General features: G+C 38.9%; 5 protein-coding genes and 1 long non-coding RNA gene across 31 annotated transcripts; 2 read left to right on the top strand and 4 right to left on the bottom strand.

Annotated features, from left to right (window-relative positions):
* Nucleotides 1-12006: 12006 nt before the first annotated feature.
* Nucleotides 12007-15120, bottom strand: LOC142052066 (uncharacterized). 2 transcript variants are annotated; one of them, XR_012658698.1, is made up of 3 exons: nt 14729-15120; nt 14215-14331; nt 12007-12884 (listed from the first exon to the last, which is right to left on the bottom strand). It is a non-coding gene; the product is annotated as an uncharacterized LOC142052066 (long non-coding RNA). The 2 variants fall into 2 exon arrangements; XR_012658697.1 differs by having other exon boundaries at nt 14245-14331; nt 14729-15097.
* Nucleotides 15121-26042: 10922 nt separating this feature from the next.
* Nucleotides 26043-96103, top strand: PSPC1 (paraspeckle component 1). Of its 24 annotated transcripts, none has more exons than XR_012658884.1 (11): nt 26065-26563; nt 28454-28755; nt 31352-31447; nt 32444-32640; nt 41358-41442; nt 42405-42513; nt 83704-83958; nt 87142-87245; nt 91474-91590; nt 91869-92032; nt 92823-96103. XR_012658884.1 is itself a non-coding variant. In XM_075082787.1 (9 exons), the coding sequence occupies exons 1-9, from the start codon at nt 26189-26191 to the stop codon at nt 68291-68293; spliced, it is 1578 nt and encodes a 525-aa protein (XP_074938888.1). In that variant the 5' UTR covers nt 26053-26188; the 3' UTR covers nt 68294-73313. The 24 variants fall into 24 exon arrangements, 4 of the variants coding, with proteins under 4 accessions (XP_074938888.1, XP_074938971.1, XP_074938992.1 ...); XR_012658873.1 differs by having other exon boundaries at nt 91869-92059; XR_012658882.1 differs by having other exon boundaries at nt 91869-92059; nt 92820-96103.
* Nucleotides 96104-96168: 65 nt separating this feature from the next.
* On the bottom strand, nt 96169-121467 carry MPHOSPH8 (M-phase phosphoprotein 8). The gene is made up of 13 exons (XM_075082774.1): nt 121175-121467; nt 116625-116780; nt 114902-115753; nt 111146-111242; nt 109209-109334; nt 109034-109122; nt 107132-107272; nt 106240-106326; nt 104146-104300; nt 100615-100769; nt 99163-99290; nt 98353-98436; nt 96169-97481 (listed from the first exon to the last, which is right to left on the bottom strand). The coding sequence occupies exons 1-13, from the start codon at nt 121409-121411 to the stop codon at nt 97440-97442; spliced, it is 2349 nt and encodes a 782-aa protein (XP_074938875.1). The 5' UTR covers nt 121412-121467; the 3' UTR covers nt 96169-97439.
* Nucleotides 121425-159997, bottom strand: PARP4 (poly(ADP-ribose) polymerase family member 4). Its single transcript, XM_075081874.1, is given in 29 exon segments — nt 121425-122190; nt 124594-124710; nt 125521-125651; nt 128610-128771; nt 128995-129004; nt 129130-129158; nt 129160-129228; nt 132665-132703; nt 132942-133079; nt 134952-135032; nt 135434-135598; nt 138357-138521; nt 139003-139089; nt 139314-139445; nt 141745-141868; nt 142388-142566; nt 143318-143501; nt 143718-143913; nt 145384-145525; nt 147542-147715; nt 148701-148858; nt 150557-150707; nt 151472-151526; nt 151528-151583; nt 152143-152221; nt 155125-155248; nt 156682-156763; nt 156765-156878; nt 159458-159997. Coding segments are annotated over 29 exon segments (4449 nt in total).
* Nucleotides 159633-177989, top strand: CPAP (centrosome assembly and centriole elongation protein). Of its 2 annotated transcripts, none has more exons than XM_075082751.1 (16): nt 159633-159689; nt 161188-161685; nt 163727-163847; nt 166075-166219; nt 168232-168337; nt 168537-170160; nt 171613-171745; nt 172608-172773; nt 173782-174021; nt 174633-174732; nt 175718-175803; nt 176494-176589; nt 176694-176834; nt 176933-177017; nt 177115-177235; nt 177643-177989. In XM_075082751.1, exons 2-16 carry the CDS (start codon nt 161305-161307, stop codon nt 177833-177835), a joined length of 3738 nt encoding a protein of 1245 aa, XP_074938852.1. In that variant the 5' UTR covers nt 159633-159689; nt 161188-161304; the 3' UTR covers nt 177836-177989. The 2 variants fall into 2 exon arrangements, with proteins under 2 accessions (XP_074938852.1, XP_074938861.1); XM_075082760.1 differs by lacking the exon at nt 159633-159689 and adding an exon at nt 160039-160189.
* A 1467-nt stretch (nt 177990-179456) lies between these two features.
* RNF17 (ring finger protein 17) lies at nt 179457-236126 on the bottom strand. Its single transcript, XM_075082737.1, has 37 exons — nt 236040-236126; nt 235313-235404; nt 234549-234607; nt 233737-233792; nt 232209-232308; nt 229996-230076; nt 228416-228516; nt 227421-227592; nt 225972-226048; nt 222742-222816; nt 221287-221561; nt 218016-218093; nt 215857-216018; nt 214769-214958; nt 214129-214294; nt 212570-212760; nt 211371-211506; nt 210741-210894; nt 208936-209051; nt 206455-206575; nt 202295-202412; nt 198730-198951; nt 197629-197779; nt 196454-196572; nt 195615-195705; nt 194661-194776; nt 194044-194351; nt 192672-192835; nt 191737-191856; nt 190616-190696; nt 189851-189976; nt 186051-186164; nt 184490-184640; nt 183008-183143; nt 180999-181188; nt 180536-180637; nt 179457-180167 (listed from the first exon to the last, which is right to left on the bottom strand). The coding sequence occupies exons 1-36, from the start codon at nt 236114-236116 to the stop codon at nt 180539-180541; spliced, it is 4785 nt and encodes a 1594-aa protein (XP_074938838.1). The 5' UTR covers nt 236117-236126; the 3' UTR covers nt 179457-180167; nt 180536-180538.
* Between the last annotated feature and the right edge of the window lie 2870 nt (nt 236127-238996).

Below are 238996 nucleotides of genomic sequence, written 5' to 3'. Positions count from 1 at the left end.
TGCTGATAGCCCCAAGCCTGTCAGTGTTCAAGAAGCATTTGGACAATGCTCTTAGACATATGGTTTAACTTTTAGGTTGCCCTGTGTGGAGTCAGAAGGTGGACTCAATGATCCTTATGGGTCCCTTCCAACTCAGGATATTCTACGATTCTATGATTCTTTTGACACTTATCGCTGGCTTCACAAACATTAGTCCATTTATCCCCATTTTACACAAAGAACTACAGTACAATTATATTAGTGTCAAAAATATGTATTGTTTTGTCTGCCTGTTTTGGATGGGTGCATTTGACAAGGATATAGCATTTATTTTTACACTTCATTTGTCAATCACATCTGACAACTTTGCTTGCAGTTGAGAAGTCTCCTGATCATGAGCTGGGTACCTAAGAAGTGAAAACCACATATGTCTCATCGCCTATCCCAAACCTGAATTAAATGTGTTTCAGCCTCAAGCAGGATTAATTGAAATGGGTCAAAGAGATAATCCAGTTGTTCAGGAGTTACTCTTCTGTCCAAAACACACAACCAACCTTTTCTTCTTGAAATCTTCTGCCTCAGTCACTGTACTGTGTAGCTTTTGTACTAGATGAGGAAGGGGTCATAAAAACAACATGCTATTTCATGACATCGTACTCTGAACACTACATATCTTGTGTACTGAAGGAAGGAATGGCCTGTGGTAAAAATAGTACGTCATCTCATAAATAAAAGACTGTATCACAGCCTATATACTCCAGGAGTTTGAATTAAGTTTTCACAAGCAGCTTGAGTTTGAGTGATCTCTACTTTTTGAATGTTTTAAGTCTCTGTAATCTTAGCATTCTCCAAATTACTTGTAGGAGGTAACTTCCTAAAAGGCAATCTAGAATAACAACCATCAGAAATTCTATTTTCCTGAAGCAAATTTACACCCCTGGGGCTCATCCAGAAAGTTCAAAACCCAGGAGTTTCTAGAACAAATTCTGGTGACATGAGCTAATAGCAAATAAAAGCAGGAGAAAACTATCATCCATTAATTCTGTGCAGCTCAGTCACTAGGGAGAGATAAACTAATATTTTATGTTGTCTCTTTATCAGCTAACTCAGGAATCCTGGATCTTAATCTGCATTCAAAAGGACCATGCATTCCTTTTTCTTCTCCATCGCTACCTGCCCTGCAGCCTATGTCTCAGTCTTCCATTTTCTCACATATGTCCTAACTTCCTGTCTGATGATGCACATCCTGGCACATCTGAGGCTTCCATCCTAGTCCCATATCTCTTTGAAATATTGTTCCAGCTCCCACCCTTACCTCATCTCAGTAATCATTCAATCCCCTCAAGCACATCTTCTCACATTCCCATACTGCAGCACCACTTCCCTGCTCTCAGTTCTTGGCATTATAGCACACTGTTCAGGAACAATCACAGAGTCTGAACCTCAGACTGGAGCATATCAGTATAGATGGAATCTAAGAATTTATCAGTCACAAGCTAACTTATGCAAACAGAGAATTTTCAGGCTTACAGGAAAATGGAAACATAAAAGCAGTCAAACCAAAGGTCTAGTTAGCCCAGGATCCCATCTCTCGCAGTGGCCAATGGTGGACATCTAGAGAACAGCAGAAGACAACAACAGAGTCAACCCTCCCCAAATATTCTCTCAGCCTTCAGCTTACAACTTTTGTAAATATAGGTTAGTGGATAGAGATCAGGAAGGAGAGACATGGGAAACAGTGGGTTGCTTATATTACCATGGATCATAGTTGTTAAATACATAGGTTTCAAGGTTTCTTCTGGAACAAATAGTAGGTACTTATGGATTTCTATGGGCTCTGCCCCATGGCTTTTGGATAATGCAGTTACCCATGTGTCACATTTTAAAGATTCAGGATTTCAAGATACCTAACATTGTCCATATTATCAAAACAACCCCAACCAACCTGAAGTCATTGTTCTGCTAGAGAACAGATGACCCACTGAGGTAGGTGGCTTGTTTCTCTACTCAGGTAGAAGTGAGATACCAGCTAGACAAGGAAGAGGTAGAACTTCGGTGTAACACATGAGAGAGGAAGCTTACAACCAGATAACCTACAAGAGAAAGCTTCATTTGAACTTAAATATACTTTATCATAAATCCCTTTACAAAAAAAAGCCAATTGACATAAATTTTAACTCTCTGCTGTTTATGGATCTTTAATTTAATGGGAAAGTGTTAACAGATACATTTTACTGATTGAAAAAATACAGTATTTGACTCTATTTCTAGTTGTGTTGGTAAAACAGAAGTAGAAGTATGGAACAGAAGTAAAACTATGAAGACACCTGTGAGAAAAGATCATAGGCTGGAAACTTTGCTATACAAAGTCACTTTTCAACACACACAATTTAAAATGGCTAGAGATAATTAGTGGAAAATCCCCATTATGAATAGCTCTCCATCAGCAGACAACTAGGGAATCAGAGAGCAGGAATTCATGTAATCATGTAATTCATGCAGTCTGGGAATGGGAAAGAAATGAGTATCAGAGTTTTCTTACACTATACCTGATGGGTCACTGATAATAGCAGCAACACTTATGATGGCATAACTTAAAGAAACTCTTGTTTTAACTCTGTGGGGACCCAGAAGTAGGAGATGAGAAGTCACTTTCCACCATACACAGGAGCAGCACATAACACAATGTGATCCAGTGAGACATTTATGAAATGTAATAGTGGGTCTTCCTTGTTTTCTGACTATAAGCCAGTTAATTAATACAGTTAATCTGTAAGGGCATGTCACTCACATAGAATGACAAAATCACGTAGTAAGAGAGCACAAGGAAGAAATAGGCATTTTAATATTTCTACATACAAGCTCATCAGCTGGGAAGAAATTTTACCATCTTTAAGAGTCCAGGTGCTCTATCCTGGCCAATGCTAAATGGGTTACAGTGAAATATGATCCTTCAGCGCTCTCCTTTAGGTAAGAGGACCATTATGATCCTTAAATATATAAAGAACAAAATATTAAGAGGTTGTAGGGAAGTTATATTACAACAGTACTTGGCGAAGTTGTAGACCAGTACTGAAGTACATGGTCCAAAACATGAAAAAATAGACAAAGCAAATGAGAAAATTATGGAGAATAACTAAGAGAGTGAAAAAATGGACTTAGGATGTGTCTTAAGTTTTGTCTTAGAAACTTAGAAACTTAGTTTTGTCTCAGAAAACTGCACTGCACTGTAGATGGTACAGTATTTTTGCACTTTTCTCTCACCATTGACTGTTTAGGGTAGTCTTGCTACTTATTCTAAATGCCCAACTTCTGGATGTCTGAAGAGAGGAAAGCCAATCTGTAGTGAGAGACACCATTGTACTGAGAAGCTCAGATGACTTTAGCTTTGTACAAATCTTAACTTTATTTAAGATTTCTCCCATGGGAAACTTACTTATATTTGCTAGTACAAGACCTCCTTATTTACTGCCTAAATGTTGAAGTCAGACATAACAGAAGAAAGGCAAAAGCTGCACTGGAACTACTTATCAAGCTTTGGTGTGGATTCTTCACCACTACAAATGTTTTAATCCCAGGTTTGGGTTTTCTTTTTTTTTTTCCCCCCTCCCTCCCCCTAAAAACTATAATATCTCATGTGGGAATTAATTCTAAGAAACTCTTTGTTCTATGTTGATTAGGCAGCCAAGGGTCTATTCTAGAATCAGGCAGGAGAGGGGACACAACAGCCCTTCCTGGCTTTCTAATCAGTGAAGCCATCCTGGAGATCCTTTTGTCAGTAATAGGGCCCAAGTATTTTAACTAGAATCAAGAATTAGGAAGAAAAATGGAAAAATGTCCTGTGACAAACTACACGTGGTCTAATCTGTTTGTCAGAGGAAGACTGATGAGTTTCATGTTTCTCTTTATTTAGATGTGATTATACATAAGTAGATGGCACATTAAGGAACTGGAGAGAAAGGAATTCAGAATGTAGAACCGCTAGAGAAGAATTACCATCATTTTCTTGTTCTTCTGCTATAAAAGAAAGATAAAATTGCTTGTATATTCCTCAGAATATATATCTTTTTATTTCTTTGGAAATAAGTGGGATTGAATCAAGAGATAACCGGCTTTATTATCAGTTTTTCTTCTGGAGGAAACAAATCGGCACCCAAAGTTGCTGGGAAAGCCACTGAAACTAAAGAGAGGTATTGCATTTTCCACTAAACATCTTTTTGCTGTTTGCTTTTGTTTCTGTTGTTTGTAGCAATTACTCATTTTGGTATGAGATCTTTTCAAGGGTGATTAAACTCTAATATAAGCATAGGAGGAAAAACTTGTGTTTTATTTACAAAGAACAGTTAATAATAGTTGACCAGTTATTTTTCCTGAATTGAGTTGCATTACTTAATGCTGATTTTCCTCCAGGAACAAACAGCAAGGGGCTTAATTTTCTTCACATTTACCTAGATGCAAATTCAGATATTTCAAATTAGTAATTACATCATTGTCAATTTCTATATTTGCTAGAGAAAATAACCTGATTCTGACATTTTTGTGTGGATTAATGGGTGCATTCAGAATTTGTTGTAGTTCTGTCACTGCTGGGAATATCATAATCACAATAAATGTATAAATCCACTACGATGCTTTCAGAATTAAAATGAAACTATTTTACTAGGAGTAGAAGCAGTGAGGTAAACAGGAATTTGGATGGTACAAATGAAATTAAAAGCAAAACCTTAATTTGTATATTGTAAGATTTTGTAGTAAACATTTCTCAGTACATAATGTAAAAGTTGGAAGTGTTTTCATTTTCTTTCTTTCACTGACTCAGAGGTGGGTTCAGAATCTTCACAGATTTCCTACCTCTCCCAGTTCCCTCAGTTCTAGAAACTCTAAAGCAGGTATTTCTTGGGCATTGATCACTTTTAAATTTCAAACTAACTGTGAACCGTGTTGTCGTGGTTTAGCCCCAGTCAGCAGCCAAGCACCACGCAGCCGCTCGCTCACTCCCCCCTGGTGGGATGGGGAGAGAATCAGAAGAGTAAAAGTGAGGTAACTCATGGTTTGAGATAAAGACAGTTTAACAGGTAAAGCAAAAGCTGTGCGCAGAAGCAAAGCAAAACAAGGAATTCATTCACTACTTCCCATGGGCAGGCAGGTGTTCAGCCATCTCTAGGAAAGCAGGGCTCCATCACACGTAACGGTTACCTGGGAAGACAAACGCCATCACTCCAAACATCCCCCCCTTCCTCCTTCTCCCCCAGCTTTATATACTGAACATGACGTCATATGGTATGGAATATCCCGTTAGCCAGTTTGGGTCAGCTGTCCCGGCTGTGCCCCCTCCCAGCTTCTTGTGCACCCGGCAGAGCACGGGGAGCTGCAAAAGTCCTTGACCAGTGTAAGCGCTACTTAGCAACAACTAAAACATCTCCACGTTATCACCGCTGTTTCCAGCAAAAATGCAAAACATAACCCCATACTAGCTACTATGAAGAAATTTAACTCTATCCCAGCTGAAACAAGAACAGTATCCACCCCTTATTCCATACCATTTACATCATGCTCAGGTTCTACACTATCCAATACAACCTCATTAACCTCCACCCCCATTCCCATCCTTTGATAAAATACACGGATATCATTTAGTCCACGGCTTTGGTCTCCATCTGTTCTTGTGGTCACTCAGGACAGGAGAGGTGGTGTGTTGTGTGGAGTTACTGGGCACCAAAACCAGCTCAGGTCGGGTCACTGCTGCACTTGCACTGCTTCTTGAAAGGCTTGTCCTCCATTAGTTCGGGTGGTTCCTGCTGCAGTAATTCCTATAACATGCAACTCGAATCACAAGTTACAGCAATTTAAAGGTATATCCATTACAATCTCCACTCCTGGCCCCTTTGGGCCAGGTTATAGGTTTTGACATTGCAATGAACTCCTCCCCTTGCTCCCAGCCTGGCTAGTAACAAGGGGTTTCTGCTATAGTAATTTCCATAACATGTAACTCAGATCCTGAGTTACAACAATTTAAAGGTATTTCCATTACAATCTCCACCCCTGGTCCATTTGGAACAGACCATCAGGTTTAACATTGTAATGAACTCCTCCCCTTGCCCCTGTTCTGGTTTGGACTGATCCACAGACTGCAGTCCTTTAGGGTTGTACCTGCTCCAAGTGGAGCCTTACCCAGGAGCCACAGTCTCTCCAGGGATACACCTGCTGCAGCATAGACTTATCCAGAGCTACAGTCGCTTTGAGGTGCACCTGTTCCAGCGTGGCCTTCTGCATGAGCCTCAGTGCTTTCAGAGATATACCTGCTCCAGCATGGCCTTACCCACAGCTGCAGTCCCTCCAGAAGTAAACCTGCTCCAACATGGCCTTGCCCATGCCTGCAGTCCCTCCAGGATTCTTCAGCATTTTCCTCTGTTAGCATTCACACTTTCTAGTTGTCGCTTAGAAGTCAATGTATTGAATATTCTCAGGTATATACTAGCTAAGGTAGCAGCTGTCTTGCACATTTGGGATTGGCCCAGGGAACCATGATTACAATTCTTTGTATGAAATGAAAGAATTGTACTCTTTGATAGTAAGTGACTGAGGAATATTCAACTATGTTCATAATTTAAAAAAACAACTCCAGCGAAAAACAGAATTAGCTACCTTTTTAGAAAAGAATCAGTATGAATTCTTCTGCATAGCACAGGACTTTTAAACACAGGAATGCAGTATTGCTCGAATATGGAGCAAAGCTAATCCAGTATAATTTGCATTAAGAAAGAAACATAAAAGTTAAGCACTTGGAGAGTTCTCATTTTATATGCAAGGTTAATAATACTGTCTTGAGGTCAACCCTCTTTGCCTAAAACACTGCATGTATTTTCCCTAACACTGGGACAGAACAGCTAAATTCAAACAAAGCATTATACAGTAGAGAAAAATTGAGTTGATCTCAGCAGACCAAAGTTTCCAGTTGTCATTAAATTTTTGTAATCTGAAATGATCCTTTCATATCATAGTATATGTTTGCACATAACTTGTCATCCTCCTCTGGAGAAAAGATAAGCAGTATTTTTAAATATCTTAAGGTGATACTGAAGGCTTTTATATTTTTAACTCTAAACCTCTTACCTCTGTAGAACACAACCATGTTTGCATTGATAAGAATTTCTGACAACTGAGAACTGGAAAAATATCACCAGTATTGATATGGAAAGCAATTTACTTCACCTGGAGGTAACATCTACAAATTTTAGTTTTCAGTGTTGGAGACGGCTCCTATGTTGAGTGGTAGCTGGATCCGGGTGCCCTCTTTTACCCACCACATGACAGAAAGAGTATACCTCAGCAGGGGTGCTAATGTGAGCCTGGAAGGGAAGCTAGGAAGGATGTGACTTGGACCATCTACCCTGATTTGTAATCAAAAAAAGGAATACCTGGAACGGCAGATGTCCAATTAAGAGAAACAAATGTTTTTAGACACTTGCTGATAAAGAGATAAAAAGTAACAACAAGCAGAGTAATGGACTTCTCACATTTGCCATCGGTGATGGCAGGTAGGATTATTAAGATACATAACTAGAAGCAGCTCACCTGTTGTGTATAGCACAAGCTGAATACTGTGGAAAGAGAGATGCAACATGAAACCAAAAGTGTGCTAGTGCTGGCTAACATATATGGTATTATAATGAGAAAAAGGATTTGCTTAAGTGAACAACTTATTCTGTCTTTATTTGCTTAAAATTACAGTTTAGAACATACCAAAGATAGCTTGCAGCACCTAAACAGTTATTCCTGGGAAACTTATTTTATTCCTGGGAAACTTACCACTGGGAGTGGTAAAATGACCGTCATTGTTACACACATAGTGTAGCATCTTCTGCAAATAAACAGAAATTACAAAGTCGAGAATGACAACCACAACACATGCAAAAGAAACTGTCTTGCACCTTTGGGAATGGCTAATTACTCTGTAGCAGTCTGTGCACTCGGAATGATCAGAAGGGGTCAGCATGTGACAGTATGCCATACAGCTCTTTTTAGAACATCAAACAAATATTGTGGTACTTTTCAGATACTGATTGGAGAATTAATAATTAGTTCAATTTCAACTACTGTGCTGTATCTTTAGGTGCAAAAGGCATCTAAAATAGTCTTAAGCATTCTATGCAAAGAACTGGAAATAGTGAAAGTAATAAGGCCCATGAAAAAGAATTCCCTGAACAGACCATAAGTGACAATGGCTCAGTTCACATATGAAGAGTTCCTGCTGCTTTTTGAGGAAATGGTATCCAAATGACACATCAGCCTCTTACCCTCCTGCCATGAATGGATTAGTCAAGTTATTCATTCAGCCATTTGAGAAAGCAATCTGTGCTCCATTCTGCCTGGTATTAAGCTAGCTAGCTCAAGTTAGTTAACAACACAGTAATCTTCTGTCTGTAGAAACACACTCTAGCACTATTGTTTATAAGACTTAATTTAAGACCTCACTAGGATGTCCTAATCCTTAATCTACAGAAGGATACTGAAAATTAATATTATAACTGAACAGGCACAGCTAAAAACATCTGAGCAAGCAGTTTTCATGTTAAAAAGATATTTCTGAGGCAATTTGGAAAGGTGAAGTAATTAGGACAGAGACTGGTCCTCTGCTTCACAAGGCTGAAATCTCACAGAACTAATTAGGTGGTGGAAAAGACATGGAATGCTAAGGCTGAAAGGGATCTCTCAGGGACATGTAGCCCATTGCTTTAGCCCAATGCAAAATGAATTACATCTTTATCATTCCTGACATGCTCTTTAAAACTTTAGTTAGCTTGTTTTTAAACAACCTCTAAAACTCATTCATTTTATTCTAACACCTTCCAAAAGGCATTAGGCTGATTGGTTTAGAATTCCCGGATTCCTCTTTTGCCCCTTTTTAAATATAAGTACAATGTTTTGCCTTTTCTAATCCCTCACTACTTTTCACAGTTTGTCAAAGATAGCTGCTAACTAATCCACCCAGTGCTTTAAGTGTCCTCGACTGAGGTTCCTCAGTTTCAGACAATTTGAGAGTACACAAAGTATTTTCTAATCTGGTCTTTCTTATTCTTGGTTGAGTACTTACTCCTTTAACTATGGCATTGTGCTACTATCTGATCGCAGCTGACCTTGGTGGTGAAAGCTGATGCAAAAAAAGCATTAAAATGTTAAATCTCTTGATAACTTTCTTATGCATTGATCAGTGGGATAATTCTTTTGATATTCATGTTATTGCTAATGTAGTTAAATATACAGGTACTATTGCTTGATGGTCTTAGCTCACTGCCTCCTTTTTTGTTTTTATTTTTTCCAAGTCTTGCCCACTCTCATTTTTTCCCGCTTTTCAGGAAAAATAAGAGCATTGTAGGACCTTACTGGACAATCTGTGTTGAACTGTGTTCTTTCCCCAACAATTAATAAGCCTAATTAATAATATACATTACTATCAAATAATTGCTCTGGATCACTCGTCTACTTGCCCACAAGTAGTAAGAACTTCTGGTTTGCTGATCTGTAATAGGTTCCCACAGTGGTAATTCACATACATATTTCCTTTATTCTTTGTCCAGAGATCTTCAGCAGAAGATCTACCTTCTGCAGCTCATAGCAAAGATAAGTCTTTGCTTATTTTCTTATCTGTCCTTCTGCAACAGGTTTTACTCCATTAGTATTCTAGTTCCCTGAAAAATCATACAATCTGTTACACCAATTTGATCATAACTTGAATAATGTATTAAGATGTAAAGGTCTTTACACACAGTCATTTAGAACAGTTGCATTTAAGCAGAGGGAAGGAGGTGTTAATCTTCTAAGTATCAGGTGAAGACTGCAGATTCATAACTGCTTGTACTAACCATGACCACTCAGGGCTTCTGGTTATTTTAAGATATCCTTGTCATCCTGTAGGTTTCTATACTGCAAAGACCCAGAGGCTTTTTATTCTCCTTTATATTCTACAGTGGGGTTCAGCAAGTTCTCAGCCTAAAAGACCTGTCTGACAAATCCCAGTGTACTGTCCCTATATTTCTGGGGCATCTTCTCTTAGTCCTTGAAGTAGTCTATGGACACAGGTATATCGTGACCAGGGTTGTGGTGGCAGGAGTTGCCTTCCCCACCATCCTGGCAAGAACAGTGGCACAGACTCTGTTATCTACTCCCAGGCAGCCCTCGGGGGATGACTCAGGAACAAAGAAGTGACTACAGGAATCCCCACCTCCCTTCAGAGAAGAAGCAGGAGCAGCAGGAAGAGGTATACATACATAGTGCTTCTCAGTAGCCAAGCTATGCATGTATCTGTGGGCGAAAAAAGCCATCTGTGACTTCTTTTGTCTGTTCACAGAGTTCTTTGACTAAATGGTAGTTAAACTTAGTTCACAAACTAAGTGGTAGTTGCTGCTCACACTACTTATTTAGGCTGAGAGATTAAGCACCCTCAATCAGTCATACCTAATTTATGATTGCAGTATTTCCTTCACAACCACAAGACTGGAAATTTGCTTTTAAATTTTAAACACAAGTCAGACATTTTTATTTAAGTACATTGTTCCAGAATGTAGACAGCACTGGGCTATAGTATCTATGCTTTAATCCTACCCTAGGTAAAGTTAGCTCTCAGTGTCCTATAAAAACTCTGGAATGCATTATTCAGATCAGGTAGATTTTCTATCATGTTATTTGGTAGGCTAGGAATAAGACAGTAAGATAGACATTGAATAAGCAACTGTATTTTCAAAAGTGACACCCGATAGTTCCTAATGAACTTACTGGTAGCTGTTGATTACTATTGCCCAAAATCAAACAATGTATTTAGAAAATGAAATACAGACAGAAGATGCTAATTTTAGATTCCCACGAGAAAAACTGACAGATTTTTAAGGATTTATAATGTAACTGTATAATCAGTTTACAGCACACTGAAAAACTTCTCCTGCACCCTGAGATTAAATAATGGACATGTGACACATTCTACCTTGAGAATGAAAAAGTCCCTGTTTAAGTAATTTTCACAGTGCACTAGCTCAGAATCATTCTTATTAGCAATCTTTATACAGTGCAGCTGAAATTGTTACTCGAGTGCTTTAATAAAAAAAGCAAGTCCTATACCTGGTTTCTGAAGACATGTTTCCTCTGCTTGATTGATAGGAACAGACCGTAAGGCCATAATTTCACAAGGCTGTCAATCTCTTTTACGAAATCTAGTAGTATTGGATCAAAAACATTACAGCCACGTGATGCAAAGTCCTGAGCTCATACAAGCCCACCACACAGCTTCAAGTGTATGTAAAAAATGTGAAGGCTAACTCTGTCCTAGAGGATTTGATATTGGATCAGGTATTATCTCACCAAGCAATTTTTCACTTCCTGCTGAATCGAGCATCTTTTGTCCTCATATAGACAGTATGAAAAAGGATAGCCACCATATAAGAGACATAAACGCTGTATTCAGTGCTCTGGTAGTGTGATGGAAATGCAGTGCTGTATTCACGCTTGATCTAGATGAAATCTGTACTGAAAGGTGATCCAGCATGTACAAATTTGGAACCAAGCCCTAAGGCTTCTCCTGATCCGAAGTATTCCAGTAAATGACCAGGATGCTTACTGCACTCATCATAATTATGTATAGTTTTATTTAATTACAACCTCTGTTCAAGTAAAATATCTCATTAATTATTTTCCCAGGAGTTTTAAGAGTGGAAGGCAAGGTAAGATAGAAATAGATTCTTTTGAACTAGTGGATCCTAAGATGCAGAGCCTACAAGGTTGGGTATCAGACTATAGTGGCTATAGGTCTAAATAACTTAACTTGAATATTTTGGGTTGAAGAAATTTTAAAACATATGTCAAAGTTGCACAGCACCAGGATTTTTTTTTCTTCATCATCTGGAACTCAGAACTACTCTGTCCAACTTTTCAGGTCAAACAAATTTACTAAAATAAAACAACAGGACTAAAGACAGAATTTAGATGGAAGCTTAACTGTGCTAGAACAACACACAACAACTGTTGTGTAGAACAACAGTTCTACAATTGTAGCAGACAATTTCTATAGGAAAGATTGAACTAATTGAGTTGCATATTTAACTACAGTAAAACCCAATGTATTCTAGTGAAATACTCAGGAAATTGGGAGACATGTCCCAGCTTCAGTTGAGTAAATAGAGATTTAATATTCTGCCCCTTAACAGTCAATTAAGTAACCACAGTTACTTTTTGCTTTACAGTTACTCCCAGTCAGTCTCTGAGAGGTGAGTAGAAATGGATTTTTCATTGTCACTAAGAAGAAATGTGTAACTTTAAAAACCACATTGTCTGGAACACCTGGTATTTGCGATACTAGATATGTATACCAGAGTGTCTTTGTAGGTAGATAGTTTTGAGACCAGTTCTAAAACAGATCCACATAGATCTTTAAACCTGCTGAACAGAGGCAAACACAAAGGCAGAACACATACTCCTATAAAAATGTCAACTGCCAGTAGCTCTAGTCTTCAAGAGAGGCAGTTAAGCAGGCTGATGGATGTTCTTCCTTCATCATTATTTCACTGTGTAGCACAACTAGCTGACTGTAGCGACGATCTCTGAACCACTTTTCACTGTAATTCCTGTGATTCTACATCAAATAACTTTGCATATCAAGAAGACCTATGTAATCTGTAAAGGTATTTCTTCACTGAGACTTCATTCAAGCTTGATCTTTCTGTGCCATTCATCCATTCATTCAAGCTACCTGGAAAGCAAGTTTTGCAGTTCTGTCTCTTTCAACAAGTTTAAAAAAAAGAATATTAGATGCCTTTGATAGCCTTACTGTACTCCTCTATGATGTGAGCCTTTTCCAGTTTTACAATGTGGTTGCTTTTCCTTTTTGTACTGTTTTCTCCTCTGATCCTCAAACATTTCTGTTGGGAGAAGTAAGAGATTCATACCAGAATATGGAATAAATATTTTTAATTCTTGATTAACCAAAACTTTTATCACACTCTCAAACTGATTTGCATCTGAGGATGTTGGGATAGGCTTCCCTGAAGTGATTTTGAAATATACAAAGAATGTTTTATAACAGTAAATACACTGCTTCTCACAGGCAGCTCTTCTCTAGGTTAAACATTCACACTATCTGGATGGACTGCAGTCTGTGTTCACAGATTTATGTGTATTTTTCAAATACAGTATCACCCATTTTGCACAGTATGGTCTTCTGAAAGTTCACTTGGCAAGAAACTGTTCTTGCTAAGTATAAAGTGTGAAATCTGGCAATGAAATTTTAAATTAAACCCAGCATTTTTCAGCCTACGTCCTGGCAACTGCTGTCTTACTAAAAAGTAGCAATTTCTAGCCAGTATTATGTGTAGCGGTATAAGGGGGTGTAACTGAATGCTCATCCTGCTGCATTTATTAACGTAAAATTTTGTTTAATAAGTTATAAGATCTTATAATGCAATCTTCAGTACTTGTAACAGGTAATCCCAATGGTATAATGAACTACTTAATTTAATGTTTTACATTGCAGTATCACTTAAGAGTATCACTTAGTCCAACAGTGTTAATGACTTTATAAACATCTGTATACCCGTTCCAAAGTATTTACATTTTAAGTATGTTCATTTTAACTTTATACAGCCTTAATGTACTAATTTATATTGGGTTTAAAATTAGTTCCATAAGATCAATCAATATCTGCTTTAAATATATTGCAATTATAGTTTTAAATGAAATTAAATTGTAGAAATTGTATAAAAGAAAGTGTGTATATTCACATAATATCTGACTCAGACTTCAGAAAGAAGCAATTAGTTGAGGATATATATATCTCTACCCAAAACATTCCATTTAACTTCCCCAACATACACATTGCTTTTCTGCTCCACTCTCAGAATTAGCTTGAGGCAATCTTGAAAAAAAGAATACCATAAGTTCCCATTAGCTATTTGGATAAATATTTCTAAGGAACATTTAATATATTTCTTTTTCAGACTTCTAAAAAATCAGATTGTACTATAATAATTTTCTGAAGATAGCTAATATTTTATTTATCTATCCCTTCCTTCAAGAGATCACCACAAGTAGTATCAATGGCTGAAAACTAATTAAATAGTAAACATCTAGCACATTAGAATTTATATTGTTTTTGAAACTTTAGAAATTTGAATAGCCTGTATTATCTTCTACTTTTAAAATCACTGTACAATTTATGCAAGTATTTTGACAAGTAAGACTCCTTACAGTCACCTCCACCACCTCTTTTTCAGGGCAACGTACCCACAGCCACTGAGATACCAGGGATGACAAGGCAATGATGGATGGGCAAGGATGACTGCAACACCTCTGTTGAGGATATGGTAAATGCTTCCTGTAAGAAAGGTTAAATGGAAGAAGAAACAGTAAAATGACATTATTATCTTTCAAATGTATTGCCACTGCAGAAGTATCTTGTCAGAGTAAATACACATTGGGGAATCCTGGCCGAGCCACAATCGAGGTGAGTAATGTTCAGTCCCGTGGACAGAGAGAGAGTCCTGTCTTGAGAGACAGGACTTGGCCCTGATGTTTCCAGGCATGAACAGACGTATCAGTATACAGTCAACTTCTTTACTACATATAAAAAATAGAGAATATACTTCTGAAGATTTCAGTGCTCTCTTCTCAAGCACAAAGTCAATTAGAGGATTGTGTAAATCAATTATTTGACCTAGAGGTTAAAATTGATTGTATCTAAAGTTTCCTGTGCTGTATATAGGCTTACTCGCCTACATTTTGTTCTAATATGGAAACAAGGTGGATCTTCCAGATTCCTACACTGTTGAAAACCCCTGAGACCTCAGGCACCGCACCCCCTCAGTGCCACACTCGGTGCTGTTCCTAGTTGGTGACTATCTCCCCCTATTCCCGAACGCAAAGGCTCATCCTCCGCAGAGGCTGAAGCCGCAGGGCACGCCCCGACGAGCGCCCTCTTAAAAAATGGCGGCCGATTCACATAGTTCTCAACGGGAGTGAAGCCGCCATCGCCCTCAGGCCTCCATTTCGAGAGCGGCGGCGGCTTTGTGGCCGGCGGGTGGGCCGGGCCTCCCGGGGCAGCCGCAGCCGGGGCCGTCGGGCGGTGAGCTCAGCCGACAGCAAGGATGGCACGGGGCTGAAAAATGGCAGAAAGGAGCACATCGGCCTGTGATCTCGGCCCCTTTGGGAAGAATGGGAGGCGCTGGAATTGTGGAAGGAATCAATTATTCATGAAGTTCCCCACAGGCGACCATATACGCCCAGCCTCTGCTGACAGATAAGCCTCCAGTTACATGGGGTGAAAAAAGTAATAATTGAAAAAGGAATTAGACCATCAGTGCTAAATAAGTATTTTAAAAGGCAACCTATGGTAGCACATTTACTAAAAAGATGGTAAGAGATTACAATAAATGTGTGATGCTATGCAGGATGTAGAATAAAGGACAGAATCACCATATACATAACAAATAATATCTGTGTTTTGTAGCATACACAGGGTAAGTCCATGAAAGTAATTCACACTTCAAAAACCAAACTGGCCACTTATTGCAAGTGCAGCTAGATCTATTGCTGTTTGTGTAGCCTAGCTCCTTCTCCAAGGTCTTTCTGCTGCTCACTCTAATACCTCCAATTTTGGTGCTGATTGCAGCGTATTCTCATTTTAACACTATTAATTCATCTGTCTTTCATAAGAACATTCACTACTTTCTGGGGTGCGGGTACTAGTGTACAGCCCATGCCAGAGATAATAGCTTTCAGCCCTCAATGCATTTTGGTATTTTGACCAACTGTCTCCTCATCCTCCAAGCACTCTTGTCTTGGATGTCTCCCACTAACAGCAGAAACACAAAGAAGTGAGGGTGATGTTGCCATGCTGTTAGATGAAGGCTTTCATCCTTCCAGTGCACTTGCTCTGCAGGTTGGCACATTCTGGTTCCCTGCACTGGACATGCACCTTCTTTCTTCTTTCCTTCCACATCAGGGCAGATTACGTTGCATTTGTTCTCTGTCATCCATGTTCTAGACTTGGCCTTATCTGTCTTGACAGGTGGGTTGGATGCCACTGTTCTCCAATTATTTTCCATTTTGTCCCTATTACTGACCTGTATCTATAGCTTCCTCCTATGACTCATGGCAGTGCAGCTTGGAAAAATGCCTTTTGCCACTGTTCAATGTAACAAAGTGATGCTTAACTGTCTGTAATATCTATAATAACTTCAGGTCTTTGTCTCTGATTATAGCAGAGAGTCTCCTTTGCCTTATCTTTTCTTAATTCAAACATACTCTTCATGGTTCTTTTGCTCTTCTTATCGAAAGTAGAAAAATCTGTTCTCTAGTAAGTCCACTGATTACCAAATCAAAAGTAAAGGTTTAGCCCCTCAAAGGATGCATCTCGATGGTTCAAAGTTGTGTAACAGCACTCCAGTTCCCTACTTAGCTTTTGATATTCAGTCCTGCAGATGCCTTTATGGCCAATTTTGCCTGTGCTCAAGATCTGTTCAGTGCAAAACCATTTAAATTCTGCTGCAGTACATGGTAGTACCTTGCCTGAGTGCGGCCACCAGACAGGCTTAGTGACCGAGTCCAGGACCAGATCACATGAAGATTCCACTTGGTCATGTGAGAAAGCAAAAGTAAAAATAAGCACAAGGATATGATTATTTCTTAATTTCTTTTGAGCTATGACAAATACAGAGAAAGAAAACATTTTTACCACAGAGAGCTCAGGTAAAAGTCATCAAGTTATTGGTGGCCAAATAAAGTAACCTCCTCTCACCAGACCTATTTTCCATACACAGGCTTAGAGATAGCGGTATCCCTTCACACCTGGACCCCAGCCGGTCTATTCTCCCTCCCCACCGAGTTGGCCTCTCCATTTTAAGGCTTTACTGAGGTCTGACATGCCTTAGAAAGTGTGTGCACATGTCTGAGGAGGCTCCCCTCACTGCATTCTGCATCCCATCACAGTCAGCATAGTGTGTCAGGACTGGGCTAGTTTGAGAAAAAGTATCTCCAATATTCTGGTCACAGTTCTCCCTGAGTATCCAGCAAATAAGTTCATCTGCAGAAAGCTGAATTATTGACTATTAGTGGCCATATCATTCCAGTTTAGTTTGACTATATCCAAAGGAATTGGACACAGAATATTGGACAGCGCTGGACCCTGGAATGTCACTGGGCTCCAGAAATGTGTCTGGATCATGACATTTTTTTCAAACTTCACACTATTTCCCATACACATTAAACAAGGCATTCATTCCTAGCTAGACTCCCTAGAAAATGCTGCAAGTTGTTGGTTTTGCATGTGGGCTGCTTTGTACATTGTACATGGCAATGTAAGTTGCATTGAGGATGCCTCTTTGTGAGGCATCACATGATCACATGAGCTGATTTGCAGAGTTGTAGTAGGGGTATCTGGCTTTAATTTTTTTATTATTTCCTGTCCTGTTCCTACAAGAAGTACTATCAGTCCTTTGCCTGATAAAAAATGACCACAGTGTCCCAATTTTTCTTAGAATTGGAACATCAAATGAACATCACTTGCTTTGGGGGTTTGCCCTGCTCACATTTCTCCCATAGGATAACTGGGATTCTGGAGTGATAATGCACTATTAATCTTGGGAATTTGTGCTTGAAGAGTTTCTTTCATTTGAGGATTCAACGTGCTTAAAAGTTAATTCATATTACATTTCATTACCCTTGTGAAGCAAGAAAACATTTCCCCCAGTGCAGAAACTGAGATATTAAGATCACGACTCTGTAGACCATACATCCCATAGATATCTATATAAAAATTGCCTTATTTTTGAAAGTAGCAAGTACTTATGGCTTCCACTGATTTTACCCTCTAGCTTTTGCCACCTGCTTTTGGGGATACTGACTTAAATAAATTGCCCTGTGTGACAGGGTAATATGTTAAATGTGTTCTCAGGAAGTATCCACCTTTGCTGACAAACAGAAAACCTATGTTAGCTCCCTTTACAGTGTTTAATACTGGGAAAAAAACATACAAGAAAAATACCAAAAAGGAACTCATATATGTAGTCGTATCTAGAAGCTGGCAAAAAGTGGTTATGTCTTAAATTTCTATATGAGACAGTACAATTCCTAACAGATTTCTTAATTGCTGGGCAATGAAGCAATCTTGTATGCTACAGATTTAACCAGTGACTTGCAGTAACTGTCCTACAGTGTAAGTAGCACCATGAGGACCTGTGGGAGCAGTTTATTCTGCCCTCTAACTAATCAGTCCACTGATGCCGGGAAGTGCTCAGGGCAACAATTCTCTGCTAGTAGGTTTAAATGGGATTCCAACAGAAGTAGGAGCTGGCTGGCTACAGGAAGGTTGTCTTTAAGTGCAAGAGGTTTTCTTTGAGACAAGGCTATCACTGCAAGGCTGCCTGACCTGCAGGCATGTAGAGTGGTTTATTGTATTTGTTTGTAGAATGAGCTAAACTGCTCTTTCATTTATTTTGGGATTAAAGCTTGCTTGAGAGATTAACTGGGGAGCCTGTAGTCTTTATTCTGGTCTGGAAATAGATAAAACAGGCTATACTGGACTACTACAGGGACCATAACTTTGGGAAAAAAAGTGGATCTACATTTAATATTTTAATTAGGCTAAAAGTTTATGGTTAATTTTACTAATGTGATTCAGTGTGATATATTTCTCAGCTGCCTGCCTGGTAGCTAAGCTACCTCCTTGCCAAGATAACTTTACCTTAATGCAAAGAAGAGCTGGGAGCAAGAAATACATGCTCATGTCTCATTTGCTCCTGTTCAGCTCACTGTTTTAGCTCAAGGGGAAAGAATGGAGCAGGGGCTCTGCAGACCAGTGTAATTGGTGCTGCTGGGCATAGCCACACTCACAAGAGTCAGAGATTTTCAGAGTTTTTCAAAAATAATAAAAATATATAAAATGTTTAATATCTGATGTATGTATGTGCAGTATAATTTTAGACATACATCTGGATTAACAAATATTGAATAGCAACTATAGCAAGTTGAAAACAGCTTAATACCAAATTACACAACATGGAATGAAACTTAATTTTCAGACATCGATTTTAATTTAGCAACTTTGAGATTACACATCTTGCATTATTTTTGTTGATTTTTTTTTTTCAATAGAACTGTACATCTGCTTCCTACATCTACTTCCTAGACAGATGAGCACTTCATTCTCTTAAATGTTTGGCATCAACTACCTGTCAAAGATAATATGATGAACTAGATGGGCTTTGGGTTTTCTTTATTATGGCAGTTCCTGAATTCCCGTGTGCTACACTACAGACAAACCACATTCTACCTTAAAAATAATTAAATAGAATAAAATTGAAATTAAAAATGTAAAAATATGTCAAAATGTTTCAATTCACCTGATTTGTTCATTATTCCATAACCTTGATTAGGTAAAATTTTTAAGTTACTGAATTTTCAGGATGGTAAAATACTTTGACCTATAGAAAATGCTTAAAGATTATAAATACTATTTCTTGTCTAGCTGTAAGAGTGATTCACAGATATGAGTGAAATCAAAGAGGTTTAGGTAGTAGATAAACTACTGAAAATTGAGTTCACACATTCCTAATTCAGTTTAAACTCCTTCCCTTGTCAAATACAAAATGCAATCCTAGACCTGGAAAGCAAAAAAAACCAACCAACCAACCAAACAAACCACCCCACCAAACAACAAACCACAACAAACCAAAAACAAACAAACCCCAAAAGGATGACAAAGAAATGTCTCATACTTTTCCAGATCATAGTCACTCTCTATTGCAAGAGTTCTTAAATTGTTCAGATTACAGAACATTTTCAGCACCAGTGGCATTGTGGAAGAGTAACTCAGTTTACAGTGAAAGTACCTTATACACAGGCTTGGAACTCAGCAACTGTTTTAGATAACATTAATAATGATTATAAGACACAATATCGTAACCAAGTAATTTTAATACAAAAAATTTTTCTTCATTATCCTCAAATTCATAAAGCATCACTATGAAGAAGTCATAAACAAAGAAACTCCTAGCTATGCTTGAAAGGGAACTTTTCCAGGGTTGTTTCTTCACCTGATGACACTGCCCTGGTTTCCAGGTGATAGCAAGGCATGCTTGTCTCCTGCTCTGTCAGGATGTGGTCCTTCCTCAGTACCCAAGCTGACCCAAGACTTCAGCCTCCAGTGCTCGTCTAAACAAAAAATGACAAAAGGTAAAGTTTTGTAATGGTTGAAACTGAAACACATCAACTCTTCTGTCATTTTGCCTTCTTACTGCCATTGGCCACTTACACACTGCCCACCTTTGTGTTGGGTCAGGTGCTTGTCAGACCCCACTTTGAGATGATTCAATTCACTAACACAGCAGAAAATTAATTCAGTAGAAAAGTGTTTTCTGTTGATTAGAGAGCTAACTGGATCATGGAAGGGTCTGCTGAGCATGCAAGCCAGCGCAAGGAGGGAGACACTATGGCCAAGGATGACAGGAAAGTAAGGGAGAAGCAGTAGAGGAAGGCAAAGAGTGTTTACCCCCCATTTTGGTGATAATGTACTATTAGATCAGCTCAGTTGCTTGTGGAAATGTATGTTAAACATACTGTGAGAACTGTTACTACATCACTGTATGCGCAGACTATGAATCCATCACTATAATAAGGGAAACAGTTCATAGGGAGCTCATTCAAACTCCAGCTTCTTTCTTGCCTGCTACTGCAGTGAAATCTCTTGCTCAAAATCATTAGGGCAATAGAGAAGCACTGAAAAGAATTGCCCACTATCCCCAAAAAAGTCTCCACAAAAAGAAACTGAGATAGCCAGTGCTTGGAACCTCTTACCTCCATATCAATGATCTAATTGCCAGGCATGTCTCCTGCTTATTTAGCATTTGAGAATTAGATGTTAACAGCATCTTCAGCCTGTCCCATGTTTCTGGCTATACTAAGTTTCACACATTTACTGTGACTCCCATAATTGTCTTTTGGACCAACGGCTGTGTATCACATCCTCTCAGTACGATGCCATAGCCCTCTCCTCCTCTGTGAACCCATGCTCCACATGTGGCGGGTCAACACTTCCCTACTATCTCTACATGAATTCACCATGTTAGCTCTGCATCAGGATCTGTGCTACTTAACAGGGTTCATCCTCAACGGCTGGTAGACTACTCGTCTTCAAGCCAGTGCTCTTCTCTTACTCATGCAATCTCAACAACAAATTCTTCCTGCATCATAAATGGTGTCACAAGTATTGAGGAAGAAAAACCCAATGGATGTGGGGTTTCGTATTTTTAAGTACCTAGTACTGAATGGCATGGCTCAATTTTGAGTGATTGCACTGTAAAGATTGTTCCCATGACCTTAGTGTGTGGTTATTTGCATGGTAGCTGCTGTGTAGAAGCCATAACCACATATAGACTGGTGGTGGATCATTTTCATGGTGCACAAAGTACAGGATGAAGAATAGCAGGTGTTTCTGTGATTTGGTAGTGCAGTTTTCATCAGCTCACATCAGAGTTAAAGTGTCAGAGAGTGGTTAAAGTTTGTCTGCACACCATGTGTCATGGTAGGACTTCAGAGGAAGAGAGAGGCTTCCCAAGGCCAGAGAAAGACAAATACACCCAGTGGCAAGTGCAAAGCGGAAGGCCTCTGGGGCCTGCCGGCTATTTTCGTTGGGCTAATTGCCCAGCTTGGTGGTAAATGGCAACAGCCCAAGTTTGTGTTAAACTGCTCGGAAGAAAATGGCCTGAATAAAACACATTTGTGGCACTGCTTTCTTTCAGGGCTAGGAGCTCAACCCTTCTGGGTGTCTCCCAGTCACTTTGCTCCACACAAACTGCCTCTTCTTCCTAACCTAATCCAGGGACTCTCTGTCAGGAAGCTCTACTGCCTGATGTGCTGACAGCACACCGAATGATTGTTTAGAGATAAATTAAGGCCTGAATACATTTGGGGACTGCTTCCTTAAGGCTTTAACCTCCCGCTTGCCTTGGTAGTTAACTGTCAGTCTTCTACAGACTAGGCAAAGACAGTATGCTGAAAAGTATTCAAAATTAAGTGCATTGTATGCATTGGTTATATTAGTGGGGACAGTAGCTTTGGAAAAGTTAGGTAACTTTTGTCGAGCCTTAATGTCCATCTGACAAGTACATTTTCACAGATGAATATATTTTCAGTCCTTGTTTCCTTGAGACCAGTGTTGTTTTAAAGAATAATATTGACTTCTCATACTCATATAATTCTGAAATACTGGTTTTCATTCATGTAAAAAACCTATTAATATGGCATGCATATAGGTGACTACTAACCATATTAGGTTAAGTTTTACAGCTTATTTTATAGATGTGATTCATATACATTTTTCTCTATGTAAAAGCAATTAATGTATTTTGTTGAATTATGCTAATATTGAGGAGAACAGAGAAAGAAGGCCTGCCCACCAGGTTTAAAAATAGAAAATCCAAGTCATCCTGTTCATCTGGGACCAGAGAGATACTTTTATTGTAGGTTTTCCATCTTTATTTTCACTTTATTCAAGTTCTAGTGATAATTCCAGTATTTGTCACCAGATGGCACTGCAATGACAGTATCTTGTAACCCCGCTCAACGTCCGTAGTAGCGTAATGAGGTCATTGTCAGCTAATTACAAAGTATGCATCACTTCAGATTGCATTAAGCACTTCTTTCTCCGTTTATACCATCAGGCTTGCTGGCACAGCTATGACAGCTAGTGTTTTAAATATTCTTAGCCAATTTAACTTTGTAAGAAAAGCTCAATAGTGGAGATGGAGATTGCCATGAGTAATACTGCATGCAAACGCTGTCATTAATGGCAAGAGATGAAAAGCAGCAGCAGCTCCCACCTGTGTCAAGTCATGCACAGAGGTGTGCCTCTGTTCCCTGGTCCTGCATTTCTGAATAGGATCCCAGCCTCAGGCCATCAGCCACTGCCTGCTGCGTTCCCTACTTTTTCAGTGCAGAATGTCATGCTTTCTCGTTTCTCTCCTCCTCCCAAGTGGAGCGTCCCCCTCCATGTCCTGATTTACCTCTCAGTTTTAGTGCTCCTCGATATATCGTCATGATCTACCACTGTACCTTGAGTTACAAGTACTGATCCTAACTGTGACTCGTTGCAGAGTCTAGGAAGAAGAAAGAAATAAACCTGGGAGTTCAGAGACGCGTTGAGCAGTAAGCCACAATTGCCTCTGTGGAGAGGCTGACTTTAGCATTAATACAGCTGTCACCAGTGGAGTGCTGTTACCCGAGCAATCACTTTGAAGTTGTTCAAGGGTAAATACAAATAGTTTGGGATTTTTATTTGCAGATCAAGATGAGTAGCATGTACAAGTTCACAGCATAAAAATCTCTCATGACTTTCTTCTATAGGTCTGATGCCTCCCTGATTTTCAGCAGGATCCTGATATTTGGTAGGGAAGTAATGCTGCGATACAGAAAATTGAAAGCTAGAACAGTTGCTTCTGACTGTGTCTTACAGGGCACATGGCCGGCTGGTGGGTGTTTTGGAAATACACCCAAATCTCCTGGTAGCGTTAACACTTTAGCATACACCAAACAGAACCTTTCTCTGTAGCAGAAAAAATGAAAAACACTGGTGATTTTCACAATTCTGCTCCTGTTTTCTGCCACTAAAATGTTCTTGTTCTTAGGGGAACAGTGACTGTACTGCAGACAGTTGTGTATATGCAGAATATTGTATTTATGCTAATAAATTTAAACAACTATTTGGAAGATCGTAATCCAAGGCTATACATGAGTCAGAAAATGGAGTCTGGTAGTATATTTAAAGGCAGTATATTACTAATACAAGAAGTTGTGACCTTTTTAAGATCTTAAAAAATTCCAGACCAAAACAAACTTTGTTAGTACAAAATTAGCGTTGTCTGTTGTGGCCTTTTGAATGCCAAGTTGAATAAATTCAGACTTCAAAAAAAAAAACCCTCAAAAATTACAGTGAAAGCAAATTACTATGTGATCATAACTATTATACCCCCACTTCTCTGAAATTACTTTCATGTAGTTCAGCCTGATTCAAAGTCTTAAATATTGAATTTAGGGAGAGTGGCTGGAACAGTCTAGCAGAACTCCTCCCATGATACCAGTTGTTATTAGTAAATCATAAATATTTAAGTGGATGTTTATAACAGAAGGAAAGCATTAGAACAAGAACTTCAAGGGATCCATTTTGTCTCCTTTCAAAACATTTTTTTGTTAACTGGTGTCAGTGGCAAGACGTAGCAATCATCAAGGCACAAAGGCTCTGGGTGTTTAGGTAGGAGATTAACTGTCTGGGGTTGTCCTGATGAATGAGTAGAATGTGAAGTAATACATTGTAAGTGAAGGTGAGGAAGTGATTTGGCATAGCAAATATCAGGTTCTTTTTGTACATCACCCTAAAATGTTTGACTGTAGGGCATGTGCAAATTGCTCCTAATCAACAAAGTTTAAAAACAGTGCAAGTACGTGCATTATGGTTATACCACAAGTCTGACTAACAAAGGTAAGCTATGGATGCATGAACATATTAAATATATATTTCTCTTTTTCCCCCCTGATATATTATTTTCTTGTTTCTGGAAGTTGGAATTTTATTAATCTATTTTACTGGATTATCATTTAATATTCAGCATTGCTACAGCTAAGGAAATGTAAGAATAGGATGGGATTTGTAATCACACCTTGCTCTTCCTATTGGCTTTTTTGTAGTACAGAGGAACTCATGGTTGTCTATTTAAATGGTTGTAGCTTTTATTACTAACCTGTTTTGGAAAGCTGTGTCTGAAAACATGGCAATTTTATTATACAGCATTGGCAGTAACTTAAGTAGCCTACTACGCATCTCCCTTTTCCCATCTACTAAGCTTTCACTCTCTACAGTGCATAGTCATGGCATTTCTAATACATATTTCACTCCCTTTACATGCTTACCAGTTTTAAAAAGCTATTGGTTTGCTCTAAGTCACTCCTTTTTTGTCTTAACACTTGTCATTGAATCCTAATGATTCAACATTAGGATTCATCATGCTAAACATGAGCCAGCAGTGTGCCTAGGTGGCCAAGGCGGGCAACAGCATCCTGGCTTCTATCAAGAATAGTGTGGCCAGCAGGAGCAGGGAGGTGGGCGTCCCCCTGTACTCGGCACGGGTGAGGCCACACCTCCAATACCGTGTGCAGTTCTGGGCCCCTCAGTTTGAGTTGCTGGAGCGCGTCCAAAGAAAGACAACGAAGCTGGTAAGGGGTCTAGAGAGCAAGTCTTCTGAGGAGTGGCTGAGGGAACTGGGGTTCTTTAACCTGGAGTAAAGGATGTTGAGGGGAGACCTTATTGTTCTCTACAACTGCCTGAAAGGAGGTTGCAGTGAGGTGGGTGTTGGTCTCTTCTCTCAAGTTCCTAGGGATAGGACAAGAGGAAACGGCCTTAAGTTGCGCCAGGGAAGGTTTGTCTCCCACATCTAAGTCAGCGAATGCTTCTCCTGTGCTGCCCACAGGTCCTCCCTCTTGTCTCCCGCGCCACTCCGTCCCCATGGCCACTCCGCAGCGCTCGGGCGCTCCTTCCCCCGGGCCGTTCCACTGCACCCGCCTCAGCATCTCCCACCCCCATCACGCCTGCCTCCGCTCCCGCAGCGACCTGGCACCGCACCAGGGAACCCCACCTGCCTGCCCTTCCCTCAGGGGAGGCCACAGTAAGGGGCTCTTCGGCCTGGGGACATACTGTGCGGAGCTCGCAGGCTGCGAACGCTCCCAAGACCACTACTCTGATCCAACATGGTTGCGTCCGCGGCTGCTCGCCGTACGCGCGGGCCAGGCACCGAGGGCGCCGAGCTAGCAAGGAAGCTTCTGGGCGCATCCCGCTGGTACGCATCTGCCTCTGCAGACAGAAAGACTGATGTCCCGCGGCTTGAGGCAGGCTCCCCTGCGTCCGCAGCTGAACGACTGTGGGAGCCCGGACCACAGGCTGGCTACCCCCACAGCCTGCCCCACGCCGCACAGGAGCACGCATGCGGGAAGCAGTCCCTGCGCCCGGCGCTGCGCGGGGAAGGCGGGGCGGGCGGTGGTGGGCGGGGCTTTCCCCAGGGACGTTACAACTCGCCGAGGTTGGCGACGGCGCCATTTTGAATTGGCTGAGGGTCGGAGGTGGTGGCTGCTGAACGGGGCTCCCCGTCCACCCAGGAAACCAGCGAGAAAGGAGCGAGGTCTGAATATGGCAGCGAATAGGAACTTGAAGCAAGTGCGGATCGAGAATAGCTCCCCGGCGGCGCCGCTGGGCATGGTGGGGGGTGGCGGTGGCAACCTGAAGGGATTGCGGGGCCTAGAAACGGAGAGCGAGGCAGCGGCGGCCATGGCGCTGGTTCCGAGCAAAGAAGGTGGAGATGAAGAGCAGGAGGTTGGCTTCACCATCGATATCAAAAGCTTTCTCAAACCTGGCGAAAAGAGCTACACGCAGCGTTGCCGGCTGTTCGTAGGAAATCTGCCTACTGATATCACGGAGGAAGATTTCAAGCGCCTCTTCGAGCGCTATGGGGAGCCCAGCGAGGTCTTCATCAACCGGGACCGTGGCTTCGGCTTCATTCGCCTGGTGAGGATTCGCGTGTGTCTCTGTGGCTGCCCCGTAACCCAGGCACTGCCTTTGCAAAAGGGAGACTCCTGTCCCTTGGTGTCGTGTCCCCCGCGTGTCCCCCCCCCCCCCCCCGCCTTGTCGGGCGGATGTAAGCAAAAAAAAAAGGCTGCCCCTCGTTCTGTCTGCTGCTAGTGCTGTTCCCGCAGCTTCCTTCCCCCCCCCCCCCTATTTGCCTCCACACATCCAACCCAGAGGCCTGCATTGTGAGAGCAGCCTTCCCAGCCCCTGGCGGTTAGGATCGCACTTCACTGCGGGGTTGTCCCCTGGTCTCAGGGCCCCTCCACCAGTTACCGTTTACGTGCTGCTACCAGGGGTACTCCTGCAGCCTGTTCTTCAATAAATGGAAGATGTGGTCGCGCGATCTGCTTTGTTGGTGTAATATCTGTATAAAGGCTTTCCTTATTTAACTGGGAGAATTTATCGTACTTTACGATTAGAAAAAATCCTTCTTCGTGCAGAAGCAAATTTCAGCCTGTAGAATTCATTATGAATATAAGTTTGGTCTATGCAAAGACCGTTAATTTTAAAGACTGGATAGGTTTGTTTCGAAATACCACATCGTGAAAACAGAACGTGTAATCTCAAAACTGCAAAGAAATGGGACCTTGGGTTGGTGAAATTTCTTGTCTCCAGTCAAGACTAAGTTTTTAGGGATAATGAAATATTTGATCGAATATGCTCAAGTAAGCACGCAAAAAAGGCATAACCGGAAAAGCTTATGATACTGTATTTAAATGTCAATTTAACGGGTAGGATTAGTTTTCATGACTGCCGTGTCTAGAATGCACTGATTTATATCGTTTTGGGAATAGCTTTAGAGTGCTTTGGGATGTCTCTAGAGTTATTTTTCCATATAATTTACTGGTTAGCATTTTTTTCTTTTTGGTTGTCATCTTAAAGATCAGTGCTTGTGACATTCTGCTGTACATATTTTACCCTGACAATCCCCCAGCCTGAAACCGCAACTTTATGGAGGAAGTGCGATATATTTACGTGTCATTACTCAATTTTCTATATGATACAGATTAGATATAGCTTTTATGTGAACTTCCCTTTTCCGTTATGTTTAGGGAATATGTTAATTTTAACAGTTTATCTCCACAGTTGCACTGTGGAGAAAATGGGTGAGATCTAAACAATAATTTCTTTAAATGTTAAGGTAAGGGATTGTAGGTATCAAACTCGGTGACAATCTCTGAAATGAGAGAAAAGGCAGTTATTGATGCAGACTGTTATGGGTGTGGGTGCAGAAAGCCCATAAACGTGAGAAGAATGAATACATAAGCAAAGGAGGTAATTTCATCATTTGTTGATGAAATTCGAATTATTTGTCCAACTGTGATATTTTCACTATTTAAAACCAAAACAAAAACCCAAACCAAAACGCAAAACATGTTAGTGTAATCTTGAAAATACTGTTTCCTGCTACATAGAGCTAGGGATGCAGAATATGAACATTTGAGTAGGTAAATGTGAGAAAGTATCAGGTTTTCAACTCTGCTGAAAGCCTTTACAAAGCAGCACAGATGCGTCCTTCGTAATAAGAATTTAAGTTCTCTACTGGTGCATCAAAATTTTTAACGTATATAATTTTTTAGAATAAATCATAGGGGATGAGAAATGATTTTTATTTTTCCCCCTCCAATAAGTGGACAGGGAATTTACGTGTTTTTTTTTTTTTTGGAGGGGGGACATAGATAGTTCAATGACCCTGATGCCAATGTGCTCAAGCTAAGAAAAAAAAATAAATTGGTACTTTTCTGGGAGGGGTGGGTGAGGGTGAACCACTAAAGTGATATCTGTTGCTTTGAAAATAAAATATATAAAATATTTTATATCTTGAAAAAGGAATCTAGGACGCTGGCTGAAATAGCAAAGGCAGAACTTGATGGTACTATTTTGAAGAGCAGACCACTTCGAATTCGATTTGCTACACATGGAGCTGCCCTAACAGTCAAGAATCTTTCACCTGTGGTTTCTAATGAGCTGCTGGAACAAGCATTCTCTCAATTTGGCCCAGTGGAAAGAGCTGTTGTTGTAGTAGATGATCGTGGCAGAGCTACAGGAAAAGGTTTCGTAGAGTTTGCAGCAAAACCTCCAGCACGGAAAGCTCTAGAAAGATGCAGTGATGGGGCATTCTTGCTAACAACGTAAGTTCACAGGCTTTTGTTTGAATTTGTATGAGTATATATTTCTGATGTGAAACAAAACTGAATTAATGAGTAGTCCCTAGTTCTTATTTCATTTTCAAATTATGAAAGCCATTAGGTGAGTAATTAAGGAGTTTCACATAAATACCCCAAATACTCTGGTTTTTTTTTTTTTTGGTGAGGAAAATAATCTTTTTCTGCTTACTGTTTATAAGACTTGTAATTACCATATGGGAGTCTGATAGCAACATTTTGCTTTTCCTTGTCTATATGCAATATTAATTTTCCTTCTCTATATAGTAGGTCTTTTCTAGTGACTCTTTTTTTATTGATTGCACTCTTCCTGATCCCAGGAACAATGTCACAAATAATATTCCTCTGTTTCTTAGCAAAACAGTGCACTACATTGCTCATATGTCTATAAACTCAGGAAAGTCTTCTTGTGTTTATTTCTCATAAGTTTTATTTGTGGCTTGAAAGGCCAGAAGTACTTTTCATTTTCAAAAAAAAACCACCTTAGATTCTGCAGAAGTTTATGGCAACCATCTCTGGAAAACTTGGTATTTCAAGGGCAAGCAAGCTTGCAAATTACAGCACTTCTCTCCTGCATTTTTGAATTTTTGTACTCGCTGAAGAGAGTTGATAACTGCTGTGCTTTAACACTTTCACTAGTGACATTTTCAAATGCTTTCTTAAAGGCTGCATGAAGTGATAGATATTCAGGACTTTTTTTAGTTTTTTTTTTTCTGAGTCTCACTTGGGAAATTAAGGCTGTGGTTTCACAGTATGGCAGCTTGCTGGCGTCAAACTGGAGAACTTGTACATTTTCTCTTCCTGCCCTGGCTGTGCCGTTGATCTTTTATCTGCTTGAGAACTTTCTGATACTTCCGTAAACCACTTGTGCTTACTAAAACAACAGAAGAGTATTCAGCTGCTTGTTGTGTTCATTTTTGGCTGTTTAAGCATGTGAAGGTGCTTGCTAACGGGTGATACGAGCATCAGGTCCAGCAGAGAATAAAGCAGGAGAAAATGTTGCCAGGAGGAGATTGCAGGTGGAGAAAGGGTCTGGAGCTCCTCTTGCGATCATCTCATAAATTGTGTGCCACTACTGGCTACGTAGTAAATTCAATCTGAATGTCTTTACTGTTATCAGTAGGTGCCAGCAATTTGTTCTTAACCCCTGGGTTTTCTTGGCATTAGTATTTGAATGGAAGCACAGTGAGCCAAACCAGGGAACTAATCTAGTTCAGTGTTACAGGAATGTTATTCTTGACATAAGAGATGTGGCAGGGAAAAAGAAGCTAGGATATGAGGAAAGGTAGTATTGTTTTACCAGCTGGATAGATTTGTTGGATTGAAATGACTGTCTAACCATGCCTGAGTGAATAAAAAGCACTTGATCTTTATCTTGCTTAGGTGGCTGACACGTTCCCTAATGCGCAGTTGCAAAGATAATTAGCATGAATCTGCTGCCATGATACTCTGGTGTTTTGCTTCATAATCTAAAATTCTACGTTTTTAACTGTAAACTGTGCCTGATCAGAAGAAAAGCTTTCAGTTCATGGAAAAATATCTCAAAACTAGGCATTTGAAACATTAATTTAGCCATTTAAAATAGTTTTTTTTAAATCATGACTTGTTAACACTGCAGTTCAGTTGCATTTAAATAAGAGTTGCTGAGTTGTGCTCTGTGATTCCAGACTTCATCTTCCTAATCTTCACTCAATGTCCAAAGTTTTCTTTTTCAGCTGTTTATGTTGTTAAAATATATTGTTTTTTTTTCTGTGAAAAGACCTGCATAGTGAAATAAGGATGTGGAACACAATAAATAAGCACAGGCATTTTGAAAATAGTGTCACTAGCTCTTTTCTTGCTGCTTGGAGTGTATTACAGGCTGTGTTGCCAAGATGGGTGCAGAGAGCTTTTTGCACAATTCAAGATCCTTACACTGCTATACTTGGCAGTCCTGGCTAATACTTGCATCTAATTACTCCAGATAATGAGAGTTCAAGGAAGGTATTTTTGAAGATAAATTAGGATTCTGATTTGTGAGAGTGTGGTTGTTCAAAGAATGAGTTTTAAAATAAATTAAGCAGAAATGTTTTTCTAATTATCACTGGAATATCAATGCCAAATTATCAAGCAGTTTTCAATTGTAGAGCAACTTTCGGAAGTAACTTCTAATATTTTGTGGAAATATGAGTAGGTTGTGTTGCTTGGTTTTGGTACTTTCCCAGTATAATCATGGCCCCTGTGTTGCCTCAGTGATTAAAACAAAAAGGTAGCTCCTTTCTAAATATTCTGTTATTGTATGTAGATGGTTTTGAGATTTTTTTTTTTATCTTGAAATATTTCATAGTAAAGAGAACTACATCAAGTAAATTGTTCCTAGGCAGAATAGCTGGTTTTGGGTGTAGAAACAATTATTTTAAAAGATAATCTTAAAATCAGGATTCATTGGAATTCTATGATTTAAGAAGAATTTGCAAGGCATGGGAATTATAGATAACAAATGTTAGCTTTCTGGAGTGTTTCCTCAAAATACTGAAATAACTGCTTCATTTATGATTCAATTATTCAACTGAAACTCTTCCAGAACACCTCGACCTGTTGTTGTGGAACCAATGGAGCAATTTGATGATGAAGATGGGCTCCCAGAGAAGCTAATGCAAAAAACTCAACAGTATCACAAGTAAGTTGTGTTTAGCTTTATTTTATAAAACATGATTTATATTCCTTAGCTTGGTAAATACATACTAATTTTTATTTTTGAGTTTGTGTAACAGGAAATAGTGTTTTGTACGTTGTGCTGTTTAGTGCCAAGGTTTCCTAATTATAGTAAAATTCAGACTTGACTTGTTGGTTTAATGTTCTGCGCATTTACTACAGTAACTAAATTCCTGGCCTACACTGAAATCAATTGGAGCTTGTTGCCAGCTAAGCTATAGTCTTTTATGGTTTAGGGGTGTGGTCTAATCCTGCAGAGATCCCTATACGCCCAGATTTTTTATTCTCTGAACAGCCCCGTAACTGTTTGTAAAGTTAGCAGGGTGTGCATCTTTGCAGCTTCCATGGTTCAGAGAAAACTTTGAGCATGACCTGAGAAAGTGAGTCTTAATTGTGAGGTAAAAAAGTCGTCACCCATTCTGATAATATTAATGTTTCTTATTGAAATTTGATTGCCATTTTGAGATCATGTTGTTTGAAGCTAAAATGCTTATTCTGGTAAGGCTGTAGAATACCACTTTTTAAAAATGTGTTGCTGTTAGTTACAATATTAGAATGTGAAGTACAATGTTGGCACCTTTAATGTTTAGATATTCTGGCTAATATTTTGAGCTGTCTAGTAAGCTTCAATATTTATTTAAATAACTCGTTTTATGAATTGAGTGCTTGCTTTAGAAGGTTGATCCCAGTTAATCTAGTGTTGCAGCTTAGTATTTTGTACTGATGTAAATATGAATTTTTACCTTAAAAGTATGTAAATTGAACAGACTTTATTTGGGCAATTTCACTGATCATATTACTTGTCTTAACAGCTGAATTAAGCTTTGGTTTAGAGTGTAGTCATCTGACAGGTTGATTTAAAGTCAGATCTACACTTGAAATGACTGTAAATTTCTTGGCTGTTGCAGCTGTTAATCTAAATGTGTCCTTATGTACATTTTAACTGCAAAATTTTTATTAGGGAAAGAGAACAGCCTCCACGTTTTGCTCAGCCTGGAACATTTGAGTTTGAGTATGCTTCACGGTGGAAGGCTCTTGATGAGATGGAAAAGCAACAGCGTGAACAGGTTGACAGGAACATTAGAGAAGCCAAAGAAAAACTAGAGGCAGAAATGGAAGCAGCTAGACATGAGCATCAGCTAATGCTGATGAGGCAAGGTAAAATCAGATAATCTACTAGTACTATTTGTTTTGTGACAGATTTCCTTTGCATAGCGTATTGAACTGTATGTTAAACTTAGAGATTTTGCCAGATGCTATTTAATTAAATGCATTGAACCAAGAAAAAGGAAGTAATATTTTTCCTTACACATATTCCTTGATGATTTGCAGAGATCGATTAAGAAACTGAGAAAGGGGTGATTGTCTAGGTCTGTTTTCATCACTTTTTAAAATTATGTAAGTGGTTTATATAAAGAAATTGAATGGTAGCTTCATGCTAATCAGTAAAATTATTTTTCATTTTTGGGTGTTGCTTATGGTACTATATAGGACTAAGTATTGTTTGTGGGCCATGTGCAGGAAGAAGAAAATGATAGTTTGTACTTCTGGCTGTTCTGTGCACCTCTGGTATGATTTTAAATGTTACACTAGCTAGTGTTACTTTTTTCCTTTGAAACTCAGCTGAGAAATCTGGTGGGTTCCTAGCATTATATGTATATAAGAACTCAACTCACAGTTGCCATGAATTTCAGTTGTTCTTGAAATTTTAAGATCGTGTATCCCTCTTTCATAATTGTTTGGACATCTTGTCTTCTACTAATGTGGGGGGAAATCAAATCTTCTAGCAATTGCTTTCAAGCCCTATCTTAAAGAATGGAGCTGAATGGAGCTTGTGTGTCTTGGGCAGAGAGGGCAGTAGCAGGGCGAGTATCTGGTACTTTCTGCTTGTTAGCCTTCTCCCCAACACGTTTTTCCCAAAATGCTGTGGATGCGCAATCACTGCTTTCCAGTTCAGAACTGTTGAACTGCTGCTTGACTTTAGTTCCCTCTGTGTGACTGCTAAATTGGAAGACCTGAGTGGATGAAGTTTAGATATATTGCACATCTGTCAAAAAGGATCTCAAGGTTTGTTGCATGAATGAAACACTGTAGTATTTTAAAATCTTAATTTAAGGGAGATCATGGCTATCTAAAATAATTCTTATCCCAAAGAGTGTTAGATTCTAAGACGGTAAAACAACAAGCTTGATAGACTGAATTAGTGTCTTGTTGTTTTGAAGGGATTTGAACTTGAGATTCTAAGTAGTGAATGCATTTCAAAACTTCAGTGCAGATAACTCATACAAGCTGTCTGCTGCAATTATTTGGCTTTACTTAATGCTTACTCTTAAAGCACATTTTTGCTGATAGTATGACTTCCCTGAGTGAGACTGGTTTATCTTCATTTTTTTCTGCTGACTTGAATGACATGTTGAAAATACCTATATGAGCTGAGTTAAAGTATTAACTAGGTTGGCAGAATTAAAGCACATAAATGTTTGAGTATATTGAATGTAAATACATAAACCTTTAAAATCTGTTTTAAAAACTTATTGTAACTGGAAAAAGATCAAAAGGAGCATATTTGATTTCTTTATATAGCACTCAAATCTACTGCAACTAGAAGTTCTTGTTAGGAAAAAATTAATTTACTCTGTTTCTTCTAAATAGGCATGCTTTGCTTTCAGTCAGAAACCATACCCTTTATATACGATCTTGTACTGAAATACAGAGCATAATACAGTAAAACACTGTTTTGAAATGCCAAATAGTTATTGGAGCACCTGAAATGACAATGGTCAAGTTGTTTCTTGGTTTATTTTCTGAGAAAAAAATGTTGAAGCATTTGGTTTACATGTAAGCATAGGTATATATTACAGGTGAGGAATGTGAATGTTAATCATACATAGAATTGTTTAGGTTGGAAAAGACCTTTAAGATCATTAAGTCCAACCATTAACGTAGTGCTGCCAGTTCCACCACTAAACCATGTCCCTAAGCACCGCATCCAAAAGATCCAAGAGTCGCCAGGGATGGTGACTCAACCACTTCCCTGGGCAGCCTCTTCCAATGCTTGCCAACCCTTTCGGTGAAGAAATTTTGCTTAATATCCAATCTAAACCTCCCCTGGTGCAGCTTGAGGCAGTTTGTTCTTGTCCTATTGCTTGTTACCTGGGAGAAGAGACCAACACCCACCTCGCTACAACCTCCTTTCAGGTAGTTGTAGAAGGTGATATAGTCTCCCCTCAGCTGCCTTTTCTCCAGACTAAGCAACGCCAGCTCCCTCAGCCGCTCCTCAGAAGACTTGTTTTCCAGACCCTTCACCAGCTTCGTTGCCCTTCTTTGGACATGCTCTAGCAACTCAATGTCTGTCTTGTAGGGAGGGGCCCAAACCTGAACACAGTGGTGAGGCCAGACCTCCAACAGTGCCGAGTACAGGGGGACAAACCTTCCCTACTCCTGCTGGCCACGCTACTTCTGACACAAATACATATAATGTATTTGCCAGAGTGTCACTATCAACAGACTGGCCACCAACTGAATTTAACTCCATTCCACAACTCTTTGTGGCTGGCCATCCAGCCAATTTTTTTACCCAGCAAAGAGTATACCTATCTAAGCCATGAGCAGCCAGTTTCTCCAGAAGAATGCAGTGGGAAACAGTGTCAGAGGCTTTACTAAATCCAGGTAGACAACACCCAGAGCCTCTTTCTCATCCACTAGGTGGGTCACCCTGTCATAGAAGGAGATCAGGTTAGTCAAGCAAGACCTGCCTTTCATAAACCCATGCTGACTGGGCCTGATCACCTGGTTGTCCTGTATGTGCCATGTGATGGCACTCAAGATGAGCTGCTGCATAACCTTCCCCAGCACTGAGGTTAGACTGGCAGGCCTATAGTTCCTTGGATCTTCCTTTCAGCCCCTCTTGTAGATGGGCATCACATGTGCTAACTTCCAGTCAACTGGGACCTCCACTGTTAGCCAGGACTGCCAATAAAAGATGGAAAGTGGCTTGGTGAGCACTTCCACCAGCTCCCTCAGTACCCTTGGGTGGATCCCGTCTGGCCCCATAGATTTGTGTGTGTCTAAGTAGTGTAGCAGGTCACTAACCATTTCCCCTTGGATTATGGGGGCTTCATTCTACTCCCCATATTCCAGCTCAGGACTGTGTACCCTGTGAACAACTAGCCTTGGTAGTAAAGACTGAGGCAAAGGTGGCATTCAGGACCTCAGCCTTTTCCTCAACCTTTGTCACTATCGTTCCCCCCCCAGCATCCAGTAAAGGATGGAGATTACCCTTAGCCCTGCTTTTGTTGCTAAGGTATTTGTAGAAACATTTTTTTAACTGTCTTTTACAGTAGTAGCCAGATGAAGTTCTAGCTGGGCTTTGGCCCTTCTAATTCTCTCCCTGCATAACCTCATGGCATCCTTGTAGTCCTCCTGAGTGGCCTGCCCCTTCTGCCAAAGGTCATAAGCTCTCCTCTTTTTCTCCTGACTCCAGCCAAAGCTCTCTGTTCAGCCAGGCCAGTGGTCTTCCCCACTGGCTCATCTATTGGCACTTGGGGACAGCCTGCTCCTGAGCCTTTAAGATTTCCTTCTTGAAGAACGTCCGGCCTTCCTGGACTCCTTCAGCCTTCAGGACTGCCTTTCAAGGGACTCTGTCAACCAGGCTCCTAAACAGGCCAAAGTCTGCCCTCCAGCAGTCCGAGGTGGCAGTTCTGCTGCCCCCCCTCCTTACTTCTCCAAGAATCTCAAACTCATCATTTTGTGATCGAGCTGTCACATTAACCACAAGTCCTTCTCTGTTCACAAACAACAGGTCCAGTGGGGTGCCTTCCCTAGTTGGCTCACTCACCAGCTGTGTGAGGACATTATCTTCCACACACTCCAGGAACCTCCTAGACTGTTTCCTCTCTGCTGTACTGTATTTCCAGCAGACATCTGATAAGTTCAAGTTCCCCATGAGAACAAGGGCTAGTGATTGTGAGACTTCTCCCAGCTGCTTATAGAATATTTTGTCTGTCTCTTCATCCTGGTTGGGTGATCTGTAACAGACTTGCACCATGATATCTGCCTTGTTGGCCTTCCCCCAATTCTTGCCCATAAATGCTCGACCCTATCAACTCCATCATTAAGCTCTAGACAGTCAGAACCCTCGCTAACATACAGAGCTACCCCACCACGTCTCCTTCCTTGCCTATCCCTTCTGAAGAGTTTACAGCCAGGCATTGCAGCACTCCAGCTGTGCAAGGCGTCCCACCATGTTTCCACGATGGCAACTATATCATAGTTTTCCTGCTGCACAATGGCTTCCAGCTCCTCCTGTTTGTTGCCCATGCAGCATGCATTGGTGTAGATGCACTTCAGCTGGGCTGTTGATCCTGCCACCTTTTTGGGATGAGAAGCCCTAATTCCTATGTGACCACTCTCGGGTGCCTCCGTGGTTTCTAATACATCAATAACCCTTGTGTCTTTGCTGCCACATGTGTCTCCATCCCCTACCTCCACTGAGATGGCAGACCAAAGGGCCTTGCTAGCACACCATCCCTCAAATATTGGCATGCTGCCCCCAGGGTTATCTCTAGTGAGCCTGGTTTATGCCCTTCCAATCCAGCTGAAAGCTCTTTCAATGAGCCCTGCTACCACCTGTGCAAAGATCCTCATCCCCTTTTGAGACAGGTGTACCCCTCTGTTGCCAGCAGGCCTGGTGTCATGTAAATGAACCAATGATGAAAAAAACCCCAGAATTCTGCTGGTGACACCAGGCTTGGGGCCAGGTATTGATCTGCTGACTCTTCTGTTTCTTCCCTCATCATTCCCTGCAACTGGTAGGACACAGGAGAGCACTACTTGTGCTTCTGATGCCTTTACCAGTCATCCCAAGTCTCCTGAAGTTTCTCTTGATTGCCCTTGGACTTCTAGTTGCAACTTCATTGCTGCCTACCTGAGAAATCAATAATGGATAGCAATCTGAGGGCTGTACCAGGGTAGGAAGTTTTCACATCTTTAATCTGAGCCCCAGGGAGTCAGCGGACTTCCCTAAGAAGTGGGTCCAGTCTGCATAGTGGGTCTTGTGTTTCCTTCAGAAGGGGGTCTTCTATGATAATGACCTGGTTTTTTTTCTTCATGGAAGCAGTTTTCATGTTGGGCGTAGGCTGACTTAACCGTAGCAACACCCAACAATGCATATAATATGCAGTACCTCCCCCCCTTTTCAATTGGACACATATTTTTAATTTTGTGTTTGATTTTTGTAAAGATGGTGAAGTGGTGAAAATACAGGTTGGGTAAGTTTACCATTAATTAATTGCTAATATTTGACAGGGCTAATAATCCAGTTCTAGAACTTACACTTTAATTTTTTTAGAATTTATCCGCCTGTTGCCTGTACTTGTCAGCAATGTTAGGGATTACTTTTTCCTAAACTGTCAGGTCTTAATCATGTTTAAAACTGAATGAAGATGACAGTGTTCTGTTTATTAAGATAGAAAAGGTTTTGATGGTAAAACTGGGGAGACCAGCTTAGGTATGCTTTGTGGATATTAGGATTTCTTTTAAGGATACTGTGAACGGAAAAATATTCCTTCTTTGAATATCTATTAAGCTCCACTTCTATACAGAAAAGGAAGAGAATGACTCCTCCTGTGAAAGGGCCACTGGAATATGAATGCTTTAGGCACTAATATTCCAGTGAGGAAATACGCTTTTTGTTAGTGTGGGAAGAGGGTTTTTTCTTTTCCCTGGTTGGTTGATAGAGTACTTCTTTGGTACCAAATAACTTGGAATTTTATTCACAGAATTACAGAATGGTAGGGGTAGGAAGGGTTCTCTGGAGATCTTGTACAGGCCCCCTGCTTGAACAGGGGGCACAGGAACATGTCCAGGTGGGTATTGAATGTCTCCAGGGAAGGAGACTCCACAACCTCTCTGGGCAGTCTGTTCCACTAATAATTCAGATTATTAGACTTCTGCTCATACACCTGCAGATGTTTAATTTGCCAAACTCTAGGGGTTAGTAAACATTCCTTCTGTTCCTTCTGTTTTAATCTCAACTGCCTTGCTTCAGTGTGTATGAAAATAAGGTGGTTTGTTTTCTCTTGTGTTTATTTTCAGACATTAGCTGCTTCTAAATCTTGCTGGTCTGAACAGTGTCTCTGGATATGCCATGTTAGAATGTGGCATGAATATTATATTAATGGAATTGCATCGCAGGGCTTTTAAGAAAGATGCAACAAAACTTTTGAGGCATTTAAACCTAGAAATAACATTTTTGTATACCTGATGCACAAAGCACAGATTGAAGGGTGTATTGAAAGAGTTATTCTGAAATATGGGATATATTGTCAGGAGCTAAAAAGAAGATAGAAAGGGTGAGCTTACTAGAGTCCATATACTACTGCAGGTGAAGGTTTTATTGAAGTTGCTTTATGAGAGCTAGTAGGACTTGAATATGTTGGCTTAAGTACTCAGGTTTTTGCTGCATGGTATTAATATTGAAGGTGGACTTCGTTCTTTTGATACATGTAATTTTTCACTTTTAAGTGTCATGTTTTGACAGATTGAGTCAGAAGTAATTTGTAAAGCAGAATACATGTTTCCATGTGTAAGTAAATTGGCATGATGTTTCTGATCTATGTATTGGTTGTATGCTTCAGACTTTTGTAAAAATTCCCTCATAATGGTGGTTAAATAGTTTATGAAAATACTGGAAAATGTGACTGAATTTAACCAGAGGCTTCATTCTTTATCAACCTTATGGAAGCTGGGCGTTTGTTCTTCATTTTTAGACCTGAAAAATCAGTTGCTTAAAAGAAGCTAAAAATATTTTTGGACTTCATTCCTGCTTGTAGGATTAACTTCTGAGGTGTGAGTACACTTTCACCTTCTGCCCTCTGCTCTGCAGAAGGTTGAGGATAAAATGAAGACTGTGCCCTTTTGTAAGCACAAGAAAGTGCGGAAGCGAATGATAATGCTTTCTGTCTCTTTTTTTCACAGCTGCTTTAGTGCAGGTTTTTTCTATTCAGAGAAAGGAAGGGCCTGTGTCCAACATATGTCAATCCAGAATTACCATCATTGCAGATTTTTCAATATGAATGGTTCTGTGCACAGCCTGAACTTCTATATCTATATTGTCATCTGGCTAGTGTGGCCTTGTTGCAATATTCTGCCATTGTCAAATGGTACTGGATCATGAATTGGTATGTTGAACTTCATTGCCTTCCCTGAAATAGTTAGTATTTTAATCAGAACTACGCTGTGGAAAAAAATTAAGAGGACACTGGGAAAAGTAGGACTCTCTGCCTTGAGAATAAAGGGGAGTAAATGATAAATTTGTATGAATTAGTGGTAGAGAGAAAGTAGGAAATCTTGTGGCAGTGTATTAATACAAGAAAAAGGAAATGCTATTTAAATTTGAAAGAACAAAGAACTGTCAGGGAAACAACTTTTACAACAGTGGATAATACTGAGCATAGAATGGTTCAGGTCTTGATTTCAGTAATACTCTGAACCAACCTAAAGGTTAATTTTAAAATAAAAAAGTGCACTTTTACTCTGAAGTAATCTAAAGGTTATTTAGAAAAAAAACCCAACCTAACCAAACAAAACCCCACAACCAACCAACCAAAAAAAAAAAAACAACCCCCAAATGAAAGTTTGCTTGTGGCACTCCCCGAGTATCAGGATAACGGTGGTCAAACCTGCTAGGGCTGCTTTTTTCCAACAGCGCTTGCCATGAGACCTCGTGATTTGTGTGAATCTTCAATGTAATCATATTCTATCGAAGTGTGAAAGGTATTAATTTTGCAGAAGAGATTGGAAAGGCAAGCATGCAAAGTGTGCTTGAGAAAGGACTTCTAATGACAATAAAGATGCTGTGAGAGTAGGAATTTGATAATCTTTGTTAGAAAACAAGTGTTATTTTAGTGAAATGTACTGGGCATTGTAGTTTGAATAATAAAGTAGAAGGTTAAGTTGTAAGAATATACTGATGCAAGTTTGAGGAAAGTGATTTGCATAGCTAAAAAAGATGCTTTAGAGTAGTGAAGAAATGCATAGAGAAATGAGTGGATTAGTTGAACTAAAGCATAAAAGACGTACAGTAGGTGGTATAGTGGAATGTTCCTCATGGCGTCTGTAAATAATGTGATGTGGCCAATATCCTATGAAGATAGAAAAGGCAAATAACGGCTTTCTAAAAAAAAGTAGAATTCATATTTATTAAAGATTTCAGGCAGAAACCGATAGTGTGATTGGTCAGAAACAAGTACAGTAAAAGTAGTTACTGTTAGTAGGATGCTGCTTTTTAAGAGTGTTTATGGGCTTTTTAAGAGGATACAGCTCTTCCGTTCTGGTTACTAATTTGTAAGTCACTACAAGCAGAGTCATGGGATAAACCTCTATGGAGGCCCAGATTCCATGCACCTGAAGTTAGTATTGCTTTTTTCTGATGTGTGCCGTGCGGTGGTCTGCAATAGGTAGTGGAGGGTATAAGCCCATATATATAGTACCATTTTTCTTGCTATTGTGAATTTAGCAGTACACAACATTGTGAGAGAATTGATACCTTGCTCTAGATGTAAACTAGGATGTGATTTAAGTGATTGAGAGTTTTTTTCCTCATTTTCCGTGTTTGAGGATTTCAGATTTCTGTTTCCATAACCTGCTTCAGGGGCTTTGCCAGTCCTGCATTTTTCCATGTTTCTGTGACGCATGAATCCAGTGTGTTTTTTCCTATACTAGACTTAACTTTTGGGGAAGAAACTAGTTAAATGCATTGAGAAAATTCTTCAAAAACTGAGTATTAGAACTGCAATATGACAGTAGTAGCTATTTTTTACATTGCCACACTGCTGATTGGCAGCTTTTCTTCATTACATTTTTAATCCTGTTAGATCTCATGCGACGTCAAGAAGAATTGAGGCGTTTGGAAGAACTTCGAAATCAAGAACTTCAAAAACGCAAGCAGATACAATTGAGGTATTTTGTCTTCTACTGTGCAGAGGTGTGGCATGCAGCTGCTGTAGGCCTTCCTGAATTTAGATACTCTAGCTTGCAGAGCTTGCTTTTGATATCAAATAAAATTGATATCTGGTGTGTGCTGCTAAAAAGTTGCTTTTCAGAAGCATGATGTATGATGTTACTGTTAATGTTCTTGAACAGAAAAGTGCTCACTTATGCTAATATAAAATAATAGTTTCAAGTATTTCATTATTTTTTTCATTTATTTCAGCTCTACTAGTTTTGTAAATTTCTGAGCTTTCTAAATAGTGTAGAAATGTCTCAACGTATTTTTTTATTATTTATTTTAACCTTATGACTGAAACATAGCTCTAATAGAGCCATAATGGATACGAGCATGCTTCTGAGACTTAGGGGCGGGTGATCTGCATGTGGAATAGTAGCATTGCAGATGTATAGTCTGACATGAGATTTTTGTGGGGGTATTTTTGCTTGATATTCTGCTATGTTGCAAACAATTTTAAGGTTTGATTCATACAAATATTTGCATTCATGTCTCTAAAATTTGAGAAAACAGACAAAGTATCATGTTGGTTGAGTTTATACTTTTTATGTTAAATATAAGAAATGTAGTGAGAAAAAAGAACAAAACACAAACACCTTTCAGAGTTAAAAACATGTCTTTTGGCAGTATTAAAATGTTTTAATCCATAGTGACTTGTTAAAAAATGGACTATTTTAACTGCTTACCAATGTGTAGCTGGAAGAACAGGGTACTGGTATTGTAATTACCTGTATTCCAGTTAAAAAAAAACAAAACTTCAATTCAAACCCATCAGGTGGAGTACCTTAGTGCCTTACGCTATAGAAAAAAATAACGACCAGTTTTATTTATATGCTTGATCTCATCTCTTGAGAGTGAGTGCAAGCCTGAACAGGTCAAGAGTTGAAGCTGACATAGCTTTTGAAAAATATTCTAGACATGAAGAAGAACATCGACGTCGTGAAGAAGAGATGCTACGTCAGAGGGAACAGGAGGAATTACGACGACAGCAGGAGGGAGGATTTAAGCCAAATTTCATGGACAATGTAAGTAAAATTCTATGATGAAAGTCCAAATTATAAAAATTTTTTTAATTCTAGTATTGTTATATATTAGCTATTGAGCTGCCGCCCTCTTGCATACTGTTTTTCTTTCAGTATTCCATCATTCCCGTGAATGGAGGGGTACAATTTCAGTAGTGTAGTTATTTTCTTTGACAATGGCATCACTGTTATTTTTCCTACAAGTTGGTGATGTAACATTTCAGTTAAGTTGAAGGTATTCGGATAATTTGCCCTTTTTTGATTTGGGAAATGAATTTTTTGCAATAAAATAGTACAATTTTTGTAAATGGCAGGTCATGGGAATAAATGTTTCCATAAGAAGGTACCCTAGTTTGACTGAAGGTTTAAATTTTAAACCAGTTCAGGCTGTTAAGCTAGTTTGAATTGCTTGGTTTGGTTTATGCTTAACTTATTAAGAAGAATATACCTCAGAAACAAAAATGGGCAATGTTAACTTCATATGGTGCCTAAAATCACTCTCCCCTTTGTACTGTAAAACCAGATTGGGGGGGGAACCTCAAAATCTTTACTAAAAAAGAAAGATTATAAAGGTGGGAAAAGAAAAGGCCCTCTGCTTATAATTTCTGTATTTATATTAGTAATTTAGGTGTGTTCTGCCTCTGAATACTCATTCTGCAGGACTAGCAAAATGGTGCTATCAGAGGAGTCAGCTTCTAAATTTTAATTATGATCTATTTTGGTCAAGTTTATGATTTTTTTTTCTACCAACCAAAGCAGTTAAAGGAATGCAACCTGTGTTGTGTTTGCTCTAGATTATATGAGAAGGATACTTTTTACTGTTACAGCTATTAGTGAAGAAGCAGTGAATGAGTGATCCACACAATGCTCTCTTACATTCTTACAACAACTGTAGTCTGCAGGAGAGTTTTGCTCTCCTTTACAAGTACAAGTTGATACATAAATCAAAAATAAACTGCTGGTTTCCCAGCTACTTTCTGATTTTGTGTTTTGTGGAAGAAATACCTATTTTATGTTATACTGTAATATTTTCTGTAGGTTTGGGAAGAATACATTTTGTATGTCCTAAGAGAAATTAGAAGATAAGATTTCCTTTTCTCAGCAGGACATGCTTTTTCCCCATTCTCTGCCCCTTAGTGTTTTTAGTAAAGATGGGAAGGAAGCAAAATTGTTCCTTTGTTACAAACAGCTGTCAGTTAATTTTGCTGATTGTGTTTTGAGAAACTTTCAGCAGAAAACAATCATTTATTTACATATGTGCTCACATTGTGAAAGAAAACTCCTTTCAATATGTCTTGTATTTGGGGTGATGAAGATCAAGAATTCAAAACTCAATGCCCTTTAGTGTGTTCCCATGTATTATTAAACATAGTTTGTAAAATAGTACGTAACTATTTTCTGATGTAATTTAGAAATAGCACTTACTGATTGTAACTTCTGTAGTGCCAAATACAAATTTTCATTTCATCTTAATATCTTCACGTAGCATATCTGGAGTGGCCTGACTTTCTGACCCTATAAGCTACCTGTTGAAACCCTCTTGTGACTGATCTGAGACCCATGCTGCTCACTGCAGAGTGCTGCAGGAAGGGGAAGCTGGGGAGCGAACTCAGGCTTGCGATGGGAGTAGCTCCCTCGGATTCCATTACTGTTAGGAGATTGTGGCCTAAACCTTACAGCTTGGGGTGCTGGGAAACTAGATAATGTTGGCCACAGCAACCTTTGCTGGTTTTCTTCTTGCAACTGTCTTGAGATAATGTTACTTAGCCTCTGTGCTTGAATTGCTTGCCACAGTTTGGACATCCTCGTGCTTATCTGCATCTTTAAATTCCAAAGTCTGTGTGAATAGAAACTCTTCGAGTCGGTGGGCTGGACATGGCAAAAAAAAGTGGTGTAAGAAAGGAAGAGGAATGGTTCAAATGGAAAGCACTTCAACCACTATGCATATTTTTTTGTGACTTTCATATGGTGAAATTTTTTGCGGGGGGAGAAGGTAAAGGTGCAAGAATGCTTTGGAAAGAGTGTAGCTTTCACACTGAGTTGCATTAGTGGAATTGTGTGTTAATCTGTAACTAATACACTAATATTTAGTTGTGCAGGACAACACTACCAAAAGTGTTAGAAGTTATAAAAAGGAATATATAATACATGTGGGTTTTTTAATATCATGTGAAGGTGAAGTGGCATATACAAGAATTAAAAAAGTGTTCTCTAGTCTTCAGACTATTCTTTAGTATTCTGGTCATGTGTTCACTTGTTTTACTTCTAATGTCTTTTCAACTTTAAAAGGGGAAGAATTGAAGCAAAATCAGAAGTGGTGTATTTACTTTCTTTAGCAACTGTTTCTAATAAGGGCAGTTATGTAACTCTAAGCATGGCCTATTATTTTGTAGGTGTTCATTATAACATGTCTTTAGATACATGTACTTAAGCTGTATAGTGTGAATGGGAGTTCGAAAAGCTTTTCAGATTTGCAGCAGAGAAGAATTGTAAACCATTTCTGGAGATTGCAAAATGATAGATCAAATCTTTTTTTCAATTTAGTAGAATTTCTTATACAATTTATTTTTTGATTATTCTTACTAACACTTGTTTATTGTGAACAGACTCCATCTGGTAGTTACTTCTAATCTCAGATTACCATTGTATGTACACTGAGGAAAGTTATTCTCTTTTACGAGTTTAAAACTTGCCTCTTGGTGAGAGTTGCATTTTATGATAATGGTGGATAGTTTTTACCATATCAGGTCTTGATAAACTTTTTTGGCATAACCCTTATAACACACTGAAGTCTTCTGCCAATGATGTATTTAGAAGGAAAATAACAATTGTGTCTAATCCTTGTTTTTGTTTCTTAAAAGCTTTGAAAAGTAAGCTTCCTTCACTTATATCCTATCCCTTTTTACTGTTCAGTATAAAAGGAGGACATAAATGGTAAGTGCAATGACAACCAGAATTGGAACCTCTCGCGTAAGGCTGCAGTATTAGCATTAAAGTTTCTTTCTATATCTTTTCCCTAACTGTTAAACTTTGATTTTTCAGTATGTCTGCTTTTGAAAAGCGCCTTGTAGTCAAGTTTAATGCGGTTAGCAGTTACTCAGTTTAGTTGCAGATGGTAAAAATACTTTGTGGGGATTTCTCTTCCTGAAGCATTCTTGTTCATGGTGAAGTTGTAGGTTAAAAGTTTAATTGCATTGATTGTTAATCTAATGGACAGCCTAGTGATACATAAACAATTTATTAGTCTAGTTGTGTGATTTGTAGTAGATAAGTTATTGATAAATACTTTCACATTGGTTAGGGTTTTCCCCTTGCTTTCTAAAAGTTGGTTAGTTGAAATCTGCTTTTACCACTCAAGATGTATGCATAGTAACTTCATCACAGCTTAATCAGGAAACTTGTTTTCCTGTAATATTTCGCTAATTTTTATTTTGCATAATATTTCTTGCTAAAGGAGGAGCTTGCTGGTGGTGATTGGAAGCAATGTTTTATTCTTCAGCAGCACAAATATTTTTAAAAAAGTAGTACTTCGAAGTGCTAATAATAAATCAATTATTCAAACAGTGCAGTGGTTGCTACCCTATTGTGAATGGCTTACATAGATTTACAATGTTAAATCTCCATCAGAGCCTTTTTGCTAAATAATTCCAGTTCCAGGAGCTACTTTTATTCATGTCACTAACTTCGAAGAGTAAAAAGAGAGTGATTTGGATTTAATATATTAAAATAGTTTTCATGTGTCTACAAAAGAGACCAAAATATGTAGGAGTTGTAGTCTTAATTTTTATGGTGCACAGATTTAATTCTGTAGTAGTATTGCAAAATAGTGTCAGGTGGGTATTGTACTTAATGAAACAATAGCTTGCGATACTGGCCAACAGCTTAAGCTCTCCTAACTGATGGTTTAAAGAGGGAGTGGAGGTTTTTTGGTACCCGTGTCCTTTTCCCTCCAGGGAAAGTCCCCTTTTTTCAGGTGTAACTTGCATTTGTAAGGAACTGTAAATTGTTTTGACTTCTGAATGCTTACTGTTCTTTCATGTAAGATGTAAGATGTATATTAAATAATTTTATCTCCTAGCCTTTTCAAAAATTATTTCTAGATGTTGTTTTGCTTTCCTTTAGTTTTTCTTACACAGAAGCTCTGTTGCTCAAGTGTGTTGTGTAAGTATCAGCATAGTGGCAGCCTCTAAAGCAGTGGAGATTGCCTCAACAGCAGAGATTGTAGTGGACTTGGATGAAAAGGTGTAAGATGAGAGCAAGGGAGTAAAAAAAGCACATCCCAAAACAAGAACAAGGTTCATAGCTTCAGCAATGCCAGAAACCTGATTAAAAAAACCCAAACAAATGAACCACCCCCCCCCAAATAAAAAAACCAACAAACCCCCAAAACATTCAGTCTTTGTTCCAAGAGTTTTGTCCTTCTTTAGAGTGGTTTATAAATGTAGCTTCCATTTCTTTATTATTTTGAGCCTATGAAAGTCTATCTTCTGCATTCACTTGCAGGTTAAGTAATGGACATTTTTGAAAGAAGACTATCAGATTTCCTTGGACTTCGGTAATTCAGAAGTAGTTTTTTGCACTTCTTGGCTCTTCAGTGAATAGAACAGCACGGGGCTCAAAAGCCCCAGTAATGTAAGAAATATGAATTTTCACTAAGTGCAGAATTCTTTGCTACCTTATTCAAAACTAAACTAAGCTAAGGCAGATTTCCAATAATAAATAAAAATTTCCAAGGATCTTTTCAAATTTGATCTGCTTTCTACTAATAATAAATTTTGATTATTTTTATCTTGATAGCCTAGTGTACTTAATGAAGCTTATGGTGGTGAAGTTTTGTGAGGTTGTATGAATCTAGTGTCTGTTTCTTACCAAACTGCTATAAAGCTAAGCTGATTTATAAAAGCTCTTTTGTAGACTTTGGTTGGGAGAGATGAATTACCTCCTTATTGCAATCCAGCATACGTGTTCATGGAAGAAGTAGTTCATGTTTGTCACTTTAAAAGGCTTGTAAGGTAAAAGTGGCTTGGAGAAAGGCAGGTCATTAAATGTAGAACTGAAAAAGAGAGAGGGGGGGAAAAAACACAAGTAAACAAACAAACAAACAAAAACCACAAAAAACCCACCACAAAGTAACCAACCAAACAGAAAAATCCAACCAACCTGCCAAAACATTCCTGCTTTCTTGGCAGTGGTTTTACTTCAGTGATCAGTTTTTTTCCTGTGCATAAAGCAACATAGGCTAGGCCTTTGAGCAAGCAGTTTATAAATATGCATTTTGTGTTTTTGTGGATGGTCTTAGTTTTGGCAGTAGCACTACATTTTTTTTTATTATTTTTGCAGGATTGCAGTGATATGTAGACAGATAATTAAATCTTTCATTTCTTTTGGTCCTCAAGGATTTAGATACTAAATTTGGTGCGTTAGGCAAGAATAATATTTCCTTAACAGGCCTTAAAATATTAACAGTGCATTATTTCCAGAAACTACTAAATTATCCTCAGCCCTTAATTACACTGCCAGATATCAAAACTATTTTAGCTGTCATATCTGTTTTTGTTAGGAAAAGACATTGCATAAAAATCAATGCAGACCTTCAGCCATTTTTTTGTAGCACGTTATGTATTTGTATATAAGTATTTATTTCATTATGATTTTAGGATGGTTCATAATTGACTTTCTAGATTGTTTTTATGTATATCAAGGATGCTACTAAGGTAATTTTTCAGTAATGAAGCAAATAATCATTGCAATGTTACGTTTAATTTATAACTATATTTCAGTGTGTGTGTGAACTATTAATATTTAGGGTAATGTGATAAGTGTTCCTTGTGTTAAATTATAGATATTTAGGAGACTAAAATCTTTCACTCTGTTGCCATTATCTTGTAATGTTTGCATAAAATGCTTTAGAACCTAATAATATTTACTTCATGTGAACTTGCAAACGCAACAAGTGACCACTCATAAAGAATTTTTCTCCCTTAATGTGCTGTCAAACGTACATAAATTTCCAGTATGAATTTAGGTGTTGCAGTACTTGTAAGCGTTCCCAGGTTTGTTCTCTTCTACGGTACTGGATAAGGAATTTTTGTTTGTGTGTTTTAGGTTTTTCTGGTTTTGCTCATAACTTAAGCTTCTTTCAGTAAGACTAATGGATCAAGAAACTAAACAAACACTTTTCTAAAGGTACTTCATATACAATGGCAAAATGACATCAGCTTTGCCAGTCTGTTTCATGAGCCCTTGGATTTAGCAGATGCCATTTTTGTTCAATTATTAATGGAAACATTTCCACTGCATCTGTGTGCTTGTTTATAGAATGATCTGTTTGTATACTTTGCCTCTCCGATTTTATGGATTTTACAGATAAAAGTGGAGAAACCCCCACCCCAAACCACAAACAAGCCCTGTTACAGAGCAGGTGTAATAAGTCTGTATTCCATATCTTTAATATAATTTCTGAGAATTGTTAAAATAAGCATACTTACCTAAATTTCCTCAAATACTGAGTTCTTCATTTTTCCATCTTCTGACAAGTAAGAATAAGGCTTTTATAAATAATTTAGAAAAATCCTTTGTTAATGTAATTGTTTGATAAATGCCTTGCGTATTTTGAAGAAGCTGAAATTAATGTTTGCATTAATAATTTTCATTTTTTCTTCTTCAGCTACTGGATTTAAGTTTGACTTGGAGTTTGTACATGTATTTACCCAGACTAAGAAGAAATTAACTTTCAGTTTCAGTTGTCTACTTGATGCCTCTTTTGGACTTATCCACCTGTCTAAATCCTGAGATCTTACCTGGTGGCATTGAGACTTGCAGCCAAAATAAGTTCCCCTGGTTAGAAAAGTTTTGGGGTCTGTGTGTAAAGAAAGACTAAAACACACAGGAAGCAATAAGTGAGTCTGTAGAAATAGTATTTTTGATGTGAGGAAACCTGTTAATGGATCTGTTAATTAGTGTGAGGAAAGCTTATTTATAGATCTGGTTTCGCTCTGAAGAGGCAGTACCTTCTGAGTAGGTTTTTTTCTTAGTGTGAGCAGTAAACCTCTCACCTTTTGCTTAGCCTCTAACATTTTGCTTCAGTAACTCAGAGTGGAAAATTTTAATAGTGGTAATGCAGTAAAATGAGACATAGAAATTAACTTGTTGTAGTGAGGTTGCCTGTCATCTGATACCAGGCTAAATGCTCTTTTTAATTAAAATATTTAGGGTTTTTCTTGTTAATGTTTCACAAGCCTTCTTTTGTAGTATAGGCGTCAAGCAGGTTTATCTCATTACCAGAGCTAATACTTGTTTTCGGTTATTAAATCTTCCATGAGTAATATGGAATTTAAATCCGATATTTGTCTTCCATCAAGTTTTTCTTTAGGTTCTACTTTAATTTTCCAGAGACTAGGTTTTATTGTTTGGTGAATTAGCATTTTTAGGAAGTAGTGTTTTTTGGAAAGAAGAGATGAGTTTCAGTAGAGCTGTTTTGTAACTGTTCAGATGGAGAGTTTAATATCTTCGTTAATGGAAACTAACACTTGAAGAGTCAAATATATTTGATTTACCATTTAAAGATGTTTTTCCTGAACGTTATCACAGAATCATAGAATAGTTTGGGTTGGAAGGGACCTTTAGAGGTCATCTAGTCCAACCCTCCTGCGGTGAGCACGGACATCTTCAACTAGGTCAGGTTGCTCAGAGCCCCATCCAACCTGACCCTGAATGTTTCCAGGGACAGGGCATCTACTGCCTCTCTGGGCAACCTCTTCCAGTGTTTCACCACCCTCATTGTGAAAAATGTCTTCGTTATATCTAGTCTAAATCTACCCTCCTTTATTTTAAAACCATTACGCCTTGTCCTATCCCAACAGGCCCTGCTAAATAGTCTGTCCCTATTATGATTTCCTACAGTGTCTATTGGTTCACTAATCTAGGCTTAGTGTTGTGTAGGATGAAAAAGTATTTGTATTAGTTTAGTTTTGTACATGGCATGAAGCATACTGCTTTTACTAGTGTTGCTGAATGCAGTTTTGTTGATATATTTGTGGCAGGTTAGCTGGTGTCTCTTCTAAATGTATTAATACAAAAGATAGGAAAAACACAATATAATGTCAGAATTAGGTTCTTCAGGCTTTGTTTCTCTTCTGCATATAATGCTGGATTTTATAATCCTTTTGATTTACTTATGGAACCTTTGTGTTAGTTCCCCCTGCCCTTTCTGAATTACTAAACATTTGTTTATCTGTAGGGGAACTTGTATGTTCTTTAGGTAGGAACCAGCTATTCTTGTTTGTTCCTATTCATTGTGATGCCTATTGTGTCCCTAATGTGATTCTGACCTTTGGGTCTATAGTACGTACATAAAATAGTAGACGCTGTGGCTTAAGAGTTAAGAGTGGACTTAGGTCAGGCGATTTAACTAGAAGGCAATTTTTCTTAATCCGTTTGGATTTGTTCAGATGACCAGTTTCTTAAACTTTTGATTAAAATACTAGAATTGCCTGCTATAATGTATATTGTTTTCCTCAGAACTCTGTGTAATGAAATAAGTGTCTGTCTTCATTCAAGTCTGCCTCATCTTGCTCGTGTTTCACCGTAAATGGTCTCCAGGTCGTATAAAAGTACTAGCTAGAAAATTATGGAGAGCTAGAAAACTATGGAGCCTGGTTTCATGCTATGAAGTTTCACTGATGCTTCTTTATTGTTTTGTGTGTGTGCCAGAACTTTGTTGGGGAAATCTTAAACATTGAACTATTCTGACTGTAAGCAATATTCATAACATGTATAAAAGACTGCATATGTTTGTTAGAAATTTCTCCTACAGGACCTCTTTGTAGCTATGAAAAACTTTGGCTTTCATCTTCCTTTTGGCAAATACTTGCATATTCTAATCACTTGGTAACTCGGATCAGTTATAGGGTAGCAACTACAATTGGACCTCTTCTTTTTCTTACAGTTCAGTCAGCAGATGTAACATCATCTTGGTGAGAAAAAAACTGTTAATGCAAAAGCCTGTGTGTACTGTGGCTATAACTACTAGTGCTGCTTTTAAAGTGTTTTTAAGCTGATTTTGCAGTGTTACATTTGACATTCCAATTAAGAAATCAGGTTTTTACATAAACATGATCTAGGATATTCTTGGCTGCTTATTTTTTCTTCTAAGTAAATATTGACACTCGGTTCATCTTATCCTTGATCTTGCAGGTGGGGAAAATTGTTGTTTTGAATCAGTCCAATGCCCCCTCTGTTTTAATATTTGCCTAGATTTGTTTCTTGTGCAAAGAAAATGTAACATTTGGGAAATCTAAAATGCAGCATTGTTTTAGAACACCCACTTTTCAGTTAAATATTTTAGTGTATTTCTGCCTGATGGTACAGTTAGCCCAGACTTTGTTACCAGCTAAACAGCCCTTCATCTCCATACACGCCAGGGTGAATTGTGGAGTGCATCTTAAATTAACATCTTAAATAATTTGCAACTTGTTCTGTGAAAATAAGGTATCCTCCATGGTCCCATGGATGTCTGTTTTGATAATTGCCTACTTTCATGCCACTTCTTTAGCTAAAATAAAACCAGAATAATTCTAAGCTGCAGCATAGAAGTCTCTAATAGGCCTTTGAAGATGTGATTATATTGTGAATGTAATGTAATTACATTACATATATCAATTGTGAACTTGGTGATATGCTGGATATTGCTTTCAGAGAGTAGTTTTGCAGGTGAGTAAACATTTAAATGTGTTAAATTGATTACAAATAAATATTTGCATTATGTTCAGCTGTTGAACTGTATTTGTTTTTAATTTCCTTACTGTCATTCAAAAAATGAAGCTAATAGAAATAGGTGAAGTGTGTTTTTATGAATCGGTTCCATGGATCTAAAGTGGCTCTTAACTCCGATGGAACCAAATTAATTGACAGAATGTTGTAATGAGGAAGTTGCTATCAAGAGAGTTAATATCTATATATATCTTCCTTTTTTTTTTTTTTTTTAAAACCCCCCCACCCCCCCCGGATTTCCAGATCTCTTAAAGTGGTTACCTTCTCTAAGCACCTTCGTTTTGTGAAAAATTATTTTTGAATTTTACTTTAAAATATTTGAAGAGCAGAATTTTACCTTCATTGTGTTAGTTGTTAGATCGAGGAGAAATTTTGGCAGACTTTCTCTATTCCTGTTTGCTCTCATATGGTCAGCAGCCATGGTGTTTGGGGGCAGGGTGTGTATAATCTGTCTTTGCTGTTATGCCTTTAGAGAGTGCTTCATCTGTATAGCCATAGACAGTGAAGGTAGGATGGTGGGATTTTCCTCTACCTGAACAGATGACAAAGATGATTGAATAAAGGCATGGAATTAAAATTTTTGGATTTTATTCCTAGCTACTGTTTCTATGCAGTTTGTTTGGGGCCAGATTTTGCCTTCTGTATACATTAATTTTTTGGCTTGTGAGTAACATTTTCCACAGGCTGTAAGAACATGAGGAACTGTTTTAGTCAGTTTTATTCTGTAGATATTGTATATACAATATTTGACTGTATTATAACAAATGGAAGTGGAGAGGTGGGGAAAAAACCTTTGGAAGTAATGATATATTAATGCAGTATTGAACTTTAGAGAAGCAGCAAGTAACTGCAAGATAAAATAATGGAGAAAAGACAAATCTCAATACGGAGCAAAGTTCTGTAATCAACAGAGTAGGTTCTATGATAAATCTTGGCTTATGTTAGACTATATTCTTTTTTGTTAAGGAGTTAGATTGTCATTTGTATTTTTGGCCTGTAATATAGCATTCTGAAAGTATGAGTTCTGTGTAAAATGAAGCTGCAGTAGCTTAAATGATAAAAGGTCTTTAAAAAGCACAAGATTTTTCATAGAAAGATATTTATTTGTGCTTTTACTCAAGTATTTGAGTTTTTAAGATATTTTCTGTATAAGATTGCAATTCTCAAGTTTAGTGTCTAAGGTCACTAGATAATAATATTCAGAAGGATCTCCATAGCATGTAGACAACTTCTGTAGTAGTGATGCTAGTTTTTAATATTGAAGATGGGTGAATATCTCTGCATCCAAATCAGTGATTGGATTCTCAGTTGTCTCCATGAAGAAGTAGCTACTCAGGAAATTCTTAAAAAAATTTTTGTACTCTTACCTTTTCTGGCTCAGACAGTAAGATTTCTTTTGTTCACTTATTCTGAGATGAAAGCCACTAATGATGATTAACCTTTTTTCCACAAAATTTTGAATTTCGTTTGTCTTTTCTAGCTTCTTTGCCTTATTGCTGTAGTTCAGAGCAGTGGTTATTTTCTGCTTCTCATGACATAGGAGTGAGGAAATGTCTTCACTGTATAACAGTTGGAAGCATTTTGGACTGTGTTCCTCATCTTGTTTACTTTCTACCCCAAACTTAAATTTTGGAAAAAAAATATTTTTTTGACAGTATTTTAACAGTTTACTGAGAGTGACTCTCTACTGCAGACAGTTGTCACTCTAAGGTGTTGGCCATTTTAGACTGACTTTTTCTTGAAAGAACTTCAGCCGGCTCTTAACTTACCTTCTCACATCAGTATTTTTCTACAAATTTTTTTACTTTTATCTTTGCTAATTTTGAAGTACTAGCTGAAACATATTTCCAGGCTGGAACAAGCCCAGTGTGCCATATGGAGGGTGAGGAATAGCAGGAATGTTTGGGAGTCTTTTGTTGTGAAAAATAAATTTACTTTCCTCTTTCTGTGGTGGTGTTTTGGTCCACATTTTATAAAACGAAACCATTTTGTGATCCTGTTTTACTTTTTAATTGTGTAAGTATATACTCCTAGTCTACAGGATGTCACAGGTTTGCTTTCTTAGAGGTGGAATTAACTAGGACATGGATTAACTAGGATTTTGATTTTTTTTTTTTTAAAAAAAGGACACCTGAAATGTAAGTACAATCTTGTAGGTAAGAGAATGGTTCTTCTGCATCACGTAGGAAAGAACTCATGGACTGGTGTGTCTTATAAACACCAGTCCTATTTGGGAAGTATGAAATACAATCTTTTTTTGCCAAGACGCAAGAACAGCAAGTATGTTAATGTACAGAGCTGTACTTTGACTTAAAAAAGGAAAACTTAAAATCTTACAAGTCATGTTGAAACTAGTCTTAAGTGAAAAAGATTACTTGCAGCAGTATCTTTTGAGAGTAATAGTAATGTAATAATCATTCTTGAATGTTTTTAATGCTTGTAATCGTATTGCATTACTAACACCTTGCAGCTGCTATACATGACGGTCTTTTTGAGTGCTAACGCATACAATGAGATTTACATTATAGTGTTCGTAACATACATTTTTTTGGGCAACAGCTATAATTGTTACTGCCATTGGGAATGTTTTTCCAACTTATAGCATTGACTGGAATATATGTATCTGCATATATTTTGTGCAGTGTGTATTCCTGGTTTTACTGATGTGATAGGTTTTTTAGTGTATAGCTTTTTTTAATGGTATAACTTAGTGAGTTGTCTCCATCAACTCTTCATGACTTGAGTCACCAAGGAGATTAGCTTTAACTGTCTGCTCTAGCCCTGTTAGAATGTTTTTTTCTCAAAGACCAAGTCCTGTTGACAGCTCTTAAACATGATAATTCTTTTCATTAGACTTCCTATTTAAAAATAGGACTGTGTAGTTTCCTGTATAGCTACATTTGCTTTAGTTGTTATCTAGTTCAGTGTATTTGCTTGTGTCATTTTGTGTGAGGCAAGAGACCTTACCTTTTTTCAAACTCCTGGATGGGAGTTTCTAGACTTCTTGAGTAGTTTTGGCTGGAAGAGATTTCTGGAATGATCTAGTATGACGCCCAGCCCAGAGGAGCAATTAGCTCTGAATTTGCTGTGCTCAGGAACACATAGAAATCTTGGATTTTGAAAAAAGATCCGTATTTTTAATTTAAAAGTATTTACTTTTTTTCTACATGTGTTGGAATAAAATGAACTGTTTTGGGATATTGTAACTTTCAGATCTTGCATATAGATCTTAACTGATGGATAAACCAAAGAGGGAAAGGTGGCAAGAGGGGTGGGTGGAAGAGAAGGCTTTTATTACTTGAACTCGTTGCTAGCAGCTTAACTTCCAATGAGCTAGTCATTGGATTGAAATAGTGGAATATTCTGAGGAAGAGACAAATAATGCACAATCAAAAGTATCCCCCAAATTCCAGTTTTGACTGTCAAACTAGCAGTTTTAACCAGTTGTATGATTTATGTCTTTATAGGCATCTTTCAGTATATTACAATTTTGTGTAAGGTTTAAGGGACTTATGCCTCCTGTAGAGGCCTTTGGGAGCAATTTCTATTTTCTAGGAAGAACTTAGTGAAATAAACCACTTGAAGGGAGTAATGAATTCTAGTAATAGGTACAGAAATGTCTTACTAGTAACAGATACCGGAACGTATTACCTCTTCTGGCAAATATGATGTCTGCTAGAGAGTAGAATTCAGTTTCCATGTTAATGAAAACAGGTGAGAATCAACAGCACTGTTAATTACATTTTGCTCTACACATGCAACCTAGATAAAGTGCCAGTTAAGTTGCTGATCTTAATATGCAAATGTAAGTTTATGGGGTAAGTGTTCTTTTTTTGATAAGGTATTTTTTTGATGGTGTGTCTTAGCATTGTTTTGGTCACCATTCCTTAGCTGAAAGGTGAGTGAATAGACATACGTTAATTGCGATCTCCTAGCCACAAACACTTGAAGAAAACTGTATGATCTGTTGCCTTAATATTTCTGTTGATATCTTGCTTTTTGCATTTCTAAAATATTCCATTCCATATTTATTAAAAATTTTGGACAGTATTGTTACCATGAATAGTGCATCATTTAGAGGCAAGATTTTTAATTTTCTTCAGGCTGCTGCAAGTGCAAGGCCTGTTTCCGGGGGCAAAAAAGTAGTAGTGGTTTGTCAGTTTAAAAAAAGAAAAAAAAACCCAAACAAAAAAACCCCAGTTTTTAACTACTTGTATTTTTATTTTCAATGTGATAAAGGAGCTGCATCTGATACATTCTCCTGTATAAATTCTTAGGCATGTTTTCAAAACAGTTTCATGGTTTTATAGAGTGAATTTAAAAATATACTAACATATTTAAAGGAAACAGAAGAATCATCTTGGCAGTTCTGTGTATATTTAGACTACTGGTAGCAATGGTGACTGAGGTGTAAGAATGTTGTGTGTGATATACCTCAAATGCTCAAGAAATCTTTTTTCTAATACTTGTAAAAAGGGAGCATCCATACAATATTAAATGTACAATATGTATGTAATTTGAAAACTGGGTGTATTCAGTATTTTTGTATAGATCTACTTTTTACGGACGACATCAAAAGGAGTAGGAATTGTGAGGAAATAGCATTTTTAATGCTTGCATCTAAAGTGATTAGCAAGTATAATGCTGTGGTTGCCATCACAGCAGTTTTTTCTAAAAGCAGATTACTCAGATGAATCAGACCTTCTTGAGGTTTGTTTGCATTAGTGAGTTCTGAAATATTTTACAGAATCCTGTGAGAGAAGGTATTTGGAAAGCTTTCTTTTGAATTGTGTGAAGAATTACCCTTTTACAATAGGATGTTATTCTTTGTTTGCTTCCCTTTGTTTTTTTCGTTTTGGGTTTTTTAATCTTTCCAAAGCTCAAATTACACATTACTACACATTCTTTGTGTCTTACTTTTCCCCCCATAATTGCGTATCATCCACTTTTATTGTTCTCTTCCAGTTTAAGTTGCTTTCCCAGGTACTGGGTGACTTCAGATGGTCTTAATCTCCTCTGTAGATATTTTAATAGTAAAAGTTTAGCCCGTCTCTCTTGCTACTCAGTTTTAACTTGCTGTATGGGTGGCTTCAGGGAAAGGGCTGAAGCAGGCTGCTACTCAACAGAAGAATGAGCAGTCGTGCAGTGAGGAAGAGAAGCTCTGAGAAGATGATGCTATCATTGCTATGTTCTGCAAAGGGCTTGAATATCCAAGAATGAAGCTGTCAGGTGGGCTGGAATATTAACCAGCGCTGGTTTGGCTATTCTAATTGCCTGTTGGTAGTCCGTTGTTGTATTTTAGGCAAAACCCATGGAATAGTTGACCTGACTTACCTGCAATAACTTGTTTATGCTCCCATAGTAATTAGCTGTCTAGGATATGATTCGTGTGGGATAGGACTGAATTTTTGTTATCATCTGGACTTCTGCGAATGCAGATTTTGACAAATCATCTAAGTACATGTTATAGTTAATATGTCAAGCATTTAGTTACATTAATGATATATGCTGTCAGTTAACATTTGAAATAGAGTATTTTCTCTGATAGGGGATATATCTTAAATTTTCTAATTCCCTGTTAACCGTATAGAAGAATTCCCCGTGCTGAAAATTCAAAAGAACATGAGAAGTTGTGAACATGCAACAGTAGGAATAATAATAATTCTTGTAGGCATGTTGTTAGATTAACAGGCAGCAGAGATGATAGGGCACATTTATGAATCCTGAGTCTGTAGCTGAAATTTTTTTGTTGTTTTTTTTTTAATATGGTAATAATTCAACTCTAAAGTTAAAGCTACAAAATGGCAAATAATTGCACCATGGTTTTTGTTACAAAGGTTAGACTAGACTAAAAGGCAGAAAAATTACAGGTTCTACCCCTCTCTTGTTGTACTTGCTAACTGAAGACTGGTAGCATTTCAAGCTGAGAAAAAACTGGTTTGTTGTGAAAGAGGAAGTATAGTGTGCTTTTTAAAAAACTGTGTGGTGTAGCTTGCCAATAGTTCTATCCTTTGCAAAGAAAACGAGTGAAGTTCTAGTAACTACTGCAGCTTTATAGCTCTGTATTTAACATCCTTATCTACCTGGTACTGTACTCAGCCCTGCCTTATGGCACATTTCACATTTAAAAAAAAAAACCACCAGCTGGCAGTTGAACCTGAGATGCATCAAGTAAGTATGTGCAGTAATTAAAAATTTGGTACTTTCGCTTGTAGCTAAAGAGTATCTCACCACTGTGGCGTGTCCTGTTTTCACGCATGCACATCTGCAAGCATGTGTGCACACATAGTCTGATTGATGTGAACTGATAGCCGTGGTGCTTTTCTCCCACGTTGGGCTAGGGGTTGACATTAGGGATGATATACCACTTTTCCTTCCTCTTCTTTATGTCAGGGCTGAGGTATAAAACAGACTAATGTCAACGAGGTTGTATGCTGATTTTGTGACAAATTCATTGGTATCGATTTGTTGGTACGATTGATCTTAATGGGGCTGCTGATTTTACTTAATATGTCAGTTGACATCACTGTCTGACAAAGTAGTTGCGTGTCTGTAACAAAGGTTTAATGGGGGCTCTAGGATCAGAAGAAGAGGCCCTTCTTAGTGTTCATAAACAGCCTTTCATAGCTGGACCTTAAAACTGCCTTTGTCTTTTAGTTACGAGGCCGTACTTTTCCTTTCCACACTAAGCCATAGTCTTTTGAAAATAGCGTATAATCATCTTACATTAAGTTCATTTTCTAGGTTAATATGGGTTACTACAAAGTTATTGACCTGAGAGCTGTTTGTCATCTATCTTATGATGATTTCCAATACCAGGATATTTTTGCAAAACTGTTGGCTCTGTTCTGTCAAATGTTGGTGTCTGCTGCTTCAAGTGTGTGAAGATACAAGATTCATGTTTGGCATCCCAAATGTGATTGAACAAGAGAGTTTTGTGAAACCATAAAAGTACTATGAATGTATTTTGATTTGATTAATATTTCAGTTTAAAGGTTGCTTTTAGCAAGACTGATTCAGTTGCCTAGTACATGGAATTGTTTTCAAAGTGCACCTGAGCTTATACTCTTAAATCATAAGTGGAATGATTTCAGAATCAGGTAAATTCTTTTGCATATGCTTGTTCTCAAAATACGTGTGTTCGCTCCAGAGTGGAATATACGTTAACATTCTTGCAGAAAATTAATGAGAAAGTTTTTGGTGTAACTTTCATTAGTTTTCATTTTGAACTGTGAATTTGTTTTATCCTTTTGATGTAAACAGTAATACTAAAATCCCTTGGAATTATCTGTGATCTGTGTTTCCCCTAAGTGATGATTTTTGCCACTCTGGGTACCATCTCTTGAGTATTGCTTCACAGCAGGCCGTGGTTCATGATCAGTAACGTCAGAACTCTGTTGGTGTTGGATTACTGAGCATTAGTTCAATCTGTATCAATTTGGTGTGTTTGTCTATTTAGTATAAATGCATGTTACGTAGTTTGTTGACATTCTTATGCTGGTTTCAAAAGGTCGTTCGTTATCTGAACTGATATCACAATAGCATGATATAATTTATCAGAAAATGTACCACCACCAAGTTAAGTCAAAACTATTTGAATGAAGATGAACTGGCAGATTGAGTTTATATACCATAATGTAACACATCAGAGCTTGATTTCCAGTCAACACAAGCATTTTTGAGTCATGAAGCTGGATTGACTGTATTATTGAACCACGGCCTTTAGGCAATACTGTAATAAGACCTCTTTATTTACAGTTAAAATGTAAATATACTGCTGTTTATTAATGAAAAATGGTGAGTGAAGATGGATTCATTTGCAGTTGATCTCATAACTATTTGGGAACTTTAGACTGCTGCATCTGATAAATTAAACTTATGATATTTAACCTTTAGCATTATGTAAAAATGTACAGCGTTGCTATATTGAACTTATTCCCTTTGATTTTATAAAAACGGGAGTATAGTTAACTTCATTCCTCGTACATTTTTGTGATCAACGGAAACTTTTGAAACTTGAAAATTTTTATTTTCATGGAGTAAATGGGAATGTTTTAAGTTCTAAGAATGATAGGTTGATCATGAAAACTATGTTTACTTTCAGAGAGAACAGGAAATGAGAATGGGTGATATGGGTCCTCGTGGAGCAATAAACATGGGAGGTAGGGATCTGAAGGAAAAAGGCTTCTGTAATGTAAAATTTCTTTTTCTTTGGGACTGTACATGTTACTCAAGCACTATTAATTAGTGAAAACTACTAGTAAAAAGGAGTAAACTGTGTTAGGAAATAAAAAAATCTCATATATTTTGCTTCCAAACAGCTAGGTTTTTTCCACAATCTGTATCTTTATTTTACTGCTTTGACTACCTGTGGGAGAAAAATATGATGTGCAAGTTAAGAGGAAAAAAAAGGCAGGGAAAGACGATGCGCTAGAAATTATTTGATCTTGAGAGGAGTTTTCTGTTCAGAAAGTATTTGGCATTCTTTTTGAGGGACTGCCTATTCAGAAAAGTTGGGACTGTAATTGCATGCAGTGAAATGATGTAGAGCTTTTAAATTTTTAAGTTCTTGTTGACATACCTGACAAATGATTAATGAATGTTGTGGTTGGTGTTCTACTAATTTATTGCAAGTCTGCATTTGCAAATATTCTCAGTTCACTTTTGTGACTTAAAATATTGTCACTGCTAGAAACTCTTACTGTGAAGTCTAGAAAAGTACATTCTTAATAATTAGCACTTGCTCATATATACAGACTGAAACAGTTTGAAATCTTACTTAACCAGAATATCTGCTTTTAAACAAGACTGAAACTGAAAATGTGTCTTAAAAAAAAAATCTTACTAAACTATAATAACTGTCAGTATATATCTCTTGGAAGCTTCCTGATGTTCATTGAAAATAAAGATAATTTTAAGAAAAGTTAATACTATTTTTGCATATTTTAAATGTGAAAGTACATCGAAAACTTAGTAGACATTGTTGCTTTTGTTAACCTTTTGAGTAATGTGAATCTATAGACTAATGAATCTGCTTGGTCCAGGTTTTAAAATACATTATTCATCATTTCCTTGCATTTATTAATTGAGGCACGTTTATAGCTGCAGAATAGAAATAGGCTTTTTATTTCAGTGAAGATGAAAAACTTTAAAAAGAATTCTAAAGGAAGACATTGTGAAAGAATTTACAAATAGTAAGCTGAAGCATAAATTGTCACTAATTTTTTACTTTAGTTGTATTTTTGTATGTTATTGCAGTCTACTTGAAAATTTCATTTAATTAGGAGACTCTGTAAATATTGATACTGTGGTAACTACTAATGCCAGTTGTCCAGATCCACAAGATACACTTATATAGAGATTTGAAATGTGTATTTATAGCAATTGGTTCACAGCTCTCTTCTCAGGTTTTAATGCTTAACAATGATCATCATAATCTTTGTAAGCTTTGTGCTATAACTTTTGATTTTAAACTTGATAGGAATGCTTTTAAAAATAAATTGGTAGTTCCAAAACAGGTCATGATAAAAGTGAACTAGAATTTTAAAAAGGGAGAAATACCCACAGCAAATAGTTAAAGATAGTGTTTGTTTCCACAGTATCTGGATTTTAGGTTGGCTCACTGTAGAGATTTTTTTCTCCAGCTCATTAACAACCTTACCACTACAACAACAAAAAAACTTGACCCCAGAAACCTGCAGTAGACCTTTAAATAGTAGACCTTTAATTGTTGATCTTAGCATTCTTTCTCAACATTCCTGTTGAATTGTAACTTTATTTTTAACTGGCCTTTACCTGTGCTATTTGTGACTTTTCATCATGTGGGACAGCCTGACGGAAATACCTTCATGATAGCGTTATTAGAAAGCAAGGTAACTCTGTGACAGAATTTAGTAGCATTGGGCTGACTTGTGTACAACTACTCGTTTTTACGTTGCTTTCTGTGGCAAACAAGTTCTGAGAGAATCTGTATGCCTCACCATAGCACTTAACTGGATTTGTAGTGCTAGGTGCAGCTGATAAACTTTTCAATATGGGGAGAGGAAAAAGGCCTTTCTGGGAACTATCTCTACATTGATGAGGATTATTGACTGTGGCTTGTTGCCAGCTGTGCCAGACCTTGGTAAGTGCAGTTTGGACACTTAGAGTGTACTTTTTCAGCCCTCCAGATTGCAGAAAAAGACTTTTTTAGTCTCTGTGCATTGTGGCATGAACACTGGTGACTGCTTTCCATCTGTTGCTGAACCTGTGATTTAACTGCTAACATCAGTGTCCAACCAAAAAGAATGGGCAGTCAAGTGGTTAGCTCTTAGGCTTTGCTTTGGAACTAGGAGGACCTCTGAGGTATAGCTAAAATGGTGTAGTAGCCTCTTGATGAAACTGTGCAAAGCCCACTCTCCTTGCATTCCATTCCGCAGTTGTCCTCATATCAGAGCTGACTCTGCTTTAAACTGGCTTAATAATATAGAGTTTTGATAGTATAGGTCACTATATGTCGCCCTGGAAGCAATACAGGTGCATTTGTATGATATGGATGGAGGATAAGAACTTTGCAGTTGAAGGGTAATGGAAGGCTACCTGAGTGTGGCCAGCTGGCTAAGTTCAGTTATGCTGATAAGCAAGCCACTAACAAATAATTGAGCACTGACTACTTCTAGTTAATGACGCTACTACTAGCACTAAGCACTGCCATTATGATAGTCCTGCAGAGTACTTCTAGCCTCTGAAAATACAGGTTTCTCCTTATACTGGCAGTTTAGACTTCCCAGTTTTCTTCCATATTTAATCAGTGAATGTATCATGCTAAAAACAGTTTTAGGGCATATTCAACTGTAATTCTCTTGAATTCTAGCACAATCTTCTACCTGCTACATGAACTGATCATGCTTGTGGGTAGGTAAGAAGATCCAACTTGCACAGACCTTCATTTTGGCTTGGTGTCATAGTGAGAGGTCTTGGGAGTTCCTCATTACTAAGTTCAAATGCTTTTCAAAATTACAGGATTTTTCTCTATGGCTTCTAATAAACTTGTGAAGCATTGTACGTGTGCTACTGTGTTGCATGGGTTGTTCATGCAAAGCAGCTTGCAGTTGGCATAATGTATATGATCAAGTCCGGGTCTGCAATTTTAGCAGCAGTATTGTGGATGCAGTGGTTGCGCTGACTGCTGTGATATGTGTACTCAGGGCAGGTTATAAAGATGCAAATTTGCATACCTGCATATAGTCCTAGTACTCTGTGTGTGCTAAATGGCCTGCTTACAGTGATGCACATTTATGTATTCATTACCAAAGAAGTTAGTTGTGATGAGAGGTTGATTTTTTGAAATAACAAGTTTTATTAGTCTAGCAACGTGTCAGATTTCTTGATATTCTTGTATTTTGTCATGACTTAAAACATAGGCTAGATTCCAAAGGCATCTCTTCTTCCATTGTCAAATTTTGGATACACCCATTTAACTGAAAAGGGTCGATTATTATTGTGGGGGGAAAAAACCTGCATCACCCCCAGTCTTAAATTTGATGATGATAATAGCAGGCATAAATGATATAGATATATAGTAACACTTTTTTTTCCTTATAACAACCTGAGAAAACGTTACGAAGGCAGTTTTTCCTACCTGTTGAATATATTAGTGGATACTGGCAGAGTGGTGTTTCGTACCTCAAGATTATAGCTAAATGATCTCCTCAGAACATGTCTTTAAGCTTTTCTTCTACCTCTTACTGTGAATAAGAATTTTGGGGGAGACTGTTCTGTCCCTTTCAATTCTAACAAAACTTCCCTTAGTTTTCTGGTACTTCTACTGTAATAAATTACATTTAAATACAAGATTTATTTATGCCATATTACAAATAATTTATTTTAAAGTTGAGTACCATCTTTGGTGTTGCTTTTAGATGTTAGACTAATATACTGTAACACTATGTACAGTTAATATAATATTGGTGGAACAGTTCTTACAAATGTATATTTAACATGTTATGATCCCTAAAGAGCCAAGTTGCCTTATAGCTGCCAATTACTGCAAAATCACTTGAGATTTTTGCTAATTTGTGAGGTGTATGCTGCAGGTATATGCTATATGAACACTTCAATTCCTGCACAGAAATGGTACAGCAATATTTAGCTGTAAAGTTCAGGATTTTCAAATACATGAGGCAGATTGTCATGCAGAATAACAGGGATTAATGAAAATCTGTTTAAAAGCAGATGACTGAGATAAATGTACAGTCTCAAAGAATAATCTTTTTTATTTCAAGTATTGGAAGTCTTGTACATTTGGCTTTTTAAATATTGTAAATTGTTTGTTTATTCTTGTAAAATTCAGATAGGACAGCTCTAAGTATAGATTGTTTTGCATAGATGCGTTTAGCCCAGCACCTGCTGGTAACCAAGGCCCTCCTCCAATGATGGGTATGAATATGAACAACAGAGGAACTTTACCTGGCCCTGCAATGGGTCCTGGTCCTTCCATGGGACCAGAAGGAGCTGCAAATATGGGAACACCAATGATGCCAGATAATGGAACAGTGGTAACGTATCACAAATTTAATTACTTTGAATAGCTGTCATGTCTCATGGCCCATTTTTGTTACCAAAGATATTTTCACACTGAGTAAGAACTTGTTATGTGTTTTGAATCTGTTAAAAGTAATTGGTTAAACTTCTTCATGCAAATAATTAACAACACAGACAGGAAATCTTTATGTGATATGACTGTGAAAATCCTACTTCCCTTAAGGATGGGGTGAGTTCTTTGATCAGTAACCAGACTTTAAATGGAGGTTGGAATATACAGCACTTGCAGCAGAACTTTTGCATGTATGACCTGTCATGAAAAACTCAGAAGGAAATCGCTTCTGTGAAATGAAAAAGGAACAGCATACAAGACTAATCTGCAAATTTAGTAATTTCTAGGTATTAGCTTATGTGGTGTTTTTGATGAACAGTTAAATGTTGGAAGCTATGTAGTGTGAAGATATCTTTGTGTAAACTATTTAATTTTTTTAAAGCAGCTTTAGTGTTTCTTCTAACAGTGTTGAAAGCATGAGATTATGACAGTAATTATGCACTTAGAAAAGTATGCAAACAGCTATTAGGGATAACTGTCATATCAACACAGGGAAAATAATATTGCCCAGTTGCCAAGGGTAGTAGGGAATGTCATGTATACATCTGGAATTTTTTATCAGGAGCAGATAAGCTATTGGGATGCAGTTAAATAACTAGCCATTTTTGTTCTCATAGCCAGTCACTTTTCCTAGCTGTAATGTCTTATGTAGAGAAACAACTATATAATTTTTAATCGTGATTTTTGCCTATTTTTCAGTGTTCTATAAACATTTGAGATGTTCTAGTGGTGATGTGATGTAAAGGAGTATGTAGTATAAACAGTGATTCCATTAGAGTTTTATTGGAACGCAGAAGCATTTTGTAGCTCTATTTTTTATATATGCTTTCTCAACAGTATTCATCTGTGATTGAGCAATCTATATAATGAAGTTTGGAGAAAACCCTTTGTTCGTTAGAGGAAAAAGATTTTGACTGAGCACAAAATATGTAATGAGTCTCTCCTTTACCAGTTGAAGGAGAGGATCTCATTTCACATCAGAGAGGCCAGCTCATTTTATCGGATGTATCATTCCTCACAAAGTGTAGGGATGCCTTTCACAAAATACTGTTCTCAGAGATGCTTTTACTTGAGACCAGTGTGTTACTGGTCACCTCTGGAACATTCTCTTGTGATTATAAGGACACTGAAAAAGAGTTGTAAGGAAAAGAACATGATATTGTAAATAATGGTATCCATCTCAAACTGTTGTTTTTCTACCAAAAGTCATTTCAGGTATGGAAATGTAGGGAGTATACTGACACTTCGAAATGCATGTTTTAAAAATATTTTGGTGTTTACTTCCATTTTCTTCTGCATGCTACTGAAGGACAAATTAGATGCTGGTGTGGTTTTTTTGTTGGTTTTTTTTTAGATTTTTGTTTTACTTACAAGGTTTTTAAATTGGGGGACAGGCCCCTGTGGGAAGGTATAGCCATGTTGTATTTTTGCTGCTGTTGGAAAGGCACTTTAAAGATCCTTTGAGGGCTGTCTACTAAAACACTAAGAGTTAATTTCAGTTTCTGCTGAGAAAAATAGAGGATATGCTTTACAGACCAGAAATGCAGTTTTCATTTTTTAAATTGGATGGCTTCTGAAGACTTCTAGGGGAGACTTAGAGCAATCACTTTTTGTCAGTGCAGTCTTCTGAAATATAGATTATCTTTGAACATAACATTTTAAAAATAGCTTCTCCCCCCCATACTTTAGCTGGGTTTTAACATTTTTTTAAAAAGGTTTAATTACTGCAGCTTTCTTCCTAGCTGGAGAGTGGTCCTTGTTGGAAAGAGGACTTGACTTGACTTTTTGTCCAGGAGTCAAATGGTAAAAATTATCAGAGTATGTGATAAGCTATTTGTTGAAATTCATATCCATTGCTGACAAGCTGGCAGGAGTGAAAGATAATTTTTCAACAATTTTTAACCAGTGTTGCAGATTTTAAGGTACTTTGGGGTAGTAGTAGATCTTTATGCAGCTGTTGAAGTAAGTTTTTTCTTATTCAATGTCAAATTAAAAAAAATGCACATACAATAATCTAATTTTTATATAGATAAAGTGCTGTTTTAAAATAATACATATATGAATTAGCAGACTTTAGAACTGTTGAGCTTTACCACTGTTACCTGAGTTAGACTTTCAGAAGAACTCTTCCGATTCAGGCATATAAAGTAAGTGACAATCTTGAATGTTCTTGTCAAACTCTTAATCCCTGGGCAGTTAATGTAGATCTCTGTACAAAAGGAATTTCTTCTGAAAGCCTAACTGTCCTCAGCAGGTGGATGATGAGTTATTTCAATAATTGATTATACCTTATATCTATGCTTTTTAATGGTTTGTGTTACGTTGAGTTAATGTTTTACATTTCATCATGTGGGGTTCTGTTTTTAAATACTTGCATAAATACTTAACTATAAGTGCTCAGATGCATGTTTTCTGTTTTAGGTCTTAATTGCTATATCCAAATAAATCTGAGTAAGCACATATACCTTTATTAATATTAGGCACAGAACTAAGAAAAATGTGGAACATTAACTGGATTTGCATCTTACTTGATATTTCAGGTTAAGCTTGAAACCGATATATCACCTTTTTTAAGCTAAGCATAGTCCAGTTATGCATTTTATCACTAGTTGTGTCAGTTTATTTGGACTGGATTTGAAGTCTAAAGATTCCTGAAGTGCCATACGAAAGGCTGAATCCAAGTAGTATGGACTGAAATACGTTCTATCCACAGATATGTGCGTATATAAGTCTTCAGGTTATATTACTATTCAAATAATAAATCTGCAGTCTGTAGAAATACGAAAGGTGATCCTTTTTTTCCCTAGTTTTATGATGTTTCTGTGTCTAACTTAAGGGAGAAGCATTGTAGGTTGTTATGTAGGGCAGAATAGGGCTCAGATATAAAATTGTTTGCTGTCTCTTCTGTTACATAGAGAATATGTATTGCTTCAGATGTGCTTGAAAGGGTAAATTTACATTCAGCACCAGAGTTGGTCTTAATACTAAAGTTTTTACTTTACAAAGTTGGAGCGTAACATTAGCACTCTTTAATTTCTAGCTCTTTTTCCATAATAACTAATTGAATTGCTCCTTTCTTCCCTCTATGTGTGATCCTGATTCTGCTGGACTATCTGCTGAACTTCATGACAACATCACTTATGGTTTTTATTGTAACTCACATTTGGCATGTTCCAAATGGACTTGTATTAGCATAATGAGAGATTCCCTCAAGGAGGTCCATCACAGATGGGTTCACCTCTGGTTAGTAGAACGGGCTCTGAAACTCCTCAGCCGCCAATGAGTGGTGTAGGTGCCGTGAGTGGTGGACCTGGTGGCTTTGGTAGAGGAAACCCAGGGGGCAACTTTGAAGGACCTAACAAGCGTCGCAGATACTAAAACTTATTTCATTCCTTACTGTTTAGAAATTCCAGTAAAACTATACAGTGATATGCCTTTATAATTTTAGCTGTTATCTGGAAACAGTTTTATTGTTATTGTAGTCTTTAAAACAGTTTCTTTTGTAAAAGTTTTTTTGTATTCAGTCATAGGCTTTGTAGTATAGAGCAGAAGTGATGCAGATCATTATGTAAGGCAATGTGTTTGTGACTAGCAAAATACAATGTGTGACTATGCTGTAAAACATGCGGTTATCTGATTACAATAAAATATAAAAATCACTTAAAGGATTTTGGGAATGTTTTTGCTAATACTGGGTGAGAATAATTTTATGCTTAATTATAAATGGCATAATTTTCATTATCTAGTTTCTACTACGTGTCAAGGAAGTTCCATTCGCAATAGTGAATCTGTTTAGCTAAACTGTGTTGCAGTACATACTATGAACAAGTTAACACAACTGCTTTTGTTTTGACTTCTGAAGAGCATAAAATTTTATACAAAATGTTCTCAAGGATACTGGGTCCTTGCATCTCAGTTTCCCTTTGCAAACTTAGTCACAACAGCCTTATCAGTAGAGTATATCTGTTATGCAAATTATTGAAAATTTAACTTGGGAGGAAAAAAAACCACCTTTGGAAAAGGAATCTGTATGTATGCTTTATTCCTAACAGTATGAATGAATTTACCTAAACCATACTCTGCAGAAGAAAAATTGTTGACATCTGTTCTACTGATTGTTAAAGTATCTTGCCATTGCAAGGAAGGAGACATCTGTGCAAGCTGGTTTAAAGCCTTCCACTGTGTAATGCATCATTATTATAAGTATGCATTTCCCCCAATGGTTGGTTTGAATAGAAACAAGTCTGTTACCAATGATAAACTGTTTAATTAGGAGGCAAATACATGTTTTCCAGTTAAAATAATTGTTCACTTAGAGTAGTCATGGATTTAGAAGGATTGCACATGAATATTCTTAATAAATGCTTGATAGAATGATGAATTTGAAAAACACCCATTTCCAGCACAACTTGGGTTAAATTTGCTGATTGAGTCTTAAGGTAAAACTGATGATAAAGCTATTAGGAAGCTTATTATGATTCAGATTTTGGCAGTCATGGAAGGTGATGGAAAAGACCTATTGGTTCTATTCCTGAAATGGCAAGAAAGTAGGGATATTTGGTTACTATTGTTTTTTTCCTGTGCAAAATAGTTGTAAAATATCCGTGTTCCTTTTTTCAGTTCACTCATGTTTTCAGAAATAGAAATTATGAAAATTTATCTGCATGAATAGTGATACTAAATTGATTAAAAAACTGATTTGAGATAACACTGTGCCCTAATTATATTGAAATGTCTATGTAGCTCAAAGCAATGGATGCAAGCAGCAGAGAGAGGATGTATGTGTTACTTCATAATATAGCAGTGATGGTCTTGGTGAATTATGAGCAACTGGGTAACAGGAAAATTGCGGCATTGCTGGCATTTTGGAAGTACACTGTTATTTAGATTGCCACTGTTACATGACTTGAGACAGAGGCTGTTTTAATACAGTTCAGGAGTTATCACATGTAGGTCCTCGCTTGTGAAATCTGTAACTACTAAACATTTTCCTCCAGACTGTCTTTAATGTTGCCCTTTTTCGCTTGACTTGAGATAACATGCCACACTTGATATTTTGTAATGCAATCGTGAGTTAGGTTTTAAGTCCAAAATACTCTTTCCCCTACTTAATATATATATATATCATGTTACAGTACACAGTCTTCAAAAAAAAAAAAACCAACCCTGTAGCTCGTTTTACTTAGACACTGTTCCTGAAACTCAACATTTGAGAAAATTGCTGGTTTTTCACTAGGTATAAACTAGTGTGTGTATATAGCAACCACTTAAGCTCTCTGCTTTGGTGTACTGCATTCCATTGAAAATGCAGTGTCATTGTCTAGTAAGGTGTCTAAATATTAGATTACTTTTGTCTCATCGTTTATGCCCTTGTACATGGAGTTTTTTATGGGGATTGAGAAAGTACTGGTGTGAGTTGGTAATTCTAAATGGTAAAGCTTTAAAGGGGAACATGTTTTAAATATAACTTGAACTGGATTCAAGAGGTCTGTTCAGTTTTTCAAAGGAAAAGGCTGTATCATTCAGGCAGTTTGGCTAACTCCTCTATATTTGTTTAGATATGTACACCTCATCCTTGTAGTATCAGTATGTTTCAGAAGTACATTCAAATCCTCAAAAAGTGCTTCATTCTTTCCTTGCCAGGCTCATGCTATTTTAAGTGCAGGTTTGTGCACTGCATTTTGCTAGCAAGCAGAGAGTTAGTATGTATTTGAACGTTATTGTAGGTTTTAATTAAATATTGGTGATTTCCATTCCGTAGTTGTGAGCTACAACTACACAAAATTGTGTTAGAAAAGGAATGGTCCCAATCTGGTACCTAAAAATGGTGTGTAGATGCGGCCAAACTGTTTTTGCTTGCAGGTGCTGCCCATGTGCTGGAAGTGATTATTTTTTCTTGTTCCTCATTTGTCCAATCAGTTTATAATTTTTTCTGTGTATATGTGTACTTAAGTTTCTAACTGCCTTTGATCTGTTTGACTAGAAAGTCCTGACTCTTTCTGTTGTATGGTGTGGTAGAACAAGCTTGGAAAGGATATGAAACTGACAACTACAGAGCACTTATTTTTTTATTGTACTTACTGAGTTTTTACATTATTGCTACAATTTCGGTTTAAATGGCTTAATTTTTCATGAGATACAATTTTAATGCTGAAAGAAGGCAAAGCTTTAGTATCCCATTTAAGTAAAAGAAAACGTGACACCACCAGAATTTGCATTTGTCACCTCAGTCATTTGAAGGGGAGCTATTGGACACTTTTAAAAAAAAAAAAAATTCAATTTGGTTGTGAGTTAATTTCTTTGAAGTTCTGTCCAGTGGGCTCATTAGATAAAGCACATTGATATCTTGGGAAACTTGGTGGCAATTCAAATATACTTAACTGTATGTATTTCCTGAGAAAAATACAAATTACTATGGATTGCTTATAAAGAAAATTCCAGACCTTAAGTTTTTGTTTATTGTGCACATCTATTTTATCCAATTGGACATAGACTGGAGACTCTTCTTAAAACAAAAGGTTAAAATAGATGGCAAGAGGACAGTATGAACTAAATGTTATGTTAATTTAACCATAATTCCATAGGATTTTGTAGTATGCGTTGTTTGAGGAGCATTCTGATCTAAAGTATGCTGTCATATTTAAATGTTAGACCAAGTTCATTTTCCCCCTTTTCCACTTTTGATTTCAGATTTTTAAAAAAACTTGAAAAATAGAATAATCTGTAACTACAAATTCTTTTGAAAGGTACTAAATACAGACACATTGATTTTTATAAAGTACTGATTGTTAAATGGTCACAATCTGCCTTGAGATATCTTGGCTCAAAAATGCTGAAAAAACTAATCTAAAGGAAGATCCTCAAGTGAAAAACAAAACCTCTTAGGCCTTTTTGAAGGGAGGGTATACTTTGAGATGCTCAGCAGATGAGTGGTGTGCTGTGATGGCATGAGGCTCATTTTACTTAAGCATGTTGTGGAAACTAATCTTTTGGCATACTACTTAATATGGAAACCCAGCATCTCATATTAGCTTATGCTTGAGGCCAAGACTGGGGGACTTTAGCATGTATTTCAAATGCAGTTTGTCTTCTCAGGAGCCCTGAATTTGTTGATTTGTCCACTGTGCTGTCATTAAGATTGAGAACCATCTTGGGATTTGGTGCTTTCCATGGGCTGTTAGCTGAGTTCTCACATGACGAATATCTGTCCAGACTTCCCTGATTCTTGAGTAGTGAGGAGGCAGTGAGTGTGGCCTATGGGGAATACAGAGGTTGGACATTACTCCTTTAGATTATTGGCTATTCAGTGCTAGTTTAGTGGCAAATGTTGGAGTGTATTATTCCAGAAACATTCATTTCCTTGAAAATCAGTTCGGTGAAATGTGAGAACTTAATAACAATAGGATTGACTAAAAACTTGTAATACTTCATGTCAGGTATCACTTTTCCCATTGGATGGGCTTTTTGTTGCCTTTTGGGGTATACCATAAAATAATCTTAGTAGGTGGTATCACCGATTTGGCATTTTGCTGTTATGAAGACATCTGTTTTGCTAAGTTTTGAGGTTTTCTGCATAAAATATTTTTAAAAATCATAACTGTAGGCATTTCAGGTTTGTTTTCACAGTAATCAATGAAATACTGAAGTTTACCAAAATTAAGTTATCTGTCTAAAATGTAAGTTGTAGAATAGATAAACTGAACATTAAATTTTCATGAAAACAATATTTTGATGGTTTTAAGTGCATGGAACCAAGCCCTCAATGTGTTCATTTTCAGTGGGATAGATTTAATAGGTCTTTTCCATCTTGAACTTCCTTAAGCTACTATGAAAATTAATGTAATTGAAATTTGGAGGTATTCATATTAATGACCTCAGCCTGACTTCTAAAAGCAGTAAGAGATGGGTTTCTTCAGAAAAGCAGTTTAGAATAGCAACCATTTTTTCCTAATTAAAGGAACTATTCAGAAAAGATTAAGTTCAGAAGATAAGCATAGCATACTTATAGGTAAAACCATTTAAAAGAACTGCTTTCATATAATGATTATTTTATACCCAAATAACATTAAAAGAAAAAAATCTTTGTAAGTGTGGGTAGAAACTTATTGATTCGTATGTCGTCCCTTGAATAGAGCACAAAATGTTATGAGATTCAAAAGGAACTTGACTGTTAACTGCATACACGTGTCGATAATGCTTTTCCATTTGTTTTGGTAAATGGTTTGTCGAGAGCTTGTGTTGTTCCTAGTTTTACTAGTGTGCTTCTACATCTTAATTTCTGTAGAGTAAAGCGTAGCTGTATTACTTGATTCGATTTACATGCTAACTGTATGCGGGATGTTAAGTGTTTGACTTGAAAGAAGTGTAGTGAGAATAAAGATACTGTTCTTGCCTTTAATTTCTCAGTAAAAAATAATAATGCATAGAACCTTGAACAGGAATAAGTGTGAAGGGTCCTGTATGTAAATGGAAAAAAGGTGGGGGAAGGGGAATAAAGTAACACAATAAAAAATGAGAGAAATGTGGTTTAATTTTGTATCTACAGCAGGTTCACAAAAATAACTAAGTTTGTTATACATGAAAACCACAAACTAATTTTAATGGAAAAGATGGAAATACTGGTAACATTAAATATCTTTGATTTTTTTAAAACTTTGAGTTTAGGGCTGTATAGATGGCCAAGGAATATCAGAAAAACTGAAATGAATGAATGTTCTAAAAAATTTTAAGATTCATGGGATGTAGGGTGGTTTCACTGCAGTTGGGTATGTTTCTTCTATGTTGTTATGAAATGGTTCTGTAGGACTTGATTTTTGTGGCTGAATACAGCAACTGTATACAGCATACACACCTCATGTTGTCGTAAGTATGAAACCGCTGACTTTAAGATTGTTAGCCTCGCATCAAACCAGTGAGAATCCAGTGTTACACCTATGTGTCAGAGCCAGAGGAGCACCAAAAAGAAGATGGTATAAAGGAACATAAACTAGTGAATATTTGTTAGTAATTATGGGATAGGACTAAGGTATTTTCAGTAGTTTTTTGTTTTCATTACACTGTAATCAGTTTTTTATTTATGTGAAAGGGAAAGTAATTTTATTTCAAGTTAATATTTGAAAGAAAAAAACCCCACCAAACCAGAACACACCTCCCCCCAAAAACCAAAATGAAACCCCCTACTGCTTAACCCCTTCAAGCAAAACAGGTTTTCCCTCTTCAAATAACCACATACACTTAAGCGAGGTGGAAGAGGAAATGTAATAAACCTAAAAAGATGTGAAAACCACAAGGATTTATTGTAATTCTTTTTGCAGCTATTCATTTGCAGTCTTTTGGGCATTTTGATGTGTTTCTTATTTTAAAAGCCCCATTGCTGTTCATTATTTGCTGTAAAAGGGTTTATTCTGCAGTGCTGTTACTAAGCGTTAAAAATTTTTATCTAGTGTAAAATTGGAGGAAAAAGTCCTGTATTAAACCGGCTATTGCGGTACTGTAGAATGCAGTCTTTGAGCTGCCAGCTGGAAGTGATCTTTCAAGCTGCTTACAAATGGTTTAAATATTTGTATGCTAATGGGAAATTTGACATCTGCATGCATATTTAATAATTCAATACATGCATTGCTGCAGAAATGAATAGCCCTTTGCCCTCCTTGCTGCTTGGTCCTGCTTCCTGCCTGCTTTGTTGCCACCCTTTTATCTCTGTTCCCGTGCAGTGAGCAGGATAAAAGAAACCCAGTGAAAATTATAGGTTCTGCTCATTTTGGGTGGAAGGAAAGAACAGCAAGGAGTGGGCAGCAGAGCAAGACTCTTTGTAACTGCAGACATTGGTTAGTTTGTGCTGTATCTACATGCCTAATAGAGAATGTAGTTTTATATATGTTCTCCTTAAGTGAGTTTGGATGACTTTTCAGTACTTCGAAGAAATACATAACTTAAAGCCCTCAACATATTTGTTTCAGACGTGTGAATAGCATGGTTGTTTTACATTCTTAGTGATAGTTGGCCCAAAAGGCAAGTATTTGATGCTATGAAGGAAAAAAGTACACTAAAATGTTGAGCCAGATTGTATGTGAGTTTGATCTATGTGTTTACTTTCTGCAGTTGCCAAGAAGGTTTCATGCAAGCTATTAAAATATGGAAAATAGTGTTCTTCATGATTTCTCCAGGAAGGATGATATACACAGTTGCTTTAGAGAAGCAAGACTATTCACGTGTACTTTTTCTTGGAAGAAAATCTGTAAACTGCAATTACAAAGATGAGAAATACTGTCTTTTCAAATGCTAATGTTCTTCATTCTCTGATACAATAGCTCTGCGTTGTTCCATATATTATGTTCCACTTTTAAGGGAGAGAGCATGTGAAAGGTAAGCTGCAGCTCCATCCAGTTTTAATCAGCTTTAAATCAAAAGCCTTTTCCAGAAGTTACAGAAGGAAACCTTTAATAATGAAACAGTAGTTCATCTTCAGGTCTGTTCCAAATGTGAACGTTGTGCTTCTGGAACTTCCAGCATTGTATCAGTAGCAGTTCCACATCTGATGTTTTCCGAACAAGAGTTGTGCCAAATAATGCAAATAAAGTTTCTGTCTTAGCCTGTGTGAAGGATGCAATTATTACATTTCAAAAACTGAATGTTCAGAGTTTTGAAATTAAAATGTATGAAATAATTTTATTGAATTACTGGTTTAAAAGTGAAAAGTATGTCAAGTTGGCAGTTGGGATTTTAGAACCATTTCTGTATATGTGCCAGTTATTGTTGCCATGTTATTCTTTGTGTAGTTTTTGTAGTATCACTTAATGCATGTTCAGCATCATTCTTGCATCACAGTTGTGTACAGTTTCATATTTTATTCACACTGCTCAATGCAAGTGTCTGTAGAAGGGGGGTACCTAGAGCATTTGTTTAGTGTTATGTAACTTGTTTAGGATGCTTTTTCACTGCTAAGCTTGCTTTCTGTTTTGTTTTCACTCTGCGTGTTTTGTGCAAAATATGCTTTTTCTATTGCATATGGGGAAGAAGTAGCAAGTCCTGAAAACATGTTTAAGGAAAGTAAACGGAAGTCCTGGATGCCTCTTAGTGCTTCTAAAATGACAGCTGTCTCGGGAGAATAAAATCGCTTGGTATACATTCATGCACGATTACACCTAGATTTTTTCCTGCTTATGGCCCACTTCAGTATTAATGTTAAGGATAAAAAAGTCTGAGTATAGTTTCCATAGATAATCTGGCTTGAATCACAAGCATATGTACAAGACAGTAAATGAATCACAAGTGACTTGATGTTTGCTCTGAATAGTACTGTAATTCCCCAAGTTGTATTAAACAAAATTAATTAGTTTCATCACTTCAAAAGTGAAACTTTAAAAGTTGCACTGAGAGTAAGCCAATCCACTGTGAGGGCAGGGGAAGGTACAAATCTATGGAGAAATCATGCCCTTGTTTTGAGTGGCATTATGTTACTGGGCATGCAATTTTAACTCCTTAAATTGGGACCATTGTGTGAAACTGTTTCTATAAAGACTTAACAAGAAATATAATTTGTCCTTTTTTAACCAGTTATAAGTATTAATTTATTGTTAGCATCTTAAAAATGGAATTGGTTAGATTAGGCACATGTACTTTACTGGAGATGATGGCTTTGTAGTATAAATATCAGAAATAGGATAGTTGGAGCAATGGTAGTTACTGAAGACTGATATGTTGTGCCTTTAAGCCTATTTAGATAAAAGCTGATCTTGAGCATTTTTCTTAGTACCTTTGAAATGAATTCTTCTATCTTTTTCTTCATTAACAATAAACCGGAATTTCCCAGATGTCTGATATTTTGGGGAAATAAATACTGATTTTAAAACTCTGTGCCGGGAACCCTGGTACTACATTTGTATTTCTGCTTTATTGCTGTAGTAGTCACAGAAGTACTTGCAGGTTTGAAAGTGTTCATCTAGATTTTTGGGGGAGGCTAAGGGATTGATTATTGTATGTTGCCTAATTCTTGAGGCCTCACGTGGGAAAACTGGTAATGTAGAATATTTTTCCTATTATTGTTTTTTAAAAAAGTTTAAAAATCTGGTATCTTCAAAACTGCCCTGTGTTGAGGAAGCTGAATGGTGTCTCTTTAAAGAAGGTGGGAAAACTATTTTACTAGAGGTCTTACATTTATGAAGTATTTGTGCTCTAAATCTTTCACTGGTCTGGCAGTGACATTGTGACTCAACCCTAACCTTCCATTAGTATTATGGTGAAAATTCTGCAAGCTTCTGCAAAGCTTTAGAAGTGATGTGAGGAGGTAATGTGACATACTGACTATAGGATTGCGCCAAATCATCTTTGAAGATTGTCACCAGCCTGCTCTGTGTATCCTTATCCATTCCATTTAGGACATTGTTTCCTATTCTGAATTCTAGGTTTTCCTTCATTGTAAATGGCTTTAACTTTTCCTGATGATGTGGAAGAAATAAGCTGTATAAAACTTTGGGGGTTGTAATACTAAACCTGAAGGAAATGGGTTAAAGGAAAGAACCAGATGTCAGATGCACAGTAAAACCAGTTATATGATTTGACAAGTCATTACGTACATCTCCATACGTGTTCTGTTAGTATATGAATATCGTGTATGTATTCTTAACCTGTTGTCTTGTTAAAAAGGATTTATGGCTCTTCTGGGGCGGGGGACGACGATGACTTTGTTTTGGATTAATTTGGTTTTAAACTTTCTCTTTTGTGTAAATCAATACACAAAAATTAAGTGACAGAATACATGACAATGTTAGAAAATAGATAGGTGCTCGTTCTTGAGTCGTAGGTGTGTGGAAATAGTAATATGGAAACATAGAAGTAGATAAGTGCTCTTCATGGACTTACAGATGGGGGAAGATGGTAATGTGGAAGAGCATGAAGATGTGGTTTGACCTCATCTTTCAGTTCTAAAAATTGGAAGCTACCATAAAAATTAAAAAACCCAAATATGACTCTTGAGAAATTTAATCTAAAAATCTTAAATGTTGTTTCAGAAAATGTAAATGTGCAAATAAAATACATGCTTTAATGGACACAATAAGTCTGAAAGCCTGTGTTTCATTAAGATATGAAGAGTAATGTTATTGGGGAGTTGGCTACATTTTCTCATACTTTTAGTTTTTGCCTACATGACCTTAAAGGAACAGAAGTGGAATTTTATTAATTACATGCAGGGAAAGGCTAAATATACAAGATGAAATCATGCTGGGAAAGGACTGAAGTTCATATATGTGTAACTTAATATACTGATGCTTCCAATAGAGGACTTCTGTCATGAGTTGAAAGCTCCTGCTTAAAAATGAATGCTGCCCAAATCTGGTCATGCTCGTATTGCAGGAAAATGTTTTCTTTGCCTTGCTCGTGACAAAACAAGAACAGGGCTATCAGAATTTAAGTTCATGAAGAACATAATTATCTTGCCACAGTGATAAATCAGAGTAGTTGAACAGTCAGCACCTGAGGTAGCTTGTCTGCCAGTTGGGTACATGTGATGTATGTGGTATGACATGAATGTCATAGCCTTCCCAGGACTTGAGAGTATGGTAGTGCCTTCAGTTGTTTCAGCAAGTGCTTCATTGGCCTCAGTTAATGAAGTTCCTTTGTGGCTACAAGGATGCTATTCAAAGTCTTTCTCTTCTGCTTAGCAAATATCAGTCTCACAGTGACAGCTACTGCAGTTGGGGGTTGAGTGTGGTATAGTCATGGAGCACTTATATCAGCATTTGCTCTTGCCAGCTCTGGTCATCTTAGTTTACACCTTTTCAGTCTTTGCAGTGTGCTTCCAAATGTTACCTTTCATGAATTATGTGTTCTCAATGAGGTATTGATCTGAGCAAGCTTAAGTAGCGACTTAATAAATATACACAAATTTTCAAAAAATACATGCTGGTTATGCTTGTAATTGTTAACAAGACAAATTCCTTTATGGATCTGCTTGGGTGATTATTTCAGTCTGATTCCCTAATTTTGTAATAAAGATGCTGAGACCTGATTCTACCTCCAGGTGCTGAGGTTCATCTGTAAACTGTTTGGATATCTGCATTTAGTTCACACAGTGTGGTGTAAACTAGAATCACTCAAAATTCATGCATAAATATACCCTGTCAGAGCATACTCAGCAATCAGATGCTGATCAGATGTGAGATTTTGCAGAACTCGCAATGAAAGTAAGTTGACCAAAATAGGTTTTTAAATAAGGCGGAAATAAAGTTGTGAGAAGGCAAGAACAAGGTTGAGCAGAATAGGAGAGCAAACTGTGTGCTCTTTGAAGATGGTCTGTAAAAAGTAGTAGAAGAATCTGATAACAGGTGAATGTTCTGTTAACCTTTCAAAGGAATTGATGTGTCAGTATGCAGAACTTCGTTTTGAAATGCGGACTTCATTGGAGAAGGTGCTGCTTATGTGGAGTTTCTTTCTCAAGACATAGCAAATAATGTTTGTAGTGCATTAGAATGGAAGTTTTTTCCTTGTGTCACAAACAGGTAACTGAAGTAACTTCTGTGTTCTAGTCTGTGTTCAAAACCCATTTCTCATTAATGTGTTGATGTTTACAGATTTACCTGACAATTTTGATAACTTATTTTTAAATGTATATTTTTAATGTGAGAATTACAGTATGAGCTTGCATCTTGGAATCTGAATGAACCATGACAAAAAACAGTGCCAACTATCAACCTCTTTGATTTGAAATACTTTATCTTGAATATGATGCCAACTGACTGCCTTTGTATGTAAGATGGTAACAAAAGGATGTTCCCTGTTTCTTGCCACGTGGTCTTGGCTTAGTCCTGTGCAAATGTGTTTTCATCTTTAAGGCCTTTGTACTTTGTTCTCAAGAAATTTGTAGCCAACTGGAGTGTCTTAAGGGGGGTACATGGTGGAAGGGTTAGTTTTAATAGTATTCCTAACACACTGAAATGCCTGACAGTAAAATCTGTTATTCGAAGTTGAAATTATTCCTAATAACGTGCTTTTCAGTCCTCCTCATTACACATTAGCAGGTGCTTCCTTAGCTCTGCTTATGAGAGCTGAGGCGTAATACTTCTTTTAATATTTGATACACACTCAGAAGGCGATTTCACTTTGGGTAGGTACAATAACTTTATTTTACAAATAGTAGCCACTTCTACTAAAATAAGGAAAGTAATATGGTAGTAGAAAGTTGAGATAGGTCTTACTTACTGCAGCATCAGCAGTATGTCCAATTGTGCAAGTAAAGGACAAAAAGCTGAGTCTGAGTCCCAGCTTGCCAGATGACAAAGTATGTATAACAGCAGCAAGTAGGGAATCTCTGCTTTCAGTTTTATCTGGTTGAGTCCACAGCCTATCCTGCCTTAAAAATTTTTGCAGGTTCCTTGGTGGTGGTATGCACAATGCTTAGCCCAGTCTGAATAGTAATCTGCTTAGACTGGGCAAGTGTGGGCTTGGCTTGTTGCAAGGACTAGTTATGTCATACTGAAATAGATCCATAAATACCTTAATATCGACAAACCACAAGTTTTCATGAGAAATGATAGCTTTATTCAACATTGCTTTGTGTGTTGTTCATAAGCAGGTAAGTCTTTATATCAGTGGACCAATATATGATTAAACATTTGCTGGATACCCTGCAGTTTGTTAACGCTATTCTATTGTTTTTCTCTTGAAATACAGATTCCTTTTCCTGTATATTTCAAACCTAATGTAAGATTTTTTTTGTTTTCTACTAAATATTGCTTTATTATGGTGGAAGCTAGAAGTTGGTGCTCTGTATTTGTCATGTAGTAATCAGAGATTAAAATTGCCATCCCACAGAGTTAGCGTAGGAAGGAAATTAACTTAACTGCACAATGAATGACCAGAATGTTTTGACAGGACCAATGGGCACAGACTGAAACACAGGAGGCTCTCTCTGAAAGTCAGGAAATGCTTTCTTACTGTGAGGGTGACCGAGCACTGGCACAGGTTGCCCAGGGAGGCTGTGGAGTCTCCTTCCTTAGCGATATTAAAAAAACATCTAGGCATGATCTTGGGCAACTGGCTCTAGGTGGCCCTGCTTGAACAGGAGGATTGGACAAGATGATCTCTAGAGGTCCCTTCCAACATTAATTGTTCTGTGATTCTGTCATCTAAATAAAGCTTTGATTTTTATTGAACTTAATATGAATTAACATTGAAAACCTATTACATGCTTAGGTATTTGAATGATTCCTTACTAGGTTTAATTTCAGTACAGATGTATATATTGCCTAGTGTTAAGTTTTGCATTTTCAAATGAAGCACTGCAAAGGTGAAAGCTCTTTGAGTGAATCTTGAGTTGTTCTTTGTAAGGATGGTGCAACCACAGCTTGCCCTGCCCTTTCCCCCAGCACAGTCTTATGGCTTCAGAGATTTTTAGCCCCACAAAGATAATCAGTTCTGCTGTCATTATTTTGGAAGAAGAGTTTAGGACACTGGCCTAACTTGGCACCTGCTGCAAAAATGACAGGTAAGGAATCCTGCAGGAGGGAATGGGGAGTGTTGTGTGAAGTTGTGTAAAGAGCATTGCTAACACTTCTGAAAATTTCACAGTGCCTTAGGAATGCTGTTTTTTAAATTAGAGAAAGTTAGGTTATGCCCAATCTAGGAAGTTTCCCTTGAAAATAGATTCTTCCCCAGTTTTTGGAAGATCCAAAATACCCTTAAACTAGTAAGGTCATCACATCTCAACTATGTATAAGTATTTTTCTATAATACGAAGTTTATGCTGATTTTCTGTAGTCTTAAAACTGTGAAATCTGAGAAAACTGTCTCTTAGGCTTTGTACACGTTTTTCTACTTTAAAACAATTTAAAAATTATTTTGAAATCAAGCTAAATTGACATTAATAAAACTGCCTACTAATATCACTAAAATTTTCTTAGTTCTCTCATCTCAGATTGTATAACTGTAAACTTGTTTGCACAGTGTGTAGCACAATGATATCCTGACTTGTGTTAAAGTAGTAGAGCAACGCTGATACTACTCAACTCTGTGCTAGCTGTGCTTGTTTAACTATAACTATTTACAGAAGACTTTTCTAAAGTTGTTTCCCGGCTCTGTATGTAAACAAGCCATAAGTCTCTGATAGGTGAGCTCACTCGGAAGAATCTGATGTAAAACAAGCTCATGAAATTTTAACTTCTAGTGCTGAGTGATGCAGTGGTTTCAGATGCTTTTGATCTGTCAGGTTTCTTAAGTTTTCTTCATTAATTGGTGAAGTGACATCTACACATCATTATTTCTAGGTGAAAGAGGTGATACGGGTTAAAGGTTATTCCCTTGCTCCTTCAGCAGTTTTATACTTCTTAGCTGTTCATGATAAGGTAAAGTATCACGAAATGCTCAGGAACTTCGCATCCGTGTAACAGGTCATGTGAGTTCCAAATGGAGAAAATGATACTGTAACTTGGATGTTTTTCCAAGCTGACCAGCATGAACACAATCATTGAAAGTAGAAGTCTGCACATCTGGAGAAATTTCTGCTGCATTAATGCCAACATATGTAGACTGGATGATTATGAAAATCACCGATTAGCCAGTTATTCTGGTGCTGCAGATTCCTCAGCTTGACATGGGAATGTTAGCAATATAGGGGAGGGGGCTGCAATTCAAAAGTATGGGATTGAGGTGCTGTTTCATAGAGTGTTACTTTAATGACTATATGACTGCAGCCTAACAGCTCACAAAATTTTGCAAAATATATAATGCATATATATAATATGTATAAAATATAACACTATACTGTGTGATAGAAGCCTGAGTGATGTTAAGAAGTTAAAGACTTTATTCCCTTCTGCTGATCAAATCCAAGCTGCTTTGAAATTGTAGGGAATCTTTTTTGAACAACAAAAGATCCTTCTTTTGTATTAAATGCACAGTCTTAACAGCTAGGAACATGACGACTCACAACTGAACAATTTTTATTGAATTTACAAAGTACTTATAAATTTCAGTGTCTTCAAATTCCAACATAGCTTAAGCTGCACAAATGAAATCTTTGGCCTTTCTGTTTAAATATTTTCAAACATGCTCATCATTCCCCAAATACTGAAGAAATAAATTCTGAATGAGTGAAGTTTTGCAATCTAGGCAAAACAGAAAAATAAGTGTCCCTTGGTAGTAGTATTGTCACTGGTATGGGTTTTACCTAGTCACTAGTAACTGCCACCATTTTTTCTTTTCTGAAATCTGATCCCAGAAGAGGAAGAATACTAAGTTCACGTTCCTCATTCTGTGTTAAGATGCTGACTTCAGATACCCTATACCTTATAAACTGAAAATTGTGAGAGAGATGTAAAATGTTTTTGATAGATAGTCTTGTCAAGGAAATTGAATGCCTTACTGGCTCAGGTCAAGTAGTATTTGCCCTGTTTCTAGGAACTTAATTTTCCTTTTGAGCCTTAATTCTTTCACCTAATTCACTTTTTCCCTTAAATACTTGCTTCTAGCTGTCTGCAAGTATGTGCTTTAAGGAGGGAATTTGGGGGAATGTAACGTGGGGAGGTTGTTGCAGTTGTCTCCTATAACCACTGGCAGCCATGCAGTGATGCCCAGGTGACAATTGATTTACTGTCTGAGGGTTTTATTGTTGCAAATGTGTGCTTTTGGCCTCAGAAGAGGCTACTCATGACTAAGGTGAGCAGGTTTGGCCAGACTTTAGTAAAAACTAAGAATGGGGAGGAAAAGATTGCATAATCATTTAACAATGTCTAGCACTGTATCTTCTGTTAGTATGTCAGCAGCCAACACTGTTATCTGTTACCTTTTGATAGGTAAACCTGAACAAATGCAAACATGAACACAGCTCTGCGGATCATCTTGGGTTCCCTTTGGAAACCCCAAATAAATGGCCACAAGGGATTGTGTGTTTTCCTGAGAACAGCTCGGCATTGGAGTTCGTCCTTTCTGTGGGATGGATAGTGGCTTTGCTACTCTCAAATGATACCTGTGCCTGCTGGTGCAAAGTGTCGTGTGGTCCACTTCAGTGGAAGTCAGAATTTACCCATGCTGCTGTTCTGTGTTGCTAGGTAATTTTAAAAGTAGATATTGTAAAATAAAGGGGGAAATGGAGGGAAACATAGGGGGAAGGTCTTCATTACAGTAGCCATCAAAAATCCTGTTAGTTAAAAAAAAAACCACCACACACAAAAGAAAAGAACACACAAAAAACCCCCCAACAAACCCAACCTGTTCTGTTGGTCAAGTCAGTGAAGTTGCATAGCATCAGCGTGCAAGGTAAATGTGAAATGTCCTTCAGTGTGTTGTAGATGGTCGTGGCTGTTTCTGCTTGGTATTCTGCTGTGGCAGCTTCGAGCTTGACTCATGTAGCAATTCTGTATTAGAAAGGCAGCCGTGGAGAGTACTCTGTTAAGATGAATATGTGTTACTTGAGATAGGTTGTACTGAGGAACTGGTTTTCAACTTTCCTTGATAATGGCACAATATACGCACAGTATCAATCAGTTTGTGTGTGATGCATCTGCTCTCTTCAGAATAGACATGTTTATCATCCAGTTGGCCTTTCAGAATAGTTTAGATTCATTTTGCTTGGCACCATACCAACTTTGAGCTTTAATTTAAAGCTTTATCATATGAATGAAGATGATTCAGAGCCTGTTACTTTGAAAATAACTATTTGCAGTACCCCTGCTCACTCTTACAAATCCCTTTTTTCAGCACTAGCTGCTAGGATAAGTTCAGGTCTAACAAGGTAATTACTGTTAATCATAAAGTCTCTTCTATGGGGTAGAGGGTTTGAAATGATCTTAATTTCTTGTAGAAAGAGAATCCTAAAGAAATAATGTAGAGGCAGAGACATACTGTTTAAAAAAAACCAAAACCGCACACACTATATAATGGCTTTAAGTATTTGAGTTACGGTAAATGATTAATCTGCAGCACTACTATATGGTCTTACTGGCTGGTTTTAGGGCTTGTCTTCAAAAACATACCAGATTTATTTGGCTACGGTTTGGTCACTAATATCTACTAGTTGCCAAGAATCTGGCTCAGTGCTGTCTCTTCAGTAAATACGGGTGGCCAAGAAAGAGAAGGTAACATATGCTGGCTGTTATGGAAACTGGAGAGACTGTGTTGGGCCTTTGGAGGTCTTAGCCTTGCTTTTTGTAGATAGTGGGGGAAAGGGAGAAAAGCCTAATTATTACGTGGTTTTCATAATATTTAAATACTGACTGAAAGACGTTGAGTTTGTTATTGTGGCTTCCCTTTAAGATGGGTGCATACTTATCAATAGCTGGATTAATTTCACCATGTGGAGGTAACGTCCCAGGACACTAATATTTCTCCAGATGACAATTCCAGCCTGGTCCCTGAAGCTGACAGTCATTGCTACAGCCATTATTGTATTTGATCTGCTAAATGATTTTAGAGCTATAATTTTGTGAGTGCTAGTATTAGTTATAAAGGTTAGTGGGCTGTGCTCTGTCATATCTGCTTTAGGAAGAAAGTATCCATCTTGTGGAATTTCTGTGTTGTGGAATAATAACAGAAATTTTGAAATTTGATATATAGCAAGCTGCAGCATGGGGGGGATGATATATAAAAAGAAAGCAAGTTGGAGAATTGATGAGTTAACAGCACTTTTAATAGGACTCAGACATTAAATTGTGCCAACTTTGAAATTTTATTTATTCTGAGTTGCTACCCTCAGCCATTTTTCAGCTGTACTTGATGAGGCAAATGGTACCTTTATTGTAAATTTTTGTGGTTGTGCATTGTAGTTTGCACATGTCACTTCTGAGTTGCTTTTCAGGGCTGTTCCTCAAGCAAAGCTAGCCTGAAAGGTGCAACCTGTGTGTGGCTTTCCAAAGTAATTCTTTCTGTAACAAATACTTTGCAGGGTGTGCTAAGTTTTCTGATCATCAAACAGGACCTCAAGATGTTGATAAATTGTTTTAAGAAGTCTCTATCTGAGAGTATACAGAGCTCTCCATCCCCCTGCACTGCTGTAATCGGGGGCTTTCCAGGCAGTCGTTTTCTCTACAGAGATTTCTTTAGGGCTCCTTGGCTCTGCAACATGTTTCTGTGTCTGCTTTCCCAGCCCGAGTAATGGGTTATGTTAAACCTATAAAACATTGTAGTACTTGTGTGTTATTTTAAATCAGAGGTCTTTGTGGGGAAGAGATTATTCTATTTGAGGCTTGGAGGGGGTGGGAATGTGTACCTATAGGTGAGAGCTCTTTTGAAGCCTGAATGAGTGGGACAGGGAGCTGTGGAATTTTAAACACTGGATAATTATTTTGCATGTGGATTCTGGAAGAAGACACACAGAGTTCAGAATGGATATCCTTATTAATGCTTTCAGTTATTATTTATGCCTTCTTGAATATAATTACAGTAATTTTAATTATGAATTAATAAATGTAATAGAAATAAAATTATACTGACTCGCTGTTCTTCCAACTGCACTTACTGCAAATGTAAGCAAATCTATTGCAGAAGTTTTAAAATTACAGAAGTCTTAAACTGTTGCATCAATTTCTCATGCTTTTAGTATTAAAATGTATTTTAATGAGACTTGTATGCAGTTCTGTTCTGAGATGTGGTTATAAAGTAGGATGACATTTTACTCCAGTTCAGGTGTATTACTTCCATGTAGAGCTTTGCCCCTTTTAAGTATCTGTTAAATGGCTGTATCACAGCGGGCTGCGGAGCAGGGCAGAGACTATTTCTGCTTCCCTACCCTCAGTACAACTACTGTGAGAGCAGTTAGTTATCAAATTTCATTAATAACTGTGCTGTGTGCAGGGATCCTAATTTTTGTAGTGACAGTAATATGAGAAAGATGAAATGTCACTTTGGCTACATGCATTGGGAGGCCTAGAAGGCGTCAGTGTTGTGTTTGATATGTGTATTTTAAAAACCCTCCAAAGAGAAATGAATTATGGCTCTTTGGAGCAGAACTACACTTAACTCTACTCCAAGCAAAAGTATGAAAATCTAGGAACTTGTTAATTATCTTGGAACATCTGTTTTTTAACTGCTGAGGTAGTACAATTAAATTACAGAAATTTGTAGTAACAACTAAGTGGTAAAAATGGGTGGAGAATAAATGGAGTTTTGTTTCTGGTAGTATAAAGTGTTGTTATGGTTTATTTCTCCATATTATACTTATAGCTATTTGAAAAGAGAAGCTACTATATTTTGTGGTTTGAAGCGTTGCAGCTATTTACTGTCTCTTTATTTTTTAGGTTACTGTTAAAATCTTAAAATGCAGATGAAGACTGGCTTGTGCAGAATCCTTCTGCTATCTTATGCATACAAAAGGGAATCCTAAACCAAGTGCTAGTACGAGGTATGTATTAGGATATTTGGCTTTATTCAGCAATTACTGAAATTATGAGCCCTCTTTTTGATCACATTTACAATTTGATGTAGGGTAATTCTGCTTCTACACTTCCACTAATACTTACTTTCAGATAATGTAATTCCTTGCATAATTCCTGTCATGTTAACATGGTTTTAAAGGACCTGAAGCGTATGTACACAGCCTCTTGCAGACAGCTCCAAATGTGGCTAGGCATAATACGTCTTGCATTCAAAAACCATAGTGTCACATTAATACGATGCTGTGTCTGAGCTACTGGATTTTATTGATACATTGCACTCAGAATCAGTTTGTACGATCAACATTGTAGTTTCTGATTCTGAACAGTCCTCGGGATTAGGCAGCAGGCTTTGGTCTGGAAGGCTGTGGCCACGTACTCCCTGAAACCTGGGGCAGAGTTCAGTTTGCCTACGCATGGGTATGTAGTGTCATCTGCCCTGGGTGTTGGAAGCATCTCTGTGGGACTGATGGATATGAAGGTTTTAAAGGGAGATTTATGCAGCTTGGTTCAGTAGTTCTGATATTCTAAAATAGCAGTTGCTTTTATAAAGTAGAAGTAATTTTAAACACTGATGGGATTTAACTGAGGTGTACAAGTTCTGATAAACCAAGAGGAATTTGGGTTAGTTCTCTTCTGTGTTCATTTGCCCCAGTGAACGTACTCAAGAGTTGTCTCTATAGTCGTGTTAACAGTAAATAGAGAACTAGATTATATACACAGAACAAGATACATTGAGCTATTTATTAATGACATGTGAAAGATGTCCCTGCCCATGGCAGAGGGGCTGGACTAGATGATCTTCAAAGGTCCCTTCCAACCAAAACCATACTGTGATTCTATAGTAGTAGTTTATATGGTTTATTGCTAATTAGAGGGGTCCTTTTACTGACTTTTGAGTCAGCTGGTAAATTAAGTGTGCCAAGTAAGCAGTAAAACTTCAGAGTGTTGCATGGTAGGTATAAACACAATAGGGGGTCCTTTGTCATTCTGTAAAAAGCATGGAAAGGGCAACATGAGAGAATAAATCCTTCTGCAGTAATACATCTCAAACTGCACTGTGAGTTATAATTAATACTGAAAAATTGCCCATGCGGTCTTTGATTTCCAAGACTAAAATAGTTCACAATTTTTTCCCAAGACAGGCAGAATCCTATTATACTCTCCCCAGAAGCTCTGTCTCCTTTTTTCCTACCTTTTACCTGCTATGCCTTGTTGCATCTTTCACTTAAGTAGCACTGCTTTGTAAAGGATTTTTCCAAAGAAAAAATTTTCTCTGTGCATGCTTCTGATGAAGAGTTGGAGCCCTGCCCCCACCCCAGCGTTCAGGTCACCCCAGTAATGTGCTGTATGTCAGTCTGGTGGTTACTGTTGCTACTGGAAATTACTTCTCTCCTGGGCCCTGTAGGGCTAACTCCCACCTCACCTCTGCAGCTGAAACAGGCTTGTCACAGAATCCCAGAATATCTGAGCTTGGAAGGGTGCTGTGGAGGTTGTGTGATCCAACCCCCTGCTCAAAGCAGGATGCCAGGCAGAGCAGGTTGCCCAGGACTATGTCCAGTTGGGGTTTAGACTGCAAGGAATGGAGAATCCACAACCTCTCTGGGCAACCTGTGCCAGTGCTCAGTCACCCTCATGGTGAAAGTTTCCTCATGTTCAGAGGGAACCTCCTGTGCTTCAGTTTGTGCGTGTTGCCTCTGGTCTTGTCCCTGGGCACCACTGGGAAGACTTTGTGTCTGTTGTCTTTATATGCTCTTGTTAGATGTTTATAAACATTTGTAGGGTTTTGCCTTGACTTCTCAAGGCCGAGCAGTCCCAGCTCTTTCAACCTTTTACAACATGATAGATGCTCCAGTCCCTTGGTCATCTTCCATTCAGTCTTGCCCTGGGGAGCCCAACACAGGACACAACACTCCAAATGTCTCACTAGTGCTGAGGGGAAGGACCATCTGTCTCCGTCTGCTGGCAGTTTTTTGTAAGGCCATGCAGGATGCCATTGGCCACCTTTGTGGCCAGGTCACATTCTTTGCTCACAGTGGTTCTTGGGCTTGGAGTTCACCAAGACCCCCAGGTCTGTACCTGCAAAGTAGGCTTTCCAGCCAGTTGGCCTCTAGCCTGTCCTGGTGCCTGGAATTATTCCTCCCCAGGTGCAGGATTTGACATTTCCCTCTGCTGAATTTTGGGAGATCCTGTAGGCCCATTTCTCCAGCCTATTGAGATCCCTTGGGATGGTAGCATGAGCCTCTGGCCTATCAGCCCACCCCTCTCAGCTTTGTATCACCTGCAAAATTGCTGAGGGTGTGCTCTGCCCCATCACCCAGGTCGTAAATGAAGATGTTGAGAAGGACTGGCCCCAGTACTGATTCCTGGGGTATTCTGCTTCTTACCAGCCTCCAGCTGGACTTTACGCCACTGATCACAACCTTCTGGGCTCGGCTGTTGCCAGTTCTCATTCCACCTCATTTTCCATTTATCTAACCCGTAAGCCACCTGCTTGTCAGTGATGACAATATGGCAGACAGTGTCATAAGCCTTCCTGAAGTCAAGGTAGACAATATCCACTGCTCTCCCCATACCCAGTGAACCGGTCACCTCTCAGAGGGGCTATCAAGTCAGGATGCTTAAGGATTGGCAAACGACCCCTTTGTAAACCTGTGCTGACTACTCCCAGTTACCTTCTTGTCCTTCTTGGTCTGGAAATGGTTTCTAGGACTAGTTGGTCCATCACCTTCCCAGGGCCTGTAGTTCCCTGGGTCCTGCCCTTCGGATCCGAGTGACGTTTGCTTTCTTCTAGTCCTCACACACCTCTTCCAGTTGCTGTGCCCTGCCAGTGGTAGAGAGCAGCCTTGCAATGCTGTCAGGCAGCTCCCTCAGGCCCAACGCTCTTACTGTGTGTCCAGTTCAAGTGTTCCCTACCCTGGACCATGTTACCTGTTAGATATTGAAGGGGAACAGGGAGCTGAGGAGGTGGGAAAACTTAAGTGCCTTGTTCTGTGGTTTTGTCTTCCCCTTTACTAAGGAGTTCCCTGTTATTTTCTAGTTGTAGTAAAGTAACAAGATCGTAATATAAAAATAATCACACAACAATGTGTAATATACACCAGGCTATGGAAATACGCATTCTTACAAGCATTTACTCACAGAATCTAAAAAAAGACAATGCAGGTAAACGAGTTTGAGAAAAGCAGTAGTAACAGAAAAAAAAAAGACATTTTTTTTCAAAGTTTGTCTCAAAAGAGATTTTTCTATCCAGCTGACATTTTGTCTTGACCATGTAGCTGTTGGGAACTCGGCCTCCTTGCTTGTCCTTATGTATCAGGCTGCCCCTGTGCAAAAGCACCATTTGGGAGCCTCGGTGGTTGGCAGGTTTCCCAGGCGTCTCAGAACGTTTCTGTCCTCAACTTAGTTTCCTTCCTGTGAAGGGAAGAGCGGATGGCCAAGGTTCCTTGGAGAGACAAATGTTTCTTTGACTGGCTAAACAATGACTCCGTGTCTCAGCAGAGAGATAAAATCCTTTTTCTCTTTCCTCGTTACTCATTTGTGTGCGCACACTCCAGATTGCAGCATGGACCTGGCTGACGTGGCCTAACGGCCTAATGAATTGTGTTAAAAATTGAGAGAAGATTAGATAAAAAGGAGTGGATTGCCTTGTATTTGGGGCAAAGCGTGCAATGGCAAACTAGAAAAAAAGTTGCAAGAGACCGGGAGAACGAGCCAAGTTGGTCACTAAAAAAAGTTACACCTGCTCAGTTTATTCTTCCTTAACTTGTTGCTGAACAGTAGTTTCTAGCAAAGGGAGCTGCCCTTGGTGTGTCACTGCATCCCCTTCCTTCAGCTCTGTTCCAGATATCAACTTACTTCAAATTTATTCCAAATTTGCATACAGTTCTACCACAAAATGCACTGGGCTCCAATTTAATTTGTAGTGAGGTTGAAATGTGCTGTTAGGCTGCCTGCTGCTGGGGTTCCTGAATAGTGGTAGAGAATTTTGAGAAACCTCTTGGAAGGGCTGTGTGGGAAAGGGCTAGCATTTCCCAGCTCTTTATCCAACTGCATTTACTAATGAGTTGCTCTGTAGTCTGCTATTTGGGTCTTGTTGTGTGCTGTATTTTGATCATAAAAGTATGTTTTCAAGGAAGTTATCACTTAAGTACCTGAATCATGCTTATTTCCTGAACATGTTCTGCATTGCATTAGGGTTCTGCGAAAACCGCTGGTGGCTGTATGCCCTCAGAACGGAAGATGGCTTTCTGCTATACCGTGGTGATGTACAGAACGCTGCTCTTTGAGTTGTAATTACACGGACTGTCAGAGGTGAGAATGTAATCGTGATGTCACTCACTAGAGCACCTAACAGCAACTGTGATTCTTGGGATACCATCTGTTCCCTTGTGCTCGGTTACCAGCCTCTTTGTATTATTTTTGTGCTTAACAGGTGTTATTTTTCCCTTCATTGCTCTCTGTGCTCCTGGGCAAAGGAATAATGCTGTTACCCAGTACAACAGTAATTACATCTGTAGCACCAAGTGAACAGGAGAGAGGGGTGACTCGCTCACTCTCGTGAAAGCGGTGTTCTTTCTGCTTGTTGGCAGGTCTGCCCCGCGAGGCCCAAGGGAATGAACAGGGCTGTCTGAAATGACAGCAAGGGGACCAGTGGGGAGGGGGCGCCTCCCCTACCAGTGCCCTGGATTGGAAAAGACACATTAGAAGAACCTGAAGATGATGCCTGCGTGTGATGTTCAACGTGCCTTTTCCTGTATGAAGAGTTACAGTTTTTGCGATGGTACTGTCTGCAGCCTCCGGCAGAGGCAGTGGTACCCAGTGTTAAGCAAAGCTGAGCATTTCACAGTAAAGCTGACGTTGGCCAGCTTTGATCTGCAGCTGAGGTCTTGACTCCCTTTTCAGCTAGACTGTACCAGAAGCAGATTTTCTTTCTGGACCTGCAATACTAATGGGAAATGGTGTTGATAAAAGGATCAGAGTTTGTACATGCCAGAGCAGGAATCAAAGGAAATGATTAAAGACTGCTTGGTTCAGTGACTGGTTTTGGACTTAGCCTTAGGAGTTAAATGAATGTGCAAGAAAATATTTCAAGCACTAAAATATGTGGCAAAAGGTAGGACAGTGGTGGGGTTTATACTTAAACATAATCCATGCAATTTTTTTTCTTTAAGTTGCAGCAGAGTTTAAAAGAGCACAGAAGTACTTCTTAGCTAGAGAAAACTGAGCCAGCAACAGCTGAAAAGGACTGGAGGGAAATGTTAACCCATGGGGAGATAAAAGCTGCAGTAAGATTCCACTGTCTGTGCAGCTGAATTTGAGCTGGAAGCCATAAAACTACCTGCTGTCTTAATGTAGCCCAATAACGAGATGAAAACCAAAAATCACGAATTAAGTGAATAACAAAAAATGAACTTTGATGCGATGAGATTTTAACATTGAATTGTAATATGTCACTGTGTTATTTTCAGGGTTTATTATAAAACTGTTTCAAATTAATCTCTGAATAACAGGATGTTTATTTTCTATTTCCTGAAATCAAGCAGGCCATGAACATGAACTGAGGGCCTGACAGGAACCTCCCTGAGTTCGGACAAGGCAAAGGTGAAGCCCTGCAGCGAGTACCAAATTAACTGGATGCTGTTGTACAGCCTGGCCACAGACTCGTTGCGAAGCAGCTTTGCAGCAGCTGCTCTGGGAGCCCTGAGGGACAAGTGAAAGTGTCCAACCCCAGCCTGGCTCCATTAGAAGAGGACAGTGGAGCAGGGGCAAGGAAAGCACTCTCTCCTCTCTCATGCTTCCAAGACTGCAGCTGGAGTGCTGTGAGCAGCTCTGGGCTCCTGAAGGCAACAATGTGTATGGGAGGAAATCCTGTGGAGGCCACCAGGAGGACAGGGTAGGAAATCTGTACTTCAGCTGTGTAGCATAAGGAGGTGGAGAAGATGGACCCAGGCTCAGCTTAGAGGCACTGAATAATGAGGAAGTCTGGTATAACTTTGAGTGTAAATAAGTGTTGCATCATACCACTAATAAAAAATAATACAAGAGAGTACTGTCTTGCTGCACTTAATTGGTCTCACCACACTGTCCCTTCTGTTTCAGGATAGGTGAATGCAGGGGTTGTGCGGGGTGATGTGCACCTGTGGTTTGGGGAGCTTCATCCCACTGTTTATAAAAGTACAAACTGTTGAATATTAAGACAGTAGAGCTGACAGATCCAGGAAAGCAAGGGCAATTTCAAATGCTTGTATACCTACCATGTAAACCTTTTCAGACAGGATGTCACAAGCACCTTGGTAAAGCCTTTAAAAAAAACAAAAACAAAACCCAGAAACAAAACCCCAAACATGTAAGTGCAGCCTTTGCAGGCTGGGGCTTGGGCTGTTACTTTTTGTGGCAGGAAGAGCTGCTTTTGCCCCATAAAAGGGATGACTGTATTCAGTGTAAGGTGTGCAACTGCTGTTAACAGGCCTAATTGGGCTTTTCTTGCCCAAATTCATGTCCTCTGCCCTTGACTACTTTAAGTCTGTACAGGTCTGTACAAGCTCAAGGAAGATGTCCTCCCAGAAGCTGAGGGTTTGTGATACAGGATCAAGATATCACCACATGGGTAATAGGGTCTTCCAGTTCTGGAGCATGGGTATGGTGACAATGTCTTCAGTTCCTACAGATGGTTTTGGTCATCTTAAAAGCCAGAGCTGTGCCCAGCATCACTTTAAGAGCAGCAGGCACATGAGAGGAGCTAGGCCATGTTTAAGGTCTGACCCTATCTACTATAAATGAGTCTGTGCCAACAGTAATGAAGCAGAGAGCAGTGCCTTACAATTGAAATAATGTAGGAAGTATTACAGAAATTCTTGAAAAAAGTCAGTTGCAGCTCTCCTGCACAACTTCAGTGTGGAGGAACAGTTGACTTGCACGCAAAAAGACCCATCTTCTGCCCTGTCCTTTCCTCCTGGCTGCTATATTTGAGGTGCTTGATTTATTTTTTGAGGACCCCTTTTTAACCTTAATTTTTACTGCTGCCTTTGTCCTTCTCAAACCTGTATTCTGTGCTGTGGTTTGTCTGCTTTTAGTAATCTCTTTTCCTAACCCTCATCCTTGCCTTTCACTCAAACATTTTAAGACGGCTTCAGAATGAGAAGTATTTTCCCCATTTATATGGGACACAGAAAAGCTGAGGCATTTTAAAGTGTCAGGATTCAGTGATGGGCTTGCAGTGCATGCCCACGCTGCACCAGTGGCTTAGAAAAAATGTGGTCTTGAGAGTTCTTGCATTCTGAAAAGATAAGGCTCCATGGCACAGAGGGAGAGTCCAGCAAAACCCCTGCATGATGCTTTCCTATAGCAGGGCTCTCAGCTCCTGTGCTCCTGGACAGCCCATGCTCCAAAAGACTGGCCTAAAGGAAAAAGATTTTACACTGGCTCTTTTCCAGTACTGTACGGGAAGGGAAATGGTGGTACGGCAGGTACAGGCAGGCAGACCATTTCAGGACAGCCCTCAGGCACTTTGAGCAATCCCAGGCAGCTGCACTCTGTGCTGTCTCTTCCATATATTGAAACAGCTTTCTTCCATCCAGCCTGATCAAAAACCATCTCATTTTTGAAAAATGGGTGCAGAAAGCACAGAGGACCTCTGACAGAGTCAGCTGTATCACTCACCACCCTTCAGTGGCTGTGAAAGCAGCCTGGAACACAAACAAGTACTGATGATACAGCAGTGAAAGGTAATGAATCCAAGCCTTCAGCACACCCTCCTGCCAGTGCAGTTTAGAGTGGCTGCAGCCAGTGAGCCTTGCTGACAGAGCAGCAAGGAGAAACTGAGCAAGTACTTTAAAGGCATTTCTCCACAGTGCCTAAAGAATTGTTTTTACTGTAGCTACTTTTCTCTTTTGTCCACCAGAACCTTGTTCTTATTATTTGGGTTTTGTCCAGTTGCTAATTAAAAAAAATCAGACAAAAACAGCTTCAAACATCTTTTCATATGCCTTTTATGCATCTTCAGTAAGGATTTTGAATTCATATCACCAACTAAAAGAGAAAGATGGCTGTAAAATCCATCCCTCAGTAGGAACATCACGAGCCCAAATTTTATTCTCCTGTCCTGTAAAACTCCTCCCGCTCTCCCAAATGCCTCAAGGGAAAAAAGCCAACCCACTAAACACAAACCCCAAGAATCAACAGCTGTTGACAAACTACTTGCTATCCAATTCTCAGATCATTACTAGACATTTTTAGGTTAGACTGTACAACAGTTTCTAAATAGCATCTCTATTATATGCACATCTGTTGAAAAACCTTTTGTCCCCACCTTGAACAGCTCGAATGCTTACCGCTGACACGCGCTGTACAGAGCTTGCTGTGCAGGGATCCACAGCTCCGCGTACAGTGCGTGAGGACCCAAGGAGGGGGCAGCCACGTACGTGAAACCAGTCATGCCAACACAAGGACCTGTGACCGTCCCCTCAGTCACCTTCTGGGGTTATGCACAGTGACTAAAAAAATAGCGCTACACCAAGGCCCAAGCGCTGGTAGTGCCATACCCGATTCTCAGCCAGGGCTTTTCATGCATTTTGGGTGCTCACACATACTGAAGTGAGGTATAGCTAACATTTCAGTGAGGTGGAGGTACCAAGCCTGATCACACCCCAGACTTGTGACCAGCTCATCAATACTGTTTGCAAAAAGACAGGCAACTATTCTAAATCAAAGCAGAAATGAGTATCTGTATGTTGTGGTGGTGTTCTAGTTTTATATCCCTTAACGTGACATTCCACAAAATTTAAATAGCGTGCTTTTGTATTTAAGAGATGCCAAATGAGTAAGTTTTAAACTTCTAAGAACCAAAAATTAAAAACTGGTTAACTGAACTTGATATTAAAAAGTCACAGCTCTTGAAAGGATATTTAATACATCTGCACCATTCTGACAGTAAGCACTCAGAGATTATGAATTTATCCACAATAGTTTTGCTACCAACATAGGCACATAGCGGTGTGTAAACTACATGTGGCAACCAGAACAGCAAAGGCACAAACCCGATTATTTTTTTAGTTCCCCCCCCCCCCCCCCCTTTTTTTTAAACTTTAAGATGTTGGTTAATTTACAAAGAAAAATATTCTGTACTTCAGGCAGAAGTATTAAATTTGTATTTTATAGCACAGGACCATCTGTCATCTGATAAAATGGGTCATTTAAATAAAAAAACAGCAGCTCTTTGCACTGAGAACTGAATTTCTGAATTAAAGGACATGTTCTCAGCTGTCAGGCTGCAAATATCTCAAATCATCTCTCCTCTCTGGCTTGCAGAAAGCATTGCCTGCACATTCAGGGTAGTGTCAAGTTTTCTGGTTTAGCTAGTTTATTTGTTATCCCATGTGTCACCTGACTAAGAACTCAAAAGGTAAGATGTCTAAAACCATCAGTTGCTTCTCTAATACAAAAGTAGTTTTAAAACACTGATGTAGGTAGGAATCCGACTGCGATCCTGTACCAGTCTAGCATGTTCAGCCATCTCTGCTCATACCTGCAGGCCCAACCATGTTTGTTCAAAGGGAATCCCCCTCAGCGTAACTGCTTCCTCACCGGGAGACAGCAGCAGGAAAAGGCTCAAACCAGAACGCAGCCCTCAGCAGTTCTAAGTTAAATCTAATGCAGTGAATTCAAAGTGTAATTTCTGCCCACAGCTTCAAGAATATGACAGTTCTGCATTTTACATAGAAATGTTACATTTAGAGTAAGTTTAAAAAATTTTAGTTTACAAATGGAAAAGATCTTTCTATTAAAAAAGACATTTCACGTGGTTACCTTAAATAGTTCTTATATGCACCATTCCACATTGTGGAAAAGCTGAAATACGCAGTCTGGACTCCAAAAGTTAGAGAAAATCAGAATTATATGTATTGGCACAAATACTTACATCTACATCTGTACAAAGTAAAAAAAAAAAGCTGACACCCCTGTCCCACCAGCCCAGCATATTCAACAGCTCTCCAACATGCGCTTTCCTACGTAACTGCCAACGAGCAACAGTGAGATGGGAACTCAGTCTTAAGAGCGTGGTGCCAGAAAGTTCCAAACTGCTTTGTCCATCTCTAAACAGAGGAAATCAGAATTATATCCAAAAAAGCGTCAGTCCGCCCAGTACGCTCGCAGCTGTGAGGTCACTGCAGCTGCACTCTGTACGCGCCTATCAGCAGCTTTACCTGTAAAAGCAAACAAAGGTTTCATATGAAGAACATTCACATGTAGTGCTAAACGCTACTTCTAATACAAGAAAAGCATGAGAAGAGGCATACAATCGCTAGTGACTGAGAAAAAAAGGATTTACAATCTGTGTTTAATAAAATCAGTTTCTAGCAGCCCTACTGAACTATGAATGGCTTGTAGGAGGACCCAAGTACAGTACTGCTGCGTTGGGGGGTGTCTGAAGAAGTTAACCCCAAATCTGAACTAGACATACACGTACACTTCCATCTGAACACAAGTTCAATTTTTTCCCTTAAAAAAAGCAAAATAGAACATTTGAGAGTGTTTTACATCAGAACATCTAGAAAATTTACTGGTGCATCTTCCAAGAAAAAATTAAATGCTACCAGAACAGAATCTGTTACTCATCTTGCAACACTTAGTGGGACTACTGCCCCAACCACCGGGAAAACAGACTACACAAGGCTATTTAAAAGCAAACCCTGTATGCTAGTAAATATTGCCAAGTTCTAAACACACAAGCGGAACACCTGTATGCAAAACCAGCTGGCACTCCATGTACCTGCTAGTCACTGAAGTCACAATATAGATGGGGATTTAGCTGTAATATTAGTTTATCCTGGTGCGTGAATTATTCTGACTGTGGCATAAAATCATTTCATTATGACAGAACTAACACTCCTGGCAATGTTCCTAAGCTCTGGCAGCGTCAGAGGATGTGACTGTAAGTGATGGGACCTGGGACAAGGAGACGGTGGAAAGCCCTTCGTTTTACATTTGTGACATACAACTAGAAGCATTTAACTCTTCCCTAGTCTACTGTACAACAACTTAACATACACATTTGATTTCGAGAGCATTTTGTACCTTGGCAGTAGGAGCTTCTGCCAACCGTATAAAAAGCTTGTTAAGGCCTGCAGTAGGGCTGAAGGAATAAATAAAGTGACTATCCTAAAAGGAAAAAGAAAATGGACAAAGTTAATGTCAGGATATGGCTGAAAGTGCTTTGCGAGCGGACGAACAGAACCCGACATTTTAACTATGCATTTTTTGAAAGGAAGTTGTGTATACTGCAAAGAACCTTTGGTGCAACCACAGAGGAAACAAGAGGACTTGAAAAAAGCATGCATAGTGATGCATTTAATAGATTTAAAAAAAAAAAAAAATAACCATTAGAAATATGAGGTAGGCTGTTAAAACAAGGCAAAAATAGTTATGTTTAAGGATTCACTTGGGCCAAAAATTTGAGAGGCTAGGTGAATTTGAGAATTGAAACAGCTTTAAATTAATAATTCTCACCTGCCAGGTCAAACCCTCAGTTCTGAAACCACAGAGTGACAGAAGGGCTGAGGTTGGAAGGGACCTCTGGGGGTCACCTGGTCCAACCAGGCACCATCTGGTGCTCAAGCAGGCCCGCCTGGAAGCAAGGCTGTCCAGCACCACATCCCTGCCTCTTTCGGCACACATTTTTATGGAGTCTGGTACACGCAAGGTTTGTAGTTCTCTCCGTATCCAAAGAAGAATTAAGTTTCATTTAAGAAAAACCCTATCAGGATAAATAAATGCTTCATCACAATACTAACAAAAAAAATTAAGGCACTAAGATTTCCCAGGCTGCTCTGTAAAGACTCTATATAAAGCAGTTCTATAGTAAATCGGTTATATGAAAAGATTTACCAAAAATACAGGCAGCTGGAATTTGTCGTTTAAAACCACAGCTTGTACACTGCATGGTCCGCAGAGCCGAGCAATGACTTCTTTACCAAAGAAGTTTGCATGGAAAACAAAGAGGAGAATTCCAGATCCTGAAAGAGAAGGCAACTCAGTCACATGAATTCATAATGAGATCCATTATTTAGAACAGCTGCATACACTGAACATTTGGAGACAGGTACAAATATATACATATAAATATAAAGCATAGTACATATTAAACACCGATGGAGTACCAAAGCAACATGCAGAATTCCAGTCTCCCAAGCCAGTGGGTCCCAGCACAGAACGCAACAGAACTCGTCAGTAAGTTAAGCCTTTTTGGCAGCAGAGATAATTTTATGTGGCTATTGGAAAGGAAAATAAAACTGATACGGCAATCCTCGGTACGGTTCACCTCTGTGCTTTTAGGTTTACCTAGAGAGAGTTATGAATTCAATGTGGTTTGGGTTGTCTGTTCTCTTGGTAAGGACAACCGAGCCCAGTCAATTACAGGTCTTTATGAACTGCACTGAAGTTCAACGAGAGACAATCTTCAATACCCACAAATGCCTCATTTTAGTACATAAATTTATGTAAGGTTTCTTAATTCTATAAAGAACACCTACAGTAAAGAACTGGAAGACTTATGTTACAACTCTTAACAACCAGAAAACCGGTCAGAAACAACAACTTTCAATCTAAGTAGTATTTCAGGCACATTATTGTATTATTTCAAGAAAAATCGGTATCGGTAGGTATTTCCCTGATATACTGCAAAGGTGAATAAAAATGACGCAGCTAAGCCAAGCACCAGAGATTAGTATCTGGATTCCTGAGAGAACAAAGAAACGTTCCCAAGTATCTTAGGAATCTGAATCCCAGCTTTTTCAAAGGGTCTGTGGGGAAAACAGAGTCAATTGATACTGGCTTCTTTTCTAAAGTATTTCTAGACTTCATTTGTATCATCATAGTGCTGTGACTGTACCCCAATGCACCAGTGCATTAGCTACTGTCTACAAACCAAGATGATCCATTACAAGATATTCTAATTATGCTCTTAGATTAAGATTTTTCAAATTATTTGTTCTAAGGTAAACCCCTCCTTTCCTATAACACCTGCCACTTCGCTAATGTGACCCTCGCAATGCTAACATAACCCACGAACAGAAACAGCTCTGTACGCGGCAATAAAAAAACCCTCTTCAGAAGATGCACACCAACCCCACCCCCAATGGATCAAAACATTGCTCCTCTCCCTACACTCCATAATCAGAGCATCCTTAATGTAACTACTGCAATATAAGGTCATACAAAAATAATTCCACATAGCAGATACTTTAAGACATACTTACAAGGCAGTTTCTTAACACACTGTTCTACTTTTTCTTTAAAAAAAACAAACAGAAAAACCCACCACAACAAGAAACCGCCTACCTTCTGGCACACTTGGGGGGGGTTTATAGTTAAAATCTGTAGAAAAGTCTGGCCCTTCACAGAGACGATGACAGGCAATTGGAAAGACTGGCTCCAGCAAAGCAAGACGGGCTTCAAAATAATCCCTGATGGTATCTTCTGCTACTCTTGAGAGCCTGTAAGACCAAACAAGTGAGGCCCGTACTTCACATAGTAATATTATTTCATCGGACTTATTGAAAGCTGAGGCAAAAAAGAATTCCAGATTGCCTTTTTGCATTCACAATTTTCAGAAGTAAATGCCTTCATTGCTAGCATTTCTGCTTAGATGAAGCCCAAGTCCCGCTACTTTGTTAATAAAATCATCTATTGGGTCCACAAAAATAAAAAAGCTGGGACAAATGCACTGCAGCAGATTAAAAAAAAAACCTTCCAACTAGCCACATATCTGAAGGCTCTTTAAGTAGAAAGATGTCCCCAAAACATCAATATGTACCTAGAGCTAAAGAGAAACAGACAACCACTTCCCCAGCGTGGCCAATTCATCAACCTGACTGCAAGTACAACGTACAAATAAACAAGTCACTGTAAAATTTTACTGGCAATAATATCAGAAAAAAGCAGGTCCCAACTAACTCTACTAAAATGCAGTAAAGAAGTAGCAACACTACCATTAAATAGCCAAATTAGGGCTTTTTGGGTTGGGGGTGTTGATCTAAGCGAGCAGCCTAATCTTCATAAGAGAGACCCCATTAACCAACAGTCTTTGACACTTTTACAAGCAGGTTAGCAAGTAACCCTCTTCAGAAAGCTGTTTTGACACAAATGGGTTTCAAATGCTTTTGCAAGGCAAAGGTCCTGACTCTCTCACCTTTAGAGCTTTTTGAGCTATTCCCCAGAGCACACTTCCCCTCCACGCTAGCTGAGGTTACCATCTGCAGAATCTAAAACTTCAGTGTTTGATCAGAAAGAAGCCACAAGAATTGCCACACCAAAGCAAGCCCAGAAGCCCACCTAGCCTCGCTTCCAGATGCTAGACAAAGCCACATTAAATACAGGAAATTAAACCGTTGTCTTTTTTTGGTACGCTGTCCTAGTTTCCAGCAATCTGATTTAGAGGCATCCAAAACTAGAGACTGCAGCCAAATCACACCTCTCCTCAGATCTACTTAATCCCTTCTGAAATCCCATGCGTTTGTGACCACAGCATTCTGCAACTATGAGATCCATAATTCAGTTTCTCTGCAAAATTATTCCTCCATTTCAAACCTACTGCTAAATTGTTTAACAGGATGGCCTGTAGAATCTGCCTCATGGCTTTGGGTTATTTTGTTGTCATTGTTTTCTGATTTTATTTTAAATTTTAACCTTTTAATCTGTCCCAAGGTGATGTGTGTCACCTCCCTCAGTCTATCCTCACAGAAGCTACTCTGTATCTCTGATCATCTTTACTTTTCCTACTTCATCTGTTTTTGAAACTATGTAATTGGAATGGCACACGCTATTTAAGGCATTCAGACACCATGGATCTACATTTCATTTTCGGCTCCACTATTACTGCAGTATCTTCCTTTCTGACTGACAAGAAGCACTGAAGTGGTATTTTCAGGTAATGAGTCTGGAAGCTTCCCCAATTAGCAAGAGCTCTGTTACTCCCTGTATAATTCACATTACTGCAATGAAAACCTCTGGACATCACTTTGCATTTATCAGTATTTCATTTCAACTGCCGTTTCACTGGCAAAGTTACACATTCATGATCTTCCAAAACTCATTTATTCAGATTAGCTGAAACTGAAGGTGGCAGATTTTAAACAGGAAACAAAATGGAAAAGGCATCAGATAATGAGTGAGTGACAAAGTTCCAATACACTGAACTGCAGGTACCAGATCACTTATCTGCATGCTTGCTGTTGCCTTCCAAACCTTAACTCACAGGTCATGATCTCCTTCCCTGGGGAAGAATCAGCATGCTCCATTTAACTCCTTCAGCTGCCCCTGCTTACTTTAACAAGTTTTCTATGTTTGAAAAATTATTATATGTTTTTATACTTTTCACACTGTTTTTCCATTTAGCCTGCTGTAAGAAGAAAACATTCCTTATAGCTTCTGTCTGCTCAGGGCAGAACTTAGAGGCAGTGATCTGCAATACCTCACACAAACTTCACAGTACATTAAAAATACTGTCATCACAATACTTTCCTACCAGTATGAAACTGGATCAGAACACATCAGTTCATCAAAAAATCAGTAGCACGTAGTTGGAAGCCAGTCACTCCTGGTGTACTTCCAGGGTCAGTACTGGGTCCAGCCCTGTTCAACTTCTTCACTAACAGTCTGGATGACGGGGCAGAGGGTACCCTCTGCAAGTCTGCAGATGACACCAAACTGGGAGGAGTGGCTGATACACCAGAGGGTCATGCTGCCATCCAGAGGGACTTGGACAGGCTGGAGAAATGGGCTGGCAGGAACCTCGTGAAGTTTAACAGAGAGAAGTGCTAAGTCCTGCACCTGGGGAGAAACAACCCCAGCACCAGGACAGGCTGGACAGTATTTAATAATGTTCTAAAGGAAAGATCACTAAACTATTTAAAATCAATAAGAATATTGGTGGCACTACAGCACATATCAGTGACCATTGCAAGACAGTTCTGTCAAGACAGATTTAGGATGTTAGCTGATGGGAAACACAGGAGAGATCAGAGACAGAGAACAGTCAGGGCTTTCTAAACACTAAATTAGAAGAGAATAAGCTTTGACTACAAAAGACTTGATAGATTGTCTTGCAGTGTTCTTCCAGCACTAACTATGCATTCATGGTGAAATCTCACCTGCTGCAGAAGCTGAGACCCTCCTTGAGTCTTCTTCAAGTTCAGATTGTTAGCATTTTCTGCCCTGATGCACTAACTATCAGTGTTCTTCCAAATGGATATTTAAAAAACTTGCTGCTTCTCTTTGTCTCCATTTTGCATCCATATTCATCAGCTCAGTATATTTTACATGACCACATGACATGAACGCTTCCCGTACCACATACACTGCACTGCTCTTCAGTCATTCTGTTGTGCGATGAAGACTTATTTCCATCATTCACCAGCATGACAGCTCTATCCCGGCACTCTCAGCTCGCAGCTGACATTTAAGGGTCCAACAACACCCTAACTACCTGCATTGACTTTTCATGGTGTTTTTGTTCAGTGCTCTTTTGTTTGTTTCTATTTTTTTAATGCTTTTTCACAAGGTATTTTATTTGGCATGCTCTAACAAGCATTTTAGTTTTCCCAATTGATGTATTTCTAGGTTAAGGACTCTTTCTCTTCCAGTAATTTCCTTTTCCTCCTTTCCATCTTTTTACTGTGTTTAAGCAAGTGTCTGCTAATTTTGTCAGCTCACATTGTTTCATTTCACATGCTTCATTAGCTAGCTTTCTGCCCAAATCGGATCTGTTCTCTTCCCAAAACCTCCCCTCTTCCCCTTGACTTAAACCAAAATTATGACATGCCCAGTACTGCAGACTTTACCAGAACAAACTTCAAAGTACAGTTTACTCACGTTTCCAAATGACTCTTGAGCTGCTCATACACCAGTATGTTATTACATTGTTTAGCAAAATGCAGCGCAGTGTTCTGATGCTTTGACAAAATGTTACAGTCTGCCCCGCTTTCAATCATCAGCCGCACTATATCAGAATTCCCTCTTTTACAAGCCTGTACAGAAAGTGGGAAGATGGACAACAATGACAAATCCCCCGTTAGAACAGAGCATAACATTTGAGCTAGTAGAACTGGCAGAAATTAATTAAAATGCAAAAATCAGATACAATTCAGAAAACAAGCTTAGGTATTTGCTCTGTGAATGCTAATGCAACTCAAAACTCAGGATCACACTCTAACTATTTTATCTTTACTCAGACAACACTACATACCTGATCCCATAGAAGCAGCAACACTCAGGGTTACCAAACGGACTTAATCAGAAAATAAATAAATAAATAGATAGCTAAAACAAGACCAAAAAATTCTGTTAAAACATCTAATCTGCTGGAGTTCAGTAACTGTAAACTTCCTTGCAATTGTTTACCTGAATAAATGGTTTCTGCAAAAGTATTCAGAATGACAACAGTAGCACTTCCAAGTGTGTGTTTCTAGAAATCTCCGTTCAAGTAGTACTTCAGGTGTGCAGTAAATTAATAGAGCTTGCCCCAAGCTGTTATTTAGCTATGTTAGACAGTCGCTGTGATCGACTGCCTAAGCGTCCGAGGCTGTTCAATGTTACAGCAAGACTGTCAGGGCGTGCCAACCAAACCCACCTGACAAGAGTACAGCAAAGTATAAAGAAAGCTTTACTTTGAAGAATGCACACACATGCCCTTGGCCACTTGTTTTCACACACTTCACTCAGATGAATTAGGGAAAGGCACAAGCGATATAGATTTCTATCTTTACGAGGCCTTTCACAAGTTAACTTCTGAAATTTGTCTCAGCTCTGAACCTTCATCTGTGCTTTCAATCCATAGCCTTCCATAAATAAACAAACCCACCTGCGCCCCCAAACAAAGAACCCACAAAGATCACACAGTGCCTCAGAGAAAGGAATTAAAGTGCCAAACATTTGGGGTTCCCCCCCCCCCTTTTAAAAGGTATGACCCAACTCTCTTGGGTAAGCAAGAGTGACTTGATAAACATATTTATATGTTTATCCACACCTGGCTAAACTTGTTCCAGTAAGAACCTATTCTTTGTATCTGCACAGCAAAACAAATACTCAGAATAAGTCACTGTAGGCTGCCAATTAGAAAGTATGTACAGCTGTGCATCTAATACTAAAAAAACCTTTAAAAACAATGAAGCTCAAAGCAGATGTTCACGGAGGTAGCCAAATTATTAAGAGATTTTGGACTGAAGTGGCTGAGGAAACCACAAGTGTGCGGTTGTGGTGGTTTTGGTTTTTTTTTGGTTTGCTTTTTTTTTTTTTTTTAAGGGAAAATGCGAATTCCCCACACTTGTTAAGGCTTGCAGAGGATAGAAGAGAAACAATACCACATTGTCTCAGACAGAAAAGCTGCTATAATCTCTTCTGCAAACAAATTGCCTTAAACAGCTTACATGTAAATACCGCAAGTTTACCAGGAAGGGAAACTTTGGTGAAATTATTCGATATAAACAAAAAAATATGAAGAGGAACAGAGACTGTTTTAAGAGCCTTAGAATTTCCCCATTAAAACAAACAAACAAAAATTTTAAAATTTCCTTTGTGATGGGAGGGTATAAAGGTGCAGAACAGGCAGTAGGAAGAAACTGCAAACTGGTTATTTTATTTCTGGCCTACAATGAAATGACAAAAGTCAATCACAGCTACACTCAAGTGAAATAGTCTCCTTTCTCAAATTTTTCTCTTCCTACTGACAACCAGATTATCTCCATTATAAGATCACATCTGCATTTCTTTGAGCCAAACAATGGAAGAGGATGATGAGCCACATTTTAACAAAATGGAATAAAACACTATCTAGAATGACTAAGTAGTATTTGTATTTCAAATATAGTACATGTTCCCTAAATCAACTCTACAAATATGCTTTTATATTTTGTTAGTTTGCCAAAAGTATTTACTATTAAACCGTGTCAGGACAAACATTGAGTTTACCTTCATTAAAGCAGTTTCACCACTGCTCTGCTGCATGTTCACATATGCCCCAGCTTCCAGAAGAATAGCTACTGTTGTTAGAAAATTCTGGAAAAAAAAACCCAAACCACAAAACAAGTAAGTAGAAAATATTCTGGTTTTGTTTCAGAATACAAAGCGACATTTATTTAAAATCCATCAGTAAAATCCAAAGCATGAGGCATGACACAATTAACATTGTTCTCTCCCATGGCTAATAAAGAGCAATTCTGACTCCGACAAGTAGATAACCATGAGCATTTACAATTCTTACTTTTTCTAAGTCTTGCAATAGTGAGCACCACAGGAAGAAAGCAGTATGTTTGCATTAATCACCAAAACTGGAATCAAGCTCCCTTTTGGCCCTGTATCGACTGTATATGGGAACACACATGCACCAACTCCAACAAAATAGGGCATCCATGAAACATCCTTAGACCACCTAAGTCTAGCTGACTTTAGTTTGAGAAGAGCTTGCCACCATCCCCATCTCCCAACTCTCGAATAAGTAACCCCTGCTTAATCAGAGATTTGCTGACAGTCTCCCAAGTTTGGATCCTGTGTCGACAGAGATCATAACAAGCAATTCCAACACAAGAACTTCAGCCCCCATGACAGACAAATTCAGAGATATCCTTTGCCTCCACTTTCCCTCTAGGTAGCCCTACGGTGTTTTTCTACTCACAGTAGGGTTTGTGATCAGAATTTATTTACACTACAGTAAGCACAGCTGCTGGAATTATACAGTTAAAGTCACCCCGCTGCATCCTGCTAACTATTTTTTAGATATCATCCAAGGGAAAAAGATTGCATACCACTTGTAAACATAAATAAAAAAGCCAAGAACCACAAATATGACAATAATCAAGCCAACCTTTTCAGCTGCCTGTATCAATGCAGTTGTTCCATTTTTCTGTCTGCCATTAACTTTCGCGCCTTTCCTGATTAGGACCCGGAGAAGGTCATCGTGCCCACCAGCAGCAGCAAGCATTACTAGGGTCATTCCACTCGAGTCCTGCAACAATAATAATTGCCAGAAAAAACTAAACCAAACAAAAAAAACCCTTTAAGATAAATCAAAGCTGCAAGACAAAAACTGCAAGTGCTTCAAAAGGTTTCACAAAGATTCCCCTCCCGGCAGAAGAATTCACACATACTTTGCTGCCAGACACTGACAAACTATCACCTCCCACTTCTCTTGTCCACAGCCCCCACACTCTGAGCTCCATAATCTGCAGAACCCCTAACATTCCAAGGAACAGAACAAAAAGGAGGAAAACCAGAATGAGCCAGCAAAAAAGGCAGCAAGGCACTTGAGGGTGGGAAAGACAGCAAAAATCAGCAGCCACTGGAAGGAAAACACAATGGCTGAAGTCAGCTGCTACTACAATGCTGCTTCTGGATTTTATCAGAGTGTAAGTATGAAGAGACTTCCATGAGTGGCCAGTCACCTCACTCATTCTTGCATTTTCCACCAGACACTATAACTCAAAGAACACATGCTCACCTCTGTAGCTCATTTGGCATCTTTTCTACTACACTACAGAAGTCTCAGCATAATGTATTCATATCCCTAAGAAAATGGAATTTTTGGAACTGTCCACTAAAGACGTAACAATGAACTATGTGAGCCTGGCAAAACAGAAGTTGAGGGGCAGAGACAGAGAGACAGAGAAGCACTTGTTTTACAACTGTATCCTTGAAGAGAGCTGAGAGACTGATCAAAGCAAACATCCCGCCTCAGAAGTCGCTGAGAATGGAGTGATAAAGCGTACAGTCAAGGAGAACAACTAATTGGGATGTAGATAACAAAGTGCCCAGTAGGGAAAATATCCTCATTATAATACTAAAAGTAAGGCCCGTAGGCCAGGAACCGTCTCCCCTCTGGTAAGTCTCTTAATCTAGGAGAATGCATGGTAAATTAAAGTGAGCTGTACTGTTACAGCCAAGCGAGAAAGAAATTAACCAATTATTAGCTGAGGCATGTGAATATTAGCCATAACTGACACATTTAACTGTATAAATGCTTTGTAGTTTCTTGGTGCGGTGTGCTAGCTTTGTGGGTTACCACCTAGCACCAATCTTTGTACAAAAACGACTTAAAACACCTCCGCTCTGTGTGTAGTTTAGCGCTTTGCACATTGGGTGAACAAACCTGCTCTTTGGGATAACAGTATTGTAGCTGTATTATGTAGCATTTTGAGAACACAAGATCACCAGCAAAAATATTGATATTGAAGATTTTAATCCTCAAAAATGGAACTACAGTACTATTTAGCAGGAAAATAAATCCTTGGAAAGAAAACCAGTAAGAATGCAGCTGATTAAGAACTCATAGAAAACTAATTATTCATGGATTGAAGTGGTCCCAGTCTGTCAAATAGAACACTCAGATTTTTTTGTTTAGTTGTGCTTTTGCATGTATAGATGTTTAACATAGTTCAGCCACTTGACCTGATGGGTGTCATCATTCCTTATACCATGTAAAGTTCTGAACTTAATAGTCAGTTAAATTCAGTGGGCAAATCTGCTGCAAATCCAGCTACTGGGATGCTTCTATCAAACTTTCCCTCCTTCAAACTTCATTTTTTCTTTGGAAGAAATGGATAACAAATATTGAAGTCTCGAATTTTATACACCTTTTTCTCACCTTGTGGTTTTTTGCCAAGGTGAGACAGAAGTCTGCTACTAGCAAGAGTGGAAAACTTCCTAAACAATCCAGATTTGTACTCTTCCTTCCTGCACCCCTCCAATACTTCTATTGCAGAAAAATTACCTCTTGATCCAGATTATATTCCTCATTTGAAGAAAGTGCCATCTTTACTGTCATATAATCTCCACTTTTAACAGCATCCCTCAGGAGAGCTAGAAAATAAATTCAGTACAGTTATAGGATATTTCACTTTGAAATGCCAGCTAAGAAATGTCCCTTCCTCCCAGTAACTACTCACTACTTGATATCGGTTCTGTTGACACATGATTCTCATCTTCTCCATCAAGATGCTTCTGAAAGTCTTCTAGTGTCAGCCATTCTAACTGCATGTCCATACCCAAACTCAAGACTTGTTGCTTGCCATCTATCATGTATTTGATTTTATGAAAGAAAAAAAACATAAAATAAGTAGCTTAAATTTCCCAACCATTCAGTGCTTGCCATTGCTTTGATGATCAGCAGCTTAACATATACTACTTTTCACTCAAAGAGACTCAAGAAGTCATCGCAGAATGGGTCCAAACAACGAAGGCTACGTTACAAGTGGACATAAAATGCTTTTACTTGAAACAAGCTGTTTAGTTGCTGTAATAAATTAGGCTGAAGTGATAAGAGACGGTGAACAGTCCATTACTGTAATAGCAGAAACACACTGAAAAGTTATCAGTGAGTTTCAGATGAACATATTTCAGCCTCCTGGGGAGACGAGAGTCAGAGCACTAAAAGATGCAAGCAGGAATGGAGAAAATATTAACTGCCAGTGCTCAACTTTTCCCTGCATTTGCTTCTACTGCTCACTGGAGTTCTCCATTTGACACACATCCACTACTTCTCAATCACCTTCTGCAGCAATGTAAGTCCATGTGTCTGTTTCATCTCTTATGTTCCTCCTTTATTTGTACACCTTGCTGTCTTTTGATTTTAATTCTTCTATAATTTATATTCTAGCAAAGATTCTTCTTTTGCAGTTATTCTCAGAAGATTCACCTTTTTTTTCTGAACCTACATTAAACAAGTCAAATGCACTTTAGATGTCCTTAAAGCCTAGAATAAGACAGTTATCAAGAGTGACTACTTGAGCCACTAAAGACTACTACATAACAAAGTTTAACTGAGTGACCACAGTCCATTTGAAAAAAGGTCTGTTGTCTTTCCATAAGTTAATCATTGCTGAAGCATAGGAGCAGGGTTAACAACATAAACCAAAAATCAGGGAGAGCTAGTTCACCTCCAGCCACCCTGGCAATTCTGAGTTCTGACTGCTTTCAATACGGTACCATCTTCTTTTTAAGAAATGTAATTTAGAATTATGCGTAAATTGCTACTTTGAAAATATGGTTCAGTATCTGTGATAAACAGACAGAGGACACATGCTGTATAAGGAACAATAATTAATCATTCTGCTTGTAACTACTTTTCTTGACCATTATAAGCACCTATGCTACTTTCAGTGAAAGATGTTTCTCTAGCAACAGCTAGGTGAAGCATCATAGCTCTTCCTACAACCATTCATGATTATCAAAGGTGAAGTTACCTGGTTTTCCTCAGTTAATCCTCATTAGAGTAGTGAGGGAACTAATCCTGAATAAAACCAGAGTTTTACTGAGATCAAGAATGGTAACATTAATGCTCCATTATACTATTAAAAACAGAAATACAACCTAGACATTTTTCTTCATGTATCCAATCATCCAGTTCTAGTGATATTTTAAGGGCTGCATAATATAACTCATCATTGTGGCTAAAGCAAGAGGCAAGAAGTTTCTCTGATGGGAACCTCTACCAGTTTTTCTAAACATAGAAAGCATGTATTCGTAGTATCAGAACACTTCTGTAAATAGCCTGTAGTTGGATAAATTCCTCTAAAAAAGATTACTGTTATGTGCCACAGAAGCATAGCTGACAATATTAAATGAAAAAGGGCAAAGTTTTACTTGTCTACAAAAAGGTTAGAGATACACTTCCATGCTTCATACATGAAAGCACATACAGCATTCTCATGAGCCATACATTAACAAAACCATTAAACAGCAGACTTTTGCTTCCTAAAATAAAAGCAGAAATTCTTGTTTCTAGTATGTGTTATGAAACTATACGATATCTGCTTTTGTAGAAATAAGAGGAGAATATCCTGAAGGGTCCTTCCCTTCTCTCTTTTAAGCAGCTAGCACTTACTTTTTAAGCCCTTTTGTTCTTTTCTGCTCTTGTCTTCTTTTTCAGACTCTCTTTTTTGAGATTTTTCTTTTGTTTCCATTTTCTTTACTTCTTTCTCCTGATATTGAGAACAAAGATCAAATTAAAGTCGTAGAGAAAAAATGGAAATTAAACTTGTTTAACCACACCAATGGAAAAATATATTTAAAATTAATACTACTGAAACCTGTATATAACAGGCTTGTGGGTAGTCCTAAGAAAAGAATTTAACAGGTGAGTCAGGAGTTAAGTCTGTGAAGGCTTCTTCCGTAAGAGAAGGGGTGTTATTTCCAAAATAAAACAACTTCAAATCAGATTTTTATTGTATCCCAGGCATGTAAGGTGGCGTGAGATGCAGATAGGCCAAACCCAGCATTTTGAAGTAAATTAAAAATCATGAACTTTTCATTTGTTCCAAATACTGAACCTGAACAGAATGTAATGATTTCAAAGTATTTTTATCACCTTCGTAGCACCATATTCAAAGCAGTTATGACTGCACTGACTTGAACCATAACTGAGAAAACTTGACATTTGTATTCAGAAGGTTCCAAGTTTTCCAGTTTACACATACAGAACATTATGGCAACAGCCATTCATGAAAAACAGACACACAGATATCCATTTAAACCCACCATATCCCCACAGAAGATTGACCTTAGCAATATCCGATATCACAGAAAATGTTTACGGTAGATATAGGTATATAATAAAATTTGCCAAAAGGTAATTCTGGTGGAGGCAGCTAAGGCTGCCTTCCTCCTCCTGTAATTCTCTTCTCTATTCAGTCAGCAAACTCCAAACTGCAGAGTAGGTGGGACAAGGCTCCTTGGCATGGCTTTGTATCAGTGCCTGACACTAATGCTAGTTCATGGAATAGCATTAGCTTTCTGAAAAACTGCCCCAAAAGAAGTCCCCACAAGAATTACAGACTGAATGTATCATTAAATGCTACTATTTCTTTGACATAGGAAAAACTTCAATTAAAATAGATTAATTTGGTGTATCATAATGTGTTAGCAGAGCTGAGACATTTAATCGTCTTTCTCACCCCCTCTTCTCCCCCCCACCCAAAACCTCAGCTTTTTATCACTGACATGATTTACTCGCAGCACAGAGAACTGTTAACCCCAGCAGATGCCTAGTATTTAGGAGCAGACCCATAGCTTACTAAACGGATTACAAGGTATTTGCTACACAGGGAGGTTGTTACAATCAGTAATCCTGAATTCTACTCCAGGTTTCCAGTACTGATCAGATACACAGCATACACCACACATTTATTTTTGGAGGTAAATCAAATGGAAATAATGGTTTGGTGTGCAAACTGACTCCAAACAGAGAATACTGCATTATAAATTGACATGACAGCACTCTGTAATCAGGCCTACATAAGGAAAGACATGTAGCTGAAACATACACAATGATTTTTTTTTTTTTTTTTTTTTTTTTTAAGAATAATCTGCCTGCCAACAATAACTCTCCACCAAACCCACCCGTACAGTAAGTCCACAGCTGCTCTGGAGAATCAGTTACAGAAAACATTGTTGAAGCCTCCTAGACTAAGAAAAGCAAAGAGGAGAATGCCTTCCTTGCATCCTTAGTACCTTGGAGCATGACCTTCCATGGAGCATGACCGTGAGAAAGGCACACAGACAACTTACTGGAAGTGCTGGCTGAAGAGCCATAAGCAAACCAACTTTCATCTGCTGTTGATTTCTTCAGGTTTGCAGTGACCAGATTTTTATACTACTGGTAAATAAAACAGAATTCCAAAGATTTATCTGATTATCATCACTGATGTCTCTCTCTTATGAATGCTATAGCCTCAAACTATGAGAAAACACTTCAGTAATAAAGGGCCATACCATTCCAGTTAATTAAATGACTTTTTGAAACTGGGCTATGCCTCATAGTAATTGCTTAACCTTGTTTACAAGAGCTTTCACCACCAAGGTCCTGCAAAAACACTCTTTTGTGTAGCTCTATTCAGATTACGCCACATAATTCTCTACCCCAAAAACAGCTTCGTTAAGTTTAAAGTAGCCTACTCCATACATTCAACAATCTTAAGCAGAGGACCACAACTGAACCTATAGAAGAAACTTGCCACTACAGAATTACAGCCTCAGAAGAAGTGGGATATAATCCAGCAAGCATCAAGGTGTCTTGGCTGCAATCCTGTTACGAATCAGGAAGGGGTTTCTCTGAGCAGCCAAAGTTTTACGGACTGCGAACTGTATTAGAACAGACTGAAGCAGCTGAAAGAAGTTATATTCTCAGAAACATTCCAGAAATATTGGGGGGGAAGGGGAGAAGGGGGGTATCCATTAATCTTTCTTCTTTTACCTTTACCATCCTGCTTTTCTTAAACACTTCTGTATTAAATAAGGAAAAAGAAATATGCCAGTATTTGCTTAGCTCATTTCTTAGAACACGTACAGCATTTGTAATTAATATGAACTCATGTCATGAAACTAAGCATTTTCTGTATGCAGCCCAGGAATTCTAAGGAGACAAGTGGTTCTAACAATTCTAACAAGGACTGTCGTGGTTTAGCTCCACTCAGCAATTAAACACCACACAGCCGCTCGCTCACTCCCCCCACCCTTGTGGGATGGGGGAAGAATCGGAAGAGCAAAAGCAAGAAAACTCGTGGGTTGAGAGAAGAACAGTTCAACAATCAAAATGAAACAGTAATACTGGTAATGATAATAATAACTATGATAATAATAATAATAAAAAGGAAAATAATGAGAGAAAAATGAAGCCTGGGAAAGAAAAAAAAAAGAAGAAACTTCACAAGCGATGCAACGGCTCACCACCCGCCAACCGACGCTGCCAGTCCTCGAGCCGCGATTGCTGTGTCCCCTGGCCAGCTCCCCCCAGTTAATATAGTGGGCATGACGTCATATGATATGGAATATCCCTTTGGCCAGTGTGGATCCACTCTCTTGGCTGTGTCCCCTCCCCTCCCAGCTTCTTGTGCACCTGGCAGAGCATGGGAGGCTGGGAAAGTCCTTGACTAGTTCAAGTGCTACCCAGCAACAACTAAAACATCGGTGTGTTATCAACATTGTTTTCACACTAAGTCCAAAACACAGCACTATCCCAGCTGCAGTGAAGGAAAAGTAACTCTATCCCAGCTAAAACAACATGACAACAAGCAAGCTGCACAGTTATCTGCGAGACCTGGGTTTAGAAGTGATTTTAGCATTCCAATTCTCAGGTAGGTGCTAACACACGTAAGGTGTAAGAGTAGCTGGCTTTTGAGAAAGATCAGGGGTGCCTGTTAGCTCAAAAGTGCACTCCATCCTGCAGTGTTGGATGGATAATTGCTCAAGACTGAATGTCTTACTACAGAAGTAGAAAAAAGTGAAACAGAGGCAATTGTTGAATGTGGGGGGGAACAAAGCTAAAAATGGCAGCATGCTTTACAGGAACAGTAGATTTAATTTTAAGTAAGTACACATAAACAGGAGAAATTAATATGTTCACATTTGAAGACACCCTTCTCTCCTGAAGTGGTCCCTCCTTCATAGAGCTCAGAATCCAGAATTTTTTCAGGCTCTCCTATACATTGTGCAGTGCGCCTTTCTTTAGCTTCATCCACCTCATTAACTTTCCAATATGTATTTTTCTCTTCACCATAATTAACAGCAGCCTTTTGATATGCCTGTACCTCAGAGATGTTTGATTTAATCCCCAGCCCCACACCAACCCCTTAACTTTGCTCACCTCCCCAGATGAATCAGTGGACTTGCGCCCTCTTTCATCAGCGCTTGGTTTCAAACCTTTCTGCACTGGTGAAGGAGCAGGTGACATTTTCTCCAACTCTCCAGGAACCATTTTTACTTTTTCTTGACTTTTTTGCTTTTTGTGTATGCTTTTCTTCTCTAAAGAGATATCCTGAGTTTCCACTTTCCTACCTTCCTCTTTATAATCTTCAGCTTGCTGAATTTTTTTCTTCTTTCTTTTAATCTTAACATCAATACTATCATCTTCATTACTTGCTGATTCATCAAGATGCCTATCAGCAATGGAATCCTTTTCAGCAATTTCTTGTTCCAGTCTCTCTTCTCCACTTACTACTTTTTGTTTCTCATCTCTACTTTCAGTATTTAAGTCTGAATTTTCATTACCTGTTCCCTGATAAAATACATCATCTAGAGTACTTGATTCTGAGTCAAACTGAACATCTTGCTTCTCCTTCCGTGATTTTTTATTTTCTTTAGAGTCTTCTTTAGATTTCATTTTTAAATCTCTAATTTCTCCCTTCTTTTTCTTGATTTCTTTAGTATCTTCTTTCCTTTGCTTCTTTGGGTCCTTTGAATCCTCCTTGGTTTCTGAAGTCCTTTTTTTTGGTTTTGAATCTGAAACCAAAGCATCTGAGGAATTTTCACATTCTGTTTTGCGTTTTTCTTTGAGTTTTGCAGACTTAGACTTTTTTTTCTTCAGATCATCTGGACTTCTATCCTCTCCATCTTTTGACTTCTTCTTTTTCTTCTTTGGTGAAACATCATCTTTTGTTTCACTTTGCCAGTCACTGTCAGATTCTGCTTCAAATACATCATCATTTAGAGACAGTTTCTAAAAAGTAGGGAAAAAAAGAAAATATTTCTTTCCCCATTAAACTATCACTTTCATGTAACTATGCAAAAATGGTAGTGGTGGTACTTGTGAAAAGTAAATTTTTAAACACTTCAACCTTTTAATCACTGCAAATACCATTCCTCACTGTCAAATTGTAAAATCTGTAAATTCAATTCTAGTTGTCTGACCTGAATTACATTACTAACTGCTTGGATGAGAATCAATACATAAACAAGTAAACCAATCAGACATCCAACAAACAGATGCCAGAAGAGAACTACATCTGAACTATTTTAGAACAAAAACAATTAACCTGATTTTGCAAAATTTACCTATAGGTTTCCCAGAAGTATGGTACCAGTTTTCAAAGGCAACTGTTACGCTTCATTTTCAAACTGACTGAACAGTTAAAGAAAAAAATCCACATGCTGCCTTCCTGCAATTAATTTTTCTGTATTCCTACCTTACCAAATTTAAAGGTTAACATGCAAAAATTCATCTATCTGCTACACAAAACGGGAAGGCGAATTGAGCAGTGACCCACTTCACTGACAAAAAATATGCATGTGGGTAGGGAAAGCAGGTTGTTTATCATGTCAAAAAACAAACTAAAACAACCATACATTGTTTATATAGTCCCATTAAAAACTGAAATAAAGTTTAGATGGATTTAGAGTCTACAAGCAAACTTGTCAATTAACAAAAAAATGCCTAACCAGAGAGCAGCAACAATATTCAGTTTCACATGAAACAAAACACTTCTAGATCAAAGAGATTCTTTAAGTCTTCTTAATTCCATATCCCAATGTCCTCCCTTCTCCCTCCCCCCATTCATCTTCAGTGTAATATACTGGAAGATGAAACATACCTGTATGTCTTTTTTAACAGGTTTAGGCTTATTGTCCACAATTTTTTTTCTGAATTCAAGCAGCACTTCTTTGCAGTCTTCCAAATGAACCTCTGGTTCCCAGGTATCATCATCAGAGGTATATCCTTTCCACCGTACTTTGTAGAGAATTTTACCCTGTAAGAAAAAAACCCCAACATTTAATACAATACAGCATAGTATTGATCACCTACTCAATTCCTGGGGATCTTGGTGGATATGTAATTTTGTATATACAGAAATTAATATAATGGGAACTCAATCCAATGTTGACATAGGAATCCCCAGAATTATTTCCATCTGCATCACATACTGAACTAAGTAGGTTGTAAAGTATTTCTGCAGTTGGAGTGGTTTTATCCAAAATACTTGTAATATCTAAAATTTGTTCAGAACCACAGCTACAATGTACACATAATAAATTCCCAGTCATTTTACTGAAATTGATTTTTCTGACAGTTATGAAACCTGTAGAAAGTTTTAATATTTCTTCTATAAAAGTTTTAAGTTTTAATTGCTTTTCTTCGCTAAAGAAGTTGATATAAAACCTAACATTTCTAATACATTAACATCATTCACCTAGTTTTACACTGGAATTTATAACTTGTTAGATTTGTAACCAATGCCACTTTTGATAAGCTGAAATACCAACAACTGGGGGGGGGTGGGAACCCAACCACCAATGAGATCAAGTTAAACCTAGACAAAATCTGAGCATGTGTATCTCAGTGGAGTTAGTTACAAAGATTTTGGTAAAAGATTACATATGAAAGCCCTAGATCAATTGTTTCAACAGTATTTACCTTCACCACAGGATGAAATCACACCTTCTAGTCTCGATCTTGTTTTTTCATTAGATTAGAAAGGGTTTTTTACCATTAAAAGAAAAAAAGCTTTCCACCAAATTATCTCTTGGTTTTCTCTAAATAAATTAAGTAGTCTGAATCCTTATGTTTCTCAAGACAGACTCCTTTTCTTCCTGAGAGGCAAGGCTTATTTAGCCTGGACTCAGCATGTTGCTGATACAGCCAGACAAGGGGCAACTCAGGGCCTCCTGCAACAAGCTTAACTGAAAAGCAGAGACATGTCCTATGAAATCAATGCAGTCACCTTTATTGATTAAACCTGCAGTGCCTTTCAACAGATGTGTGACAAAAGCTAGCGCCAAACTTAAGAAAATCCATTGTCCATATAAAAAGCAGCTAATAATGCATACGAGGCAATACAGCCATTCCTGAACTTATTTTCTAACAACAACAACAACAAAAAAGTATTAGCTAATGCACTAAGGAAAGCACCTTTGAAGAAGCAAAACAATAGTATCATTTTCTTTCAAAAATAGATTGATAATGCTCTGAAAGACCCTAAACTGCTAACCAAGCCTGGAGAAAGAAAGCTTCAAAAGAACTGCCATTTGACACTTGCTATTAAATGTATTTACAGCCATAAATTTACATTTTTGCCCAAGCACCATAAACCTCTGACCAAGTGTACATATATCCCATTAAACTTTAGCAATCAACTCTACCTACAATCTTCTGTATTTTGCTTCACAGACACATAAATACCCTATATTCAAATACATTAGTGCAATACTTCTCATATAATTTAGCTTAACCATACACTCTTGATTCAGGAGTTAGTTTTCAAAATCATGTTCACCTGTTTCTCTTTCTTCTAATGGGGTTACTCATTAAATAAACTGCTAATAAACTTCATTACAGTCACAGAATAATTTAGGTTATAAGGGATCTCCAGAACTAACAAGTAAAATGTCCTGCTCAAAGCAGGGCCAACTAGATCAGGCTGCTCAGAAATCCATCCAGTCAAGTGTGTCTACTCAGATTTCCCTGTGCTCCAGCTTGTGTCCACTGCCTTTCTCACCCTTCCACTACACACTCTTGAGAACGATCTGACTATCCTCTCTATGTCCTGCCATTTAGTAGATATAGATAACACTATGATCACCCTGATTCTTCTCTTATGGCAGAGCAAACCCAGCTCTCTCAGTCTCTTGCGCTCCAGCTCCCTAAACTGTTTCTGTAACCCTTCACTCCAGTATGTCCATGTCTCTTCTGTCCTGGGGTGCTCAGAACTTGACACAGTAAGTACTACAGCTACACCTCAGCAGTACTGAGAAGAGAGGAAGAAGCATCTCCCTCGACCTGCTGGCTACGCTCTTGGGTGCTGTTGGCCTCCTTCGCTGCAAGAACCACTGACTCATGTTCAACTTACTTGTCTGTGGGGACTCCCACCTCCTTTCCTACAAATCTGCTCCCTAGCCAGAGTCACTGTTACACCCTTGTAGCTCAGGTACAAAATAAGTTAGAAGTCCTCTTTTAATTAATTGAGAGCGCTGGATAAATTAAGTCTAATGCAAATATAAGACTATTTGTCTGTTGACTGACTACATCCAGTACACAGAGAGCGATATAAAAATGCAGCTTAAGTGAAGACGGAGATTGATCATCGTACTAGAGATACATACACAGCCTTACGCTCACCTGCCAATATTACTTTACTCAACATTGGCATTTCTTTCCTCTGTATCACTTACAAATAATAGAACACTTCCAAGCATTTTCATAATTCTGTAGCTTCTAGGAGAACTAGTGATAGGCTAGAACCAACTCCTACAGCAAGGGGTATCACCATGTCATTAAAGAGCAGAATTAAGGTTACCCATTTATGCTAGGGGATGTCATGATTTGCACTGGAGTCTGTTGTTTTAGCGTAACTGTAGTGCAGTATGAAAGGCTTTCTAGATATACCAAGAGGAAACATTTCCAAACTTTTATTACTTGCTCTCTTAAGTAGGACATGCTAATGTTTCATTTATCAGCAGGTTTAATGCCCCAGCCCAGTCCCATCCCAGAACTGCTGTCTCTCATGCTACCACTACTACCAGCTCCAGCAACATCAGGGCTGCGAATGAGAAGAGCTTCTCTGTGCGGTGCTCTCCTGCTTCTGCACCTGTGACACAGGAACACAGTGACTGGCCTTATGCTGTGCTGGACAGTGGCCGACTCAGTGTATCTGCTTGGACTTTTTATCAGACTTAGGAACCTGCAAAATGGGAACCACTAGTCTAAAGCAGCCTGCATGAAATATACTCCACTGAATGTAACATGCAGCTTTTTCCAGCCATTTCAGAAGTTAAGACTGGGTGCAAGTGTCTGTCTTGTCCTGTACTTCTGAAGCACAAGAGCATGTCCCCTGCCATCGAACAGCAACTGGAAGGTGACCTGATGCAATTGGAGCCCATGCTTCAAAGCTACAGCCAACACTTACTGGGTAAGGCACACACATGCAGTAAAGCTAACTGCACTGACCCAGCCTGGAAACCTCAAGTGCATACAGCTCACAACCTGCTGCACAATGGGCTGCCTCAGCAGGAGGAGGATGATACAAAGAGGGGGCAAAACACAGCTTTTTATCAGCACGTACCAATGACATTTTTAAAAGATGGTACTTGATGTATTCTGGTACTCTTTAGAAGTGTGTGGAATGGTATGACTCCCCCCTCCCCCCCATGCAGATTTCAAGTTCCATAGCTGGGCAGGTGGGGGACATGACGGACAGCGAGGAAGGGAAAAAGACAAAAAAGAAAAGAACAGTCCTCCTGTTTTCAAGCCTGACTTGTTATTTTAACCAATGCTTCATACAGGCAAAGCTATAAATACTGTATTACCTCGAAAGCATAACATTCTTAAGCCATCAAGGCATTTCAGCCAAGATACAACCTAATAGCAGTAGCATCACAAATATCTAAGAAATTATTGATCTCAAGGTCCTCCAACCTAAAGGTTTCAAAACCCTTACTAAACAGGCAGAATTCTATACTATTATGTACCTGACTGAAACCGAAAATAAAATCCATGAATTAAAGTAAATAATTTTCACAAACAAAATCATTAAAAAAAAAAAAAGCTGTGTTAATAATTTTTTTTAATTTGATGCTTAGGAAATTTTAGAATAACTTTAACCAGTCTAGGCTGCTTTCAAAGAAAGAAGAGAAGGTATGATATTTCTGTCTAAACAAAGCAAGGACTATTACAGCTAGTTATTTTAAATGGAAAATATCTCTTATTTTAAGAGGTCTTCACGCGTTTTATAAGCCAGTAAACAGTCTCACTAAACACACCTTAAAACATCTTCAAGTTCTCCATTCTATTAAATCCTGCCTATTTCTGCACTCAAATACTTTACATCAAAACACGACTGCAGTTCAGCCGTAAGAGTAGTTTAACAATGCAGACAAAAAAAAAACAACAAACCACAACTTAGGGAAGATACTGCAGATTCAATCTTTTCAGTCACAGCCTAAGATACAAAAAGCTTCCTTGCAAAATTATGCACAACGCGTTTTAAAATCCAACTACAACGGAACTACTGTTTTTGCGTGGTTCTCGCCCAAGTCTAGAAGAATCGTGCGGGGAAGCCGCCCGCCAGCGTGCCCGCCCGCCAGCGCCGCCGCCGCCCGCCAGCCCCGCCGCAGCCCCAGAGAGCGGCCGGCGGCGCCGCGCACTCACCCCCTCTGTCTTCACGTCAAGGATCTTCTCCACCTCGAACACGTCTTCCTCCTCCTCCTCGCTCTCAGCCCCACCGCCGCCGGCCTCCTCGCCAGCCACCGCCGCTTTGCCGGCCCCGCTGCCGTCTTCCTCCCCGTCCTCCTCATCCTCCGCCGCGGCCGCCGTCTCCTCCTCTTCCTCCGCCCCCTCCAGCCTGGCCGCCACCACCGCTGCCTCAGCCCCGCTCCCGGCCGCCATTTTGGGCCGAATTTCAAACGACAACGGTGAAAAGCGGTTGCGACATCCACCGCCGGGCCAGGAGGCAGCGAGGCGGCGGCTGCAGCCAATCACCACCCCTCCAACCCGTGACGCGCAGGGGCGGGGCCCCGAGCCCAGCCGGCCGGCGGCCAATGGGCGGGGCGGCTCCTTGCCGGTAGCCGCGGGCTCCCGCCGGGCCTGCCCCGTGACAGCGGCGGCGCCGGTGGCCCCCGGGCGGGCCGACCCCCGGCCCGACGGCTCGACTGCCCGCCTCGGAGCTGGGCGGCGGGAGCCGAGACCCCGGGGCCGCCCCACTCCGGCCCGGTTCTGCTGTCGCCCGCCAATGCTGGCGGAGGCGTGTCTGGGCACAGCGGCTAGGGGCCGCCCCGGCCCCGCCGGTGAGGACCGAGCGCCGGGTGGTGGCTAGGGCTCCCCGTCTGCGCGCTGCCCCGGCGGCCCCTTCCTGGAGAGCGTGACCGAACCCCCGCTCGGGGCCCCCGCAAGGTTTCGGGGCCCAGCCTGCAGCCCGTGTCTCGAGGAGGGAGACGGTTACCAGCGGCGGGAGGCGCTCGGCGGCGCGTTCGCGCTGCTGACCCTCTGCGCGGAGGTGCGGCGCCCGGGTGGGCCTGGCTCGTCCTAATGGAGAGGCAAGAGTGTGCTGAATATCCCCGTGCAGAGACATTCTTTGCCCCCGGCTGGATGAGGCTTTGGGGAATCGGCCGGGAAGGGTGCGGAGGGACACTGCCGGAGCAGGTCCTGCTGGGGAACGGGGTTTCTCACTAGGGAGAAGAACCCTTTTAAATTTCATGGAATGGTTTAGGTCCCAGTACGAACCCCTGAGGAACACCACTTGCCACCAAATTTCATAGTATTTTGCATGTTAACATGGTTGCCTGTAGGCAATCACTGCCTTTTTTTTATGTAACATCCAGGAGAAAAACAAAGACAGTATTTTAAGAAAAAGCAAAGAAACCACACCCTATTTGCTTATTCACTGCGTTTGCTTGCCAAAGCATTAATATATTGTATCTCAGAAACTGTTCCTTAAAGAATGCACATCAATGAAATTAATATCAGGCTTTACCGTGAATGTATACTTTTCAAACAGACATGTATGGGATGTATTGTTGCAACCATGAAAACACCAAACTATTTGAATAATCAACTGCAGTGAAGGAAATTTTTTTTTTCTTCATATTTTTTCCAGCACTTTTTTTGCCAGTATCTTACACATGTGAAAACAAGGATTCCGAGCACCTTAGAAATAGAAGTACCTCTGGATATTCTTCTTGGCAACCTTCTCTGCGAGATCGAGTGTATCTACTCCATCCTTGCCAGATGTTTGCTTAAATTCTCATGAAAACATCTATGAAAGAGATTCCACGGTTTTTCTTAGTAAGCTCTTACAACACTTCTCTGTACTGCTAGGGAGCATTCTCCATTCACCAGGGCAGTGTAACACATTACCTGTGGTGGCTGTGGAATCTCCTGCTTCTGAATATTTTCAACAGTTGGACAAACAAACGTGGACTTATGTTCTGTACGCACTGGATCCTGCCTCAGCGGAAGCAATTGTGCTAAGTCTCTAACTACATTTCTTCAGAAAACAAAGTACCAAAGTGTGGTTCTGTGCAGCTCCTTAATTTAGAAGGGATAATGTGTTCATTCAAACACCTGTGAAAAGCCCATTAAACTAAAATAAATGACTTTTAGTCTGGTTTTATTATTGGTCTTTGCTGTTTGGTCCAGTATAAATTAAAACTAAAAGTTTGGTTTTTGTCAGAATAAAATCAGAATACAGAGTAACAGCAGAAAAAAAAAAAAGAGGACTCATTCCTCCTAACAAAACTGACCTATGTATTCACAAATTGACCTATGACCGATCAGAAAACCAGTGCAGGAGAAAAATAACTGTTCTGCTGTTTGCATTTCAAGGCACACTCTAGGAATTACAAAACATCCAACTGAAAACACTGACATGAAGATATTTATTCATTCTTTGTTTATCACATTCTCGTATCTGTCAAAACATCTGCCATATTTAACCGAATTACTACATTAAGCTTTCTTTACCATGTCATTAAAGTACATAACATTTTAGGATAAATCAAAACAAAGATATTTATAAAAGTACTTTTATAATGTGTAATGAACCAAAGAGATTAATTTAAAAAATATTTTTAACAGTTACAGTTAAGTAAAATACTACATATATGTAAAATTAAGACTATAAGACCCTTTATTTCCATACCTGTAAATCTGTGACTATGAGAATTATTATTTAGCAATAATATAAGATCAAATGTCCTCAAATTTAAACATTGTATGTAAAACTGCAAAGAAAACTAACTCTGCTATGATCTTAAAGAATTATGTGATTAAATATTTAATTAGAAAGATAATTGATGCTAGATAAACTTGATACCCAGTATCTTCTTGGTGGCAGAATCCCAGTCTTTCTGGGATAGCAGAAAGACAAGTTGGTAGCAAATAGGTCTTTTCCTTTAGCTGTGGGGAATGCTGGTGCTGGCTCATTCTGAAAAGGAAAAGGTGGAAGTTGTGCTGTAAAGAATCATCTGCTCTAATAATTTCAAAAGTCTGGTCCAGAATATTTCATGGTATATGCTTGTGAAGAACACCAAGCCATAAATACAAACCTAAAAAAGGGTGCAGGCCTACAGCCACAAGTTACATGAAGGAAAAGTCGGACAGAATTTTTTTCCTCATTTCTAAAATAGGCGATATTAAACACTGGAAAACGTTGCCCTTAAAAAAAGTTGAAGTTGACGAATCTCCAACCTTAAAGATATTTAAATCCCAGCTGGGCAAGATCCTGAACAACTTATCCCACCTTTGAGTTGGCCCTGCTTTAAGGCGGAGATGATCTCCAGCAGTCATACCCAACATGAATTACTCAAATATTCTAATAAGAAGTAAAAAGTATCTTTCACTACTTTCTACACTTCTCAATTTTTGTATCATATTTTGCAAAGTATTCCTTCCTCCTTTCATCCTCTTAAAAGAAACGACATGCCATCAATATGACTGATACCTTTCATTCCCTTTTCTACAGCCATATCCTGTAGTATAGTCATTGACTCTCCATAATGAAATTAGTCTCCTGTATGTTGAAAAGGTTTATATTACTACACTGAATTCAAAGATTTTATTTAAAAGCACACCTTGAATTAGATGAATCATCCAGTTTCATCAGTGTTTTGAAAACTATCCCTTTCAATTCCTTTGTGTAGTGTATGAACTGTAGCACAAGAGCAGTAGCTTTTCTTTTCCATTTCGGCCTAAGGAAGAAGAAAAGGGAAGCACTATTACCAGTTAAACAATTTCTTGACAACAGAAAAGGTACTTTCTGCAAAATACTCCATATAATTTTAAAACATCAATTGTCCTAATGCTATTTAATTGTTTCGCCATACAATCACTACTATCAAGAGTATTCACATTAGCGATTTGCCAAACATGCTCCTGGCTTTCAAACTTATAACTTCGTAATGCTTGGTTGGGATTTCTCCAGTTTGTGTTTACTTGGGTTCTAATCTACTTTAATACATACAATAAGATTTTGGTCCTTTGATGAAGCATTGCACCCTTTAATAATTTAGAAAGAAGGAATTGCCTTCTCCTGCTCCTCAAGTTTTCTGGTCTGCTGCCAGCAAAGAGCACCAATTGACAGAATCAAACAGCAAAGTGTGTATAGGTGGAGGGCATACGGTGGGTGTGTGGGGAAGAATGTTCATATTATTTGAAATGTGAAAAGCAGAAGTGATCTCTGCCTCTCTCCTAGGAGACACTTTTCTTCCCTTTTTTTCTTTAGTAGATATTAATACAGCAGTTACAACAATCGAGATAGAAGAACCTCTGTTGCTACTCCAACTAACTCACATCCTCCATGTATTTCTCCAGGAGATGTGCTTAGCAATCAGGACACTATATTATGAGAGAAGTTGAGAGGAAACCGTATTATTAAAATCAGGCACTTCTGGAAACTTTAAGTTAAGAGATCCATTTAAATTCTAAGCACATCTTACTGAGAGTTCCACTAGACAAATGCAGTAATAACAAATACAGATAGGAAATATAATACAATGTACTGCTTTTTAATGACAGAAAAGTATTTTCCAAGTGACTGAATGCCTTTTGTAAGAAGCAAATTTTTAATTAAATGATCAACATGAAATGTCTCGATTTTTCACAACTGCGGACTGAGATTCCAAGAGCCATCCTATGAGATAAATAAAGGTATGGATAAGCCAAAGATTCAGGACACTGAAAATGTATTTGGAAAGAACAAAATAGACGTAGGAGAATTACTTTAAATATTTTTTTTTAAATCTCAGACAAACACTCTGTCAAAAACAAAATCTGAAATCCACATAATTAATTTAGGTGATTCAAATATTAAACTTCGGAAACCTTTGATACACTATCAAATGTCTGTAATTGGCATGGAACATTGTAGTTAGCCTACCTTATAAAAAACCCTTAAATAGTAAGAGCAAAGTAACTTTGAAATCACTCCAGTAGAAAGTACGCACAATGACAACACTAGCCTTTTCAAATTTATTTCAAACAAATTCCTTCTGAAAATTATTTTTGAAAGGTGCTAAAAAAAAGCATTTCTCTTACTCAAAAGAAACCATAAGGGATCCCTCTCCTCTGCTGAGAATGCAAAGTCTCTAAAAAATTATTAAGTGTACTATATTATGTTGTTAAATGCAGTATTAACAAAACTAATCCTATTTTATCTGACTTTCCCTGCCAAAAATTAGACAACTCTCATGATTAAAATGACCTGCCAAATGGTTTGCTACCCTCAGGTCAGATGGAAGACAGGCCTTCAACAGGATATTCAAGTACTTATTCTTTAATATTAAATACTTTTGAAACTCTACCCATCCTTGCAGCTTTATGTTTCAGAAAACCGCAACTGTAGACACACTTTTATAACCATTCGTTTAAGGTAATTTAGAAGATAATATATGATTTATATGGATGTCTAGATAGTACTTACCCAAATTATGTAAAAAGTGAAAATGTAGAATATTAAGTTTAACTCGTGAAAAAAAACATGAGAAACTTTTCTTTTTAAAATTCAACAATTGGCAATTCTGCTGAAAAAGAAGAAATCTTGAACTGCACTTTGGGAGTTAATTCCCACATGAGTCAATCACAAGTCTACTACTCTAATCCCCGTTGTATCCACGTGGCATATGGTAATGGTTCAATGTTTAGAAATCAGTTTATAAGTATCCTATCAAAAATACAGGAATAATATGTATCTCTTCTTAATGCCGAGTTTGGCTATACTACTTTCACATACAAACTTCATACACAAAATAAAGGTAATGACACACATACCAAACCAACAAAGCTAAATGTTACTTGCTCTGACCCCTACCTGCAGGATTCTTGGACAGTACGGTTTCATTCACTTTCCCTAGCAATTGGTCTGACTGTCCAGGGGAAGTTCCTGCTGCATCTCAGTGCAATCCTCTAAAACACAACTACTTTTTATTTTCTTGCATAATGTACATCATTTGCATGCACTTCTTCAGCTTAGCTTCCCCTATATGTTCTTATACTTGTCCCAGGAAGTCTCCAAGCTGCAAACTGATGAAGGCTGTAAAAAGGTTCTGGAGGTGTATTACTACCTGTTGGCCCTGATTTTATTTTGTTTCTTACATATCATAGAATCGCAGAATGACCTGAGTTGGAAGGAACCCACAAGGATCATCAAGTCCAACTCCTGTCCCTGCACAGGACAACCCCAAAATTCACACCATGTCTCTGAGGGCGTTGTCCAAGCGCTTCTTGAACAGCGTCAGGCTCGGCGCCGTGCCTGCCTCCCTGGGGAGCCTGTTCCAGTGCTCCACCACCCTCTGGGTGAAGAACCTCTTCCTAATATCCAACCTAAACCTCCCCTGGCACATCTTCCTGCCATTCCCTCGGGTCCTGTCATTGGTCACCAGAGAGAAGAGATCAGCGCCTGCCCCTCCTCCTCCCCTTGTGAGGAAGCTGTAGACCATGATGATGTCTGCCCTCAGTCTCCTCTTCTCCAGGCTGAACAAACCAAGTGACTTTAGCTGCTCCTCGTACAGTTTCTCTTCTAAACTTTTCGCCAACTTTGTGGCCCTTCTCTGGACACTCTCTAGTAGCTTTATATCCTTAATGTACTGTGGGACCCAAAACTACACACAGCACTCAAGGTGAGGCTGCACCAGTGCAGAGCAGAGTGGGACAATCCCCTCCCTTGACTGGCTGCAATGCAGTGATTGATGCACCCCAGGGCACAGCTGGCCCTCTTGGCTGCCAGGGCACTCTGTTGGCTCATGTTCACTTGCCATGGATCAGAACCCCCAGGTCTGTCTCTGCAGAGCTGCTCTCCAGCCTCTCATTCCCCAGTCTGTATGTACATCCAGGGTTGCCGTGCCCCAGGTGTAAAATCTGACACTTGCCCTTGTTAAACTTCATACAGTTGGTGACTGCCCAGCTCTCCAGCATGTCCAGATCCCTCTGCAGGACCTCTCTGCCCTTGGAGTGTCAACAGCTCCTCCCAATTTTGTGTCATCAGTGATCTTAATTAGTATTCCTTCCAGTCCTGCATCCAAGTCATTTACAACAAGATTAAAGAGTACTGGCCCCAAGATGGATCCCTGCGGAACCCTGCTACTGACCAGCCGCCAGCCCAATGTAACCGCATTTACTCTAACCCTTTGAGCCCGACCCATCAACCAATTGTTCACCTGTTGCATTACGTGTTTATCCATCTGTATGCTAGATATTTTGTCCAGGAGGATACTGTGAGAGACACTATCGAAAACTTTACTGAAATCCAAAAGGATCACATCGACTGGCTTCCCTTGGTCAACTAGGTGGGTGACTTTGTCACAGAAGGAAATGAAGTTTGTTAGGCAGGACTTTCCCCTCGTGAACCCATGCTGGCTGGGACCAATGACTGCGTTGTCTTTCAGGTGTTTTTCAATAACTCCCAGAATAATCTTCCCCATAATTTTACCAGGAACAGAAGTGAGACTGATGGGCCTGTAGTTACTGGGTCACCCCTGTTGCTCTTCTTGAAGACTGGGACAATGTTTGCCAGCTTCCAGTCCACTGGGACCTCTCCAGATTCCCAAGAGCATTGAAAGAGGTCTCACTATACATCAGCCAGCTCTTTAAGTACCCTCACATGAATCCCATCTGTCCACATCAACATACAGGGATCTAGCTGGAGCAGCAAGTCCTGCACAAGTTCAGGGTTGATCAGGAGTTCATCATTCCCGCAGTCATGGTTCTCTAGCCCAGGGCTCTGGGGGGTCTCTGAGCCCACCATCAGTGTTGAAGACTGAGGCAAAGAAAGCATTAAACATCTCTACCTTATCTATGTTCCTGTTTGTGAAGTGACCATTCTTATCGAGCAATGGGCCAATGGTATTTCTGGCCTGCCTTTTTCCAGACTGTGACAAAATATGAGCCAAGAGGTATTGTACATTATTAAGATAGAAATTATTAATACAATGATGATTATAAGCCAAGGAAGTTCCACTGTACAATACTGTAGTACATACAGCACCACAACTGGATAATATACAAAAACTGTTAGCAATAAGAACTTATATTAAATGTAGTTACCACGACATCAAAGGCAATTTCTTAATAAGCAGCCAGATTCTTTGGCCATTTAAGAATAAGAAGCCATTGACTTTTGGTCCCAGTCCATGTAAGGTAAAAAAATCTACATCTTCCTGGGCTATAATTTCCAGGATGTTTGGAGCATCAGCAGAACAAGTTTCATTAGGATCCTACATTAAAATGCATCACAGTTACAAACCTGAAAATTCTCTGGCATTATAGAGACAGTGCATTTCTCTTTGTGAGTTTGAAATGTGTTGAAAACAGGAAATAAGCAGATAACAGAGTACATGAAAAATACTCAGTATATACAAAAACCAGTAAAGGTAACTTCATGTTTTTTACTATATTGAGGGACAACGTATTGCCAGTAATTAGACTCACATGAAATGTAAAGGCAGACAGTATATTTGTATGTATAATTTGTGCAAATCCACATAATTGAAATAAAATCAGAATCTTGCACAGTTCTTTTTGTCAGAATCCTATTGCCACCCTTTAAAGGAATGCAAACACAAGCATTATGTACTTAAAATACATTGCATTCTGCAAAATCATGTTAAGAAGACAAATTACATAGCAGTGCCAAGCTGAAAGGGCTAGTCTGGGTATTTCTGCGTTGTACTGCATTGTCTTATGTAGGTGCTTTTGCCTTAAGATATCTGCAATGTTTTGTTCCACTGGGTTGAAAAAGTCATCCTAGACTAGAAATGAGATTAAAGATATTATATTTACAAACTTAGTTAAAACTTAACATTCTAGAAGTCTGTTTAGAGAGGCATCATACCAACAAGAGGAAACTTAATCTTTTGAAGAATTGCAAAAACAGATACATAAAAATCAGAATGACAGATAATAACCTGTTGATACCCTTTGTAAACAACCAGTTCATGAAATCACACAGGTGTTCCCTTGCTAATCTGCAACATATTTTTTCTTCTAAATATTGCTTGTTATGTACCAGATGGAATATTCAGGTGCATTACAGAAAGGTATTTAAATTGACTCAGTTGATTTATCTTATTTTGAAAAGTACTCCTTGGCCTGGGAATTTCTAATAACTTCACAGCATTACATTTTATAGTTGCTTTTCAACCAGATGTTTTTTGGAATGCATGTCTGTCTTTTGATGTTTAATTGCAAATGTTGGAATTGTTACTCAGAAAAGCAATATTTACAGAAAAATCTAACTCTTATAATGTACATATGCTACTGGTATTGATTTTTTCACAATAATGTAGACATCAAGATGAAACAGTAAAAATAGGAAAAGTATAATTGTTTTATCCAGCAGCTCCATTGAATTCTTCATTCAGGCCCACTTTCATTTATATTAATAAACCATATGAAATAGTAAATTGTGATGATGAAATAACTGTTTTGGACACTGTAAAAAGCTATAAAAGTTCTCTGTTTTGAACTTCATAAGGTTCCTGTCAGCCCGTTTCTCCAGCCTATCAAGGTACTTCTGGATGGCAGCATGACCCTCTGGTGTATCAGCTACTCTTCCCAGTTCCTGTCATCCAGAACATTAATGAAGATTTTGAGCAGGACAGGCCCCACTATTGGCACCTGGGGTGCACTGGTAGTCACTCCTCTCCAACTAGACCTCCTGCCACTGATCACCACCCTCTGGGCCTGGCCATTCAGCCAGTTTTCAATCCACCTCACTGTCTGCTCATACAGCCCATATTTCTTCAGCTTCTGTAGGAGGATCATACGGGAGACAATGTCAAAAGCCTTACTGAAGTCCAGGTAGACAATATCCATGCTCTCCTCGCATCTACCATGTCAGTCATTTCATCTTTTATCAGGTTGGTCAAGCATGACTTCCCCATGGTGAATCCATGTTGACTACTTCTGTAGACTTTCTTACCCTTCATGTGCCTGGAAATGGTTTCCAGGATTAGCTGCTCCACCACCTTCCTAGGGATCAAGGTGAGGCTGACCAGCCTGTAATTCCCTGGGTTCTCCTTCTTGCCCTTCCTGAACATAGCAGTGACACTTGCTTTCCTCCAGTCTTTGGGCACTTCTCCCAGTTGCCATGATCATTTAAAGATTTTTGAGAGTGGCCTTGCAATGACACCATCCAGCTCTTTTAGGTCTTGTGGGTGAATCCCACCAAGACCCACGGACGTATGTATGTTCAGTTTGCTTATGTATTCCTTGACCTGACCCTCTTCTACCAAGGGTACATCTTTCTTGCTCTAAACTTTCCCCCTGGTCTCTGGGGCCTTGAATTTCCAAAGGTTGGTCTTGCTAGTCGACTGAAGCAACAAAGCTGTTCAGTACCTCACCCTTTTTCATGTCCTGTGTTACCAGTTCCCCTGCCCCATTCAACAGCAGGCCTACATTTTCCCTAGTCTTCCTTTTGCCACTTACGTTCTTACAGAAGCGCTTCATGTTGTCTTTGAAATCCCTTAGCAGATTCAACTCCATGTGGTCTTTGGCTTTCCTAACAATGTCTCTGCATGCTTAGATAGTGTTGTGATATCCCTTCCAGGTTACCTGTCCCTGCTTCCGCTGTCAGTATGCTTCCTTTTTATGTTTGAATTTTTCTAGGAGTTCCTTGTTCATCCAGGCTCACGCCAGGCCTCCTGGTATTTTTGCCTGACTTCCCATTCCTTGGAACAGACTGCTGTTGATCTTGGACGAAGTTATCCATGAATCTGAAATAGTGATTATACGTAATCCCTATAATCAGTGATGAGAAAAAGACTCCTTGAGAAAATTAATCTGAACTGTTTTAGGTATTTAACTTTAGGATAAGATGAATCAAGCTCTAGAAATATCTATGTATTTCCATTCACTGTGAGAGATAGGCAAATGTGACTAATTTTTTGCTAAATGTACACACACATATATGGTCAGGTGAATTCCCATTCTCTGTGCCCCATCTAATACTTAATCCAAGTGATTCCATCTTGCTTGTCATGATACAGCTTTCCATTTGAAAACCCTTCTTACTGACCCTTGAATTTCAAGGTGGTCATTTATATGTATTTCTTTCCATTTGCTGCAAAGCTTTTGTTTACTGAAAACAAGTGAAAAAGTTACATAGTTTATTGCAATATTAAAGAGAGATTTTTCAAGTTTTGCCTTCCTTGTGACTTCCACCTGACACAGACTCCCCTAGAATGACTTTTGCCAATACAAAATGCACCAATCACCAATCACCAATCCATGGCTAGAGTGGCTAGTTTGCTATAGTTTGGCATCCTTACTTTTTATTAGAAAGGGTTCTGTGGCTTATGCACCAAGGATTGAAGAGTACTCTTCATCTGGCCTTGTCCTTTGACCTGTCTGTCTCCCACACTACTATCAGGAATTACAAACCCTTGTAGCAAATCACAACAGGAACACACAGATTGACAAACTTTGATTGTAAAGTAAGGACAAGCAATATAAGAGATAGAAAAAGAAAATAATTTGCTATATTGCAGAAGAAACCAAAATAACATAAAAAATAATAGTTTTAGCTCTATTGTAAAAGAATAATCATTGTTCAGTAAAAGGAAGACTGGTTTTGATATGTACAAGGTTACAGAATTTAGGTTTTTTTGACAGAGAAGCTAGTGGGAACAAGATATTATATAGAAAACACGCCCTTTTCTCAACTGCAACAAAGCTTGTAAACTGGCTTATCTGTCACAGGAAAAGAAGAATCACCAATGGCCTACAATGACATAGATTAGGAAAAACACACACACATTTTGCCAATAGAGGGCATTCTTATAGTAGGAAGAAGAAAAGACTGTCCCAAAATTTTTCAAAATCTTATATGGGAGGATATTACTATATGGTGACTTTAACCTGAAAATTATATTAAAATTGCAACCTTCTAGTTACATTTAACAAAGGAAGAAAATACTTTCTGTTCCACTGAAATGTTTGCTATTTAGCATTTTAAATGCATACTTTTAATTTCAGATTATCAAACCTCATGTTCTGTTTCATTCTTATGAAGAATCCCATCTTCATAGTCATTAATAAAAGCTCTTGCTGCAAGTTTGTGCAGGACCTAGAAAGAAAACTACAGTGATGGTAAGAGTAGTAACTATTTTTTTTTTAATTCTTCCTTTCATTTATGAGGTCCAGCTTCAGGCAGTTAACTTCCATATTTACACAGAATCCCATTCCCTCAGGAAGGGTCAGGCTAATTTTCCATTTGAAAACAATCACAACATGCACCTAAGGGACATTTTTATTTCACTTAATTTCAGGAAAATAAAAAATCCCCAGCTTTTTACTTATTATGCACATACTCTCTACAGTCAAGGGTGAGGAAAAAAAAGCAGACATGTAAACAAACAGAAAAACTCCACCAGGCAATTAATCCCAACTTGAAATGGCTAACTAAAATGCATAGGAAGAATGCCCCTACTGGATGTACACATTTTTCCAGTGACTGTGAACAGAGGCTGGACAACTACCTCATTTAACCAACAATATCTATATAGGTTAAGTTAGGTAAATTAATCCTGTCCATAGAAATACAGAATTTGGAGATAAAGTGAGTCTAGAGTATTCAACTTCAAAAAAATCATTATGTTTACCATAATCAAATAATTTTTGACTTAAGGGGCTGTATACAGAAAAGGGAAATACTGAGCTGTACTAACCAGAAATTACTTTTTTGAACTAAACCAGTCTTTCATAGAAAAGGAAAACATTTTTTGTCTCTTCAGTATGTTAAAGGTAACAAAGAGAGGGAGCTTTTTGGGGGACAATTTGGTAAAGCCCAGCTGTATTCCAGTTCCAATTGCCCAAACATTCCCACTAGCTTATTGGCTTATTTTACGAAGAATATGATAGATGCCAAAGAAAGCCGTTGCTGAAGAAAACCTCTTAAGCAAATATTTACTTTTTGAGCTAAGGTAAATTGGCAAAAGAAACAGGTAGGAATTCTCAGGGTTCATCTAAAACATCAAGAATTAATAATTTTTTCTAATTTTGACCCTGTTTTTTATAATTTTGCCATTTCAGTTTACAACTTTCAAAACTTTTTTTTTTAACTGTACCTGGAATTTATAGTACAGGTATTTTTCCAAAAGCAAAAATTCATTATGGCAAGCAAATACATTGCTTCTGCTTGCCAATTCTATTTGCCTGTAGAAGGGCATATCCCTGGACACCAACTGTCCTTATGGAAAACAACACAACCAACATGTCCCTGGAAACCAACCCATGATAGTAACTTTCAAAATAAATTACACTAAATAGGGAATAAAATAATTTATATTTGAAAACTAATCAGCTTCTATTAGTGGGGAAAAGGTGACAGTCATATCAGAATTATTACTGAAGGTTGCCTATTTTGATTTTTCAAGGGTAGACAGCTGTTAGATTAAATAAATGGTTATTTTTAGCCTGTTTTCCTTTTAAAAATGGGTGCTGTGCTTTCCTCTATGTAGACTCCTTACTTCATTGGTAGTGAAGCAGAGGAAAGGCTAGTAATGCTTTATTGTCTCTTTTTTCGTACATTTCTGGAGATGACAGACTAGTGATGAGATGTTCCACATAGCAAAAATTTACAACATGAAAGAGAATGCTGCAACAGCTTCTTCATAGAGGTCATCTGAGGAACAGCCAACCCAAGGATAAAGCTGGAGCTCAAATGTCCTGCCAAAATAAGAAGCAGCACTTCCTATTCTGAGGAGCTTAAGTTTTTTGTTAGAAAGCATAGAGAAAGGTGACGTTTCTGTGTAAACCAGTTTCCCTTTACAAGTCTGTAAGCTGAAGGTCTGTGTAAGACATTAGAAGCAAAAATAAAAGTGCAAGAGCTGCTGAAAACAGGGGTTTCAATTCCTTCAGAAGAGCATGAAGCAGCATGTAGTTGTTTAAAGCAGCTTGTCTCACTACAGCATGTAGAAAAAATGTTGGCCAAACTCACTGTTCCTGTTGTCTTCTGTAGTTCCGTAGTTGACACCACAGTCTGTAGTTCTTGGTCATTTATTACTGCTCTTAAGGTGGCCTAAAAGGAGAAAAAAAATACTGTTTCCTTCTCTTTTATGTTATGTTACCAGCACACATGCATGCTGTTCTGTCTCTCGAATATAACTCAAATCTGTAAGTCTTTCCATGTCTAGGTTTATAAATATTTCCCCTTACAACAAGGGGACAGTCACAAGTAAAGGAATCCTCTATTTATCAAAGCACAATGATAAGAACATTAAATTAGGCAACTTCTTCCTCTCTCCTTCTTAGAGGGAAGACTAATAATGACAATTAAATAGTAACTTAATTATATTTAGCAATGAAAAAGAAGCTAAGCACATGCTGCATTGAGGTTATCTAATACAACATAATATTTCCTTTGTGATTGTTTTACATATGAATTTCTATCCAGTAGTGCGTGTGCATTCCAGTCTTTACCTGGGTACAGTGAGGGATGAATCCATAGACAAGAAGTCTCTCATTTTTAAAGAAAGACTATATTTGAGCAGCAGCCTGCATTGGCTCTGGTGCACATGTATTAAACTGTTGCCATTTAATAGAAACGGAGCTGCATCCTGGAGAAAATATTCTAGATACCTGGCTCTGTATCGGTGTAAAGCAGCAAAACAAATTAGCTCTGTTTGTTAGTAGGCTTTCAAAAGAAAATCTCTCAATAGAAAAATAACATATTTACCATATGAATGGAACTGATTACTTTTTTTTTTCCAACAACTAAAACTAGCGGCATACTATTACTGGTAAAAATTAGTCTAATGTTTGGAGGTAATAAAGTGAATCACTCAGCCATTATTGTACTGGCTTCTGGAACAATAAGCCTTCTTTTAAGTAAATGCTGAAATTTAAGAGTAAAGTTTCTGTTCATCACGGCTGCTAAACAGGCTAGGGAATATGGCCCGCTACACTTAGCACCATCTCCTACATGTGAACTCTGAGAGATGTGAACAGTTCTGCACATCTCCATGACCTGCTCTGTATATTTCTGCATATATGACTCAAGTGACAGGCAGAATAGCAAGAGGAGAAATCTGCTTTCATCCATTCCCCTAGGCAAAAATGTGCCAGCTACTAGCCTTGCTGCAGCACCTTCTCTACTGTCACTCTTCCAAGAGGGACCAGATTCAAGGCATAGGGTAGTGCTGTAGACACAGAACTATGGAGGGAAACTGAAAAGCACTGCACATGGCGTCCTAGATTGCCCAAAACTTCTAGGTGCATCAACAGTCAAACGTTACAGAATACAATTGCTACAGGCCTCATCACTATTGCAAGGATAATATAGATGGACTGTGACCTATGACAGAAGTAAAGCCATGTTTTTCCATTCAGGGACAACTCTATGTAAATAATTGTCAATTATATATAAATAATTGACATTTTAAAATTTTTTTCTGGGTTGGTGTTATTGTACTTACAAAGAAAAGTACAGGAGCTCTCTCAAAAATAATAGAAAAAATAAAATAAGTCATGGCTTTCTTGTTTTCTTTTACACATTCAGTGACCAATCTGAATGAGAAGGTAGGACAACTACAGTGACAAATTCCCTCCCTTATCAAACAACTGAGGGTTCTCTACAGCTCTCCTATCCCTTCCTATAGGCCATGCGTTCCTGCTGAAAATAAGGTACCTTTGTAATAGTGAAACTAAATACTTCTCTTTCTCACTTGGTATCAATTTATATTTAAAATAAAAGAAGGGTTAATAGACAAGCATCTCTCCTTCCACCTTCTAGCAAATGTTTCTTGAACTATCTCTTTGTAATAGCAAAGCCACGTGATCCCATGAAAAGCAGTAATTCCCATTTTGAGATTAGCACATTAATGTTAACATTAATGTTAGTGGTCTAGAGGTAACATTAAAAGCTGTGCCAGCTCAGACTACCAGCACTGAAACATCCATCGCCAGGCCTAGTTCCTTCATATCAATAACCAATAATCAATGAATGTAAATATGCTGAACATGAACATAAGGAGTGTAATCCTGACTCCAGCCAAAGCTTTTTGTTCAGACAGGCTGGTCTTCTTCCCCACTGGCTCACCTTTCAGCACGTGGGGACAGCCTGCTCCTGAGCCTTTAAGATTTTCTCTTGAAGAATGTCCAGCCTTCCTGGACTCCTTCACCCTTCAGGACTGCCTTTCAAGGGACTCTGTCAACCAGGCTCCTAAACAGGCCAAAGTCTGCCCTCCAGCAGTCCAAGGTGGCAGTTCTGCTGCCCCCCCTCCTTACTTCTCCAAGAATCAAAAACTCATCATTTTGTGATCACTGTGCCCAAGACGGCCTTGAACTTTGAACCTTGAACACCCACAAGTCCTTCTCTGTTCGCAAACAACAGGTCCATTGGGGTGCCTTCCCTAGTTGGCTCACTCACCAGCTGTGTGAGGACATTATCTTCCACACACTCCAGGAACCTCCTAGACTGTTTCCTCTCTGCTGTACTGCATTTCCAGCGGACATCAGTTAAGTTCAAGTTCCCCATGAGAACAAGGGCTAGTGATTGTGAGACTTCTCCCAGCTGCTTATAGAATATTTCATCCACCTCTTCAGTATTTTGTCTGGCTCTTAATGTATGTCGTTCCTGACACCTTTATCACCCTGGAGGTCCTTTCTGTTATTATATCAGTAAATTGGGATTGCATGCAACCCTTTTTACTTCATTTAATCATATAGCTTTGTAATCTGAGCATCATAGCAGCTAAAATTAAGATGAATGGATGCATGTTTACCAAGGACACAATGAACCTCAGAACTCAGTATAATACAGCTCTGAAGCACAACATGTGATTGTTGAACAGTCAGACATATGATACAGCTATATGATCTCACAGGGACTAGGACTACAAGGACCATTTTTGTCTCTTTGCCGCCATTTAAACACAGAGAAGACCTCCCCTCCCACCTGGAGAATTCAAGAGCCATCAATGGCTTCCAAAGGAACAGATGAGCAACCTTGTCCCTGAAGCAGAGAAGGATAATAATGGAGTGTTCAGCAGATGCTCAGCTGCTATTTCATGGAGATAATATGTCTTTGCAAGCCAAAGGAGGAAGAGCAGCACAGAAACAGCAGATAACTTCAAATATGAGATCTAACATGTGCCAACTCAAGTCAACTTTCTAAATCCTGCAGGAGCAAATACATCCTCGGAGATAGTTAGAGGCTTTCTACCAATTGCAGCATTCCTAAGTTTGTGTTCACATTGTGTTATGACAAGAATGGTTACAATTACCTTCTAACAAAAGAGAAGACATGAAAAGGAAAACAATTTTGCTAAACTACAATTCCCTAGGCACAGAAGTTTTGCATCAAAACAAGAAGATGCTATTTTAAGGTTGTATTTTAACAAACCTGCATCTTTTCATTTAATGCTTTGTTCTGTTGCCATGGTGACAGAGAAGCAGGCATATGAAAGGTGATACAAAGATGCTGGAAACTCAGTTCAGTGTTAGAGGTGATTTTGATCACAGCTGTAGAATTTGGAGATAAGTTTCCAATACGTATTACAAAAATATCCTAAAATAAACCCAAATTAAAAAACACAAACTAGCTTTACTGATATCATTAAAGCCTATGTCTTCTGAAACAATAATTTAAGTGGTGTTTAGGTACACCGAAAACAAATGCTAACACAGAAACAACTCTTTGGCTTTAGTAAAGTGTAAGGAAAAATGGGACTATGATTTGAAACATCAAACTTCCAATAATTCCCTAATTCCTAGCAAAAATTGATCAATAGTAACTGAATAAATTAATCTTCTACCAAAAAAACAACGAAACAAACAAAAAAACCCCACCACCTGAAAGAAATAGCTGTTTTATTGAAGCCATAGCACATATTTAAAGAAACATGAGTTGTTAAAAATGATCAAATGTATGGCCCAAGTAAGTTCTAGTAAAAAGGAGTTTCCCAACAAAGACATGATTCAGCAAAGAATCTCTAATTGGACAGCTGCAAAATTTTCATGTAGGTACTAAACCACAATATTCAACATACCGGTGCATCCTGGTCCAGTAGATAAGCTCCATCACCTTGACTGATAGCTTTCCGATATTCCCCATGTGCTTGTTTCTTTTCTTTAACCTATGAAAGATTGTTCCAAAATAAGTAATTTCATCTCTACAGACAGAAAGCTTAACTAATATTCTCTTAAATGACATGACTACCTTGAAATCCAGCCAAGTGGTAACAACAAAGGACATGAGAGAAACCAAAATTAGTGTTGCACATCTTCATTACTAATGAAGTGCTTTCAGATCTTGAGATTGAAGCAGCTACACCAAAGGCAAAGTACAATAACATTTTACCTCTCCAGTGATGTGTTTTCCATTAATTAAAGCTTCAAATCCACAAACAGCAGCTGTATTATCCAAAGGAAAGACATATTTTGCTTTAGTTGGTTTACTGTTTTGATTGGTGTAGATCTGAAACATTACTAGCTAAAATGAATATTTTTTGCATAACAGCGGTGTTAAAATGTGATTAAAACATCAATACTTTAAGTGTAACAGCATAACTGCTTTGCACCACAAAATGCCACAACTGGAACTTCTATATTTACCTTAGAAATGAAAGTATAACATTGATCAGTGTCTGATAAATAGATATCTCCAGAAACATGCAAGAAGCTGTAGAACTTTTAATCTCTAAATCATTAATTGAATCTCTTCCAGAAGAACAAACCATGACCTTCTAAAAGTTATCTGATACACTGGCACAGCTGGAGCTGTCAAGCTATTGCCTACAAAATAATTCATCACTGCAGCGTTTATAATATTTTCAAGCCAGTAAGGACTGTCGTGGTTCAGCCCCAGTCAGCAACTAAACACCACGCAGCCACTCGCTCACTCCCCCCACCCCTGTGGGGTGGGGGAGAGAATCGGAAGAGCAAAACCAAAAAAAACCCCAAACTTGTGGGTTGAGATAAGAACAGTTTAATAATTAGAATAAAATAATATTGATAATAATATTGATTATTATAATAATAACAATAATGATAATATAATAAAAAGGAAAAGGGGAAAAAGGGAAAAAAACAGAAACACAAACAATACAACCGCTCACCACCCGCTGACTGATGGCTGCCTGTCCCCAAGCTGCGATTGCTGCCTCCCTCCCCTGGCCAGCCCCTCCCAGTTAACATACTGTGCATGACGTTACATGATATGGAATATCCCTTTGGCCAGTTTGAATCCGCTCTCTCTTAGCTGTGCCCCCTCCCCTCCCGGCTTCTTGTGCACCCAGCAGAGCATGGGAAGCTGGAAAAGTCCTTGACTAGTGCAAGCACTACCCAGCAACAACTAAAACATCTGTGTGTTATCAACATAGTTTTCATACTAAGTCCAAAGCACAGCACTAGGCCAGCTGCAGTGAAGAAAATTAACTCTCTCTCAGCTAAAACCATGACAGGACTAAACAAGAAGGAAGAGTAAACCTCCACAAAAAATTGGCCTATTTTTATGATATACTAAAAGGGATGCTTGGAAAAGCCTATGTTACTTATCTATGTATAGTATCCATCTTCTAATGACAGAATTTTTGCCTCTGAGGTGGCAGATTGCATCTGCTTTCTTCTCACATCTGCTCTTCTGCTTACTTGCCATGTGTCATAACAAAACTCTAGCAATTGCTAGTTCCCCTTTGCTGCCATTCTTGTTGTCCCTTGCTGTTCAATCATTTCTGGTTTATGCTCTGTACCTCAGCCTTATAGACTGTTTTCTGCTTTGACAGACTGGGTCATAGAACAGATACCACTGGATAGTAATTCATTCCATAAGAAACCAGACAAAAAACCCAAACCAAAACAAAAATCAAACAACCCCCCGTGACAATCCCTCATGACAACAGTTGTTCAAAGGAATCAGGCTGATCAGACAATAGTTGGGAGTGTCAGAACAGTTTAAGCACATTCTCATTTGCAGACAATTCTTTCAAACCCTTTTCTCTCCTGTTTTCCCGTTTTCTTTTTTAATGCTTTAGCAACAACATAGAAAAAACATTATTTACTTTTAGGAAGCTATTTTGGCACTGGAGACCCCTGAATACAGATTCTTGTGGAGAGACACACGTGTGACAGAATCCAGTAAAGCCATAGATTTAGCATGATTGAGACTGCTTCAGGCATGATGCAGTTGAAGGTGGAGGAGATTGTAGAATTATACCCTATGATTGGAAAAGACCTGTGACTTGACAGAATGTCTTCTTAGGGCATACGTACTAAAAACCAGGGTGGGCCCTTATTTAGTCTGCTTAGCTAACTTTTATTAGCTAATTTTCAGGTTAGAATAGCAAGTTCTTTTCTATTGATTGACATTTTAATTGTGACAGCTAATTTAGGTTGTCTAACCAAAGCAAAAAACAAACCACAAATACATTTCCATAAACCTTCAACCATTCTAGGTATTTCTCATTGGTTTATAATGCAGCTGGCAAACAGATTGGCAAGAAGAACTTTTAAACAGAACATAATGCATACACTACTGCAGAAAGTTTCTTACAGTGGTGACTCAACTATGCATAGGCAGAAAACAGACTGAAAAAGAAAGCCAAGCCTTTCACTGTCCGAAGAGCTTTTGGCATTTGTTTGATTATACAAATGCCAAATTTAAGTTTAGTTTTATTTTAGTTAATTTTGCAATTAACTAAACACTAAATAGCATTTTGACTAAAACACTACTTAAAAAATGGATTAATTTTTCAGGGCTGTTATGGAAAAGGACAATAAATAGCATACTCTACCTGTGCTACATAGCCTATTATCCTAGCCTTGATATAAACACTTCCCAGAGGGACAAGATTTCCCAGTCTGTCCCGAAGACCAATTTTTACAGTATTTGAAAGATTTGCATTTGGTAATGCATAGCTAAAACAAAGAGTTTATGAAAGATCAAAAAGATATTTTTTTAAATATACATTTGGGAAAGGTGACTGAAACTAATCCTATATCAACAGCTCATGTTTATTTATGAAATTCACAACACAGGAGTAACACTCAGTTCCTGTTATAAATACTTGTGTTGTATTGCTGACCTGTATTGCTGTCTGTCTAAGGGATCATAAGTTCATGATAGTTCTTTAAGGTATTTGTTTAGAACCTTGCATTTGAATTATTTAAAGACCATCTGATGATTTATGCAAAAGTGCTTCCTGTGCTTCTCTTGAAACACACTGTGATGGGAGGAGTTGCAACTGCTGTTGGTAATTATGCCTATAGGAAATCTGTTAAACAGATGCTACAGAGACGCCACATGGTAATCACTAATTTGGTAACATTTGCAAATAAATGGCAAATTATTTTTTATTATGTTATCTTCATACAAGTACTATAAAAAGGGTTCTGATGAGTATTTAGGAAACTCTGGAAGCACATCAATATACAAACAGAGAACATTTCTTACTCCCATGCTGTAAATGACATTGTGACACTGGCTCATTGTTATCTTGCTCCAGTTCCATGCCAATTGCGGGCTGAAATGGTTTTATTTGATCTTCAGCAAGGCAAAACTTAACAACATATCTAATTTTGACCTGACAGGTCTTATACACAACAAATTCATCATCCTGGTAGAAACAAAGAAAGGTATTTTATAATAAAAACAAAGCTGTAGATAATATCTAAAACAATGCAAATTGATTAGGAGGTGAACCTAAATGACACATAATTTTTGAAAAATAATAAGAATCTGACAGATTTTATTTTCTCTACCCTAATCTCTCTGTATCACTACTGCTTGCATCTCTTATCTTCTTACTTTGTATTCCCCACACTCCTTATACTTCTCCATAAAGCATAAACATTCATCGAAATAACTAAGAACAAAAAAAAGCAAAAAACTGGTGGATATCTAGAGAGCAAGTGTATCTGTTAGTGTGCTACTACAGCTACCATTCCTGCCTTAGAGTACCAACCTATACAGACAGGGATTTTTATCAGCTGGATTCATTTACATAACAATGAACCTTCCACAGTAGTGATTTCTTATTCCATACAAAGTAGAATATTGCTTCTAAATAACAATTTAAGTATGACAGACCAGATATTTTTTTGATGATTCAGTTATAATAATAAAAAAAATAACGTTTACATCTTTTAAGTATTGTTTTCTTGCAAGAATTCTTTTCAAATAGCAATTTAGAAGCTTAGAAATTATGCACTTTTGCAGGCTGCAAGACAGACAAAAGTGATTTTACACATTCCTGTCTACTGTTTTAGTCTGAACTGAAATGTGGTTTATATTAGTTCTGTTATTTATCAGTGGTATAATCCAAAATTTGGTGCCTTTTCAAGTGCCCAGTACTGTAGGGTCAGTACCTCAAAGTCTGAAGAGCTGTCTGCTGTTTTACAGACTCCATACACACTGCCATAACCTGACGGTACATTATTTAGTGGATAGTCTTATTCATGCAAATCTAAGCAGGATCCAGGCGCCACGTCACAGACTGCCAGGAGCCAGGTTCCATCCATTTCACTGGGTGAAGGATACTTAATGCTGGCACTAACTGTAAAGAAATACCATATGCGTTTTATTAAAATTTATATTAATGTAAACATCATAGGAGTTTAAGGATACACAAGTACTTCTGAACAGATGGACAGGGATAAACTTCATAATTGAATTACCTTAAAAGTATGAAGCATTATATCTACTTAATTTGAAAAGTAAAAAGAACACACAAAGGATAAAGTAAAGAGATATTGTCATTATTCAGACCTAACAGAATCACTGAGGTAAATGCCAATGCCCAGATTGCAAGTGCCAGCTCTTTCCAGGCCATGATCTTCAGCAACCACTTTTGGCATTAGGAGTCCTCTAGAGAAAAAGAAGGTCACACAATGAATGTAGTACAAAATACTTTTGCATATAGTGTGTGGCCTAATACACATTGTGCAGTTACGAACCACAGAGGATTAAAACAAAATACACTTTACAGAAACCACCCATAGGCACTCAAGGAAAATAAAGTGCATTCATAAAAATAGTAAATCCCAAAGTCATATTAATCACCAAGAGACTGATTACAAAAGCAATAAAGACTGTTAGGTTTTCTTCATTTAGCACAAAAACAATGCATTTTCCAGATTCTTTGCCAAACATTCAAAATAATTTTTTTGGTTATTAGATGAGCAGTTCTAAATTTCTAGCAATGGTGCTGTATTCAATTTCAAAAAAACTTTATGAAATTTTTGTATCTAAGGAAAAGAAAGTATGACTTTTAAAGGTAAAATGCTGGGGAATGGATACCTGGAAATTTTTCCAGTTTTTGATTTGCAAACCTATTAGGTGTAGAGATACCATCCTTAGATTGCTTATGAGACATTTGATTTACTACTGATTGATGCCCACAGAAACCAGATTATACATAAAGAATGTAAAAAGACACAATGTTTAAATAAGTTCAATTGTTTTGTAACTTACAGTTAAAATCTGCAGTATGAGGACAACAGAATGCTAATATGACTTTTGAGGTATTTTAATTCTGATGGTGTTACATATCAGGTATGTTTTTAAAAATATCCTTAAATATTCAGTGGCTGATATTCACTGCACACATGCTATGATGAGAATTTAAATATGTTAGGCTGCTAGAGGTTATGCTATTTTAGCTTTATTACCATGCCTGAGTGAATCCATGGTATTCAGTCATAGAACTAGATATTCTGATATTCCAAGAATTTATGATAATGTAAAAGTATGCCAAATAAAGTAGTCATGGGGAAATAATGTATAAAAGTGGAGGGAGGAAATTGTCAATGCAATTCTTTCCTAAAACAGAATAAATTTTCCACACAGCCATTACTCTCCATTTTGTCATCTTTTATCTGGATTTAAACCATACTCCTCACCATGATATCCAAAAAGCTGCATCTGAAGTCTGACCTACCTGGAGAGTAATTAAATTTATCATTACAAAAAACTGATTTTCCTTCCAGAGGTCTGTAGAAGTATATGGATATAAATGTTAACAGTAAAAGTTAGGTTAAACATAATGCAAGAGAACTTCATTTAAAAAAAAAAAAAGGTTAATATATTTAAGAATATAGTTAAGCCTGATTCAATGTCACAAAGAAAGGAATGTAAATTTTTACCTGGAAAGAATTCCCATGATGTTGCACACAACCAACCAGAAACACCACCACCCCCAAATTTGACAATATTATGATTTTCAGGTTTGTTTTTTTTTTTAATTTACCTCTGTTTTGTTCTAATAGAAGTTATGGTAAATATGCCAGCTCTGCATCCCATCAGCACAACGAACACTGTACAGTAACAGAACCTGATAATTCAGTCCTCCTTAAGGTATTTTGTGCACTATACCTTGAATTTTACTGCAGTCATTGCTTAACTATTAAATGCACACTTGTAATTGTTTTTCAACAATGTTGTTCAACATTGAGAAACTGATAACCCATTGAGTCAACAGCTTCAATCTTGCACCTCAGAGCCTGGCATTTGGCCAAAGATGACGGGTTTGAGCATGATATATTTGTTTCACATATATCAAGCATGTCTCTGATTAGCTAGAAAATACATACAGACATTTATGAATACTTGTTACATTTTCATTAAGGAAACATTCAAATCAGACTAAATTATATAAAGTTACAGCATAGTAACAAAGAAATGAAACACTTAAAATACAGTTTGGAACAGGAACAAACAGCTCTAGAATCCCATGAAAACAATTTAGAAGAACAAGGTTTATGAAAAACAGTGTTAGACCACTTCTGTACAACTCCAAATCAAGCTTTGGATGGAGTCTACTCATAACAGCTCCACAAACCTGTATTTGTGCTTGGCTACCATTTTGATTTTGCTTATGAGGCAATTCTTACTTTTTAGAATCTGTCATTTGGTCCCTGAGGCCACTACCCAGCTAGGGCAGTAGCACAAGGTACTCATGTAATTTTCTCAGATCAGGAGAAAGGACATCTAACTCTGAAAAGATTGTAATGCTACATTTCACTAAGTCATGGGAAAGCTTTATGAGACACAGTAATTTTTTTATATCAGAAATGTTAAAACATTTTAATTATCAAAAGATTGTCAAGGTTAAAGGCACTATTAGCATTTGTTCTTTTAGAACAGTAAGGAGCCTCCTTTCCTTTACCTCTCCCCCTTTATATTTTGTAACTTACAGGAGACTGACTTCTGGGTATCCTTTGCCAAAAGGAAGAGGTACCTCGGGCAGAATCTATGGAATTTGCATTATAATCGCAAAACAAGGAGGAATTTTGAGTTTGCTCTATAGTTACAACAGTGATGTAGCTGTCAGAGCTCTGACTGCCTCTTGCCCCTCCAGAGGGCCTGGCTGTTTGGGCTCAGAGCCAGATTTGACAATGCAGTTGTAGAGCCTTGAAAGAGAAAGGCTTAGCAGATTCCTGCCCTTCCTTCACTCAAGAGATGCCTCTGAGCTTAGGCTCTTGCCCTTGATCTGTCAGCTGAGCATCCAGCCTCCCACCTCCCTAGTTCTGACCAAGATCCTATGGACTCAAGTTCCTGGTTTGACCTTGGACCTGCCAGACAAGCCACAATGAAGAGGCAAACTGGACTGACCCTGGCTACTATCACCAGCAGTCCCTGTCACCTGCTCTGCTTTTCCAGTTTGGGTACCACGGGACTAGAGCTGCTGACAGTGGTAACTGCCCTTGGCTTGCTCACTGCCACCCCCAGCCCCGTCCATCTGCCCTTATGAAGCAGCCAGCCCTCACTGCTGGGCACAAGGGCATCTGTGTATACACTCAGCACACCTTGTTGGCAATCCCCCCAGTAGACTGAGAATTTCCCAGGTTTTTTCTGCAAAGATGAGACAATAGACTGACCTGCAGCAGAGTAATAAAATCCCCAATTGACTGAACTCCTAGCCAGCTTAAAAACAAAGGAACTAACACAGGAGCTGAGGAGGAGCTATGAGGGAGGTTCCCCTAGGCAGACCAGCTGTGCTTAGACCAGCTGAAATATGTTATCTGTTTAGATGCACTAACTTTTTGCACTAACAATCCAGGCAGCCCAGGCAACTCCCCCAACCAGTTTATGCTGCAGAAGTAGGAACAGACCAAGCTGCACACAGATTGGTAATTTTAAATAGCCTCTAGAAACTGTTCCTGCATATGCAGGAAAGGAAAGGGTACACAGAACAGTCTTTGCATATAGTTAGAATAGCTTAGATATATTTTGTATATAGTTTAAGATACTGAATAGAAACTGATTATGTATATGCTGGAGTACTTGCTAGGGTCAGCTGGGTGATAACAACAGTTCCATGATTCTCCTTTGATCCAGCTGAAGATGCCATCACAACAATGATTGCAATGGAAACTCCTGCCACCATCTGGACAGCAACTGGTCTTGTTCAAAACACTGATTTCCCCCCTGAACGTTACTCTATTCATAAGATTCCAATAAATTATTGGTTTTTTAAACTGACAGCCTATGACTAGCTGTGCAAAGTATCCTGTCAATTTACCTAGTGAGCAAGTTCAAAACTGGTTTAGCACAGAGCAGATGAGGGCTTACTAGCATTCTGGAAAAGTTACCTGACAAAGGTCCTGTTTTCTAGATAACAGCTTTTTGGAAACTTCATAGTCTACTTCAGTTTTGTGATGTATAACTTGATAGAATTCCATTATCATCTCTTGTAGTGCCACCTTGCCAGCTCCCTCATCCAGTGCATTCTTTACCTGGAGTAAAATACCTTCTGCTTTGCTCACCTTTAAAAGAAGAGATTAGTAAACTGAAAGCTATCGGAAAATTACAGAGAGTGCAAAGCAATAGATATTGAAAATGGATCATTTAATTCCACACTGAAATAAAACTTTAACTCTTGTTAGTACAATATCCACAAAATAGTTTCCTGCAGCTATGATATGAACACAGTATTCTGCTTTTACACTGGGATACTTGCGAAGTACCTCAAGCAGAGCTAAGAGACGGTAAAATAACCTCCCTGCAATAAAACAGAATATGAATCAGACTGAAAGACAATGTTCCTTAACATCTTGTTAATTCATATTGTCAGCTTTAACACACTGATGAAATAACAGAAAGTAGAGGATAATAAATTTCTTACTAAATGTTTAAGTGCACTAGTTCATCCTAAAATACATTAAGCAGAGCTGCAGACCTATTTATAAAGTGCAACCTACAAATGAAATTAAAATAATTTTAGACAATTTAGATTAATTTTAGACAATTTGTCCAGGCAGGATATAGATTTCCTTGTATCTGTACATTCCTTCTCAATTAGAAATTTTTCACAGAATACTCTATATTATTTTTGTCTTCTCAAGGCAGGAAGAAAAAGGCAACACGCTTTTTAATTTACATCAGCCACAGGCAACAGCTAATAAAATGTTGACATTAGAGGCTGCATAGCAATGTCTTGCTGCAGCTCAATATTGATCTAAGACTGGTCTCTGTCTCACAAATGCCTCTGGGAAAAAATTGTGTAAATTACTATAAAATGGAAGACAGCCATCTGCCCTAGGGAGTACAGCATGTTTTTAGTGTCACGATTCTAAAGCAAAATTCGAGATAAAAATTTCTGAAGCATGGATTTGTTGAAGTGCAGGAGCATCAAAAGTGTAATTACCAATCCCAGTGTGAAACATAACATACGTGTTTTCTGGGAAAAAAAAATTTACTGCTAACAGCATTTACATATTCATCCTCACAGAGTAACAAGAATTGACTTACATCATTTAGGCTTATGTTGTTTACTGATTTAAGCAGTAAACTATCCAGGTGGCCAATAGCTTCTGCCCAGATCAATTCCACAAAATCACTAACTTCCTGACATATAGCACTTGAATGGATGGCTTCTTCTACAAGTAATTGCAGTAAAATAAACACAACTCAGTGAAAAGGCAAAGATGCAGGACATGGCAGTTAATTTCTTATACAGATAATTAAACTTTCCTATTCCCATAAACAATGCAGTGCGCAATGCTCATTCATGCTTTATATACTTTCTTCAGTCCCATCGAACTGAAGGAAAGCTTTGCTTTTATAAATTCTTTCAAGTGGAGAGCACGGCAGGCCAGATGGCCACAACCTCTCTTGAAAACGGAGACAAAGTCTTGGAGAAGACAAAAGTTGATTTGCTTGGTATCTTTATCAGTACATTGTACTATCAGGTCTGCCAGGTGCACAAGAAGCCAGGAGGGGAGGGGGCACCGACAAGAGAGCTGATACAAACTGACCAAAGGGATATTCCATACCATATGATGTGATGCCCAGTATATTAACTGGGGATAGTTGGCTGGGGGAAGCAGCGATGGCAGCTCAGGGACAGGTAGTGTTGGTTGGTGGGTGGTGAGCATCACGTTTTTTTTTTCCTGGCTTTTGCCTCTCTTTTTCTATCTCTCTTTGTTTTCCTTTTCATTATGTTATTACTATTTTATTTTCATTATTAAGCTGTTCTTATCTCAACCAACGAGTTTTCTTGCTTTTGCTCTTCCGATTCTCTCCCCCGTCCCACAAGGACGGTGGGAGTGAGCGAGGAGCTGTGGGGTGCATAGTTGCTGACTGGGGCTAAACCACTACACCTGCACACTCCAGATGTTTCCTTTTTGCACAGCTGGTAAAAGAACAGATGGTTCAAAATGGTCAATGTTTTATAACAGATAACACTAGATCTCTGGTTCGAAAAGCTCTGGCTGGAAAGACACTTTTCCTGTGAAAATAAAAAATTGGAACAGAAAAGTTACAGGGGAATAGAGAGGCCATGAAAATCGGTGCAATTCATACATCAAAAAGAGTTGTGAAAACAGATTTTCTTAAGTTTTTCTGAGGAACATGGTTAAAACATTTATTTGAGCTTTTTCTCACTGTTCTACAACTCCAGAAGCTGCCACAAAACTTGATGCCATTAAACAATTCTTACACAAGTTTGGAAATTCTACATTGTTTGTTGATATGGCATCAACCACGCAGCTTCTGAGATCAGTAGAGGACATATGTGGGCCTTTTGACATTGCTGGATATAATCTATATGCCAGTTGTCCCCTGTAATAGAAGCTAACCATGGTGGAAGAGAGAAGTAGATAAAGTACAGTGAGAATGCAAGTAGGAAAAAAATTTCTGTCACACTACATTTTAAATAGCAGTAACACATTGTCTGAAGAGTACTTTAGGGAGCAGAATCCAACTGCTATTGCCATTGTGGGGAGTCCTGTTACAATGCAATCTACATCAAGCCTGTGACATCTGTGTAGTATGCAGAATAATTTGACAGTCAAAGTCATACATCACACAGTGATTGTTTGCTGTATAAGCACATCACTTCTTAGGTATCACATTAGTTGATAATGCATCTAATGAGAAAAAAAAACCTGTAATGAATATGACTACATTTACTTTTAATGTGTTTAAGTACTGGGAACATTCACTCAATATTATAAAAATTAATAATTTCAAAACATTTACATATAAACAGTTTCCCTTAACCTATGGCTGTATCACTGTGATCTGGACAATGTTTACCACATTCAGGAAACTGGAAACTAAAACAAATCATTAAGGACAGAAGAGTGTAAACATGCAAGTTGTACAAGCTTTTTGCAATTTTGTAGATGCTAAAAATTCTGCTTCTAGTGGAAAAGTTTCTCTGAGCAGGAAATCCTGGCTCTTTGTGTCTGTAATAAGTGTCTCATATTTTTCTCTTACTTCTTCAGCAGAATGAGTTATGAACTGTTTATTATTCTATAAATTGGAAGAGTAAAGTTAGTCAAAGAAACTATATAGATACTTAAAAGGATCAATTTTACCAGACATTGCTCTAGCAGCTGACAATCCACAATTAACTTCTGGGCTGTGATTTAACAGGCTTCCAGCAAGGCAGTGCTTTCTTGAGGGTTCATGGGAATGAAGAACAAGCACAGGGCTCCATATACAAACCCCACGGTGATGACAGGTTCATCTAAATATGTGCTGGAACAGCGTGTTCTATCAATTGAATTATACAAAATTCATCCTTGATACAGCTCCCTTGACGTGAATCTAATGTTACAATGACACAGACTGCAAGTGCTATACCAGAGTACATACATGACTTGTATGCTGAGAAATACATTTAGGCTGCCCTCAAAACAAGCTTTTCTGTCTCTCAGTAGTATGTCCAGAATATCACTCTCTATAGCATTTCTGCATGTAAACATGTCATTATACAGTTTAGATATTGCCAGGAAAATGTATGTGAGTGTGAGGCAGGTGCATCCAGGGGCATGCTGTGTTGCTGCCAAGTCCCAAAACAGTTCTTTTGAGCAAGTTGTAACTTGCTTACAGAGAGTAGAGGAGCCAATCATAAATTAAACTTTTTATGATAAAGCTTAACAGAATGACCTCCTATTATCTATATCTAACGATTAGCCTGCAAGTAAGAATGAAAAGCACCTGAAGCTCTCTGGAACAGGTATGTTCAACATGCACAAAGAAACAAACAGGTAATATCAATGAGTGGTTCATACCTTCGTTCCATTTGATGCACTGAAGTGTGCGTATAGTCAAGACAGAAGCTAAAATGCTTTGGGAACACTGTAATTCAATAACTACAAAATCTTTGTTTTTCTTGGAGTTAACCTAAATGGAGAGATAAATAAAGCCCCCTGACCCCCAATTTATTGCTTAAGTGTTTCATTCAAATGATATTGCACCAAGTACTTCCCCTTGTCCTACTTATTTTTTCACCCCATTTAGAACCACACTCTATGACTGGCTAAGAAAAGAAGCAGAATTATTCATTATTTGTATCATAGTAACAAGCAGAAGCTCCTTTCAGGGCTTCACTGTACTGATTGCTGTACATTTCCTTTGGTTTTGAGTTTTGAAAGATTTTTAAGAAAAAAAGTTTTACATTTAAATTAGATTTAAGACATAACATCCATGATAACATATATCTTGTTAGAAGCAAATATTATTCTACTGAAAAACTTTGGCAGAACACTACAGAGATAATTGAAAGGTTTTGTTTCAGTAAAATTAGGCTGCACTGAAAGACAGAAAGCATTAAAGTACTTTTCAGTAGTCCTCTCTGCATTGCAGCACATGGTAACAGAGTTACTGTTGATGTGTATAAATATATAAACCTTTTATTCATCTACAGATCCTCCTACGTTCTCACAATAACAGATAGGCTTACTTTTTCAACGACACAATATTTTGCAACTTCAAAATTTTTGGGGAAAAAAGGAGTATCTTGATAATATTAACTGTAAAATCTGGATGGAATCAGAGTAATTAAAATCATATATGCCCAGTAAATACTGTACTGTAATAGGCTGCAACATCATACTAAAATAAGAACTAATATAAGAAGATAAATCTATTTTTCAGCAGCAAAATAACAGCAAAAAAATATTTGATAAATGAAATCCGACCCGGACAAGCTGCTGCACTAGCAGACCTGAATGTCTAGTGTGAACCTGAAGATGAAGACTAGATTTCAATCATCTTTCTTCAGAAGAACTATGGAAGCAACACAATAAATGTTTTTTCATTGCCATGTTACACGTTATTTTTTTAATAGCTCGGTCCTATATATAGGATATATATGTGTAGTCAAATCTTCCAGCATCAGGACTTCTAGAACTCAACCTGGCCACTGCTGTAAGGGATAACAAAAAATGTTTTTACAAATATATCAACAACAAAAAGAGAATCAAAGAGAATCTCCATCCTCTATTGGACGTGAAGAGGAACATTGCAACTGAGGATGAGGAAAAGGCTGAGGTACTAAATGCCTTCTTTGCCTCAGTCTTTAACAGTCAGACCAGTTATCCCCAGCATATTCAGCCCCCTGAGCTGGAAGACAGGGACAGGGAGCAGAATAATACCCCCATAATCCAGGAGGAAGCAGTTTACGACCTGCTGCTCCACCTGGACACTCACAAGTCTACGGGACCAGATGGGATCCACCTGATAGCACTGAGGGAGCTGGCAGAGGAGCTCGCCAAGACACTCTCCATCATTTATTCGCAGTCCTGGTTAACAGGGAAGGTCCCAGATGACTGGAGGCTTGCTGGTGCACACCCATCTACAAAAAAGGCCGGAAGAAGGATCCGGGGAACTACAGGCTTGTCAGTCTGACCTCGGTACTGGGGAAGGTTATGGAGCAGTTCATCCTGAGTGAGCTCACCAAGCATGTGCAGGATAACCAGGAGATCAGGCGCAGTCAGCATGGGTTTATGTAAGGCAGGTCCTGCCTGACCAACCTGATCTCTTTCTATGACAGGGTGACCCATCTAGGGGATGAGAGAAAGGCTGTGGATGTTGTCTGACTGGACTTTAGCAGAGCCTGTGATACTGTCTCCCACAGTATCTTCCTAGAGAAGCTGGTGGCTCATGGCTTGGACATGTGTACCCTTCGCTGGGTAGAAAACTGGCTGGATGGCCAAGCCCAGAGAGTTGTGGTGAACGGAGCTAAATCCAGTTGGTGCCTGGTCACAAGTGGTGTTCCTCAGGACTCAGTTTTGGGGCCAGTTCTGTTTAATATCTTTATCAATGATCTGGATGAGGGGATTGAGTGCACCTTTAGTAAGTTTGCAGATGACACCAAGTTGGGTGGGAGTGTTGATCTGCTTGATGGTAGGAAGGCCCTACAGAGGGACCTGGACAGGCTGGATTGATGGGCTGAGGCCAATTGTATGAGGTTTAACAAGGCCAAGTGCCTGGTCCTGCACTTGGGTCACAACAACCCCCTGCAACGCTACAAGCCTGGGGAAGAGTGGCTGGAAAGACGCCCGGCGGAGAAGGCCCTGGGGGTGTTGGTTGACAGCCGGCTGAACATGAGCTGGCAGTGTGCCCATGTGGCCAAGAAGGCCAACAGCATCCTGGCTTGTATGAGGAATAGTGTGTCCAGCAGGAGTAGGGAAGTGATTGTGCCCCTGTACTTGGCACAAGGTGAGGCCGCACCTTGAATATCGTGTTCGTTTTTGGGTCCCTCAGTACAAGAAGGACATTGAGGTGCTGGAGCGTGTCCAGAGAAGGGCAACAATGCTGGTGAAGGGTCTGGAGAGGAAGTCTTCTGAGGAGTGGTTGAGGGAACTGGAGTTGTTTAGCCTGGAGAAGAGGAGGCTGAGGGGAGACCTTGTCACTTTCTACAACTACCTGAAAGGAAGTTGTAGTGAGGTGGGTGTTGGTCTCTTCTCCCAGGTCACTAGTGATAGAACAAGAGGAAACAGCTTCAAGCTGCATCAGAGGAGGTTTAGATTGGATGTTAGGAAAAATTTCATTACTGAAAGAATGGTCAGACATTGGAACAGGCTGCCCAGAGAGGTGGTACAGTCGCAATTCTTGGAGGTATTTAAAGACGTGTGTACATGGCACTTCAGGGCATGGTTTGGGAGACATGGTAGTGTTAGGTTGAAGGTTGGACTTGATGATCCTAGAGGTCTTTTCCAACCTTAATGATTCTATGATTCTGTGATTCTATTCTAAGTGTAATCTCTAGTATGTTGCCACAGAGTAACTAAATACCTACCCAATGACAGAACAGCAGTTTCTAAAAGTGAAAGTTGCATTTTGTTAATACTTTTGAGAGTGTTGGAGCTGTTTTTTTTTTCCTTTAACTTAGTAATTACAAACAGCTATAACAATATTGCTTCCCCATCATCTATGAGCAGTCTCAGTTATCTTGACTTTCAGCTCTCCCAAATATTTTCACGGGACAAAGAGATGTTCAGCACTTCTAAAAACAATAAATCGGAATAGATTGCAAAAACCCATGGGAACCACGAAAGGAAAAAAGTGAGCTCTAATCAGAAAATCATAAAGCTTGAGCCATACTAATGCCTGCTGAGTTTGTAGAAGCTTTGCATGCATTACGGAGCTGGACTTTAGGTGTACATTGAGATGGAAAAATGTAAAATCAATTTCCACAGTCAGATCTGAAGGTTAAAAAAAAAAAAAAAGCTGTTCTAAATTCATGCACACAGAATCCAGAAAATGAAGAAAGAATAATTTTATCTTCCACTACATTATTAAGATAATGAGAGCCATCTCCAGAAGTCACTGAAACAGATTAGGAAATGTTTTTTTTTTTTTACTTTGGGTTTTTGTTTCAATTTACAGAAATATCAACGTAGATGTATCAAAATATGTCTTGAACTTTATTTTATTTTACCTAAAAGTCCCCACTTTGGACTCAGTTCTTCTCTCACTGTCTTCAGCAACAGTAAGGTTGGAATCGCTGTTTTCTTTTTTCTTTGTGGTATTTTTATTTTCAGCAGATGAGAGGCCTTTCCCATCTGCAATCAAAACATTTATTTACTTGGTATAATATCTGGTTTCTCTACTTTAACTTATGAATACTTAATAAAAACAGTACTACTACTTAATATTCATAAATACTTTACACATTGAAACAAGTTAACAGCTTCTAAGGTCACATTTTATTCAGCCGTGTAACTGGCAGGATACAGAGGCAAGTACTGAAGGACAACTGCCCCAAGTGCCTCACGGCTAGAATCAGTACTTCCCTGGGCTATGACAGTGCTTATTCCCTGCAGGCACTTTGCCACCTTGACTTCTGTGACAGGAAGGGGAAAAAGGATTAGGGCACCTGACTGAGAGATACACTGTGCCACTTGACCACAGAGTCGGAGAACTATCCCTCCATGGCTCATCTTGGTTTTGGGGGTTTTTCATTGGTTGTTTGGTTTGTGTTTTTTTTTAAACATTGTAGAGATACAGTGTATGAATGCAGTTTTACTTTTAGCTTAAAACTATTTACGATTGCTATTGAATGGCATGCCCATGGCCTCTGCTGTGCAAAATCAGATTTGTCTAACAGACTCAATGACACAGGAAATGTACAAATGCAAGGGTCCTGATTCTCATTCTTATATATAGTCTGAAAATTGTACTGATTCATGACATGACAATGTTCATAAAATAAAATTTATTATTTCAAGAGTAATTACTTCTAAATATACTTAAATACTAGCACGCACCAAAATACAAGAGATGCAAAACTAAAAGGAAATAAAAAGAATAGTTACTAGGAAGAAAAAAAGAGAATTAAAACACTAATAACTTCCAGGGTGATAATTTTTCACTGACTGTACGCGTTAAATAGAATTATCTTTCTCATCTCTTTTTCACATTCTTTGGCTTGTCTCATAACATTAAAACAAACACTTGTCTTTTTCCTTTTACACAGAGTTATAGCTGTTTGCATCTGAAACAAGTTACATATTGGAATGCTTGAAGTTCTTCTGTGTTAATTATGTCGCATTAAGTATTTCTATCTCATGTTAAGCTGTTCTGTAGCTATTTTATTTTTTCATAATTTTTCTTTCAAAACATACCACTTCCTCATACAAAGGCATTGAAAACTGTTGAAATTAACTGAAACTTCCAAGTTACTGTCATTTTCTTTTTCCATTGGAGTCAAATAAAGACAGTCATTGGAGTAGCTTTTTTGTTACTTTTAATATGTTATCCACACTTCCAACTTGAAGTCTTATCTGAAGTTTCATTAAAAGAAAAAAAAATCACTGGAAAGACTCCACAGAATGGAACTAATATTTCTTTTCTGAAAAATTCTAAATTTTTTATCAACTTTATTGCCAGTTTCCATGGTTGCTGATTTCTTGAAAGCTGATTCTAAATGCTAATCTTCTAAACAATCTTTCCTGAAGTAAGTGATAGATGAATAAATTATGTCAAATATACCTACCCTGTCTGTCTGGTCTTTGGTCAGATGTGTCGTCTTGTGATTTATTAACTTTATATGCATCAATATGTAAAAGCTTCCCCTTTTTCAACTCATTTCCAAATGAAATCTGCACATAAAACAGGGAGCTGATACTTCCGAATATTTTTAAGATCACGACAGCTGAGGACATCAGCACTATCCACAAGAACATGAGTATTCTGAAAGACAGGTTACAATTACAGTTGCTATGCACATGTAACTACAATATTAATCCAAATACTATTTATTTGCAATTCATGCTGGTACAATGCTAGAGTCCAAAGGAAACATTTAAAAACAGGCAATGTTTTTGGACCATATTTTAACTGAAACATCTAATTTAGAGAGATGGTAGCTCTGTACTTCATCCATAGAGAGCAGAGAGCAGGACTCATTGAGGTGACAGTTCAGATCAACTGTTTAATATATTCATCAGTAACCTGGATGAATGGACAGAGTGTAACCTCAGCAAGTTTGCTGACGATACCAAGCTCGGAGGAGTGGCTGATACACCAGAAGGCCATGCTGCCATCCAGTGAGACCTGGACAGGCTGCAGAGCTGGGCCAAGGGGAACCTCATGAAATTCAACAAAAGGAAGTGCAAGGTCCTGCACCTGGGGAGGAACAACACCATGCACCAGTACAGGCTGAGGATTGACCTAATGGAAAGCAGCTCTGTCGAGAAGGACCTGGGAGTGCGGGTGGACAGCAGGCTGACCCTGAGCCAGCAATGTGCCCTTGTGGCCAAGAAGGGCAATAATATCCTGGGCTGCATTAAAAGGAGTGTGGCCAGCAGGTGGAGGGAGGTTATCCTCCCCCTCTACTCTGCCCTAGTGAGGCCACATTTAGAGTACTGTGTCCAGTTTTGGGCCCCCAGTTTAAGAAGGACATGGAACAGCTTGAGCAAGTCCAGCAGAGAGCTACGAAGATGACCGGGGAACTGGAGAAACTCCCCTATGAGGAAAGACTGAAGAGACCTGGGTTTGTTCAGCCTGGAGAAGAGGACACTGAGTGGGGATTTCATCAATACCTATAAATATCTAAAGGGAGGGTGTCAGGATGATGGGATTAGGCTCTTTTCAATAGTGCCCAATGATAGGACAAGGGGCAATGGGTACAAGTTGGAACACAGGAAGTTCCACTTTAACATGAGAAAAAACTTCTTTCCTGTGAGGGTGCCAGAGCAGTGGAACAGGCTGCCCAGGGAGGCTGTGGAGTCGCCTTCCCTGGAGACATTCAAAACCTGCCTGGATGCGTTCCTGTGCCCCCTGCTCTAGGTGTCCCTGCTCAAGCAGGGTGGTTGGACGAGATGATCTCCAGAGGTCCCTTCCAACCCCTACCATTCTGTGATTCTGTGATTCTGTGAAGTGAACTTTGGAAAGAAGGACATTGAGTTAAACCTGTTAGAACTCTGTCCCCAGCAGCCTTTCTCTCCCTTGAGTGAAGAAGATTTTATTCTCTTCCATTGTTGATGAATGCTACAACTGAATATTAGCCTCCCTTTTCCTATTTCCCTAGAGAACCAAACTTCTCAAGGAATTTTAGCAGTGTTTGGCTTTACTCTTTTTGAATGGCAAAATTTCCAAAATTCAAAATCAGAATAGAAAACTACTGGATTTAATCTCTCTGTTGAGTATTAATTAAATGCTGATAAACATTTTTAACTGGAATACTGTGTTGTTGCAGTACCACATAAGGAAGTTATGCAAAATGGAACTGCTGACAGTTACCACTGGCTTAATTCTTACAATTTTAATTTATGTTGGTAGAGATCCATAAGGCCCCAATAGCCTCAAAAGGATTTCACACAAGCACACAAGCTTGTACTTCATGATCAAAATTTAAATTGAACACTATTTTTAGCAATGAATCATATTTTTAGCACAGAGAGGGAGCTAAAAATAAATTTTTATCATCCAAGCATGAATAATCTGTAGTCCTGTAAAGCCTTCAGTGTGCAGGTAAACTGAAAACAAACCTCTACTCTATTTTCCTACTAAAGATGTCAAAGGTAGTGAGTGTGATGCTGTGCTTTAAAAAAGCACGAGTACAGATCCTTGTATTTTCTAGCACAGTAGCTTATTGCTGTTAATGCAGAATCCTGTCTGAGGACAATCATGTAGACAATATATTCATAACTGGACAAACCAAAGTGCAGGGAAGATGATGGATAGTTTAGCAGAAAGAGCTCTGTGGAACTATCGAAAGTTAACAGTGGAAATTAAAACTAGTAGTAGGCAACTGAAAGGGTGGCCCTGTGTTTATACAACCTAGAGCTGGGTTTTGTACCTGACAACAACAGCTGCAAGAACAGGTCACAGCCTGTGACGTACCACAAGTTTTTGCAGTGTGATGCTCTGCCACTTACTGGATTTTAGAGGAAAACACTAATTTCGCTTAGTAAGATAAACCATGCCTAAAGCACAAAATGTCAGAAAGCCAGGGGATGCTTTTTGCCCATTTATCTTTCTGTTCCTCCCTTACTGCAGCTATTTAAAGATTAAAAGGGTGTAAGCAGCCGCAGTAAAAGCACACTAAGAGTCTACAGCCTCACCCCTGCAGAAAACGCCGCACTCCGAAAGGCTTGCAGACCGCTGCCTAGATAGGAATCTCCTCACACACCGTGTCAGGACAGCCGCTGAGGAACACCGGCCCGATACGGCCTCCTGCCTCTTGAGGAGCGGCGCTGCCGGCACAGAAACCCCGCCTCCCCGAAGAGCCACCTCAGGAGCGAGGTGCCTGAGGGGATCCCCGCCACCTCTTCCCGCCCCTGACAGCCCCGGGAAGGAACGGGGGCGATGGCGGGCACAGTGTTCATGCCCATCAACGGCCTTTTCACCGCTGAGTCTCTTGGGAACTGTAGTTCGAGCGCCGAAGAGCCGCCTCGCAGCCGGCAGGGAAGGGGGTGGTTTGGGACTACAACTCCCAGCATGCTCGGCGCCGGGGCGGTGCCCAGCCTGTGGCGCCGGGAGGCTGTGCGATGGCGGCAGGTTTGTAATAGAAGGAGGGAGGGGGCAGCTGAGGAAGCGGTTTGAGGTGTGGTGCTGGTGCTGTCGCCTCGGTGCTTGTGAGGGGTGGCGGGTCGGAGCTGTCGCGGTGCGGGTGTCTTAGGGTCGGGGGAGCGGCGGGACCCGGCGGTGCGTTTGGGGCGACCTCTGTGAGGGAGGCGCCGGGCCTGGGCCCTTGGCTCGGCTCGGCTGAACTGGAGAGCGCGGCTGTGCTCATCTCCCCGCCGGAGGCCTTTGACGGGATCCCTGCGTCCCTCCTCTCCTCCCCGGGGCGCGTCAGTCTCAGCCATGCCAGCTCTTTCGGTTGTCATGAAGGTGCTGCTCCTCTTAGGCTTTAGGGGAGGCTTCAAACTGGTAGGCTGCCGCGCAAGGGTCTCCAGAAGGCAACAGGAAAAATAGTCTGTGAACCCCTAGGCTTGAATTTGCCTTCTCAAGGAGTTTGTACCTCGCTGGGAACTTCCAGTGCCGTCTCAAAACAGAAGGTAGTTGAAAAACATTTTTGTAAGGGAATTTCACTGTTTCTTCTAGTCACGGTTTCAAACTTCGGTTGAAAGTGTAAAGGCCTTTTGGCAGCAGGAAAGTTAAGCAGGAGCTGGTATGAACTGATCTCTTGGGAATGAGAAAGCTTTAAGAAGTTATTCGCAGATGGGCAGGACTGTTGAGCTTGGACTGCAGTGGTTGTCCTTTATCCCGTGGTCCCTTCTCTCCCTGTATTCGCTGGACACACGGTATGCACAGGCACGGAGTTAATTGCCCTGGGACTAGTTTGAGGTAGCAGGGCTGAGTTGCCAGGCTCTTGCTTGCCACATCATCATCGGCAGCAGTTCTGCCTCTTTTTTCTTCCAAAGTGAGGAAATCACTTTTGTGTCTCCTACTTACCTGAATACATTAATGTTTTAAGATACTTGTAGGAATTTGGTTATCGCTGAAACTTTTGCAGTCTTCAAACTTATTTTTTGATGGATTTAAAAAAAGAAACTGGTTGGCAGGAAGAAGCGAACAGGCAGCATGGTTGCAGAGTTTCTGTGAGAAACTAAAGAACACACAAAAACAATAAGTGCTGCGTTGAAAAATGTGCAATAAAATATATTTAGATGGACATATTTGAAACTTTGCATTAATAACAAGGTCCTGTGAGGGAAGTCTCTCAACTTCTCAAATCACTTCTTTTGCTGCAGGCACTTAAAAAAATTCTGAATACCTCTCTGTACTACTGAAGAGAATCTTATACACAGCTTTATAGTATTTGAGATAATACTAACTGCACTCAGATAAATAATGAGGTTAAAAGTTGGATTATGTTGACTTCTTGCATAGAAAGTGTTTGTTACTAGCTGTCCGAATTGTTTCTATTGCCTAGGGAAAAGTAGACTGTGACTTATCTTTGTAAATACACTAGGTTAGTTATAAGAAAGGAACTTTCTTTTAGTGGGATCTGTTATTGTAGATTTTTAATTTTGTTTATCTGCTTAATTTCTAGGTGCTAAAACCATCCATACCAAATACCTGGAACTTTGAAAGTTTTACTGTCCTAAAGCTACATAACGTAATATTGTTATGCTAATGCTGTATCAGCAAATGGAATACAATTTACAAGATGCCAACTGGTGAAGATCTGAGTCCTGAACAGAACTTCATTGCACATTGGATGTCCGATAGTTCCCGTGCTGGAGTCTTATTAGATCCTAATTTTATCAGTTTGAAAATCAACAAAGAAAATTTATTATCTGGACCTGGAAACATCACAGCTTTCCCTGCTGAAGGGTTGCGTCTTTCAGACAGCTGTTCTTTAAGTGATGACTCCTTGTGTGAAGAAGAGTCTGGCACCTTGTGTATGCTTCAGCAATATGCCCCTGAAACATCTTCTCCCATGGCAGCATATAATGTAGAAGCCTCTAAAACAGACTTTGTCCATGGTGAAGTGGATGGTCAGAATAAATCTGATCACAGCGATCCACTCTTACAAAAGCTTGAACAGGTGAAAGTTCTACAATTCCTTGATTACATTGATTAAGATTTATTTCTGCATACGATTTGTCATACCCAGAAGTAAGCAAACTTTGCAACATATGGAACACAGCAAGCTTAAAGAGCAAGTCCTAAGTCACAGTTATGCATGCGTGAAAATTGGTGTCCTCCTCATGATGTGCAGTTATTGAGAGTCTAACTTCAGTTGTTTCCAGCTGGTGCAGGTTCCAGTTTAAAATGAAATTGCATTCAGTGGCAGTGTACTTCTTGAAATCTTTTTACCTGGGAAGGTGTGCAGTTTTAGTGTTCTGTTGCTTCTGCATTTGAAGCTGTGGAAATGGGGTGCTGATCATTACAGTGATAGCACTTCACCACAGATATTCAAAACATGGTGAAGTTGTATGTTCTTGTATCTATAAGAACATCATCTGCTAGTTCTCGAAGTAACTATGCACACCCATGTGCCTGGTTCTGTTTAGATGGAGAGATGTTAGTGTTGAATATGGTGAAGTATCCATGACATTAGATAAAAAAGGCCTGGAATTACAACACTGTGATGTTATTGTTTTTTTCCAATGCAAGCACGTCAGTTAATCCACTGTAACTGGCTATACGTTCACTCATAGGTCTCCCCAATCACTAGCTATAAATTGTGTTAGCTCAAAGTGTTCATAGGCACTTCAGTAGATCTTGCTGTTAAGGACCAAGAACTCACCTCCTTGTCCACTCTGTTAGCAGCTACCTCAGCACAAATCCCTGTGTCTGTTCACTCGAGTGGGGTGTGGGGAGATATGTGTGAGTCTCTAGAGAAGAATTCCACAACTTATGAGGTACTATAAAAGTTTTCTCATCTATTTTGTGTGATAGGAAAATATTTATTCACTTTTTCAGTGTTGTCAGCAGTATCAAACAGTAGCTAAATGACAGATATTAGCTGGTTTAACGGTATCTTAAGAGGAATTAAGTCTACTGTCTTAGAGGGTTATTGACAATCTAATATATTATAAAAAAATTAATCTGATGCTTGCAATGATGAATGTAGTTTTAGATGTATGAGGTATTTTTCAGTTTGGTTTTCTGACTATATTATCAGAACAGGTAAAAGCATGATTTCTTTAATTAATCAAGTGAAGGGGTTGGAGATGAGACTTAGGCGATCTTCAGATCTTGATCATTAGCTCACAGCTTCTACTTCCATAGTGCCTTACTTCGGCTTTCACTGGAGTTCTAAGGGACTAAAAGGAGAATTCAAGGGAAATTTTTCTCACCTGTTGGATGACAGATGTGGTCCAATGGTTGATCTGTGGAAAGATTTAATCAGGCCTCCTGCCTTTCCTTTGGAGGAGCTGGGACCAGCACATATGTATGTGCTGGAGATACAGAGATAGACGTGGAGGCCCACAACCCATTGCTGTGGTTTGGTAGGGTACAGAATGTCCTGCCTTTGTATGGCCCTCGAGGCTGGTCTTGAGGCAGGGGTCAGGCACTCCTGCTACACAAGACAGTGAAGACTCGATTACTGAATTTGATCAGTATTTTGATTCTTTTTTTCATTCAGCTTCATGAGTCTTTTTTTCCCCTTGCTCTTTTTCCCCTTTCTCGGTCCTTCGTATCAGTACTGTTCACTGTAACTGAGATCTTGGAGAGAAAAAAACCTTCTCACTTTTTCTAAAGCTTTAATTACTGTGAAGTATTTTGCATTTTAATAAAAACATGGCATAGTGGAAGTTGGTGTTAAAAGAGCAGAATTTGAATGTTTTTCCCATGCACTAGAAATTAGTGTTCTGATTCCTATTTTTTGCAGGTTGGTCAATTAAAGACTAGTGGAACTGTTAATTGGGCAAACTGGAAATACCATGTGCATTCATAGACAGAAAAAACTGAAAATTTTGTTTAACATAACATTTCTTACTCTTAATTTCCTTCATGTTACACTTACCTAATGGAACATCTGTAAAACAGGAAATACCCTTTGTCTCGATGGCGCTAATCCTGTGGTCCATTCTAAGTAAGCCTAGCCTCTAATACATTTTTTTTTTTTGTTTGAAAAGCTGAGGGAATTGCAACAACAGAAACAGGAACAGCTAAAGAAACAACAGATGGAACAACTTCAAAGGCTAATGGAAGAGCAGCAGAAGCTACTTAGCATGGTAACTGGCCAGACAGTTCTTGGTAAGTTGAGGAAGAAAGCGTATGACGTACTTTGAATAAACTGAAGAATTTAATCTAATTTGCCAGTTAAAATCTGAAAGGGTATTTGGTGTTCTTCATCTTGATTAGTCAAAGATAAATGCTGCATCACTTCAGAGCCTGTAAGTTGAGTGCTACTGTAGAAGGAATACTATCCTGTTTTTATAAAAGGCCAGATGTAATTGTAACTTGATGAATATGTGCTATGATGGGAGCCCTTGTTCTGAAGAACATATTTTAAATATAAAAGACAGTGTAAACCAGTTGCTTTCCTTTCTGATTTGCTGTTTCTCACAATACTTTTATTGCTTTCAGCTATCACTGTATCCAAATGAAGTGGTCCCTCCTCATTTGTGCTCATGCAGCACAAATTTGTTGAGATGATGAACTGAACTGGACTAGGGAGCTGATCTGTATCAAAAAGCAAACACTTGTAACCTGTATCAGTTTCCAGTCTCATTTGCTGTGTGCAAAGGGACGGAAAACTGCTGAGCTGGAAAAACCTTCTAGAGTTGGGCAGGGGTATTTTCTCCTGTTGGCAGTATCAGTCCAACCTGACTTAAATAATTATCTTTCTTCCACTCTGCCTACCTGAGAAAGTGAGTTTAGGGCTTAGCCATAGGAGAACAAAATCCAGATTGCCTAATCGCTTATTCTTGATCAGTAACATAAGGACGGAGGCTGGTGATCAGTCTTGCTGTTCAGTGCCATTTCTTTTCTCCTGTGGAACAGTGGTGTTGTAATACAGATACAATGACACAGCCATATTTTTCTTTTAAATTCAAGGATATACTCTAATGGCTGAAAGTCAAAAGCTAAGACCTGGGCATTCAGCAGGCTTAACAGCTTTACACCAATTGCCATCACCTGGGTATCAGAATATCTTTGAAGACAGAGCTTATGCTCCGATTGTTTCTCCACATGCACAGGACAGTGATTTTTTACAAAAGTTAAACAACAAAGAATGCACCTTGTCTTTGAAGAACAGTCTTTCAGGAGCATCTGCCTCTCAGAAACAAGATCTGGGTGTGCCTCTGAAAATGCAGAACTGTTTGATAAACGAGGAAGACAGATATATTACTGGTTAGTCATTTACAGAAAGATAACTTGGCGTGTCATGGGATTTTTTTTTTCCCCCTTGTATTTTTTGAGCATAATTTTCTACTACTTATTGTGAAGATTTTATACAAGTGTTGGTTTAATTGATTTGTTGCGTGGTTTACTGGCAGCTTACAGACCTCAGAGTGTTCCTGTTGATGTCCATGTAAGTTTTGTTAAAAGCCGCATGAGGAAAAAGTCAGGTTCTTCTGTCTGTATGAAATGCTTGTCTGTTCTAGGAAAAAAATATAAACTTTATTGCTAAAGTTACATATGGTAAACACTGGGAAAATAGCAAATAATGATAGATATTGGATAGCTGAACTGTTTGGGCTGAAGTGCACCCATGTTTTCATGTGGCAAGTGGAAATAACAATCTGCCCAGGGTACACAATGTCTTCAGACCAGCTCTATTGTGACGATTAGTAACTGAACTGGAATTAGGAGTCAAGATGGGTTGATGAAGAGATCCCATCATATGGGCAATGCACTGGAGTTCGTTATCTTTCCTCCGTAGTTTTATCATTGGCACCAGCATGACTACTATGCTGCTATGATGGGAATTGTTTTGGTTTTAAAGAAGCAATTTAGTAAGGTTGCTGAAAACCTATAGAGGTTTTGGGGGAAAAGGTATGAGATTGCATTTCGTCATACTTCATACCAGCTTTAAACCTTTTAATCAGAGGGCTTGGTCTAAGAGGATGTGAAAGGATACTGATCTTAATTTATACATATATGTGTGTGTGTGTGTGTATATATATATATGGGAAACAGAAGCCTGATAAGAGAGCTGTTCAGTTACAGCAGAAATCCAAATTTGTTCAGCTGTTTTATTTTTAAGCCATAAATTAACAATAACAAAGATGATGAACAATCAGAATGGGTTACTTATGGTCAGTGGAAAATTTTTAATACATAATTGGATGTTCCTTTAAAAAGAAAGCTCAAATTCAAATAATTAATTTGGGGAAATCTATTTTATGTAGGAATTCAGACTACATTACCATGAAGCTCCCCTCTGGTTTTAATCTGACCTGAATGGTGCTTAAAGTATGAGTTGAAAACTGATCTGTTGTTGGGGAGGAAAAAAAAATTTCTATTAATTCAATAGGAAAAACCATGCGGTGTCCAGAACAGAACATGGAAATATTAATGGAGAGTGAAGATTATCACATTGATCCTTTATGTGTGGAAAGTGCAGATCTCTCTGAAAATTCCAGCGGAGGAAAGCATTTGTGGACTAATACAGAGGAAAGGTAATTCAGACCATTATTATGTGGTTTTTATCAAATAGATAACAGAAATTTGGTTGAATTCTGAGTCCTGATTGAAAAAGTCTGGCATTCTCAATTTGTGTAGCTTTCTCAACCAGTGTTTCCATTTTGCTAGGTACTGTGGAGACCTGTAGTAAAAGAGGCTCTGGCTTGAAATTATTTATGCTGTGAAAGATGTGATGTTGTGTATTGGCTGAAGAGGTGCGTGCAACCTGGGGCAATGATAGTTTAGAAGCATGTTTTAACTGCTTATATACTAAGCCTATATTATAATTACTGTTCCCAGTTTGATTTATTACAACCTCCTATCCACTGTTATGTGGCAAAAGTAGTAATGTGAAGGAGGCTCTATGTAAGGCTGTGACTTTTTAGTTTATTACCAGGAGTTGTGTTTGTTTAAACATTTGTGTATGGCTAAGAAGTAATAATAGTGCTTGTGGCAGAAGCCTTCTCATGTATGGTAAAAGCTTTGTTTATGGAGTTGATAGAATAAAAGTAGGGTTGGCATTGTTTTAAATGCCAAACTCTGCCTTGTCTGCTAGGTCATCTCAAAGACAAATACTTGTTCCAGGCTGTGGTGGGTTGAGCCCAGCCAGCAACTAAGCACCCACTGAGTCGCTTGCTCACTCTGTTCCCCAGAGCAGAATGAGAGAGTGTATCTGAGGAGCGAACCCAAGAAAACCTATGGGCTGAGATAAAAGCAGTTTAATAAGTAAAGGAAGGGTGGAGGGGGAGCCCCATGTGATGCATGTCTCCACCTCCCACAAGCAGACCAATGTCTACTTGGTGTCTGAGCAACAACTACTTTTGGAAGACTGAGCCCCCAGTTTTTACTGCTGAACATCATGTTATACGGCATGGAATGTCCCTTTGGTCAATTTGGGCCAGCTGTACTGGTTCTGTCCCCTCTCAGCCTCTTGCCCACCCCAGCTTACTTGCTGGAGGCATGGGAGTGCACTGTTCAGTAATAGCTAAAATATTGCTGTGTTGTCAATGCTGTTGTAGTCACAAATCCAAAAAACAGCACTGTATGGACTGCAATGAAGAAAACTCACTCTATCCCAGTCAGACCAGTCCAAGGCTGTGAAGGAGGAGGAGTATCAAAGGGGGACATGAGGAACACAGTTGCAGTAGCATTACTGGGCGGTAAGGTGGTACTGTAGGCATTGGTAGTATGACTAAAATACGAATGAAAGTTTGTTGGTTTGGGCAGAAGATGGGGTCGTTGAGAAAAGCAATGAAAGAAGAAACAGCAAAACCTACTGTCGTGGTTTAGCCGGCAACTCAGCCCCACACAGTTGCTTGCTCACTGCCCCACCAGTGGGATGGGGGAGAGAATCAGAAGGGTAACGCTCGTTGGTTGAGATAAGAACAGTTTAATAATTAAAATAAAACAACAAAAAAAATGCAATGGAAAGGAAAACGAGAGGTGCGAAACCTGAGGGGGGGGAGGGAGGGGGGAGCAGGATGAACTGCCAAAACAAACCGCACGTGACGCAGCCACTCACCACCTGCTGACCCGACGCCGCGCCTCCTCCGAGCAGCAAACTGCTCCCCCCTTAATGTACTGGTCATGGTGTCACATGATATGAAATGAACATGCCATTGGCCAGTTGGGGTCAGCTGCCCCGGCTGTGGCCCCCCCCCCGCCCAGTCTCCCGCTGACGCGGCAGAGCGCAGGAAACTGGACAGGTCCCTGACCACGACAGTGAAGAGAATTAACCCCTTTTCAGCGAAAACCAGCACACCTGATTATGGTATCTTTTAGATATGTATATTAAACTATAGCAGGGATTTGATAATCCATTTCTCAAAAGGTAAACAGCTACTGTTATAATGCATTTCTGAGATTAATTTTGACACTTAATGACCAAAGTACATCACAATTTGTCATCTTTTATGTAACTACACTTTAGGTCTTTGAAGAGCAGTGATGTTAAACACAGTTGTAGAAATGTAAGACTTGTGTTTTTTTTTTTTTTAAATTACACTAGACCTATTAAAGCTGCAATTCAGGACAAGAAACAGACATTTGAAGAATTTCTGGAAGAACAGATAAAACTAGAAGAGCAGCGTCGGGAGCAAAACCAGACATTACAGGTTATTTTTTTTAACTTTATAGTTCTTTATATATTGTGCCAAGGTGTGATAGGTGCTCTAAAAACGTACAAGGAATATTCTAGCATCAAAAGCTAACGCTGAATGTAATATTCAGATGTGGGGTTTATTTGCAGAAATCTTCAAACTGTGTTAGGGGCTCTTTAACATTTTGTGTTTTACTTTTCCCTCCCCTTTTCAGGAGACAAATGGATCAGCCATTCAGAAACCAGTGATCAAACGACCCTTCCTGAAAAGAGGAGAAGGCTTAACAAGATTCAGTAATGCCAAATCTAAAATTACGAAACTTGGAGAAAGCACCCCAAAACTTCAACAAAGAGCTTTAGATGACAGAAATGCTATTAACGTGGACAGATCACAAATGCAGAAGAAAATTATGCCTCCTGGCAAAGAGCTGGTTCCTGAGAACCCGTTTGCACCGTGCAAAAAATATAACCACCCTGATAAAGCAAAACATTGCACTATTCAGAAGAAGCTGGTACTCGGGAATCACAATGGAAAAAGTATCTTGCCATTAGAAACAAGAATGCAACCAGGAAAAAATCATGATGGGGAGATGAGAGATTCTTTCCCATCAGAAATTAAAAACAAAATAGAAAATAAAGAGAACATAGTAGAATTTGCTAAGTCTGATACTGGCAAAACTGGAAACAAATTACCTGGCACAGAAAAGCCTCAGTTGTCTCAGGAGCTGGCCAGTACCTTTTCTAATTCTAAATGTCATATAGGTCATCCTGTAAAAGATCCAGAACTGTCTTTTGAAGTTTCATTTCGGAACAAGATGGAAAACTGGGAAAAAGAAAAAGAAAAAGAGAATATAGAATTAGATGAATTTTTGTTTCTAGAACAAGCTGCAGATGAAATATCTTTCTCAAGTAATTCCTCTTTTGTGCAAAGGATCTTAGATCAAGATCGGCAGACTTTAAAAGGCCGTAGAATGTCTTCTACTCCTATCAAGGCAAAACAGCAGCAAGTAAAGGCGCTGGCTGTTGAACTTATAAATAGGAGAAATAAAAAGGCAGACTGTATGGCACAGGGAAATATAAATGATAGAGGAATTACGCATACAGTCTCAAATTCAGAAACAGCTTTTAAAATGAAGGATCCACTGAATAAAACGGACAGTGTAATATTTTCAGCTTCTTCCATGACAGCAGCTCCTGTTTTAAAAAGTAATCAATGGATTGTAACTGAAGATAAGGATGAGGGAAATGGTGATACTACTACAGATTCAGAGAGTGAATTTGAGACTACATTAAAGCAGGAAAATGAAGGTGTTAAGACATCATTAATGAGCCATAGAGAAAGTGATCCGGAATTTTTCGATTGTGGAGGTTATGTTACAGACATCAGCAAAGAAAGCAAAAATGGAGATGCTGGCCTTGGCTTGTCAGACAAAGATTGCAGTGCGCTATCGAAGCAGAAGATCAGAAAAACTTCAGACCATCAGAGAAGCATATCTTGTATAAGCAGGAGTAAGTTTGAGTTTGATGATGAAAGAACATGGAGTGATCTTGATGAAAATTATGTTAACAATGATTTACCTGAAAAACATAGCAAAATACCTCTACAGACAGAGTTTTCCAGTAAGAATGATACAACTGTCCCAGATAAAGCAATGAAGAGAAAAGTTGCCTCAAAGAGGGGAGATGAAATGTCCAAAGACTCTGCAGTGGACAGTGATTCAAATGAACCTCCTGTATCAAACCTGATGATGAAACTGTTTCCTTCACTGAAACCGAAACAGAAGGCAGGCTGTCGTTCAGAGCGTGAAATCACATCAAATGTGGAACAGGTGCCAGGAGGTGAGAGAACAGCAACTGGTAGGAAATGTTGAAGACGACATATATTACAAGTCTTTCCTTCTAACGCTTCTAACGCTTAAGCTGCAACCTGACTTTACACCAAAGGGTGTAAGTACAGACTTCTGCTGCAGGGAATGGCCTTGTTCTCACCTTTCATTTCCTCTCCTGGTTGCATGGCTGATGTCAGATCTAACAATTATGCAGCTTGCAGTACGAGTATGATCAGTGAAAAGTTTTTTTTTTTTTTAATTTTTTTTCCTGGAGGCTAGTTTCCTGTCAGAGCAGCTCATTGAACTACCATGATCTGGAGCTGCTTGCTCACCGTTTCTAAATCAAGGGAAGTGCCAAAGGCATGCCAAAAAGGAAGCGGTACCTCCCTTTCCAGTGACAGTGGGCATTTACATCACAGTAGGGTAATGCTATGCACTGTTAGGTTAGCTCGCTCCTCTTATAAAATATAAGGAGGCAGCAGCCCTGTCCATATTGTCTGACAGTAGTATAGTATCTAGAGAATTCACATGAAATATGGGAAACATGGATTCATTTTTCTGCTTTGCCCAAGTTGATTTTGACCATGTGGTTATAGTCTGGGGAAGGACTGCCTCTGAAAGCTCCTGCTGAAGCTGTTGCATTTATGTGAGATCGTTAAAAACGCAGTTGTTCATGAAAGCATGATGACATAGCCTAGCATTTAAATAATTTCTCTGTAAGGTGGTGAGATCTTGGTTTCAAACTCTGCCCCAATGAATGTTTAGGATTTTAAGTTTTTATGAAAAGTTCATATGAAAGCTCGTGCTTCTCTTTATTGTTTTGTGGAGAACTGATTTTGTGGGGTTGTCTAAAGATGCCTGCTAGGTGTTTGCAGGAAGAGGGGTAGAGATTTCTTTACTGAATCTCAGAGCATTTAGGTGTGAATGAGGCAGCTACCTACACTGCAACATCAGAATTTAGGCGCTTCTCTTGCATACTCAGTATGAAGTGGATTAATTGAAGTGGTGAATGTACAGGAAACTGGAATGGCAAGAAAGCTTATGAATCCTATTATCAGCCTCAGCAATAGATGTCACATCAGTGATGGGTGTAGGCAGACTTTGTTGTGAATAAAACTTGGAAAAACTTACAACCATTAACTTTCCTGTTTGATGCTTGGCCCTTATACCTTCATTTAATTTCTCTAGCTTGATGTGAAGCCCTTCACATTCCAATTCTTAATATATATTTAGTTCTACAAAGATGATAGAGATAATAAATATTTGATGTACTTGAGTAAATAGTGCAGAGTGCTTTAAAATGTCACTTCTGTGTTATTTGAATAGTAGAATTTTTTTGCAATACTGCTACCATGTCTAAAGTAGTATAACTTGATTTTTTTTTTTAAGTGGTGTGTGTGATTGTTTACTTCAGTCTTATGGATGTTGCTTAGGTAACTTGCATCTGGGTATTCTTTGACAGGAAACACTGTTCCATCCCAGGTACTGAGAGAGAGACTCACTGAATTGGAAGCTGAAATAGAGAGATTCAGAGCTGAAAACACAACTCTAACTAAACTCCGTGAAGAAAGAGAGCATGCCTTGGCAAGTATCAGGTAATTTTTAATGGAAATGTTTTGGTGCATTCACTTACACAGTATGATCCAGACTATCATAATGTCCAGTTACCAACAGCATAGATAAATAATTGGTGTGTTTCAGTACCAGTGGAGACATGGGTCAAGAAACTGGTTGTGGCTCCATGTAGATATTAAACTCTAATTATTGCTTACACACAAATTATAATATTAAGAACCCCTGCTAGTTTCATATGATATCCTTGAAGGCTATGCTTGGGAGAATTTGTGTATTTTTGTTCTGAGCGATAACACAGTCCTAAATCAGTCTTGCAAAACTGGTCTTCATGCTGACGCATCTGATGCTCTTCCTTTGGATTGAACGTTCGTGTGTACAACCCGAGAATACCTGCATTTGAACTGGGGGACTTGTAAGCAACGTACAGAGCAGAATAACTGTCTCTGGTGACTGAAGTGTGGCACACCTATTCCCGCCAAAATCACTTTTGTTTTGTTTGGAAACAGCATCCTGTTGTTGGCCAGTGTTTAATTTGTGGACAACTCCTGCTGTTAGCAGGTTCTTTTCCCTGGCGTTTTGGGGGGAATGGCGTTCTACTGCTTTGGAGAGTGTTGGAAGATTTTAGCCAAAGCTTTTTTAAATTCAGGAAAACTTTTGTGACTAGAAGATATAAAAATAGAAATCATTGGACTTCAAACACTAGCTGTGTGACAGTTCTTACTCCTTAAATAAGTAATACCATTTATAGGTAAGTCTTCCTGGGGGTAACAGATGCTGGATTGGAATGAATGACCACAAAATTCAGTGTCTTCACCTTCTTCCTTAAAATCCAGAATTGAAGTAGTTTTGGGCTAAAATGACATCTTTGTTTCATAATTATAGGAAAGAAATTACAGACTTTCAACAGCAGAAAGCCCGAGAACTGGCTGAAATAGAAGAATATAAAAAAAAGGAAATGAAAAAGCTGCAAAAGGAGCGTAAAGTTTTTGAAAAATATACCACAGAAGCTAAAGCAATTCCAGATAAAAAAGAACGTGATGAAATTCAGGTATAAAAATATATTATTCCCCTAGTCTACTCAGGAACACTTAAATTAATTTAAGGGCAGTCAAGAACTAAATTCTAACTTAATTGAAAGATTTCAAGTGATCTCAAGATGGGAACTGTTAGTAGACATGGCCTAATTGAGGAAAGAACTACAGTCTTCACAATGTTGTTGTTTGGTGTTAAGGCAAAAACCCCTGATCAGCAAATAATTTTGTCACACCAAAAACTGTTCACAACTATGGTAGAATGATCTTCAACTTTGATACAGAATTACTGTAGCTTATGTTAAGTTGTTAGTTTTTATTCATGTTAGTGGATCAAAATGCAGACTAGAACTGTACTTGAGTTTTATCCATCTGTAACTGTTGTAAAGGTAGTAGTCTCTTACAAGTTTCAGAGTTACATTTTGTTATTACTTAGTTGTAGTCTTTAGGTATCAGAGATGTAAGAAACAAGATCTGTTTGTTCCTTCATCGGCAGGATGTATGGTACATGAGATGTACAGACAAGTTGTATTAAACGTCACACATGGACTTCCCTCCTCCTTCCCTACAGATTTCCCTTACATAACTCCAACAGATTGAAGTAACATTTGCTGAACTGGCTAGGCAGATTCACATGTGTTTTATGGGATTGTCTCCTCCCTGTTTTCCTCTGTCAAGGTTTTTGAAGGGTTCTCTCAAGGGTAGCCTAAAGATTTCATGTTTCTGTCTCGAGCGTATTTGCACTGGCCAATCTGTGAAGCGTAAAGGATGCCAAGAGGGCAATAAAGACACTTCCTGTGATTGAAGTTGAGCTTACAAAGTGGGTAGTCTAAAGTAAATAATATCTCTTTCAGGATGAAAACTTCTACCTCTCACCCTCTGCCCCATTAAGCTGATCTTTTTTTTTTTTTCTTCTCCCCACTCTTGTGCTTTTTTTGTATGCTTGTATTTATATTGGGACATTAAGATATTTTAATATTTTAAAAAGTGAAAGCTCTTTAATTTATAACATGCCTTTTTCTAAGGCTTTGAAACAGCAAATTGCAGAGTTACAGGAAGATTTAAAACGAAAAGAGGGAAAATGGTCAACCACCCATCGACGCCTGAAAGATCAAATAGAAGCTTTAGTAAATGAGAATATGGAGCTAAAGGAGGAAGTCAAAATTATGGAGAGGTTTCGTCTAGAAGCCTGGAAGAAAGTAGAAGCTGCTGGAAGCAAGAAGAAAATAGAAAATGCTGGGATGACTCTAAAAAGAGCAGAATCTGTAAGTTACTGATCTTGGTGTTTTAAATTAATCTGTGTGAATACTCTGGAGTTTTGGGTCATAAACTTGGAATCCAATAGTTACAACTTAAATGTTTACTTCCAATTTACTCATCTTGGGACTGCGCTAGTGGTGACAGACGCAGAATTTTGTTAATAGCACATTCTCTCCGAATGCCAATGTTCACAATGTGCAGCATCCATTCTGTTGAGGAACTCATCTTAGGAAGTGAAAAATAAGCAATTGTAAGAGAAAAATCGTAGATGGGTTCTAACCTGTGAAACCCTGTGCCTTAAGGATCAGCCAGGCAAACCAGGCAATTCACCATTGTCCAAAGTAGTTATATTTAGTTTTGAAATGCAAACTTTTATTCTAGATTGCTTGCACCAAATTAGCATTCTGCAGTTGTTGGTAGCGAGGCAGCAGGCAGAGGAAAAGTTCCAAAGTATAGCTTGGGCTACAACACATGGGCCCTCCTGTTGACTAAATCTCAAAAATGTATAGGTTGTGCAGAAAGCTTCCAGTAATCTTCATGTCACGTGGTGTATAAAGTTTGTGGCTGCTGTATGAATGAATGTCACATAACCCACAAATAATTTACTTTCTTTTAGTGTCTATCAAATAGAGGCCCAAAAAGTCAAACTGCATCTCTGCTTCTTCCAGTACAGAAGTGCAGCAAGATAAACGGCAAAAGTTATTCACAGGCAAAAGGTATAAATGTTTGTCTAATCAGAGAATTCTGTTAACTCTGAAAAAAATCAACGTGGATTTTTGCTTTTATTAAAAAGAGTGCATCGCCACCTCCAAAGCAGATAGAGAAGAGTTGTAACGGGCATGAGCGTATGGATAAATAGCTCCCAGGGTAAGATTCTGGAGGAAGCTGTGATGAGACCATTCTTAGAGGAAAATGCTTCTGGTCACGCGTGGTGAGCTGGAGCATACCAGAAGGTGCGTTCTGTGATCCAAAATGGCATTCATCGCCAATGTTCTCCAAGCGGCGGATGTTGATTAGCTGACTATGTCGGTATCATCACAATTGCTGTGTCTCTTCAGAACCTTCTGTTACCAGGATCTGTAATTGCGTGGGCAATGCCTTAGCAGGTGCTCCTTGCTCACAGTTACGAGCAAATGCCGTTGGCAGCTACACCCGTTCCTAATGAGTAAACGCGTACAGAAAGTAACTGGAGGGTACTTTTTGACACCTCTGGCAGCTCACGCAACCATCGTGTTCTCTGTTAGAGGAGCGCGTTCCAGAATTGAATCCCTTGCTGGTTTTATTTTGGTAATCTTTCTGGTGTGCTAGGAGACATGGGAAAAGGCTGCCAACCAGTTCCTGTTGAAAGGTGACATTAGTCTGCCTTTATTCGTTATAAGGCATAACTTTAAAAATGTTGTCTAGATCCGCAGGGGGGGGAAATAATTTGTAGATCTACAGAAATGAAATAGGAGAGACAGTGCAAGCATTGTGCCTGTTGCAACTCTCCCTCAGTTGTAGTTTCTTGCTGACAGATGAAGCAATGACATACCTCTGGGAGCTGGCTTATGCCATTCTTCTCATAAATATACTTTCAGTTTCTGCTGCACTTAAATGTAGGTGTCTTGCGCAGCTCAACCTCATACTTAATTATGATTGTAACGCTTAAACTGTACTTTAATTTTACTGTCTGAATTAACTTCATTACATGTTTCTGAGTAGGAAAGCTTTCTAGAACACCTGCTAATGACAGAAGCGACTCTGAGACAATGATGGCAACAGAAGATTCTTCTAGGACTTCTATGGTAGTAAGTCCTGTATCCTGATTATTTTTTTTTTTTTTTTAAAGGTGGGAGAAAAAGCCTGAAGTAAAACAATAGTCACTTGTACTTAAATGAGTGTCTGGAGGGTGACTGGTGAAGCTGTTGACTCACCTTCTTATGTTCAACTGCAATTTTATTGTCATACCAGAAAACGGCTATGTAGTGGTCAGTGCAGAGTGTTTTACCTGTGTCTAGTAATTGTGATGTTCTTTGACTGAGGAAAGAAAATAATATCCTGCGCCCCGAATTCTGCAAAATGTTTCACCTTTGAGAGAGGGGAAAAAGATAGATGTTTTTATGTTCCCTGTAGGGCAATCGTACAAGAATCAACTGTTGCTGTAGGTAGCATTCAGGTTTTATGAAACTTCAACTGCTCCATACCTTTGTATGGATGACTTAAGGTGGTTGAGCACTACACTACGACACACCACTAAATTCCACTTCAGTCCAGACTACAGTTGACCACAGACAACCATCTATAGCTGAGTCTCAGTCTTACCACTTGAATTCTATCAGGAGTTAAATAAAACCCAGATTGTGTTTATGCCTTTCTATACTTGTCTTCCTCCTGATGCTCCTTTTTTCCTAAAACACCTGTCAGCCTAGGAAAAAAAAAAAATGTATAAAGACAAAGCTTGATTTGAGTTTATGCTTAGATTAGTGTTGTGATTTCAGGACATCTCTCCTAACGAAGGTCATGTGTCATCATCTGGACCTGCATATACAGACAGTGAAGAGATACAGAGAGAAACTGCTTATCCTGATGGAAAGGTAAAACGAGAGCTCGGTACCCTGAAATTCCACATGCAGCTGTTGTGAAACAAGTATGTGAGCATGATGGCTCAACAGTGACCTCGCTGTAATGTATTCATTAGGTTGAAAAGGTTTTGAAAAATGGTTGTCATCTCATATTTTTCCCCAATGGGACATGGAAAAAAGTGGATTCTGATGGGAAGACCATAACTATAACCTTCTTCAATGGGGATGTGAAGCAGGTTATGCCTGATCAAACAGTGGTATGTAGCCTACATCTTCTGCACTTTTCTGTAAGTACTTATGCATGCGTGTACAAAATTTCTCACCAGTTATGTTAAATCTCAACTGTTTTCTGCAGATTTATTACTATGCTGATGCTAAGACTACACATACTACATACTCTGATGGCTTAGAGGTCTTGCATTTTCCAAATGGACAAATAGGTAAAGAAATCATCCACCCCAACCAACTCTCAAAATTGCTCCCCCTGTGTATGCCTGCAGTCACGTAATAAGCTTATTGCCTCAAAATACATTTCAGAGAAGCATTATCCTGATGGCAAGAAAGAAATTACTTTCCCTGATCAAACTATCAAAAACTTATTTACGGATGGGCAAGAAGAAAGTATCTTTCCAGATGGTACCATTGTTCGTATCCAGCGGTAAGCTTTGCCTTGTCAGGTACCCGGGACTGTTGATGGGCAAGTAGCAGCTAGGGCTCACTGGCAGAGGCAGTACAAGGTGACAATTCTATGTCTAGAAATTTACATTTCAGCATACTGTACTGTAAGCATGTATTTACTGTTTGAAATTTTTTGTTTTTGAGAAAGCACAGTAAAGGCTCCCAAGTATAAAGAAGTGATGTCAGTTTTGCAGAAACAGGTTGAGTACCGGCCAGCTGGGATGATATTTAACAAAACAGGCTTCTCACAAATCCTCTATTTTTTAAGTTCTTCCTTCATTCAGGCTTGCATATTGAATATTTGTTCTGAGATTAAGCTTAAACCTATGTATAATCCTTACAATGTTGTTTGTTTAAAAAATCCTTATATATATTTACTTAATGCAGAGATGGAAGCAAAACAATAGAGTTCAATAATGGCCAGAGAGAGCTACACACATCACAGTTCAAGAGACGGGAGTACCCGGATGGTACTGTCAAGACCGTGTACCTGAATGGACAGCAGGAAACCAAGTATGTCTCTGGGAGAGTAAGAGTAAAGGACAAGGATGGTAATATTATCATGGACACGAAGTTGTAGGTGATGCCAGAACTGCTGGAAGTGTTAGCACATGAGCAAAAATAATGTACATTCCTGTAAACAAGAAGAAAAAACCCTTTAAACTTGTTACGTGTATATTGTTTATAGTTTTCCTGAAATAAATTTATTTTTCAGTGGGTGTTACTATATCAGAGCTTTTCCTACTGTTTTTCCCATTTCTGCTATTAAGAAGCAGTTTATTGATTCAGTGTTCTGTCATGTGTGGTTTAAAGGGTGTGTTTTTTTAAATCAGCTGTCAGTGAAAATTCATCAAACAGCTATAGATTACCTTATTTTAGCCATCTAAGGGAAGATTCCTCCACCCAAGGTAAAAAGTTGTGCTGCTGGAACCCCTGGTGCGGTGAAGTACAGCTGGCAGCCAGATATGAGTCCAGGTATCAGTTCACTTATTGCTTGAGTTGAAGGAGTAAATGAATGCAGCATTCCTTTTCACTCAGCTATAGGCTATTCTTTTTCCTCCATAATATTATATTTTCTTAATCTCACAGTTAGGAAGCAACAGCATAAGCAGATCCTAAACTCTGTTCTGTAAACAGCTCCTCTATATTCTTAAGAGGCTAGGATGGATGAGACTGTGGGACAAGTGAATTCTCCAAACTGCTCAGAAATGTGGGAAATGGCAGAATTTCTGCCAGAAATGGCAGAAATCAACAAAGGTCATCTCATCCAATTCTTCCACCTAACAGGTATTTTTAAGCTGACTTGTCTCTTAAAATTCTGCAGTATCTCCAAGCAACGTGGTGCTGCTGCACTGTCTGCTCTAACTCTCTAGTGGGTGCTGAAAAATTTGTTTTGTTCTCTTGCACAGTAGAAGACACTCAGGTTCTTCCCCTTGTCCCCCTCCTGCCCCCCCCTTTCTCCTCTGAAAGCAAACTCTGTAGTTACTGTGCCCTCTTACTCAAGGGCTAAGTCAACTTGCAGTAGTGGAAACTATGCTCACTCACAACCACAGTTGCTTGGCTGGGTGGATAGACAGGCCCTGGCCTTTCTGGTAATCTTCAATAGCAGCTCCTCTGCAATCTGGGGCCAAGTCCCTTTCAGGATGGTTGATAAGAAACAAATTTGTTTATTTTCATTAAAAAAAACCCAGAACATTTTGAAGATAAGGACACAAGGGTTCTATAGGGTATTTGCATCAGCATACAGCACAGCCTGATTAATACCAGAATAGGTTCTAAAACTGTGAAAGAATCCTTCCACTGCTAATAAAACAGGTAAGGTACCCTAGCAACATGCCCAAGCAACACTACTGAGAGAGGTTTTGTACACCTGCTTTCACGTGATCTTGAGGGAGGAGACATGCATAAGGGTACGTGTGTGTGTGTGTGTGCGCGCACAAACAGAAACACAGGAGCTTCCCTCTGAACATTAAGAAACACTCTGTGAGGATGACGAAGCACTGGGACAGGTTGCCCTGAGTGGTTGTGGAGTCTTCATTGTGTATGTTCTTTCCTTGATAATCTAGACAAAGTTCTCCAGGCGGAGACTGAAAGGGGCTGAGCTTTAAACATAAAGGATATACTACAATAGCACAGTAGAGAGACATCTGAAGAAACCTTACGTACTACAGCAGTAAAGGAAAACAAAGCTTTCAGAGGCATGCTAAGCAAGCTCGTGTTTATTCCAACACTTTCAAATGAACACTGCAGCTCCAGGAGTAGGAAGGAGGTGCAAGGACACCCAAAACACACCCATCTCATCACGACTGAAAACACAGCAGCAATGCAAACATGTTCCAGAACGAAGATAGTAACACTTCCCCCACCCCCAACTGTTCGTTCCCGATCCCAGACTCTGGTACTAGAGAAGTCTGTCGCCAAATATGCCTGAAACATAAACAAGAGTTACATCACAGTAATAAAATTATCATCTTCCCTCCAACTCTTCTAACAAGATATTAGAACAAGTGCTCCCAGCATCAGCTTCTTATCTATTTCTCTACTACTATACGTTAATTCCATCTACTCTTACAAAAAGGATCTCACAGAATAACACCTACAGCTCCAAGGTCAAGAGACTGAGACGTGAATCTATCGATCTATCGTTTCATTATTTCAAGATACTAAGGTGTTGGGAACTTTACCTAGAAACATAGATTAGAAAAGTGCTTATTAAATGGGAGGGAAAAGGACCACTTAACATAGAATTGGCCATGAAACTGGAAAATCCAAGCCTTCAGCATTCTCTGTAGACAACACATACTACAAAGCTTTTCATTTAAAATATTCCATGTTTGACTAGATGTGTGGCTGTCCTTGGGTTATCATGGATCTGTCTGAGAACCACTGGCACAGGACGTTGAGATCAAATGCTGAAAAAGAAGAAAACCAATTAATTTTAATTGTTTGGGCAGAGCACACTGCCCTACATCTGCAAGTTACCTTCTTCAGTTACTAGCAGCAAAAGCTCTTTCTCTTCTATTGCTTTAGGGCTCTTTGTTTCAGTACCTGTTAGTTCTTAAAGCTATACTGCGGGCTTCAGTAACATGTACATAAAGGAATTCCATTTTTTTAACAGCATTTTATTTTATTAGAAGAGTGAAAGTGTGGACAGATGGGATTTTTTTTTTAAAAATAAACTCTAGTTGTCAACATTAGTGACAGTTGAAGACTTCTTAGAACTTCTGAAATCGTACCTTTGTACCGGTATGAATTTGTAGTTCATATTCACTGTACTCACATGTCACTCATCCAAATCTGCAAGTCCCATTTCTATGAGTTTCATGTGAACTAGATTTTGATCATCTTCATACAAAGAAATGGTGACCTCTGGTGAAAGAGCCTGAAAACCAGAAGTTGGCAGAGTTCTGACAGTTAATAGGTTTAAATCCCAAGCTAAACCAACTGTAGAAGTTATTTTACTGGCTATACTCAGTACCTAAACGGAACTGTGCATATACAAAGAATACTTCTGTTCTTAAGTAAAGGAAACTTCTTTTAAAACAATGAACGCTCAGAAATTTTTGTTCGCAGGATTAAGAGTGCCACATGATTTTTCTCCATCAGCATTCCTTTGTAGTAAAAGATTTACAATTTTAAATTATGAGGGTTCACACTAAAGCAAATACTCAGAAATTATACTCAGAGTGCTAGAAGGCAATTCAGGCTGAGGAAGAACTAGGAGGAAAAAAAGTGTTTCTCACAAGTATGGAAGCAGAGAGCTGTTTTCCTTCAACGCACTCCATCATAGCCCACAGCGCTTCCACACTCCATTCTGGGGAATAAGGAATTCTTTTCACGTTTTTGTCGTATAAAGCAGGTTTAAATCCAGCCAACAGAGCTCGTACTGCCTGAACAGGGTACTTCAGCAGATGATAAGGTATGTGACGCAATCTAAAAGAAAAAATGGAAGATGTTTGCTTGCAGCAATCCACCTGTCAAGCAAAACTGTCCATATGGTGTGGTAACTGGGATAAGAGTCCCTGCTCCACAGTAACATGCTAGTGTCACACTGAACAATTCGACAGGTAGGGCTGGCCCCTACAAAGCCCCTCAGCACAGTAAGTCAAGTGGCCCTGTCCCATACAGACCGCTCAGCCTGCCGGGCATGCTGCCTCCCCATTACAGTGCTTGGGGAGGAGTCTCAAGTGCCCAGTACGGATTTGAGCACAGGAGCGCACGTGCAAGTCATCACAGTGCAGGCTGCAATTCCAGTGGGTCTGGAAAATGACAGAGACCTTTGTGGTCCAAAGTGCCTCACACCTAGATGTGCTCTAGGCGCACTACTGGAAATTGGAACCTTAGTTCTATACTATCATCTCCCCATTCTTGATCTTTCTATCCCAGAAGCAAGGGAAGGGGGAAGCAGAGCAGGAAGTGCAACCCTGAAATAAAACACACTCTCTCCCATGACCCTAACAGTCCATGGAGCAGGAAATCTGTTCAAATCCCCATTTTGCCTCATCTTCAGAAGGATCTGTAGATTCCCCCATGGAGCTCAAGAGCAAGTCAATGTGATTAAGCAGTGGAAGTGCTTCAAGAGAGAAAATTCAGACAAGCATCAGAGACCCTAAAAGCCTGAGGTGTTTCAGACATGTAGCTGACATCTGTGTGTCAGCAGAGGAGCAGTTCCTAGAGCGGAACAGTGATCTTAACTTCCAATTCCCACACAAGCAGCATGGGGTGTGTCCCACTCAGATACTGCCTTTTCGTACTCCCCGGCTGCCTTCTATGCAGACTGGAGCAGTCACACAGGATCAGAGGGTTTGTTTGAACACCTGGAGGGCTCAGTCCCTATTTTGTGTAAGCTTCTTGGGTGCAAAAGCAGATTATAAATTTGAGCATACTTCACAGGTTAAGTAATCTGAAGATGATGGAGAAATCTGATATTATAATAATGGACTTCTCAGAACAACCTGAGTAAAAGAAGCAGGTGCACAGCCCCATACCCTGCAGACAGAAATTATTTAACCAGCCTACAAACTTTCTCTCCAACTAAAATCTAATGCTAAATTATTATAAATAATATACCTGTAGTTATATAAAAATAAATAATAACTATAGAATCACAGAATGACCTGAGTTGGAAGGGACCCACAAGGATCATCGAGTCCAACTCCTGTCCCTGCACAGGACAACCCCAAAATTCACACCATGTCTCTGAGGGCGTTGTCCAAGTGCTTCTTGAACAGCATCAGGCTCGGCGCCGTGGCTGCCTCCCTGGGGAGCCTGTTCCAGTGCTCCACCACCCTCTGGGTGAAGAATCTTTTCCTAATATCCAACCTAAACCTCCCCTGGCACATCCTCCTGCCATTCCCTCGGGTCCTGTCATTGGTCACCAGAGAGAAGAGATCAGCGCCTGCCCCTCCTCCTCCCCTTGTGAGGAAGCTGTAGACTGTGATGAGGTCTGCCCTCAGCCTCCTCTTCTCCAGGCTGAGCAAACCAAGTGACTTTAGCTGCGCCTCGTACAGTTTCTCCTCTAAACCCTTCACGAACTTCATGGCCCTTCTCTGGACACTCTCTAGAAGCTTTATATCCTTAATGTACTGTGGTGCCCAAAACTGCACACAGCACTCGAGGTGAAGCTGCACCAGGGCAGAGTAGAGTGGTAAAAATACATACACTTAATTTTGAAGTACATACTTTATAATATAAGCCTATTCATACATACACACATACACATCTTACATGCATTTTTTTCTTATGTATTTACCTGCTTGTTGGTACAACTGAAAAACTACCATAGTCAACAAACTGAACCAGGATCTTAACAGGGTCATATTCTTCAATGGAGAGGAGCTTTGCTCTATACCATAAACCATCCTGGTATTCTACAAGGCAAGGCATTTCTGTAAAAAGAAAAAAACACCACAAAACACCACAAAATACACTCACAGCGCAGTACAAACTAACTGAACTTGAAAATTCATTTTACTTTGTGACAGAGATTAAGATTTTTTTCTTCTCTAATCCATGCTATTTTGTTCTATGCATCCCCCAATTCCCTCTGAACGCCACAACCATTAGTCCGCTATTTAAGTCAAGTTTCTCTACCTCACTTGGCAATGATGAGAGTTAACAGAAAATTGCTTTGAAAAGCTAGTGATCCAAACTGCTTAACGTTTAAACTTTTCAACTTCGGCTCATTTGCACATTTCAGTTAGTAAACAGATCGATCTGTAAGAGAACAGACAATAGCCTGGAGGACACAAGGCAGATGCTGCCTGGAATCTCAACCAGAATTTTACTAGTTGGTAGAACCAAGTACTAGCAGTAACTGGTTTTTTTCACAAAGTTCTAGACCCATATACTTCATTATTTTAGGCCTAACAGCTGTGGACAAGAGAATTAAAGCCTGTTTTTTTTTTCTAAATGGAGAAATTCAGAATTGAAGTGATGCTCTTTAGGGTTCACACAATTTCTAACTCTTGGTAACATGATTTTATGTACATAACTTGTGCCTTTTAAATATTTAATAACAAGATTTTCACAGTTACAGCTTCAGTGACAGGCAACTTAAGGGAAAAGTTTTGGTTTTGCCATATACAATCTAAACTCAGTAAAACAACTTTAATAGGCATCAGAACACAGTTCTTTCCATCATTTTCCAGTGGAGCAGAATGGCACCGAAGTCTCAATTTCATGAAAAGTAAAAAACATATGGTTATAAAAGCGAAGAATCATTTAGGTTGGAAAAGACCTTTAAGATCATCAAGTCCAATCATAAACCTAACACTGCCAAATCCACCACTAAATCACATCCCAAAGCACGTCTTTTAAATACCTCCAGGGATGGGGACTCAACCACTTCCCTGGGGAGCCTCTTCCAATGCTTGGCAACCCTTTCTGTGATGAAATTTTTTCTACTATCCAATCTAAACCTCCCCTGGCACAACATGAGGCCATATCCTCTCGTTCTATTGCTTGTTTCTTGGGAGAAGAGATTGACCCCCACCTCGCTACAACCTCTTTTAAGGTAGTTGTAGAGAGTGATTAAGGTCTCCCCTCAGCCTCCTTTTTTTCCACACTCCTGATTCTAGTTTATCATATTATTATAGCGTAGTGTTACTCCTTACTCTCCAGAAGTTTTATTTAAAGATACACAGAAATATAATTATTCTTATTCTTCAGAAATAATTTCAGGCTGCTTGTGCATTCACATAAAACAACAGGGAAAATAAGCACACTAGTATACCTGTTCGGAAGTGTGTTAGAAGAGGAAGACACTCCACACTTTTATTGCACCATTTCAGGGCTTCGTCAAGACTCTCCGAGTCACAGTTGGCATCTCCTTCTGTGGTAGGCTGCTTCATAAGGTTCTTAGATGGATCAAGACAAATATATACCTACTCAAAGAAAAGGCTCTCATATTACAATTTTGCAGACAACTTAGAACCTTCAAATTCCATCAGTGATCAAGGATTATTAAAGTATTCCTTGTTCCCATCTTTGAAAGGTTCAGCACATCCTTGCTCCCCTTCCTCTCCCCTATTTATGAATAGTTTTGTATTTACACAAAATGTTTTCCAAAAGCAGAAGAGATTAATGATTTATGAACACCACATTTCAATGTTAAAAAGCAAGAATGAAAGGAATGCACGTACCAGAGAATATACCCGTATAAGATTTCACAGCCGTGTCTTATTATGATTCTTCCCTCCTGCTACTTGGTAAATAATCTCACTTCATAATATCAAACCAAAGATTAATTTTAAAGTAAATTAGAGAACTTTTGAAATGGTGTTTTGTTTGCTATGCAAAGACATTCCATTCACCTAATTTATAACTGGATCATCAGTATAATGTTGTAGGTCAAGGAAATGGAAGTTTAAACAACACGGACAGATGAATTAAAATCTACACAACAGCTTCTAACTGAAATGCCTTTTTTTTTAAATGGTGCCATTTCAGAACATTACAATATTTTTACTGATAGTCCAAACAAATTAACGAGTAGGTTACTATTTTTTCTAAACTCAGCATTCCTTTATTTTTTTTTTGGGAGATGTGTATCCTCAAGTGAATTAGTGGGGTGAATTTATATTAGACCATGATGCTGAATTTAAAACAATCAGTTCAGTACTGTAACACCTGTTATTTGGTTTACAAATTTACCAAAACAATGAACACAAGTACTTCAGTATAGATCAATCCACTTAGAAGATATTAGATTTTGTAACATGATCAGCTTCTCACTGCTTCCTGTTCTCCTATTTCATCATTCAACGTTCAAAGTCCACATAGGAATCTTTTATTTGATCACTGAACATTACATTCCACCTTTTGCCTGGGAGACTACCAGCAGGAAGCTGTGTGGGTTACACAAAAACCGATGATCAATCATTGACCAAAGGCACTAAAATACAACTGCAACAGCCAGAAGATGTTCACATTGCTGTACAACATTTCAGTAATTTAGTATTTTGTAGAATAAAGAGACAGATCATTGTTCTGTCAAGTTAAAATCCAATGACCTATTTTCTTATTACACACAGTACTGTAATTCTTAGAAGTTATTTTTTTAGGGAAATGGTCAGTATTTATTTCTCTGGCCCCACCCATGAGGGTATTTCAAGTAAGAGATCAGATAGTTGTACTGCACAACCCTCTGTATCAGTAACTCAGTAGCATTTTGCAACCTTACTAATACTTTTTTATATTATCTAAAATTGTTAGCCGTGATTTCCTTCTCCCAAGCATGATGGGACTGCAACATTTTCTGTCTGCAACATATATCAGCTGTTTACAAAACGTACCTCCTTAGGGGACACTAAATGGGTAACTCTGACAGGAAAGGTATCTCCTGGAGTAGGTAGCGGTGGCAGCATGTATGAAGGCAGAACAGGAAACATATCTCCTTCGAGTAGCTCCTAGACCAAGACAGACTTTAAGTTAAGCATCATCCTTAGAAACAAAATACAAATTAGCTTTGGTATGATTTCTGGTTCAAAGGAGTTATCTAATAATGTAAACACTGTGTCCTTGACGAAAAAAATATTAATCAATATTAATCAATTATATTCCCATTTATATTCCCATTTATATTCCCATTTATATTCCCATTTATATTCCCATTATATTCCCATTTATATTCCCATTATATTCCCATTATATTCCCATTATATTCCCATTATATTCCCATACATATGAGGTTTTTAAAAACACAAATAATGTATCTTTGAAATGGTCCTAAATACTGACTTGCTAACTTGATGGCCATTAATTAAAAAATGCATTAAATGTGGAATTCCCTTTAAAGAGAGAAAGTATTTAGAAAGAAAAACTAAAATAATAGCTATTAATTGGCACAGATTAACCTGAATGCCACGCCTAATGTAACTGCATTTTGCCAGAGCAAGTTATCCCTTAAGAGAAGGGCAAAGGATAATCTAACTCCTTAGCCACCAGAATTACCACTCCTTCAAAAAGATACAGATTTTGCAAAGTCCGGATACATATTGTCTCAGTACCACAACCTGTCCAGTGTGTCTTCTTCTAGAACCACATATTTTACAGTTTGAGTTTTGCAGGCCATTAGCTCATTTGGTTCATGACAAAATAAAGCTTGGTGCATTCAATTATGCCTTTATAAGGATGTATAGCACATAGCTCAGCTGGATCACAGGTCATGAATACAGCTCCTATTTTCTCTTGTACTTTAGTACGATATATAACAAAAAGTACAGCTTCTTTAAAATATATTTTATTTTTACACATTTACTTGATGAACAGTTTTCATTATGCCCAGAACAAAAAGAAAAGTGGAAGCAACCAGATATATGTAACTGCAAAATAAATAAAACAATAAATTCTGACCCTTTCTTCCCCCTGCATGATCTGACATAGGATACAGTACAAAAAAAACATTAAGCTGCTCAGACTTAACTAGGAAAAAACAGCTTTTCCACTGACAGTGTGTACTCCTAACATGAAAAAAAAAATCTATCTTGATAAATACTAGTAAAGACAGGATGTCTAACTACATCACAGGTACAAACTAAATGCCAGATTTTTACAAAACAATCAGGAACATTGTGACAGGCCACCTGACTACACCTGGCTCTAAAGATTCAACTTACATTCCAGCTCATTCCCAACTAAGCACTGCATGTAGCTCAGCTGGGTACCTTATTCAGCTGTTGTGTGTGTCTTTGAAAGAAAAACTGCATTTGCACTTTTGTAATAATGTTAACAGTCTTTCCTTATTGTCAGTAGATTGGCTACTGCTAGATCTACCACACTTACGCACAGACAGTCCAGTTGTAAATACTGACACTAAAGATATGTTCTACCAAGACATCTTTAGGAGTCACCTATTTCAGACAGTTGTCCCCCATCCTTTCTGCCTTTGTGTCTATTCTTTGAAAATCTAAAAATGGCTTACATTCCTTACTACACCTGTAAAGCCATAGCAGAAGCTATATATTTTTAATATATAATTTACACATCACATAATACTGTACACATAATAAGGCAAAACAAGAGTGCTTTTCAGCATGATGAATTTAATCCACGCTAAGTAAATAGTAGGCAGTGCAGTGTATGTTGTATTACTACTCTACCAGATGCAAAGCTTTGTTTGTAACAGCCTACATGAGGCCACCCAGTAATGTGAGGCATTAAAGACATCTGTAGGATGATGAAGACCAAAATGATAGTCTGGCAAGTCTCAGATTCTGTGTTTCTGCCTGAAACAAAGTATCTTAGACTTTCCTCTCATACTGACAAAAGGAAAGCAGAAAGGGCTTTCTATCTAGGTGTTTGCAGAATGCGTGCCACTAGTCTTGTCGCAGACATCAGTGACAGGTCTTCTTGGTGTCAGAGATGGTGGGACTTACGACCCACACAGCTGGCCTTCAACCCACATGGCAGGCCTTCAACATACGTCCAGTCATTTGACACCCCTACCCTTCATCCAGGCTTGTCCTCATAAATTCCTAACAACCGCTTAGGGTATCTGGTCATACAGATCACTGGTTTTAGACGATATTAACTGCCTATTTAGAAGTGGAGAACAGGGACAGGAGGAGTAAGCCTTCCTGCAATCTGTAGTCCCAAACCACATAGCAATCTCAGTGCTAGAAATTGTAATAATACATGCAGCACTGTAACACCAACTCCAGTATCTGCTCTCATCTATCATGGAAGTCTGTGCAGAATCAGAGGAGGAGGAATTCCAAAAGAACAGCGTTGGCACTTCCAGGGGTAGATGAAGATGGAACAGCCTAGCCAAGTGTTCCTCAGATTATAAACTAAAAAATTTGAAGGCTTCAAGTACTCCACTGTAAAGGGGCTGATATGCAATGCAGTTAAATACGAAAACAGTCTGTATAAGGAATTTTGAACTGATTTTGGTTCAAGATGGTTGGAAATGGTTTGTAGTCAACTGCTGTAGAAAAAGTAATACTGTAAATTTTTGTTAGTTAAGCCTGACCTCAGAATGAAGAGGTTAAAAGCTTGTCTGTCAAATGAAGCAAGGTCATAGTCCCTCATACCCGAATATATGAGCACAAGGCAGCAGCTGGCTACTTGGTTCTGACTCAACAGTGGTAAAGAAACCAACAAAAACAAACAACCTCCATCTCCCAGAAAAACAAAAAAATACCACAGTATAATAGTGTTGTATATATAGGTAAGTATGTAAGTGCATTTATGTGCATATGCACAAGACACATATATATGTACACATACACCTATAATGAGATTCACTGCTATAAGCTCACCATGCCTAGGGTTCTGGTGTACTCTCCTACTGCCTACTAGGGAATTTTCTGGCTGATGACTAAGCTAGGATTGTCATATAGTAAAACAGTCCAGCTCCTAAACTCACCTGTGCAGCAAAACAGAACCACCATCTTGAAGGCAATAATATACCCTGCATCAAGACACAGGTGTAGTGGGCTCTGCATAAGCAGTTTATTAGCACTATTAACGGAATTAAAACACTCACAGAAACAGAATACAGTCCTGATCAGATTACTTCCCTGAAAACACAGATTTGAATTACTTAACTAAGTTTTTTTGTGTTAAGACAATGAAGTTTGGTGAAAATCTCAATCCTCCTCTAAAGAAATACCAGATAAATATCCCAGACACTTGGAATGAAGAACCTAGGTCACTCCCTTAGAAATCGCTAGGCTTATATTGAAATACTTGATTAAATTTACTTTTGAGTATCTCCATTCTTGGATTATTTTGATGTTTAACTCATCCCTTCAAGTGATAAAAATATTACCCTATTCCTATCCTTTTAAGTTTCAGAGAAACACAAAAACTAATTGGACTTCAAACAGAAATGTAAAAATGTCTTTTCACTATGGAGTCCAAAAGCAAACTCTTGACAATTCACTATTCCATACAATCTTATCAACACATCTTATCTACACTTGTTATGCTACAGAGCTGTGTACTTAGTCTTACTGCTGTTTACATCACATAACTGTACAGAAATGTAAAAAGAAGTAACAAATCATCAAAGGTCACAACAGGCAACTCAGTAATCTTTTTAATGTCAGAATAACAATGCAAAACACACACACACACAAAAATATCTCACCAGCTCTGGTATGTCCTGACAATCTTCAGCAACACAGTACTTCTGGTATGCCATGAAGGAAGTAAGCGACATTCCACCAAAATACAGGTTGATGGACACTTTGCCCCATGGGTTACCTGGCAATTCCTACTTACACAAGAGAAAACAAGATTGTAACAGTAATAGCGTCAGTGAGGTTTCAGAAATAGTGACGAAGAAGTTCAAAACTATCATTCCTGTATGAACCATACTCATTCATCAAAGATACAAAACCCATAAGGACGGATATTAACATCGGTTATGACACAAATGGGAATACATCTCTGGAATGGCAGCACCAACTACTCAGTCTAACCCTGAAACATTATCCCATGTTTACTCGCTCAACAATAAATACTTCTCTTTCACTATTTATCATTAGAAATTAAACTATCTGAAATTGCAGACAATACAGATTATGTGTTTCTGTACAATGCCAAATTTTAATCACTTAAAATTGAGTTTAGAAGAATTTATGCTGTTGGTAGCTAGGTTGCTTGTCAGAATGACAACACAGGATACAAACAGGACTAAAAAATATTAACACCTCTAAAAGACACATTTAAGGCCTGAAAACTATAATAAAGGTAAAGTCATAGGAGAAATAACCTTAGCTTTGGATTTTGTTTTGCCTAAGAAATACATTTACTGCTGTACTCCTTCACCTATTATTCTTAATGCAAGTTAAAAGAAAAAAAGACAACAAAATGTATGCCTCGTTCCACATCTATGAATAAATGAAGCTACCTGAACATGTATTTCAACCTCTTCATTTGTAAGTAGTTCTTGAAGGCAGTCTACTGCATCCTGCTGCCAAATATTTCCAATCTATTTGGTGAAAACCAAGAAATCCCCACATATTAAGATGCTGGCAAGTAATACTCTCACTATTCTTAACACAGTAAGATGAAAATACGTGCCTATCATTGAAAAATGTATTTGAAAACACATCAATACTTTGATTTGTCTACAACAGTTTAAACATTGTCTATTTGGTACACTAAAATTCACTGTGTGACAAAGCGAACCAGCAATTTTCAGATCTTGAAGTGGCTTAGAAAGAGATCCTGCTTGCCAAGTCTAACCTTTACTGTATACATAATAGTATCTGTGACCACAGTTACCCGAAGCATAACCCAATGATACAGAATTGCACTGGAAGATAACTTAACAAACAGAAAACACAGGATACTTTAAATACTACTTTTATTCCCTGCAATATCTGTTTGCCTCCCAACCCAACCTGTCTTTCTGAATCTATCAGTTGAACTTCTTCCAGCAATTAAAAACGTTTTCTTTAAAAATAAGTTTAAAACTAAGCAAGTTGTTTCAATAATTCACATTTACTAAATGCACCATTCAAATTTTAAATAAGATGTGATGATACGTGAAGATGTTATTTACATATCAATTATTAACAAAAACCCCCAAAACAATTAATTCGTATTAGTTTAGCATAACAGATTGTTTTCTACGCAGCTAAGTTCAGAATGATAGAAACACTTTTGGAGGACTTTAAGATTTACATTTGTCTGACCATTTTGCATTAAGAAATCCAGGCCTTACTTCTTGTTGCTGCTATTGCAAAACAGACTACCTCTTCAGAGTATCATCCTGCCAATTACTGCAGTGTCCCGTCTCACAAAGATTTAATTCCAACGACAGGTGCTTTTGAAGTGTGGTCACTTCATAAAGCAATCTGGCATTTCCTGATAAAAGGCTGCCTTGCTGAAATGATCCTCATCAGCTACTCTCTGAATTCTCACAGGCAAGAAAAAATACCAGTAACTAGTCTCAATCTTTGTATGACCAAACAGGGTATTGATTTGTTAACTACCTACTAAAACTTCAAATTTACCACTACTTACTGGTACTGCCTTGTAGAGCTGACATGGTATGCAAAATGGAGGAATACCAGTATATAATGTAGTTGGATACAGATGACACTGAGGAATCCTCTCTATGCAACCATGGTCTACATACTGTACCTATATGAAAAGAAAAGTTTTCCTGAAATAATTCCTGGTTTTAAAGTCAAGTTTAATAAGAAAAATAATTTTTTTTACAGCATTTGCTTTTCTGGAGGAAAAAAATAATGGTTTGCTGATAAGTAGGTGATGTGACAAAGTGGAAATGAAGAAAAGGATTAAAAAACTGGTATAGCAGATCAGAAGTTCAGTTTCTGAACTTGTCTTCCAAGAGATCCTACCTTTTGTGTAATAACCCACAGCAGTTTAAAATTGAAAGAAATAAAAAAATTTGTGAACCAGGGTAGTGTCAGACTTGCAAATCTACATTCAAAAAGCATGAGCAGACTCAAAGAGTTTAGGTAAGATTAACTGCTAATTAGAAAAAAATAGCTCTATACCTGTGCAGCAGAAAGAATTCAAACCAAACAGACAGCCACTGCTTTTTGGGTGGGGACAGGGTAGGGGGAAGCTAAACCTAAGTATTTTCAAAGCACTCCATATATGGTAACAACAAAAGAAAAAAAAACCTAAAAGGGATTACTTAACAGGTGATCAAGGGTAGCTTTTTACTTAAGAACATTTATCATCACCAGCAAAACTATGGGTGAAATTGTGGCAACTGAAATAGGCGGATAGAATTAATCTTTAAAGCAAATGGAAAAATCAGGACAGTTATCACATTTTTAAGCAGAAGGAGCACCTGGATAGTCAGGTCAGTGGAACAAAAAACCGGTGTGATTGTAAGTTTATTTTAGAGGACTAGATTATTCTGCCCCCCTTTTGTTTTTTACATACATGTTCACACACACACACACACACACACGACAACTTACCTGGAGAGTACTACCACCGAGTTCTACAACTTTACCTCGATACCACATGGTATCTGATCCTCTTACAATACAAGCTTCTCCCTTTTTCCAGCAGTAAGGTTCCAGAAGACCAAGGCATTTGAAGTTACTTTGTATTTCAGTCATCAATTTGTTTAGTTCAATTTCTGGTGGAGGAGGGGAAGGAGGAATAAAATAAATAATTTCAAAATCATCTATAACATATTAGTGCAAATTATTTCAGTCACTAAAACCCAGCAGATTCAGCTGAAGACATTTATAAACACAAAATGTGTGCTACTTCAAAAAATATTTTTCAACACTGATACATTATGTATATTTGATATCTAGTATATGCAAACAAGTTACTACTTAAAACAAAAAGTAAACTGCATTTCCAATTATGAAACCATTAGTAATTCTGGGTCTAATTTCAGAGAAGAAGGGCCTATAAATTTTGCAGTTGACAGCACTAATACAAGAACCTCTCCATGAAAAAGACAACAGTCCCAGTGACAGTGGTAGAATACCATGAAAAACACAAAACAGGTGTCCAGAAGACCCTTTTTTGCTATGGGTGGAATCTACTGCAAGAAGAATAAGGTCTTGGGCAAGTGGGGTTACTGTACTTTGAATTTTAAAATTTTATGATACAATCTAAAGTTAAATGTACTTTTTAGAGTAAAAAAAATTCAATGTTCTCATATGGAAACATTTCTCTAAAGCACAATATATTGTCATGGTACTGAAGACTGACACTGCATCTGTCAGATGAAAATGTACCTCTTTCAAACACTACTAACAGAAAACATTAAGAGGTACAGAATCTATCACAGTAGGAAGAGCCCAAGGAAACTGGGTACTGAGCTCACACTGAAGGAAAAAGTCCTGTAATATTTGAGAACCAGCCTAACTTCTGAGAATCTTTAGGACTGAATCTTCATTATTAGTAGTAAAATGTGTCACATCTCAACATTATAAAATAAAGCACTTGCTGCTTTACCAGATACTGACTAGAGAATATAGACTTGAAAACTGCCCGTCCGAGCGCCTGGGGTGTCTCTGTTTCTTGGGGGGGTAGAAGGCCAGGAGACGATTCTGTGGGGCATACAAGCAGGGGCTCGCCTGCCTGCGATCTGGGCTTCCTCTGCCAAGAAGCTGTGGCACCTCTCCCCATGCTGCAGAGCAAGGGGTGCACAAGCACGCGCCCCTCGGCCCTCATACCAAAGGCCCCTTCACCTCCCAACAACAGGAATCTTCCAGAATTGTGTTCTGATACAGAACATATATGCTAGAACACGTATCTGGTACATCTGGATATACCAAAGCTATCACATTCATGCACATTAACCTATGTTCTTCTATGTAATCTTACCGAATGATTTTGGTATTATATAAATAGTTCCATCACGTCCAACGCAACTTACTACAGCTTGAAAAATTTTCGCTTCAGGTATGATGGGGGATTTATATATTTCATCTGTTCCTGAATGAAGCAGTGCCTTATATGTTTTGCATGGTTTTTGTTCACTCTCTGAAACAGGGATGTTTTCCTCTGGAGCAGTGTTGTTTTTTCTGCATACAGCTTCTGAATTACAATCATCCAGTTGTGAGCACTCTTGCTCTAAATGTACTTTAAGGTGTTCCTTGGAGGCTGAGTAAGCCACACCAGCTTCATCAGTTCTAGCAGATTCAATCAAATCATATCAACATGTTAACTGATAAAGAACTTGGAAAGTGCAAAAGAATAAGATGATAGAAGTAAAAAACCAAACACACAAAGATGGTAAATGTTTGTTAAGATACTGTCAATCACCTCACCTCCCAACTCAGAGAACTGACACGTGCAGTGGATACAATTAGTAATGTTAAATAAGTTCACTGAAGATGGAGTTCTGTTGCTACATGTTGTAGAGGACAATCCAAGTTTTTGTTTTACTTATTAGCTTATAATGAGAGTCTGAAAGAATATAACAATAGAAGTATCCAAACCTTCTGTTTCTAAAAGCCAAACCCTTTTTAATAAGGTGTTCTGAAATATCAATCAATTGTCCTGTTTCGTCTTTGCAAAGAACTTTCACAGGCAATGCACAAGCCACATCACTTTCCTGGAAAAAAATGAGAGAGCTGGACAACACATTACAATTTGCATTTCCTCTAAACTACAGGCACATTTTTCATTTTATTGGTACTGACTGCAAATCAGATGTTGTTGAATAACTGATGCCCACATCAGAACACACAAAATTTATTTAATCCATGTCACAGTTCCCATCATATTACCAACTGTTCTAGACATGACATTAAAAAAAAAAGTAAAAATAAAACCTCGCTTCTTCCCTTAGCTGTTTAATTAGAATGAACTGCCAAATACTTGTTTTCTTCTAGCAGGGGCTTTAAACCCACTCATAAATAACCATTCATTAATGCTTTTTTCCCCAGAGACACTGTAAAACCTCATGGCAGCTACTAACAGACACTGAACAAATTAAACCCTCATAATAATTCAGGTTTTTTTATCAGTGGAAAAATCAATTACTAATGGTGTTCATACAGTGTCAGACTTGTTCTTTCAGTTTCGGAGGCCTGAAAATTAAGAGTAGCTGCTAAATTATTCTCATAAAAAAACATGAGCATTTTGCTCATCTGTCCATAAAAGCTGTCAGCATCCAGTGATCCCAAAGATGTAAATATTATTCTTCAGTAACTAAATATATCTAAGACTCTGTTCTTTCCACACTGGGTAGCCAAACTGCTCTAATGCTCCAGTGAATAACGGAAATAAAGCAGAAAAAGGGAAAAGCATCTTTCTTCCCTACAGCAAACAGCAATCTGAGCAAGTTCTAATCAGGACTTTTTTGAAGAGTGAAAACATTCAGGAAAAAATAAAATTTAAGAGGCAACCTGACAGAAATTTTACATATACTGCTGGTTTTGATTACAAACCTGTATGATTATTGTTACTTGTGCCCCATTTAGGTAATAGCATAAATATTCACACACTGTTGCTGTCCACTGCTTGCTTCCACCTGTTGGTCTAACACAGAACAAATTAAAATCTCCTTTAGTACATGAGAAGCTGGCATCTCCTGAGCTTAACCACAAACCCTTCCCTTTACTAAATTCTGATTTTTTTTTCAAACTGCCTGTACTGTCAGGGAAAAATTACAATCTCCATTACAGTCAAGAGTAAAAAGAAATGGTTCTGGATCTATGGCAGGAAGAATTAAAAAATGTAACCCCAAAACTTCAAAATGGAGGAGGATCATGACACCTGCCTTAATAGAACAAAGGAAAATCCATACTTCATCTGCAAACTGGGATTTTCATATTCATTCAGGGAATAGGTATTACAAACAACTATTTTTTCTTCACAGTATAGACAGCATACAAACAAATGCAGAGTTTTCTCTCTTTTCTAAAGTCTAGAAGAGAGAGACTTCTGCACATTTTCATGAGATCTAATTAATCTCAAATTCTAAGCCAAGGAAAAGAAGCATTCAGTGAAATAAGAAAACACTCTATCATCTGTCCAGTATTTTAAAATTAATCATACAAATATTTTTTCTTTCTCTAGCACGGTTTCTGCTTTACTTGTATGTAGCACAACCCTTAGGAAAAAACCCATTTATAAAACAAATAACAGCTGTCGTTCCATTTCTTCTTTATTCAAAAAACAAACCACATCCAGATCTTAGATAATCAGTGCTACCACAGGAAAAAATTATTAAGTTATGTCATTATTAGGTTTCTAATACTGCTGTTGAGTATAAAGGAAAGGCTACCTTATATCTGCCAAGGAACATTCTACTGCTAATGTCTTAATTATCTTCATATTTTCCTCAAGCTTTCTTAGACAGCCGATATCCACTGTTTTTTCAGCTCCAGAATCATAAAGTGTTACCTGTTACAGACAAGAAACACAATGAAAGAGGAAAAATACCTCTCTTAATGTTATCTGTAACAAAGGATAATTCAAAGCATGCCTAAATAGGTAAACATAATTCAAACAAATGTTACCAGTATGGCCTTTGCACTGAGTGACTACCACAGCATACTGAGAGGACAAAACACACAACTGTGCTCAAAGGGGGCTAAACAACTTTACAGAGGTTGCTATTTGAATATTTCTTTTTCCCCTGCTTCAGTTACATTGGTGCATTTAACGCTGAAATGGCTCCCCTCCACCCTTGCTTTTTATTCTGATGTGGTTAAATAGCTGTTTGAGGGCTCTTAGCCTTAGAAAGCAAATGATGCAAACTAGAAGTCCAGGAAGTGCCACTTCTGCTCCCTACTAACTCACGTGCATAATCTGATAATGGTGGAGAGAACCAAGAGTAATCCAATTCTGGATTATCTGTAGGATTAAAAAGCCACTCTCACTTTTGAGGTAAGTAGTTATGCATTCATGAAATGCCTCTTCTGATGCTCCTTACTCTTTTCAAATGAGTGCAACAAAATGCATGTTTAAAGCAGCACTGTGTGAGAAGTTACTGTGGCAAATGTTACACCTACATGGCATTGTGCATCACCATCAGTTTATGGTTCCAGCAAGAGCATGACTACATCTGTTCCTGTGGTGCTGCACTCAGCTCAGTCAGCTCCATCTTTTAGCAAGGATCATTAAGTTCGAACTAATGTTACCCTCAGGTTCACATAGCTTATAGAATTCAAGCTAAGCTGTTAGGCTACCTGTGCTATGTTGAGAAGTGTAGCGTAAACATATGCAAAGTCAACCTCATGAACCTTCCTCAACTACTGGGTTCCCTGCCAAAGGCATCTGAGCTTAGATGAGACACTAATCTTACTTGCAGCAAGAACAATGTAACTTAGACTCCTCACAAAAGCAAAAGGCTGCATGCAAAAATATTAACACAGAAGTAAGGAGCAAAGATTTGACATTATTTTAATCAATAAATTATTACAAACTTTAGAAATAAAAGAATAATAACAGATTTACCTCTGCATGTGTTTCAGAGATAATCCTGCTTATTTGACCTCTTTGCCACTGTTTCAAATCACGCACATAAACAGCACAGTGCATACCACTTTCCCACTTCATGGACTGTGGCTGGGACTCTTTGTAAATGGTAGCCATCTTCTCCTGTAAACTAACATTCAAAAAACCACTTTCTAGTGTCAAAATTTTATCCAATGAATAAAGGGTTTATTTAGTCCATTACTGCTTACCTAGCATACAGTAAAGTTTTAGTAACTACTTAACAGACAAATAGTATTGTATATTTTCTTCATGATGTTAGAAATACATGAAAGGGAGCTTCAAAACACATGCAATCTAATGAAAATTCTGTAAAACTAGCACGTTTTCTTAAACAATGGAATTGATCTGAGTGATCCTGACCCTTCTGTATAGCACTATTTGAATGATGCACTATTTTCTCTTGACAGATTAAGAATGTGATAATTTAGTGTCATGACTAATTCAGTGGGGCTCTAGGTAGCTACATGCAAGGAGGGAAAATGAAGGAAAGGAGAAATAAGAGGCAGAAAATAAGCAGCTTGCACTAAGCCACGATACTTCATTTTAACTGTCTTCAAACAGTATGTACTATTACCTAAATATTACCTAAGTATCTACCCAAAGGAAGGTTGACACACTATGTCTAGAACTTTCCTAACAGCATATTAGACTCATGCTGAAACAAGTAACTTTACTGAAGTTCTATGTCTTAGGACACCGGTATTATTTAACAAGATTTTTAATGAAGGAATGGGGAGGAGAAAAGAAAGAGCAGAAGGATATAGTCTTCCCGGACAGTATTGCATTTATCAGGCTCCAATACTTAGTACATTAAAAATAATTTGAAATAGGAGTTAGATCATGTACTTAATCTGGAATCACAAATATTTAATAAACCACAACATGGTGTCAATCTGTCTTCTGTTCCTATACCTTCCTCAACAAAGCAAGATAAGCCAACAGCATTTAAAGAGTACCCAGTGCCAAATGCAACCCTACTCAGAGTTTGTCCTAACTGTACTTCACCAGTTTGTACTAAAAACCGCCTTAATTCAGGAAAAGTTCTTTGAATTTTAGTACCTTTTCAGTATACTTTCCGATGACAGCCACTGTATAAAAATTCTACTAGGTGATACAACATTACTAATTCTTGCTTGTAGCTCTTTCTTACAGAGTGATTTGAAATATCCTTCATCCACAGATTCCAATTCTATAGGATTTAAAGCTTCTGAGGTTTCAGAAATTTCTTCTATAGGAACATCCCATATTTCATTGGGCCTTACAGGAGTACTTTCAGTGTACCTGTAAAGAGCATAAAGTATTTAGAATGCAAAGTTTAAACACATTTTAAACAAACAGAAAAAGAGCTCAATGAACACAGTTCAACATGACAGGAATCATTCAACATGAAGAAGAGCAAAGACTACTAACAAATAACTTAGAAAAGCAGAAAAAAAAATCCCAACAAAAGGCAAGAACATTTCTAAATGATACTTCTGAAACATTCATGATAGCATCTTAATTTTATTCTCCTTCAGAAGGTATCCTTCCATGTTCTACTGACAGATGAATGCACTACACAATACAGGCTGCCAGTAGAAAAGCAAGCCTGACACAAATGGGCTGCTGAACATTACTGTTTGTGTCTGGCTTAAAAGACATCAAATTACTAATATCATACTTCTGGAAATCAATATTGTCTCTGAGTGAAAGCTCCAACATTCAACTTCTAAGATGTGTACATACTGCTTTCAGAACTAAAGAATACTATCATTAGTGAAACATTTACCTTCCTAGCATTCCCTGAGAATACAAATAAGCACAACTGGTGCTAGCACTTTCCTAAGTAGAGTACTGAATGAAGTATGGTCATGATAATACCTTGATGAAAACTTGTCTAAATTGTCTGAACTGGATAGAATAAATCTCAACAGCAATCAAGAGTTGGCTGGTATGTATTTTGAGCCACAGCCCACCGTAGTACAAGTCTGTGTGAATTGTTCCAACTACAGGCGTAAGAGAGTGCAGGTTGAAAAAAACCAAACAAACCAAACAACCCCGTTACTGAAAAAGAATTGGCTTCTTGTAAACATCACTGACTAAAGGAGACAGCAAGCATGACCTTAACTGCCGGCTATTTATGGGCCTCCAGGAAGAAACTCTTTTCTGTTTTCAGAGATCTACCACCTGACTTTTCATTCACAGGAAGGAAGCAAACTGCTCTGGCAGAGAGAAAATTTCGTATAGTATTGAATCATCTATTACATACTGCTACACAATTATTTATGCAAACCTTCCTGATGCAGGTATTTGGAAACTGCTGGGTAAAACAGCTAACTTGTAGAACCAAGAAAAAAATGAACACCATAGCTCATAAATATGCTTACCTTGTGTACAAGTGATCTGAACTATGAAATGGACAGAGGCAATCTGCCATGGAGAGTTCTCCCAAGGGAAATACATGTTATATGTCTTACAACTTCCTCTCTAGTAACTCCACTGTAGCATTATCATTGCAGATCCATCAGAAAAACCAATCAATTTGGAATGAACTTCAGACTCCAAGTTTTTTTACTGGAATTCTGTAGGGATTACCATCTATCCTAATGCAAGAGTAAGGTTACTGATGTTTGCTTGTCAGCAAATCAGCTTCAATGGAGCTCCGTGCTCTCCTGCTTATATTAGTCTTACACTAAATTAGCGCTTGCCTGGGTATCCCTCAACAGCATTAAACATGGAAGAGTAATCATACCCCAAGTGTCCTAAAGGACCTAGAGTAGGTTTAAATTATTCACCAGTCTTTTGGTTTTTTGCAGACATCTACCTTCACAAATGGAAAATTCAGTGAGAAAGTGTGACAAATGAGCTCTGGAGGGCTAGAGACCTATGCGCACTGGAAAACAAAGCAAACCCTAAACCTCCAAAGCCCCACAAAACAACACCCTTGCCCCCTCCCCGCAACAGAAACACCATTCCAACTAAAAGACATGGTGCGCTGGGTGGAAATGGCAAGGTGTTGGTAGCTGGGGAGAGGGGCTGCAGGGGTGACCTCTGAGAGAAGAGGCCAGGCGTTGCCCATGGCAGACACGCCCACTTCAGCAGTCTCTGCAACAGACCCTCCGCACTCAGGACGTGGCTGAACCATTCAGTGAAGCTGGTGGCACCTCTAATTTAATGAAGGGCAAAAAACACCAGGGAGAGAGGAGGGAATAGAAGAGAAATTACATAGGGAACAGCAAGGTCAGAAGAGCAGAAAGTATTTTGTGGGGGAAGAAGCTCACTCCTGAAAGGACTGAGGCCCATGGAAGGCCCATGCTGGAGCACAGGAAGAAACAGGTAAGAAGGAAGGAGCATCAGGGAGAAATTGCTGTATCCTGACCCCAACGCACTGCTCTCATGCCTCACTGAAGGGACTGAGCATAACAGGAGCATACGAGGGAGAGGAGAGGTGCTTGGAGTGAAGTTCAGACTGGGAAATGGGGAGTGTAGGTGCCATCAGTATTTGCCTTTTGTGTCCCAATACTTGAATCAGTAATTAAATATTTATGCTAATTAGTAAATAATTAAGTTAAATTCAGTCTCTTTTGCCAGCAACTGTACTTGATAAGCTATTTCCCTGTCTTTATTTTGACCCCATGAGTTTCCTTGCTCCTGTTTCTTCTGTTTTCTTCCCGGTCCAACTACAGAAGGGGAAGTGAGCGAGCAACCAAAAAAATCCATATTAGTAAAGTTATCAGTATCACACAGCAACTTATATTAAAGTAACATATCCTCTTGTCTGCAGGCTGCAGGCAGGCATCTAAATATAGCTGCCACACAACAAAATACACTACTGACAGTGACAAAACAATTCTGATGTTCAGGTTTAAGTAAAGCTGCTTAACTTTGCAAAAATCTTATTAAAAACTGTGACTAGTACAAGAACAGTGTTACTAGGGTTTAGTTGTATTTCAGAGCTAAGAGATGAAAATCCACTTATTTGCTTCCTCCTGAAAGAAGCAAATGCAGAAATTCCCTTTTAGAATCAAAGCTTTCTATTTAACAATCTTTTTATCAGTACTCAAAAATTAATGAAAGCATAATTATTTTCATGAATACAGCCCAGGGATTATCTTATTAAAAAGCCAACAAATTAAATGCAGCAATGTTATCTCCTTATCAGCCTCACCTCCCCTAGCAGGCCTCCCAAATCTTCTGTCACTGTCGTAGTCGGTTATCTGAGTATCTGTTCTCTAGTAACAGACCTTCCTAAGAGATGACTTACCTCAGGCACCAGTTAAACACACAGGTGACATTTATTTTCTTACTAGGAGGGAATGGGAACCTTAATGATAACCAGTTTGGGAAGGTTTGGCACTTAAGCCCATTACAAGTATGATGCAAACATTTCATCTCCAACTTCTGAATCAATTGCAATAAACTATGTTAGCCAAGATAGGTGAATTCAGCTACGCCAAACTGCAGAGTTACACTCTGTAACTTAAATCAGTTGATGAATATCACATTCATTGTAATTAATTGTAATGAATTTACCACAAATGTGGTAAATTCCAGCCACTGGAAGTCATGGAGGTGACATACTTAAGTCAGTTATTCTGTAATACAAATTCAGTATTTCTAAATACTTGAAGGACAGTGTGTTTACCCAGGTATGTAGGATGCTAGGTCTTCTTTAACTAGCTGGCAGTTAATACTAAAGCTTCTTCCATGAACAGCAGAGTCGTCAAAGAGTTCAACAGACAAGATGTTATTATCTAAAATCTCTGTGAATAAATAATATAAACATAATTAGCACTAATCAATGACAGTATAAAGACTATTTAGTTTTGGAGACATGGCAAATGGTACTAAGAGACAGAATTTAGTAAAATTGCATTTGATTTATAAAATAATTGATTCTGAACATCAACAATATGTACAGGCTGAGCTTTGCATGTATCTAGAAAATTGACTTAAAATACCCCAACAATTTTAAAATATTTTTGTACAAAGAAACCAACTGCTGCATGACATAGGCACGGTGGATTTGGAAGAAGAGTTGCATGGTTGGACTTAATCTTAAAGGTATTCTCCAACCTAAACTATTCTATGATTCTTCATACTACCTGTTGGAGAAAAATGGGCGACTTTAGAAATAGGCAAATAACACAAATCAACTCCTGGTTACGTGGTTGGTGTCAAAGTGAGGGTGTTGGCTTTTGTGACAACGGGACGTTCTTCAACAACCACAGGCTGCTAGGGAGGGATGGAATCCACCTGTCTGGAAGGGGCAAAGGAATCTTTGGCAGCAGGCTGGCCAACCTGCTGAGGCGGGCTTAAAACTGAAGGACTTGGGGGGCAGGGTCCAAAGTGGCAATGCTGGTGCCATCACATCCAATGGGGGAATAAGCCAGGCCAACCAGAGCAGCACCAAAGGTGCCTTAGCTGCTTCATGAGATGACAGTCAGAAGATCAACCACCTCAAGGGTGTATATGGCAATAATGGAACCTTGAGCACCCCTCCAGGGAAACCTGTGTGCTCAGTTACCTCTCTGGAATGCCTGTACACCAATGCATGTAGCATGGGGAATAAATGGAAGGAACTAGAGATCTGTGTGTGGTCACAGATCCATGATCTCATTGCAATTACAGAGAAACGGTAGGATAGCTTGCATGACTGGAATGATGTCCTGGATGGCTACAGGCTTTTCAGGAAAGACAGGCCAGCAGGGTGGGGTGGGGGAGTTGCTCTTTATGTGACAGAGAAACTGGAATGCCTAGGGGTGGAGGAAGAATGAGTCGAGAGCTTATGGGTAAAAACTAACGGGCAGGGAAATATGGGTGACACTGTTGTGGGCATTTGCTACAGGCCACCTGATCAAGAAGAGGAAGCTGATGAACCCTTCTACAGACAGCTGGAAGTAGCCTCGCAATCACAGGCCTGGGTTATCATGGGGGACTTCAACCACCCTGATATTTGCTGGAAAAGCAACACTGCAAACCATGCACGATCCAGAAGGTTCCTGCAGAGCATCGAGGACAAATTTTTGATGCAGGTGGTGGAGGAGCCAACGAGGCGAGATGTGCTGCTTGACCTTATCCTAACAAACACGGAAGGGCTGGTTGAGGATGTGAGAGTTGGGGGTAGCCTTGGCTGCAGTGATCATGACATGGTAGTTTAGGATACTGCAAGGTAGAAGCAGGGCTGTGAGTTGGGTTACAGCCTTGGACTTGAAGAGGGCCAAACTTTGGCCTCTTCAAAGACCTGCTAGGAGGAATGGGCTAGGGCTCTGGAAGGCAAGGGGGTCCAAGACAGCTGGACAGTATTCAAGGACCACTTCCTCCGAGCTCAAGCCAGGAGGAAGAAATCAGGCAGAGGAGCCAGGGGACCCACATTGGTGAGCAAAGAGCTTCTAGAGAAACTCAAACAGAAGAGGGAGGTTCACAGTATGTGGACAAAGGGACTGGCCGCGTGGGAAGAATATAGAAATGTTGTCAGGGTATGCAGATGAGGAAGGCCAAGGACCACTTGGAATTAAATCTGGAAATGCATGCCAAAAATAACAAGAAGGGCTTCTTTAAATACATCAGCAGTAAAAGGAAGACTGGGGATACAGTGCGCCCACTGCTGAACAAGGAAGGGGCCCTGGTAACACAGGATGCAGAGAAGGCGGAGTTACTGAATGCCTTCTTTGCCTCGGTCTTTACTGCTAAGGCTGGCCCTCAGGCATCTCAGCCCCCAGAGAAGAGAGGACAAATCTGGAGAAAGGAAGACTTACCATCAGTTGAGAAGGATTGGGTCAGAGATCATTTAGGCAAACTGGATCCTCATAAACCCATGGGCCCTGATGGGATGCACCCGCAAGTGCTGAGGGAGCTGGTGGATGTTCTTGCTGAGCCACTCTCCGTCATCTTTGAAAAGTCGTGGAGGACAGGAGAGGTGCCCATGGGCTGGAGGAAAGCAAATGTTACTCCAATCTTCAAAAAGGGCAAGAAGGGGGACCTGGGAAACTATAGGCCAGTGTCACCTCCATCCCTGGAAAGGTGATGGAGCAGTTCATCCTAGAGGTCATCTCCAGGCATGTAGAGGACAAGAAGGTTATCAGAAATAGTCAACATGGATTCACCAAGGGAAGATTGTGCTTGCCCAACCTGACAGCCTTCTATGATGGTCTGACTGGCTGGGTTGATGAAGGGAGAGCACTGGATGTTGTCAATCTTGACTTCAGTAAGGTGTTCAACACTGTCTTCCATAGCACCCTCATAGGCAAGCTAAGGAAGTGTGGCTTGGATGAGTGGACAGTGAGGTGGACAGAGAACTGGCTCAACAACAGAACGCAGAGGGTCATGATCAATGGAGCAGAGTCGGGATGGAGGCCTGTCTCTAGTGGTGTTCCCCAGGGGTCTGTGCTGGGTACAGTCCTGTTCACCATATTCATCAGTGACCTGGATGAGGGGATAGAGTACAACCTCAGCAAGTTTGCTGATGAAACTACATTGGGAGGAGTGGCTGATATGCCAGAAGGCTGTGCTGCTACCCAGCAAGACCTGGACAGGCTGCAGACCCGGGCCAAGGGGAACCTCATGAAATTCAACAAAAGGAAGTGCAAGGTCCTGCACCTGGGGAGGAACAACACCATACACCAGTACAGGCTGAGGACTGACCTAATGGAAAGCAGCTCTGCTGAGAAGGACCTGGGAGTGCGGGTGGACAACAAGTTGACCCTGAGCCAGCAATGTGCCCTTGTGGCCAAGAAGGACAACGGTATCCTGGGCTGCATTAAAAGGAGTGTGGCCAGCAGGTGGAGGGAGGTTATCCTCCCCCTCTACTCCACCATAGTGAGGCCACATCTGGAGTACTGTGTCCAGTTTTGGGGCCCCCAGTTTAAGGACATGGAACGGCTTGAGCAAGTCCAGCAGAGAGCCACGAAAATGACCAGGGAACTGGAGAAACTCCCCTATGAGGAAAGACTGAAGAGACCTGGGTTTGTTCAGCCTGGAGAAGAGGACACTGAGTGGGGATTTCATCAATACCTATAAATATCTAAAGGGAGGGTGTCAGGATGATGGGATTAGGCTCTTTTCAATAGTGCCCAATGATAGGACAAGGGGCAATGGGTACAAGTTGGAACACAGGAAGTTCCACTTTAACATGAGAAAAAACTTCTTTCCTGTGAGGGTGCCAGAGCAGTGGAACAGGCTGCCCAGAGAGGCTGTGGAGTCGCCTTCCCTGGAGACATTCAAAACCTACCTGGACGCATTCCTGTGCCCCCTGCTCTAGGTGTCCCTGGTGAAGCATGGGGGTTGGACAAGATGATCTCCAGAGGTCCCTTCCAACCCCTACCATTCTGTGATTCTATGTAATTTCATTTATTATATGGGTTCCAAACCATGATTCCACAAGTGCGGAATAACTAGCTGCATATTAACAATAACTGTTATTGAGAAAAAATCCTACTAAGGCATGTATGTGTTATCTGCTTTTTTTCTTCATGTTTTAGAGCAGCAGTGATTACACTCCCAGCTACCAATAAAGTCAGGAAAAGTCAAGGATAGCTAGTACTTTTGGAAACAAAGGATAATGATAAACCAGTATATTAATATCACGTAATGCTGGTGTGGTCTGTAAGCTAAGACATAAACAGAGCTTTTCTCAGTTGTATGTGTTATGCCTCTTCCAATTAGTTCATGTTTAGATATTCTCACTCCAGCCACCTAAGTACGAACATATGTATTTCAAATAAATACTATCTAAAATGTGAAAGTACGTTTCTGAGTTAATTTAATAATATTTAAATATAAATTAATATCCTCCTGATAACTTACCAACAACTGAACACAGCATAAGTTTATCTTCAGTCATTTCTTCAAATCTTTCCTTGGCTTCTCTGTTCCACTCATTTGCCCCTTCATAAGGCTCAATGCAAGCCAGCTTGCACCTGATTGCCTGAAGAATAAGTCAAATTATCTATCTACCATAACATATCAAGACCGTCTCATTACAGCCAAATCACAGCCTTTGCTTTGCACGCATGCAGGACAGCAAAACCGCATGACCTTGGCTTCTGGTTCCACATTACCATTATTTTATTTAAGATGACCCCCCCCCCCCGCCAGCAGCTGTGCATAAGCCTCAATTTCAGACACATTCTTGCTGAGATATAAAGAGCTCACTTCTCCTTCCCTCCCTTTATGGTTAGACATAGAATTGGCTGCAGTGAGCAGGAAAGATTACTGCAGAGAAGTGATTAAGAAAGCCTTCATCCTGTTTTGCTTATCATGATGTAATAACCCAGACTCAAAGCATCCAAGATTAACACGACTATTCTGTTGTAGAAGTCCGAAGGACTAAGCAGAGAGACACCAGAGTACCACAGTGCCTATGTCAGAAAATTCCTGCCATATTTTTTAAAGGTATTTAGGAGACATAAAGAAATAGACACACAGGAAATCACGTGAGATGAAGTACTTTGATTACAGAATTTTTGTATAGCATCTTTATTGCAAACTTCGGTGGCTAAACTATGGCTCGATTTTAAATTAACTGTGAATGTTTTGTTTCCTCCTTGTTTATTGCGCCAAAAGAAAGAAGACTAACACAGGTGGGGGGAAAAGGAGAGAAAGGAAATAAAAGCAATAGAAATAAGAACGTTTTGTGCAGATATTCTTAGGACACAGGCAGTCAGGAATATGAAAATAAGACTGACAGGTTAAATAACCATTAAAAGAAAGGGCTGTGGATGACAAAACCAACACTACATTAAGCACTGCTCACTCCAGTCTTGGCCAAGACTTCTGCACCACCCAAGTCCATTAAAATGCCTGAAAACTGTATTAACAGGCTGAAAAAAGTCCAACTTCTCTTGTAACAGCCTCGTTCAAATCTCTTAAACAACCAACTTACATTTGAGACATTGCAATATGTGATCACATGTGAAGCACTTACCAATGCTTACATGCAACAGGACAGAACTACAAAATAGACCTCGCTTCTGATACTCTTACCTTTTGAATGCTTGATTTTGCAACCTTATGTTCCTTAATTTTTCAGAGAATTTTAAAACCTTAAAATTTTTTTTAGAAGATTTGAAACCATATAAACACACAAGCAGACTGAAACCTGCTGATTTTTCTATTATTTGCATTAAAACTAATAGCAACAGGAACTTGTTATTTCTTATGCAAACTTCAAGTGTAGACACCTTGCCAGACTGTTTCACTATAACCTATGTACGGCATAAGAATGCTGAAATTTGAGAATAGGTTGAAATTTTTTTAGACCATTGTCTAGAGGTCATATACCCATCTGTATCTGTAACTCTTCAGCCCCTTCTCCACTATATTCAAAGTGAGGAGGCCTAGTAGTATGTGCTAAAGAGCTGACAAACTCTTAATGGATTTTTCTGAGGACTTGGTCAATAACAAGAAATCAGTTGGAACGATGGGATAACACCCATCAAAAATCCCCAAACCTTTATTCATTAGCTGCTCTGATCTGAAGCATTGAGACATTGCAACTGCAAGAATGTTTTGCCATTTTTGGAATATTTCCTCTCCCTTGCTGTCAAAAAGGTTCAATTATTTTGACTGAAACTTTCCCTAGAAACATCTGCTCAAAATATAAACAATTAAATCCTATTTTCAGTAAAAGATGCTGGCCAACGTTAGTTACAACAATCACTACTTCTGGTGCCTATAATTGGTTAAAAAAACCCTATCAACGTATGAAGTTTTAAGGTTTCGCATAATTATGGCTTGCAACCAGAACGGTTGAATGAACAGCTGAAGAAAAAGAACTATTTTCTATATATATGCATTTTTTATATTGACAGAAATACTTCGCCATTTCCTTTCCCACTCAGTTTTCCTCCTTGTCAGAAGGGGGAAACTCCGGCAATACCTGAAGTTAGGAAAACATCAAACTTTAAATGCCATAGAACACACAAAAATAAAATTTTTTTAAAAGACCATTATTAGATCATCATTTGAAAATGAAGGAATGTAAAAATCAATTTGGCTTCCTGTGGAGTAAATAATGGTATTTGAATTAAACACACACACAATGATTATACACCTCCTCACTGCAAGGTAAGATAAGATTTCATTTAAAACTGAATGATATAAAAAAAATAAGGGTTTTCAATATGCACCCAAAACATATTAAATAAGTGACATCATAAACCCACGCGAAAAGGAACTGGCATAACATTTTATTGACTTCAGAATGTTAACAACCCTCTCTTTCCCCTTCCATCCATTGAGATTCGATTAATTTTGAGTATTTAATCCAGGCAAGCACTAATTTACCTTTTCTGGAAAGCTCAGAAACTCCTTTTTTACTCTGCATATGTCTTGAAGAGTTAAGTGACCGATGTTGCCAAAGTCAACATATTTTACCACAACTTCCTGATGATTTGGCAGCCCTTCAAGAAGAACAACCCAAGTTATTAATACAAAAATATATGAATATCTGTTACAGGTTAAAGCACCATAATTTCAGAGCAAAATCCACATTTATACCACATAATCATAAAATATAACATTTTCAAATGTTATATAACCCAATTCAAAAACCATATTCTTGAAGAGCCAGCTCTTTCAGGTTCCTGAAATGACAGAATTAGTGTTTTGGTCTCCTTCCATCGATCCCCAGGGATCGATATTGGGCCCCCCAGGGATCGACACTGGGCCCAATGTTATTCAACATCTTTATAAGTGATCTGGATACCGGCATCAAGTGTAGCCTGATGAAGTTTGCTGATGACACCAAGTTGAGTGGGAAGTAGACACTCCAGAAGGGAGAGCTGCTCTGCAGGGAGATCTGGATAGGCTGGAGGGGTGGGCCAGCAAGAACCTTATGAAGTTCAACAAGGAAAAGTGTAAGATCATGCACCTGGGAAAACATAATCTGGGAGTGCAGCACAGACTGGGATCCACCTAGCTGGAGAGCAGCTCTGTGGAAAGGGACCTGGGGGTGCTGGTGGACAGAAAGCTCAACATGAGTGAACAGTGTGCTGCTGTGGCCAAGAAGGTCAACAGGATGCTGGGTTACATCAAAAAGGGCATCGCCAGCAGACAGAAAGAAGTCATTATCCTGCTCTACTCAGCGCTTGTCAGGCCACACCTGGAGTACTGTGTCCAGTTCTGGTCCCCTCTATACAAAAAGGATGTGGACAGGCTGGAAGGGGTCCAGACAAGGGCCACCAAGATGATCCAAGGACTGGGAAGCCTGCCATATGAGGATAGGCTGGGAGAACTGGGTTTGTTCAGCCTTGAGAAAAGGAGGCTTAGAGGGGATCTCATCACCATGTACCAGTACTTAAGGGGTAGTTACAAAGAAGATGGAGACTCCCTTTTTACACGGAGTCACAGGGAGAGGACAAGGGGGAATGGACACAAATTGCTCTTGGGGAGATTCCGATTGGACACCAGAGGGAAATTTTTCACAGTGAGGACAGTCAACCATTGGAATAATCTCCCTGGGGAAGTGGTTGACTCGGCCATGTTGGACACCTTTAAGAATCGCCTGGACAGGGTGCTGGGCCATCTTGTTTAGACTCTGCTCTTCCTAGAAAGGTTGGACTAGATGATCCCTGAGGTCCCTTCCAACCTGTGATCCTGTGATTCTGTGATAATCACTTTATGAGACACTGGCACATTAAGTACATGCCAAGTAGACATGTCAGCACACAGGCATGCTACACTGCCCATACAGGCAACACAGAAGTCAGCATAAGTACACCCCCAGCCCCTTCAGAAATACTGTGGGAGTGATTAATGCACACTGCTTACACTCAGAGGTTAGCTACAATAGACAAATCTGTAGTTCAAACTGTAATAGTAAGTGAAACATTATTTCAAATAACTATATAACAGAATTTCAATAATATATAGAAAATGAAGTATATAGCTTCTTATTTAAAAAAGACGTATAAAACAATCCATTAATAGCAAAAGAATATAACATGAATTAGTGCTACTGACTTTATGAACTTACTTGTTTAAGAATGCCTAGTAAAAATGTTTGTTGCTATTCCTATCCTATTAGATGTGATCTAATACCATATCTGATTTTGCAACCTAGCATTAGAGTGAAAGAATCAATACTTCACCTATAATCTGTGCTCTGTACCAATTCCCATCTTTCTGTTTTGCAATACAGGCCTGACCTTCAACCGGGCTGACAATTTCCAAGTTTTTCCCATGCTCATGTTTATATACCTCCTGAATTTTCTTTGAAAGAGCTAAAGTATCCAGGTTATCTCTCTAAAAAAAGAAAAAAAAAACCAAACATACACACCAGATTTTTTTTAAATGGTATTTTTGCCCTTCTAAGGGACATTTTTTTCTAGTAGTGTACTTCTTAATCTTCCCCCCTCAAATTAAACAGTGGTTACGAATATGTAAAGTGAATTAAAGAGCCTAACAATTGTTGAATATTGTCCTGTTCAATCACCACTCTAAAGAGTAAAACACTACATACCCACACAGGAATTAACCACGTTAGAAAAGTGACAAAAAATGTTAACTTTCTGGAATTCTAAGAATTCCTGGAGTTAATCTTGGATTAATCTAGGATTGTAGGAATAAATCTCATCTATCAATTCTAGGAATCCTAAAACTGGTAAAAAGTGACAGAAGATGATGGAAATTATAGCTCATTTAATGTGGACTACAAGTAGCTCAACATTAAAATGTTTGTTCAGAGTTTTATTTAAATGGACCTCATTTTCTAAACTTACCAGCTGGAGATAGAAATCACTTGGACTATTAATGTGGCAAACTACAACAGAGACTTCTCTTTCTTGTGGAATCTTAGGTGGATTATACTGCAAGATGGTATTATTTTCTAACTGACTGGAAAGCTGTGATCTAAACCTAAGGTAAACAAAATGAAAGTTTGAATAAATTCTGTCAAAATTAACTGAGAAGGAACCCTTTTACATTCAAATGTCAAGTTTCCCATAAAAAATGCAAAATGGTCTTATAAGAGTAACTTGATTCATGTTCACGAATAGCTTGAACTTTCCTTCTTGCAGTTGGTGCAGCCAACTCTCCCTAACACTTCTCCCATCACAAACGTAACATAAGAAGAACAATATATGGCAGCTGGCTGCTAAAAAGATTTTGTTATTTGGGATGCAGTATCGTATGCTTCAGTTGCTAAAAAAAAGAAAAGTAAAAGGCTAGAATCCACTACATTGACAAAACCATTTTTTTTGAGATTTTCTTTCCCTCAAGTATGAGAAAAAGCAACTACCCGAGGAACACAGATGCAGTGAAAAATGATCTCCCACTGTTCTCACCACAATTAGTTATGCCCAAATATAAATCAAGACCTTTCTCTGCGTAGAGCTAAATGAACTATAATTTCCTACAGATTTGCATGCCATACCCCTGTACCCAAACACTGAAATGCTCATGTTGTTCTGCCTCTTCCATTGGTCCCTCTAAGCAGCTCTCCTCTGTCCTAATGCCAACATCAAGCTCCCCTTATGCCCTATCGTTGTTTCTCCTATTGGTTGTGCTATACGCATCACGTCATGTGGCTGGTTCAGCTGTGCTGACTAGCCTCTCACTGCCTACCAGCCAAATCAAACAGATAAAAGGCTGATTTCTCTGTTTTTCCTTCTGTGGTAGACACTAAGGGCTTCTCCTTTCACCCCCTTGTTATTCAAACTTTAACAGAAATTTAAATTTTGTCATTTTCTATAATAAAGTTCATTATCCAAATAAAGCCCTGGCTAGTGCAGATGAGTATGCCACAGTCCTTACTAGTGAAAGTAAAAAAAGGAAATCAACAGATATTGCTGAAGATTAATACACCACACAGCAATTTATCAAACACACTGAAAACAACTTCCTTAGTAAACTTAACTTTGTAAGTGTTATGCTGTTATCATATATGGCATAAGAGCATAAACTAAAGGAAAGCACATACCTTGCCAAGTCTAGAAAAACCAATGCATCCTTCAGAGACACCGGCATGTTATTGCTGATTTTATTAAATGGAGGTTTTTTCAAATCCACAATGAGAACACCATCCTCTTCTCTAAATATGGTCATTAAAACAACTTTATTATTTACCATTCCTAAAAATTTTGCTTTTGCTTCCTCTCCCCAACCTTCACTCTGTGTTAGGGAGAAAGAAGAAGTTACCGAAGAAGTCAGAGAATGTTAAAATAAAAAGTACAAACAGTAATTAAAACTAAACTAAACTAAAAGCAAGGAAGAGAGTACAGATGCATCTGAACAGACGAAATACTGAATGCACTGTTAGACTGTCTAGTCCATAGCTCGGACAGCACTAAACAGTATTCTTCTATGATGGATTTATAAGTGCTTTTTTTAACTGTATAAAACTTGTTTAACTGTATAAAACTGAGTCAGATCAAGGGACTGCAAGTTTCCTCCACACTTCTTTTAAAGATTCAAGACTTCATCTCCTCTGATTGTTCTGATAGATGAACCAGAATTGTCATATGCTATTCCTTTTCATGCCTTAGATTTCTGCTCTCCCAACTCATTTGAAGTTTATTCTTATCTTTTTCTGTCTTTATACAAATGTGCAAAATAGCTGGGTCAATTTACACATTCCTCCTCTCCACAACGTCCTTCTTGACTTATCTAACTTGAAAATCCTGTCTGAATTTATTTCTCTTGGATCAAATTAATGCATTTCTCATAGTGTAAATCTGTGCTTTTCAGGTGTGAAAAAATGAAAGCACATACAAGGAAGGCATTTTACCCACACCTGTGAAAATTGTTCCAGATCTTTCCTATTTAAAGCTATTTCAGACAACATCAGACCTGTAAAAAAGCCCAGAACCAACCAGTGGTTATACTGTCAGAAATGCACAGCTGCACGGGACATAGTTCATTCCCATGTCAATGTCGCAAAAATAAAGAAAGCCTAATAAATAAGTGAATACTGAAGAAAACAATGCTGCAATATATGTCCTTTTTCTAAGAGAATAAAGGCTGACCGTACTTATTTGTTGTTATACTGTAAGAGAACAACTAACACTATTCAATAAGTGGCAAAACATTTTAAGTAACAAAGGACAATCCCTGAAAATATTCTCTTAAAAATTCTGAAGCCATTTCTTCTCTGTTTGGATGACTTTTGAAAGTTATTATTTGCATGAAGTTATCAGCCATGAAGTATCAGTTCTGTAATTTGTTTTTAGATTTGACAAGAGAACACGTCTACAGTGAGATTTAAGCCTCAAATATGTATTTGTAAACCTAGAGGCTTTTTAAGACAGACTGCTATAAGCTCTTGTTTCCTTTCCAATGAAAGCAATGCAACAAACCGTCTTTTTACAAGAGATGATTTAACTTTTTTTTTTAAAAGAAAATATACCCTGTACTCCTCTTGAGTTTCCTTCTGTTTATACTGGAGTAAGATAATTGTAAATTATGTATTTAAGTTCTTTAATATACGTCTTGGGAAGAAAAAAAATATCTCCTGAAATAGTACAAACAGCTTTTACTTACTGCATTTTTGGGAACAACATCCTTCAATGAACACCGTACTGCTAAAGGAGGAACAGCTGCAAGTTCTGCCTCAATATGCTGATCAGGCTTCCTTACAAACAAACAAATGTCATCTGTTTCAACAGTCTGCATAGTAGCAGGTTCGTGCCTTTCAGCGGGAACATATCTGTTGTCAATGGGAATAAAAGGAGTACTAGCTTAAAAGAAAAGAAAAAAGCAAGACAAAACAAAACAAAACCCACCACCATCACACACATACCCCATACCCCCCACCCGCCACATCAAACCCCAGACTTAAAATAAAGGTCATCATTGCCGTAATTGGCATATTGTCATGTCATTGAAACAGATTAAATGAAATGCCGTTTTTTCTTTTTAAAGCATTGAGGACTCGCATGTTCTCTTTTGCAATGCAAGTCTAAGTTAAAAATTTTAACATGTGAAGGCTTGTACACTTGTGTACTTACATACACTGCCACTTTTCCTGTGGGAAATACCTATGTACAGAATATTAGTATCATTTGGATATCTGGTTATCTGCTGTGTGAAGCTGATGGAGGACATGTTTCTTAGCAGAGATCCTCTTGAGTAACAACAGTCAAGGATAATTGCAGATAAAAACCTATCTCTGTAAACATACCCTGAGAAAATTAGAACTACAGAGCTCCCAAAATCAATCAGGAACACTTTCAGCAGTGCAATATCACAAACTTGGTATCTTATTGGACCACAAGGTTTCCTCTCATTTTTATTTTTTAGGGGAATTAGTTCAGTGACAGTTCCACGGCACCACATTCCAGTTTCTTTACTCTTAATAAAAGTTCTAGCACCTATACGGAAGCAAATAAAAAAAAGATTAAATTCAATATTTGTAGATATTTCACACTGGAAGTATTATTACAGTTCTGCATATTGTTCCATCATTGCCTATATTCCACACAAGTAGTAAGAGTGCTACCACTAAAATAAAAAGACACAGAGACATTAAAAATCTTGTCTCGACAGCCACCAGAAGTTTTCTCCCCACATTCATTTATACAATGTCTGTAAGGCTAGGAGGTGTTTGGCTTGTATTAAGAAGTAATTTCTGGCAAACTTTCTATACCTTTTAGTAAAGTGACAAACATTCAGGTTGAGGGCTACTATATTTTATCAGTTTTCTAAACACCTTCTAGAAGTCAGTACCACTGTCAACATGTGGGCTAGAAAATAATTTTAACGATTTAGCAAATTATTATCGTCTTTCATTTTTACTTCCAGAATGGTTTCTATCCAGACAGTGAACTTTAAAAAAAGAGTCATCTTGCCACTTGAAGGGAATGTTGCTTGCATGAGAGAAAGCTGATTTACTGAAGTAATGAAAAAACCAGACATCATTAAAATCAGTACACTGAAAAAACTACCTGTTAACAATTACCACCTAATGCTGGAAAACATTAAGTTTACAGCCAGGTGTTTCAACTGCTGGTTACTCTAAGTACTCGATTTGTTGCGGTTGAGAACAACTGTGGAGTCTTTTTTACTTCCACCGTTTTCATTTATTTAAGAGTCTACTTTACCGAACAATGTGTACAATGTTTCCCAAAAAGCATTAATTGTAGATTCCAGAACCTATAAGGACTGCTTTACTATGTAAGGTGGAGGGGCAGGGGGAAGAATACGCTAAGGAAGACATACTGCATGTTAGTATTTTCACCTAATGCAGAGCTTAAGAAATTAGCAATTTACCTAGTTCCAAAACGTCTGAAGGCAAGAGATATGAACTCTTACTACAACAAAAGTCTTTCAATTTCTTCTCCAAAACCCCTGCTTCTTTCTTCTGTGAGTATCTCCGAATATAAAAGTGGCATGGATTTATAACATGGCTTACAAACACTAGCTCTGTTGAATCTGAGTAAGACATAAAACAGATTACCAAACACTCTTCAAGTGACTCCAACAGATATTATTAGACATGTGATTAGGTTTATGTTGCATTAATCATAACATTACCTCAAATAGCTTTTAATCTGACAAGTCTGCTCACATTTCTTTCAAACTAGTTACCATGTTTGTTTTCTGATTGAATCTGCTCTTTTGAACTACCTCCCTTATGCAACCTGGCAAAACAAAAAGCTGTCTCACTGCTTACAAAGTGGTAGCCTGATTAAGTAGATAATTTAGTTTGTACTCCCTCTATTTAACAGAAATATGAAGATTCTAGAAAGCAAATTACAGAGGCTAATACTCCTACCTTTAAGAACAGGTATGCTAAGAACTTTTGTGCAGTTACTCAGTGATAATGCATGAAGATCAAGGAATGGCCTAAAGCTAGCCAAGAGATGACCGTATTTAAAACAGTACTTCTACTAAACATCCAAATCCTTTGTACTGCAGGTACCTCCCTTGATTTGGGATCCGAAATGCAGATTTCTTTTTCTGAAGCTACTCACCAAAGGTGATGGATGGGTCAGAAGGTTTTGGAAGCCCAGCAACTCAATTCCTACAAGAGTATTTTACACCAAAAAACTTCCTGCAAAGAGTGGATGGCATCATCTAGATCCAATGCCACCTGTGTGACTGATCAGGGCACAGCAGAAAGATCCAGTATTGCACAAAAGACTTAATTTAGCATATTACTGACAGAAGCAATCACGAGGTAACTCTGTCATTATTTCATCTCTTAAGATCTTTTTCTCTAGCAAGTTACGTGAGAGAGACTCAAACTTAAGTGTCTGGTAAGGCTTAAACATCACACAACTGTGATAGCTGTGAGGTGCTTCTCTCTTCTTTAGAACTCTGATGTCCAATAAAAGGTGAGCACACACTACACTAGCTTCAGTATGGGCATTAGGAGAATTTCTCTGCTAACTGCTTATTTCCACAGAATTTGTTATGGACTTGAACTGCTCAAATTCCCTAATACTCTGTCAAGTCTCATTAAAAGCAGCCAGTGAATTCACAACTTATTAGACAGGACATTGTCAGGGGAGAGCACATTTATATGACTCTGAGGTTAAAAAAAAGAAAACCCCAAACAAAGAAACCCCACCAAATAAAAAACCCAAACCCAAACCAAAAAGTGCAATTTCCTTAATCTTTATTCCTTGCTAATGTTATTCTGCGTCCTTGATAAAGGCACATCTTTTTGCAGCAGCGTCTCTTCCTCTGCCAGTTCTTAGGTCAGTTTCTTTCTCTCCCAATACCGCGATCTCTACTCTTCAACTTTCATTATCATTCACACTCAAAAACGAACATAGCTCAAAGCACCGCACAAACTGTCTACAGAACTTTTGCACAAAGCAACTTCCTCAAATTACTCTGTTTTGCACGTTTGTATGTTCACTCATAATTCAGAAAACCAAACACCAAGACAACAGTTCAAAATTCAGTACATAAACTACTGACCTAAGAAACGGGTCCCACTGTTCACAGCAAGCACTGCTATCATTATGTCAAATATCTGCCAGGTGTTGAGAAACACTGCCAATTTTGAGCTCCTGAAGTTGCTTGGAAATTCCTGTAATCCATCTTCCAACTAAGTGGTTTTATGGTACATCTTAAAAGATGGTACAGTCTTTACAGTAGCAAGGAGAGCAGACCAGGGAGTGCTTTTGCAAAGCAAAACTGCTAATAATAAGATCTACACTGAAAGTACCTCACAGACTAGTTTTAACTGGAAGGAAATCAATTCATGTGCCCCAAGCATGCTCTTACATGTGAGCAAATACATGTGACGGACAGTCAGGAGATCTGCTTCCTGGTACATTCCTCATGCCAACTAGATTTGTCATGTAGAATACATGTGTGTCCAACTCTCCAACAAATTCCAGTGTCTGCTCTCACTGCCTAGAGGATGGGCCCCTTCTAGTAAACTAAACCATTCACCAGATAGGAAAACCACTAACCAGCTTTGTGTTGAAAAGGTGTTTCCTTCTTGAAGATTTTCTTCCTCTGTTCATCAGCAAGATATTCTGTGGGAATCTCTGTTTATTCGTTTAGAAGAACAGTTTAATGACTTAGGTTAGTTAAGTATTTATACATGTGTAGTAAAGCAGCAAACACAGTAAAGAGAAATGACATGTATTGTAAGGGTACTGCAAAGGCAAAAATTCTCAGATGTGACTAAAACCGATGCAGGCTCAGCAACTATGTGCACATGACCAGCCCACATGCTAACTCCAAGATTACAAAACTATCATTGAAATTCTTAGATTCAGGAATCATGCAAAACTTGTACAACACTGCAGTGTGAAGGAATTTTGTTCTGACAGAAGTTTTGTGAAGTCCACTGGGATTCTGGGATATGCTGTTTTATACAGCCGTGCCCAAGCTCTGAAATCTACTTCACCTTAATCACACCTACATGCTTCCACAATTACTGTCATGTACCACCCCTACCCTCTCCCTCATTGGGATTTTCTAGGTATGCTGTGGACACAGAATGTTCTGAAGTGAAGCATCTTAACTAGAGTATGGGGGTCATCTATCTATTCCTCCTATTATCTAATTGGCATTACCATGTTCCAACTTAGAATACATACAATAATTTTGGTTGGAAAAGACCTTTAAGATCATCAAGTCCAACCATAAACCTAGCACTGACAAGTCTACCACTGAACCACATCCCCAAACACCACACCCATACATATTTTAAATGCCTCCAGGGATGGTGACTCAACTACTTCCCTAGGCAGCCTCTTCCAATGCCCGACAACACTTTCGGTAAAGAAATTTTTCCTAACATCCAGTCTAAACCTCTCCTGGACCAACATGAGGATGTTCCGTCTCGTCCAATCACTTGTTACTGTGGAGAAGAGACCAACACCCACCTCACTACAACCTCCTTTCAGGTAGTGGTAAAGAGCGATGAGGTCTCCCCTCAGCCTCCTCTTCTCCAGGCTAAACAACCCCAGTTCCCTCAACCACTCCTCAGAAGACTTCCTCTCCAGACCCTTCACCAGCTTCATTGCCCTTCTCTGGACACACTCCAGCACCTCAATGTCCTTCTTGTAGTGAGGGGCCCAAAACTGAACACAATATTCAAGGTGCGGCCTCACCAGTGACAAGTACAGGGGCACAATCACCTCCCTACTCCTGCTGGCCACACTGTTCCTCATACAAGCCAGGATGCTGTTGGCCTTCTTGGCCGCATGGGCACACTGCTGGCTCATGTTCAGCCAGCTGTCAACCAACACCCCCAGGTCCTTCTCTACCGGGCAGCTCTCCAGCCACTCTTCCCCTGGCTTGTAGCGTTGCATGGGGTTGTTGTGACCCAAGTGCAGGACCAGGCACTTGGCCTTGTTGAACCTCATACAATTGGCCTCAGCCCATCAATCCAGCCTGTCCAGGTCCCTCTGTAGGGCCTTCCTACCATCAAGCAGATCAACACTCCCACCCAACTTGGTGTAATGTGCAAACTTACTAAAGGTGCACTCAATCCCCTCATCCAGATCATTGATAAAGATATTAAACAGAACTGGCCCCAAAACTGAGCCCTGGGAACCCCACTCGTGCCCAGGCACCAACTGGATTTAGCTCCGTTCACCACAACTCTCTGGGCTCCGTCAGTACCCTTGGGTGGATCCCATCTGGCCCCATAGACTTATGTGTGTCAAAGTGGTGTAGCAGGTCACTAACCATTTCCCCTTGGATTATGGGGGCTTCATTCTGCTCCCTGTCCCTGTCTTCCAGCTCAGGGGGCTGCGTACCCTGAGAACAACCGGTCTTACTGTTAAAGACTGAGACGAAGGCGGCACTCAGGACCACAGTCTTTTCTTCAACCTCTGTCACTATTGTTCCCCCCAGCAGCCAGTAAAGGATGGAGATTACCTTTAGCCCTGCTTTTGTTGCTAAGGTTTTTATAGAAACATTTTTTTAACTGTCTTTTACAGTAGTAGCCAGATGAAGTTCTAGCTGGGCTTTGGCCCTTCTAATTCTCTCCCTGCATAACCTCATGGCATCCTTGTAGTCCTCCTGAGTGGCCTGCCCCTTCTGCCAAAGGTCATAAACTCTCCTTTTTTTCCTGACTCCAGCCAAAGCTCTCTGTTCAGCCAGGCTGGTGGTCTTCACCACTGGCTCACCTTTCAGCATGTGGGGACAGCCTGCTCCTGAGCCTTTAAGATTTCCTTCTTGAAGAACGTCCAGCCTTCCTGGACTCCTTCACCCTTCAGGACTGCCTTTCAAGGGACTCTGTCAACCAGGCTCCTAAACAGGCCAAAGTCTGCCCTCCAGCAGTCCGAGGTGGCAGTTCTGCTGCCCCCCCTCCTTACTTCTCCAAGAATCAAAAACTCATCATTTTGTGATCGAGCTGTCACATTACCCACAAGTCCTTCTCTGTTTGCAAACAACAGGTCCAGTGGGGTGCCTTCCCTAGTTGGCTCACTCACCAGCTGTGTGAGGACATTATCTTCCACACACTCCAGGAACCTCCTAGACTGTTTCCTCTCTGCTGTATTTCCAGCAGACATCCGTAACTTGAAGTCCCCCATGAGAACATGGTGAGACTTCTCCCAGCTGCTTATAGAATATTTCATCTGTCTCTTCATCCTTGTTCCTAATTCCTTCACTAAAGCCCTATCCCTGAGCACCTCCTGGACACCAGCTCAGTAGGCTCTGCTGGGCTCGCTCCAGCCTGACAGTGACTTTCAGCACCGCAGGGTCCAAAGCTGGATACAGTACTCCAGACTCCATCTCACAAGAGCCTAAGAGAGGGGAAGGATCACTTCCTGCAGCTGTTAGCTATGCTATTACTAATACAGTCCAGGGAAAACCTGACGAGCTGAAGAACTTAGTTGTTATTTCCAGCTAACATAGGACAATGCCCTGTGAGAAGATTCAGGAAGCCAGGGGAACTGCCAGAATAGCATCCTCCAGGAGCCGATGTCAGAAACTGAGGCTGACTGTAATCACTAAGAGGAAAGAGAATCATTCAGACAGACACAGGAACTTGTGACCCCTCTTTGAGAGGACTTGTGTTAAAGTTTTCACTAAGCTAAGCTGAAGGAGGACAAAAAAGAAATTATCTTAGCTCAAAGGAAGATAAAGTGAAATACAGACATAGTTAAAGAATTCATATGAGCCTACTGTAACTACAAACACAGAACATAGTACAAACCATGTAAATAACATCATGCTCAACAATGGAACACTGAATGCATCAGAAATTAAGAAACTTACTTTCTAGGTCATCTTCAAATATTGCTTCTATTATGACATCAGGGCTGGATGGAGACATGGGGAGAGCAGGAATACTTTGATGACTTATCACAGGAAGTGTTTCTTGCACTTCAGTATTTTTCACTTCTTTCTGAACACTGAGTTTATTTGCAAGAGCTTTTATTTTATTTTCTCTGCTAAGTGCTGGAAACATATTCTCTACAGATGACTGAGTATCACAGCCTGGCATTTCTTCATTGTCATCAAGGATAAGAGCGCGTTGTCCATTATCTTCACTGTATTTGGGAAAACATTTATTTGGAGACAAATTAATATAACCTTGCCCGTTTTCAGAAAAGTACCCGAGTCAAAGTAGAGGTTTTACTACGAACGTATCACTACGTTAAGGAAACGCTTCGTAAGAGCTGGTTGAAATAACCTGTGTTATGTTTTTGAATGTGAAGACAACAAAAACAGTAATATGGTTTCTGAAACCTAAAAAGGATTGGTGCAGAAATGGCACATAGTCTTGACCACAGCTCAGTACAAGAGCTACCCTGCTTAAATGATCAGACACCACAGGTACAAATACAAACTATTTGAAACAAACTGTAATGATGTGATAGTTCATATTAAAAACAAAAGGCATGTCAGATGCTTTTGCACTAACAGTTACTCTTCACTGTAATCTGCAGGATTTTCAAATATTACAGTACGCAATAAGCCTCTTTTAAAGTAACAAGTGCTAACTACAATGGCCTTAAAAAAATCAATTTAATTTTCTCAAGTTTTTGCCGAAGACTGTGGGGAAAAATAAACGGACTAATAAAATAAAAGCAATTTTAATTTTGAAGATAAAAGCCAGGTTTTTCTCTGGTTCAAGTTCATCTCAAGTACTTTCACATTTGACTTAATCAGTATTTAGACTATGAAGTAGAAATACTATCAATTTTAGTACTTGCTGTTGATTTTAGAGATTTATTTACACTTTTATGAAGTAATTTTCATATGCTGAAATGATAAACATCTCTATTACGTGTACTATGAACGTGTAGATGTGGTGCTTAGGGACATGGTTTAGTGGTGGACTTCGCAGTGTTAGATTTACAGTTGGACTTGATCTTAAAAGGTCTTTTCCAACATAAATGATTCTATGGTTGTATCACTAAATGCCAGCCAAAGCTGAGAAGCACACAGCATAAAAAAATCTAGATAACTTAATTGATACAGTGAAATACAGTTAGGTGAAACACAAGTAAAACTGAAATGTCAGAATTGAAACACTAACTGGACTAACTGGAATGCTGATTGAAATACCAGCATCTGAAGTTTTGCTTTATTTCATTATACTCTTAACAAACGCATAAGCATATACAGGTTTATGTTTTATTTTTATATTTGTTCTCCAATGAATATTTAACCATTAGAAGAACAGGTAAGTTACTGTACCTCTCCTTTTTAGTTAAAAATACTTACTGCACTGTTGTTCCCCATTCAATCTTGCCCAAATTTGTTAACAATGATGTTATCTCATCAGTGTTTAGGAAGAATCTCGAGAGAAGAGAAGAAACGTTACAGAAGGTGACCTGAATACATAAACCTGACAGTTTGAGATGTACAATATTTTTCAGCACAATATTAATGGCAGGGCAAAATAAGAGATTAATTACCTACTCCATTTTCATTCTTCCACTCCTATTAACAACAGATTTGGTTGCTCATTTATCCTCACATTCATACTTAAGAAGCCTCTTGCCTTTTGCTTTCTCTCTCTCTCTCATGCACAGAATACTCCAACATTCACTTAACTGAGTTTTCACACCTATACCCGGTTTACTTCAATAAATTATTCTACATGGAGGAAAAGAATTCTCCAACAGTCCTGAAGAACAAAACCATAACTGAAGTCCAAAATGACTGTTCTTTTTGTTCTGTTTATTGTTACACTAAAAAACAGCTGTTTCCTTTACCAATGAAAGCTAGCAATATCTTCTAAGTACTTTTACAGTTAGCCTAACAGAACTGTGAATATAACTTCATTCAATCAAATCCTTAGCTTTGCCATCTGGTTATGATGAATAATTTGTGAAAACAGAAGTGTACACAGTATTTTCTTCTCCCCTCGCCCCTTCAGGAATGTATCTACCCTTCATTCTACAGTATTTTAATTCTATGGAACGTGTCTCAACTCTTACACACCTCCTAGCTGTGAGCTTTTTCACCTTTGGTGTTATTTTGGAGTGGCACCAGCATGCAGGCCTTTATACTTATCCTTCATCAGAACTCCTTTTTCCCGTTTTGTTCAAGTTCTTAAAAGGTCTTCCAATACAAACAAATTTGATTTTGTCATATTTTAGCTTTCTTCTAGGTTGGAAGAGTTTGCCACTGTGCATTTAAATAGGCTTCTCTGAAACTCTCTTCCAACACTAACATTATGTTCAAAACGAATCCTACCAAGTCACTTAAGTTTACTAAAATATGTTTAAAGATTCCTTTATCCACATTCTAATGACTCAACTAACATATGACAGGAGTCATAATTTTTGTCAAGCATTGAACAGGCTGCCCAGGGAAGTGGTAGAGTCACCATTCCTGGAGGCATTTGGCTGAGAATGTTGGGGTTGTTCAGCCTGGAGAAGAGAAGGCTCCGGGGAGACCTTATTGTGGCCTTCCAGTACTTAAAGAAGGCTTATGAGAAAGATGGGGGCAAACTTTTTAGCAGGGCCTGTTGCAGTAGGACAAGGTTTAATGGTTTTAAACTAAAAGAGAGCAGACTTAGACTAGATATAAGCAAGGAATTTTTTACAGTGAGGGTGGTGAAATACTGGAACAGGTTGCCCAGAGAGGTTGAGGGATGCCCCATCCCTGGAAAGATTCAGGGTCAGGTTTTCTCTGGTGGTACCAAGCTGGGAGGAGTGGCTGATACGCCAAAAGGCTGTGCTGCCATCCAACAAGACCTGGACAGGCTGCAGAGCTGGACCTGATGAAATTCAGCATGAGAAAGTGTAGGGTCCTGCACCTGGGGAGGAACAACACCATGCACCAGTACAGGCTGAGGATTGACCTAATGGAAAGTGGCTCTACTGAGGACCTGGGAGTGCTGGTGGACAGCAGGCTGACCCTGAACCAGCACTTTGCCCTGGTGGCCAAGGACAACGGTATCCTGGGATGCATAAAAAGGCATGTGGCCAGCAGGTTAAGGGAGGTTATCCTCCCCCTCTACTCCACCATAGTGAGGCCACATCTGGAGTACTGTGTCCAGTTTTGGGCCTCCAAGTTTAAGAAGGACAGGGAACTGCTGGAGAGAGTCCAGTGGAGAGCTACCAAGATGATCAGGGGACTGAGGCATCTCTCTCATGAGGAAAGGCTGAGAGACCTGGGTTTGTTCAGCCTGTAGAAGACTGAGGGGGGATCTTGTCAATACTTACAAATATCTGAAAGGTGGGCGTCAAGAAAATGGGGCCAGACTCTTTTCAGTGGTGGCCAATGACAGGACAAGGGGCAATGGGCACAAGTTGGAACACAGGGAGTTCCACCTCAGTATGAGAAAAAACGTCTCATAACAGAGCAGTGGAACAGGCTGCCCAGAGAGGTTGTGGAGTCTCCTTCCCTGGAAATATTCAAAACCTGCCTGGATGTGTTCCTGTGCCCCCTGCTCAAGCAGGGGGGTTAGAAAAGATATCTCCAGAAGTCCCTTCCAACCCCTACCATTCTGTGATTCTGTGGATGGAGCTCTGAGGAACCTGACGTAGTTGATGATGTCCCTGCTCATTGCAGGGTAGTTGGACTAGATGACCTTTGACAAGTCCTTTCTGACCCAAACTATTCTGTGATCTAAAACATGTTTAGACATGGCACTTAGGGACATGGTTTAGTGGTGCACTTGGTAATGCTTTGTTAACTGCTGGACTCGATCTCAAGGGTCTTTTCCAGCCTAAATAATTCTATGATATTTTTCACACTTTGCCTGCAATTAATCAACTTTGAGCTTCATTCCTTTATGCCAGTCAGAATCTGATGGCACACAAACACTCTGGAGCCCAGAGCGGTTCCATGTCCTAAAATATAATGGGATCCCCAAGATGTTCCAACCTAACACCATCTTCATTCTGTCCCTCCTTCATCATTCCTGAACATGGCCTTTAAACACTAAGATTACAGTACTCTGACCAGCCTTATGACCAAGCTGCATAAGGTCAGCTGTACCACAGCCATGACGTATTTTCTTGCTCATTTCTTGTACGGAAATCGTATTTGTCACTTCCAATGAGGGCATCATGATAATGGGGACTTTTTCACAAATTTCTTCGTAGCCATCAGTGCCCCAAAAAGCATTTAAGTCTTTCCTGAAGGTGAGAAACAGATTTTTTAAAAAAAATAATTAAGCCATTATTTCCCCTATTTATACTTGTAAAGGAAGGAGCAGAATTTTAGGAGTGGCAGAAGTCTGTCAATAATTTTTAAATGCATATATTTTTGTTTATATAGCAGCAAATTGTATGTGCTTTCTCCCTGATGCCTCAAAGCAAGGCTACTCTGCATCGTTAGTGATGACTTTATATACACCTGAACCAGTGGTTTTTCAGTAAAATGCAAGCGAAGCAGCTTGATTTCTGTTGTTTAACTGTTATATGAACAGTTTTTGTAATTAAGATAACCAGTCCATCCATTTATCTCCCAATATACCTCCCACTCCAGTCATTTACCTTGGAGATATTTTTTCCTTCAAATTATTCACTCTTGAGAGCTCAGCCCCAACTGGCAACTTTAAGTTATAAAGAACCTGAAATTCAGAAGTACAGTCTTAGCTTCTATAATACAAAAAGCAGATTATACAGGCACCTATTATTTACAAAATGGCAAAGCCACAGTGTGACATCTTTGATTTTACAGAAAAAAAAACCCAAGAGTTTACTCACTAACAGCTAATAGGCAATTCTCAATTATGTCTTCTTACATTGCTATGACCTATTGGTCAGGGATTTTGTAATGTTAGCATGTAAATAAGAGCAGGAGTCAGATTTTTCTTTTGTATGAAGAGCTACTGATAAGGCAACTTCTAAGTAAGAAGGCAGGCCTATGGGAGGACAGTGGTGCAGCTCCCAGAAGTCACACTGGGCAAGACAGAGGCAAATGACAGAAAAAAGGGAGAGATCAGACTTCTGGGTCAGATGAGAAAGACTAATTTTCTTCATATGGAAAGTGATAACTGGATGCAGGGAACATGCCAGTTTAAAAATCACAGTTTCAAAGAATGACGAGATCAGTTACTAGTTATTTTTTCAACACAAGGACTACAAAGACTCCAAATGAAATAACTGGGTGGCACATTCAGAAAGAACAGAGGGAGTTATTTCATAAACACCTCATGTTAAAATGTGGAACTCTGCTACTGCATATGAATACATACATGTAATGTACCTATGTACACCCCACATTACACTGCCACAAGCATTATGAAGACATTCAAGGAAGTGTTAACACAAGCTTATGTTACAATGAGGTAATGTTTACTCAGTGTAATGACCCTGATGTATCCCAGTGATCGTAAAATCCTTAACCTTCAACCTCCTACACTAAATGCCCAGGTTCTTAGATTCTTCCTCCAAGCATCTTTTCCTCTGTTTTCAGAGACAGGAGACTTCAGAGGATGGACCTTTGGTCTGAAACAGCATGGCAGGTAGCCATGGTTTCTTTGAACAGCAGATATGAAGGGGAGAAAGAATGAAGTAAACGCCTGGGACCAAGAGGATCAGGAGAGCATGGCTATTAATTCTGGAGTAGTTCAGTGAGAAGGTTGAAGAGCTCTGGAATGGTAAGGCTTGACAGACTTCTGAAGTGCTGAAAGCACTGCCCTTTCACTGATCAGTACCATGTCACAGTTTTCCTGTCCTCCCCCTCCATTTGCTGTTTTGGATAGCAAGCTCTTCAAGGCAAGGACTGTCTTTTTTGTTTCACATCAGTCACCAGACCCTAATTTGTGACCAAGACCAAATATAGCCTCTCTGTGTGTGTGCAGAGGTGGGGTAAGGATATATTACTGCAAAAATCTCAATGCTGAAGTCAAACTGAAAGACTGATCACAGAAACTTGCAATCCAAATTTGATTGTATTCATTAAAAATAAATTATTTCACAGTGCAAGAATGTAACTACCTGAGCGAGATCACAATAGGTTCTTACAGAAGGTGTAATTTTTAATTCCTTTGCAATCCTAATGGCACCAATCAAGCACTTTTTCTTCTCTTCAATGATTTCCTTAGCTTTTGCAATACCAGCACTGTAGTTGTTGATGTTCTTCACTAATTCTGCACACAACTTCTTTTTCCTGTATTAAAAACATCACTTTTCAGAATTTAGTAAACACTCAGCCATAAAGATGCAAACTTCAACTATAACACACAATTGATAGTTATACCACAATACAAAGTGGATACATCTCACACAGAAGTATAATTTTCCTCTAACAGTAAAAAGCTGAAAGCATGGAAAATCCACTTAATAATCGGAGGAACCACAAAAGTTAGAAGAGTTCACACTGAAAAAACACGGTTCGGATAAATTTTTAATAAAAGTTTAAATCACTCTTCCACTGAAACCTTCTGATATTTCCATACACATCCAACTGAAAATTAAACAGCTGGATTTTGCAATTCAGTCTATTAAGATATCAGGTCCTCCTCTTACAGGTTCTTCTGGAATCCTAAGCTTTGATACCCTCCCCCAAATCTGAAGATACAAATATTTTTCAAAATTAAGAAATGAAGTGTCCTTGGGCTTCTATCAGCTTGAAAATTTGCTGAAAGTGTTTTAAAAAGTTATTCTCGCTATTAAACCAATCATCCACTAATGGCAGTATCAAAAAACCTTTGTAACTGAGCTATTTCAGAATACTCTTAATGCTGTTAGTTTTCTAAGTTTTTTCTTTTTGAAGGAGCAGAGGCTGCATATGCTAGTGTTTTCCAACCATGCACACCAGCTCCAAGATGCCACTATGGAAAGGTAGAAGCATTGCACAAAAATTAGACAGGCATTATGAAATACTGCTATGAGGAAGACTGACATTTCATTTAGAATTCTTTTATCTGAATTGGAAACAACAACTTCATAAAAACAGCTCACCCCCACCATCCTCCAAACCAGATTACTACCTTGACAGGAGAGAAGTAACAAGTTCATCAAATGTTCTATCTGCAGTTTCTGCAACTTTGTCTCCTTCCTGCTTCACTTTCAATTCCAAGTATTTCAGCATCTATTTCATTCAGTATTGAATAAACATGTATTTACTATGTATTTATTCATTATTTCATTATTCTCACATTACTTTTTTTAAAATTCAGAACAGAACGGAAGCAATGGACAGCATGACAGCAATCAATAGTCCAGCAGAAAGACTGACACTAAACCACACTGTGGTTAAGTTAAAAAAAGAGATGGCAGATCAGAGGATAACTACATAATGTAATGTAAGAAAAAATACAGCTCATTAATCCCTTTGTTTTCTCTAACTTCTAGTCAGCTCGCACTGTCTGGATCCTCATGACAACTGAAGTCTTTAGCTCTGTGAGGGAAGAAACACATAGATCTTGGGCCCACTGCCTCACTTTCCTTACTTGACATTCTAAATATAGCACCACACAGAAAACTAGCATGCTAAGATTTCTATTGCTTTTTTTTGTTTGGTTGGTTGGTTTTTTTAAACTCATTGTGAGCATAAAGGGAAAAAACAAAGATTCTTCCTCTGGCTAAGCATCAGTTTTGTCAGTGTAGTTACATTTAATGAAGACACTATGGAAAAAAATCTCAGTAATGTGACACTGCTTTTGCAATTCTCTGTCTTTGTTGAAAAGCTGTTGGAAGACCACAGGTGTATGCATGAGCTATTGTATTAGAGCTGCTGAAATGGCAGGTCTTTACAAGATGCTATTAGTATATGAATTAGGTATTTAACATAACTTTGCTTAACTGACAGACCAGCCACTGCAACCAAACAGGTTTTAAGGACACTTCATGCCACACTTACTAGAATGAATTTGCTTTGAGCTTTTGGGTCATTAAACGACTCTACACCTGGTATCTTAGAATACATCTAAAATGTAAACAGATGGTAAATTCAGAACTGCAAGCTTTTCTACAGCACATTTAATAAGAGTTAAAGTTTAAATAAAATAATTAGCATTGATTAAGTTCATAGGTTACTCAGTAAAACCTATTAACAGCATTATCCAGTATTTTAGGATTCTTCCTATATTATATACTGTGCATAAAAATGCAGTACTTGACTGACATGTTTTGCATATTGTGTCTGTTAAAATTACTTCATTTGCCCATATAACTGCTTTCACACCTTTAACTCCAGAAAGGGGTATGGGAAAACCTGGAAGCTAGCTCAGCTGCTAGAGCAAAAACAAATGCTGAATTTTAAACTGATCCAAGGAACCACAAGCTTAGTACTTAAAGACTGGCTTATATATGGTTCTGCTAAATATATGAATTGACCTAGTAACTTTAAATGCATAGGCTTTTGTACTCCCTTACAGACTATAGCCTGAAGTTTAAAGTTGTATGTTCACAGAAATAGCATAAACAGTTGAAAGACAGAAGAGATGTTAAAACAAAGACAGTAAAACCGTGTTTAAATAGCGTGCTAACGCATGACTACTCATAACAAAAGCTTCAATCAAGGATACGAATTAGTATTTCATGATTTATTTAACTGATTTTCACCCACCTCATCTGCATCATTTAAGTGGCTGAGATTACAAATAGCTATGCACAAAGCTTCATCAATATCTTCCACAGTTTTGCTGTCCTGGGGAAAGATTTGTCAATGAATATAAAGTTGCTCGTATGACTGGAAGACAAGACAGGCTATATTGTGGGTGACTGTAAGGCTCTGAGTGGTTCTACGGCTGCAAACAGGCCCAAAATACTTAGCTCACTTGAATTACACTGAGAAAATTTACATTGTAGTATTTCTGAGACATGGGTTCTATCTTTTTTTGTTCGTTAAGTACATCCAATTTATTCGCACAGACACATACACAAAAAAAACCCAAATTAAAAGACAGTACATGAAGAAAAAGCAAGATAAAGTTACTAATACAGAGGAAATAAAAAATGCGAGATGGAAGAATGGGAATACTGCAGCCTAGAAAAAGTAAAGCAGTTAGGAATATCGTTTGGGCAAAACCAACAAAAAGGAAAATTGATGCAAGAAAAGACAATAAAATACTTGCATATGAATTGACACAGCAGCAAATGTACATACAGAAACATCTTATTTTGTCACTGCCACTACTAAAGCTAGCGTTAAGAGTACTGGCTAGAGTGCTAGTATTTTGCTAAAAGCAAAATGAGAACATCATCAGCTGGGGATGACCCAGCATGAGGGGTGGTCAGGGATGGTGCTGGGTAAGTGTGTCACTACTAGGCAGCCAGTTCACCTTGCCAAAAGGCAACTTAACTAACATGGAAACACCTCCAGTTTCTAAAAGGTTCCTCACTAGTGTTAAGGAGAACAAACACAAACTTGAGAGAAATTAAAGTTTAGAATTCAAAAACCTGGAACAGTTCTGTCTCTGTCCAGACACCGGTGTAAGTGAAAGGAACTGCTGCCCACAATCTGGGAGAGACCTGTGAGTTGCATAGATCACTACAGAGTTTATTAAAGGAGTTTGTTGTCACTTCCATTTCTGGAACAAAAATTAACATATCTGAACATCTCAGACCAATTATGTCTCCTTCCTAGGAGCAGAAAAAGGGAAGAAAACCCCTCCTCCTGTTATGACTTAGATATTCACTGCATTCGGAATACTTCCCTATGACAACTATTCCCACTCTATTTTGAGCAGATGCAAGGCGACATAATTGGTAAAAATGTAATGGAGTTATATTGCTCCCTCTCTGCTTCATGGTTCTCATGATTATCAATGACGCAGTAATAAAAATCGTTCCAAAACTCAAAAAGACATGGATATACTCATTCAGTGATTTAAGAAACTATACTGCCAAAGATCTAGTAATCAGCTGAAGAAAATAATGTAGCAGTTAGCCTAGGATCTCAGTAAACGTGCATTTTCACATGAGCTCAACAACTTTCTCCAAAAAACCCAAAATGTTCTGTCAACAGAAGAGGTGACTACTGTCAAAATACTAGTTATGACCTCAAACTCAAGATATTCCAAAAATAACCTCAGGCTACTTCCTTTAATATTTTGCCAACACTAATATTTTAAGATAACATGACATGGCTTTATTTCAAACAGACTTAAAAAAAAAAGTTCAGAAGAGAAAACCGTTTTCAAACTTTAATGGGCAACATAAAACTACCTAAGAAGCCAAGACAGACACTTGCAAGTTACAGGACATCTCCATAGAAGAAAACAGGACTGGCACAGGATGTATCATTCATTTCCATTTTATTCCGTCATTTAAAAATATACACAATGTTAGCTGACCTGGCCTAAAACTTCACAAACCTCATTCAGAAAGATCAAGCCATCAAACTTAACAGAATGTTTCAAGAGAGATCCATTCATCCAACAACCTTGTGTCCTGAATGACTACTTTAAGGACGTTTTGCATGAGCCTTGCAGCAGTCTCAAATTTTTAAGAAATAAAAAAATTCCCAAACCAAATATTGTGAAGCCTCAGGTGGTTTTTTTGCCTTTTTTTTAAAAAAAGCTAAATTCTAAATACATAGTTTCACAGCCAGCTGAATACACTAGTCCACCTCAGCTATGATCTGGTCGGGTTTGAGCTGTGTCCTTTTGTCAAGTTATTTTATTAACACTGTAGCTGCACAGTCATTTTGTGATAAGATGGAATAACAGCACCTAACTATTAAGGCTGCAAGTTTTTGTTTTTTTAAGAAGTGCATTATTAACTATGCATATACAAAAATAATGAGTGAAAATATAAGGAAGTTCCATATCAACACACCATGTCTGCTGATGGAGCTAAAGTTGATTTATCCCTCAGCCCATCATTTGATGAAACGGGGTGCTGAAAATTTCTCTCTTCAGTACTGTGACTGAAAGGCCTGCAAAACAAAACTCTAAGGAAAAAACCTATACATTTTAAACAAAATATCAAACTTCCCACAAATACTTTAGACACAATTTGAGTATTCAGAACTCTGTCATTAAATACATACACACACCATTTTCAGAACAGTAGGATTCACACTGTGGTATACTGCAGATACAGAATTTTTCAAAAAGTTTCCTTTCTATTAGCATCATATTAAAATTCATCTTCAGTAACTATTTTTCATCTGACAATTTTGGCAAGGCTGAACAAAACCTTAGTAGGTGGTAGTGATTTTTCTTCTCAGAGTAAAAGGCATGACTATTAACATTCCAGGATTCATTTTTCATTTGTTGCGCAAATATTTCCTTTAGATATCTGATATCCAATCATACATTGATCAGGCTGTTAAAATCTTTAGAATATGTGGCAGATTATACTAAAACCATCTACTGACAACCTCTTAGAAAGGCTTTTAAATTCTATTGTATGGTCACCTATCCCTGCTCTTCTGTGAAGTATGCACGCATCTGAACAGCTGTCAAGACTCTCACAAATGCAGTCTGCATAAACCAGCCCAACTACAGGAAGGAAGCGCTGTTTTTCATTCTTGTGCTTAATTTGCTGTTTCTGATGGACTGTGAGAGGCCTTGGAAAACACTGCTGTAGAGACTGACAGCCATACATGAAATCTTGAGCTTCTATTTTACTTTGGGCAAGGTTAGCCATGCATGCTAAATGCACCAATCTTGGAAGATAAACTTCCTATACTTCCCTTACAGAACATATCTGTATGGAACAGCTTCCTTATGTAACACAGCTGTAAGAACTATCTGGGCCTAGTCTCATTTGTATCAACATGAATCTCCACAGCAATGGCAGTGGGGGGAAAGACACCCACTTGATAACTTCCTTCAATTTCATATAAGCTAGACAAATTATTAAATTAATGTAATTTAGATTATGATGATACCACAGAACATACCACATTAACATGACTGGTTAAGCAGAAGGTGCAATGGGAGCAGCAGTGGGGTGAGGGAAAGGAGGCACTTCAGTTGCACAGTCCTTCCTACTATAGCGTGGTATTTCAGCACTTCTCTGCTCTTCCTCTGAACCCTTATCAGGGAGTTACCAGAGTGTTTGGAACAGAAAGTTCTAACATTTTCAAGCCAAACCAGTCTGTTTCTTGAGTACAAATAACATTTAATTGAAAGGCATCAAGTGTCAAGCAAGTTGTGTTCCCACAGTATTAGACACCCATACTGAGAACACATCAGTAAAGTTTAAACACTAAAAAAAAGAAAAGAAAAAAAGAAGAAAAAAACCCAACCCAAACCAATCAGCCCAAGAAAAACAGCCTGAAGTGCTTGCCTGGTCAAGCCCTCCCCCCGTCTGGCATCTAAACCCATAAAAAACAGTTGAGTTAATAAAGGTTTACCTTGCTTGCCTTTGTGAGTTGCCACCACATGGACCAAGTTTAAAATCAGTTTTGGTCTAAATTCAGAGGGAAAAAGTAAAGCAAGTTCAAATAAATCATTAAATCCAAGTCCCAGTAAAAGAAAAGTTCTATAAGCCTGTTTCCACCTTCAGTACCTGCCCCACATCCTATCTTTTGCATAAATTAAAAATTTAAAAAGCATTTAATATTTGTCCAAAATACGGATTTCTGTGAAATAGATGGCATTAGCACGTCATAACACACGAAAGATTCACAAACAGAGCATTTTTTAAAAATGCAGAAACAGTAACATATTCCTAAGTTACACACTGCTGTGCAAAGTGAAGTTTTTTTTTTTTTTAAAAAAAATCTTTTAAGTCCTTTTATTTGCAAGCCAACAGGGAAAGAGGGTTTTTTTTCTTAAAGCAAACAAAAAAAACCACAACCCAAAAAACCAGAAAGAAACCCCCAAAAAACCCCATGTACATATGCACCACTTGCGTTCTTCACATTATGTGCAGACAACAGGGTGGAACAGAGTTGGCAACATGGGGTGCTAATGAGAACCATAAATTAAACTTTCCTAAAACCAGACTTCGGACATCAGATGCACACTGCACAGCTACACTGCATAATGATTAATGCTAGCAAGGACTTGCTGGGGAGCAGGTGGTTATAAAGTGCAGGCCCTTACCTCAGAGGGGACCTGAGCTTGCTTTAATCATTTTGAATGAAAATGCAAAAGATCCTGTAATATCACTACTTCAGACCACCACAGCAACTACTGAACAGAAAGCTTTAGATCAACTTACTTCTGTAGAAGAGAAACCAAGTAAGTCAGTGTATTCATCCTTCAGATCATCATGCAATGCTGTAAAAGCAAGCATAGGAAACACTTGACTGCAAACGTCGTTAACTGGAGAGCATCTTAATCAACAGCACAAACTGGAATACATGATCACTGGAGTAGCCTTCTATGTAGTATTCATCAAATTAACAGGAATTTGGACATTGACTTTTGTTAGTGACAGAATCTGAAAACTAGGAATAGAAGTCCAGACAAATAGATATGGAATTCATCTGGAATTACAAAAATTTACTTGCATTTAATGATTAGAGTTATTATCTGCATGATTAGCTGTATTAGGTTGCTGCTACATTCAGGGCAGGATAAATACATGAAAGGAGAATGGCAAAAAGGTTTTTTTCTCTTGAAAACATATATTCAAAATGTCTACCTATAGTACAGGAAAAAATAGCATTTAAAAAGCGTACATAAAAACTACTTGCTCAACACAATTTTACAGCTCTTGGAAAAAAAGATTCTCAAGCAGAAAATCCCAGAAAAATGAGGTTTCTCTTAAAAAAAACTTTTTAGTAGCTTTGTCAAGAAAAACAGCAGGAGAAGAGAAAGGTACTGGTCATTCTTGCTGAGTACTGGAAATGTAGTAAATAAACAATGCATTAATCAAATCTGGCAGCCCATCTACTGTCTCATACAGACCCTATAAAATACAAATTAACAGTGCACACCACAAAATTGCTAGAAATAAAAGTCAAGATCCAAAAGCCTTACCTTTCACATTCACGGCTTCTGACACATGACACAAATCCCTGTTTCTCTGAATCGATTCTGTAAAATCCTCTTCTAGTATCTTAAGACATTGCCTTCACAAGTCAAAGTAAAAGTTTAAGATCATTAGGGATATCAACCAAACATAAATTCTGACTTCCAACTCTCTCAGAACTAAGCTTGCCCACTTTTTACCAAATTACATCATAGAAAATGGCGCAGGTAATGCAACACGCACACAAAGTTTTTGTTACCCTCTTTTAACTGGAGAAGCAATTTACTTCTATGACACTGAATTCATGATCTATAAAGTTGGTGCTAGAGAACGCAGAACCAGCATTTAGGGTAACTAGAACCAGCATTAATACATTGTTATATAATGAATTTTAATCACATACATTCTACAGTTAACTAAAAATATATTGAGCAAATCAACAGTGATTTATTTACTTGTAAAATATACACAGATCAATACGAGCTATTGATAGCCTAGTCACTCAGTATTTGACAACTTCTTAATCTGCATTTAAAAGGCCTTCCCTGAAACTATTCCAAATACTTTCTACAAACTGCATGTTGCACACACGTACGTAACACATAAAAATGGACTCACTTGCAACACTGCAGAATACAAAAAATATTTTCTACATTTCCTCTATACTATTTACTTATAATTATACATTCAGAACTTAAAAATAAAGCCAGTACAGTAATCTCAAAATTCACACACCTTATAGCTTTCATTTTCCGCCTGTTAAGTTCTTCATTACCGTCATCCACCACGGAGAACTCTTTCTTTCTACTCATGATGGCGTCTGACTTTAAAAAAACAAAAAGTGATGTCATCACTTGAGCAAATACTACAGGTTACCGACATCACTTGGCAAAGAGTAAAATGAAAAAAAATAGACACAACATTCATAGAAAACATACACCTACTTTTTCCTTGAAAAGCACATCTTTTAAATGGAGCAAAACACTGGCCTCTTTTGCACTATCCAGCTACTCCACTAGCTACAGCGCTCCACCTTACCACTACCACAGCCCGCAGGAGACACCGCTACTGATCTTCAAACCTCCTTCCTCTTCATATATCCTCAGCGTGATTCTCTTTTATGCATATCTCAAAACTCTAAGTTCACGCCCTGTTTGCAAGCCACCATATATAATGACCCAGCTTCTTTACCTTTAGGCCTGTTTTTATGGTGGTTTTTTTTCCAAAGAAAAACAAACAAACAAACAAACAAAAAAACCACAGCAAAACTTTGGGTTGTGTGGTTTGGTTTTTTTTTTTTTGCTGCTCAGCGGGAGAGGTACTCTTTCCTCCTAGCCTGCGCCCAGAGCACCACAGCAGCTGCAGGCTCCACGCGCCCGCCAGCGGAGACTGGAACAAGGATATACCGGGACGGCAGCTCCTCAGCACGAAGGAAAAACAACCACGCCGCCTCAAGGAGCCCCCCGCGCGCCAAAACAGCTACCCCAAGCACCAATCACCGAGCGCTACGTCAGCCCTCGATCCCATCGCAGCCAATCACGGCGAGGCGAGAGGGAGGGGCGGTGGTTGCTGTGGGCCGCGCGGGCAGCCTTCGCCGCTATGTTGGCACCCTGGGGCGCGGCAGGGGTGCCGCGGTCGGCGAGGCCCTGCCTGGCCCAGCCTCGCCCCTTCCCGCCCCCGCCGGGAGAGCACAGGTCGTTGCCTGAACGAAGGGTGATTCCTGGGCTAGGTGCCGTGAAGTTCATGCGGTGGGGTTACTTTATTCTACATGCATTCTCATTATTTGCAGAACGAGTAAGATGTTTTTGTAGTGTTTTACCACTCCCGTTTTGACTGTTACACGTTTAGCATGATGCTTTCCAGATTTATGTTTACATAACCTGTAGTAAAATCCAGTTAGATTTTAAAATTAAAAATATAGATTTCCCCCTGCAACTTCTAGACACTTGCCAAATCATGAACTAGGCCAGCTTTCCAAGAGGCATGTTTCCTAACAAAACCAAGGTTATTCATATTTTTGAACTGTTCACACAGTAAAACTAGGTTCTACCCTAAACCTTTCATTTTAAATGTACTAAGTGTTTGTTAGGCTGGGGTTTTGACTCAGATAGGCAGAGTTGGAAAGGTCACACAAATTCTACTCTAGGTTTTCTTAGCAACTTAAGTTGTGTGGCCAAGGCAAGGGGTAACTGGGGAAAAGAGCCAAAGGAGAAGGCTGTGGTCCTGTCTGCTGAAAGGGCAGAAGAATTTCAGGTGTGATGGGGAAGAAAGCATGAACAAAGCAGTGAAGTTCAAAAATTAGCAATTCTATGGAGCTAGGTCCTCACCTACTTTTTGGTAAAACACCCCAATCAGGCGAGCTTGCATTGTTCTGTTTATCTACACCTGAATGTGCATGATTTGGTTGTGAGGAGCAGAACTTTCCAGAAGTTATCTTCAAACTGAGTCAGCTTGAAAGTAATTTTCCTCAGAAGCCCTCACTGTTAACCAGGACCTGGTTAGACTCGACTTTCTGTAGGACGCTTGTGGAGATCTGTGGTCAAATTTTACAGCTGTGCCTTGTGCCCACTCTGGTTCCTTTTGGTCTACAGAAAGTTTGTAGGAAACCCTGTTTGTGAGACTAAAAATGAGCCAGGCTGAACTCGCACATAAAATATAACTTCTTGTTACAGGAGTGTATTTTTCAGAAACAACCTGCAAAGGCGTCCTACAAAATACTGTCAAAAGACAGGGCTGAGAACTGAAATTCTTATTTCTCCTTGACATTAAAGCTTACAGACTCAAGTTAGACATCGGTTCTATGGCACATTATCATTGACCCATCTTCAGCTACCCCATATTCCACAGGCAACAAATTAACCATCTCTCTCTCTGTCTGCTAAAAGCTAAACCCTTCTGCTCTCTGAATACCAGTTGTCTTTTCTCTCAGATTCTCCAACAAGTTTTTGCAATGAAGTTAATATCTCAGGAGTTTTCTCAACTTGTATTTAGCTTTGGAAATTGCTTCCTCTATTTCAAAGGGGAGGAAAGGCTTGTGTGCCCCAAATTTTGTCTTTATCTTACATATTCTATGTTAATTCCCACCTAAAAATGAGCTTTTGTGAACATTACTTAAGAACATAATGTATAATGGCTGAGGGGTAAAATGTAGGTTGGGTGATGGCAGACCTGCTGTAGATGTAGGAGAGAAAGGGAAATGATAGGAAGGATTGCCTTGGTTAGAGGTCTGAATGCAATTTTAAACTAGCAGTGTACAGGATTGTCTGAAAAGAAGCCTAACTAGCTCTTCGATGAGAAGCCTAATTTGGCCTAATTAGCTCTTTGGTGGGAAGACAGATCATCCTTGCTTTTATTTCAGCTTTAGCTCCATTTAATAAAGAAAAGCAAATAGCAACAAATGCTCGTGTTGTCATTTTCTGCTTATGAATTTGTCAAAATTAAAATACAGCTACAGATTCTGTTCTCTATCCCTTTACAAAGAATTATAAAAGATATACATACATATTATGTTATACATCATGCATATATTACGTTTGTTGTGTGAGCTCAGTCAGCCTCTACATGAAAGAATAAATGAACATACACTGAACCCCTTCAGTTTTGCGCTCATACCACTCTGAAAATCTGAAGACAAAATGGGCAATTTGGTTTATAATTTCTGAAAAGACAATAGTAATTTTCTAGAAGAGAAG

The sequence above is a fragment of the Phalacrocorax aristotelis genome, chromosome 1, assembly GCF_949628215.1.
Source record: "Phalacrocorax aristotelis chromosome 1, bGulAri2.1, whole genome shotgun sequence".
Lineage (NCBI taxonomy): Eukaryota > Metazoa > Chordata > Aves > Suliformes > Phalacrocoracidae > Phalacrocorax > Phalacrocorax aristotelis.
Note: the sequence above shows the minus strand (reverse complement) of the source record. Positions and strands in the feature narration are given on the sequence as shown.

Excerpts from the sequence above, each read along its gene's own strand:
- PSPC1 (XM_075082787.1), top strand. The coding sequence starts at position 26,189 with ATGGCAGCGAATAGGAACTTGAAGCAAGTGCGGATCGAGAATAGCTCC. Across the intron at positions 31,448-32,443 it reads AAAACTCAACAGTATCACAA|GGAAAGAGAACAGCCTCCAC; the intron begins GTAAGTTGTGTT and ends AATTTTTATTAG. Across the intron at positions 64,818-68,107 it reads TGCCAGATAATGGAACAGTG|CATAATGAGAGATTCCCTCA; the intron begins GTAACGTATCAC and ends GACTTGTATTAG.
- MPHOSPH8 (XM_075082774.1), bottom strand. The coding sequence starts at position 121,411 with ATGGCGGCCGGGAGCGGGGCTGAGGCAGCGGTGGTGGCGGCCAGGCTG. Across the intron at positions 116,781-121,174 it reads TTGACGTGAAGACAGAGGGG|GGTAAAATTCTCTACAAAGT; the intron begins GTGAGTGCGCGG and ends TTTTTCTTACAG. Across the intron at positions 107,273-109,033 it reads AATATAATCTGGATCAAGAG|GACTCGAGTGGAATGACCCT; the intron begins GTAATTTTTCTG and ends TTATTGTTGCAG.
- CPAP (XM_075082751.1), top strand. The coding sequence starts at position 161,305 with ATGCCAACTGGTGAAGATCTGAGTCCTGAACAGAACTTCATTGCACAT. Across the intron at positions 174,022-174,632 it reads CTCTAAAAAGAGCAGAATCT|TGTCTATCAAATAGAGGCCC; the intron begins GTAAGTTACTGA and ends ACTTTCTTTTAG. Across the intron at positions 177,236-177,642 it reads ACCATTGTTCGTATCCAGCG|AGATGGAAGCAAAACAATAG; the intron begins GTAAGCTTTGCC and ends TACTTAATGCAG.
- RNF17 (XM_075082737.1), bottom strand. The coding sequence starts at position 236,116 with ATGAGTAGAAAGAAAGAGTTCTCCGTGGTGGATGACGGTAATGAAGAA. Across the intron at positions 227,593-228,415 it reads GTTACTTCTCTCCTGTCAAG|GAAAAAGAAGTTGTGTGCAG; the intron begins GTAGTAATCTGG and ends TTTTTAATACAG. Across the intron at positions 211,507-212,569 it reads GTTTTTCTAGACTTGGCAAG|GTTTAGATCACAGCTTTCCA; the intron begins GTATGTGCTTTC and ends TGTTTACCTTAG.